This window comes from Onychostruthus taczanowskii, unplaced genomic scaffold (assembly GCF_017590055.1).
Source record: "Onychostruthus taczanowskii isolate IOZ18803 unplaced genomic scaffold, ASM1759005v1 scaffold17, whole genome shotgun sequence".
Lineage (NCBI taxonomy): Eukaryota > Metazoa > Chordata > Aves > Passeriformes > Passeridae > Onychostruthus > Onychostruthus taczanowskii.
Window position 1 is genome coordinate 11,106,583 of NW_024498906.1, and position 287,405 is coordinate 11,393,987.

Here is a 287,405-nt window from a genome sequence, read left to right on the forward strand (position 1 = left end):
ATTCCATTCATATAAGACATGAATCCCATTTATCTGGTTATCAGTCATTTTCCTCCACTTATTGGGTACAGTGCAATCATAGATTCAGTGGCTCTTTTCTGTTCTTCAGAAAATGGAAATTCAGAGCAATTAGAGGCACAACTTCCATCTTGCTGGGCATCCCCCCATACCTTAATGCAAGGCGTGAAAGGGTTTTTACAACAAAGGAGTTAAAGCAGAGTCATGGCATAGCTGGAGCAGGGCAAAGGTGTTTAGCAGAGCTCAAAACTGTAAAAATCCACTGTGCAGTGCCCTGCTGCTCACCAGTGACCCACAGCTCCCTGGGTTCTTCATGGCTTTTTCCCTCTTCCCTCCTGCCCTTGGATGACCCAGAATTTACCATCTTCCTCCTCTTTTTGCTGGAACTATGCCATCCCACCATCCTCCCTGTCCTCTTGAAGACTTCCATGACTAATTTGGGACCTTGCAGTTTCCTGCCCTACCGGTAAACTTAAGCTGAGGGATCCTCTTGCTGCCCAGTGGAGTACAACAGCGAGGAGATGAGCCAAAGTCCAGGCAGAAAATCACCTGTGCAAATCCTTATTTGTGTGCCTGCTGTATCTGTGCTGCAGCAAAATAATTAAAATTAAAATTAAAATTAAAATTAAAATTAAAATTAAAATTAAAATACTAGGAGCAGGGGAAAAGCCTTCTGATTTGATCCCGCCTTTTTCCCAGATTTACTTTTTGGTTGTGTAGAATCACACCCACCTGCCACCCCTTTGGTAAAAAGAGAGAAATAATTCAGCTGCTATTTGGTCTGCAACCAGCATGAGCTTGCAGAAATGTGAGCAGCCTGGTTGAGGGAAAGGTTGTGTAAGTGCAAACTTCTGGTTCACAGTAGTCAGCAAGAAATGGTTTATGGCTCTACTTGCCAGGGGCTTTGTAGGAACAAGTTCTGCCCTTGAAAATTCCTGTCTCTGCTCAGAAGAAGAGGAGTATTTCTATCACAACAATGACAGACGTTCCTGAAAAAATGGCAACTTTCACATTTCATCCCAAATATTTATATGTATATGTAATAATAAATCACTTCAGAAGAAAAGGTTGATAAATATTATAAAACAGGGTATAGCCAGGGCTCAACTTGGCCAATAATGCCTCAGCAAACTGCAGGCACTTCTACCTCCTTTTATCTGAACCTGTGTAAATTATGGAATAGTTCAGCTACACAATAAAGTTACTGAGTTCCCATCATCCATATTATCACTCTGGACCAGGCAATCATCTCTGGTAGCTCTTATGCTTCTGGCTAAACTGAGATCTTTTTCGCTCACATATTATTCACGTTGTATGGAAGGAAAAAAAAATCTTTGTGGTTCTCCAATAATTTTTAGAAGGTGAGAACTCCTCTGAACCACAAAAGAGAGAATCATCCTTTCAGCACTCACATCTCTGGAATAATAGCACAGATATTTTATTTCTTGCAACTGTTTTACACCATGTGTTAGCAAACCCACACAGGAGGAAGTTGCTTGTTCAAAATATCGGAGACACGATGTGGGCTTGCTGATACAATGAGAGACATCTTCTGTGTCTGAGGGGTTGGTTTTGGTTTTTTTCTTTTTCTTTTTTTCCTTTTTTTTTTTTCTTTTTTTTTTTTTTTAACTGCCAAGCAACATTTGGATGCTAAATGGGAGAAGTCTGGACAGAATGTTTTCTGCAGCTGAGTTGTTGGTGGCTTTGCTGTTGTAGAAATCACAGGTGGTCTGCAGGAAAATCTGTATGGCAGAGGGTCAGTGACATTAAAAATCCAGAACACAAACATGCTCTGCCTCCCTGCTCTCCATGTGCTACACAGAGCAACAGAATATTCCACATTAATTTGCAAACCAAATCAGTTTTCTCTCACTGGAGACTCACACAGGTGTTGCTCAATATTTTTTAATTAAAAGTCTTCTTCACTTTCTGGGAAGAAAAAACCCAACCAAATAATGAAAAACCAAACAAGCACCTGGGCAGGATTTTTCATTTCTAGCAAAACTAAAATGTGCCTGTTTCCCTTTTCCCCACTGGTTTTTTCCACTTGCTAAAAGACATGGGGGTATGTGTGTGCATGTTTTATTTTACCTTAAGTAAACCAAACCCATTCAATCTCAGCACCTTTTATCACCCACCAGTGGCCTGGTCTTAAACCATTGATTTATACCATTTGGCCATTTCACAGTTTGAACATTGAGATTATCAGAATATTTCTCGGAATGAATCTGTGCAAGCCACACACAATTCCCAGAAGAAAATGAGCACTTGGCTGCTCCAGCTCTCATCACCATCACAGAAAACTTCCCCTTATACCAGCTGGGTTTCCTCTGTGATCAGTTAAACTGGCACCTCAGAAAAGTCACTATTTTTTGCAAAATTATATTCTCTGTAGAGAAGATAACATTTTTGGTTTTTTTTCAGGTAAAGGAAAATTAAGAGAGACTCATTACATAACCTCTGAGCGTTTCCTCCATTACAGATAATTTTATCTTTAAAATGCATCAGGAATTAATTAAAGCATAGAAAATGAACAGCTTTGGCATGGGGCAGAGAGACTAGCCTTATAATTTAGATTTTAAAAATCCCCCAAAACTAGGGCAGAGGAAAATCATGTATGATATTGCTGCATATTATGGAAAAGCAGAAACATTTCAAGATCCTGCTGAGCTGGGTAACACCCAGTGAGAGGGACACCAGGCAGGAACCTTGAGACCCAGCAGGATCAGCCTGATCCTGTAAAAGCAAAACACTGGGACTGCTTTCCTCCCCTCTGGGAAAGGAAAAAGCTGTGCTATCACATTTGCCAACGTGAATGCAAACTACAAAGCCTCATGCTGTAAATGCTCTTAGGGATTGGTGGTGACCCCTGTGGTGTGGCCCCTGCTCTGAAGCTATTTATTCTCCAGAGCTGTCTCAAACTGCTGAAAAAAAAAAAAAAAAGTCAAATGTGAAGCAATGATGAAACATTTCTGCAAAGTTTTCAGACTCTTGCAGAGAGGATTCCTAGAGCACTGGGCTCTCAAAACCTGTGGCTCTTGGAAGAAATTCTTCCAGCCTCCAAAACTACTTCTAAAAGCATCCCAGCTCCCCCTTCAACCCAGCCCATTGCTGCATTGAACCACCTCAGGTCCTCTAAGCTCAGAGAACTTATTTTTGCTTTGCCTTTGCCTTGAGGTGGGATGTTCAGAGTTTGTGTAATTTCTTCACCTACCTCAGACACCACTGGTGCCAGCATTTTTTGGAAATAAGCATGGTGAGCAACTTCTAACTGGCTTTCATCTGAGAAATGAGAGTCTTCTGCTCCCTTTATTCTTCTCTGTACACCTCACTGGTTCTTCTGAGAACAAAAGCAGAATATTTGTCTTATTTTGGGGACAAAGTAGCTGTATTTATTTCCATCCTGCCCTCACCATGCGACAGACCCACTTCTTTACTTTCCTGATGCCACAAGTATTTAATATTGGGGTTTTTTCTGGGTTTTATTTGGTTGGCTTGGCTTGTTTGGGTTTTTTTACTATTTTTATTAATATACTTTGCAACATCTATTTCAGCTTGGTTCTTGGCCATTTGGGTGTTATCCTCTCCTGCTGACCTGAGCCTTTTCCTAAACACCTTTCCCCATTTACTCAGATCCAAACTCCCCATTGTCATGAAATAAAAGATGCAAAAACTTTCAAAGCCCACTCTTCAACTGAGCTTTTGAGCCCACCATGACAGCCAACTTCACAAAGATTTGACCTTTAAAATCAAAAGCATTGTTGATGAGCCTGTTATTCCTTTCATTTAATTTGATGAAATCACTTGATCCAAACTTAATTTCTTAAACTAATGTACTATAATTTTTTATTTTTTCACCAAATCAAAATTTCAATGTATCCACACAACTTGTTCAGTAGCTCTGTGGGAAATAATAGATTGATTTTTACTTTCCAGAATATCTGGATCCTACTACAATTACTAACATGTACCTTAATCTGTCAGGTTAGAATGAGTTTTTGGTAGTATTAATCCATACAATCCTAGAGAGACAATTTGCTTCATCCAGGTCTAAACCTGGGGATATTTATTCCTTAGAACTTCTCCAGCAAAGCCCCAGAAGTTATTCTAACACTTCCCTGCATCCCTAGGGTGATACAGCTTAATCTGAAACTGAATTGTTTGCCCCTTTTCTATATGACTACTTTTTATTTAGAGTTCTGTATGTTTTACATATTAGATTTAAGGTCCTCTAGTTCTATTTCTTATCATATTAATACATTATAATGATTCATAGCTTCTCTGAGAGGAAATCATACAAACAACAAAGATCAGTGTGGAATTACACTCAGTGTGTGCGTGTGTGTATAATTCACTCACAAAATTTTTGGAGGAAAATCTCTTCATCAGACTTATGCTTCATTCTGGGCATCCCACAGTTTTTACATCTGGATACATCTGAAGTCACAGAGCTCTTAAGAGGCTGCACTGAAATTTGAGAATTCAAACCAAACTTGGTTAAAAGGATAACCTGCAGAGTATCTTGTGAACCCATCTGTTCCTGACTGCTCTTTACTCCTCTCACCACACACACAGCACTGATTTGCCTCAATCAAAAGCATGAGCATCACTCAATTGCTGAAAATCTGAGTTTGGACCTGGACATGATTTCTAAGTGGCACAAATCTGCTTTTCCTTGAGCTGAACTGAGTCTCAACCCCCACAGAGTCATGCTGATCTGAATAGACTCCTGCATGAGTAAGGCACTTTTCAGAGTAAAGGGAAATAAGGACAGACAGAGGATGATTTAGCTTAGAAGGGACCTTAAAGATCATCTCATTCCATCCCCCCTGCCATGGGCAGGGACACCTTCCACTAGACCAGGCTGCTCAAATCTGTTTTGTTCACACAACAATGCTTCATCCCTTCCAGCTATGGAAATAATCTGATCTCAGGAGGCTGAAGCAGCACAAATAAAACGTTACTGAATGGGGGAAAAACGCAGCATGAAAAAAGCCCCCAGACTGTCAAAAAAGAAATACTGATTTCAAGACTACACAAGGTAGCATCTAATGACCACAAATACCATCAGACACTGCTTAAACAGGATTTCAGATTACTGTTCTTGCTTAATAAGAGTCATAAACCACTGAACCTTAACAGAACAAACAAAAATATCTCCTATTCTGAAGACAACATGCAGCAAATATTGTAATGGAAATTGAGCACTTGAAATCTTTTCCTTAGAAAACATGTTCTCTTCTCACTGGGCAGAAATCACACTGAAAATATGCAGGAAAATCAGTGGTGACCCTGTGAGCCATGACTTTGTGGTGGTCACAGTGCTCTTCACAACTCAACATCCCCAGTTAAAGCACCACTGAATTGCAAGAAGAGGGGAAAAAAAGAAGAGAGGCTAAAAAAATGACCTTTGCGGTGCTGCTGGGAATGACAGTGTAAATTTATCAGGACGGGATGCTCTGGGTGCAGGGACAGGAGTGGCTGCTCCCCCTGGTCCAGGGCACAGGGCTGACAAACCCACCCACAGCCCTGGGAAGGGGCAGCAGCACTGAGTGATTCAGCTGCCAAGCACAGGCAGAGCAAGTGACGGCTCCTTATCTCCTTATCGCTTCTCTGTGCTTGGTTTCACCTCCCCTGTGAAACCTTCTCTCTCCAGCTGTCTCTGTCAGACTGAACTCTGTCTTTTTCATTTCTACTCATACAGCAATTGCTTCAAAGCTCTCACCAGCTCTGCCCCTTTTGTCTCTGATTTTTCTGGTTCTCCTGACATCTTTCCTGCAGAGCCACGAGCAGCCCAGCGTGAGCCTTTCAAAGGGATGGCACATTGTGGCTCTACAGAATGGCAAAACATCCCACTCCACTCCCTCATTTCTTTCCTGCTGCTTTTTAATTATCCATTTACCTTTTTGACAGCTGCTGTGGGTTTAGCTGCAACTTTCTTGAGCACCAAGATAGTTTCCTTCAGTGGCAATTCTTCAGGCCCACCTCTGTGCACGTAGAGTTACGTGCACTAAATTAAGTCTACTCCTCTGCACTTGATAACACTGCCATCCATTATTTTATTCTCAAGCTGTTCAGCACTGTGAAACCTTTCCGTAACTCTTTACAATTAGTTTTCATTTTGATTACTATCAATTCACTGAAAGTTTTGGGCAAGTGTTGTCACCTCCAATAATTGTTCAGGTCACTTCTGAGTACATGGAGCTGCCGTGTGGCCACCACATGTCCCTGAGTGACCCTGGGTGGTGACACTGTCCTATTGTGCAGCTGACAGGTCTTCCTGCCCTTAGTTTCTTGTCTTTAAACTGGTTGCTAGTCCACAAGACAACCTTCATGCTAACGAAAACTTCGTTTACTTTAGAAGGGACTTCACCAGAAGCTTTGAGGTGTCCAAGTACATGGAATTTACTGCATCAACTTCATCTACGTGGACACTGATTCTCAAAAAACCCCCTTAATAACAGATTTATGAGCCATGGTTTCCAAGCTGTGCTGACTCTTCTCCATTATTTTGTATTTCTCCATACGCCCAGTAATTTTCATTTTCATAATTTTTCTCACAAATCCCTCCAAAATGAAAATCAAGGTTATGTCTATGAAGTTGTTTGGGTTCTTTTAGGGACCTTTTCAGGAGTGGGCATCACGTGTTCCATTTCCTCTGACCTTGAGGCTAATTTAAGCAAAGCCAATTTCAGCAGTAGGTTATTCACCACAGTTAATAGTTTGGCAATTTCATATCAGAGCTGCTCTGAAGCTCCTGCATGAGTGCCATCTGGTCCTGTTGATCTGTTGTTATCTGTTTTAGTGGTTTGTTTTAAAAAGGCTTTTTATCTCATTTCAGTTTGAGACCTTTCATCAGACTTGCCCAATTAAAGTTTTCAGTGTGGCACCTCCATTGACCTCCTAAATGGGAACAAACACCAGGACAAATAACCCATTTGGTATTCCTGCTATTGCTTTGCCTTCCTTTTACACTTTGATCATTTATCAGCTATACTGAGTTTCTGACTGTGACCTTCTGTTTCTGACATGTTTGAAAATTTTGTTATTATTACTTAAATGCATTTAGTGTGCTGCTAGCAAGAACCTTTTCATTACCCATTGCTTTTTTATGGTTTTACATTTCCTTTCTCAGAACGTGTATTCTCTTCTATTTTAGTCATTTGTACCTTCCCCTCTATTTTGTAAAGTAACTCTTTTCCTGTGGTTTCTTTTACTTTGCTTTTAACTTTGAAAGTGTTTTTTGAACACAAAGTACATCCCTACTCTGAACTTCCAATGTCAGTAAGTGTGTCTATAGCACCTGCATGCAATTTACTTTTTTTAACTGTGCTGTTGATCTCTAAAATGTTTTCTCATTTCCACATTTTTGTCATTTCTGAAGCTCTGCACTGGGGTCTTTGTGGGATTTTTTGTTTCCTATGGACATGCTGCATTTTGAGTGTGCTGTGGTCACCCTGCTCAGATGTTTGGGTGACACTTGCCCACAGCAGTTCTCTCAGAACCAGGCACTGGTTTATCTCTGCTGTGTTCCCTGTTCAGGTGCTGCAAAAAGCACTTTTTTTATGGCATCTGCCAATGTAATCTCTGCCTCATCCTTTCTCATAACCTTCACCCACTCTGCAGAGCATCACTGAGACCTCCAATCTCCTTTGTTTTCTATCATTTCCCACTTTCTCATCACCTTTGTCATTTCTCAGTCAAGGTCACCAGCCTGGTCAGGTGGCTGAGAGCATCCCTCTGTCTCCCTCTTCGGCACAGTATTTCAAACCACAGGGATTCTTGTTACCTGTGTGCCACAGATGACTTATTTACCTGGTTTGATGCCAAGACTTTTTTAACACAGAGTAGCACAACATAATCTGCAATTTCTTTATCAGCTGCAGCTTACAAATGTGCTATCCTATGGCTTAGCTTGTTTTCTAAGTTTCAGGTATGTCCATTGCATCAACAACTTAACTTAAAAGTCCATCCATTTTAATTTTGAGCCTCTAGCCATTTAAATTTTATACTTCCAGCTTTATAGAAAGGCTAACATTTATTTGTTCCTGGCCTTGATAATCAAAATTTGGGTTTTTTAAATTCATGATTGCTCCTTGCTGTGGCCCTCATTAAATTAATCAGCTTCAGCCCCATCTTTTTTAGTTACTGGTGTTTTTTTGGTTTTTTTTTTTTTTGCAAATGAGGATGCTAATAAGCAATTTTTTAGTTACTGGTGTTTTTTTGGGTTGTATTTTTTTGCAAATGAGGATGCTAATAAGCATTGTATATGGTCAGGAAAGATCTTCAAGTAAAGTGAGAGAGCTACAGGATGTTTGGTCATTGATATCTAAAAAAAGCTGGTGAGCATCCTGCCAGTGCCTGGCTCCTGCAGTGTGAGCTGTTACACTTTTGTGATGTTACTTATTAATTAAGTTACTCATTAATTAAGTTACTTATTAATTAAGGAGCACAGAACTGGGCAAAATCAGTCATGTCAAGAAGCAAACCAAGCAAAGCAAGGATACAGCTCATGCTTTCTCCTTAAAATGGGTTGCTAATGAAAACCTGCTCACAAAGTAGAGCTGTACCCCTGAGGTCTGTGCTCCCAGCAACAGAGCCTTGGAAAACTGGCAGATGCATGACAGGGACATGAGCAGAGCTGGAGAGCTGATGGCTTGATAGGTCATCATGCTAAACAGGAGTCAGAGTGCTTGCTCAGTCAGCAAACCTCTCTGGAGTTGGGTCACTGAGAAATAAAAAGGATTAAACGCCCAAGGAACCCACTTAACACCAGACACGATCACACAGCACTTGCTATCCTGCCACAACTCATTGCCCCAAGGTATAAACATATTATTTACCCTACAGATTTTAACAGATTACTCTCTCTCCAGCAGCAGGAACTTGTTTTGTGCACCATCTGTCGCCTCTCGCCTGTGTGTCAGCCTGCTCACACCGCCGTCACCAATTATTCACCTTCCGTGTCACACCACAGCAGTGACCCTCCCCCTAACCCAAAGCCCACCACAATGGGGGCTGAACAAACACCAGATTATAATGACAGCCTCCCCCTTCTCCTCCCCCCAGCCAAGTTTGCAAACTGTGAAGAATTCAGGCTTTTTTACGGGTCAGCGCACTGCAGCACGTAACGCCCTTTAAATTATGCAGCTTCTTAGCTGGCCTTGACCAAACTCAGCCTGGTATGCAGGAGGCCCTGAGAAACTCAGCAAGAGCTCAGGGTGGTTGAACCACACGAGTGATGTGGTTGTTGTGCTCAGGAGCAGCTCAGAGCTGGCCCTGCTGTGGTCTCGTCCCACCCAGCCGAGAGCACAATGTCCCCCCAGGCAGGTGGTGCCCCACGGTCACACACAGGGTGAGAGAAGGCCACCAAACACATCTGGAGTTGTCCCTGTAGCCCAGTTATCTGCTCATTGGCCAGTCCATTGTTGGCAAAAGAGACTTTGCAGAACACATTTGTGTGTGTTTCCTGGGCATGGTTCCTTATTGTGAGGAGAGTTATGGGGGAAAAAACCCCATATGTATTGAAATCAAAGCGACCCCAAGGATGGAGAGAGAAATGATGCATCTGACTCTACCTTGTCAGAATGCTAATTAATTACTTTATTTTACTATATTATTCTACATTATATTACACTATATTACACTACATCTAAACTGAATCTGCACAAGCACCCAACTGCACTCCCCTGCACAGCATCTCGTGACTGTCAGCCAACAATCCCGACACACACACACACACATCTTGGCCCTGATAGGCCAAGGAAACAAAATACCATCACTCTGGGTAAACAATCTCCATATTGCATTCTGCTTTGGCACAACACAGGAACAGCAAATGAGGAAAGAATTGTTTTTTCTTTCTCTGAGGTTCAGAGAATGTGAATCCCGGAAATATTCTTGGGAAGTTGTGCCTTGCTTTTTCTGTGAAGAGAAATGTGGCTACACACATGAAGGGATGTGTGTTTATAAACTACTGAGATTAGGTAATGTCTACCAGCAAGTATCATGACTCATAAAATTTCATTTAAAATCTCAGAAGTTGGCAATAAAGCAGTTTTCTATGGAGACAGAGGAGCTGAACCTGCACCTTAACACTTTTTTCACCCTCCAATAATGAAACCATCCCTCCTTCAGGTCCAGACACTTGTGTGACCTCCACAGCTTTTAAATTACTGATTTTATAGAGTAAAAAAAGACAGGGGAGAAAGAGGGAAGAAGGGGGAGAAATAAAGGAGCTGACCTTGTCTCATCCCACCTATCCTAAAACAGAAATAGCTCTGTGAAGAAAATCCAGTCCTTGGGAGGATTCCAGCTCAGAGCTCTCATGGGTGTGTGTGACCCACAGCCCTGCCATGGCTTTGGGTGTGGAGGGACTTTGTGCCAGCACAGAACAAATCTGCTGGGGGACCTCCTGGAGAGCACAACAAGCAGGGCTTGCTCCAGGCTTTAGAGCTGCCCTCTCTCCTGTGGTGAAATTTCAGCCCCAGCTCTGGGGCTGAGGGGTTGTTTAATTGTAGGAAGATGTTTAACTTCCCTCCCCAAGCCATCATCCTCCCGAGTGCCTTGTAAAGAGACTCCTTCACATCTTCGTTTTTATGGCCGGACGTAAGTACAGATAATTCAGAGTCTTCCAGTTATTATTTCTCATTAGTTTTTAATTCAGGAGAAAGAGCTCATACAGTCTGTTAAATGCTTTACTCACTGCCTTGCTGAGACTCTCATCTGATTTACTGATGGCTTGTGAAGACTTTCTCATTGATTTTTCTTTGCCCTTTCACTGTATTACTCTAATACAGGAGTAAAAAGATTAACTGGGATTGGTGGGTGGCAGGATGAATGTGCTGGCAGAGGAAAAAGAAGCCAGGCTAGGAGAAGACAAAGCAGTTCTGGGGCCACCAAGGGAGTTGTTTGAGGCACCTCATGGCTCTTATCATGTACTTTTGAGAGTCCCTCAATGAGAGGTGGGAGGCACCATGAACACAAAAAATCCTAAAAGTAACAAAAACAGAAAGAGAGAAGTCAAAGCTTCACTTTACTGAAATGAATGATAAAGGCCTGGAGAAAAAAAAAAAATTTACAACCCTTTGAGGAAATAAAATCAGAAGGCTGATTAAATAAAAATACACCCCTCCACACACATCAAAATGCATAAATATATAAAGTCTCATGGCTTTGCATCATAGCTGTGGTTGTGAGGGGAACATGAACCATTGAAATCACCCCAAGTGACAGAGTCACCAACAAAGGAAGAGGCAAGGGAAGGACCCACTTGGGGCACAGAAGACAAACCTGAGGCAATTAAAATAGATACTTCCTCCACCTGGAATAGGCAGCTGATACACATCAACAAGTCAGGAGTTCGGGGAAAAGGGGGAGAAAGAGGTTTTTAGATGGAGGTAGAGAAAAGTAAGGCAGTTTCTGAACTCTCTGACCAAATGATATTGTTTTCCCAGACTAATTAGTATTCCATTCATCACAAGTAGCACTGAAAAAAAAAAACCCCAACTCTGACATGCCCTCCTCCACTTCAAGCTCTGGCTATTTATAACCTCTCCATTTTCAAGAGTGCACCAATTTCAGCAGCTCTGCCACGGCCTCTGGGTCTCAGCAGAGCTGAGGGGAAGCTGGCCAGAACACAGCCCCACAGTCCTGCAGCCTTTGCTCTGCCTGGCCCCCTTAGTGGGGGGCACATTTCACCCCAGGCTTTCCTGAGATAAAGGATGCTTTGTCCAAACCCTGCAATGCAAACAGGAGAGCTGACCCCTCGGTTTTGGCTCAGACTCTGCTCTCCAGTTCTTGCTCTCCATGGCTGAGCACATCTGAAGCTGCCAAGAGCAGCTGATGGGGAGCCAGGCCAAGGCAGCTGCTCCAGAAATCTCCTTTTACTCCCCTTTTCCCTCCTCACTTCCCTGCACAGCCCTGGAGATGGTGCATGGGGCCAGGGCAGCTGCTGTGGAAGTGCTTGAAGTTAAAATAAAACTAAGGAGAGCTCTGAGAAAGGCAGGAATTCTTTCTTATCCATACCCTGGGCTTTGAGACACAACTGAAAAAAAAAGCAGGACAGAGCTTTGTGAATAAAAGCCTGGGGACAGCTTCATGTTATCACCTTGCTCCTCAGGGAAAAGCACCAGATCCTGATGAGGGGCAGCAACACTTCCCAAGGAGAAACATAACTTGCTGCTTCTGACTTTTTCAATGAGCTTTGCTGTAGACCCTATGATTTAGGGTATATTCACTTTTTTTTTTTTTTTTTTTTTTTTTTTTTTTTTCCAATGTTAATATTTTCTAGGGTGGGAAATGTGCACACAAACACCCCCAGTCTGAAGACTGTGAAAACGAGTTGCTCAGCAGCACCACGTCCAGCAGGTCTTGGAGGATAAAATACAGCTGTATCTTCACTATGAGGACAACTACTGTTTTTCTCCTGCTTTCAGTGCCCAGGGCACCCCAAAACCTGACTGTGAGCATTGGAATTCATCTTTTTATAGCTAGTTTTTGGGGCAGCATCCCAGTCTTCACAGCAGGAGGCAGCTACGCACACCAAAACCTGACTGTGAGCATTTATAGCTAGTTTTTGGGGCAGCATCCCAGTCTTCACAGCAGGAGGCAGCTAGCCATGGAACCTCAGTAAAGATTACCACAAAATACTCAGCAACAGTTCTCCAGATGTAATATTTGGCAACAGGCTTTTTTAGCATTCCAGCTTACTCCAGCCCAGAAAAATCTGACTCCTTTCACCAAATAATTGTTAATTTGAGAGAGCCTCTTATACTCATTTCATTCAGCATTTTGTGTGCTATTCACTTTGGAAGGACATTTTTCTTCTTTTTGCAGATGGAGAATCCCGTAGCCAAATAGTTCTGGATGATGTCCCAGGCCTTTTCTTCTCCCTTGCTCATTCCCCTTCTTCCCTACACCTTCCCCGGACTGAAGCAGACTTTGCACAGATTTGGAGGACTTTTAATTTCATAGTGTGTTTGAAAAATAGGGGTGACTCAGGGGATAAAAAACATATGCAAAGATGTGATGATGTCAACTATAAAATTTTGAAATCCAATGCCTTCTTATTCCTTGCCTGTGTTAATTTGGTTAAACAAGTTACCAGTGTTATCTGTATTCCAGCTATTCCTACAGATGCCTTCCCATCTCAATTCCCAAGAAAGAGCACAGATAAGAACATGAATTTTCATTCATTATTGAATGCACCTGTACCCATCTCAAATTTCCCAAGGTCATTTCCTGAGACATTCCTTTGGAATGTTAGTATTCCAGGTACATTTTAGTACTTAAAAAGAAAAAGAAGTGAGAAACCATTCACCCATCACTTCCACATACCTCACTTAATGCCCTCCTCACTCAATTCTTTGAATATTGTATTCAGCCTTGCTAAAGAGTAGGGACAAACAATTTTTTTATCCAGTTAACTGACTCTGAAACCAGCAGCATTTGATTTCAACTTCTTTTTTTTTCTCTCTTTTCTTTTTAACAGAAAATTAGCAAACCAACCAAGCTAGGAAAAACAAACAAACAAACAACAAAAACAAACAAACAAACAAACAAAAACAAACAAAAAACACCAACCAAAACAAAACAAACAAACAAACAAACAAACAAAAAAAAAAAAAACCAAAAAAAAAAAAAAAGAAGGGGGAAGAACATCCCAGAAGGACAAAGAGCCAAGAAAATACTTTTTACTACAGCACAAATGATTTTTATCAGTATGTCACTGACATAGCTCTGACTGGAGGAACTGACTGTGGTCCTCCAAGGAATGCAAACACACACGTGCAGCATCTGCAGCAGGAATCTTTCTTGGTCAGTCCCTGAGTGCCTGGCTTGCATGCTATGACCACAATGCTGTCCTCACCTGTGAAAATCATACCGTGAAGATATTGAAAACCATCCTATCAGCACACAGAACACACCTCCTCCTCCCCCACCCTCCCCAAATTCCTGAAAAATAAAAGGTTTATCAAATGAAATGAGTATTGCTTCTGGAAGTAGTTACTCCCACACACCTGTACAGTTTCCCCCTTTCAGATTTCCTCTGAAAGAACATTCCCAGATCACCAGAAGCCAGCACAGTCAAAGCTCCAGTCTGTGCTTTCCTTATTTGTCTTGTTCCCTTATTTTCACCAGCAGGACACATTCCTTTTCCTTCCCTCTTGTTACAAATGCCCTGTCACAAAGGCAAGGTGTCTTAGGTTGGAAATGGGGGTGTGTATTCAATTCCCACCTGTCAGAGCTGGGGCAGTTCTCTGCTGTTCTTTGGGCAGTTTTTTCTTTATCTCTCCCACAGCCAATCCTCCCTCCAGGTCAGTGTTGGTTTGTTGATGTTTGTACTATTGCATTCGTATTTTTAGTTTTCCTAGTAAAGAACAGTTATTCCTACTCCCATATCTTTGCCTGAGAGCCTTTTAATTTCAAAATCATAATAATTCATAGGGGGGGGGTTTACATTTTCCATTTCAGGGGAGGCTCCTGCCTTTCTTAAGCAAACACTTGTCTGTTCAAACCAAGACACAAGGTGTGAACAACAGGGGATGGAGATTAAATTGTGGCAGGTTCCTGCACCAGGCCCCCTGTGCTGCACAAGGAGATAGAAAAGAGGGCAGAAAGAAAAGAAAACAAAAACAACAATTTTGAATTTACCAGTCAGCACTCCCTGAGGGACAAGAGGGAAATGCAGACAAGCAGGTTGCTCTTTAGGAACACACCTCTTAGGTTGGTCATAGTGGGAACCCTGCCTAAATGCCTCAAAATTCAGGCAGGAAGGTGGGTACCATTAGGGAAAAAAAAAACCACTAGGCACCATAGGGATGAAAAGATGATATTGCCATGTTTTTCTCCCTATTTTTAAGTGTTGTAGTCAGTATTCAGTAATTTAAAATAGAGTGTAAGCTATGCTGTAAGGGCTTGCAGTGAATGCCAGGCACTGCCTGCTGCTGGGATTTAGTGTTGAGGATGTTTTCTTTGTGTCTTACCAGGGACAAAAGTCCCAGTGAGGAGGAATTGTGGAGTCTGTTTCAGCCCCAAAACAGCCACCTGCTCACTCCCCTGGGATGGGATGTGTTGGAACCCTGGCTGCTGAGAATTCCAGACTTTCTGTGCTGCCAGGCACTGACCCCAAGAGAACACTGCATTGACCTGAGGCCCAGGAGAAGCTTCCAAAATGGAATGACAGAACTGGGATTGTGGGTGTGGAGTTTGAATAGAAGTGTGTGATATCACAGGGTGAGAAACTCACAGTTTAAGGGTTTAGAATATAGTAATATATATAAAGCAAAATAGAAGTTTTAAGACAGAAACTAGTCCTTCTTCTTCACCTTCTTCTCCATGGTTTTAAGTAATATTGTGTAATTAGATTAAAAAGTCTGCATTGCAAACCACAAGTAGTTTGTTATTAAGTTAAAAGTAAAAATAATTTAAGTGTCATTTCTTAATGAAACAACTTATCCTTAAAAATCTTGTAGAGAGAGAAATATGTCTCCATTTTGTAGTTTGTTAGTGAAGTTCTATAGAACTCACAGTTTGTGAGACTGTAATATAGAGAAGAACTAATAAACATCTGAATCCAAACAAGAAATACCTTCTCACACATTTAATCCTGAATTTTGCAAAAATAAAAAAAGAAAGAAAAGAATCCAGAGGGATGGGGGGAGAGAATCAGAAGGGTAGCAGAGCGAAAACTCCTGGGTTGAGATAAAGACAGTCCAACAGGAAAAGCTGCTCATGAAAACAAAGCAAAACACAAAACTCATTCATTCCCCACTTGCCATGGCAGGCAGGAGTTCAGGGCTCCTTCACAGTGGAGTGATATTCCTAACAGTGACTTGGGAAGACAAATTAACCATTTCTTCCTCCTTCTCTCCCAGTTCTCCATGCTGAGCATGGCCCCACATGGTGTGGGACATCCCTGGGGTCGTGGCTGTGTCCCCTCCCCTCTCCTCTCTGGGCTGAGGGGCAGAAAAGGAACACAGCCCCACACCAGCCAGTGCAGAGAAAATCAACTCTACCCCAGCCCAAACCAGCCCAGCACAGGAAATACGTTGTGAGACATCATTTGAGAGGGGACATCATTTCCCAGGGAACAGGACAAATCCTGCTCCCCTGAGTAAAAGGCGTGCATGACCAGACTCCCTGGGCACAGCCATGGGACAGAGGGAATAATTCATTCACTTATAGGAACCCAGTGTGGGTCCAGGCCTGGAGGAAGGATCTGTGTGGGAAATAACTCGCAGCTATTTTAATAAAAGCAGCTATTTTAATAAAAGTTCAACACTTGCCGAGCTCTGTGCTGGTGAAAAGACAGCCTTGTTCCTCCTGCGTGCTGCCCACCAAGGAGCACAGCAAGGAAACACAGCACACCAAATGATTGTTTCCTTCACCCCGAGGTTTAATGGCAAAAAACAGCTGATTTAAATGTACTGTGCAGCCCTCCTCCCGCCTTTTAAATTTCTTCGGGCATATTTATCTGCAGCTATTCCATTGATTTCAATGCTGGGGAAAAGTGTCAGAGGAACAGCTCTAAAAACTGGAGACAGTACTTGTGTAGCCTTTCCCTCAGTGCAAGATCAATGAGTACCCCAAAGGATGGATGAGAACCACCAGTGTCAATGAGGGTGACTCACTGCCTCTGCTCACACCTTCCTTGACTTCCTACCTGAGATAAAAGAGAAGAATCTCAGAGAAAGTCTGGCAAACATGTTATTTTCTCTGGACTTGTTTGCTGATCGCTGCTGGAGCTCGCTGTTTGCTCCAGGGACTCAGGCCCTGCGTTTGCTTTTGGCAGTCAGGGAACCTTCATGAGTTTTTTCCAAACAACAGCATAGGAATTTTCTGGAAGTCACTTGAAATGCAAATAGCTTCCATTCACCTTGCTAAATATTTTAGTAATGGAGAGGAGTATTGGAAAATAGCGCATTCTGATAATTTGTAGGATTTTCTCAGTTAATTATACAAAGATTCCTGTACCTGATCAGTCAGTTTTGATCTTTCATTGTCTAGACAAGCATCCATTGAAACAATTCAGTTTTGTGCAGTTGTGGCCACGGACACTCATGCAGAGTTTCCTGATCAAATCCTCTCCTTCAGAAAACAAGAAAGTGCTGCTATTGAATCAGAAATTAGGAAATGTTTTTGATTTTAGGAATGTAATTTATTTTAGGAATGTTTTTAAAATTAGGAATGTAATTTGATTTTATGTTTTCACATTCTTTTTTTCTTCTTTTAAATTTATTTCAAAAACCTCTCCTGAGATACACATTCTTAATCTTAGACCAGTTACCTTCTGTTCTGGTTATCCCTCAGGAGAGCCAAAGGTGAATTTATAAGAATAGTATATAAGATACTTAAAATCAGCTTGAAGTTACTGTACATTTGAAAGATGAGCTCTCCAATATGCACCACATATGCACACAAGACCAGTTAACTTTTTAAAGAACATGATTTGTTTTGTTTCACTTAGCTAGCTCTCCTCCAAAAGAAAAATCACTTTGTACATTGAAATACCTCAACCATATTAAAGTACAGCTCAACATTCTGGCCTCACTGAATCCAATGGCAGATTTCCACACCAGATTATAATAGAACCAATATTTCATTTCCAGATAGGAAAAAAAAATCCAGCCAGCCTTTAGCAAGCTAAAAGCACCTCTGTCTTAAGTAAGATGCTTTTGGGGACCCAGAAGGTCAGGGAGAAAAAAAAAAAAAGAAAAAAGAAAAAAGTGAATACTAGTGCATCAGGTTTATGCCATCTGGCAAAGTGATGAACAAAGCCTCTTGTGTCTGAGGCTGGGGCTTGAACTTGCCATAAACTCTGCTCATTGACATCCACTGGAGATGCTCTGCAGGGGCATTCCCTGGGAAAAGGGGAGGGGAGGTGTCCCCTTGTGAATTGCCTGATGATGACAGCCCCTTCTCCAGAGGCACGGCGTCATTAGGAAGGCAGAATGTGTGAAAATGCAGAAATGAGCAAAGAAAGGTCAGAGGAGTAGGCAGGGGTTGATGAGGACAGACAAAACCTCTCCTAGGTCTCTAGCGTAGGCAAGCAGAGATGTAAAACCCCTCAGGTGTTTAAAATATGGCCTGGGAGGGAAGGGAATTGCAAAGTAAAAGGAATCCCTTTTACTCCAGAGGACAGAAGGATGTTGGCTAATCGCACCCACGTGAAATGCAGTGCAGGCTCCCAGGGAAGTTTCTGGAAATGCCAATCTTTGGGAGTTATTCAGAGCAGGTCTGGGCACAGCCTTGAGCATTGCAGCTTTGGCAGCCTCAGTAACCACTGGGGCACAGAAGGGGAGAAGGGTGGGCTGGGGAGGGGATGGGGGCAGAGGCAGAAGCAGTTTTGGTTAAACCTTTGCATTTCCTAGCGAGCATCCATCCGTGGGTTCCTGCATCTTCATGGTTTGCTCTGGGAGCAAACACACGGGCTGGGCTTGTAAAGAAAAAAAAAATAAAACAGGAAAAAAACCCATATTTGTGCACACTGATGAGAAGCCCTGTTATTAAACATACCAGAGGCCACAGAAAAAGGCATTTGGAAGCTGCCCAGGCTGCCCTGCTGTAAAAGCTGCCAGGTTTTGGCAGCACCGCCGTGCCCGAGGCGCCGCTGGCAGGATGAGCCTCCAAAGATCATTGTGGGCAACTTGGCAGGGACAGGAGGTTTCTGGCAGGTAAACAGAGCTCTGGTGGTTGGCAGGTCTCTGTCAAAAGTGTGGAAGCAGGGGATATAAAAAGAAGGATGGTTTTGGGTCAGCTGGAGTCACAGACGAGCTGCAGGTCACCCTGTGGTGGGGGGCAGCTGCTGCCAGGGATGCCACAGGAGCAGGGTGACACATCCACGCTCCATGGGGCCAGGGCTGGGTCATCAAGGGTTCTTACTAGGCAAAAAAGAAAAGAGGAATCCACCATGGCTCTTCCAAAGTTGCTGCTGTACCTTGAAACCAGTCATGAAAGCACTCTTCATTTTATGTAACAAAACCTTTTACTTTAATCTTTTCATTTCCAAGTGCCTGGGGTATTAAAAAAAAAAAAAAAAAGGGCTCTTGTGATAAATGCTTCAGATTTCGTGGCAGTTTCATTGGGTATTTAAGTCCAGCTAATTTCTTACAAGGTAAGAAAATTTCCAGTGACATGGATTCCCTTTGTTCCCCCTCAGGCACTCGGTGCCCAGTCTGTGCTCTCACAGCAAGAGTTTAGAGCACCTTGGAAAAAAATCTCCTGCAGACTTGTGGGGGAGGAGGCAATCCTTGGTTGGAAAAGATAATTCTTTTGTAAAAGGCAGCCTTTCCCCCAGCTGAGCCCTGAACCAGTTAGGGGCAGTCACCATCCTCAGCTGGCTGAAGAAGCCCTCCTGGATGTGGGTGTATCACTGCCTCTGCTTTATTCCTCTGACTGATGTCATGGGAAAGGCTTGGGGTTTCATCACTGAGTCAAGCAGACTGCTGTTAGGCTCCTGAATGTCCAACACCCATTTTTTCCCATCTGCTGTCCTTTTTGATCAAATGAGGTGCTCATTCTATTCTAGGTGTGAGAGGAGATGCTCCTAGGTGTCCAACACTCCAGTTTTTTTTCCATCTGCTGTTTTTTTTGATCAAATGAGGTGCTCATTCTATTCTAGGTGTGAGAGGAGAGGCAGACCAGCATCAGATTATTTTGATTCCAGTTTATTTGTTAATAAACCACACAAAGCTTTGTGGAGAAATCATCAAGTTTTCCTGCTGTCCATGCTAAATATTCTCTGGCTGGCATAGAAAGGCAGACCAGCATCAGATTACTTTGATACCAATTTATTTGTTAATAAACCACACAAAAACCTGCTTTGTGGAGAAATCATCAAGTTTTCCTGCTGTCCATGCTAAATATTCTCTGGCTGGCATTCCTGCCCCTTCAGGAGTTCTGTTCCTTGGGTCACAAAAGCTTGTTCAACCCCTTTCCACATCTTCATGTACATACACTTACACATCCCTACCTCCAAAAAACACTCAATTAAAAAAAGGTCTGCACAATGTTGAGGTTGGAATCATCAACATTTCCCTTAACTAAGCCCATCAAGAGGACCAGACCCAGTTTGGCCAGTAAACCCTGGATAACAGGGTTTGAATTCCAAGTCAGGAAGCCATCCAGCGTGTAACAACACTGAATACAAAAAGTCTAAGCTCTCCCCTGTTAATGAGCACATGCATCAAGAGGCAGAGCAGTGGCCTGTGCTACCTACCTGCTGCTGCTAATGAACAGATTAAAAGCTGTTCTCTTCTCTTCTCTTCTGTCCATATTAGTGTTCTGAAGGAAGTTCCTCCAGTAAATTAAATCTGAGGGGAAATTATCATTAGAGGTTGGAGGTCGTTAATGTATATTGGAAATCTGCTAAAATGGGGGTAGAGTTGAAAATACTTTTAATTAATTTAGGGTCAAATCATCCCTGGGATGTCAAAATGGTCTCTCACTATACTCCCCAAAACTACACTTCCAAGAGACAGGTGAGAAAGGTGTCAGGATTTGCAGGATAACAAGTGGCAGGAGGTAATTAGCAGCTGCACTTGTGAGGATGGAGCAGGGAGAGCAGCACACAGTCTCACCAGCAGAAGGTGAGCCAGCACTGACAGCTGGGCTGTGTCTGCTCAGGTTACCAAGGATTTCTTGCTTCAAAGCCTGCCAGTAACACTCGGGGTGCCAGAAGCCTCCCAGAGCTGGTTTGGGCTCACAGCCCTGCCCAGCCCCTTGGGTTGAGCACAGCAATGCAAAGGAAGAGCCTTGAAATGGTAATGGAGCTGCAGACCTGACCCTGCAGGGAATGTGGCTGAGAAAGAGCCTTCTTGCAAGAGAACCAGGTGAAATGAGGGAAAATCAGGAACTGAAACTGACTTTTCATTCCCCAGTGTAGACAACGCTGCCCCATCTCCTCCCGGTATGAAGTGATGGGATGAGCTGGTAGAGACTCCAGAAATGAAGCTCATCCATCATGCAAGTTGGAGATCTGAGGGAAAGGTGATTAAAACGCCTGGATTTTTAGAGATGGGATGAAAGTAGCTAATCTGACACTGCAGGATAGATTCTGGGCTGCCCTGGGAGCCGCAGCCCGGCGTTGTGTTAAGGAAGAGCAATAGCAATGTGTGTCCCATGGCAGGCAGGGAGTGCTCCCATCCTGTGGTCCTTTACCCAGATAACACATCAATCAGCCAGGCTTTGCAGAACAGAGGGAATTGACTTGCCTTGCACTGATTATTGGGATATGCTAATGAGTTCTCAGTCACAGCTAGATAATTGCAGGAAGCGTCTGAGACCTTAAGAATTGCATCTCTAAAACCAGATGTTTAGATAATGAGGTCCTCAAGAAACCCAGCTAACAGTAATTAAACAGATAACAAATTTAACATTTAACAGCACCAATTACTATTTTTTTTTCCTTAGCAAATTACCAGTAAATTAGAAATCACCATTTCTTTGCCCTGTGGCTATTTTTTAACTCAAAATGACAATGGGGGAAAAATACAGCATCTCACAAAGCCTTTACTTCTCTCTGTTTTCACTGAGGATCCAAAGCAGGGGAAGGAGGGAAGGCAAATAAATGTCACTGAATTAGAAGTAAAGTGATGAGTGCTGGGACACAGAGAGGAGTATGTGGAGAATGTCAAATAAGAAATTTCAGGAATGTATTAAAGAATTACAGTAAATTGGATGGTGGTGACTCAAGGAAAACAAGATCTAAATTCTCCTTATAGGAATTACCTGTCAGTGCCTGATAACAAATGCATCCCCAACAGGCAAAGGTGATTGCACAAAGAGAGAAGTCAGGGACCCCTCTGAGGCTGGAGAAGCTGCAATACTCATAAGGGCACCTGCTTGGCAACAGAGTTTTAAATCCCTGCCCCAAAATACACATACTTGCCCTGGTAATGCTGGAAGGTGGCCATGGGAGAGCAGGAATATAAAAATTCAGATTTCAATTCAAGCTACATCAACATTACAAGGACAAAGAACTGCATTAATGCTGCTCTCTATTGACAGATAAAAGCAAAACTCAGGGAACATGACTTGCAATTCTTTTCCCTTTTCTGTAACTGTCTAATACTTTTGGGACCCTCTGGGATGTTATTATCTCATTGGGGGCTGCTACTGGAGAAGGTAACAAACCAAGGGAATTTCAGGAATGAGGGAAAGGCAGTGCTGAACAATGGATTGGAGTTTTTTTGCTGCCAAATAATCCCACAAAGGATGAGAAAGAAGCAAACACAGGCCCCTGAGTTAAGGTTTGAGTACAGCAGGGGCTGTTAATTATTGCTTTTAGCATGTCATGATCCACATTTGCTGAAATGGGAATATCAAGAGGGAATATCATGCAGAGCCTGGGTTCAGGCAGCATTTGTACCAGCTGTGGAGAGCTCACTCAAGGATTTAATGTGCTCTCTTCTCTCCAGTTCATCTGTTCCACCAGCCCAGGGTGGGGTTTGGCCTCTGATTCTCCCACTGTAGTTTCTCCTGTTTTTATACTGAGTTTGGCTTCATCTTCAGTCTTCCCCCATTTTATTATTGTCAGGGTGCCCCTGTATGCTTCCATCCATTCTTCAGGGGATGTTATTTCTCTAATCTGTGCAGTGTCTGGGAGATCAGGACCCTGCATATTCATCACCTCGAACTTTCCTTCCAACTTTTCTTTTTTTTTTTCCTCCTTTTCTCCCTGTTTTCTTCTGCCCAGTTTTCAAAGACAGTGATAACTCAGCTGCTTTCCTGCCTCCTATTTCTTCCTTTAGGTCCTGTTCCCTTTTATTATCATTCTTCAGCAGCTGCCAAGCAGCTGTTGGGTGGCTGCCTAACATTTTACAAACAATTCCATTTCCCTCCTGGCCACCTTCAGGTATTCCTCCACAGCTTTCCAGTCGTGCCAGCCTCATCACAAGTGCTCTCTCCTGAGGGCTCAGGACTTGGATTCCTTCCATGCTTTTGTAAGGAATTAGGGATATCACTTGCCATCCTGCCCACTCTGCTGATTTGTTATGCATTGGTGGTTTCAGGTATTAGCAGAAGTAGGTTAAATGTGATTTTGTAAAAGTGGGGCTGAACAGAATTTGATGGCAAGGGTCACTCTATTACTTACTACACTGATGAAGCACACAAAGGAAAATTGAGTTAAAATTGACTTAGAATGATTCACACACAGACTGAAGATGCAAAAGGTCAAAGGCAACCCTCCCATTGATCAGAGAGGACCCTCCTTTCCACTCTAAACCCCTGATAAAGCGTAGGTGAGCTAGGTCCAACCTTAGACTCAGACTTCATCAATAGTTTTTATCTAAAAAACTTTATTTAGCAGCACTTAATCATTGACTAAACATTTATGGAGGGAATCAATAGGATTTACTACAGCCACAATAGTAGTTTAATTATAGAGCTGAGATCCCAGTGTTTATACTATACTTGCTATAGGGATTTCAATCAAATAACCCATGCACACACACAAAGGGAAAAAATTAAAGAGAGATATATGTAGGAAGGATTAAATATACAAAGGTATTCCTCTTAAAAATGCCCTCAAGTTCAGTTAAATACTTCAAATATCTTGGTATTTCTCATTGGGTGAGGGTGGAGCTTTGAGGAGTGAGGAATTTCATCCCAGGCCCTGCTGTCAGCTTTTGATGGCCATCCTCTGAGTATGGAAAACCTGAGGGATGGAGAGCTCCAAGAAGTGTCCTGCTCTCTTACTCTTCATGCTGATCTGGCCCACATTCTTTAGTCCTTTCATCATCTTCCTCTCAAACAGGGAGTTTCCAACTTTCCAGGCCCTTATCTCCTCTCTATCTTCTGGTCACTCCAACATTCTTGAAGGGTCATTAATTTAAGATCCCAGATTTCCAATCTCCAACTCCCTTTGGCTTTGTTTATTGAAGCTTGTCAGGGTTAGCTTCAGCAAACCTAAGGTTTGGGTGATTTCTTGATCAAAGTAACAATAAGGATCTGTGAAGGAACTCCCAAGGGCTCACACAGGCACTGGCAAGATGATGTAAATTGGGATGATTTCTGGCTGCTCCCTTCCCTCCCCAGGGCTCATAAAAGATTTCCCCAGGCTGACCTCACAATTCTGAGGTGGGGAAAGAGCCTTCCAGAAAAAAAATTGATGAAGAAACCCCCAGTCGTTTAATAATAAATCAAGACCAAAATCTATTTATAATCATTGAGATCATGAGGTAATGCTTCAGGTTGAGTCTCCTAACTTTAGAATGGGAGCCCCTTTGCAGCTCATCTCTCTCAGCCCTTCCTTGGCCTTTTGCAAGCCCCCACGGGCTGTGTAGCACCTAATTAAAAATGTCACTTCGGGATTCAAGAAGGATAAAAGGGCTTTCCAAGAGCCAGCTCTCATTCCATGATGCAGCTCCCGTGCTCAGGACAGCACCCAGGACTGTCCTGTCCTCAAAATCAGCTCTTTAGGATAAGGCCCATTAATTGCTGAAGCAGAAATTAATTGAAATTCTTGAGTACCCAGCACCCAGGGGAGAGATGAGCATTGGCACAGCCAGGAGCTGGGACTTCCCATGGGGGTGAAGCTTTGCACAGCAAGGTCACACCTGATGGACTTGAGGGAGCTTTCTCAAAAGGAGGGGAGCCTTTGACTTTATTCTGATTTCTCCTGTGTTTCTGCACCCCTATTATAGTGAGAATTGACCAGTTTTAGATTAATTTTGTTTAGCCTGGGGCAGTTTCCTCGGTCATTTGGGGCAATTTTCTCTCATGGCTGGGAAGAGTCATTCACTTCTCAGGGGGGAAAACCCACCAGCTTCAGTTTGTGAGATTTATTAGATTCCACTTTGGGAGAAAGGGAGAAGGGGTAGGTGGGGTTGGCCTGGGGATGACCATTTTTAGCAAGGAGGGAAAAAACTCCACTCTCCTGCTTTGCTTTGGAAGGGTTGCCCAGCCTGGAGGGAGTGAAGCACTACCATGATAGACCAGAAAAATGCAAATAACTCCCCTGCTTTTTTCTACAGCTTTTACAAAAACAATAAATTTAAATAATAAATTATAAATAAATATTGCTAATAGAATGTATATAATTAATTAATAATATATAATTAATATAGATTATATAAATATTTTAAAATTTATCATACCTTTTAAAGATAAATTTTCTACATTAAATACACCACACTAAAGGTAATTTTATTTTGAACATTTGGAAACAAAACTCAGACTTTTCTTTCCATTTAAAACTGCCTTTTTTTCCTCTCTCTTTGCATTTTTGTCCAGTTAAGACTGTGGATATTTTCCTGCTTATTTCCAGTGCACCGTGCCCTTGTTTCAAAAAGTTTTTCCCACTCACCTTCAACAAATCTGGGTTTCCAAGTAGGCACCTCTTGGGTTTGTTCACAACCCTCTATCTCAGGCAGTGAGGAGCAGCCCAGTTTTTGGGTGGTTCCTGGGGGTCTCTGGGGAGGGGACCAGAGAGGAGCAGTTCCCTGTGCCCGGAGCACTGGGGCAGAGCAGGGAATCCCTTCCCCTCCAGGTGCTTTGCAGGGCTGGTTAGCCCAGGCTTGGCCATCAGAGCACTTTGGCAAAGGTGAAGAGCAGGAAAGGTTTCCTGCTGCTCTAATAAATCAGCAGCTGCAGTTTCCCAGCTATTCACCATTGTTACCTGTGCCTTCCTCTGTCTGCAGGAAGCCACTTGACAGGCAATGGAACAATCCCTGTGGAGTGTGGTGGGGTAAGTCAGATCCACCCAGACTCTCAGAATATTCCCCAAAGGCAGGGCTGGGGGAGCCACCTCCCTCCTCCAGAATCATTGCAAAATCCCCATGTCCCTGGTGCCAAGAGAAAGGCAGGAACAACCCACTCCTTAACCTCATTTATCTGTCAGTGTGAAGTGAGGATCTCACTGTCTGCCTTGCCAAGGTCCCAAGCAATTTCTTAAATATCCCTGCCCTCCTTGCAGCCCTTTGCCCCTGCTCTATTCCTGGCAGCCTGGCGGCTCAGGAAACTGATCCCAGTGCAAAGCAATCCCGTTTTTGGCTGGCTGTGGATTCCAGTAGGATCAGCTCCTTGGAACAGCTCGCTCTGGGCTTCCTTGGCAGCTGAAGGGAGAGCCCTGGAGTGCCCTGCACTGCACCCACCTTGAACTGCCTTGAACCGTGTGTGTTTAACCAGCAGCAGGGGGAAATCTCACCACAGCCCTGAAAACCTCCCCTGCCCCTGCCCTGCCCCCCTGACCCACCCAGGGCTCCTCTGTTGCACCAGCGCTGCTGAACAGTCTGCTGCAAGAGCCTGAATTGTGCCAAGGGGGTGAAAAAGCCTCAAGAGTACTAAAGAATTGTTCAGATCCAGGGAATAACACAGGTGACCTCTAAAAGTGTGCCTTAGATTATTTGGGTGTGTTTGCTCTTACTGATAAGGGCACCTGGGTTTTTTTTTTTTTTTTTTTTTTTTTTTTTTTTTTTTTTTGTTGTAGTGATTTAGCAAACTGTCATTTAAATATTAAACACAAAGATCAGCCTTTACTAGCATTAATGAAGTTGGGTTTTGCACTCCAACAGCCTTGTTGGTCACCAGCACAGCCCAAAAACCCCAGCTGCAGGAGCCCAGGATGAAGAAGGCACCTGAATGTGTTGATGCTGCATCATCAGCCAGGACCCAGGTGTGAAATGCTGGATGCTGGTACCAGTGAAGGGAGATGTTAAATCCCTCCCTGGTTTCCCTGCAGCTGAGGTATTGCTAACAGCAGATTTAATTGCCTTTGTCCTAGCAGGCAGCTAATGAGCATTATGAATAATGCCGTGGCTTTCCAGCCCTCCTGAAGCCTTTTGTGGGACCTGACTCATAATTCAGCTCGAATCAAAAGGCTGCCAGCCTCCTGTATTACCCTTCTGTTCATGCTTATTATTCAGGCCAGTCTTTGGAATTAAAGGGGGCAATGGGATAGGGAGGTGGTAGTAGCTTTTGTTATTTCACTACAATTCCTCTTGGTTATGTGGCCTGTAATGATCTTTTGCTGTGTTTGCAACTAAACTTATTTATTAAAGGAAAACAGGGATGAAAAGGAGTCCAGCAGGGTTAAACAGCCTGCCCCATGGAGAGGGCTGGGCTTTGGGACAGGAATGTGAGCCTCCAGCCCCTCTTACCCTCAGCAGCACTCCTGGGGCATCAACAGGGCATGCAGAGCTCAAAGGCAGAATGAGCCTTTCTGTAACAGGTAAACTCCCTGTTCAGAAGCTGACTTACACCCAAAAATTCTCCCCAGAGTCACACCCACCTCCTGAGTCTATTCTTCCTTACATTTTGTTCCCCCTGGCTGTCTGATCTCTGCACCATCCAAACCTGTCCCAGGGGGACTGCAGGAGCAGCGTTTCTCACCCAGTTCCTGAGCCTCAGCTCTCCCGGCTGACTCAGGAAAGTCCTGGCTGCCCCAGTGACCTCCTTTTATTCAGGAGACTTTCCTTGTTTTTCACAGACCCCCTGGGGTATGCGGATAAATACAGACATAGAGAGGTACAGACAGATACCACAGAATCACAGAATCACAGAATGGTTTGGGTTGGAAGGGATCTCAAATATCATCCAGTTCCAACCCCCTGCCATGGGCAGGGACATCTTTCACCAGACCAGGCTGCTCAGAGCCTCATCCAGCCTGGCCTTGAACACTTCCAGAGTGGATGGAGCCCTGAGCATCCATATGGAGATGGACGGAGCTGGACAGAGCTCTGTGCACATCTCTATATAAACCTGATGGATGCTTCTCTTTGCCCGTGTGCACCCATGTGAATTGATTATGATATCATTGTTATCATGGATCTGTAATTTAGTCACTGTTATAATTGTAGCTAATCCTATTGACTCACTTTTTAAGTGTTAAATTAGCTGATGATTAAGAGCTGCTAACCCCCTCTGCACCCTTGTCTTTTTGTACCCATGTCCTTTACCCCCTTACCCTTCTGCATCTCTGGTCTCTGTGTAAATCATCCTAAATTGACTCAAATCTGATTTTCTTACATGTGCTTCATCCATGGCCTAAGTAATGGAGTCACCTTTGCCACTGAACTCTAATAAACGTTGCACTCTCTTAAATTCATGTTAAAACCTGCTTCTTGCCAAGCTCTGGCAGTGGCTCTTTGAGTGCCTCCACTGCTCATTCTCACAGGGCTGTGAGGAGGGAGCAGCTTCAGCCCTTTCCCCTAAAAATATTCAAATCTTTTCAGACCCCTCCCCAGCTGCTGTTTGTATGAGAAATAGGAGAGACAAATGGATGAGGTGGAAGCATTGGGCTGCTCCCAGAGCTCTGATATCTGGTTTTGGTGAGACTTGGAATGCATCCCACGTTGGGAGTGCTGGGATGGAGGGTCCAGGCTCAGGAGAGGTGTAAGGGAGAGGTTGTGATGAGGTTTCAGTCAGTGATGATGTGGTTCAGAGCCTTGCAGTGGGGACTGGGGGGATGGAAAACAGGAAATTTGTAGTGGGTGTTCATTACTGATGGCCCAGCATCAATGAGTTATTCTGTAGGCACTTAGGAGAAGTTTCTGGACCTTCATCCCTGTGGAAGATTTCAACTTCCCAGACACCAGCTGGGAATATCATTCTGCTGAGATGAGCAGATCTCAGACATTCCTGACTTTTGTAGGAGATAACTTCTTATCACAGACACCAACTGGCAGAGATGCCCTCCTAGACTTGCTCTTTGTGGCTAGCACAGGACTTTTGGGGGATCTAGGGGTTCGTGGCTGCCATGGCCAAAGCGATCATTAAATGGCAGAGTATAAAATTTTCAGTGTAATGAGAAAAATATTCAGTGTAATATGAAAAATATTCAGTGTAATGAGAAAAAAGGACAGCAGAGTTGTTACCCTGGACTGCAGGAGAGCAAATTTTAGGCTGTGCAGGGAGCTGATTTAATGGAATCCACTCAGTCTGCTTCTGAGATTTTAGGGAGCCCACAAGTGTAGGTCAGACTTTAGGAACCACCTTTTAGAAGCACTGGAGCAGATGATTCCACTGTGGTTTGAGTCAAGCACGTGGAGCAGAAGGCCAACTTGGCTGAACAGGGAACTCCTCATGGAGCTCAACAGGAAAAAGAAATCATGCACGGTCAGGCTTCAGAAGACACAAAAAACCAAAGCTCCATTAGAGTTGAAAGAGAAACATCACCAAGAGAAAAAAACAGAGAGCCATGTTTAGGAAAGGAAATGTATTTTATTGAAAAAAAAAATTACATTTCACTTATACACCATGAAAATACTGAGTTGTGTGTTATTTTCATAAGAAGAGGTCAAGACTTGCACAAGAAAACCACATTCTTTATTACAGCATTACTCCATGAGATGAGGCTCTGGTGGCATCTGCACTGGGCATTTTCACTAAACAGTAGAGCAGGGCTAAATGTGCTTTGGGCAAAAACCCTAAATATTGGCCTCTTCCAGGTGCTACTGCCCGTTGAAGACATGGCACTCATTTGGTCAATACTAAATTATTTCTGAATTAGAGACAAATCTCATATTTCTCTACTCACATAGGTCCTAGGCAAATTCATAGCTGTCCCTCCCCTGCATTTTTAACAGGGTCACTGGATGGTGCTGAATTCTCCAGGGTTTCCTCCCATCACTGCAGCTCCAGCAGCAAGCCCGAGTTTCCTCCCTCCCACGGCATTTTTTCACACCTTGCACATACCCTGCACGGGAATACAGGTGCTGCACCAAAAGCAGGACAGGAGTGCCTGCAGGTGGCATCCCAATGCCATCTGTCACAGCTGTGTCCCAAGGACCGTGCTCCAAGCCAGCTGGGACAGGCTCCATCGCACCTCTGAAAGCCCCCTGGGACCTAGAGACCTCTGGGCTGGAAAGTCTTATCAGTCTGTCAAGGAAAAGGAATACTAATGCCTCATAAATTCCCAGGAAACTGCCCTTATTTATTTATGGATTTACTGATGTCATTTTTTCCTTGTTTAAAGGGGGTGGGAAGGAAAAGAGCCAAACCTGGACAACTCTGACACCCTTCAAGTGCTGTGAAAACAAACTGGACATTTTCTCCACCTGGATCTCCCCATTACATTCCCTGTTTAGAACACTGATTTATTCAATGCTATTTCCTCCTCTGCTAGGCACAAGCATCACACAGATCATTGAGAACAGCCACACCAAATTTTTCAGTACTATAATATTTTTGCTACACAGGGGATGGGATGGATTGAGAACACCAAACCCTGACTACTGCATCACTAGCTCTTCTTTCAAGTACTTGGCTCACAAAGATTTCTTTTCTTTACCATTAACCATGCAGCTGTGCAGAGTTAGGTCCTGCTCAGCCAGCACCTCACTGCCAGGGAGAGGAACTCCATTCTCCCTCCTTTTGAGCAGCTGCATTGGCCCAGACCCTCCCTAGCATGGGCACTCATCTGTTCCAGCATGAGGAGGTTAAGGGAACTAAAGAAAATTAAAACTTCAGGGTTTTGGCTGGATGAATTCCCCATTGATTTTAGCTCCTTCGTGTCCCTTGTTATGGGGACAGGCAAATCAGGGACAGCAGAGATGATGGGGGAGGAAGGTCAGGGCACAGTTTCGTGGTGTAGCTGAGATGGACAAGTTAGATCTACCACAGCAGCTGATACCTGTTTTACCTTTCTTTCCAAAAGCACAAAAGCCAAGCCTGAATCATCTGGATAATGCACTTCCAGAGTCTCTTGGTTCTCCATGGCCTGCAGGAGAAATCTAAGGGAATTATGCCGTGGCCAGGAGAGCAGGGGGCTGCACACCAGGAGCTGAACCACAGCCTTGGGACAGCACTGCCCAAGAAACCCAACAGCTCCCCAGCACCCTCAGCTCCCACTGGCCCAGAGTAACTCCTCCACATTCCCCCACAGCAGGATGCAGGCACAACAGTCCCTCTGCCACCACCACGGGGATGCTGCACCCACAGATTCCCAGGGGGAGGAAAGCCAGGCACAACAAACCCCCAGCACTGCTGTTCCCTGCCACAGCCTCCCTCCTCAGCCATGCATTATTCATTTCAGTGACATTTCTACTGCTAACTTAGCAAAGCAGAAGTGCTTCTTTTTCAACACATCCAGAAATCAGGAACTCTCGGGAGAAAAACTCGGGATAAATTCTCCTCTGCTTTCTGCAGTGGTGATTTATTCACAAGAGTGAGGAGGATGCTGCCATGTTAATTAAAAGGGACATAAGTGATGATCAGTTTTGTCAAATCACCAACTGCTCTGGTAGGTAATGACATTTATCACAGGACAATGCTCCAAAAACTCCTTTATGATGCAGACCCTTGTGCTTTTTACAGAGACCCTGAAGTTCAACCAAAATCATTAATCTGGACAGTTGTGCTTCAGCCCTGGTCTCCCAGCCATAAGAAACAAAGACTCACTATGCTTAGCAGGATGAAAAAATCCTGTTCTGGTTCTGAACCCTGTGAGCAGCCTTGCCTTTTGACTGAATGGGATTTTATCAGTAGCTCAGCTCTCCTGAAAGCTATTTTTGAATTTGAATTCAGAACAAACAACAGAAATTCGTCACGCTATTACAGCTGACAAACTACAAGGAAAAAATCTTTACTTTCCCCATTGTCTGTTCAGCTGCCTGTGCACAGGTTTAGCACAAGCTGTGAATGAGCCTGGTCAGGTCCATACAGTGGAACAAGCCACTTTTGTTCCATCTCTTGGCTTGTCCATGTTGCTATTAAGCGCTTTTAAGACTTCCCTGTCTTATTTAATTAAATAAACAAACCCATCCCAAATTTTTAACCTAACCTAGATGTATTTCACACTTCTTTCCAGTGCAAAATTCCAGGCTTACGCCACAAAGCTTACCTGATTTTAAAGTGGATAAGGTAGCAATATTTAGGGTTTTCTTTTTAAACAATGGTTATCTACCATCCTATTGCCTCTCTCTACAAGGTAGAAGCCTTACTGCAGGAAGGATACAACTTGTAATGGCCAACCAGAAAAATACACAAACACTAGAAAGCCTACAGTTTCATCAGAAATTAAATCATTTGCTATTACACAGAACTTCATTGTTTTTCTGGCACAGAAGTAGTTGAATTACTACACACACCTCAAGGACAATCATTTAAGATGTGTAAACAAATAACAGGTCCACCTAGTCCGTACAAAGCACCACACAAACTTTAAGTACATAGAAAGTTTGCTCATAAATATTTCTTTGTTTAACAATTCAGCACTAAAAAAATATTACTTAAAAAGGCATCTTTTATTAAGTTATTCAGTTTGTCCAGGGCTGGTGGGGTTGTACTATCCCTACTATATTACAGCCACCTGACTCTCTTTCCAAACCATTTTACTTCTCTGGAAGAAAAGGCTATGTGTGGCTGGGACCCAAAGCTTCAGCACAATCTACAAAAATATAATTCTTTAAGACCTTCTGCTCACATCCTGAAGGCCTACTCAGCCAGCCCCCCAAATTCTGTTTCCCACCCCTACCACATTGCAAATAAAGCTTCAACATACACACACACACACACAGAGTACATAAATTACACTCTTCTACACACAGATTTTTTTTTTTCTAAACAGCAATGCAACCACGAGGGCAATAGGTAAGTGTGATTTCAGTGGTAACATATGGCACAGCCTTCTCATATTGCTGGTTTTCTCTCTGGGAATAATGTGCTGCCTTATTCACTGCTCTGCACGCTGGGGGATCCATTACCATTATTTGCACTGAGTCAGGAATGCACATCTAGGAGCATCCCACCTGCCTCGAGGTCCTCTGCTGCCAGAGCAGCAAAAGCACCAAGCTGGTGGCACTGGGGCTGTCACCTGGCACTGGCTTCCTGGTGAAGCAGATGGGAGTTTTCCCTGGCTGTTGAATGCCACACCACATTCCTCCCTTCTGGGAATGCTGAGAACTAGCTGGGTCTGCCCTGACAGCAGCAGCCCTTGCTCAGGGCACACTCCTCCAGTGGCCGATTGAACCTCGGGGATGCACCTGAAATCTGCCCCTGCATGCATGTGCAAACTCACTGTTTACTTGTTTATCGACAGGAATGCACTTTCAAGAGTTTTCATTTCTTTGAAAGAGCTATTTTTGGGCTGTGGTTGAACACCTCGAAGCTCAGTTTCCATGGCTGACAAATGTCTCCAATGGAGGTGTTTTGGAAAGCTTCAGGACTGCTCAGCAGGCTCTCACTTAGCAGGAACATGAAGAACATGTGTTTTCAGGAAGAACAGCTCTCTGGATGTCTGTTCCTGGGATTCTACAATGACTACAGCCAATAAGCCAGCACGGCAAGGGGATGTAAAAGGGATATGTTTCCCTTTATGAAGAAATATTTTAATACCAGAGTGACCAAAATTTGTAATGTCTCAGCTTTTAAAGGCATCCTTCACCTGGACAAGAACCTTTACTTGGGAGAGGTGTTTTTTCCTTCAGTATAAATAGAAACCAAACCTCTTCATGACACAAGTGGAATGACACAGCACTTCCTGCTCTCCTTAACCTGGATCCCTGCTTTCCTCCTCCTGCAAACCACCACGCTGGCAGGGACACTGCTGAGTGCTGGCAGAAGCTCTTGTTCCCACATGAGGAACATTTGTTTCCCACTCTGCAGCCCTGTGCGCCCTACCCTACACAGTGAAGGTAAAAAATCAGTGAGTGGAGTGCAGTTAAACGCTGCACAAGGAAGAGATCTCAAAATGAGTTATGGTTCTTACTCCAAGCCTCTCTTCTCACCTTGTCTGCAGGAAAAAAGAGGTCCCTACTTATATGTAGGACCTCAACACAATGAGGATCTACACATATAAGTAAGAGGAATGCAAGGGAGTGGTGCAGAATGCCAGAGATTTTTTTTTCCCATGAAACCTCTTAAAAAATAAATTAAGACAACAAGGATGTTACTCACTTGCACATCCACACCTTTACAGTAAGATGATTACAGGGCACAAATGTGCTCTCTTCCATTAACTACCCTTTCTCTATCCTAGGACATAACTAAGGAAACATTTAATTACATCCACTTTATTCAGCAAGACTATCAAACCATTTTTGTGCTGTTTAATTCTGAAATTATTAACATATTTAAAAATAGGATCTAACAATTTGTGTGTGCACAGTATAATAAAGGTAGATGCTTTTATTACAATCTTCCTTGCCACATATTTTAAAATAAAATTAATCAATACAATCACCATAACAGTCTCAGACAACAAATTAACACCATCCAATCAGACACAGTTAAGATACTCAAAAGGCAGTATGAGTAGCTGGAAACCTTGGTCCTCCAATTCTTTTGTGTAACACATGGATTATGGATTTCTCCCCATCTGAGATAAAAATCAGCACACAAACATTAACAATTCATACTGCAGGTTTCTGAAGTGTTTCTCTTGAGTGTGAGTAGCACTGATTTTAGCACAATGTCTTTGTGCAGGTCTCAGTTCTCAGCATTCTCTAATCCAGGCCCAGAATAGGTGGTTTGTAAAAAACCTTTGGTCTCTCCTGCACAGGTGGCTCCAAAAACGAGTGGCTGGATTGAGCAGTGGCCACAGGCACTGCAAATCCCTCCAGGAAAAGGGGATGTGACAAAAATTAATTGCAGAATGGAGAAAGAATGTGAGGGCACAGAGCATTCCCCTCTCCCACACCTCCATGTGCTGCAGCCTCCTGTGCCTCTGAGCTCACACAGGTGGCACTGAAGCCACCAGTCCCCAGCAGGTGAGGGCTGCACTGCTGGCTTCCACCCTTCGTGCCCCAGGATGGCCAGGGAAGATTATCCATCATTACAGACTCCATCTCTGGGCTAAAGTGCTTGTTCTCCTGTCATCAATTAGGACCTAAGCTAGTTTAGATTAACTTTTTACCTTTAACTAAAGGTTTGCAAGTCAATCAGACAATGCTGGTCAGGCTCCTCCAAGCCCTAAATAAATAGTGGGCACTGTGTGACACTGAGAGAGCTGCACGAGACAGACAGCAGGAACTCAGGAAAAGATAAAGGTATAATATGCAGGAGGAGAGGAGAGAATGGAATATTAGACAGGACTGTGCTGAGCCTTTGAATTTTGTTCTGCACATGAGCTTTGTGTAACTCCAAACAAATAAAAATGTGTACCTTGACATTCAAAAATACCTGTTAGCCTGCTGTGGCTACAAACCATTAGCTACAGAATATATTTACAGATAATTTCTGATGTTTGTTCCTGGCAAGAGATGTTAAGCCCAATTCTTCACTGAAGATATAAACCTGACCTAATTTAGATCAGGTCAGTGGGAGTTTAAAACAGGTACCACATGAGCAACCCTTGGGGACTCAAGCAGATGAAGCCACAGCCCATTGCTACAGGATCCAGCTACTGTGAAATAGGAACTGTTGCAAATTAGTATGAATATTCTTTTTTTTTTTTAACATGGATTTGTCACAGATTCTAAGGAAGGTGTGAATTACTGAACAGATCCATCCTCTGAAGAAGTGGGAAAAGATGACACCTGACAGGTATAAACTGCTCCAACAAACATATCACTTTGTCTTTTATCTCAAGATCATGGCTCATCATGGTTTATAATTAAAACATTGTTTGCAAGGTAGCTCCAAGCTTCCCAAATTCCAAGCTTCTTTATTTCAGAGAAAACAGCCCTTGCCTTGCTCTCAATCCTCTTGTGAAGTCTGTTTAATGGCAAAATAAAATTGTGCTGTCTCACACATAGTAAATGGGCATTGAGCATTGTCTGTACAGGCAGGGAAGTTCAGGATGTTGATCCCTCCTTCCTAAGAGGATAACAGGGATTATACACTTCCACATGAAATTTTAAATTTAATTTTAAGATATTAATAAATTCATCGTTATGTTTGGAAAATGGCATGCAGCACTTGGTTAATCAATGTTAGAAACAGTTAAAATCCTTTCCATATCTACAGTATTTAAATATCTTTGCTGAAAGCAAGTATCTCAAAAGAGGCAATTGTCTTCCTGGCACAGCTGCCCAAGCAAACTGTAGCTTATCTAAAAAAGGGGGGAAATATTATTATTATGAGTGTTTTCCAGCCCATCTGGAAGTTTGTGTTGCAGGGAGAACAAAATTTAAAAATGCAGTGCTGCAAAGAAAGGTTGTCCAGTGTGCTCAGAGAATCATGGAATGGCTGAGGTGGGAAGGGACCTCTGGAGATGCTCTGCTCCAGCCTCTGAGCAAGCAGGGTGCTCAGGGCCACGTTCAGTCAGCATCTGAGTATCCCCAAGAACAGAGACTCCACAACCTCTCTGGGCAACCTCTGCCAGTGTTTGATCACCCTCACAGTGAATTAAATGTTTCTAATGTTTAAATGGATTTTCCTGTATCTCAGTTTGTGCTCCAGTCTATTTATCACTTCGGGCACCACTGGGAAGAGCCTGATTCCCTCTTCACTGCTTCCCATCACATGTACACACTGTCAAGGTAGGTCACATCTTTTTACAGGTTGGGTAGCAGCCCTGAGCTCATATCTCTGTTACTGACTGCTGATTTTAGCAACTGTGCACAACACCAAGGTTATTATTGCTAGAAAGTTATTTCATTACAGTGGATACTGAAAACTGGCAGTAGAGTCCCATTTTGTAGATAAATTCCTGCTGATTTTTTTTCCTTAAATTCTCAAGTAACATAATTTTTTTTTCACTTTTGATGCCAAATGCAGGAGAGGAAATCAATCAGAAATGCAATTTCCATCCCCTTATGTAGTCTGAGAGAAGTAAAGATCCTCAACATGATCTGGATTTAACACCACACTAGACTTTATCTTGGGACAAACAAGAACAGGGATCCCATAGAGAAATCCTACAGGAGTGTGAGTGTCCAATACCTGTCAGCAGACTTCCCTGCTCCTTTAGTATGTGGCTATGATCCACAGGACACTGAAATGATTAAAAATCCCGTTCTGAAGCCTTATCAAGAATTGTGCATTAATAATAATAATAATAATAATGTATTTCTGTAATCTCTAATTGGTGTTGCTTGCACAGGCATTGTGAACAAGTTAATTTTTCTGTTTCACTGCATTTGGTAATCAGTGACCAGATCTTACTAACCCAAAAATACTACTTTTGCCACATTGCTTCATTGCTAAGGCTGCCAGCAGTGCTCACTAATGTGAAGTGCCCACGTAGCTCCTAAGTACATCCACCCACAATGAACAAACCAGGGCAGCCAACTCCAGGGTAAGAGCTGCTTTCTCTTTTGCCTTCAGTTAAAAGAGAATCAAACCTGGCCTCAGAGGCCACCCTTCTAACCAGTGGCACTGAATAAAGACATGATCTTGTTGATGAAGATGTTTCTGGAGCAGCTTTTGGAGGAAAATCATGTGGGCACCCAGGGACATGAGAAATAAGCAGCCAGAACCTGTGACAACTGAAACTGTGCAGCTGTTCATGGACAAGAAACAGGAGCAGAGATCAGCAACAAGAATGACACCTCAAGGTCACTTCAGAGTACTGAACGTGCCAAACATCTTCAAAGTACTCCTACACACGAGCAGAGCTGTGTGTGTAGCTTTAACCCTGCTTAGTTTCATAGCAGCTGAGATACTGAATACCAGGGCAGGTAACCAGGTACCTCCAGGAAAAGGGAGCATGGAGCCAGCTCCATTGGCACTAGATGCCATCTTGAAATACATTTTCCAGTCAGTCAAGCATTCCATTAGCAAATTCACATCTACAGTCTTTGGCAAGGCAGGAACATTGCTCTCTTGCCCTGGGTAATCACACAGACTAAGTGAATCTGACAGACATTGGGATACCTGGGAATATGCTTCAATGCACACTAACTGTTCTGGTTTTAAAACTGAGCAAGGCCAGCACATATGTTTGAGAGTGGATATCTGCCTATGCTGGGCACTATTTCATGAAAGTCAGGTTTCTGTCACAGATCTAAGGCAAATATTACAATTTACAGGAAAGAAATGAGGACATCGATACATTGTGCGTTATTGGAGACGTGGAGCCTTTATAACACGGTGGCTTTCACTATGATCTCTGGGTTTTCTATGTCCTTTTTGCTTTGGACCATTCTCAGTTCCAGCTGGGCTGAGTTTGGTTTGTTTCCTTCTCCAGCTTGCACTAAAAAGATGACATCAGAATGTCATTAAAAACAGCAGTATTACAAGAAACAAGTTACATTGCTCTCTAACCCCACAATTTTGTCTGCCTGCCTCCCTTCCCCATTCTCCCTTACTGCTCCCTGCTGAAGGCTTCCAAGGTGGAAAAGCCAGGTCAGCACTGATTTCTTACCACTGTTCCACACCTCTCTCCAGGAAAGAAACATAGCTCTGCTGTTCATTAGGAAGTCACACAGACATGCTCAGAGAACCCACAGATTTCCTTAAGAACTGAAAGATGGGAACTCCAAGGGAAGCTGAAAAAAAATCACTCCTCATGTGGGCCAACACAGCCAAGAAACTGATTATTTGATAAACCCCTCTCAGTGCTAAACACACATGCAGAGGGGCAGTGGGTGAGCTACACTGAAGCAGGAGCTCTTTGGCACACCACACTCAGCAGCTCCTCGAGTTCTGCTGGTTTTGCAGAGCTGGCTCAGGCACAGTCAGCACGACTGTCACCCAGCACAAGCTAAACAGTGACATCTGCAGTCAGCTCTGGTCAAAAATGGCCCTGCAGGACACAGCAGGAACATGCAGACAAAAATACCAAGCTCTCATTATGTAAATTCTCTGCCTGCCTCAGCAGTCAGGGGATGCCTGTAGTCAGGAGACCCAGAAAGCTCCTTGAATATTTCTTCTGATGCCAATGCAGCCAGAACATGGGAATGAGGTCTGGATGAATTTACCTTTTGCACTCTTAATGGTCCTTTGCAGAACGTGCTGCATGGCTGACACAGTCTTTTCACATGCCACCTGCAACAACATATTCAGGGTTCAGTAAGACTTCAGCTACCTACTTTAATATTACTTAATATTAATTAATATTATTTCAAAAACACTGCTATTAAGAGGAAAATGTGACTGACAAAACAAACATGATGACAACTATGCAATGCAGAGTTTGGGGAAAAAAATATTTTACTTAATTGTCCCCAAACAGGTATTAGAAATCATAACTGTATCAAGGACTCTATGTCCTTAAGGGAAAGAAATAGAAAAATGGATTTGAGAAATTATTTTCAGTGCTTATTATGAAGTGAAGATAAAAAATGTAATTGTAAACATGGATGCAGTCTCTCTAGAAAGAACATTAATTTGGCAAAATTACAAAATCAATCTAACTGACATGTGACTGTTTAATGTCCCTTTTGGCCAAAGGGAAACTCTGTGGCTTTTTCTGAGGTGAGGAAAAAAAAAGCCAAAACACAAGACAGTATTTAAATAATGTCACAGATCAGAAGTTTTTAAAAAAAAAAACTCAAGAGAAACAAGGTCCAAACTTGCAGAGAGATGAGTAACTTCTGCCCCACCTTCAAATTGTTTGGGTGCTTGTGTGTCCATGCCAGAAGCATAGCAGCAAACAAGTCTCCTGTTCCCACAAAGACAGCATCCACTTTGGGAGACTCCACTCGAATTCTTTGTGTTATCCTGGTACCATCTGCTTTAGCTACAACACAGATCCACAGTTAAATGACAGACCCAGCCACTAATACAATGGCAATCACTAGAACTTAAAAAGAAATCTTTTTAAAAGTCATAATCAGATTTGAATTTGAATTTACAATTCTCCTTTGCTGTTTGGAACATAAAGGAGAATTGTAAACTTTGTACCAGCTCTTTTAAAAGGCACAGCCTTCCAAAACTTGGCCAGCTTGCGACAGCATTTATAACTTCTATACGGTACATACTTCATTTAAGAGCGAGGAGGGAGCTACCTCCTTCATTTTCCATCCCTCATAACTGTGCCCTTCTCAGGTGGAAACATTGTGTGACAGTCTGAACACACAGTGAGCCCTGGTGACAGCACAGAAGGGGACACAGAGAAGAAGCAGGAGGGTATTTTATAACCTATCAAGGGAGGAACAATCTGCTAACAGGAAGGACAGAGTGAATTTTTGGAAAAGCATTCAAACATGCCAAGTTCCTGTTTTACATCCTCACCACCAGTACCAGGGGCTGTGAGAATCCCAACAAACCTTGCCTAGGGCATCCTCCTCCTCTGCCCAGGAGCTGCATGGAAGCTCAGGACAGGGCACCTGAGATATGGTGCACACATTCCTGTGCACAGCCCTGCTGTCCTGATGTACTTACTGAATTTTCCAGGTTAATCTCAGACCTGGCTTGCCTCCCTAACTCTGGACTGTCACTGGGACCTGTCTGCCACCACCCCCCTGTCCTGCTGACCTGTGGATGGGGACAGAGTCCTGCCAGGGCTGTGATCACACTCAGCTCTTGTCCTCCCTCTGGAGCAGCCCCAGTCTCACACTCCTGATATTACTGCAGGACAAGGGGCTCACTTAGGAATCTGAGCTCCTTCCATGCAGATGGAACTACTTCTTCAAGGAGTAACTGCAAGCACTGACAGGTGAAAAGAGAGCACAGGTAAGGAAGGAGCTCTTCACTTACTTTTTCTGTGGCTTCCCAGAGCAATCAGGTAGTCATTTCCTAGAGGTGCCTGTAGATCTGAGCTTGTGATCACCACAGTCTCTGGTCCCATGGCATGGAGCATATCCATCACCTTTCAGTGTGCAAAAATGCAGGAATTGGTGACTGCAATATGTGTGCATTAAACTTTCATTCATAGTACTGATGGTTTTTAACAAACACCTTATTTTGGCATCTTTTGTAAAGAGAAAAAAACCCAGTCTCTATTCAAATAATCTACTTGAATTAGGGGCATTACTTTGAACTAGGGGAATCAAAACATCCACATTTAAATGTACACACTTGTTAAAATATACAAGCATTTCTGTTTGTGTTATCTTTGGATGCTCTTCTGGAAAAAATACTCTTGTTTCAGCTGTGATGAGAATTTTTGCCTGCATCATGTTTTCAGAACACACTGTCAAAAGAATAAGAGAATAAATATACAGATATGTGTACCTCATCTGGCATCTTGAAGCATTTTCTAGAAAGCCAGCAACTCCAGGTCATGAAATCTTATTTAGCTACTACTTTTAGAGTTACCAAAAATTAAAAAACCTGAATCAGAGGCAGAAGTGTGTCTATCTCAATCTTCTTTTCTCATTCTGTTTCAACCCCCAAACTACAGCTGTAAATTATATACCTTTGCAGATGTATTTCCACTCTGTGTGCTCCTCACTTAAACTCATTAATAATCTGCTTCTGACATCACAATTGGTTGTTACAGACAGAAGTGATTTTGATTTCACAGAAAAAAGAATGACTTCAATAATGAGTTAGTATAAAACATGGATAAAATATTAATTCTCCCAGAAGAGTTTAACTAAAAACCCTCCCAGGCTAGCTATGACTCATGAGCAGCTGAATGATAAGGATTTATTTCTGCTATTTTTTAATACTTTATTGCTTTTCTTTCTTGTCTAAGCCTCCAAGTTTCTTCAGCTGTCAGACCTCTTTGCACAGACAGCAGCTGGGTTTTGGAGAAGCAGTAAATCCACCAGCACACACTGACACAATCAGTCTGTGCAGGAATAGTAAACTAAGTTTCATTCCTCAGTCACAGTTCACCAGGACCCTCATCTCCACTGTCTCTAGCTGTAGGACTTAGTCCTTTCTACATTAATATTACATCATATTTAATTTTATGGAAGAAGACACTACTGTCATCACAGGTCTTGTTAAGGAAAGGAAAAGCAAGCATGAAATCATGGAAATCGATGCCAGAATTCCTACCACCTTTAAAAGGAACTAATTCCAGCATGGATTATTACTCAGATGCATGTATGACATGTAGCTGGAAAGACAGACAGATTAAAATATGCTGCAAACAACTTCTTTAAAAATGTTTCCATTTCTAAGTATAATTCCATCTCTTTGGGAGAGATTTTTTTAAAGCCCATCACAAATCAGAGCTATGGCATGAATCAGTCAGAAGACTGACTGGCAAAACTGTTTAGCACATGCAACTCATGTTTGCAGCTGAAATATGCAAATTTAGAACTAATGGCTGCTCAGCTAATTATGTTCTTCTCAAGACTGGTTCCACTGGTGAGATAAGAGCAGAAGAACTGAGTTGCAGGTTGCTGTTATTGGCATGAAGCACAGCTCACCACCCTCACCCAGCACAGGGGGTAATGTAGAACTGGGGGCAGTGGAAATTCAAAGAGATGAGATCTCTGTAGCTGCTTCCTGCTGTGAAGGGGTGGTGACCAACCCGTGTTGTTTGACGTTGCTACAGCAAAAAAACAACAAACATTTGGGCTGACAGACCCCCAGCTACTCTCCAGGGGGCCACTGCAGCTGCTGCTTGTTTGAAGATTTTGTGTTCTTTTGAAGTTCAAAACCAAACTGGAGGGAATTACATCAGTCCATTAGGAAAGCACTTGGGTAGCCAACAAAACAAAGAGCTCAGCCCTTCTCAAGACATCAATAAAACTATATTTCTATTTTGTCCTTCACCACCAAGGCCTACAGGTTTTTATTTTCTTCACTTTGTGTGAAAGGGCAAATCATTACACCTCCATGCAATATGTTTGCAGGCCATCTATCAGCTCTGTATGGCAATGACAGCATCTGTCAATGCTGTGGATTTTTCTGGGAGAATGAGGAAAAGCTGTCCTCACACTCAGCACTGCTGAATGCGGACAGCAGAGCCCCAAACAGGTTCCTCATGCCTGGGGTCCCCTGGGGTTTTCACCCCAACCAAATAAAATCCACAGAGCTGGCAGTGTCTGGGTATTTGCCACGTGTGCTGCTGCCACTCCTCCTCCACTGCAGAAAGCAAATTCAGAGGGATGTACTCACTACCAATGTAATCCCTTTATCTGGAGCTCTTTTGGGAAGTTTCTTTGGAATTCTGACACTAAAACAGGAAATCTTTTGTGCCTGAAGTGTACAAGCTTTAATGATGAACACACGGCAAGGACAGAGGCCAAAGTGACTCCAAGGTTGAAGGCACACTGCAGCACTGCAGGCAGGAATGCAGAGAGAGATGTCACACCCCACCCTTTGCCCACTCACCTCCAGTGCATCTTTTTCTGTGTAAATCTTCCTGCCTGTGAGTAACCTGAGAATGAAACAGAAACCTTAAAAGAGCAATAATTCTCCAGGCAGTGACTGTCTGCTTGTCCTTTCAGAGGAGGAAAGCTGGGACTGCACCAAACAGGCCAAACCCATCTGTAGCTCCACGGTCTGCTGGAGCAGACCTGTGTTTGCAGGCGACGTGCACAGACACACAGTGCACTCACACCAGTCCCACCCTGCCTCCTCCAGAGATCCCTGCATCACAAACATTCCCTCACAAGTGTTTTCTCTCCCTCTCCCATGCAGCTGCACCCTCCCCTTAACGGCACAGCCAGTGCTGCACCACCAGAGATTATCTCCTGACCAAAGAGGCACAGCTGTGCAGACAGGACAGGCAGGAGACATTTAAATTCTCAGCTCCCCTGAGATGTTGCCGTGTTGGTAATTCCGAATCTAATTTTTTTTTTGGGGGGGAGGGAATTTGAACCAAACTATTTTAGTTCTGATATTCTGGCATGTAATAAAAATGTTCATAATAATGGGAAAGGATGGAGAAGGTACTTCTTTAACCTGTCCAAGAAACAGGCCTCTGGTGATAACAAGAAATAATCATGAAAATGAGACACTGAAGAAAACAAGAAGAATCTTTTCCTCACGTAACTCCTGGGTTTTTTACTGGTTTTGACATGCAGCAATTGAGGTCATCTGAAAAACACCACTTAAAACTAACAGCTAAGACCCAAAACCCAACATATACGTACATAAGACTCTATATTGAGACAAATAAAATTAAGGCCTATCAGTCTTCCCTGCTTTTTTCCACAAGTTATTTGGCTAGAAAAAGAAATAAGCACTTACTCAGCCTCAAACTGGTTAGGAGTGATTATATCTGCAACAGGTACAACTTTGTCCCTGTAGACTGGCAGGAGATCCTTGGGCACATACTGGGGAGAAAAAAAAAGTGTCAGAAGTTGCCAGCAGTGTCTGAGATGTGGGACTGCAGCTCTCCTTCCCTCAGCCACCTCTCCTGCTGCCACTGAGTGACCTGACAGCCCCAAGCTCTGCAGCTGCAGTGGCAGAGCATCCTCCACTGTCACAGTCAGCCCTGTCCTCCCTGGAGGTGATGGAAGCACCATTTTTAAGCAGGTGGACCTAGCTGGGGACACTGTCACAGTCCGCCCTGTCCTCCCTGGAGGTGATGGGAAGCACCATTTTTAAGCAGGTGGACCTAAACTGGCAGCATTAACAGGAAATGATGTCTGGGTGAAGAACTTTCAAGTTCTCTCTCACCAAGGTGACACAGCAGCATTAGGAATACAGTGTCCCAGCTCACTCATGTCCTTACCTTCAAACCAAACTGTTCTGTTCAAAAATGAATGGTTTTTTTGTCAGTGTGCAGCCTGGTATTGGCACATGGGACCTCTCTGTCACTGATCCCAGCCCAGAGCCCAACAGCTGTCAGATCCCACATGGAATAAGTCATCTTCATTTAGGTTCCAGGGCTGTGTCAGCTCCCAGGATGACTGACAGTGGCAGCCAGGCTACCAGCCAGAACACAGATCTGGACAGATGATGAGAGAACTCCAGAGGGACAAGGATGGGGAGCAGGGGGATATTTTCCTGTGGACAGGGTCTGTATACCCTCTGTTGTCTCAGGAAAGAGCCAGAAATAATCCCAGGGCTGGGCAGCTGTCATTCTTTCCAGATACCAATCTCATTCAAAACCAAGAAATTTAAGTACAAACTTACTTGATGTTGGGATCCAAAGCCACACTTAGGTAAAGCACCTTTTTTGTTGTTTAAAAATAATAAATCTTTATACATCTTTGTATTACAAACATTCACTACACAGAGAATCCAAGCAGAAGAATACTCACCATAGAGCCTTCTCCATTCCACTTGTCACCCATCACTGGATCACACACTGGAAAAAAAATTAGGTTTAGAAATAGGGTACAGATATAAAGACCCTGGTAGGAGGGAGAAATTTTAGGTAACAGTGGTGTCTAAAGAACAGCACTGAGCACTCAAAGCTTACATACACAATCTCACAACTCCTGTAGCACACTGAAATTTGGGTAACAGTGGTGGCTAAACAACAGCACTGACCACCTCAAAGCATACATAAACAATCTCACAACTCCTGTAGCACACTGAAATTTGTATCTGGTGGCTGCCAATTTTGTGTCTTAAACAGTTGTCTGGAATGGTAATATGGAGGGGAGAAACATGCATCTGGTGGCTGCCAATTTTGAAAGAGTAGGTCATGTGTCTTAAACAGTTGTCTGGAATGGTAATATGGAGGGGAGAAACATGGGTGAAGCTAACAGCTCTGAAAAGAGTCCTATTTTTACTTTAGTGTAAAAATATATATTCCAAATGTACACAGCAAAATGCTTGTGTATATTAAATAAAGAAAGTATTATAATGAAACAATAAGACAATTCATGCCAAAGTAGTTGGTGTAATGATATTAACATGTTTGGCACAGGTTCTGGATCAGCAGCAGTACTAACACCACACTCCAAGTGCCCTCAGTGAGGATGGAAACAGCCTAGCACTGCACTTCAAAAAGGAACATTGTTCATTGTATTAAAAGATCTTTAAGCAAGATGAAAAAGCAGCACAAATCCAAAGATATCAAATCAATGTCAGTATTTCAGGAAGTTTCTATGAGTAAAAAGAGAGCAATTTGTACTACATTTTAAAAATATTTTCTTTATGTTAGAATCTATTTGTTAAACATACAGGATCTTATAAACCTCATTGTGATCTCACCACCTGACCACTTCCTTCCTGTTGTACAGTGAGATGCCTCTTTCTGTTCATATTCCAAGAGAGTCTTTAGCTTTCACACAAGGCTATGAACAATTTGACAATCCAATAGTGTAAATAAAGGCTAGAAAGCAACAAAACCCAGACAAGATTTCTCTGCTACATTTTGCTAATTAAGACCTGTGCTTTGTTAATTTTAAGTCAGGTATCACTGCTCAATACAACACCCTGCAAATCCTGCCAATCATTCTAGGTGTTTCCTGGCCACACTGTTTACAGAGCCTGAAGATGACAGCTCAAACCATCATTCCCAGCTTTTTATCCCACTAAATCCTCACTGACCTTGCCCTATCACTCTGCAAGCTTTGCTCAATTCAAGCCTATGCTGGTTATATTCAAAATTCCTGAAACACTCAGGAGAGGAAGGAGGGGAAGGGAAGAGGTCTTTTCTCCCAGGCTGAAGCCTGATGTGACATTAGTGACAACAGCTGCTGGAGCCTCTTGCTCCCTGGATAGTCCTAGGGAATATTAAAAGCAGCAGAACTAAAAAAGCCCTGGAGTTCAAGGCAAATCATGAAACTTGTGAGGCAAAGCAGGACATTTCTGGGATGTGACGTGGAACCACGGCAGGGTGCATGGGAGAGCCTGTCCTGCTCTGGCTGACTTGGAAATCGAGGAGAGGCTTCATCTGCCAGCACACACAGCCTCTGAACTGCCAGCAGCAGCAGCTGGCTGGGATCTTTGTTTTTTCCTGGATACAGACAACCAGTCCTCAATGCACGCTCTCCTTTGGATGGCATAATGCAAGAACCACCCTGAAAGGCAGCAAATACAGGGATAAAAACCCAACTCCCTGACCACCTAAAGCTGAAATGAAACATCACTGGGGGCCCAGCTGGCTCCAGACAGAGCAGAAGTGTTGTGTAACATCAGAACAGTGTAGTCATCCTAAAATGTGCAAATGATGAGCACACTGAATGATAGAATAGAAAGGATTTTAATGCACATCCTCACCATACACGAGGTTAGAATTCTGTTGCTTCAATTCCTGGACAATATCCACCACCATTGCAAGAAATGATGTGTCTCTTGTATACCCTTTCAGGGAAAAAAAAAAAAAAGACACCTTTGAAGTCCAATTTCATGAACACTTTTGCTGTTTTTAGTCCTAGATAGGAATGCTGCATACCTCTATTCTTTGGATAAATGCATTTTTAGAACAGAGGCATTTCAGTAGTTGACTCAGGAATAACAGGTTGGAATACAAATTCAGACAATGCTTGCACAACTACAAGTATAACCTTAAAAATCCATTTACTAAGGATGTTGTTTAGGAAAGGCTCATATAACTTCAAAATGCTTGAACATATATGAACAAAGGTCAGGCTAAAAGGAAAAACATTCCCTTTAATAAAACCAATGTTTTGATCACTATTATTTTTCATGCAGAAAGTTTTTTAAAATTCCATATACTTTTCTTATACTCTGTTTTGATGCAGTTTTTTATTATTAATAGTGTTCATGCTGATAGAGTCCAACACAAGAATGCAAAAGAGATTTAACCTTGATCATTTTAGAGCAATCTCCAAAATACCAATGAAGTTCCTCTTTTTCAGGCTTAGCAGTGAAATAAGCTGGAAATAAGTTTTACTATATTTCAAGGCCCCTAGCACAATGCTAGCACCACAATATTCTTATTTGTCCACTAGTTTTTAAATTTTATAGATGTTCCTTAATTTATATATTTATGCATTAACTTTAGTTACAACATTTATGAATTATCAATTTGATTTTTATTTATTGTAGTTCATTTCTTGGGGATGGTGCTGGGCAGGGCCAGGAGCTGGACTCAATATTTGTGGGTCTCTTCCAACTCAGTATATTTTGTGATTCTGTGATTTAATACTATTATTTTTAGCAAGGTAGCATCTTTCAATGTTCTTGGAAATGTCCACTCTAATAAAATATTTTAAAGTACATTAAAAATGGATTTTGGAGATTTTTTTTTAACTTGAAAAACTGATCAATTCTTGGATCTGCAAAGAAATGGAAAAGATTTTTTTTTGCCAAAATGCTGGATTTTATCCATGAAATGCTGACAATCAGTCAAAAGAGGCACACAAAGATTTTTTTTAAATGACCTGTGATGGCAGACTGGCTGGAAAATAATACTGAGTTTAATAATAATAATAATACTGAGTAAATAATAATACTGAAAATAATACTGTACATCACTGACACAGGTGTTTAAAACTGTTACACTGAACTGCAATTTATCTCTTACCTTGAGTGTCTTACTGTAAATGAAACAAATACAAGAAGATCTAAAATAACTAACTGTCACAAAAAGTCCAGGGAGTGTTACTTTGTTACTAAGTGGCCTAAAGATAATAATTTTAATCTCAGCTGAGATATCTACAATCATCAGACAATTAACAGTCAAACCCCACCTGCTGATAAATTGCTTTTCAGTGTTTAAATAATCATATCCAGCTTGTTTGAGGTACAAAGTAGTTGTGCACTATGGTGAATGTCTGTGTGAAGAGAAAAATCTGACTTTTGGTCCTGAATGGAAAAAGAAAGGGTTTTAAGTTCAGCCACAGGGCAGCTGAGACTAAAACACAAAAAGTGTTATTAGATGTTCAGAAATTACTGCTCTTTCCGCCCACGCCTTCTTTTTGTTCATTTGTGAAAATGGCTGCAGCAAATTAGATTTTAAAACAAACTTGAACACACAAAAAATCGTATTTTAAAAGACTTTTATTAATAAATAATCCCTTTTCCTCGCAAATTCATTTTTCCTGAAGATTTCTCTTTTCCTTCTACCACTTGTCATCTCTTACATCCATTTTACCAGTGATAAGAAAGGAGTAGAGGTATTTTGTAAGAGTTGGAAGTGAAATAAAAAAGGAACATTTCTGCTATAAGAATAATCAAATATTATTTATAAATTTTGCACACTAACATCTCCTGAAAATTCCTACAATACAGTGTGCTTTTCCTGGAAATGTGCTCTGTATGAATTTCTTCCAGGAAAGAAAGGTTGTTTATCTATTTCTCAATAACAAAGAACCCATTTATGCCAAAATTAATTTCTTAACCTTAGTTCAATCTATGTTTGCTTTCAGTCTCCCTTATTTTGGAGATATTCCTTGACAAAACCCTGACAGTAACTCTTTGGACATGGCACACCCTTTAAGCCAGAACACTGCTTTGGAGTTATAACCCATGCACTTAAAATTTCCAGTTTTCCCTGTGTATAAAGAACTTTCCTACATGTGGAAGCCATGAAATCTATCAAATCTGGTGATGTATTTCTGCTTACCTTTAAAAAGTCCCTGCTCACTGCTGTAAGAAATTGATACTGTTATCCAAACCAGATGCACAGCTCTTACAGAGGTGAAATCTGATCAGTAACCTACTTTTGACAAGCAGCAATTGAGTGAGAAGAAATTTTTAATAAAAAATTTTTGTAGAATCTCTCCTTTCTATGAAGTATTCTACAAGAAGTTCTCTTTGCCTGTATTTATAAACACTTAATACATAGTGCAAGCACAGGAAAACACTGCAGAAATGTATTCACTCAGATGACCTACACAGTAACAACACAAAAAATCAACATATATGACAGTCAAAACCAAGACCCAACTCTCCTCATACTTTGCTCACTGTCCAAAGCACTAAGCCTTAAAAATGAAGTAAAAAAAATCAAGGACAGAAAAAAAAAATGTTTATAAAATCATGCTGTAGTACCATAGAGTGCAAGTACTGCAGACTTAAGAGAAAGGGTTAAACTCATGCCTTCCTAATATAATTTTAAAAAAATATTCTGACATTCCACATCCATTGTTCCAATAGAGGCACTCCCAAAATATCAAGTGAGCCTGTACATGCCTGGCCTGTACAAGTCTGTAAATGATACCAGGGGGATCAATTTACCTCCCCAGTTACAACCTCCCAGCTGGGGAACTCTGGCTGCTCCAAACTGAACAGCCCCAGCCAGTTCAGACTATAATACACAGCTGAAATTTTAATTGCCTGGCTTGCACCAAGGAGGGATATGTTTTACATTTCTTCAGCCCTGTTTACACCTGCAGGGAACTGCAGGGAACAAGCTCTTCTTACCTGTGAGCACATAATCGTAGCGGTTGACCTTGTTCAGCTTCAGCCCTTCGTAAAGTTCGTGCAGCTCATCTGAATTCAACACCTGGCCCTTCCAGTGGGCATAGCCTGCAAAGCAAACAGCAGGGCATCTCTCAAGAGATGGATCTTCTCTTTCAGATCACACAGATGAGACACGTGGAGGGAGCACACACCCAGCATCAGCACTGGAAGCATTTTCACCTCCTCTCCTGTGAAATGCTGCTGCTGCTGAATGAAAGCTGCTGTCAGCAGAACAGGTTGTGTGCTCAGCTTCTCCTTAGCACCTCTGCCTCCCAAAGGAACTGGGGTGACTACACTGCAGTCTGAGAGTGGCTATTCACCAGCTGAGCACACACAAGCTCCTGCAAGGTTTCCCATGGAGCTTCTGCAACTATCCCTTTCCTGTGTGGAGGAGGAAAAACATATGTTTTAGACTTCACTGGAGGAGGGTGTCAGTATAATCTATTTTTGTTATCTTATACTATATATAAAAAAGGGAAATATTGACAGTTAGATGACAATCTTAATAGGCTTATAGATCTGTCTGGACAGAGGCCTGCACCCATCAGATAAAGCATCCAGCGGGACCTGCATGTCACAAACAGAGTGACCACAGCAGAACACTGCCATGGATGGTCTTCAAAAGTACAGGGTCACCTGACAGAGTTTCTTCCAAAAATAGCACAGCTTCAGTGCTGAGGATCCTGGAGGAGGAGATGAGTAGCAGAAAGACACTACAAACAGATAAATAATATCCATATACTCCATATATCCTTGAATGATCTCTAAGAATTGCAAGCAAATATGCTCTGCTGAGAGAAGCAGATGGAAGGTAGAACTTACTTGGGATAAACTCAACTGATTTCAGCAAACAGTGGACCAAGGTCCATGGCAGCCAATTCCAAGGAAAATAAAATTGTCTCCCTTAATAGAATCTAAACATTTGTTGAAAAATGTAAATGCGCCTTGCACCTTGTCATCAAAGCCTGCCCATGTGGATGCACCAATCACTCCTTTGTGTGTAAGGATGGGGCTCCCTCCAGGATACTGGATGAGGAATCCACAATTTAACTCTTTCAATCTCCATAAATTCACAGTTTGTTAAAAAGATTATATTTTTATTAACTGGAATTAGGAAAAATGGAAAGTTAAGTGAGGTATCTTCTCCCATACCTCCCCTGTGTAAAGACAATGGTATTTTGTTTGTTTTAACTTCTGCTCTTGCAGTTAGAAAATTCTGTAATGAAAACTGTTGGCTTGGATTATCACTCTAAACTGACTTATTAGAGTGACTGCCAAAAGGTGTCTAGAGCCTGGGATAAGCACATTTTTCAGTTCTCCTCCTTGTGAATGCAAACAGACCCACGGTATGGTGAGCAGATGGATCATTTTGCTCTCCTCAGCTCACAAAGGCCAAGCCTCTAAAACACAACTCGCTGCCAACACATCAGCCACCACCTCTCCCTCCCAGGAAAATGCTGCTCACAAAGCCCCTGTGAAGAAAGGGACAAAGTAAGGGATTTCTCTTCTGAAGAACCCCTGAGTGTATGTAAATCCAGGGTTTGGTTTTTTTAAGGCAAATGCAGATATTTGTTCTGTCACATCTGCAGCATCACACAGAAATAATCCGTCCTCTCCTCTCCCCCAGCCTCTGTAGCACTGAAAAGCCAATAAAGGGACACAAGAGAGTCCTTCCATTGTGACCATCAAGGGAACTGGGTGCCCTTTTCACCCTGAATCAAGGCAAAAAATGCTGACATTTATCTTAGACATGGCCATAAAAATAACTATTATAGATGGCCCAGGCAACCTCGATACTTTCAGGAGCCATTCCTACAAAGACTCTGCAAATTCACTACTTAACCAAAAGTTCACCTTCCTGATTCAAGCTGTCTTGAATGGTCAGTGCACAGGGCTCATGTAACACTGATCCTCCACTGAGGGAGAGAAATAAATATAAAAACTCAACTTTAGGCAGCAGCCCAGCTTATCTCTGGAGTTGGTGTCACCCACACGGGGTAGGGACATTGTTTGAGCTCTGCAGCAATGACTTCCACAGGTAACTTGAGGATCCTTTTAATTAGCTGGTAACGCGTAATACAACCTAAAGTCTAACTACACGACAGCCAGAGTTAAAAACAAAGCCCTAGGGAAGCTCTCAGGGAAGCCCCAGCTACTGAGACATTAAATAAAAAAGGGGAATGCTTTTTTTAAGGCATTCCCTAAAGTGGAGCTGCAGAGAACTGTGATGTCACTAGGAACTGAATTATGTTCACATAACAACCAAACCAAATCAAAGCTGGCAGCAAGATGAGAACCCACTATGCCCTTTCCCCAGGGTAATTTCATGTAACACGACAAACAGAAGGGGCAAATCCCATGACCCTGCATTTATCCTACTTTCCTGGCAGAATGTAACACCAAAAAGCAGGAATAGAGAAGAAAAAGCCAGTTACTCATGTTCAGAAAGGGTTTCATGAACTGGAGGATGAGGTCCCAGGAAGAGGGACTGTCTTGAAAGGGGAAAGGCAGAAAGGAAGAAAACTGTGTCTTCCTTGTTTTGGGTACAAAACCACCAAATAATTCCCCTCAGTGCTGCTCTGAGAGAGCAGAGAGAGCACTGCCAATCATGACACAGCTCTTCAAAACCCCTCTTGGCTCAGACTGCATTATTCTCCCACGTCTGTAATAATTTTAAACACACAGATGAGCATAAACACTTAAATAACCTTACACCCCTTCTGCCTGGGTTATTAGCTTTTATTGCAAATACAGGCTACCTATTTGCTTTTAGCAGATAAGGCAATGACAAACAAGCAAGATACAACACCTCATGTCACTAAAATGATGAACACATTCATCAGTCTCCAAGGAAATGTCCTGGTTCATTGGTATGAAAAGTAAATAAAGTAACCAAAACCACAGCCAAGAGAGGCAGCTAATACTTCCTCCAAGATGAATTTATGTACTTTCCTTCCTCTCCTTTTTTTCCCCTCCTTTGGAATGTATTGGAATAATCTTCTTAATTACTTTCAAAAACAGGGATGAAAGAGAATGAAAGTACCAGGCATATCAGAAGGAAAAAAACAACCCAACTGACCAACACAGCAAAAGAAAAACAAGCTACCATTTTAGTATAGCAAAGCATGCACAATTGCTTTGTTTTCCAACCCAGAACATTCTGTTCTTCCTGTGGTGCTCCCTGCAAAACTATTCCAAGTGACTCCAGTAACAAAGAAGTTCACATGGGAAAAAGGAAGAAAGTTCTAGTGTTTAAGGCTCATGATGGACAGGCAGTCTGGGCCCAGCTGTGTCACAAAATTCCCATTGCACGCTCCAGCAGAACCTGGTCTGAACACATGGCTCATCTGCAGCCACCAGGAGGCCTCCAACAAAACCAGAAATTAAGTACCAAATTCCCCAGTGGATTTTTTTATAGCTGGTCACAGAGTGGGAGTAAAATGCTACCAGTGTCAGGCACAAGTGGAGATCTTTTCTTCCTGCCCTGCACACACAGAGGGGTGAATGAATCACCTGGGTGGGCAGACTGTGCACAATCACATCGAGATTTAATTGTAATTTCTCATGTGTTAGACCTACCAGCCAGCCCAGCCACCTACTACACACCCACCAAGTGGAAGTCAAACGTGCTCAAGAATAAAAGGAAAAGTAACAGAAAAAAACCCAGGCTGTTTGTTCCAGAGCTGTTTCAAAGGCAGGATTTAGATGGCAGAGTAAGCACATTATTGCTTAAAATTAACCTACCAATGAGAAACAAAGCTGGAAGAATTAAAAAGGCACCTCCAAAAAAATCAATTCTACAATTAAAAATAAATCTAGATTTTTATTTTTGCACATCATATGAGGTGATGCTTCTGCAAAGAGTATATTAATGTAAGATAAAGAGCACAGTCTTAATAGGCTGCATGACAGCTTCTTTAATTTGTATGTGAAGCATGATGCCACTCAAGTGTGAGTCACTCTAATCACTGAAGTTCCTCACGAAGCAACATGACAAACTCTTCTCCCAGGGGCACTGATTCAAAGCACATTTTCCAAATTTTGGGATTATCAGAGACTAAATAAAGCTGCATTTTCTGAGCAGGAGTCAGCAGAAAGAGGCCTGTGGTATCTTACTAATTTGTAGACAGGGCAAAAAAAAGAGCAATAATGATTCACCAAAGTCTGTTAGTCATAATTTCTCTCTGCATTTTATTTGCTGCTAGTTCCAAATTTAAAACAGGGGAAGAAGGAAAGAAAGCATACCGTGTCCAAAGCCCACATTCTTTCACCTGTGCTCCTCTGGCATTCTTCCAGAAACTAAAGTTCACAGCTAGATTTTGAAGGAGGAGTTTGTCCCCAGCTTTAATGATGAAGACAGAAATGGTTCTTGTAAAATTTTATTTTTATAGGAAAACCAAGTTACCTTCACCCATTCATTCACCCAACACACCATGCCTGTGTATTGCAGGACAGTGCCAGACACAAGCTCTGCTTCCCAAAACCATGAGGTTGTGTGGCAAACTTTGGGATTTTGTAACAGATTCAGTTAAAAAACAAACAAACAAACAAAAAACACACAAGACCCAAAAAAACCCAAAACCAAAACACACAAACAAACAAACAACCCAAAAACCAAACAAAAAAAAAAAACAACCCAAAACCAAAACAAAAACAACAAAAAAGAAAAACAACAACAACAACAAAAAACCAACCCCAAAAACCATAACAAAAACAAAAACATAAGTACCTCCTAAACATCAGGAGTAGTTCCAGTATTTTAAAGACTTGTGATATTTGAGATATTTTTGGGCTTGGGATGGTCATTTCGGTCTTCATGTGGGTGGAGGAACCACAAATTTAGTGTTCCTTCCACTGTCTGCCAAACCTTGAATGAAACACTGGTAACCTTTCCTCATCTGTGATATCATTAAAAACAAATTTAAAATCATCTTTTTTGTTTTAAGAACCTGGTCACCCTACTGGTAATGTAATTTTCCCACCTTCAGACACATTTAGTTTATGGACAATAAAACCTCTATTAAGCTCTTGCAGTGCCCTATAAAGCTGATTTAATCTTGAACCAGAAAACATCAAACAACACGTTCTCATGCATTTCAAGTGTCAAATAATTTGACATGAAAAAATTGCTTAGTTTCTGGAAGATTACAACAGTTTTACCCAGCTATTGAAAGCAAACAACCGAAAATCCCAAACTCCAAAACGAAATAAATTCTTTAAATAAACAGAAGTCACACCTAAGTATCTTTGAAAAACACAAGAGAACCTTTGTACTGTGCCAAAGGGTGCAAGCAAAATAAGCAGATTTTTGCCTAAGCCAGGAAAGGCCTCATTCCCTTGTTTAATTATTACCTTTTTTGTGCCCTTCCTCAACAAGCAGAGATAGCTTTCAAGCCACCTTTGAAACATTAATTTTTTCTTCCCAAGGTGACACTAAATTCCCTCCTTGACAGTCATCTCACGATCTTTTGAAAGCTGTGTGAACAGAGTCTGATCTCTGTTTCCAAATTAGCAGTTTATTAATAGAGCTGCACCTGTAGAGATATTGGAAAAGTACCTCAACTTTTGCCTTCATTTTCTTTGTCAGAAGCAACTTTTTGCTCGTTTCCAGGATGTTGAAGCCAGAATTTGCTCCCAGATTATTTTCTGACGACACCTATAGATTTTTCTCTATCTAGAGTAGCTCCTCTCAAACAACCTGCCACCACCAGGACAGCACATGAGTCTCCAGTGATCCAAAAATAGCAAGTCACTTGGAACTCCTTTATGGGTGAAAGGTATTACTAAAATAAACATAAATTTCAGCTTTATTTTAAAAAATCAAGTTCTCTAGCACTGTGAGTATTAGGAGGTCTGAACATATTAGGTGAGTGCACTGCATTCAAGCTTAGAGCTTAAATAAAAATACGAGGTATTAAAAGGTATTAAGGCCTTTCTTCCCACCAAAATGAGATTTTGGGACACTTGATAGTACCTGGATGGGCACACAGTGAGGAAACATTGCATCTACTTCAGTATTTTTCTGATGTTTGGGTTGGTGACTATGTGACTGTGACTCTCATAGAGCCATCATTCACAGAAAACCATTTTGAAGACTCCCTTCTTCACATGCCTGGCTGTGTAAATGGCTATATTTGTATTATTTCGCTATCTGACTTAATTAGATTACTGCCTAACAAAAGAAACTCACACTCTGAAGGGCAGAAATGGACATTACCACATCCATCTTATCAATGCCCTACTCCCATATTCAGGTTTCTGAGAGATTTGAATCAAAACATGAAAATTACATTCCCATCCTATATTGTGAAAATGTCAGACCAATAAGACCAATGTCCTCTTTAACTGGTTTGTGGCTCCCAGAGTCTTAAGTCTTTCCACAAGACCAATGTCCTCTCCACCACCATGGGATGAGGTGAGCCCCATGCTGAGTTCAGTGACTGTGGAGCAGATCTGTGAAATTTTACCTGTGTGGTTTGAAAACTGGACAGAGTTCACCGTGTCAACTTCAAATCCCAAAACCTGTAACAGAACACAGGAATATTTATTTTACTAGCACAACTTTGTTTATACATTACCCACATCACAAAGCAAGGGGAGGAACTCCTGGATTTCCAGCGCATACTTAAAAATCTTGGGAGCTGAGTCAACAAATATGCAACATAAACAAACAGCACAGTGCTCGACTACAGCAACAGACAGGGAACAAAAGTGCCACTGGCAACAGCACCAGAAAAACACAGCTCAGGATGCTCAGGCTGGAGTTCATCTGGGGATAAGGCCAGAGAGGCTGCTCCAGCAGCAAGCACTGAAACCTTGAAGAAAGCCTTGGCCGGCCTTTCTTGGCAAGAAAAGAAGTACAAGGTACTAAATTAATGCACAATATGGAGGGATGATGCTGTTGGCATTCCAGAAAACCAATTTTTCTAAAAGGAGGACAGAGAGATCTTAAAAGGGATCAATATTGCAAGCCATACTTGGATGTCACAACCAGTTCCTTTACAACTAAAAGAGAATAGAAAGAAGTCACAGAGAATTAATTTGGGGTATGATTCGGCAATAAAGGGGAGGAACAAACACAGAATAAAAAAGCCTAAAGCATTCTCTGAAAACCACCTGCTACATTGCATTACCAGCAATCCAACTACTGAAATACCCAATAATTTCCTGGTGCAATCAACAAATATTCTTGTTGCCCAAAAATATATAAATAATATGAAAATAAGAGCATCCAATCAGTAGAAAACTAATGAGGATTTTTAACCTGACAATACCTGTTTAACACAGACAGGCACTAGTCAAGCCATTTTTAGACATTTTTATGTGTCACGCAAGGAATTCTAATGCAAAAGTGACATTAACAGTCTGACAGCCGAGTCTTTGTTTCCACATCCAGCTTGCTCTGAGTAAGAAATCTCCTCAAAAGAAGTGCTGCTATGTATGGCTCAGTGAGTCACACTGGGAGATAACAGGAATGATGCACCACTGTGCATGATCCCCTTTCAGGCAATTTGCTGGGAGGGGGGAGTGAGCAAATAAAGCTTTTCCAGTCACGTTTTCCAGGCAGACTCACGCCTCTCCCTTTTTTGTCGTGAAGGCAACTCCTTCTCACAGATTAAAACCCTTTTGGGTGTCTGGTGCCAGACATCAGGCTTTCCCTGTGCCTGTACCTTCCCTGTGATGAGCCCCTCATTCCAATACTTGGCTACAGGATGAAGCCACCTGTTCCTTCTGCCTGCAGGTGCTTCTCTTCTGTTGTTTCACAGCTCACATCCACACAGGTCTTCGTAGAATCAATCTCTTATTTCAATAGTTAATAAAGGTTTCTATTCCTTCCTCACCGGAAAGCAAAGTAATTTTGGATTAGTGGTACACAGAACGGTGCATTACCTCAACCTGACCAGGTTCAAATTAAGCTCAGCACCTATGCACCTCCCAGGTTCTTGTTTCACCTTGGTGGATTTTGTTTTAAAGTCCCAGAAATCAAACAGCTGGGAACATGACAACACTGTTATGACCTTAACCTTGATGTCTGGACATGCTTTTCAAGCAAATAAAAGGGAATATGGCCTCTAACCAGACAGCCACCCCATAATCAATTCCCCTCCCTGTAATGAACAGACCTAAGTTGTTACTTCCTTAAAGTACCTTGGCAATAACTGTGAATTAATTCATTTCTCTGCAGTATTCAGATCACGTCTCTCCAACTACTTAACCCCTGAGACTACAGACCACACTTACAGTGATTTACTGACTAATCAGGTTTAGGGACGGAGAGCAGGCACAGCTGCTGCAGGCAGGGCAGCCCTACAACACTGGTCAGCACTGTGCCAGATGATGGACACCAGAACGAGCAGACCTTCTTTTGTGTTTTCCCCACCAGTTATCATCTGATTTCTCAGCCAGGTTTTCCACAGGATTAGGGATTTTTGGTTTGTTTTGGCCAGTTAATCTGCTTCAACCAAAAGATGGAAAAGTAGAAGGGAGACCACCTCTCTTGGAGGGTAGCTTGGCTGTACACTTGCTAAAACAGTAAATAAAATGCTTTGGAGAGTGGATGAAAAACCACAGACAGCTCAAATTCTGCAAGGGACCTTGATATTCTCACTTTTCTCATCAGTCCAAACCAGGCTAAAAAAAACCTTTCAAGGTCTCAATAAAAATCACTTACTGGTATTAGTCTACTCTGTCACAGTTTCCTCCAAAGTTTTGTTTTGAATAAACACGTATGACTGAAATCTAACACACCTAATTTTGAAACCTGATTCAACCCTTAAAATAACTCACAGTTACTCCAAAGCATTTCCTTTTATAAAGGTGCTAACTAAGCCCTAGGCTTAGGATTAGCAGTAGAATAATCAAAAAGAATGTTGAAGCCATGATAAGCCAAATTGTGTTTGTTTTCAAGGCAAACTGCATTTAAAAGTCCTATAGAATTTAGTCACCAAAAGACAACCTAAAAACAAGACTGATAAAAGCAGCTTTTCACAGCAATCACCTCTTCTAGGACTAGAGAAAAAACTGTGTTTAGAATTTAGTCACCAGAAGACAACCTAAAAACAAGACTGAGGTGATAAAAGCAGCTTTTCACAGCAATCACCTCTTCTAGGACTAGAGAAAAAACTGTGTCTTTATTTTGGTTTGCATAATTCATTTTAACAACTTGATAGTTTCCAGTGGATAAGGAAATGTTGTTTTCTGCCTCCAACCAACAATTAAAAATCAGTGTTACTGACTGTCATCCTTCACACCTAAAGGACATCAGAGACAGTTTCTGATGCACTGAATGATGGGCACTTTCCTTGCTTACAAAGGGAATTTTGTTCCAAAGATGTCTTGTTAATCCTTTTTAATACATACTCACACTTTTAATTCCTTGGGCAAACCTAACTAAAAGCACTGGTTTTGAGGGTTTTTTAAGTTAATTAAAATTTCTGCTCAAACCAGAGGTTTAATAAATATTAAGTGCAAGCTAACTAATTAGAAATACATTATTTTTGTATGTACAGACCTTGAAAACTGAGATCAGAGCAAAGGAATTGTATGAGACAAATCACACTAAAAAAAAGTGTCAATCTCTCATATTTCCACAGAAAAGCAGCAACTATGACCAAAATATGTATTTAGTAGGAGATAACAATTTTCCTACTGTAATAAACCAGTAAGAATCAACCTTTTCTTCAGAAAACTACCAGAAAGTAAAAATTTCAAAAGAGAGTTAAAATCAATATATAACATTTCTTGCTTGTGTACACACACATGTGTTCCTTGTGCCTGTGTGTACATAAACTGAAGGACTCGCCCCACTTGGATTTTACCTGTGGCAGAACAAGTCGTATTTGATCAGCATCAGGATTAAGCATAGAAAGAAATGCACTTTTAAGGTTTAATTTTTGATTTTCTACACCAGCTTTAGCCCATACCTGTTCGCCCCACCCTGCTCCTTACAGCAAGGGTGACATGGTGATATTGCTGCCTCTGGTTTGAGAAATGAGGTGACATCAGACACTCTGCAGGTGTCCAAGGGACACACATGCCCTGACCTGGATGATCTGCTCTCCCACAGGCTCTAAAGGAAAGAACAATTCCAAATTTCCATGCTCTGCTGTTCATCCTGTGTAGGTATTATTTGCCCACACAACAGGAAACCTTGGGCAAATCTAATACCCAAAGCAGCATGGGTGAGGATGATAAGTGCTCTTCCAAGGAAAAAGGTGGCTGAGTCCATCCTAAATCTCTCAGCCTGCAGTCTAAGCACGTGTCAAATGTTGTTCTTCCTAAGACCCAAACCGTAGTTGCTTGGATCACATCATACAGTGATATTTGCAATTGAAATCTTGAAGGAAAATGGGCAAATTCAATGTATTTTTCAAGTACCTTCAAATAAAAGAGGCAGAACTGTTATACTTCTAAAATTAAATCACAAAACATTAAAACTGGAGGAGTTCTGTGCTTGGAAGGCTCGGCTGGCAGATCTGAGTGACACATTTCAGAAAAATATTTGCAAGACTAAATCCAAGTACACACACCAGAGCAGAACACATGAGAAGAAACAATCAGCACGAAGCACATTATTCATGACATCAAATTCAGTTCTTCATCACAGGTAACTGAAGGGAAGGAACAAATCTCATCCAGTTCTTCCCCCAAGTGCTTTCCCTGCCTTGCAAAGAGAATGTGAGACCAGGGCAGGGATGTGGTCTAGAGAATTACCCAAATGCACCTCTAAAAATAGCAAATACTCAAGGGAAAAATCAACACACAAGACAGGAAGAGACTTCAAAATAAATGGACAACCTCTAAAGGTGTTGGCTCTTTTGGAAAAGAGGATAGACAGCCTAGTTTTCCTAAAGGCACTGAAGTAATTTAAACTTATATCCAGCCATTATGCCTTAAATAAAAAGCCAAGAAATGGGTCTCCTTCGGGTTTAAAATTTTAGAAGAGATTGCAGTTGTTTCACTAGTGAAGCAGCCTAAAGGCCCAGACAGACAGAAAATGTCTTGAACTGGGTAAATTACATAAACAGCTGGATCTCAGTTATTGTTCACTCTAATCATGAATCATGCACACTAATCAATCACACTAATCATGCAACCCTTTGGACTTTGCCACTGTGCTAATAACAGCTTTTTTTTTTTAAATTTACAGTCTCTCTTTCCATTCCTTCCAGAAAACATTTCAACCACATAAACACTAAAATGTGTTACTTCCTTACCACGACAAACCACTGCCTAAAATTGTTAGACATCAAATATTGCAAACATGCATTCCAGAGGAGAGCCTCAGGTGTTATGCAAAAGGGACGAAAACCAAGAAGAAAACCATTTCACAGTATGGAAAATCGTGAGTGTAGCAACAGAGAAACAAGCAGGAAGATTTTGAAGCAAATGCAACATCTGAAATTCAGTTTTAATGATTGCCAACCTTTATGTTTATATTTGTGTAATCTACATTATGTACCAATGGCCTGGAGACAAATAAAAGTACTCATTTCTACCTCCTAATCCTATTTGGGATCTGATTATTAATACCACTTGAGTCAGAAAACTGTTAACTTTAAAGATTAGCTCTGCCTCAGAGTAAATATTAATATAATTTCTCATTTAATAATTTTATTTACTCTGAAATGTGAAAAGCTGTTACTGAACTGCTTCTGTTTAAATTTGCATTGCAGCTTTACCATGCTCCTGCAGGGGAAAAAGGTGTATTTCCAATGTCACACATTTTGCAGTACTCAAGAAATTCTCCTTTTTTCATTGTTTGTATGCAGTTTGGGGAGGAAAAAAAATATTATTTTGTTTTAAGAGAGAAATATCTTATATCTCCTAAGTGTGTGAGAAAAACTGTCACTTGAATTACAGAAACATCTGAACTGAACTAGGTTTTAGTGGTTTTCAGGGTACAAAATGTTACAAAAACAAGAACAAAAATACTTCCCCATTTCCAATGCATTATCTGTACATATTCAGAGAGAGGGGGCTTAGAGGGGGCTGAGATGCTCTGGGATTGCTGTCATTGGAGGTTTTCAAGACCCAAGGAGGATAAACCCCTGAGCAGCTTGGGCTGAACTTAGGGCTGCCCCAAGCTTTGAGCCAGAGGCTCCCAAGGTCCCTTCCAGGTCACTCCATCTTCCAGGGACACAATTACCTACAAAAACCTCAGTTTTATCCATCGTAGAGCTCCATGTGTAAAACCACACAAAATACCACCACCAGCTCGCCAGCATAAAGTTCTGGTTCTAAGGATAAAGCCCAGAGGTACTCTGTGTTTACACTATTAACTATGCCAGCTTTGACAGTAAAAATAATACATCCTTTGCTGTTAAATGACCAGTGGCCCAATTTAACTAGAATGCTTTAGTTTGTACTTAATTTAAACAACCTTAGAGAACAATGACCTAGTTCTGCAAGAATGAAATTCAATTAAAACCACCTCTCTATTCTGCAACATGACTGGTATATATTGCCCTCTTAGGGCACTTGCTTTGCACCTCCAGTGGTATTTCATTTTAAGGTTTGAAATTAAAACCATGAAGCAGTAATGCAGCTCAAGTTAGAGGAAAAATCTGGAATGAGGAAAAGGCAGAGGGAAAAAAACAGAACAGTGTAAGAAAAAAAAAAAAGCCAAAGTTTGTTTAAAACCACCCTGTATAGACCTGCATACGTGTTTCTTCCATAGTATTTATGTTCCTGATGCATGGTGAGTTTGCTATCTACATTTCATGGAATGAAGGCAAGACCTCCATCCAAAATCTTCAGGTCCTTCAAAATTCTTAATTTTGGAAAACTACTAGTTTTCCAAACTACTAAAGCTAACTTTGGTTAGCTTTACCATACCAGAACACATCAAAACCAATTTTCTCAGATGAGTCCCCAAACAAAACAGTCTGTAAACCACAAATCCAGGAAAGTGTCAGTAGCTGAAGTTGTAAATCAAGCTCAACCAGTCATTCATACAAATTCTCCTATTGTGAGCACAAGGCATCTTGGGTTTTTTGTTACCTGAGCTATAAATATGCCACAGGTAAAAACCTCACAACTCTAAAAGATGAGCTTATCTCGAAGGGAAACACAGTTTGACAGGGAAAGGGCACAGAAAAATAGTTAAAAGGTAAAAAGGAACAAGGTTCTGCTGATCAGGAGAAGAGAACCTTTGAGACTCCACTGCTGAAAGGAGGATTTGACTTTCATGCATCCAGTTGTCCCCAAAATAAATGGAGCCTTGTATTATAACACTTAAATATTACATCACTTAAATTCAACTCTTCTGCTTTGTAGCAAGACACTTGCAAGTAAAACTTTTATGGAAAAAGGATGACTCTTCTTCTAATTAATATTCAAATGATGAAACATCCAAGCCAAGCATGTCCCATCCTTTGAGGTAACAAACGGTAACAGACTGATGAATTAAAGCACTAGCAGTAAAAAGTAAAATGAGTTAAAGTAGGAGTAAATAGCAAAAAAAGCAAGAGGAAGTATAACACACATCATCAAATGAACCAAAACCTCCCAGCTCCCTCAGCCTGTCCTTGTGAGAGAGATGATCCAGTCCTCTAATCACCACACTGTGAAGCTGCCTCTAATTTTCAAAAATTAATGGCAGCATATGGCAAGCCATGAAGCTCTACAAAAAGAAAAAAAAAAGTCCTCAGCTTCAAAATCCAGTCAAACTTTCCAAGCACTGGGGAGTACCTTGATTTATATAATTTAAAGCACACAATAGCATTTTAAAAAATAAGGGAAAATTTAAGAGCAAATCCTACATCTCAAATATATACAAACACAAACTGGGGAGTACCTTGATTTATATCATTTAAAGCACACAACAGCATTTTAAAAAAACAAGGGAAAATTTAAGAGCAAATCCTACATCTCAAATATATACAAACACACAAAACACAAATATTTCCCCCCACCCCAACTGTTTTATTAACATCCTGTGAGTTTACCCCAACTGTGGCATCAGTCAAAGGACAAATTTTTATAGCACAAAGATGTACATAAACCATGGGGGTTACCAAGACTTAGCTAGACACAATTTATGAGGAATTGTCAGAAAATCTTGTGGTAAGACTCCATATTGCTGACATTTAGCAGAGCATGTGTACAGTTCATAAACTGAATTAGCCAGGAATTCCTGTATTTGTGTAAAAAAATTGCTGTATCACATAAACCAAATCCATTCTATTCCTTCTAACTTTTATATATATATTAAACCTGATCTTAATTGAAAGACATTAAAATGCTGACATTTAGCAGAGCATGTGTACAGTTCATAAACTGAATTAGCCAGGAATTCCTGTATTTGTGTAAAAAAATTGCTGTATCACATAAACCAAATCCATTCTATTCCTTCTAACTTTTATATATATATTAAACCTGATCTTAATTGAAAGACATTAAAAGAATTTACTTTATTGCCACTGTTAAAATTACCCTGTCAAACAAGGTAATTGAGGTTTGGGGTGTTTTTTGCCAAGTAGTGGCAGCAATATTTTGCAATAAGAAAGCCTCAGTGTCAGGCCATGAATGGCTCTATGTATCCATTGTATACAAGATGTTTGCATTAATGTCCTACAGTTTGAAACTTCATCTCACACAGCCACTCACTGCAGTTCCAGTGAACATCATTGCTGCACAGTATTCCTCTGGAGATGGCATAAAGGAATTTCTGTTATCAAACTGATTTGGAGTGGGAGAAAAAGAAAAATTTCCCAATTGCAGCTTGCACCTCTCGCTACGTGCCAGCTCTTTTACTTAATTACATCTCCTTCCATTTGCTTCTGAACAAAAAAAAAAACATACATTGTACTGGCTGCAGAAAAGTAAAAACATTAATTCAGTTTGAGAAATAGGAACTCGGGAAAAAGAAAAGGCATGTCCTGACAATTAGTGAACGGGAATAATTGCTGGCGTGGGCTGATAAACCGAACTGAAACTGCTATTGACTAACCCAATCTCTTTTTTCTCTGAGCTTTTAATAAGGCACACCAAGTATCTAAAGAGAATTCTGTACTTATAATGTAGTTGTGGTTTTGTGTAGCATTTGACAAGGCACTGCAAAGAAAAATCATTAGGATACTGGGGATATTGTGCCAGGATAAAAATACTAGAGCAAATAAACTGGGGACAGGGATGCTGGACATATTATTGGTGATTTATGAACAGACCACTTCAAATTCTGAGGTTAGAAATAGATAATTACAAAACAGACAGCAAAAATATAAACCAGATGACCTTGAGAAAAATGCACCATAATGGAAGAAGGATGTTAAGCTATTAGAGAGCATCCACAGGAGGGCTATAGATGGTGATGGGTCTGGAGGGGAAGCCTTGGGAGGAGCATGTGAAGGGACTGGGGTTGTCCAGCCTGGGGGAGACTGAGGGGACACCTCAGTGAGGGGCAGGGGAGGGGCAGGCACTGCTCTGCCCTGTGGTGACACTGACAGGACCAAGGGAATGGCCTGAAGTTGTGTCAGGGCAGGTCTAGGTTGGATATTAGGAAAAGGTTCTTTCCTCAGAGGGTGGCTGGGCACTGGAACAGGGCTTGTTTCTGCAGTGACACTCCTTTTTTACCTGTGATCAAATCCATAACCATTTTCAGGATTTATAAGCTGACTTCAGCACTGGACACCACAGAGGGCATTGTAAAGACTGGAGAAGAAAACAAATCCTCTCTCTTCTGCCAGAGCAGACTACAGTTTTTGTCACAGAGCTCTGGCAAAATTGGTACTCACTGAGAAATTGCTGATGGCTGATGTAGCTGTAATATCATGACCAAGTGAACAGAAAAGACTAGAACAGCCTGAAACTGCAGTGAATCTGTTCTCAAATAATTTCTTGATTTTTTCTGAAAAGGCTTTCAATGCAAGTGCAATCTGAATGGTAATTAGGCCAAATTCAAGATTATCCAGTAATGCCTTGAAGATGCTTTGCCAAAGAAGTCTTGGAGCCACAGGAACACTTCAGAGCAAATACCACAATGTCACTAATTCTTCTTTGCACCTGGACAGACTGATTGGCATGCACTACTAACTGTTCAATGCAAGATACTCAGACGACACAAAATAAATCCCTTTATCAAAATTCCCCTCAGCCATTTTATTCAGCACTAAGAAATTCCTTGTTCTACATCATGACCATTTCCATAGGCTACTCAAACAAACAGCCTCTTGTGCCTGCGAGGCACACACCCTCCTCAGCACTACTCCCTGCATCACAACAGCTCTAGTTTGGGATTGAGAGGACTGCAGGGTCAAAAGATTTGTGGCAGAGCTGCTCTCTTGACCTTTCTATGGGCAGGAGGCCACTGCTGCCATCTGGAGTGGTATTAAGTGATGGATCTGCAAGACACCCATTTAAAAAGGTTAAGGCCAATGACAGACAAGAAAAAAAACTTGTTTCTGCTGCTGTTTTCACCTTCATTCTTCCCACTAAAGGACAAACACAAAAATAGCACAATGAGGTGGTGCTGGGGGTCTCTGCCTGCCTTCCACCCAAGAAACACATTCTTTACTGTCAAGCAACAGTGGCTTCAGTTGCTGATTTCAGATGGAGAAGTAGGTTCACTGCAGATTTCAGATTCATCATCTTCCTGCTGCTTCCTACTACACTTGGATGTAATTTGACAAAAACACCATACTGTCACTGCAAACTCCTGCCAGCTGGAATCCTGCAGTGCTACACGAGGAGGTTTGCAAACACTGATAAGGAGAGGCAGACACAGACAGCAGCAATAGGTTCAACAGGCGTGGGAATTATCTCTTTTAGTTCTGTGAATGAAATGGTGGAGGAGAATCCCACAGCACATTCTTTTCCTCTGATTTTTTACTTTATTTTTAGTCCTGCTGTTGATATTTTGGCCAGGTCCCTAACCACCAGTCCATTAGCAAGGTGTGGGCAAGCACATTTTGTACAGCTAAGGTGGAGTTATCCTACGAGGGAGATTTGTTTTATCCAGCACATTCTTTATGTGGACTCCTTAGGTAAACTGTGAATGGATCCCACTCTCCTACCAAAGGTTAATTAAATTGCATGGTAAGAGATACTTGAAGAAACAGAAGAGGAAACAGCTCCCTGAAGGAGGTGCCACGTTATATGAAGATCAGACCAAGGCCACACACAGGAAGAATGAAGCTAGTAGAGAGTGGATGTCTCACCACTTCCTTCAGGACAAGAAGTCTTAGAGAAGAGCACTCTGAAAAATGTTTCCTTCAGCAGACACCAGGTGCAGGAGCCTGGGGCTGGCTCCTGCCCGGGCACCTCAGCCATGCCAAAAGAGTCTGCAAGGCTATGTATGAGAACTGGATCAGGAAATTGGCTCACTAAATAAACCCTCACTTTCTTATTTTCCATTTTTGCCAAGTCATTTATAACCTGGGTGGCTTCTCAGAGCAGTTTAGCACATGGCCTCACAAAATGACTTTCCTTGGAGCACTGAAGTGGACCCAAAATAGTGCAGGTGGAAGGACCAGCTGGCAATAAGGCCAGAGCAAGCTTTCTCAATCTGGCTTCTCTACTGAAACAGCAGATTTCAGTACCCTGGAGGACAGGTGACAATGTAAAACTTCTCAGATTTAAACACTAGCTTGCCATGGATTTGTTTGGTTGTTGTATGAATGGGCAGAGGCACAATGTTACTTCTATTAACTACACTGAAAACAAAACATCTGGGTTTTTTAAAACATTATGTTTTCATTTTTGTTAAATGCTCAGAGTTGTGCTGATGGTTTCCCACAGGCATTGTGGTGCTCACCCCTGTGAGCCAGGGGCTGTATCCTGTCAGAAAAATGAGAGTTAACCACAGTGAAGACAGATGGAAAAAGAGTTAGTTTTCCTTCAGTATAACCTTGAGCAGCAGTACTCACCATCCAAAAAAAAAAAAAATACACAGATTTGTAAGGAATAGAGATTTGTAAAATATATATATTTATTTTTTGTAGATTTAGGCCAGACTTTACCACATACATGACCATAAGCTCCAGTGTACAATTCTGCAAAACAGTATTAAATTTTGAGAATTTAGCCAACAACTTTTTTCTGCTGTAACACATTTTCTTTTTCTTTCCTCTCAGAGAAGATAGAGACAGAATTATCATGTTGAGCAGCTATGAAGAAACATGGTACATTTTAGGAAAAAAAACACCTGAATTACTTAGTATTAAAAAAAAAAGGGGAGTATGGAAGATGGCACTCTTGGCTTTATTGGCAAGCAGTCTGTCAAATAAAGTAAGAGAAAAAATGTTGCTATTCTGATATTGTGGGACAGACCAACTTTTTTGGATATTTCCAATGAGCACTGTTCTTGTAGACTGTCGTGGATTTCTCCTTTCAGCTGATTAATGTCATTGATAGCTGTGCCATCCTTGCTGGAGATTTCCACACAGATCCCCCTGTGAGAGGTAAAACACGAGGGGAGAAGGGGAAGGGCTGTGGCCAGACTGGGAGAGTTCTGCAGGTCAGGAAAAGCATTTACTGCTGGTTTTGGGAGCTACTGAACCCACAGATCAGAAAGTAGCCCTCCAGCTTTTGTTTTGCCACAGGGGAGAGACTTTCCATTTTCCAGTGTGTGCTCCAGCACCTCCTCAATCCCACACATCCAGCTGGCAAGAGGTGCTTTGCATTCCCAAGACAGCAAAGTTAAATCACCATGCAAGTATTTCTACTCAGCCCAAACTACTCCATATGCTTAAAATTTACAAAGGATGAAAGAGGGTGAAGAGAAGTTTGTTTTGTTTTTAAATGAAGCTCAGAAGAGGTTTTGGTATCTCAGTTCTCTCTCCTGGTCTATGGATAATTGCTCCAGATGTTAAGGGAACTGGAGCTGGGAGGTGTCACGGATGAATTAACATGAACAAATACGAGTCCTGAGCAAAGGCTTGAAAAATTTCAGGTAGTTCAGCACAGTAATATTTTTTTAGCTATGATAAGTCACCCCACTGCTGCCAAGCCACAAGATGATGAACAGGTCTGGCTTCTCCTGGGGCTCATATTATCTATCAGCACAGACCCTCCTGGCATGTTTCAAACATTAGGCTCATCATATATACATTTTTTCTCCTCTGTACATATTACTATGCAGCTGAACACTCTAGTGCATATAGTAATTTCAGAAGAATGGACATTTTATGTCCCAAGACTGATGTCCAGCTCCTCACATTAACCTTGCCTCACCAACTCCAGCCTGTTTTCCATACAACACAAGCAACTCAAGTGGAACTTCCACTGCATCCGATCAGCCTAAAGAAGCTAAAAATACCTGCCTGGTATGAGTGTTCAGTCAGCCATGGATAATGCTGTATCCCTTATCTAAAATGACTAAATATGCTTTTCAAGGAAAAGTGACCATCAATTTTTGGATATAAATAGAAAAAGTGAATAGTAAAAGACAACAATTTACTTAAAAGAATATTTTAAGAGAGCTATCAGTAACTTTGTATGCCTCCTGTTTTTCTCAAGTGTACCTTTGTACATTTTGCATATATATATAATTAAAGATTCATTTTATTATTTCAAACTACACTTTTGTTTTCAATACATTTCCATACATTTTAACATGAAATTAACTTTAATTTGAAGTTTTTTTTCTTTCCCCAGAAACCTGATCACACTCACTCTGTTATCTGTGTTTGTTTGTTTATACACAAAAATATTCTCTCATCTGGAGATTTAATTTGAAGTAGAAATAAGACATCAAATACTCAAAAATTTAAAAAACCAAACTTCTAAGACTTAAAGACAGAAAATAAGGCCATTCCTAATATAAAAATGCCTTAAGCAAGTAAACACTTGCTACTGAGTCTCTGAGTACATTATACTCCCCACACAAACAGTGCAAATCCACCTCTAGGCAAGGTTTTCCAGTCTTTTAATAAGATTTGCAATTTCTTGACAGCTCAATTTTTTTCTTCCAAAGACAGTGGGTGAATCAGGGTAAAGTATTTTTGCTTCCTCTGAAGTCAAATATTTGCATGTACTTGTAGGCACCAAATGGGATCCTCCTTCATCTTTTCCCTTTGCTGTGTTGAGACAGATGAAAAGATTAAATTTCTGTCAAAAACTATTTGTTCACTACACATCACTACACACACTCCAGTCTGACTATTGTGTCAAATACCAGCACATGTACCTGCATGGCTCAAACTTTCACCATTTACTATGAAAAAGCCAGAAAATTATCAGAATCATCAATCACTGTAAATATTTATCACTATCTTTTTGATTAAAATGCCACCTGGTCAACTGGCCCCATACACACACTGCACAATAACTTCTAACACATCTTAAAATGCTTTTTGCAGCTTTGCAGCTGGGTTATACAATCAGCCTGCGTGGACACCCCTCAGCATTTCTGTATTTTCATGACTTTATTTTCAAGACAAAGGCTTATTTAACAAGCTGTCACTGCTGAGCGGCTTGCAGGCACAGTCAGAAACCACACAGGCACACAGAGCTGACCCTGGATGAGGATGGCTCACTCAGTCCTACTCTGTCCATTAGAAGCTCTGCCCAGCCCTTCAGAGTCCACAACACATCTGCAGCCCCAGCTGCACTTCTTTTAGGCAGGTTGAAATAACTCTGATTTTTTTCAAGCTGATTATTTTGCATTAGTAGCTGAAAAGATTCCAGTCGGAGTTCAAAGAGAAAATTGAGGTCTCTTCGTTTAGAGCTGTGCACGAACATGAACTCCTGTTGTTAGGCAAAAGGGAAACCCCAGCAGCCTCAGTCTGGTCTATCTCAAAGCAATGTTAGGAACTGAAATTAACACAGACACCCCTTGCTGTTGTTTGTTGTTGTCTTTTGAGTAATAATCTACATTCTTATCCACTCCCAGTCCTGTCCCACTCGCCTTCCCCTCCCAGTTTACCATGCAGGTGGAATGTTCATCTCCTACAATCTTCTGAGAGGTCCAAAGTTCTCTCAAGTGCATCTGAGGTGGGTTCAGCTGGTAAAGCACTTCTGGAAAGGTCTGGTAAAGCCTTTCCCCAGAAATCCACTCTGCCAGGTTGGGGGAGCCACCTTGTTTGGACTTTTTGGATTACAAGTCTTTTTCAGGGCCTCACCTTGTGCATGACTTTTACAGCTACGTGTGCTGACATCCACATAAGAAGCAAATGCTCTTTACACAGCTTTGAACAAGCCTTCCCAGAGAGGTTTTCATTTTTTTTATGTCTTGGGTTGGTTTTTTTTTTCTAAATTCATTCACCCCTTATCTACCTTTATTAAAAGAACAAAGTCAGGGGGGACTTTTAAAATTCATTCACCCCTTATCTACCTTTATTAAAAGAACAAAGTCAGGGGGGAAAAAGCATGCTTCCACAAGCTTCATTTGAAGTATGGTTCTAGAGCAATAACTGTTGTTTCAGACATGCAATTTAGGACAATCTTTGGGTATTACAAAGACCAAATACATTCTTTCATCTTTGTATTTATTTTTTGTTTAAGGTTTAGGTTTTTTTCAGCCTTTGATCTGTAACAAAAATAAGGGCTACCCACTAAGAACATTTCTTATTGTTACTCTGTAAAGACTTTTGATTGATTCATCCTTCTTCTGACTCATGCTATTAACACAATAGCAGGGTTTAAAAAAGAGTCATCTTAAATAAGAGATGCACTTTATCTTTGTACACAATCCTTAAGCCATTTGACTATACTTTTCACCAAAATAAAGAAAAAAAGTCTTAAACTTTTTTGCTATGTATATTTAGCAAAGATCTACTGATACTGGTTTTGGTCATAGCATATACTGGACAAGACAGTTCAAGACTATCCATAAATATCAAAGAAATTACCACCTGTACTGACCAAAGTTGTTTTCCCATCTTTTCTACAATTAAGAAGGAGCTAAAAATGTAGACTTACTGTTTTCTTTCCAGAGGAGAATTACTGAGAACTGGTCTGAGAGCCACTGGTCCTTTTTAATACCTGGACAACTATCTCCATTTAGCAGAAGGAAAAAAGTTAAAAAGAAAAAAAAAATTGAACAGATTTTAAAAGGCCATTTAATCCTGTATTGTAGAAACTGTTTGTGTTTCTTTTAGGACAGAAAATTTCATTCTTCAGATACAAATAATTAATGGGGCTTGTCTCAGCTTTTAGCTCCCTCTTCAAGGTAAGAAGATATAAAAGGAAGTCAGGAATTAAATACTCAAAAAAGAGGCATGATTTTCTCAAATTCTGTGAATGTTAGGGAAGACAAAACAAATAAACAAATCCACCCCAAACCATCACTGCTACTGAGACATAAGCAGAGATCAACACTTTCTGGTTTGCAGACATGGGTATGAACTATTCCAGTGGCAACCAAATGCAAATGTCCAGTGCCCAGGTAAAACTGGCTGGGATCTTCTCATGCTCCTTCCTTATACTTTCAAAATCCTTTCTTGGAAGCTCATGGAGACCCCAGGAACTAAGCACACAGACTGAGACACTGATTCCCAAAAGCTGATTTTGTCATGGGTGCTGTATATGAATCTTAAATTCCACTGCCTACCGAAGTTTTCCTGTTGGTCAGAATGAGGTACCTCTGCAGAGGAGAAATCACCTTGTCCTTCTGGATTCTCTGTGGTTTGAGAAGGACTGTAACTCTCTACTTGCAGGTCTGCTCCCTTTATTTATTGCCACATTCTGCCCGCTTAAAAGTTGGGGCAGGAAGCGCAAGATAAAATTATATTTAAAATTAACAGCTAAGAGATGTCTCTAAGAAAAAAAAAACCACATATGATAAAAGTGAAATTGAATGCCATGACGATAATAATGCAAACTATGACAAATCTTAGTCAACATTAGAAACATTTAGAAACTTAAAAACTTTTTTTAAAATAATTTATCTGACTCCCAATGGCAACTCCCCAAATTAATCTACACCCTACTGCTCTTACTCTCTTAAATGCTGGACAATCCTGAACCAATTCCTGATACTGAAAGCTCAGAATACACAGTTGTGGAATAACTTCAGACTATTCTAAAAATAATTCAGAGCTACCTTCAGTAAGATCATGCAAATAGAAACTATTTAAACTCTTGACAAGGCAGAATTCAAAGCAGTGCTGAGGGAAGTTCACTCTCTGGCAAATCCAGGTGCATATTTCCTCTATGACCTATTAGTTAAACTAGACTGTCTAATTACTTAAATATATTTTAACCTGAAATGATCTAAAGAGTTCTAATATTTCTCACTTAACTCTATTACTTCCATGATTATAACTGCTCTAATATATGGTCTAACTCTGTTTTGCTCTGTTTGCCATATAGACTCCACAGAGGAAGTCCTTCCACATACCTACATTTTAAATACTTTAGCTTTTACTTTAGTGGAAGACTGACAAAATGCAACCAACTCATGAAAAAGGATCTTAAAGACTTCTCTTCTGTGCAGATTGCTATTGATACTAATGTCACAGATTTCCACCAAAGATCAGGTCATGCAAACACGAGTGATGTTTTTTGGATAAGTCTGCAAACAGCAGGTGAAACCATGGCAGGTTTTCCATTCGGATGCTGCTGTCCAAATGCAGATTCCTGAACTGTAGTGTCAGGATTTCAGCCCATCAGACCTCACAAGCACACAGACACACATATCTACATACACCCTGCCTTGCAAACTCAATGCTGATGAGCGCCAAAGGGAGCCTCACTTAACTGGTTCAGAAAACTAAAGTAAAAAAAAAAAAGAGAATGGGAAATAAAAGCATGCCAGAATAGCACCCATCCTCAAGAACAGATACAGGTTATAATTTTCATGGCGACATCAAAACAATATAAGAGAAAGACTCAGGTTTGTAATTCTCTTCATGAAGAAAAGCAAAGTTTTTCACTTTGGAGCACCCTGCCCCATCTGATGGTCTAGCAAACCAAGGGTTTAGGAAACTTCCCAACAAGCACAACTTCACTAAGGGCTGCCTGCATAGGATTTGCAAGTGCAGCCAGCAGTGGCAGGAGTCTGGCGGCTCCCCAAGTAAATTTCTTTTCCTCCCACTCCAGAAACTGCTTGTTACACTATACACTGAAGAATACTACACAGTGTGAGTGCAACAGCCCCCTGAACAAAACCCAGCTACACCATCAACAGGGTTTTTTAAACTCCAGCAGTATTTTATACCATCATAGCAAAGGAACTAAAAACACTTTCCAGGAACCCATTTGCCAAGTTACACAGCTCACCTGTCACAGAAAGGTTAAGCTACAGAAAAGTAAAAAAAAACCCTTTGACAGGGAATTAGAATGGAGAGAGAGAACAGTTTAAGAGACTGGAGATTTCTGGAATAAGTACTACTGTGTTTTCTTCTGCTACACAGAAATTGAAGAGGGAGAAGTACAATTTTGAGATCATTTTGTTAGGAAAGGAAGGACAGGTGGCCTGCAGCTCATGATCACCTTTTCGGCCTGGAGCTCTACATACTGGTATTTTTCCACAATACTCGGATTACACACGTACATCACCCTTCACCATACATTAATTTTCAAGAGACGTGGTTCCATTATAACTGGATGGTGATATGGGGGGTGTGACAGTGGCTTGTTGCAGACCTGATCTCACTTGCATAATTTATCAGAGCACATAATCTCCCCTGTCTAGTCAAATGAGTTACACCATCGTGTTTGGTAAGCACACACCAAGATAACCAGTGTCACAACACAGCGTGTACTGGTAATGAGCTTCTTAGAGAGCTCCATACCGACACGCCTGTGTAAAGGCACAAAGACCTCCCGATGGGCAGGCCCCAAATTAGCCTTTTAGGATACAGACCCTCCACAAGAGCCAACAGTGCGATGTGCAAAGGTCCGCCCAATGCTTCCCCACCACCGGCGAGATCCAAGCAAACAGCTCTGAAGGCAGCACATGACAGCCACGAAGGCCAAGATCCAATTACACCCTGGAGCCCCGGGCCGTGTCAGGCAGCTCCTCTGGCCCTGCCTTGCACACGCATTAAGTGGCCCCTACACCCCACTACGGCTTCCCCAGACCATCCGGGCTGGGGGATCACCCAGCCCCACCGAGGGCAGGCGGGGCTGAGCCGGGTGCCAGCATAAGGACACCGCTGCCCCGGGTCCCCAACACGGGACACGGCGATTGCCCTGCCTGAAGGGGCAGGAGCCCGGGCTGGATGCGGCTGCTGGCGGCAGCGGAGCGGCCCTCAGCTCGCAGGCAGCGCGGAGCCGCGCAAACCCACGGGCAGCACCCCCGGCTCCCCCTCCCCTGCCACAGCCCGCCGTGCCACAGCCCAGGAGGAGCTGCGTTAACGGGAGCGGCGCGGAGCCGGCGGGAGGCGCAGCCGCAGCGGCCGCGGGGTGCGCGGAGCCCCGGGACGGGCACTGCCGCCAGCACCGGGGCGGGCAGGGAGGGCGCCCGTGCGGGCATCTCCCCGCCCTGCCCTTACCTTAACCCGGCTTGGCAGGAGCCGCTTGGGCACCGGAGCTCGCCGGGCAGCGCTGCCGTCACACCGCCCGCCCGGCTCCCCGCGCCGCCCCGCAGGGAACAGCGGCGGAGGGAGAGGAGGAAGAGGAGCAGGTCCGCGCCCGCTCACCTGCAGGGGGAAGGTGGCCGCCTTGTTGCCCACGTAGCCGCGGACGACGTGGCTCTGGATGGAGAGCACCCGGCACTCCGGCTCCATGGCTGCGCCGCGCGCGCCTGCCCGCGCCGGGCCGAGGTGGCGGCGCCGGGAGCAGGAGCGGGGGGCGGAGCGCGGGCGGCGTGACGCGCTCGCCCTGCCCGCCTGTCACACACCCCCCGCGGCAGGGAGGCAGGCGGGGAGGCGGGCACCGGCCGGCTCCCAATGGCCGCCTGCCGGCGCGCCCGCTGCCCGGGGCTGTGTGCGGCGCGGAGGGAACACGGCTCCCACCCACCCGCGGCCAGCCCCGGCGCGGCCCCTCCGCCCCCGCACACCCACCGGCGTCACGCGGTCACGCCTCCCCCGCGGCCGCCCCGCCCGGCCGGGCCAACGGCACCGAGCGCCGGGCCCGGCCCGCTCCGCTCCGTCCCGGGGCGCGGACACGGCGGGGGCGGCGCGGGATGGGTCAGGCTGGAAGGGAGCACGGTGGGTCGCCCGTCCGGCCTCCCTCGTCCAGCAGTCATCCCGGAGCACATGGCACAGGGTTGTAACCGAATGGCTCTGGAATATGTCCAGGGAAAATGGTAACCTTCATACTCTCTCTGGGCTGTCTTGTCCCAGTGCTCGGTTACTGCACAGTGAAGTTCTTCCTCATGCTCAGGTGGAATTTCTGACCATCAGTTTCTGCCACTCACCTCCTGTTCCCTTGCTGGGCACCACCAAGCCGAGCCTGGTCCAGGCTCTGACAGCTCTCTTTTAGATATTTATGCCCATTAATGAGGTCCCTCTCAGTCATCTCTCCTCGAACCTGAACAGGCCTCAGCTTTCCTCATAAGAGAGATGCTCCAGGCCCTGACTCGTCCTCGTTGCCCTCTACTGGATCTGCTTCAGGAGCTCCATGCCTCTGCTGTCCTGAGGAGCCCAGAACTGGACACAGCAAAGGAGCATTTTCTACCTGAAAGGAGATTGTAATCGAGGGGGGGCAGTCTCATCTCCCCAAGCCTACGTGAGAGGACTAGAGGAAATGACCTTAAGCTGAGGCAGAGGTGATTCAGATTTTTTTCAAAGTTTTAGAGTGCTCAGACATTAGAACAGGTTGCCCAGGGAAGTGGTGGAGTTACCATTCCTGCAGGTGTTTAAGAGACATCTGGATGTGGCACTGGGCAATGTGGTTTAGGGGTTGCAGTGGTACAGTGGGGTGGACAAACCGTGCTCCCCTGTGCCCTGCCATGAACCACCCACAGCTGCCCACATCCCGCTGGAATGCTAGGACTGGCACAAACATCCCAGCTTCCCTTCCTCAAGTGTTCAGAAATTCTCGTGGAGCCACAGAGGGCACAGGCAGCCCCAAAGGCAGCAGTGCCTGGAGGTGGCACGCTGGCCCAAGCTGTGGGTGCCCTGACAGAGCACTGCCCTTGCAGCTGGGTTCTGAAGTGACTGCAATTGCATGTTATTGACCCAAAAGAAAAAAAAACCCTTCAGAGAGCTGCCAAAGAGTAAAAGAAGATGTATGCGTTGGCTGGAAAGTGCTACAATACATCAAGACTCTGCTGAGATGGGACTTGGTAATGTGTTTGGGAATTTCATCTTCCTCTGGCCATTTGTCATTATTGACCATCACAGCTCACAACAAGAAGTGGCACCTGATGCCTCTTGTTCTCATTTGTCATTATTGACCATCACAGGTCCAGTCACAGCTCACAACAAGAAGTGGCACCTGATGCCTCTTGTTCTTCTTCATGGATAGCTTTGAATCGACTCTTGAAATAGCGTGATTATTTCTTAAAAATGTGAAGGAGTATTTTCCTCATCATAAGTAATCTGTTGGAAAATGATGGAACATACTGTTCACTCTTCAGTTGTCACTTGCATTAAAAAACTTAGGGCTTATTCTAGGCTGGCCTTATTACCAACTGTTGCTTCAGCTCTTCAGTACATATTTTTTTGAATTGCAGAAATCACTGCATCTCCATGGAGGGCCAGAGGAATGAATTATCTGCATCAGGTACGCTCCCACTCCTCTGGCTTAGAGGACAATTGTTGGAATACAGATTTTTTTCCCCCTTTTATCTGGTTTCCTTTGCTCAGCATTAGTGCTTATTGCACCACTTTGCCCTTGTAAGCAAAGATACACACATACCAGTTCTATGCAGGATTGCTGCTTTCTTCCTAATATCCTGAAATGTCCAACAAAATCCAGTTCCTAGGAAATTTTATGCTTTCCCCAGAGGAATATCAGAAGCCTCTCTTGATGGTTTTAATTAACAATTAAGGAGTAGAACCTGCATGCACAGAATGTATGTGACTCAACAGTATCCAGCCCTAACATTTTCAAAGTATGGGGGAATTATATCTCCATACACTAAAAAAGTTGCAACAAGCAAAACAAAGACCAGAAAACAATTCTCCTTTTCTTCCAGAAAGGAGCTCATCTAAAGGTGAATACACAATTTGTGACCAGTGGTTTTTTTTACAGACTTTGCCATATTTATTCTTTAAGAAGTCAGGCCTCTTCCTCATAAAAAGGACTATGTGTCTTAGGAAAAAGTGAAGCTAAGCTTCAATTTCATAGTTGTCATGCTTCCTACTCAAAAAAACAAAAAAAACCAAAAAAACAAACTCCCAGGTACTCCTCAAAATTTGGGGATTACTAAGACTGTTCAAGGAGCAAATAACTGTTCAATGGATGACAGAAAGACTCATTAAGAGAAAAAGAAAAAGGCAGGGTAGGTTAGATTAAGATGTCAGCAATAGAGCAGCTGTTTTCAGCTTCCTACAACAGCTGCTGCTGTAGAGCTGCTTGGATGATACCTCCTGAAACTCCTGGCCTCTCAATGGACTGTGCATAGAGTTGTACAGTTTATTTTCTTTAAGGTAACTTGACCTCTCAAACCAGATCCCCTTGGTCAGAGCAGAATATTTGTTGGAAATAATGAAATTTGAGAAGTTTATCAGAATTTGATCAAGAAAGAGTATAGTCAAAAAGACCACAGTTGTTATCAACAACTGGCAATCTTTCTTCCACAAATATTCCTCTTATGCTCTCCTTCTACAACCCACCTGAATGCTTCTCACATCTCCCTCACTCTCTGCTCAGCCTGGCAGTGCACCACAAACACACCCTGTGGCAGACCTGAGGCAAGAATACACACGAGGTCATGCTTCCTACTCAAAAAAAAAAAAAAACAAAAAACCAAACTCCCAGGTACTTCTCAAAATTTGGGGATTACTAAGACTGTTCAAGGAGCAAATAACTGTTCAATGGATGACAGAAAGACTCATTAAGAGAAAAAGAAAAAGGCAGGGTAGGTTAGATTAAGATGTCAGCAATAGAGCAGCTGTTTTCAGCTTCCTACAACAGCTGCTGCTGTAGAGCTGCTTGGATGATACCTCCTGAAACTCCTGGCCTCTCAATGGACTGTGCATAGAGTTGTACAGTTTATTTTCTTTAAGGTAACTTGACCTCTCAAACCAGATCCCCTTGGTCAGAGCAGAATATTTGTTGGAAATAATGAAATTTGAGAAGTTTATCAGAATTTGATCAAGAAAGAGTATAGTCAAAAAGACCACAGTTGTTATCAACAACTGGCAATCTTTCTTCCACAAATATTCCTCTTATGCTCTCCTTCTACAACCCACCTGAATGCTTCTCACATCTCCCTCACTCTCTGCTCAGCCTGGCAGTGCACCACAAACACACCCTGTGGCAGACCTGAGGCAAGAATACACATGAGAGTTGTCCAGCCAGCAGTTCTGGAAGATACACATCTTTCCCTGCCCTCCTTGCTCCTGGGCAGACAGGACAAACACCCTTCTGGGCCAGCTGTTGCACAGGGTGCTGCCTTCCCATATCTGTGTTGTTACCCTTTGGAATTCCAGCTCACTGTGCATGAAGAAATTGTGAGATTGCAGTGATTAACAAGCTTAACATGGGTCTACAATGTCACAATATTGCAATAAAGGTCATCACCTTTTGGACTGCATAAACAGCAGCAGAGTCTGCCAGATATAGGAAGCCATCCTGGGTTCCTCCAGTCATGCTCAGCACTGCTTGGGTCTCTGGGGAAGTGCTGCCAAGTTTTTGGAGTGGTGTTTTATTCAAAATAGAGCAATGGCACAGTGCAAGAGGCTGTAAGAAGGGTCCAAGGCTCAGGACACATAGCCTAGGAGGAAATGGTTTCTTTAGTTTAATGAAAGCTCAGTTCTAATCACAGCCTACAAATACATACAACACAGAGCTGTGAGGGAGCAGAAGGGAATAAACCAATTTCCATAATGGAGGGCTTGCTGCCATTATGAAAGGGATTATGAAATACACAGGAAGAGATTGCTTTAAAAGATTGAAGAGGGTTCATTTTCAGTTTGTTTGTTTTTCATGACTACTGGAATAAATATTTTACAAATATTGATAGTTATGTGTAAGCTTGTTTTGGAACAGGGGACAAACTTTACCTGACAAGGTCTCCTGAAGCCCAGATTTTTGATATGAGCACAATGGGAAAGATATGGGGGTGCCAAGAATATGATACACTTGATAGAAGATGCATAGAGAGAGGGCCTTAAATCAGATTTTGTGCATTGTATATGGATTCTATAAGTCATCATAGATGTGACAGAAAATAAAATAGTCATGGCTATGTGAAAGCAGTATCAATACTCCCTCCTTTCCACAATAAGTCTTGAAGGTGGCAGAACTGGACCATCAGAGAGTAATAATTAGGATCATAGAATCTTTTAGGTTTGTAAAGACCATTAAGATCATCAAGTCCAACTGTCAAGTCCACCACTAAATCATGTCCCTAAGCATCACATCACATCTCTTAAATGCCTCCAGGAATGGTAACTCAGCCACAAGCAGCCAGTTCCAGTGCTTAACAACCCTTCCAGTGAAGAAATTTTTCCTAATACCAGTGTAAACCTCCCCTGTTGCAACTTGATGCCTTTTCCTATTGTCCTATTGCTTGTTAGTTGGGAGAAGAGACCAACTTCCCCTACAATTTCCTTTTAGGTAGTTGTAGAGAATGATAAGGTCATCCCTAAGCTTCCTTTTCTTCAGGATAACTGCCCTCAGTTTCCCCATGCTTCTCACAGGGCTCATGTTCCAGACCCTTTCCCAGCTCCAGTGAAGAGTGTACCAGTCCAAGCCAGGTTTTTTCCAGAAGAATTCTGTGGGAAGTGGTGTCAAAGGCTTTGCTCACATCTAGACAACATCTAATTGTGCATTCCTCAGTCAGCTGGATTTAAGATACTAATTTTTGCTTTTCAGTTGAATGTTTGCTAAGACAAATTGTAAAGTACCAATTTATGATTGTGATAATTGCCATAAAGGATTAGCAACATTTGATGTAGGAGGGCACTGTTATGCTTGTTTCATGCCAAATTTTCCCTTGGCCTCATTAAAGTGGTTAACTTTGTCAGGAATTGTCAATATTAAGGGACGACATGATCAGAAGATCAAGTGGGCTGTGTATTCACTTACACTTTGACTAAAACCTGTTCTCTGTCACTGACTTGCCAAAGCTCCATGTGTTCTGAGCATTCCTGCCTCCAAATGTCAGGCCCAGTCTTGCAATCCTCACATCCATTGTTTTACTGAGGTAAATGGAACTGCTTGGGGTAGCATCCAAGGGGCTGGGTGTCCTGGTGAGAGATGGGCCAGTGATAAAAAAGTTCTGTTTAAAATGCAGCTGAACAACACTGTGTAGCATGGCATTCTTGAGCCTTATCTCCTTCAGAAACTGAAAGTACAGCTTTTTAGAAAAACATGCAAGACCACTATGCTGGGCAATTCTAATCCTTACTCTGGTACAACTCCCCATAACTATACACAAATATTTTGGCTGGTGCTGATGTCTGCACATATTGGTTCCAGTGTCCATGTAATAAAATAGTCAAAGATAATGAAAACCAGGAAGCCTCCTTTGCTTGGCTGAGGGAGCTAAAGTTCTTTGTATTAGCTTGCAATTTTGTCCTGAATGCTCATGCTTGCACCCTCAGGAGCCAGTTCTATTGTACTCAGTATCCACTCCCTAATACTGGGGAAAAGTAACTAATTGTCAGGAGTTTAATTCCAGTTATCTCTTTTTGTCCTTGAATTATAAGAACTATAATTCATATAATTTAAGGGGTAGCTGAGTAATTGGAAATACCCCTTTGTCAACAAGTGTATTTCCAGCAGCCAAGCAGAACCCTGTTCTGGAAAGCAAATAAGCAGGAGATGCAAGCAGTTATGGGGTGACACAGTAGAACATGTGTCAGGACACCAGCTTTAGAGAAATGCATACAAATGTTTTTGTTCTGCTTCATTTTTAAGGCACTTTTGGGGAAAACATGAAGAAATTGGTGATATTTCATTGCCTTTAATTCTTTAATTTCATAGACAATTCTGTACCTGGTTTTTGCTATTTAACCTTGAAAATTGTTTGATTTAGAGTTTGGGTCAGAAATTCTGCACACACTGCATATTTGTTTTATGAAACGTGATAACAGCTGGAAAAGAACAAGGCCTTTCCTGGCAACGGGAATAAACCTCTCAGTCATGAACTGCATCTCTCAGCAGTTTGTCCTGTGTGTGTCTTGCATCACATGCTGTCGTCTTGCAGTCATGAGTCACTTGCTTCAGCTCCCTCTGCTCTGGATATCAGCTTGGCAAAGCTGCACAGCTTATTCCCTGGGGAAATGTGCACACAAAGCAGTGGGAAGCCAGGCCACTGCAGTGCTGGAAACAGAACAGATTTGCATTTGAGTTCAAGCTGCAGGATGTACATGCTAAGTTGACTAATACCACATCTATTTCTAGCGCTGTTACCTGGGTAATGGTAATTTCATTTTGTTCTTTTCCTTCAGTGATTACAAGGAGATTTTTCTACTTTAAATTAACCTTTAAAAATCTGAATGAAATACAGTAAGTTCAGACATGAGCGACATAATTTTTACAGCTATTGTAATTTCACTAATTAGCAAAATAGTAGTAATAGAGGACAGATTTCAGGAGTCTGAGAGATGGTGGTTCTGTCCCAGGCTGGAAATTCCTTCTAATTTGCTCTTGTTTTTGCCTGTGTTATTAGGGAACAACCCTCCCTACTCCTGTCACTTTGACCATTGTAATTAGTAGCAAAGTCTAACCTATGTAGTTCTGAAAGTTTCCTGGGTTTTTCTCCGTAGAACAAAAATAAAATGGTAGAATTAAATCAGCAGATAGTATTAGGATTTAATACCAAACTTTGAAACTTGCATTCTCAATGATTTTTCTCCAGGACAACGATCAATCTCTCCAATTAAATAAGCTAAACTGATAAAAAAAGATACAAAACTTGCACGAGATAAATGGGCGAAAACAGAGTTGTCATCTGGTTCTGGCAGATATTTGAACTGTCCAACATTATCAGCAGCAGTGACAGGTTCCTTGGGCAGATAACATCATTGTCCACAGCCAGTTAGAGATAATCAGCAAAAATGTGTGTGCAAGCCCTGAGCGTGCCAGTGGCCAACTGCAAATTCCTGTGCCTGGCATTACAATGCAATACTTCCTACTCTTGGCAAGCAACTCTGTACAGCTCAGGCCCTCAGTGGCCAATTTGCAGCTTGGGAACAACAAAGCAATTTCTTGCCCGCTTGCTAGAACAGGTACCCAAGTGGATTTCTAAGAGGAAAGTCAGCGTATTCTGCTCTCTGATGGTCTGCTGGAAGGCAGTGCAGACCTTGTGAGTGATTCCTGTCCTCCTTTTCAAAGGGGCTAATTACAGAGTTGAAGGCTTTATTTTCAGAAATAAAATTATTCCATGACAATATTCTGCAAAGGCAAGTACACATTATTGGATTAGACAAGTGTTTACAGTTCAAGCCTTAATTTTATAGATGTCTCCCAGATGTTTACCATAGTGGCAAAACCTGTAAAAACATGGGGCAGCACTGGAAGGAGATCTGCTCCCTAAACTGAGACTGGAATTCATTTTCCTGAAGGGTCTAACTCCTGGCACTTGCAAGTTTTTTCACAGACTTGTCTCAGTGAAGTAGGATTTAGTCAGCGACTCTCTCCCCATCCCCATTCCTTACTAAAGAGCAAAATTTCCTTGCAGAGAGATATTTTAATATTGTATCCTCCTTTGAGCATGATCACTGAGAAGGGTCCAGGCTGGAACCTCACCAAACCTTCATTGACTGAACAGCAGAAGGAAACTCTAAGGAATGACACACTCACAAATATTACTGGACTTAGAGAATATTCGTGTTCATTGGCTACCAGTTACATGGTTCTCTCACTAATTTCACATATTATTTCCTTTTAAAATTATCTTAATATTTTTATAGTATAATTACAAACACTTGTATATTACATTCATATATATGCACTATATAATGTTCCATATAATATATACATGATATATATTATGATAATCAAAATATTTTAATTATGAAAAATATGTAGATATTATAAATATTAAATAATATTGGATATTTAATTTGTATGTTATAATAGTATTGTGGTTTTGCTATTTGTTAAATATTAATGTAATAGTTTCTATTATTAGCTAATACTATTAACTGTAATTTATGATTAGCTAACATGAATATCTTGATATTTTTTCTGTTGGATATAAGATTCCTTTGCTTCTTGTGCTAACCAATCTTTCTCTATGCTCAGTGTTTCTTTTCTTTTGAAGAGGTTCCTTTTTTCTCGCTGGGTTTCTGGGGTCACTGGACTGGGAGTCGGTGCTCACCGTCTCCCCATGCCAGAAGCACCTTTTCCCCAGCTGTGGCTGATTTCAGCACAGTTGCTGAGGCGGCTTTATGAGTTTTGTCCTTATCTGGGACGTCGTGCCGAGTGTCCTTGTGGCTGTCACTCCTGCATCCTTGGTGTCCCCTCTGAGCAGGAGCCCCTTCTCCCCGGGCTTTGTGCACCTGCCCCGGACTCTGACATCGCCGGTGCCTCTCAAGGCCCAGGCCTCAGCCGGGCCATTCTCCCGACAAGGAACTGATGTCCCCGACCCCTGGCCATCAGAGGCAGCCCGTGTGACAGCGGGCAGGCTCCGGGCCTGGTGCGGGCAGCGGGCCCCGATTGTCCGGCTGTGCCCTCAGGCAGGGCCAGAAGAGCAGCGTCCGCAGCGCCCGCCTGCAGCGGGACCGGCGTTTCCTGGGGGGAGCCGGCTGCTCCCTCAGGGCCTGGGCTCCCGCCTGGGGAGCTGAGGGGCCTGCGGGGCAGCAGGGGCTGTGCAGGGCAGGGCCCTGGCTCTGTGCCCCTGCTGCCTTCACCTGCTCAGCCAAGGCAGGAGAAGCTGCTGCCGTGGCCGAGTCCTGGGGAGCAGCGTCGGGGTCCTGCAGGAGCTGTGGGTACTTGGGGTTGATCCAAATGGTGTGGATGGTGATGCATTCCAAGTCCTTCTGTAACTCCTTTTTGTCACTGTCGCCTCTCTCTTGGAACAACTTTGGATAGTGTCTGACTTCTCCTTCGGAGAGCTCTTGGTTAATGGAGTGTTCCCATTGGGGAAACATTTTGTTGCTGTTTTCTTCTTGGGACAGCTCTTGGATTCCCATGTCCAGCCACTTGTATAGCTCTTGGTGCCTCTCAAATTCCTGGCACAGGTCTGGGTCTATCTCACCTTCTGACAGCGCTTGGTCTCTTTTGTCATCCTGCTTGTACAGCACTTGGACATTCACATCTTGCTTTTGGGAAGGCTCCTGGCATGTCAAACCTTCTTCATGGGACAACTCTTGGTCTCTCTCAAATTCCAGTTGAGATAGATCTTGGTATTTATCTTCCCTTTGGGACAGCTCTTGGACACTCTCCTTTCCCCACTGGGGCAGTTCCTGGCCCAAGTAGGGCTCCCACTCTCTCTCCTCCCTGGCCAAGTCCCACTCCACAGTCTGTGGCCATGGCAGCTCTGTCCCCCCTACTGCCCCCTGCCCCTGCTCCCTGAGGGCTTCCAGCCACCCAGGGCAGGGGCTGGGGGGACAGCAAGGGCTGGGGGAGCAGCTGGGGCTGGGGGGGAGCCCAGGGCTGGGGGAGCAGCTGGGGCTGTGTGGGGCAGGGCCATGGCCCTGTGCCCTGGCTGTGAGGGAAGGAGGCGACTGCCTTGGCACATCAGAGGCTACAGGGCCCTGTGCTCCAGGCAGCTGCTCTCCAGCCCCATCCCAGCTCCCTCCATCCCCTCTCCCTCCCGGGCTGGCCGTCACCTGGGGTTTCATGCACAGGCCCAGCTGTTCCGTGACAGGAGGGGAGTTGGGGTTCATCTCCTCTGTGAACGGCTCCATTGTGCTCTGTCACAGAGGCTCTAGGGGAGCTGCTTCCTTCTGGCAGAGCGGCTCTCCTGGCACTGGGCACCGCAGGGCTCTCCCCCCTTACATACCCTGTGGCAGGGCAGGGCTCTGCCATGTCACAAGTGCCTCTGGGCACCATCATGTCCTGCATCAGCAGGGGCCCTGGCACCACACACCCGTGTCACAAAGGGCCACAGCTGACATCCCTTCAACAGCCGACCCCACTGGAACTGGCATGGAGCAGGTAAAGACTTGGCACTTGTAGCCCCTGATGTGCCCAGGTCCCTGTGAGGCTTTGGACAGCCCCACCCTGCAGAGCCCTGGCTCTGGAGGCTGCACCACTTGGGGCACGAGCCACTGGCCAGATGGACGCAGCCAGGGAGTTGTGGGCAGTGGCTCCATGTCCAGCTGCAGGTTTGGGATGAGGGCTGTTCCTCCGGGCTCCTCCTGCCTTGGTCCCGGGGCTCTTGCATGGCTTCCCCAATGACACAGATTTGGCCACAGACTGCATCTGTTTCAGTTTCTGAATTTCATATCTCTACTGCTTTCCCTGGCCCAAATGGCTCCCACGATGGACCAGGCAGAGGCAAGCATGACTGGAAAAGCATCTTTTAATGTGTCCATACTGAAGCCACCCTGTGTTGCTTACTGTGGATGCTGCACAGGCTCTGGGCCAGCCTCTTTTTGCACAACTTTTCTCTGAAGGAACTCTGTTGCTGTTTTACCTGAGTGGCATTCACACTCTCTGAACATGATTCCTTTGCCCAGGGTTTTTCTCCTGGGAAGCTGAAAGGCAGCTAGAGGCCTCAGAGAAAAGGGAAACAATTCTTATCTCATTTGCTTCTCCTGTGTTGTGCTCATGTGGAATGTGTTTGGAGATTGTTTACCCAAGGTGATTACTTAATTAGATTCTGGTGTGAGTTGTTTTGGCCAATCAGTGCCAAGCTGTGTTGGGACTCTGGAAAGAGTAATGAGTTTTCATTGTTATATTTTTAGCATTGAGTAAGTATCTTTTCTGTATTCTTTAGTATAGTATAGGATTCTTTAACATAATATAATAAAGTAATAAATTAATCTTGTGGTAAGATAGAGTCCTCCTCATCATTCCTTCCTTCATCGGTGACCCTGCATTTACAATACCTGAGGATTCATTGTTCAACTTTACTAGTGACACTGGTAGGGATAGATCAGTTTTCTTTGTCTGAATAATTACTTCTGCATTCCTGAAAATTATGTGCCTGCAAAACACTGTGATTAATTTTAATTGATCCTGAGCAGGTGCAGGGCCTGCCACTACCTGAGGCGGGGCTGCAGCACCCTGTGCAGGATTTGTCTGTACATGAATTCTTTCAGATGTGCTGCTGGTAACAAGCAGGCCAAGAGCTTTCCAAGTGTCCATCTCCCACCTATCCTGGCACATCCTGCCACATCATCACTTTGGTTTTCAATTTTCATCACCAAGCAGTGACAGGGTGTGATCTCCTAATTTCTCCTGAGCAATCTTTTAGGTGCTGCTATCTCTTACCCAGTTCCAAAGGTATAAAGTTCAAGGCGTATTAATAGCTCTGTCCTGTGCCAAGCCTACTCCAGAAGTGTCTGAGTCTTTGGGCTCTTTATACTATCAAAGAAAAGGAAGAGACAGATAGCAGGTGCACACCAGCAAGAACAACTTCCTTTGTGCTTTCAAGTGGCCCCCCCAGATGTTACCCTCTCCAACCTCCCAAATTCACAGATTTACCCAAAATACAACATCCACAAAAAATATGGTTTATTGGACTAGATTAAATGATGTCATGCTTAGACATTGTATTTGTATTAACAATGCTCTTGCAGAGGAACATAAAATGATACTTTTTTCCCTGTCTCTAATGAACTCTCAGAGCAGGTAATTCATCACGAAGGGCACTGGATACTCTCCAAGTCACACAGCTTTGACAGACTAACTGTGAGAGATCTTGCATATCCAATAATTGAAATACAATTTCAACTTTTTGCCTTGCTGAATTAATTCTGTGCTTTTGAGTTCTCTTGAAACTATGAAGAATTATAAACTATTAGAGCCTGACAAAGTTGATCAGATTTGTAACAAAAATACAAAGACAATCATTAAAAACCACACTGAAAGTCCTTTGAAAGTGAGGCCACATTATTTTTTACTCAGAGCATGGCTGGCAGCTAGGGAGCTGGAAGAACACTGAAAAAAATCCCATGAAGTGACATCAAACAGGTCAGATGAGTTTTCCTTTCTCTTTTCTTACCAATACATCTCTCCTCAGAGTACCATTGTGTCTGTGCAGTGGATATTGCGAGTTACATTCCTTTTTTCTATTTTTTTTTTTTTGGTCTTCAATGTTTATTGGCATTGTCACTCTCCAAATAATTTGGGTAATGTATTCAAATGTGACCAAACAATGCTGAATAAACTGCATTGACAGTGGTCAGGTTTTGTTTGTAAAGTTGTCCAGACCCCACTGAAAACAATACCCACCTCACAGGTATATTTACAAAACACTGCACCAGTTTCATGGCACAGATGGATTATGGATGTACTGCAACAAGCAATCACATCACTAAAATTTTAGATAAAAACCTGACTGCCATTTCTGCCCTCTCCATTTAACACTGTGGACAACAAAATAATTGGACAAGCAACAGGTTCAGTGGATCTACAATCAACAGAGAAAGACCCAGAGAATCAATACATTTCCATAATATGTTATATGTATTCAAACCAAACCCCAATGTGTTTGGATCCTGGATTTTTCTGTGCACACCAGATCCACTGAGTGACTCTTTGCATCTCTATCCTTGGAGGAATGTGGCATCTCCAACCTGAGGCATTCACAACCATGCACATACAAATGGTTTTATGCATATTCCACAGGAGACTTTTCACCCACAGGACAAACTAACAGTACAACATACTGAACAGGCTGTTACACCCTACTAACCATCATCTTGTCAATAAAATCCATTATGCTAATATACAATGAGTTTTTTAAAACATAAATGAACTATACTTGCATAAATGAATATAATTCATCAACGTATTCTCCAGAGTTCTTTATTGATCACAGAAAGAGCTGCAGCCCAGACCAATACCAAAACCAAATGAAATTCAGTCCTTCGCTGTAAATGGGAAAAGTCAAGAGCAAAATTAATTTCTGGCAGTATCACAAACCATGGACTACCACAAACTTAGTGGGAGAACTGGGATGGATTAGAATTGAGCAGCTGAGACCAACCAGCCATCTGGAAGTACCCCAGTATTTTGAAGCAATTGTAGATGAGGTACAAAAGAACAGTTTCAATACTGTTGCTTATGAGGAGTAATCTGGCAGAGGACTGGTAAAAAACAGCACTGAAGTATGCAAATATGTCACAAAATGTACTTCTGCTGGCTGAAGTAGCTAAATAAAAATTTATCAGTTTATTTAACTGATAATCCAGTTATCCTAAGAGAAGGTAATGAAGCAGGTTCACCCTCTCTCTTACAGGATCACAGGAATAACTGGCGTGAAGTTTCATGAATAACTTTGCTCTGGCACCAGGCTGTGCTTCCAAGCTGAGCTCTAATGTAGAGATCTGCTGCAAAGCCTTTGCCTCATTCACATAAGGAAAATTTCCAAAAAACTATTTCAAACCTTCCAATTTTATAAAAAAAATGTTTTATTTTAATTTACTCTTCCCCTCCTCCCTGTTCCCATTCAGATTACATAAATGATCTCTTGCAGCAATGCACCTCAATCTTTACCAAAGAAGCAAATTAAAAACAAAACACGCAGAGTAGTAATAAAATATCCAAATAAAAACTGAACTCCAAGAAATGCCAAGTGGACATCTGATTCTACATCAAAACCAAAACCAAGCTGCATGGGCTATAAAGTTTCACCCTGTACTGAGGGGCACAAGGCTTTCAGAGAGATGTGAACTACCCAAAGATGCACTACACCTTCTAGCTCACTTCAGTCCAGGCAGAGGTTCATGCACTGAATGAGGGCTGAGCTCTGGCTCAATGTGGTGCCACCAGCTGCTGAAGCAGAAAACCAGGAGTCCTGTCAGACCTTCAGGAAAGGCAGCAGAGGGGGCTGGGGGAAGACCTGGAAATAGCAAAGATTTCTCCTGCGCAAGAGCACGAATTTCAGTTCAGTGAAGAGAAGGAGCCAGCTCACAGTGTGACAGGCTGAAGCCAGCTTTGGCACTTGCATTACTGAAAATAATGGGGTGAGTTGTCCCCAACTCAGCAGGCAACCAGCTGTGAAAGTTTATTTGCACCAGTGAGCACTTGAGCAACAGCTAAGGGTTTCTTATCCCAGGGAAAGATCACTTGCTAGCTGCAAAGCTACCCAAGTCCAGCTGTTATTAAACAGACACACAAGGTAATCATTATTTCCAGAAGAATTAACAGGATGCCAAGGGTGGCACATGATAAATGACAGAGTAGAATTTTAAAACAAGTAGGCTTAAAATTTACATTGCCTTTTTCTAATTTAATCTCTGTCTAATGAAAGACAGTTTAACAGCATGAAGTGCAAGTTGTCTTACACTGGCTCAAAAAAAAAAAATCACTGGAACAATCAAACCCTGAACATTCCTTAATTAAATGGACAAGTCTCTTGGGAATGACATGGGCAGAGACCATACTTTTTGTAGACCAAACCTGAGCAGAGATTGGGTTTTGTTTCTTTTCTGTAAAAAGATAAAACAAGTATTTCAAGGTAGAGCTGAAGTGGTTTCAAAATAGCAATGACCCAGGTCATAATCAGAATTTTGTATATACAATTTGTATTAACTTAAAAAAATAAAGAAGTTCAAAATACCTCCAGAGAACATTCTAGGTTAGCAAAATGTCCTGTACAAAAGTAGGCCACATTTGTTGGTTTAAAAGAAGTCCACAGCAGTTGGTCTCTTCTTAGCTGACATAGTAAATGGTCTCTTCATCTGGGGCTCTTTTGCTGGGGTTACTGTGGGTGACTTCAGCACCCCATGACGAGGTTTCTGTTCAGGATTGAAAGCCACACGGGAGGGTCCTTCTGGGCTCACTAATATACTTTTGTCAGTCTTTTTAAATTCTGTTGAAAAACAAGTCAACAAGTTACAAAGAAATGCAACCCGTGCAATAACTGGGCCTGTCAATCAACTGTGGAGATTCCCAGCCCTAGAAGTCTGAGTCAGATCCTCAAGCCCAGCAAGGTTCAGAAGCCTTGGCAGAGAAAAGAGATGGTGGTGAAGCACATCTCTCAGCAGAGCCCCTTGGGGAACAGGGTCTGCTGCAATCCACCGTGAACCCTCCCCGTGGTTCCACAGACCACCAGAGACCCTGGGCCTTTTCCTCAGACACAAGTGTTCCAGCTATCCTGAAAAACACCACACCGGACTTTAAAAGATGACAGTGGGTAAGCAGTGTCTCTACTCTGACTGCTGAACAGCTCCAGAGACTCTTGGCCATCCCTTCAGCCAGCAGGGAGGCACCTATTTTTCATTTTGTTCAGCTGTGTTATATTAACATGAAGACATTTACCTAAATACATTGTTCTCAATTTGAACTTTACCTTTTGCACACTTCAGAGTTAAAAAGTAGCTAAATGAATACATGGAATATAATTGTAGGCTATGGAGCAAGACATTTATTTAACAGGGAAAACACCGCCTGCTTACAGAAGGGAAGTGACCTTTATCTACTCATGATCATTCATAAGCCACAAGCAGCCAAAATAAAAAGCAAACTTTGCTACTACAAAGTCTGATTTTCTCAGCATGTCAGCATCTTTGCCTTGGGAAACAGAAGTGAGCAATGAAGACTGTGAAGTGCATGTGTATCCAGAGGAGTTCTGCAAACAGGCAGTTCAGGAAGGTAAGTTCAAACCCTGCTGCAGCTTTCCACCCATGAAGCTCCTTCTGCAGGTCACTAATGCAGCACCCTGGAATTGCTCAAGCCTACCTGCAGGGCTGAATGTCCTAAACCTTACCATCTCTTTTGGAAAGGAACTTGAGGAGAGTTTGTAAACTAAACAAATAGTGAGACAGGAACAGAACCATCCTGTTTTAGAGGTGTTCCAGAGGTATGTGAGTGTGTACAACTTCCCCATTCCTCAGTTACCAGAGAGACAGTGGACAAACATACACATATCAGACTCACCTGCAGTCATGTTTTTATTCAAACCAAACGTGACTCTTTTGGAGCTGGGTGTCTGCAGTTTGTTCAACTATAAAGCAAAACAAAGACATTAAATAAAATAAGATTTTAGAGGCAATGCTTTGAGTTCTTTCACTTGCATCCACTGATGTAAAACAGCCTACCTCTTCCTTTATTTTGCTTAGAACTACCCCAATCCTCTGGCACTGACTGCTGCTAAGACAGCACTGTTTTCCTAGCCAAAAGCAAACATACTCCATTTGTGCAGAAATCACATACTCTCCTTAATGTCATTATGTAAGTCAACAACAAACAAGAAGATATTTGTGTTAAACAGACTGGCCCCACTGCACTCGGGCCTCAAACTGCTAAGAGGACTTGAAAAGCTTTAAATGTTAAAAAGGTCTAGAGAAGAGGGCAGACTTTTGAAGCCCTGCACTGTTTCCACTTTCCACAAACAAGAAACAGAGGCTCAAAGTCCCTTTGCAAGACTGAAATCAGTTTGTTTTTGCTTTCTTGTGAAATGAGCAGATCCAGAATGCTGTGTGTTCAACAAGAAGGCTGAAAGCAGAGGGGAGGGAGAAAGATTTCAGAGACCTCTATAACTCATTTTCTGAAATTCTGGAGCCACGTGTGACTCTGTCTACAGCATCAGCATTTCCAGTTATATCTGCTTATGCTGGGAGACTAACAGGGAGTGGAAAAGACATCATGAGTGATGAGGAGATTGCTTGGGAAGACATTTGTTCCCAGACTCAGCTACCCTTTGTGAGATGACCTCACCTGCATGGGTGTCCTGGTGGAAGAGATGGCGCTTCTGGCTTTCCTGAAGAACACTGCCTTTGGTACAGTTGATTTTTCAAATTTTACAAAATCACTTCCTGGTTTTGCTTTCTTTTTCTTTAATGGTGACAGAGCAGTACTGCTTTCCTGTCAAGGAGGGAAAAGGAAAAATGCTTCAGTACAAAGTTCTGCATTAACTAATACCTAGTACTGTGACCAGTCCTCACATCACATCAGTTAATCACCATGTTTAGCTCCCAGCAGGTAATTTTGCAATTAGCATGACTGAAAGCAGAAGTTTAAGGCAAGCTCTGTGCAGAAATAGGGAAGTCATTGCAAAGCACAAAAGGAAGAATTTGTAATAGATCTGCCAAGCCAAGCAGAGTGCAAACAAACACGTTTTCTCCATGTGGATGAGGATACTTTGCAACTGATCCATCACTCCTGCACACAAGTGATCGTTTTTTTTCCTTCACCATAAGCAAAAACTCTTCTGTGGCACCCCTGGATGAATAAGATAACTCATGAACAAACACAGCTTTGGGCTAAGATGAAGACTTTGAAGAAAAAAATGGAGAATGAAATCTGACTATACTTTCAGAAATTCAGCTATTGTGTAGTGCTACTGGTTTGCTGACTATAATTCACAGTTTTATGATAGTTAAAGCAATTCTTGTCTCCAGTACAAGGCAATTCTTAGGACTAGCACTGGCAGAGCTTTGTAACCTGCTGTCTGTGGACTGTGGTGAGGGGAAGTTCAGTTATGCTTCTCATCAACCTAGAGACATGGAATTCCAAAGGTATTCACTAACAAACTGTGGGAAATGTACAGCAGATATGGCCTCTTTTGATCTGAAAATCACTTCTGTTTCAAATAGAAGGAAAAACCACAAGACTTCTCGTTTTCTGAGTTGTGGAGACAACTCTGAAATAATGCTGATCTCGTCTGGTTTTTTCCCCTTCTCCTCCTCCTCCTCATTCCTCTGAATATTTGAAGCTAATTTTCTGGAGGTGTGTGTTGTCCTTGAAATCAAGAATCAAAACATGCCCCTCATTTCTGGGCATGAGGCCAGGATTACATAACTAAAACCAGGAAAGAAAACAACATGTTATTTCTCAAGCAATGAAAACAAAATTAGCACAGCTTAATTTCCTCTGCATTTGTACATTTTAAGCTTTACCCTGACCTCTTCTTTCTTCCATCAGTATTCTCCCTCTCCTCCTGACTCAACGTCCAACTTTCCTTGTCTCCACCCCTTTTAACACACACAACCATGTGGACTGAGCAAGAAAAAGCAAACGCCATAATTTCTTTGGGATTCCACATGAAGAGTGACCCAGTAGCCCATGTCCTGCCAGCCAACAGGCCAGTGCTGGGGTTGTGCTGCTGCCTTTCCCTCAGTCCTACACTAAGCTGTGCCAACAACTCCCATGAACTCTGCAGGAACTTCTTATCTTGAATCTGTCACAGGTCTTGGAACCTGTTGGTCAACCTGCAGCAAACTCTCACAGAAAGAGATGGGGGTGTCATAATCATATTTTCTTAGAAATTAAACTTTTATAGGCAAAGAAAAACCAGGTGTGAAACATGGAATATTGAAGTAGGAGAAAAAGCCAATGGTTCCTACTTTGGAAGCCCCACAGTGAGAGAAACGCAGTTTGAATAGTGGGGAGAGAGAAACCTTTTGGCTCCTCCCTCTCAGCACTTCATCAGCAAAACATAGAAAATGTCAGTTATGTTATTAGTGTTTAAGCAAAGTTTCAATATGAATTTTTTCTCCTGTGAAGGACTGAGTAGTTCTGTCTCCATATACAAGGCTGCACTACTTAGCTAATCCTACAGGTTTAAACATAAGTCAAACAGAAGTGAGCTCATAGGCTCAAAACATGAAGCTTCAACTCTTTTTTGTACTCCTAAACTCATCTGTGCTTTATCAATTTTTTTTCACCAAAGTAAGACTGTCAGCAACACTTCCAAGAATGTACCTAAACTCCTGAATGTGTTAGGGTGAATATGCATTGGAAATGAGCAGTTAAAAAGAATTTCAATAACAGGAGAGGGAAGAACACCTGCACTCTCTTTTTAGCCACACTATCAAATCTATACAGTGCAAAATGGTTTTTGATTCTCAAATCACTGAGAAAAATCAACACTGTTCTACCTATTACAAAGAAGAAAATGGGGGTGCAAGGCAGAGAGATCAAAAAAATAGGTTGTTGTCAAAATGCAAGGCATACATTTTTGAAGAAGACGACGTCAGACCTTCCTAGTGAACAAGCACAGTGTTGTGTTTATAAAAAACTGGACCATTCATAAATGTGATCACACAGCCTGATGACATTAAAGGTCACAGTGTCATATTCTCTATTCCAAGGTTCCAGTGTCTATTCCCTTCCCCAAATCCTTTCCCCAGACAGTCCTATCAGTTTTTTTAAGATAGAGCAGTGAGCAAACAGAAGAAGCCACTCCTGGAATTGCTGTGGGCAGCTTCACAAGGAGCTGATCCTAATCTTGTGTGCTGCTGCTGCAGAAGGAATGTTCCATCTTCCCATTTCTGTTTTGCCAAAATATGATGCCCTTTGTGAGCATGCTCTAAAGCTCAAACAGAGACCCAGTGCAAAGGAATAATTAACCCAGACACCAAAGGAAAAACAGACAAAAAAAGACAACCCCATTTTGCCCCTAACATCCCATTTTTCAGCTAGATGGGTTCTTCCAGCTGAGTGGCTGGCACAGGATTTAGTGTCATTGTACAGGAGGATGTGACACTGTAGCAGTGTGTGGATTTCTGGGGAATCACATTCTTTTTTGGTGATAATGCATGATGACATCAGCAAGCAGCCCATGCAGCCCCATGCTCAGAAAGCTAAAGCCAGATCAGAAAATGAGCCTGCCAGTTCCTGAAGCAGGCAGAGAAAAGAATGAGATGTACATACCACCTTCCTGTTTTTCTTGCATACAGTCTCCAGAACTCCATTGGCTTCGACAGAGTTTAGCACCTCTTTCACTTTTCTCTTCTTTTTCAGAGTTGCTCCATTCTGACTGGAGACTTTCATCCCTTCCAAACCAACTAACTTTGTCTTCAGTGTGACCTTTTTGGAGGGTGCAGATTCAGCCCCTGCCTTTCTTGGCAGGGTCCCCAGCAAGCCTTCCTTGCTGGGTTTCAGGTCATTTTGCTGCACAGGGGGATCCCCATTGACCAGGACAGCCCCTGCTTTCTGCTTCTTTTTCACAGCCTTGGAGGGTAACAGAGTGACAGAAGGGCTGACATCCTCTGCTGCACTGGCAGTGGCTGGTCCATTCTGACACGCTGGTTTTGGAGGAACATTCTGCACTTTTGGATTCATTTTCTTCAACTGCCTCTTTTTACTCTGTTCTGCATCAGTCAGACTGTTCTGCACACAGATACTGTGATTTTCTCTGGTGTCAGTTGCTACATCTGTGGTCTCACTAGCCTCATTTACTAGCAATTTCTTTCTCTTCCTCTCCTTTTTATTTTCTGGCACCTTTTCCTGGCTAGAAGCATTGGATCCAGATGTTTCAGCTTTTCCCTCCTCACAATTTCCATCAGCTGTTCCAGAATCAGCACTTGGGCTGTCCCTCTTCTTCCTTTTTTTCCTCTTCCTCTGGGGAACTGATGGCACCTTCCCACTTGACAGCTCTTCTTTATCCTCTAAATGTATCCCAAAAAGAATGCCATAACACACATGTGAAACACAAAGGTACTTACAACAACTGAATTCTATTCTATTTTTGTTCTTTTATTTTAAAATAGGTGCACCATTTTCCTGTTATCAGCCTGCACAACAGGTTTACTGTTACAGTTGCTCAGGACACTGCAGTCTGATGACGCCTGGCCTAATTAATATTTTGCTAATTTTGCCTTGTCACAGGTAAGATCTAAACCATTCCCTGTGGCAACCCTATTTTTCATAGCAACATCCCTAAAAAGAGTTATTATTACCCACCTGTTAAGCCCATCACAAGGGCAGCTCAGGGGTTCAGTATTCCAACATCCCCAAATTCTTATATTCTAACACTTTTCTTAAGACTGACATGTTTCTGCTTTCCTGCAGTAAATGCACCTGCTCAAAGGAGCAACGCAAACAGCTGCTTCCAGTTCTGCTTTTGACTGAAATTTTTGAGGTGATGCTTGCCTCAGAATTAGGAAGAGAACTCCCCCAACTTTCAACAAGAACTGAATTTCATATTTAACCTTCATCACAACAGGATACAGATCAGCACATCCTGAGCAGTAGTGTTGCCTTCCTCAGAACAGCTTTTATCTGACACTTTGCCAAACTGCACAAGTCACTGCAGAGTGTCTGTCTCCCAGATATTGATCTTGCCTTACCTTTTACTTTTTCCAGCTCATTTTGCTGCCAAGGCTTGACAGCTTTTTTCTTTCGCTTTCGCCTACCAGATTCATCATCATCATCTTCATCTGTAGAAACATCTTCAGGAATATCTTGGGGGAAGATTCCTGTTGAAGAAGGATAAGGTCTCAGAAAACAGAGAGTCCTACTTCTATGAATAGTTATGCTGCGCATATACAGCATAACTCCCACAGAAAGAAAAAACTCCTCTTTCTCTACACAAATTAAAGCAAAGCACACGACCCACTCCTATTTGTTTAAGCAAAAATAATCATCTTTCATTTAAGGACAAAGTACAGAGTTGCTCAAATTGTGAAAGGAATTTGGCCATCTCCAAAATATGTCTAATGTGTCTTAATGAGATTTTAAGAATCCACAATACCCCCCCAATACAATATTCTTGAAATGCACATCAAAAAAAGAGGAGAAAAATAATTCCAATACACACTAAATGAGAACATTATATACAATTTAATGGAAAATAACTACTGTCTCTGTCTGCTGCTCAGTCCTTACCTTCTGCTAAGTCCTGGAACCTGCAGGTGAGAGGAAGGGAAAAAAGAAAAACCAAAACTTTGTTACTCATTCAGTGCCAATAATAACACTAGCAGAACAGCATCACTGCACTTACTATGGTTTTGTCAAAACAGGAACAACACATTTTTGCATAGGAACTTACAAACTCCCGAAGAAATCCACCTCAGTAACCTCCCTACTCAAAACAAATCACTGAAAGTATTGAGAAAACAACAGTGTAACACTTTTCCTGCATCTGTTCCTTGCCCCACATCCAACCTATTGTCCCATCCTGCAGTTCAAACCCACACTGTGCAGATAAACAACTGGCTGCAGCTGTCTGGTGCCAATGGAGAACAGCATGACAATGGTGCCAGGTCAAGACAGGTTGGGCAGAAAGAAAACCAAAGTAGCTTAGGACAAGGTGTATTTCAGCAGAACTCACTTTTTGACCAGCTTGTACAGCCGCTTTCTGTTCAGGGAAGGTGTATTTTTCTTGCTTGCAAATTCGAAGATTTTGTCAGCAACAGCCTTGTAATCAAACTGTTGGAGGAAAGTATATCACAGCTGTTCTGAGTTTATCCATGCAAGATAACCCATGCAAGATTTGTGTTACAAATATATCAAGTATTAAGTTCAATAGGTAACTTGTAGAGATACACATCTTGAAACAGACACCTCCTTTAAAGCCCAAATGTTTTCCTCTGTTGAAATTCACACCCCCTTCACACACTGACTTGTACAGATGGCTGCTTCATTAACAGTACAGCTGAACTTGGTATCACTTTCTCAAACGTTCCTAACCTTAATTCTTACTCAACAGAGAAGCCAACCCACTTCAAAACGCCCATAAATATTTAGCTAAATATCATTTTTAAAGTGTGGCATGTCCTAATTCTTGCTTAAAAGCCACAGATAGGTGAAATGTATCCACCTGCATGTGTGTTTGATGGGAGGATCTGTCAGAATCACTACACTGCACTGGCCCTGGGTTTAGAAAACCCAAATTGTAACATATTACCCTCTCTCCTATGTATCCCATCATACATGTTCAATGGAAATTAGGCTGATTGCTTCCCCACCCTCACTGACTTGGCTTTTAGCACACACATTTTTTAACTCTTGAAACAGGAAGGGAGGAGCAGAAAACAGAAGGGAGAGAGGAAAGAGGAATTTAGACATGGATTTATTTAATTACCACTCACAGAACACACATTACATAAATACCACCTTACAATAAATCACGAGATTAAAATTTTCGAACATGTTTATCTATTAACACACTTTATTTCTGCACCTCTTGAAAGGGATGAGGAAAAAAGGGAGCAAAATATCAGTAAGAGAGCAAAAGAGCCACAAACCTGAAGAACAGTCCCGATCCCATCGTCAGCATTTTCACTGATATCCTCTGTGTTTTCAGCATTCTGTGCTGATTTTCTTGATAGACATTTGTCTGCTATTATAGAAAAAAGACTGAATATTAATGCTTTGTCTGAGTGACTCCAAAAGAACAAGCTTTATTAAGCACATCTGAAGGGAAGACAGGAAAACACAACTAGTCTCACTACACCCTGAACATGCATTTGATTGGTTGAGAGCAGAAATCAGAAATGTATTTTCAGGAAACAGGCTCTTCCATCCTAGCAACTCTTACCAGGGCAATTTAGAGTTACCTTTGGTTTTAAGCATCTCTTCATTTTCCTGTTTGCCTTCTTCAGAAACGTTCTCCTCATCGCTGTTGGTACCCAGCTCCTTCATCAGGTCCTCGATGGCGAAGGGGGACTGATCCACGATCATCTCAAAGACACCGGTGGCCACAGCGTGCAGCACACGCCGACTGTCACAGAGAGCAGGGTGAGCCCAAAGGCAGAGCATAAACACCCTCCCTCCCATGTTAAAAATGTGGGAACTTGAGGGAAAATGGATGAGAAAGAATGTGGAAGAGCACTGAGCTCTTCAGATGATGAAAGTGAACCTGCTACTCCCTAAACAGAAATCCTTTAATCCAAGCAGTGTCCTGCTAATGTGCCTCTCTTAAATTTCACTCTTCATATGCTGACCTATATTAGACTGCAAAGGAGCAGCTCAGCTGCTCAATGCATTAAAAAATTAAAGTAACTGGACAAATTAATCAACAAAGTTTGATATAGCTCTTATAAATCCATGGAGACTATCTATGGTTTTGATAAACACAAGTTATCCTCAAATGACTGTGCACATTGCTGGTAAAATACCCTTCTTTCTCTACATTCTGAAATTGTGATTCTTTGATCCATTTATTACCATATTCAGAGTTTCTTCATTCTTAAAAAATATTTATCCTTTCATCAAACTTACTCCTTTGATTTGGCAGCAATTTTGCAGAAAGGTTCGATGAACTTGAGATTCTGGTCTGCTGTGAGCTGTTTGATTGAAAAGAAAAAAAAAAGTGAGTACAGAAAATGCTGTATATGTTCACTGAAATTCCTTGAATATTGGTGTTTGTACAGGAATTGGTATTGGGGGATCTTCTTTAACAGTCTTTCAGCATATTATCTAATTCCAACTGGCAGAGGTATCCAGGGCCTTTTTGTTACCACTAACTTCCACATATTCCCTGGAAGTACTATCAAACCACTGACTGCCTTGCAGACTTTATTCTGCTGAGTACAGAAATACAACAAAGTTTCTTACTTTAGACGAGGAACCATGAGGCAGAGAAAGCTCAAACAATTTTGTGTACTTTCCCACAGGTCTGTAGCAGACAAGAATAGGACTTGGGTTTCTCTTAACTGGGCTGCTTGCACCAAAACCCTCTCAGCTACAGTAGAGATAAAGACCCTTCCCTTTAAAATATAATTTATGAGCATCATTTGTGATTTCAAATAGTCTGGGGGACTCACTCCCCTCTCCAGGCTCCCGCTTAGCTACAGTTGTGTGACTGTGGAGGCCAAAACCCTCTCAGCTACAGTAAAGACCCTTCCCTTCACAATATAATTTATGAGCATCATCTGTGATTTCAAATAGTCTGGGGGACTCACTCCCCTCTCCAGGCTCCCGCTTAGCTACAGTTGTGTGACTGTGGAGCTGCAGAAATTATTTGGGCTCCAATTCTCTGGTGCAGACTTCATCTCTCTTGAGCCACAATCCAGAACCTCAAAACCTGCAGGCAGGATTGGTTTGAATACTGACTGCAAGGAATAGGAATGGAAAAGTGCTGAGAGCTTTGTCCATTGCAAGGAGAAATATCAGAGGCCAGAGGCAAGGGGAGGTAACTGAGGAGGAGCCTGGGATAAACATGGGGCAGCAGGAAGGGTGGAGGGACAGCAGAGATGCTCCTTGGCTTTGTTGCTGCAAAACTCTGCCCCACTGGAACAGCAGCCAAAATTAAGGGCCACAAATTAACTGTCACAGCAAGACACAGCAGAGCAAGACAGATGTCACCAGCAAAACAAACATCTGGATGTGGGGGGTAAACTGCACAATGCACGGACAACAAGAAGCAAATATTAGACAACTGTGAAGGTTCAGTTTCCTCCTCTATTTAGGTGCTACACAACGAGCCAAGAGCAGGCTTTATGTCAGCCTTTGCAAAAGCAAAGACTGGAAAACATGCTCACACAAGGAAAATTACACTGAGTCCCCTCTGAAACAAAGAAATGAGAATACTCTAACTATTTTATTGCTATTTTTCCAACCTCAATTTGGAGCAGCATAGTAGTACTCAGGAACTTGACAGAAACTACCATATTCCCACTGTCAAAGACATGAACAAAAGCAAAAGCATAACTTGTGGTAAGTCACTTTCTTCATGCTTACTCAGTGTTGTTATATTAAAAAACATTAAAAAGTAAATAACTAAAAATTAAATTTCCTCTAAGATGCTTCATGCCACAGTTAACGTCAATCAGGAATAAAATTACAAAGTATTTTCTAACCTCCTTTGCACCAACTTTAGCTAATTCATCCAGATAGATATCAATGAAATGGAACTTTATCCCAGTGGGAGAATTGCTGTCTGGGTCCATAATTTCTTTCATTAATAGCTGCAGCAATGGTTCAACTAGACTGAAAAAAACAAAAAATAGGAAAAAAAATAATGAGGTATTAGTACTCAATTGCTCATGTCTTGTTTGCCTTGAAAACAAACTCTTGTCTTGAAAACAAACTCTACTTCTTTACAGTTATGGACAGCTACCCAATTTGAATTTTTTCCTTTTTTTTTTTTACCCTGTGGCCTATCATTGCTGTCTTTCAGGAAAATGAAGTTTTGTGTATTCCAAGCTTTGACCCTGGCATTCTTTAAGACCTGCTGCAATTTTGCCCAGAACAAACATTTCCAGGCCCAAAGAGAATTCAAAACACTGAAAACCCATAAATGTTCTTTCAGTTTTACTTTAATACACCTTTCTTCAAAAGCATTTTAAAAGACAAGAGGGAAGAAAGTCATGCTAGGGAGCTTCTTGGCTCCACTCAGGAGGGAAAGGCAGTTCTTGAGCTCCCTCACTCTGCAAAGAAAGGAATCATGATCCTCTCTTCCCACACTGCCTCCTTCCAGTGAAAGACGGAGGCCAAAGCCATAAGAAACCTTGTCAGAAATCAGTTTGGGTGACCATGTGTGTGGGAAGAAGGGCTTCAGCTTTATCAAACCTCCTCCCACACCTTCTGCTCCTGTCAAGCAACATCTTCATCTCTTCAACCTGAGGGCATTTACCCTGTGCAAAATTAAGGTGGAACAGCAGGGATGGGATGTCCTTTAGCTCTGCATTCCTTTCTGTTTCCACAAAAACATGCCTGTGTGCATCCCACATTTCAGAGGGTGAGAGAGAGAAAGGATAACCTTAACACTGGGTTATCGAGCACTTTCAGTGAAAAGATTTAAATCTCTTCATCATTTAAAGACAATGAGCTTAGAAGTGGCAAGAGCTCTAGACAGAGCAAATTACTGCAATTATTTGCCTTTTAATAGAATATGGAAGAAATACAACCAAAAGCACTGAGGTTTACAACAAACAGGAGGTTAGTTTGCAATTAAGGGGTCCTGTCTTATCAGAAGAGAAGTCACCATGATTAACCACAATAAAATAAACACTTTAAAAAGAAAGTCAGAGCCAGTCAGAAAACCATCAACACAGAAAAAAATTCCTTTTCTGTATTTTCTGGGATGTAGGTGCCCTGTCAAGTCTCTCTGTAGCTGGTATTTCATGGACAGCTCTTCTGGCTACATCAGAAAATGAAATACATTAAATAGTGTATTTAATTTAATAACGTGTAACACATTACTATGTTTCTAAACAAAGTGATGTGAAGAACAAATAAGCCTTAATATTAAGACTTCATGACAGTGGCATCTATGGGAAAGAAGGATCTATTAAATGAAAATATATTTGAATACAGACATATTGAATACAGGTCTATTGGGTGACTCGTTTATGATGCAACAACATTCAGAAATCTGCTTACCCCTCATCCCATTCATTTCTTTTCAGCACTTCAAAGGATTGCCTCAAAATCAGACGCATCAGCTGCAAAGCACAAAATCTGTTAAACATGTTGTTTATGAAAACAGGTAAAGGAGCCACTGTGACTGTAATATGAACAGATTTCTTGGTCAACCTCTATAGCACCAAGTGGAAGCTGCCTCACATGAATGTTTTGACAGATTGTCTGTCATGTAATGCAACAGAAGGGTGCTGTGAAGCAAAAAAGACAACAAATTATTCTCTTATGCTAAGCACAAAACATCCGTGATCATTTCTACTATACAGCTTTCTCTTGATTCACATCCCTGATTTCCTCATTAAGTACTGCTTTAATCTAAGAAAAGCCACAGCTTAAACTGGACTCAACAATATGGGACAGACGATAACACTAATTATTTAATGTACTTGAAAATTGCACTAAGATACAGTCACATATAAACCAGCCATATTCAGCTGGCTGGTTTACATGTGACAAGTGAAGTGAAAACACTTCACTTACTGAAAAACTTCTATCTGCTAATATTGGGAAAGAAAACCACCAGTGAATGTGCTGCAATTAACTTCTTTCAAAGAAGAAGGTAATGGGATTTTGTTCTTTATAAAGGTATGCCTTTTAAGATTTTACTTCCTGTTTTAAAATTCTGTTTCCTATAGAAAAAATTCTGACTACTGAATGTACTACAGTGGATACTTTACTGGTGGAAAGTTGGGGATCTAGTGCACAGTCATAAAAGTCTTTAAACAGTCTGATCTAAACTACTGATGTTGATACAGGGTCCTGTGAGACAGTATTTATATTCCAGTATAGAAATCCATGAGAAAAATCACTATGTTAGAAGGGAAAGCACTTGAGCCCAACACAAACTGTGCTGGCTTTTAGGTTCACACAGTGGTGAGAGCAAGCCTTTAAAACAAACATCTCCTGCAGTGTGTCAAGAAGATGATAGCTTGTCTTCTCTAACAATACACACCAATGCCTGTGCAGACAGAGCTGCCTTCCAGCACACCAGCACCACACATTTTCTAGGAGAAAACACCACCAGAGAGGTATAATTACCTCTTATTAATTACCTATGTTTAATAATACCACCAGAGAGATATAATTACCATGTAGTACTTGTCCAGCCGCAGATTGTCAATCCCGTTCCACTCCCGGTTCATCGTCTGCCAAAATGTCTGGATGAACAGGTGCCCTGCAAGGGAGCAAGGAGAGACACCTGCATGTGTGGCACAGTGGGCTGCTCTGCTGATCTGAAAGGGTCTCAAGAAAGGGATGCACTTCCCTAGGATTCTCCTAGAGACAGGGACAGAGCTGTGGGAAGACAGGCTTGACACTGCCACAATAATCAATTAAACTTGAGAGCAATACAAGAAAAGGCACACAGCCACTTTTTAAAGCAAGTTTAATTACAGGGACAGATTTGTATCTATTTTGTGTTATATACACACAAGCTTGAGCAAAATATCTATTCTGCACCCGTTTCTGCCCAAGCATTTTTGGCATTGGCTGAGTACTCATTTTCATAAGCATTTTGAATACCAGTGGCTTAATAGCTTATGCAACAAGGCTGGTTTTGAGCAGGAAATACACAGAACAGTCTATGCAGAATGGAGAAGTAAGAGGACAAGTTTGTTGTGCTATCTGTCCTCAAAAATCTCACCTGTATCCCACTGAAGACACAACTCTTCTGCAACAGCCAGAAAAAAATCTGCAGCTGCTGCCTTCCCTTAATGGAATCACATTGACCAGTTGGATAAAAAGGAAAGAAAAAACCACCAAAACACCCCCTGTCTGTCTGTCTTTATTCTGGCACTGTGATAGTGGAACCACCAAAGAGGCAAGCACCCTACAAAGCACTAGGTAATTAAATAGTACTTACGAGTCTCTGTATTCTGAAACACGTGGATAAGCTGGGAGATATTGGCTGCAAGTTCCTCCTAGAAGTAAATAAATATAGTTAGTGTAGCATGTTTTAGTGTTTGGTCTCCTCACTAAACATATGACCAGCAAACAGCAAGAAGTATGAATTTCACGAAACATCTCTCAAAATGAAAAACATTCTCTCAACATCTGCTTTAGCACTGCAGTTATCCTTGCACTGGTAGTAGGTCAGCTGGAAGAGAAGTTTCAAAGGTACCAAAACCTGTCCATTTTACCAGATTTCTGCACAAACCATCTTTCTGACAGCACACAAAATTAAATTAGGAGGAGAAAAACCCCATGTATTTGAATTAACACATGATGCAAAACTTATGGGGCACTGCTCTCATACAGGTCTCTGTGGAGGGGTGTGAGCTGTGTGTGAGACAAACCTTGTTCATGCAGACAAGTGAACTGAAAATTGAGGTTACTGAGACCTGGTACTCCAAAACCAGTACCTTTGGAAAGCAGGGAGACAAACTAGTAGAAGTTGACAAAAATATGCAGTAGGGACAAAGCTGTTAGTAGAGGAAGTGCTACTGAACTAACAAAGGAAAAGGAAGGGTGGAACTTTCACACTAAAATCTGCACAAATGTTGTCGCTGCAGTTAAGGGCAACCTGCTGTTACAGTTTTAGTTACACAAAATCAACATTTCATGAGGCATCTATTTTAGCTCCCCTTCTGAAAGGTAAACAGCTACACCAGCCCCTCAGAAGGTGACTCCAAAAATGATCTGTTCATGTTCAGATCACCGAGTTACAGTCACCTCTTCTGCACCTGCCATAAATGGGCTGCAGGGGAGGGGGAAGAAATGATAATTTCCCCCATTCTAAACTAGTATGTCCCTAGAGTGTATTTTAGAGGGACCCCCTCAAGCAAATAAAAACTCAGTTACTATACCTGAAGCAGAGGTTTATCCTGCATCCACATACAATAGAAAAGGCCCTTCCATATTTTCAGCAGTTCTTCCAGACTGAAGCCACCTACAGTACAGAACAAGTCTGAATGAAAGGAAAAAAATACCAAGATACCAAAATATTTTCATGCAGTTCCCTCTGCTCTCTGCTTTCTTCTTTGTTTTTGTTATTGTTTCTGGGTTGCTCCTGTAAGCACATTAACTGGAAGGCAATTTGCTATAGAACAGTGATAGAAACTGTAACCTTCTACCTTGTACTGAAACAACAAGAATTTCAAAGCAATCACAGGTAAGATGAATATCAAGATAATTCTGATAAATGCCTCTGGCATATTTTTAACACCAAGTCTGAAAGAAATTTTTAATGAGAGTATCAGAAATAGTTTTACAAGAAACATGATATTTTTTATTTTGTTGTTTTTAACAAGTCTCACTCTACCAATAGTTTTACTCCTTACTAGGGGTTTGTTTTGATAGAATAAACTTATAGCAATCAACACACTTATTTCTACATTAAACTTTACAGTCAAAGAGCCTGATCAACTACAATGAAAGTTTTTCTGATAGTTAGTCTTGGGATGTAGTAACACCTGAATTTTAACAGCAAAAAAATATTTTCACATTCCAGAAGTAAAGTACTACATAGAAAGTCACTGATACCTGCTCAAGAACTGGGTTTTTCATTACATCAGCAAAATTTATGCGAAGTAAAATTGTAACAGTACATTGTTACAAGGCAGCTACAGTGACCTACTACAGCTATTTTCAAACTATGGCCTATTAAATACTCCCAAGAAATCTCATGAAAAAGCACTTTGAAAAGGGCATCATCTTCAGAAACCTCAAATTTGCTCCAAAAAGATCGCTGTCTCAGGGGTCTGCCAGTCAAAAAGCCTGAGACCCAGTGCAAGATATAAACTGTGCACCTTCTCTGTGGACCAAGTCATTTGAAAACAAAATTCATTCAGACAAAAACACCTGCAAACACATTAGCTCTGCTTGCGTGAAAAGAAAGGAAGTGAGGGGATATGCAAAATGCTATGAAGGAAGCAATGTGTCCAGTAATATTAAGCATTAATTATACATTTAACTTAGATTTGACAGTACTGTTACGATAAAATATGAAACAAATTGATTCACTGATTTAAGATTCATTGAAATATTAAAATTAATAACATTTCTTAAGGGGATTGTATGTGACATACTGAGTGGTAAGAAGCAGTTTTAACCTCACAGGCAGCATTAACCCTAGAGGCATCACCAGCTACCTATAAATGTGGCTCAGGAGTTCACAGAATTTAATCATAGCATTATTCAGGTTGGAAAAGACCTCTCAGATAATCACTGCAAGGCCATCACTAAACCATGTCCCCTAGTGCCACACATCTACACATCTTTTAAATCCCTCCAGGGACAATAAGTTCACCACTGCCTTGGACAGCCTGTTCCTGTGCTCTGAGGGAAGAAAATACAGACTTTCATGGGGTTTTTTTTTCTTTTCATACACACAGGGCTTTTTTAAAGTGTCCTAAGCAGTCCTGTGTCCATTTGACATAATTTTTTTTTTTGCTTTCCATACACACAGGGCTTTTTTAAAGTGTCCTAAGCAGTCCTGTGTCCATTTGACATAAGACTCTGACCAAAAAATAAAGCAATTTTCTTATCCCAGTGCCTCAAGAGTAGTTTCAAGATTGTGTTTTCTGTTGTTCAACTTTATGTGCTGTCCCCAGCCACAGCTGGCAAATAAAACCCACTAAAGTAAGGTTATTTTAAAACTTGAATGCATTATATTAGCAACCACAATGCCCAGAACTGAAGGCTGCCTATACCTTGAACCTATCCTGAGAAAGATTTTGGCTTTAGGGCTTGAATTGTAGCTGTCCCTGTGCACAGTAGCTCTGTTCTGTGTATAGTGGAGCTGGGATGAACATGTTACAACCACTCAGAGCTACTTTAATGCAAGCTTTGCCAGCCTTTCTCACTGGGAGTTGGGCTGCTTTGACACTGCTACCATTGAATTTGTTACAATTTTTCATATTCTAGATAATTGTAATTAATTGTAATTAAATTGTGTGGACCAGATCCACACAGGCACATTTCAAACTTATAAATTGGAAATTATATAAGTTGGAAATTATATAAATCCCTTAGAGATCCAGGCCCAAGTAAGTGCAGCTCTGTCAGACAGCAAACTCCCCCAGCAATCTGCTCTTTTTTACTCTAAGTAATTTCTGTTTACTATTCTTTCATTGATTCATTTGGTAGTTCAGTGCTCTCTAAGAGTTTAACTTCTTGCTGAAAATTAAGAGCTCTGGCTCTTTGAAGAAGCTCCCTCAGCCTTAGCACAGAGCACACAGAGCAGCCCTGTCCACCTATAAAACACCTGACAGCTCTGAACATCAGGTGAACTCCAGCACTTCTGCCAAAAGTCAGCACATTCCCAACTCCTCAGGTCAGGGCATCTTACCTGGGCTGCCTGATGTGTGAATCCCTCTCAGAACATTGGATGGGTATAATAATATATATTATAATATAATTGCTAATTCATAAATAACTGCTAATAATAGATAACTTTATATACTTTATATATGTAACTTTTTATATAATTATAACTGCTAATTAATAAATAACTTTAAAAAAACCCTCTCTCCTGAATATGCTTTCTCTCCAAGCCCAAAGAAGTTAAATCTTTGTTTTAATACTACCAGTTTGGATAGTATCTAACAGCAAGCAAATCTGAGAGCTCTGGAAATTAATCACCCTTGGTTCCTACTCATTTGCATTCCATGGTGTGCTGATTTTAACATGCAAAAGGCTCGCAGCCCAACTCAGCTGTGGCTTTTCCTTGTGGTTTCATGATGTTTTACAGCAGTGCCTGAACCTGCAGCCTCTTCCCTCAGTTAGGGGCACCCCTGTCCTTCCTGTGGCTGCTTCCACAAACTCCAAGGAATCTGCACTTTGCAGTGAGATGCTCAGAGCACTGCTGAACACACAGCCCCCCTCAGAAAGTCTCCAGAGCTAAAAAATAGAAAGTGCTTGGGAGGTACAGGATGTACACCATCCTAGTCCCCAGGCAATCCCTAGATCTGTGTTAACTGCCAGGAATGGGATAATGCCTGTTTGGCTCCCTGGACTGACCCCGTAAGGCTGTTCTGGGGGACCTTCCCTCTGTCACACGTGGCTAATGGGTCAAATACTACTTGGAAAGGCAAGAAACAATATTCACTTTACAGTGAATACAGGAAGTCACAGAGGTCCAACCAGCACTCCAGTTTAGCTCTTGAGGTCAGCTCTAGGCTGGTTCCCCAAAGCCATATACATTATGTATTCTAACATAAAAAATATAGATGTAATATACAATAATAAATAATTTAAATATATAATAAAATAATGTATAAAGCAGCTTATAAAAGATATGTTTTATATAAAAGAAATATAAAGAAATATATAAAAGAAATATAAAATATAGATTATACATGACATTATATATATTATATGTAATATGAGGTATAGGAATAACACACATCCATGTGGAAAGTGTGCACATGAGGCACTTTCAGGCACAGGGAGATTCAGACTGGCCTTGCCAGCCTCAAACAGGCTCCAGGGACATCACTGAACTCTTAGTTCTAAGGTGCCAGTATACAGCTCCAAACAGAATTTTTGGAAAAACGTAGAAAAAAAACTCTTGATACCATGAAGTGGAGGTAACAAACGGGTTACACAGAATCAGCTGCAATTACACACGTGCTGAAACATAACTTAGCTTTCCTCGATTCCCTCCGATTCTCCTGAACATCAGTCATGGAAACAGACCTCATAGAAACAACAGAAGACTAAACTTTATGCTGCATATACCAGATTGTTTCCAGCCTGGATATTTTCAGCACATTTACTCCTTGTTCCTTGGGACCGAGAGCACACGAGCCATCCTGCTCCCAGCCCGGATTTGTTAATGCTGCCAGCGAGACCCTCCCTCGCTCCAAGCCCATCCTTCCCGAGCCCCTTCCCGAGCGAGGATCCACGAGTGCCTGGGCTCCCGGCTGCTGGGGCAGCACCGGGTAAAAGAAAAAAAAAAGTAATAATTAAAAAAAAAAAAAGGCAAAATGTAAAGTGAAATGGAAAAAAAAACAATCCCGAGAGGAAGCCGCGAGGAGGCGTGCCGGGCTCGGGGCGCACACGTGGTGCTTCCTCTGCTCCCCACGCCGTCCGGCCGCCGGGGCCGCCGCTGCCCCCGCCAAGCACCGGAACCTGTCCCTGTCCCTGTCCCTGTCTCTGTCTCTGTCTCTGTCCCCGTCCCCGTTCCCGTTCCCGTTCCCAGCCCGGTCCGCCCCGGTCCGTACCGCCGGGGCGCTGGGTCCGCACGCCGATGTAGCCCCGCAGCTTTTTGAGGGCGCGGTCTCGGATGCGCTTCTCGTTGGCGGCCAAGCGCTGCGCGAACTGCACCTCGGGCGGCTGCACGGCCGCGGGAGCCATGGCCCGACCCCGTCCCTGCCCCGCTGCCGGCCCGGTCTGACCGCGCCGTGCCGGGCTCCGCCTGATGCCGTCAGCGACGCCGGCTCTGCCGTCACCGCGGGGAGGCGGAGCGCGGGGACGGGCCGGGGCATCGCGGAGTGCCGGGGCATCGCGGAGTGCCGGGGAACTCTTTACAATTAAGCTAATTTAACAGCAACTGGTCCCACCGTTTTTTTTTCTCTGTAACCTTAAATAAAAATAGGTATCTTTTTATTCATAACACATCCAGCCTGTCCACATCCCCTGCAGAGCCCTCCTCCAGACCAATGCTCCCTCCCAGCTTGATGTCAGCCCTGCAGCCCCAGCGGCACCACGGCAGGGCCGGCCCGCAGCTCCGCACAACCCGGTGTTGTCCCAGTGTTATCCCGGTGTTTTCCTGGTATTGTCCCACTGCTACCCCAGTGTTATCCCGGTATTGTCCCGCTGTTATTCCAATCTTATCCCCGTGTAATCGCGGGGCCGCTCCGGGCGGGACTGGGGGCGGAGCCTAACCATCAGACCACGCCCAGACCACGCCTCCACAAAGCATCTACCCAATAGGAGTAGGCGTGGCCGCGGCGGGGGCGTGGCTGTAGTCTGTCCCTTCCCCCCCTCACGCCGTCCCCCACCGGCGCACGACGCCGCTGCGGCCGCTGAGGCGATGTGGCGCAGCGCCGGCCTCGCTGGCGACGCGCAGGTATCGCGGGCGGCCCGGGGGCGCTCGGGGCTGGCCTTGAGGCCCGGCCCAGCCCGGGGGTCCATGCGGGCGTGGGTGCCCCGAGGAGCAGAAGGAGCGGGGGTTGTGTGGTGTCCTGGGCCTTACGGGGCCCTGAGGGGGCGATGGCGGGCCGCAGGGAGAGGGGAGCACGGCGGGGGCCGTGGAGCGGTGCCACAGGCACGCTGGGCTGGGGGAGAGTGAGTGGGGACAGGGCTGGCAGTGATTCCTCGCTGGGAGCTCATGGCCAGCGGGGAGCTGTGCCCTGTTCGGCCCCCCCGACTGGCAGGGAAGGGAATTCCCGTCCCTGGGCTCACCCCAGGCAGGACATGAGCTCAGGTGCGGTACTGGGTGACTTCACCCCTGAGGAACAACTCGGTGAAGTCAAATTTCCTCCTTCCAGGCACCTGCTGTTACTGTAAGGGCTGAAAACTCCTGTTCTCCCCGTCTGTATTTGCCTTTAACACACTCCTGTAGTGCAGAGAGGTGTTGAGAAGGTGTTTAATAGAGAAAATAAAACTTGTCTGCTGTAGCTGCAGTGCTGCAAAGACCTGTGCTGACAGTGGGAACTACAAAGGAGAATTTTCTCCTTACTGCATATTTCATATCTCAGCACCAGTGATTCACAGCGTGTTTTATTTGAATTCAGCTTCTGCTAGTGAACAGAGCTATTTTTATGTACCAGATTTTGCCCTGTAAGTCTGAGCAATGCTGAATTCTCTCTGTCATTCATGGCTGCTCACACACAGATGGCATTCCTCTAAATACTCCTCTTCCCATGTGTTTGTTCCATGCTTTCTTGAGACCTAGATGAGTGGAATTTTTCTAGAGTCACGTCACGTGGTGCTACTTGGCCTTAAGAACCTTGCCATAAGCAACTCCTAGATGCAGCTTAGAGCTTACAGTTCAAATTAAAGCAAAATATTTCTTGCTTTCTTTCATTACATATCTGAACCCACAGAGGTGGGACTGATCTGTCCTAAAACTATCTGGATTTCAAAGACAGCTGGGAAAGAAATAGAGCGGGAAGCAAACCTGAAAGGAAATGTTCAGTGTGAGGAAGAAGGGAAGCAGAAAGAATTGTAGGGAGTCCTGTCCTAAAACTATCTGGATTTGTTTTGTGTGTCTGCTCTTGAGGGGACTGTGGGGATGGTACATTTTGAAGCTGTAGATGAGATTTTGGTTTGTTAGCCTTTTCCCTCTGCAATAAGATGTGATCCATAAGACATCTCATTTTGTCAGCACTGTTCTCAGTGCAGTGCAAAGCAATACTAAGATATAACTTGGCTTTCTGAAAGCCTATTATGTGATTGATGTTTTAGTCAAAACATGTTAAAGCTTTCCTTTTGTTTTTATGTGTATCAGCCCTTTTAATATCAGCAGAGTGCACATGTATGTACATCAGAAATTGGACTTCATGGGGTTTTTTTTTAACAGAAATTGCTCTGTCATTTTAAAATTAACACACATTCTGCTGGAATGTTGAATGAAAATTATTCTATAGCTGTAGTTTGGCTGGAAAGGAAGCTAGTAAGCATTTCTGTCATACCTTGGGGTTAAATTATTTATGTGAGATTGGATTGCAGATGGCTGCAAGTAATTTTTGCTCTTCACAATAGATAAATTGGATTGAAAGCTGTGCAGTTTCCTCCAAAAGAGTTGTTGTAATTTAGGACTGAGGATCTTGCAAATGTTTGAATTAATTAAAAAGCTGAGTAATCATATCCTTTACAACAGTCATGAAACAACAGCTTGGTGTGTGCTGCTCACGTTTTAAAATGTGAGTGTTAATTTTCGCAGCATTCCCAGATGCATTGCACACATTTTGGGTGAAGAAACACATGAAGAGATGTAATGCTATTTACTTAAGGCCACAGTAGTAGAAATTAAGATTACAGTCAAAGGATCAACCTCAGATTTGGTTGTTGGATAGTTCTCTTTAAAAAGTTACAAATTGCTGAAATGATGTCATAGAGAGGAATATTTTTGTCCAAGAAAAGAAACTGAAGCAGAAAAGCACAACAGGACTGTAGCAGTGTCTTTGGTTGGTTGTTGGTTTGTTTTTGTTTTGCTTTGTTGTTTTATTTCAGAAGACTGAGACCAAAGAGGAATTCGTTAAAGTTAGAAGGAGGGATTTGGAAAGGCTGACAACTGAAGTTATGCAACTGCGGGATTTCTTACCCAAAATAGTAAATGGAGATATCCTGGGGACATTCCAGAAGCTGGATGCTATTGAATCAAGTGAGTAGCACCATCTTACAAGCTCTTGCAGTTTCTGCCAGAACTGCTTAGAACAAACTGTTGTGCTCCAGAAATAGCTGTACATTTTGTGGAGCTATTCCAGATTCAACTGTGTTGTTCAGTGGCTGCTTCAGTAAATTAATGTGTTTGCAGTGAAGAAAATTACAAGCTGCCTTAGGAATAATCAGACATGTCAAATTAATCTTTAAAAATATTTTACTGTGGATAAAAACATATGTAGTTCAGGCAGTAAGGGAAGCTGTATGAGGAAAAAAATTGTTTTCTCTTTGAGAAAAGGCAAAAACATTTTGTTTTTCAAAAGGTGACTCGCACAGAAAAAAAACCCCCAACAAAATAATGGTAAATAGCAGTGGGTAAAAATTTGAAGGAAGAGTGAATTAATCTCATATTTGGCCTGTCTTTTTTTTTTTTTTTTTTTAGCTTGTATGCTTTACTCATAATAATAATAAAAAAAAGATTCTGTAATAAAAGTATTTTTATTGCTGTCCCCAAAGTCCATTTTTTCTTTCCAAAAATAACCCCTCTCCCAACATGCCATCAGGGCTGAATAGGAGTCAGCTCCATCCCTGGTCTGTAGCTTAGCTGCAGCTGCACAATTTACCTGGATGTGGGTTTGCTGGAAAAGGCATGGTACAAGAGACTGATTACAGAGGGTGTGTCTCTTCTAGGATACCAAGTGATAAATGGAAAATTAATTTGCAACAGGTAGCTAAGGAGAAGCAAGGTAGGGCCTCAAGGCCTGTGTCTGACAATGTAATATATTGGGGCAGAGCTTCCAGCTGCCTCAGTGATCCACTTTTTGGGAAGATTCTTCCATGTCACAAGCAGTGGATAGGATCTGGAAGTGTTCTCTGTGACAAGGAATCAGGGACTGTTTCCAGTTCAAGTGTTCAAGATCCTCAATTAGTTTTTACTTACTTGTCTTGGGATTTCTCTCACTGATCCTTCTTACATTCCTTGTGCCAGGCATCAAGGAGACATTGTCCATCCAGAGCAGGCTCATGGCATCAACATGGGGATTTTAAGACTCCTTCAAATGTTCTGCTGGCTGTCCAGAATTCTCTGGGTCCTCGAGGGCAGGACCTGAAGCTGAGACAGCGTTTGTCTTCTCTGGAGTCTTTCTCCACAGTGGAGATTTCTTTTGCAGGTCATGAGGTCATCTGTGTATTTATTCCAGCTCTGGCCACGGTGTGCCCCTATAACTGGACAAGTCAAGTGGAGATTTTTGCTGCTCCAGTCTTCTCCTACCTCTGCAGCATGAAATAAGGCAGGCTGAAAGGAGGCTTTGGAGCATACAGATCACTAAAGGTGGGACATCACAGGGACACAAACGGCCTTCACTCTCAGAATGGTGCTGTTTGCTACATACAGCTTCTTGGTGTGGCATGTGAAGCTCACAGGAGTCCTAGAGATATTTTTTAATGTTCTTACATTAAGCCTAATGTGTGATTTGTACATCTCCAGACTTCCATCAGCTGTTACAGTTTTCTGGGTACTTGAGCAGCAGTCTCCTTTCCCTCAAGAAGTGCAGATTACAGTCAGAGGCTTTCAACACCTCTGACCCATTCAGTCAGAGTCTTGAACAGCTTTGAGAAACCTTGAGACCTTTGCACATTTCCCTGGTGTGCAGGTCAATAGGACACCCATTTCCTGTGGCTTCCCGGGGCTGATCTCTCAGATCTGAGCTGGCAATGCTCAGTGCAGCCAACACCTGCTTTTCAGGCTGCTGTCAGGGTCTTCATTAAGATTTTTGCCAGGGTAATTCTTCATTTCTAAAAGAGGGTTCTGTTTTGTTGTTATTAACCTTCTCAGGAAGAGTGCTCGGCTCCAGAAGTTTTAGGAATACAGCTCCAGCAATTTTTCTGTATTATTATGATATGTTTAGTGGAACTCACTCCACTTGGTAAGTGTTAAAAATAGCATTTAACATTGGTCTGGCATTTGGATCACTAGAGTTGGAGTTCCATCACTTGTTGGCATTCATTCCTATTGTACTCAGTTGTCCACCTCCCAGAGCTTTGAGATTAGATCTGTGGTGCAGAAAGTCTCCCAGTATGACCTATAACTTTCTGTGGATGAGACCAAGTGTACCTCTCATCTGAAATGGGGGCCTTCTCTTCTTTCCTGTGCCCAGTGTCTTGTTCTGCTTTGGAGTCTCTACCTAGAGAGCAAGTGCCACTTCTTCCCAAAGTCTGATTTACCACTGCAGTGGTGAAGTTACATATTTCTTCTTTGTGTGAAGGCACCATTTCAGGTTTTTTTTTGCTCATCCAAGTTGGTAGTGAAAGCTGCTTCTTTCTCTTCAGAGCAAAGGCACAGCTGGGAGAGCTGACTGGGCATAGCAGGGAAGTTTCCACAAATAAGGAACAATGAGAAGTAAGTCTCTTTTCAGCAGCTTCCACTATTGTCCTTTTTTGCCCCTTCTGCATAAAACATTGTGATACCTTAGAGGATGTTGGCACATCCTTCTTTTATCTGAAGCCCTTTAAAAAGTCCAGGTTGCATTGTGTTAACAATAAGTAGTCATTATTATTCCCCTTCTGGCTCAGGTTTGGTTCTGGGACCTTTGAAGTTTGCTGGAGAAGGATGTGGCATCTTTGTGTGTCTGCTGGGTTCAGGCTGGATCCATCCTCTCAAAGACTGGAAGTGATTCTTCTCTTTCTGGAGAGCTTGTTTCCTTGCAGGAGCAGAGATTTTCACTGAATGAACTTATCTGGCAAGGCTCTTGGCCTGCTGTAGGTAAGCAGAGCATGTTCTACTCCTGCTCAAGACATCTTGCTGTCAGCTTCTTAGGACTCACAGCCACATAGTCAGAAGTGCATGAGACTGAATTTTCTTCACTTGACAGAAGGGAGTTTTCTTGCCACTGACGAGAGTTATCCTCAAAAACTCAGTTTAATCCATTTCTCCCTTCATTCTTTTCCTTTGGACTGAGGATTGAAAAGAAGCAAGTTGCTCAGAGAGCGTGTCGTGGCACAGAGATGTTTGTCAGCAGTGAACCCTTGCCTTGCCTCTGCTTTCTGCTAAAATGTGTTGCTGGCTTGGAATCACACAAGGGCTGAGTGGAAATACGTTCTACCTCTTCAGATAAATCAGCCACAAACAGCTTTTCTCCTTTTATACAGGCTACTCAAAGCAATGTGTGTATACTTAAGATGATAAACTTGTCAATTAGGACCAAAACAGGAAGGTATTTATTTTCAGATCATGTGGAACTACTAAATAGAATGCCAGAAGCCAAGTCCTTTGTTTAATAAGAACATATTTGGATAATTTTTAATTATGTTGTCTTTTTATGATAGAATTTGATATGATTTTTAGTAATTACATTAAAAAATCCTGTCACATACTGGGGAAAGTATTTCAAGTATGTTAAACTGTAGACCAAGCTGTTGTATTCAAGGGTATGGTGTTTGAAGTAGGGTGTAATTCATTTTTTTAAACTAACCAAGGTTACAGTAGATGCTGTTTGGATTTTACTTTTTGGAACTACTTAAACATGTTTCCTTTTTTCAGTATAAATGCTAAGCATCCACAGGTGTGCTTTTTTAAAGTAAGATACAGTACACATCTATTATTAAAACTGTCCTTGAAAAAGAATTTTTTTGAACAGGCATCATGCTGGTGAAATGGAATACTTTTAACTTGATTTCTGTTCACTAAAATAAAGTGCCTAAATTAGAATGAATTTATGATAACACCAGAAATTTGATAATATCAGAAATTAATTTTATAAGGGAATAATAAAATTTGCTTGTAACTGACAAAATGTTTAAATAGTTTATAGTCATGGAATCACAGAATGTGTTGGGTTGCTAGGGATCTTAGAGATCATCCAGTTCTATCCTCATTGCCACGGGCAGGGACAGTGTTCACTAGCCCAGGTTGCTTATACTACTTTATAAATACTACTTTAAAATATTTGGAATAGTTGCTTTTCGTTCTTGCTATCCATGTAAGTTGTAAATTGTAGATTGAAACATTCACTTTTGACTACTCTTGGTATTTTTCTTTTGTTTTTAATATAGTCACTGACTTAGGTGAAATTTCACTCATGGAGTTCTCATGGAAACCAACATGAAAACAAAATAGAAAATAGAGTAAATTTTAAAAAATGTTCTCAACCCTCAGTATTTAACAGCCAGATGTGATCCTTTTAAATCAGACATTGGTTTGCTTTTTCAGAGCTGTTACCACACAGCAAATTGTGAGATTCCCGTTTGGCCACGGGGAGGTGATCTCGCACAAGCAAACGGCTGAGGCACCTCGGTAAAGTCACACTTGGTGGATTTCTTTGCTTTAATGCAGGCCCGATGACCATAACGTGTTCCTTCTTTCTTTTATCTGATTTATCCTGTCACAGGCCTGGAGAAGAAGGAGGAGGAAATAGAGCAGCTGAGGATGGATTGTGAACACTTTAGAGCCCGTTTGGAAACGGCCCAGGCAGATTGCATGAGAGAGAAGAAGGTAGATGTGCTGCCAGAATATTGATATCTGTGTGTTTCAGTTCTAATAACAAAAGCAGAAATGATAAAATTTTCATTTTCCTGTCACAAATGAATCCTTGGTCTCAAATCTATTTGGGATTTCTATCCATATAGTCATCCATATCCATATTAACATGTTGAAGTAAAACACTGGGCATTTGGGAAGATTGTGGCATAGCTAGAATTAAAAGGTCCTTCACAGAACCAGTTCTTGTGAATTTAACATTGCTATAACATATTTGCAAAGAGGACAATGGGAGATAGTTTCAGCAGTGCAGTGTACAGAAAGCAGCCTCTCTTGGTTTGCTGTGAGCTGTGTACCTTTGTTTAGTGTTAATAATCTTTCTCAAAGCACCTATTGATCAGGAGATAGTTTCAGCAGTGCAATGTACAGAATGAAAGCAGCCTCTCTTGGTTTGCTGTGAGCTGTGTACCTTTGTTTAGTGTTAATAATCTTTCTCAAAGCACCTATTGATCCAATTGCCATGTACAGCTGAGAATCAAGGAGCAATTTCAGGGCTCCTCTTGCTCTGTCAATATTGTATTTAGTGATTATGAGAGGAGAGATTCTTAACAATTAAGGAATAGCAAAGACATCGACTTCTCAGTCTGTGAAGCCATTTGGGTTCAAATGATTCTCTGTGAGAATCAGTGGTGATTATTTCCTGCAAAAGTTCACTTCCTTGGAGCCTTCCTGCAGTAGCTAGCAGTTGGGGTTGTACAGCTGGCATTTGCCAGCCTTGGGATTGCACAAAGACAGATGAACCACAAAACTTACTTCATTTTTGAAAAGGAATAATGAGGAGTTCAGAAATGCACTTTCAGTACATATCTGTGTATAGATGAAACACTCTGGAATAAAGTTTGGTATGATGGAATAGTTGTCAATCTGGATATTCCTTATTTCAAAATAAATATCTTCTGGGATCAATGTTGCAGTTCAGCAGTAAGTACAGAGTTCATTTTGCTGTGCACTGAGGTCTTTAGTTGCAGGATAAAGTTCCTGTAAAATTGAATGCTGTTGCTTTGGATATTAATGAAGCAAGTCCCACCCATGGTTCTTGTTAATACTACAGATAAAGGGCAGGTGGTTTGAGTTTATGATTTCTTTTGGATGAGTTTCACTTAAAGCACTGGTAGTTTACTAGGTAGTTTACTAGGTAGTTTCTGCTTAAAGCTCTTCTCTTCATGTCTTTGTTGTGCATGTGTGGCAGTTGTGTCACTGGGTTCTGTTCAGTGCCAGGAAGGTGTATTTCAGTGGACTGTGCTCATGATGTTGTGAAGTCCTTTAACTTTCAGGATACAGCAAGATGGTGTGTGTACGTGAGTGATTTTTTTTCCTGTTCATCACTTTTCTGGTGTTTTTCATTTGGTTGATATTCTGCTTTAGGCATCCTTGTGTGGAGTTTCTGAATTATTTTCTACAAATTTATCTTCTGAAGGAGAAGAAAATTACTCACTGAAACAAACATGGAATAAATGCATTTCTGGTTGAGCAGTGTCCTTTTCTGAGGCCGTCATAAATCAACATTTTGCATTCCAAATTCTCTATGCAGAGCTGTGTCACTGATTAGGGAATTGCTGTGCTTTCTGAACCTGAGCAAAACTTGAAGTGCAGATGTTATTCTTGGCTGATGTCTCCTTTGTCTGTCTTTTTACAGTTCCATACTTGGGCACTGCTGTGTTCTTGTGCCTTGACCTTTTCCTGAAGATGGTGGTGTTGCATAGCACAGGGATTGTTGATGATGTGAGCCCTTAGGAGTGTTGCTTCCAGCCAGGTTATTTGCTTTTGCAGGCTCCATTTATTTTTCTGGCTCTTGCATGTACTATTTTGTTTTCCTTGCCTCATGTCTTTGTTCTGATGTTGCTTTTGATGTATTAAAAATTCTGGCATTTTTTCTGCTGGCTTTGCATGCTTTTGGGGGATCTAGATTTGGTATTACTGGGTTTTATGTCTTACTCAGTATTAGCATCCAAATGCAAATAAAATGTATTAAAGATACATTTCCCTAATACTAGGACAGTGTGGAAAAGACAGGGAGAATATAGGGATTAGGCAGGAAAATGCCTGAGGACATTTTGTGGATGCACATGGTGGCAGAAAAGCTGATAGGCCTGGCAGTGAGTCATGTAAAAGATGGAATTTGGCTAATTTGCTTAAAAGTGATCAAAGTATTAAGAAATAAGAGACTTTTCCTGAGAGTTTCTGCCTATGGAATCAGCAGCGAGTGTCAGTCTTTTGCCTATATAGGTGAGAGAGTAAATACACACAAAAGTCTGCTTGAGAAATTAAAGTTGAACTTTACAAATCCTCACCTGCGTGTTCCATCAGCAGCAGTGCAAATCAGGCTGGTAGGTGTGATCAGGAGGTAGTTGGTGACAGAGCACACACAACTCTGTACTGGTTGACAACATATTATTTAAATTTTCAGATGAGTTTACATTTCTAGTCTTTAAAAACCCTCAACATGAAGTGTTGAGGTGAACCCCAAAACTAACAAGATACTTAAAGTCTTGATGACAATACATGATTGAAAGTCTTGTTCTGTTTAGCTACTTTCAAAATTGACATAGGAAAGATTCCTTCTCATTTCCCCATACTTCATCCTGATAGCCAAACACACTGGGAAGGCTGAGCTGAGGAAGGTGTTTTCTGCAGTGAATTTGAAAATATCATGTCTGTAAAATGGGCAGAGTAAGATCCTTCTGTTTTTTGACAGTGTGCAATCTGTGATTCTCTCTCTTTTAATACTTGAGTTAGCATAATTGTTCTGGACTGGCCTTGATCTTTCCCTGCAGCACTAACACCACCCTGCCTGGTTAGCTGGGAGTCCCCATCCACCCTGAGACACAGGCTGCAGAATTCCTGCCTTGATCTCCCTGTCTGTGCTGGCTCTAAACCAAGAAGTGCAGCAGCTTTGCTGCTCCTGTGGCAGCTGGTAGGAAGCCAGTGAGACCTAGAATCCCGCCCAATTCCATGATATTCTTCCGGCCAGCTTCCCTTGTGATTGGAGAAAAGTACTGCCAAATGGAGGTTGTGCTCTGGTTCTGTAGGGTTGATCTATTCTCTCTTTATGCTTTGAGGCAAGAACCACTTAGCAGGTCACTTAAGTGATCACAGAATCATTGTGTTACAGGATAGTTTGGATTGGAAGGGATTTTGAGGTGGTTTTACCTCATTCCAGCCCCACTGCTGTGGGCAGGGACAACTTTCACTAGATCAGGTTGTTCAGAATCTCATGGACGCACAGTGGTGCCTCAGCTTTCTTGCAATGGAAGGTTCTCCAAACTTCAAACCTTAGGTGTGTGTTTTGGGACTCTGTCTTGCTTTACCACTTGCTGCTCAGGACTACGCCAAGAGAAAAGAGCTGGAAGAGACAAGAGTATTTATCCTAGATATCCAGCAACTGTTCCTTCCACGTTGGCTAGAACAGAAGCCTGTTTTGAAAAACAAAACAACCCTCCCCTCCTGTAAGATGTTTCCTGTATCTTTTGGAAGGTGTCAGGGAAGGCTGGCCCCTGATGCTGAAATCCCCTCTCTCCTGAAGAGACAATGGAGCTGTTTGCTCAGGGGGAGATGTCTCCTGCCAGGCTTCTCTAGGTGCCACTCAGTCTCGGTGGGTCACTTGGTTTGACCTTGTGGACAGTTTCTGGTTCCTGTCAGCCTGCACTACTTAGAGACAGCTCAGGAGAGAAGGAATGTGTCTGTAACAGCTCTGGGTTACCCTCCCTTTTCAGAGATGGCCATGATTGTGTTTCTGGTTCTGTCCCTTAGCCTAGAAACTTGGTGTGGCAGACGTGAAGTGCAACCAAAATTTCCTTACGCTGTTCCAGGAGAAACTGGACCTGCGGCAGCAGCTGAACGAGGCCAAGCAGCAGCTCCTGCAGCAGGCAGAGTATTGCACAGAGATGGGAGCAGCAGTGTGCACCTTGCTCTGGGGGGTGTCCAGCAATGAGGAGGCTGTGAAGTCCATTCTAGGAGGAGTAAGTATGGCAGGTGAATACTGACTCCTGGGAATGCCCTCAGGCCTTTAAAACAAGGACCTTTAAAATAAGGGCTTTGCTGTCGAACACACTTAAAGGATGTATTTCAGAAACTGACTGGACAGCAAAAATGTTTTCTGGTTTGCATGTTCTTTGGGAGCCATCAATTCTCTTTTGAGAAGGGTTGGAGCTGTGAAGTGTTATGAATAAATGGAGTAATTATTTCTTTTGTTACCAAATGAGGGTTATCTGTTTTCCACCACACACTGGAAGCAAGACTACAGTTAGTAGAATGTAAATATCTTCACAAGCTAACAGAAGGAGAAAATAGTTCCTGGGCACATGCAGGAGTTTCCATGCCTGTGGAGAGCTTGGAGGAGCTATTTCCATGAGAAAAGACAGATCCATTGGTTCTCAGCTTCTTAAAATCTTTCTGCTGCCTTAATACGTGAATGACTCTTGGAAATTGAGACCCTCACTGCTTGTTCGTCATATTAAATCATAAATATTAAACATGGGCAAGTAGACTATTAAAAAAAATAAAACCCAATAACAAACCAGAACAACAACAGTTAATGACAATGGCATTATTGCAGCTATCACAATTTCACTGCCAAGTGCAGCTGATGGAATTAGGAGGGACTAAGGAAACAAGCCTGATAAAAATATGATTTTCATTCTTGACACAGCCAACATGAGAAGGAATTGCTGTATTTAATCTGAGTGAACTGATGCCACAGTTTCTTTTGGCTTGATTTTTCAGCAGCATTATGAGCAGCTGAGTGAATAGGATTAGTTCATTTTAGTAAGTGGTAAACCAATGTGTTTGTAAGAGTTGTTCTAGCTGGGTGTTCCAAAATATAATTAAAAGTTTATATTGGATATTAGAAAGCTGTACAGTGATTCCTTATTAATGATAACTTCTGATTCCAAATCCAAGCAGCAGTTACTAGGACAAACATCTGTAAAACACTGTATAAAGCAGTTAGAATTTAAAGAACAAGGCTGGTTGTTGAAAGCAGTCTTAAGTATTAATATTCAGTTGGATTAGTTAAAAACTGTTGCCTGAGGATTTGTTTGAAGGTAAAAAACCCAACTGTTTGTGGGTGAGGTTGGTTTGAAATGCAAAATGGTTCTCCTAGTCATTTCCAGCAATCATTAAAGCCTGTTGAACTGCTGTATTTCTGGTGAAGATCAGAAGAACATTTGGAGGCATCATTTTCTCGGGATGGTGCACATAACACCGTAAGAAACGTGCCTGGGCTTGGAACAAAACTCCTAGGAAAAGCATAAATGGATTGTGTGGCATTGTGTCAACCACAGATTGCAACTGGCAGTGAGTCAGGTCATTAAAAGATGATGGAGATTTGTCATACAACATATTTGGTTTGGGTTATTTTGGGACAAGTTGTACAGCTTGTAGCTTCTTCCCTCCTCCCCTGAGAAGGTGCTGTGAACCACGCAAATGCATGAGAACATCAAGGGTGCTTTGAAACTGTTGCTGATATTTAAGCACATGGGGAAGGTGGCATCAATTCAGAATCATGTCATGCCTTACAGAACAATGCCCAAGCTTTTTTCAGCCTTCGAAGCAATACAGAAGTAGGTCTTTCTTCCAGTCCTGTAATGCAAATGGACTGAAATTATCTAAGTGACCAATATTGTTTTGTGTCCCTAAGGGTTGGGAAAATCAGAGCTTAAGCAGCAGATTTGAAATGTGACACAGGTAGTTCTCAAGGCAGTGGGGGGGAGATGCCTGCTGGTTTTGCCCATGTTCCTAGAGAGAATTTGAAGAGACATCCAGAGAAACACCATGAGAGAGTTTTCAAGGTTTCCTACCTGCATGCACCAAAAAAAGAAGTACATTGATTTCTATGAGATTGTTTTGGATGTCTTTCAAAAAGCTTCAGCCAGATATGACAGGTTTCTCACATGGAAATACAACCTGGAGGTTTGATTTCAGAACAGCATCAAGACTTGCTTCAACTTGAGAAGCAATTTTGGATCCTACAAGGCGTTTTGCTACTTCAGTTGTCTGATATGGCGAAAACGACTTTATATTTTGTGGCAGCAATTTTTCATGTTACCTGGAGCTTTCACACAGGAGTTCACAGACAGCAGAGGGTTCATTGCACCATCTGAGCTCAAGCGCCTCAATGGCTGCTTTCAGAACTGTCCTTATCTCAACGTGTGTGGGTGAGACATTCTTCAGTCCCACAACAATGCCATCAAGTTAATAAGGGACTGTGCAGAGTGTGCAGTGTTTGCTGTTTATAAACCTGATGGGTCTCTGCTGGAACTCAGCACTAGTTAAGTAGTGGCTGTGTGGAAAGGAGGATCAGCACAGAGAGCACCAGTGAAACCTCCAGAGGTTGGCAGATGGAAGTTTTGTGTTGTTTTCTGTGCAACATACCAACTGAATGTGTTTTTTCATAATGACTTCTTGGGCTCTTCATTTTCTCTCACACCCTCTTGCTTCTTGAGCTGTAGTCAGCGCTTCTGTTAAAAATGCTATCTTTGAGGAGTGGTGTCCATCTAAAAACTACATCCAGCACCTGCAATTTTACCTTTCTCCTTTTTCTCCATGATGCCTTCATTCCTGTTGTTCTGGGGCCACAGCATCATTTGTGAAGATACTGTGTTGACTGAGCCTGCTTTTTGTCCCCTCTTGCTGAAGTCATCCCACAGGAACAGTACATCTTTAATGTGGTGAATTTGCAGCAGTGGAGGAATAAATAGATGTTACCACTAGCTTTGCACATACTGTCAGAGCAGTAATTTTGTAAAAGTATGAAGATTTTCAGCCACTTCACAAAATGAATAAACGTTCTGGCATTTCTTGAACTCTCCCATTGGGTCACTGCTTCATGAAACAATTGGAAAAATTGTTAAAGACACTGGGAAAACCCAGCATTATGGGCTCTCTGCCACACAATTTTGGTTATGAAAGCCTTCATCGTCTGTGTGAAATAGAGTTCCAGCAGTGTTTTACTAGTCAGAATTACCAATAAACAGATACAGGTCTCTCCATCCTTCTCTGTAGACTCTGCACCTCAGGCCAGGCTCTTTGACCTGAGCTTTGTACCAGGTGGTGCTCCGTCAGCCGAGATACCTCCAAATGGAGCAGGATTGCAGCTGAGGGGAAAAGACTGTCCCAAATTACAGCTGTGCTCCTTTCATGTGCTCTGCTGTGGTGATTACTTTTTCTCACATGACGTGGTTGACTTAAGCTCAACCTGTGACCCAGGAGAGACCTCCATTTCCTTTTCCAAAGAACTTCTGCATATCTTGTTGCTGTTATTGAGCAATTAATGAGTGCTATTAGGATCCATTTGAATCCTGCTTTTTTTTTTTTTTTTCTGGGGACTTCATTGTTTTCTCAGGAATTTCATGTTAAGTTTACAGTCTTCAGCTGACTTTGACAAAAGCTACTGCAGGAGGCCAGGTGAATGTGAAACACCTGGTGCAACTACTGCAAAACAAAGAGAAAACATTATTACTTCTGCTAATAAGCTTTCATTCTGCTGGTTGATTATATATTATTGTGTGCTTAGGAGGTAGATATGCAGTAGTTCAGTTTTATGAATAAATGTGGCCTTGAGTGGTTTCCTGTTTTCTTCTAAGGTAATGGTTTCAAATATTAGGGGATCAAACATGTCACTCAGTGAATACATGGTATTTTCTGTTGTTTATTTGAAGTAACTGGATGTTTCAGTAATTTGGAAGATTGACCAGTTTTACTGTAGCATCTAATAATTATAGTTGCTGTAGTCTGTGTAATCTTTCTTTTCCTCCTTGCTTGCAGAGTAAAGCAGTAAAGTTTTTCACAATCACTGCCCAGACCATGGAGAGCTTTGTGAAGTCATTAAGTGAAGACATGAAACAGCAGGATTTGGATTCTGAGGAAAATCAGTTTGTATTAGCTTTGGCAGGGATTGTAACAAGTAAGTTAATGCTGTGTCTCAGAATAGCATTCCACACCTACTGGGAATGTGTATTGCCTCATAGGAGCTGCTGTAAATGCAACTTTTCAAAGTTACGTTGTCATTGTTGATATCTTGAGTGACTTTCTGGTTTTCCAAAGTTCTAGCAAATTTTGTTACTGATAGTTCTGTTACAAGCACTTCTGTGCTGCCTGTGGCATTGTTAAGGACTAGACAGGTAAGAGCCACTGAGTTCTGAAATTCCTTATTGCATCCCTTAGCCTGGAGTGAAACAAGGACCATTGTACCAGTCTTGTATGCTCCCATAGTTTGTACACATTGAGCAGTTTGCTTTGTGAATCACCAGTGATGTGAACATCTACAAGATTACAAACTGCAGATGATGCAGGTAGATCAGCCCCAGCTTAAGGCATGGACTAAGGATTTTGAAAGTGCTTAAAAATTTTGTTACTGTCACATACACCACACTTCCACTGTATAAGAGAAGTAGAAGATTATATATCTGACTGCCATGCTAAGTATTTTTTTTTAGGTCTAGAAAATAAGTAAAAAGCCGCATATCTGTTGCAGAATGACTGTGCTTGGTTTGGGAGGCTGTGAGGCTGATACATCATCTGAATTTTTGTGAAACTGTAGCTATTAAAATTACACTAAAGACGTGATGCAAGATAGACAAAGCAGTGGATATTGGTATAAATAAATGATTCTTGAATGAACTGCTTTTCTGAATGTAGGATTTTTAGATGTTGGGATGTCAATAAAGATAAAATAATAAAATTATTATGTGATGTGTTATGCCACTCTACTGAGTAGGGGGCAGGTATAAGGGAAAATAATAAAGGAAAGTCTGCTTTGGAACAGTAGCCTTTGCAAATAATTTTGTCTTTTGGTTTGTGGTTGAATAATGCCACACTTGCAGAGAGGTAGGAAAAAAACTTGTTTTGAGTAGATGTTCGTAAGAGTTTTGGTTGTGTGATGTGCCAGGTATATTGAACTGAGTGGTTGTAAAACTCTGCAATCCTGTTCCTTTAAAGTGGAACCTATAATGATCAGCTTTGTTGCAGTCACCCATTACCTGTGGATGAATATAGCCTTTTGTTTCACAATTTACTGTGGTGCTACTGGGACATTCTGAATAAATGCTTTGTTTACCAATGCAGAATTTTGAAGGAGCTTGACTAGTGTTTGTTGTTCACTATTTGTTGTATAGGTGAATGTAGACTGAAATTTATACCAGTGCCATAGTTCATTCTTCACAGCTGACCAATCTTTTTAGTGGTCCTGATAATTAGCAGAAACTCTTGTTTGAAACATGATTTTTGGTGATGTTTTGGGCTTTCCCACAGATGTGGCTGCGCTGGCGTGTGGCCGTGAGTTCCTGGTCAGTTCCAGTCGGGAATTACTGGACACGATGATGCATCTCCTGGGAGACATGAAGCCAGGACTCTGTAGCAAATTTAAAGTGTATGTTGACTTTTCTTGCCCCTTTCATATGCATTATCTTGCAGTGCAGCTCAAGTAATGACAGTACTCTCCCGTTTTCCCACTCTCCCGTTATGCCTTTTCTGGAGAGGAAACATAATTTTTGGAAGCTCTTTTCCCAGTAGCATTCCTTGCAGATATACTGGGGTTGACTACAAAGCTTTATCCAGGTTTTGTGTCTCTTGGGAAGTCTCTTAAGCACCATAAAGGTGAGCAGGGGTGCCCTCTTCCAGCCTGGGAGGGGGTCATGAGTTTGGTGTGAAATAAGGAAGGTGTGGGGTCAAGTTTTACTTTACAGAAGATGTGGGAAATGTGAACTCGTTTTTATTCCCTCCTAATATGAAGTTTAAAATGTCACATGTCCTTAGTGAAGAAAGTGAGTTATGGAGCTGCTAAGAGCAAAAATTAAATCATTTTAGGCTCTTTAGCAGCCAGACTCACCACACACTTCAGTCTGTAAAAGGCAGTGCCTGTAAAGTGACCTTGCAATACAGCTCTAAAGGCAAGACCCCGTTGCACAGTTCAGCTACTGCAAAAGTACTTTTCAGCTGATGGAGACATTAAATAAACAATTGTCTTTGCCTTTTTCTCCAAGACCTTACAAGCTGAGGATATATGGCCTTGGCTGAGCAAATTACTGTGGCTTAACGAGTGGCTCATGTGCTGAACCGTGGGCACTGGTCCTGTACACCTGGTTCATTTGTTCATGAAAGTGGTTTTTTCATAAATACACAAAACAATTCATGCCCCAGGCAGCTGTCCCAGCTCAGCTGACAAACAGCAGCCCTGTCAGCTACAGTAACTTGACCACATCCAGGCACACATTTAGGCAGGTTGGACGTGATAGTCATGAAATCAGGCTCGGTCTCACTTTGGAGAGGTTTTATCTTGCCTAACCTCAGTGTCACAGAGGGGGATGTCAAGCATTTGCTGACTGCCTGGGCTCCTTCCCACACTCACTGGGAGGAGATGGTGCTGTCAGGTGATTGCTCATGTGAGGGGAGCAAGGTGCCCTCTGGAGGTGTTTGCCTTTCCCTGTTGGGTGGTGAGGGGAAAGCTGAACAGCCTGTGCTGTAGATAGTGGCTTGATGATTTGAGATCAGTTATTTACTCTGTTTCCCAAGCACTGGGCTTGAAGGTCAGTGGTAGGGGTTTTTTGAGAACATCCCAACTGAAAGAATTGTATGAGAATCTCAGTTTATTAAATAAAAGGTAATTTGTGCCTTCCTGTGTGTAAAAAAAATCAAACCAAACAACCAAAACCAAAAAACAACCCTGAAAAGAGGATCCATGTTGTTTCAGAATCTGTGAATGGGGGAAAAATAGAAGAGGACTTTGAGAGGAGGAGGGAAGATGTTCCTACACACACACTCTGAATTTGAGGTGGATAAGTGTCTATGGGTCCAGATAAACTCTTTTTGAACACTTCATATTGTATTAATGTAATTGGATTTGAGGGCCTTTCTTTAGAGTTTATATATCTTGGGTTGCTTGTTATTATACTTCAAAATCTGCTTGCTTTGCAGAAGAATTACCCATGGTATTGTAAACTTGGCTGCCAGTACAGCACTGCTGGTAAAATATTCACAGAACAATCCCATGAGGTGGCAAGGAATTCAACAGGGGCCAGCTTGGTAGGCTAACAAATGGAGGGAAGCTTGGAAAAGAGGTTGCTCAAAGTGGTTGATAAGTGAGAAATGTTAAGCATATGTTACAATAGCTTGAGTGCAGTGCAGTGATGATATTTTCTGATCCCCAAAGAACGAACTTTTTTTTCCCCTTACTCTGAACTTGCCATTGGATTTAAAAAAATGCTGTATTCTGACATTAGAACAAATGGCAGAAAGGACATTTCTTCATGGCCTTGACAGAGAATGACGGAGCTTGATTTGCTCAAATGTTTTAGTGCAAAATGTTTCCCTGTGTTTGTCTTTCATGTCCATAGTTTAAAAAAAAAGCCCTTTTTTTTATGAGCTCTGTGTGTGTCTTGTTGCTGTTCAGTTTGGAAAACCTGTTCCTAACTAACAGTGTATTTTTTCTTATCCTTTTGGAGAGTTTTACAGTTTCCCAGCCCAGAAAAGAAGGGTTTTGGAGGGTTGGTTGATTTGTTTTTAAATTGTTCTTTGTGTGTAAGGTTTTTTAGCTGCTGGTTAACCTTAATCAGCATTTTCATAAGCAGATGTGTCAGAAGAACTCAGTTTTCTTCTCCCATAGGGAGCATAAGCCAGGACAAAATGAAAGACAACTGTGAGACAAGGAGATGAAGGTTGCCATAAATTCTAATGCAATTTCAAAGTTAGGTGAAGATGGACTCTGCAGTCATCATAAATAATGTTTGCACATGCATTTATATACATATTCATACATTCAGATACATTTTAAAACTATACCTCACAGATAAAAATGTCTGTTCATTATTCTGGGAATGCAATGTATTTTTCTTAAAGTATCACTGTGGTGTTGCATGGGAAGACATCAACTTAAAATCCAATCAGTTGAAGAAAAAATTTGGCTTTTAATTTTAAATGCTGTCGTTGTATTTTGCTTAGTTCTGAGGATTTACAATTCTTTTCTAGCTTTTATTTTCAAAAATATTTTTCATTGCTGTGTGACAAATCAGGGGGCCAGTTCTACACACAGCAGTATCAAAGTAAGCTGATAAAGAGAGGAGTTCTCTTTTCTTGTTCTAGCAATCCTGTGTTCTATTTGGATGAATATATAAACAAAAAAAATTACAGGGACAACTTGTTGCTTACTCCAAAACTGCTGTGATATCCTGTGTAGTCTGTGAGTATGGAATAAATATACCCTAGGCATCAACCTGAGTGCTGAGACTGAAATCTCAGGGGTGTCCTTGCCTTTCTGAAATAGCAGATGTGAAAGACTTTAGGTTTTCTTCTCATTGGTGTAGGATTTGTTCAGTCTTTGTAATTGTTACACAGTCAATAAACATTTGCATAATTGTTTGTAGCTGTAATTAAATGGTTAAGAACATTTAACTTTGCTTTTGTGGCAGTTGAAAGTAGCCAGTAAAAAGACATATTTAAACATAATAGTACATTTTATATACTAATCCCATGTATTACAAGACAAAAAGGGACTTTAGCTGTGTATTTAGTTCTAGATTTTAAAGAAAGCATTGATAGATACAGTAGTACAAGATGTTAATTAAATTTGGCTTGTCTAAGATTATGAAATGCATAATTAAGACTCCACATTTTGAAAAAAAAACACCAGAAAGTATTGTTTATTTGTGTCAGGTTTGCTTCAATAAGCACTTTTGCAATTATTGTTGCAAAAAATATTTACTAAAATGTGCTGATACTGGGGGTGAAGGTGGTTATAAAGGGCCTGGAAGTGCTTCTCTGTTGTGCCTAGGTGAGTGTGTTTAATTAAATATGCTGTTATATATTAATGTGCCACTGCTTTGGCTTGTGGGGTGTTCCAGCACTCCAAAAACCTCAGCACTTCCCTGGATCACCAGCACCAGTCCCTTTTGTCTGCACAAAGCAAACAAGTGAAATAAAAATACAAACACAGCAGCGCCTTTTTACGTCACTTTATTTCTAACTGCAAATGTCAAACAGATTAAGGGTAAAAGACATTCTCAAGAAATGTTAACATTGCCATTATAAGATGATGGTTTATTGATCATTTCCATTCTGGCTGATTATAGGTTGTGCTGTGCTCTTTTGTCAGGGCTTGTTCTGGAAGCCCAGAGCTGCAGGGGCTGGAGGAAAAGCAATGTATGGCCTTTACCAGCTGCAATTTGAGATCCAGAGCACCTCTCCCTGCTTGGCAGTGGCCACTGGTGCAGTAGATTTATTACATCTGCTCTTCCTTCTTTCTCCTTCTTAATAATGAAACCCAGAGCACATAAATGACACCTCTGAAAACTCAGTTTAGCCTGCAATGGGTCACTGCCTTTTCTGCTCTCTGGAGGTGTTCACAGAGTGTCCAAAAGTGTGCTGGTAGCGTAGGAGCTTAAGCCATGAGACCTTGTTTGAGAATTGGATGTGAGGTGTGAAGCTCCATTTGGAATTATCATTTCCCTTTTGTTTGGACATGGTGGCAGTGCAGTGACACACAGGGATAAGAGAGAGCAGTAGCCAAGCTGGCTCCAGAACAGAGAACATTCCAGCCCCTCCCTTAAGTAAGAAGAGTAAGAGACCTTCTTACTCTTTTCCACGTGTTTGCAGTATGTGATTTAACAATAGAAACAAAGGTTTGCACAACATTGCTTATATATAGTTTGAGATTTATCTCTGTTACCAAAATATAAATTATTAGCACAGGCTTCTGCATTGGTACATGCTTGACACAAATGGCAAAAGGTGCTGAAGCATGCAAAGAAATCAAAGGGCCTCAGATCTCCTTTCTTTCAATTCTAGGCTAATGCTAATGTCACTTTACAATGTGAGTATCAACTTGAAAGGCTTGAAGTACATCAGTGAAAATCCAGGTTTTATTCCCCTGCTTTGGTGGCTGTTGAATGGTAAGTTGCTCTAAGAACCTTGTAAACTTTGGCTTTCAGGATTTTGTAGACTTGCAATAGATTTTGCAAATAACAAACCAGAAATTTATATCTGTACCCTGATTAGTTTTTGACAAAATAAAAGTAAACCTAAAGGGCAAATAGCTGGAGGGAAAGATGTGCATTTCCCACAAAATTTTTGACACTGTATGTAATATTCCATTAATGTGAAGTTTAAGGCTGGTAGGTTTAAGAATAGGGAATGGAGAAATTTGATTAAGTAGCTTTAAAAAAAGCTACTTGTTTCCTGATGCCAACTTTAAAATAAACTTTAAGGGGAAACTGCATATCAGTTCACTACGATTAACACAGGAAAATGTACACATTTGGGGGAAGCAGCCAAGTCTGTAACTTCAGTGACCCATTGCAAAAGTGTCTCTTTCTGACGAGAGGCCCTGTGCTCTAAGGGGATTTGGGGCTCCAGGGCTGGAGAGCTATTCCCAGCTATGCCTTTGGCCAGTGCAGGACTCCAAGGACGTCAAGGACTTGTGTTGTCACTGTCAGGTGCATGAGTGACATCAAGGCTCTGCTCTTTGGGAGGCTTCAAATCCCCGAGCAGGAGCCAGCAGGGATTGACGTTGGACTGGGCTGGCAGCTGCATGCACAGCTCGTGAGGGACAGCAGGGGGACAGAGCTGTGACACTGCCCTGCCTGTGCTTCCTCAAGATTTATGAGGAGATTTTGGTGTGCAGACAGGACTGGGGAGGTTAATTATCCCTCTGTGCTGCTAAAACCTTGCTGGAGTATGACTGGTAAATACTTAGAGCAGCTGAAATGAGAGAGATTGCATCTGCTTTTTCCAGACATTATTTTGATGCTGAGTTTTTGAAAAAGCTGTGGTTAGGTTTGGTAAACTGAAAGCTATTTGTATAGTTCCTGGTCCCCTTAACTATTTTACAGAAAATGTAGCTGCTCAAGCTTTTCATCAAATAATTTCCTGCTGTGAAATGCCACAGGCTCTCTCTTCCAAGGTCTCAGGAAATTAAGTAATTCTTGTAAGGGAAAACACCATTTCTATAGGGATTTTTAATATATTTTGGTAAAAATGGGATCCTCAGAGAACATCAAGTACATGGTTCTTTGTTCAGCCGTGCTTTGAAATTTTACATGTCTTAGTCCAGGTTTTCCTTTTAATTGATGTTGGCTAATATATACATAAGCTGTTCCAGCAAAAAATACCAACCCAAAACACCCTCAAAGAATCGTGTCTGGCTGTGAGTTCCCAAATATGCCCTTCCAATTGTTGTGATAAAACAAACAAGGTAATAACTTGATGCAATATGTTGTCCAAAAAAGGCTCCTAGGTCAAGTAAGAGGATGAAATGGGAAACATTTATAATTAATTTGCAGCTACTAATGGAAATAATAAATAGGCTACTCTGCAGTTTGGAAGTGCTAATTGCTTATGGCTGGGTTGTAGAAAGAAGGATGATCATGGCTAATTCTTTGACTTTTTGATAATAAACTTCTCCAGTTACAGCAAGGGAGGAAGATTCTCAGATAAAGCAGTTCTGCAGGTTCAGATTCCTGACTTCAGAGGAAATCTGCTTTCTGTCAAGAGAGAGCTGCCTGGTTTGGATATCAGATGAGGGGTCAGATCCAAGACCTGATCTTGTTCCCATCATTTTGTGTGAGATCTCTGCAGTTTTCCAACATTTAATCTATTTCTAAATGTCTCTGCTCTGAAAATTCAGCAGCTTCCTCCCACTCTTGCTCATCTCCTGTTTCCCTGACCAGCATCTTCAGGTTCTGCTAGCCAAGATTCAGCTCATAAACACCTGGAGCTGCTACAGTATAAGGTCCTGTTTTTCCATGCAGGAGAGTAGAGCACTGCCCTGTGCTGGCAGAGTATCCTGGATGTGCTGCCTCCCTTCAGGAAGCTTCTTCAAGGCCTGTTTTGATTAAGGCTTATGACATGACAGCTTTCCAGTTATGTATGCTTTTGTCACTATTCCCACTAAGAGAAGCCCCAGAAATCATCCTCTGAATTTTTTTTAAATTATTTTCAGAAAATCATCCTGTTTGCTTTTCCATTGTCAATCTCCAAATGTCCATGACCTCAGCCTGTACATCAGGCCCATCTTTCTCCCACTGCCTTGTATGCAGCTGATAACTCCCTCAAATTCCTTCCCTGAATTCTTAGTCTCTGCCTATCCTTGTTCCCTGAAGAAGAATGTCCTTCCCATTAAACGAAGAGAGGAAAATAATTGGCTTGATTTTCTTTATTTCTCTTTGTTGTATCTGAGACAAAGAGGAATTTGATTCAAGTTGTCTCACAGCATTTTTGAAGAGACAGAAATGTGCCTCGATGTTGAATACACCAATTGGAAAAGAAAGAAGGAAAAAAAATCTAATAAAGGTTCCAGTGGAGTAAGAATGTTAACAGCAAACTGTCCTACTGTCTTTGGGAAACTTGGATGAGCTGGTGTGACTTCATGTTCACTAAGAAGAATTCTTAATAGCTCTTTTTGCTGGAAAAGATCATAGGAGAAAACCAAATGTTTCTACTGCTATTGGGGAATACCAAATGTTTGACACAATTTTTGAAGATAATACAGGTATCTGTAGTTTTCTCACTTCATGAGGTGGGCTTTTTCTTCTTTTTTTTCTGCCTTTGTAAAACTTTCTGAAAGATGGACACCCTTTATTAACCAACACTGCTCACTGAATCCTCTGTGTAGGTATCAGCTGTGCCTGCCTACACCTTCCCAGGCTGGCACCAGCATAAAGCACATGAGTGATGACTCAGATTTCTGTCCATGGAGCAGCTTGTGGGATCAATAGAGTTCTCTTCTTGTGGAGCACCATTTGTTTGCAGAGCAGCTGTTCCCATCTTGGACAAAATAGGCAGCTTTAGTTTCCTCCATCAGCTGCTGTCCTTGTGTTGGTGTCCTGGCTGAGGGTTTCACATAACTTTCAGATTTAAAGAAGCCCTGTCCTCAGCCACAGAAAAAGAAGCCTGTATCATATTGGGTAGAAATCCACCTGAGATTTGTCAGTATTTTTTTTTCTGGTGTTTTCCATCTAAAGATGCAATAAGATCTCCATTCTGTAACTCTCAAAGAAGTGGATTGGAACATTACTCTGTCAAGGATCTCTTGAAGAATAAGAAATAACAATCAGCTCAGGTATTAATAATAAAGACTAAATTTAATGGTTTTTGGTTTTGATCATGCAGAACATCTGCCAACAAATGAGTGCTGGAGAAAAATAGACTCTTCTCTGCTTTCTGTTTGGTTGAGGTTTTTTGATTGGTTGTTTTTTTTTAACACTGTGTGTCTTTATTTTGGTTTTTTCCCCACTTTCCTTTTCTTTGAATGCAGGCAGTTTAAAAAATTTGTCTCTTTGGATACTTGAGAAAGCATGGAATTCAGAGACACTTTGTCAGTGACATTTCTTGTCCATAGCTGGGAAATTGCTCCAGGTACTTCATTAAACAAAACACAAAAAGAGAAATAGGGCTAATTTTAGATCTTGCCCTTCAGTTTCCTCCACCACAGTTCCATGTGGAAATCCAACCTTGTTTATCCAAATTCTTTGCAAATGATGGTCTCTATTAGAAATGCTTGTATGAAGCACATTCTCACTCTGCTGCCTACACCCTCAATATTTGCTTTTCATTACTAACTCTGAAGGTTTTCTGTCTGAATTCGTTATGGCTGCGAGAGCTTTTGAAATTGCAGGTTATTTGCATGGCAGCATGTTATTTAAAAAAAACATCTGGACAAACAGAACTGTCATATTTATAAACTGATGTCTGTATTAAAACAAATTTTGGGTTATAAGTCAAAACCAGTCTTTCAAGTGCTCAACAATTTCATCCTCTTGTCATAGAACCATAGAATATGCTGAGTTGGAAGGCACCCATCAGGATCATCGAGTCCAACTCCTGACCCCACAAAACATCTCAAGAATCCCACCATGTGCCTGAGAATGTTGTCCAAATGCTCCTTGAACTCTGGCAGGCTTGGGGCTGTAACAACTTCCCTGTGGAGCTTTGGATGCTTATTCTAGTGCCCATCCACCTTCTAGCTGAAAAACCTTCTGACATCCAGCCTAAACTGCCCCTGATTCATCTTCATGGTGTTCTGCAGATGATGAAATTAATCTTAAGGGGGAGCATTGCCCTTTAAGACCACATCCATTTGGGTAAGTGCAGGGATGTCAGCTCTGACACAGTGTTCCCTGAGCCTCAGTTATCTGTGAGGCTGGAAGAGTGGCCAGGGCAAGTCTGATGGAATGCCTGCCCTTTTCCATACTCAGCTGCTTGCCCAGATGGAGCTCTGGGCTGTCCTTGCCATCTGAGCAGGAGCTTCTTGACAGGGTCCTTGCCCTGCCTAACAGCTCATGCTGATTGATGTTCTGTGAGGAGCACTGTTACCCACCAGCCACAGAGCTCTGTGCAAACTCCTGTTCACTCTCATCCCCTGAGTAGAGGCCAGGCAAATTGGGACTGAATTGCTGCTTCAGTTTGGATTCTGGGAGTCTCTCTCAAGGATTTCTCTGATAAAAGCATGACAAATATGTCTCTGTAGGAGAGTGGGGAATTCTCCTTAGCTGAACTCCATGTGGGAGCAGCCACCCAGCCATGGAAGAGAGTGACGGAAACCCAGCTGTAACTCAGGAGCTGGGGCAAAAATTTTGCAGAGAGAAAGTGCCTTTGTGTCTATAAGAATTGCAGCAGCAAAGCTTGGTCTTTTTTTCTACTTTGGTGTTCTCCCTGCTCCTTCTCCTCAGAGCATCTTTACCACAACATTTCTTGTCTCCTCAGACCTATCAACAGTATAGAAATGTCTGGAAAACTGCTGCTGCAGATGCTGCCTCAGCCCTGCCAGCACTGGCAATGCAAAGAGATCTTACTCGGGGGAAGCCGTGGCCGTGGCTGTCTCTGTTGGATATGCTGTGAACACAGAGAGTCTGACAGGCTCATTACAAGGAAAGGCTGAGAGGCAGATTGCTCCTTCCTGCTGGAATCAGACAGGAATTGAATTGAATCATATCTACAGCAGTGGTGGGAAGCTTTTGAAATTGTAAAGTCATAGAATGATTTAAATTGGAAGGGATCTTAAAGAGCATCTCATTCCAACCCTCCTGCTGTGAGCAGGGATATCTTTCCACTAGACCAAGTTGCTCAGAAGTGCATCCAACCTGAATTTGAACACTTCCAGCAGGGATAAGGTATCCACAGCTTCTCTGGCCAGCCTGTGCCAGTGACTTATCACACACATAGTGAAGAATTTCTTCATAATATTTAATCTAATCAGCCCCTCTTGCAGTTTAAAGCCATTGCCCCTTGTCCTGTCACTACATTCCCTTGTACAAAGTCCCTCTCCAGCTCTCTTGTAGCTCCTTTAGGCACTGGAAGAGGCTCTAAGCTCTCTCCAGAGCCTTCTCCAGGCTGAACAGCCCCAAGTCTCTCAGCCTGTCTCCATAGCAGAGGTGTCCCAGCCCTCTGAGCATCCTTATGTCCCTCCTCTGGACTCACTCCTGACAGACCCACACCTTCCTTATACTGTGAGCTCTGGGGCTGGAGGCAGCTCTGCAGGTGGGGTCTCACCTGAGTGGGGCAGAGGGGCAGAATTCCCCCCTCCCCTGCTGCCCATGGTGCTTTGGATGCAGCCCAGGACAATTTTGGCTTTCTGGGCTGTCAGTGCACATGGGCAGCTCATATCCAGCCTCTCATCCACCAACACCCCTGAGTCCTTCTCCTCAGGGCTGCTCTCAATCCCCCAGCCTGTGCTTGTGCTTGGAATTGCCCCAACCCATGTGCAGGACCTTGCACTTGGCCTTGAGAACTTCTGTGCTCTTGTACACAGGCACAGCTGTAAAGAGTGTGCTGGCAATAAATCTTGCATTCAGGTGGCCAGGGGATGGTGTGGCCACGTGTAAATTGAGTTCACTCAACTCAGAGCCAATTGTGGATAAGCTGTTCAGCATTGCTGTAATGCAATTACTTAAACACTGCTGTAGGGGACAGTTCATCTGAGAGCCTGGTGCTAATGACAGATGTGACTAAAATCCATCCACGTTATCAGCTGCCTTTTGTCAGTGACTTAAAGCCAGTGACATCAAACTGAGTTGGCAGCTTGCAGGACGTCAGCCAGCTCCAGCAGTTTCAACACCTTGGTAAAATTACATCAGCACCTTATGATGGTTTGTGCTACGCCTGTGATCCTGGCTGAGGCAAGCAGCCTGATTTCTCCCCCTCTTCTCCAGAAATAATGGTGATAGTTTTGAAATTGTCATTGGAGATGTGTGTGCTGGTGGTTGGGAGGATGTGATGCACTGATTTGATTACAGCTAAAGGATTTTTTTGATCTTGTACAAACAAAATGTTACGCAGCTAGTGTAGAAATGACTAAATCTGGAAGCTGTTGACATAAATATAATGCTGAATAATGAAGATTCCTTACATTTCTCTGAGTGCTTTGTAGACAGGGCTTTTAGAAAACGTCCCTAATGATATCAGAGACAAGAGAATGATTTCTCTGCTATTTTTTTTAAATCGTCTTAGGAAGCATGATTATCCTCAATAAGTAGTATTGTCAAAACCACATGTAATCCTCAGGGAGCGTATTTTAAGGCATATGTATTTATTTAACTCAGAACATCTCAGAATACATTCAAAACAATGGCAATCTGAGGTTAAATGTGTATTAAGTCATCTTCTGGTGCAGGATCATTTCCTTCCTTTGCTGGATGCCCGCGTGCCTAATCTGTTCTTCATTTGAGTGACTCAAGCTTGAGCTTCCCTGGCTGCTGCTGGGGATTCTTCCTAGAACCTCTCTGCTCTTACTGGAAAACATTCTTGTTTGTCAAGCTGGAAATAATTTCCTGATCTCCTACAGATCCTCATTTTCTTGGCTCCCCTGCTAAGGCATCTCCCCTGATCGATTCTGTAATTTCTACAGCCTTTAAACACTTGCAGATAATACTAATATTGATTCCTGTAACAGTATTAATAACAAAGCTCTTTTCATCTTACATATATGAAGCTTCCCAGCAGTACTGCAAGCCATTAAAAGTATTAGTGGCTTTATTTCATGGAGGAATAATGTCACACAGAGGAAGATTGTAAATGAACTACATAGATTTCACTTCCCAAAGCTTCTTTCTTCTTACCTATTTGGGCTATAGTTTGTGGCTGCTATTTCCAATTAATAAATGTCGAATAATACTAAGAAAAAGGGGGAGGTGCTTTGTGCAGAGTTTGAACATTGTATCAGGCAAAAAAATAGACATTGAAAAATACACAGTGTGCAAGTCATGGAGGCAAAAATGGAAGGCAAGGGAAGACAAAATCAAGGTTTTTTGTCATATTTTGATTAGGTCAAAATAAGCCTGAAAAGCAAAACTTGTACCTAGGTTTTTTTCAGAAGGATTCACTGAAGTGTTGCTGGCCAGGAAATTGGACATAAAGTCTTGCTGTCTGTGAGGCTGAGCTGCAGCATTTCCCCAAGAGTTTTGAGTGCTCATCACTCAGAAAGCTGCACCTGCAGGTACTGCTGGAGGTGATGATGGAAAGGGACTCCTTAGAGCCTTCAGCCTGGGTGTCAGCAATAAGAGTGGCTGTGCCATGGGTTTGCAGCACTAATCACAGGGCCTTTATTGATCTGACGTGTTTAAAATTGTCCAGCATGCCCAACAGCCAGGATTCGCATTGAAAAGGAGAAAATGCACGTTATTTTTTGGGTGTGGACAATACTTTTGTCCTCAGATTATACCCCATTCTGCTGGTTTTTCAGAAGAAAGTTGAACTTTCTTAAGAGGTTAACACTTGATAATTTTCATTTATGATGGAAAGTGGGGGAAGAGAGTGCCCTGCTTTTGGGTGTAGATCAGATGCACAATCTTTAATATTGTTCTTTAGCTTTGTGCTGTTGGGAGTTACTTAAAAATCCCCATCTCAGCAGTGAGTTTCATGCTGAAATCCAGAGTCTTCTTCAGCGTCCATCACATCCTGTTCTCTGCCCCCCTGGGTGCTTTCAACCCTTATGCTTTAATGAATAATTCTCCTCAGTCCTTTTTCAGGTCACCAGTGTTACATGTGAAATAAGCCAGGAAAGGAAAGAACTTGCCTTAGCCCTACCAAATGCCTCCTCCAAACTCAGTGCACTCTGGTTCATCACTGCTCTGGTTTTATGCTCCTTCAGTGAGATTTTGGTCTCTCTGGTGATTTTGTGCTCAAAGTGATCTGAATTAATTTTTTCAACCTTTCTGCAGAATCCTTTATCAAAAGCTTGCTGAAGACTAGGTATGCTAATGAAAAACACATTAAAAATGCATGGCACGTGGGACAAATAACTGCTTCAGCTGTAAAAATATATTAGATGTTTTCATTTGGAATATGCAGAATAGGGAAGTCTTTCTACCACATGCTTTTGATAAAGCTGTAAACCACTAAATGCAAATGGGCCATTGCAAATGATTAAAATGTAATGCTCCTAATGTTTCAGTAATTAAAAATGCATTCTGTGTTCTTAGCAGTGGAGTTATTACATGTCTTCCTGGCTTAAGTCAGTCAAAGGTCTTTGCTGCATTTCTCTGGCACATTCCTGAGCAGCAGTGCTTCAATACCCATTTCAATTTTGTGCAGACTGAATTAAACACTCAAAAGGTTGATATGTGGTTGCTAGAAAGTTTTATTAAGATTAATATTTTATTGAGCTTTGAGGAAATCCAAAGCCTCATATAAAAAGAAATTAAAGAAAAGCCTGATGATTTACTGCAGATTGTTAGTCTGTTTGTTTTTTTAAGTCTGAATAATCACGGGATACAGTTTGTTCTGCTCTTAAATTGGATTGCATCCAACAGTACATCCTGGGTACTGACTGGATAAATTCAGGTTGATAAATTCCCTGCTTTACTGCAGTTTCAACATCTGAAAAACAAGAGAAAGGTTCCTGATAATCTCTCCCTCACAAACACTGCTGGGCAGAACCTGCTGAGGGAGGACAAAAATGTGGTTTTCAGGTACCTCCCAGAGCCAACCAGCCAGCAGCAAACAGCACCTGGTATTACAACACCTCTGTTGGGAAAGATGAAACAGGAAAACCTTATAAATATGATTGCCTGGCAAAAGAATTTGAGAATATGGAAACTGTAAGCGAGATTGAAATGAAAGCAAGCTTTGAGATACCTTAGTTACTGAAGAACTGGAAAACAATGGTATGGCTGGCTGAAGGTAATCCCCTTTGGATGGAACAATACCCTCTGCTTGCAGACAGGCCCAAGGGTCAGAGCAGACCCTTCTAGATTGGCAGAAGGGGACCAAAGAGTAGTTTTTAAAATGTAACACAGTATGGTAATGTAATGATTCTTATAGGCTGTATGTAAATGCTATAGGATTTGTATCTTGTATTAGATTGGTTAGTGAGAATTAGAATATTCAGCACAGAAGAAGATTTATGGTATTGCAATGGGAACTTCACTCTCTTTTACTCTTCCTCGCTCTCTCACCCTGTTTACCACGCTCTTGCCTTCTTTCTCTTTACCACTCTCTTTACCTCTGTGTCCCTCTCTGGGGCCTGCTCCGAGCTGTGGCTGGCAGCTCCCAGCAGGGCCCCCAGCACCCAGGCCCTTTTCAATAACCCCCAAGTTCCAAAACCTGCCTGCAGAGATCTCTCATCTCCGTCCATCCTGACTGTCCTATCCCCCGTCGCTCCTACACACCTCCTTTATTCCACGTCTGCCTGGTGGATCCTTTCAGACCCGCTTCTAACAAACCCTGGACTCTTTCCTTCCTTGCTTTCAGACCCAGACACAGAGGTTTGCCTGCACACCCTGCGGCTGCTGCAGTCGGTGCTCCTGGAGCCGGAGGTGCTGGCCCGGGCGGGCGCCGAGGTGCGCGAGACGCTGCCCTTCCAGCGCATCGTCGCCCTGTCCCAGAGCCGCAATGCAGAGCTGCAGGCGCTCGCCAAAGAACTCCTCGAGGATCTTAAAATATTTGAGTACGAGGCGTAGAAGAGCTCTACGACACCAAATGCTTACGTCTTTACTATATTTTTATGCTGCAAGAGTTGTTGGAGATGGGCTTGACTGAAAAAAAAACAAAACAACCTCTGCCTAAGTTCCTCTGACAAAATCCTTTTCGGGAATTCAAATTAATCCAACTAAAATCCAAGTAATCCAACTTGGGAAAAGCTGTTGGGTTTTAGATACCCAAATAAAACCTCGGGTGGTCTGCTGGAGATGGGACTGGCTTCATTTCTTTGAGCAGAATTTTATTGACAATGGGTTTCCAAAATGGTCTGTGGTTATGTTGTATATTTGCTGTGTAGACGGGGTAAAATTTTCTCAATCCTTGATCACAGTTCACTGCAGAGGTAAATAATCCTTTTGGTGCATCCTTAAGAATTACTGTACTGTGGGGAAAACTCTGTTGCCTTTCATAACTTTTCTTGTCAGAATGCACCCCAAGTTCCAGTTTTATTGTTACTTCTCACCTCTCTCTTTCTATTGTAATAAAAGAAGACTGAAATTCTGTCGCATGTAACGGATTCTGCTTTCAAAATTTGTATTCAGATTCACTCTTAACTGCAAGTCAAGCTGATCTGTTGCTGCCAGGCATGCTAGAAATTGGGCTGTTGTTTTTAGAAAAGCCCTGAGAAGGGAAATAAATTGCTGTTGTCTGTGGTACCCAGTTGTGTGCTGAAGAGGCTAAAATGAGCTGCTGCTCTGTCGTGAGCAGCATCACATACCCTCACAACCCTGGGGCTTGTTGGAGCTTCTGAGAACAGCTTTCTTATCTCAGGTGTAAATGCAAACACTTGGTGCTAGATATTGGTAGAATTTACAATGTATTTAGAAAATAATAGCATTCATTTCTATGATGTCAGAAACAGAGCCAGTGTAGTGAGGCTATTCAAGGGAGCAGCAAAGGAGCAGTGCAGGTATGGTAGCACCTTTTCCCATACTAAAGTTATTGCAGCTTATCTGGCAACCCAGTGTGTTAACAGAATACAGTGTGGACTTGAAATTACAGAAAACATGAAGCAAACTTCATAGGACTTAAATATCATGATTGGCAGGCAGCTTTAGAGGGAGACCACGGTAAAATGTGTAAGTTAAGGTATAGGGCATCTCCCTTTAGGCTGTTTGCAGAATGATGGATGTTCAGAGATAGAAATGTAATAAATCAGCTTGAAATTACTTGGCTCAGATGCTGCAGATGGCAACAGTCTGGTTTGGGGCTATGAAATGAAGATTAAGATCTCACATACACGGGTGGATTGCACAGCGTTCTGCCGTGTCTGATTCAGCACTACACTGAACTTACCAAGTGCAGATTTGTGGAAGGCTTTAAATCTTCTGTAAAGTGTGCTTTCTTTGGATTTGTTTTCTTATCTTGCTATCCTAGTTAATCCTCCTAGAGTTTAATCCTAACGGGATCAAAATGATAATTGGTAGTTTTCTGGAACATCAACTCATGAAAGTGTTCGATTTTAAGAAACACTGAAGGGCATCATCCTTTGCATTGAATTATCTGCTCACAAAGGTCTTTCATCAAACTTTGGAAGCCAGTAAACAACAGAAAAATTAAAAAAAAGTAGTTCTGTGAGCAGAAAAGCTGATGGAGCCTTAGCCCTATGGATTTGAGATATTTCTTGAAAATTTCCCTGCCCTTCCCAGCCTGAAACCAAGACCTTCCAAGGGTCAGTGTGGTGTGCACAAGCTGGGGGTGACACAAGTGCTCATGACCAGGTCAGTAAACTGTGGTGATGGGCCAAATTCAACCTTATGAGAGGGAGTGGCAGTGCATCTGCACCTCATTTCCATGTGAAATCAGGAAACAAAGCAGTCAGGACTGTTCATCTTCATTGTGTGTCCACTGGCATGGTCAGCCATGCTTAAAGTGGTGATTTGAGATACAGTTTTCCCCAGCAAGCTGCTCAGATCTGGTGATAAGTTCTTTCAGTGTCTCCCAGATGACTTTATTTTCAGGTATAGCTTGCCAGGACTGTTTATTCAGAGCCAAATCATCAGTGACCCACCAGCCTCAAGAAAGACTTTTTTCTGTACAAAGTGTTTCATTATGCAAGATTGAAAATTAAGAAAAAAGTCACCTCATCTGTGAGATACAGTGTATATTTAAAAATACTAGAGGGGAAAAGTATCACCTCGATAAAGACTTTTTTTCTGTAAAGTGTTTCATTATGCAAGACTGAAAAATAAGAAAAAGTCACCTCATCTGTGAGATACAGTGTATATTTAAAAATACTAGAGGGGAAAAGTATCAGAAACATCAGAGAAGAACCTGTGTTAAGCAGTTTTCTAGGAAAGTCTTTTCCCTAAGCTTACTTTTTCTAGGTGTTCACAATTAATTGAGTTTATGGGAAAGGAAAAGCATTTAAGGGAAACTTACCACAGGGAAGCAAATTCATAATACTTTTTTGATTGGGAAAAAAGTGTGACTGGAGTCAAATGATGCTGAAACAAGGTGAGTGGATAAAAGCCAGGGATAAGCCTGACCCTTAAACATTCCAGAGTATTTGAAATGTTCAAGGTGTCTCATATGTTTTAGTGAAATGAAATGGACAGACATAGTTGCAGATTGCATGATGAGCTGTTAGATCATTCTGCTGTTTTTCAGGTTCCTTCCTTCCCTAATTCCCCATTTGATGGAGCCAGGGACCAGCCCCTCCTGCTCCTCCTCAGGACTAGGGCTGTGTACAATTAATTGAACCTAATCTCTGTGCAGTGAGGCCTGCAGCTTTCCCCACAGGAGTCTGTTACACCCCCATGTCATGGTGGGATTCTCCCGGACCTTGGCATCTGTCATAAACTATTGATCTGTTCTCCCCCACCAGCAGCATCAAAACCTTCTTTGCTGTTCCTTTTTCCATCCTAAAATAGGAGGGGATCTCATGCCATTGGCCATGGAGGAAGCTGCAGTGATTTGATGAGATGAGATACCAACTATTTAGATGGCTTAAGTTAGGTGAGGTGAATCCTACCCTTTGGTGTCTATTTTGCAATAACAGATAAGAGCAAGTTTTCAGATTGCCCTACTGTTTGCAGCCAGCATTTTATAATCTTGTGTGTTGGTAAACTTGAGAGATTCCTGTTGGAAGAGAAGAGTGTCTGAAGGCCTAATTTATCTTCATGTGGTTAGTGCTAGAAATTAGGCCATTAAGTGACTGTGGATCTCCTTTGAGTCTCCCCTTCTCCTGAAAGACATCTTTTTTTGACAGGTTATGAATAAAATAAAGTCTTTGAATAACAGAGACTCTGAAAACTCAGAGTGTGCCAAAGCTTTATGTATGAAGTTGAACAATGGGTGGCACACAGGACTTGGTGTGACACAAGGGGCTGCTGCAATTAAAGACTGGTCAACAGATGCATTGTAAATTTCATCTTTTATTTTGCTTCAGATGTGCTTAATTCTGAAACTCAGGACCATTAGGAAGCTTTATTGCTTTAAAATCAAGAGTTCAGCCTGTACTGTAAAAAACACTGGCTTTGGAGTGTTGCTTTTTTGGATCCTTTTGAAAAGTTGGGATTCTTTATTTTATTATTCTTTATAAAATTATTTATTATTCTTTATTAAATTATTCTAGTAATTTATTAACTGAAGTACCTAATTGATTAACTGCATTACTTGATTAACTGGATTGCTAGCTTACAGGAGTAAAGGGGGTTCACACACTCAAAGCACGAGTTTCAGTAGCTGTGTTCAAAGTCCAGAGTTAGTCCAGCTTTGCCATTTCCTCTGTTGCACAATCTCAGAGTTCCAGTGGAGGAGAAAACGTGACTTTGGTGCTGCTTTGAGATTATCAGTTCCTCCAGACTTAAACCCATATAACCAAAGCTAAAATTTGACTCAGGCTAAGCTGTCCAAAAGATGAAAAAAACTGTTTTAACAACTTGTAGAAGAAAGTTCACAGTATCAGCTGCACAATTAAAAGTGAACTTGGCTCCTTTCAGTCTGTATACACTGTACAGAGCCCTGGAATGACGCCTGTTTGCTGATGCTCCAGGGAGATACTGGGAGATACAGGGAGGTACTCTTCATAGTTGATGCTGCTGGTAAATTAGATGCAAAGGAAAAATAAATGAAGATCCCCTAAACTTCCTGCAACTGGAGAAGCTTAGCTGTGTAATGTACTGCCCCACCAGTTCTTTGCGTGGTATCTCAGGCTGGACCATGATCTGGCAAACCTCAGTAGAAGAAAGCAAGCTGGTGGCTCTGTACCCTGTGCTGAGGGACAGGCATGGCAGCAGGAGGGGCCTGGCATCTTCTGAAGGGCACTGTGAGAGCTTGAGGGGGAACAGCAACCAGCTGTCCCGAGGGGAGCTGGTGTTTGGTTACATGAGGACACTGGCCCATTCCCAGCACTCATGAGAGAGGCAGTGAACTGGAGTTCAAGGCACATCATCCTGTTGTGGCTGCTTAAGAGAGGGAAATAAGTCCCTTTTAAGGAAGAATTGGAGGAAGAATGGGATATGTGACAATTTGGTCTCGTGGCCACAAGTGAACTTCCAGATTATTCAATTTCAGCTGGTTGCACCAGTCATTTCACTGCTCCTTTGAGTTATCATTTGCACTTGCGATATGTGCTGATTAGCACAAATTGGCTTTCAGAATTGATACGATTTTACAAGTCTTGCAAATATTGTATGATTCATCTCCTCTACCGCCTCCAGTCCTGTGAGGACACTGGAGGTGAGGAGAAAGGAGTTTTCCTGGGGAATAAGGAACCTCTTCTTTGCTCTGTTATCCCTACCCAGTGTTCGTCCTACAAGTTATGAGCTATGCAAAGCATGGCTGCCCCTTCATTTCTCTTCACAGCATTTAATTTGCAGCTGCATCTGGCCGTGTCTGTGTTGTTTGTAATTTTCTGGTTTCTATGCAGAAACTTTTGCAACTGCTGTTTGCTGCTTGAATATGTGAGTTCCAAGTTAAAGCTGATAAAAAGTCATTAGAGAGCTCTGGAGGTCATAGAGATTTAAACTTCTCTGATGCTTTACAATGACCTTTACAACCTATAACTTGCTCAGTCGGAAGCCTTGAAAAGACTTTGACCAAATTGTAGTTGCATATGTCATTTATGGGAACTATAATTTTTACTGTGGGCGTGACTGCAGTGAAAGCACTTCAAATGCCAGGTCCTTCCAAATGCACGTGTCTGTCTGTGCTGCTGGGCTGCAGGTGGGAGAGGCAGCAGCCAGGGAGGGCAAGGCTGGCATGGGCTGGGGATGGGAAGGGATTGTGTGACCAAGGGTGGATGGAGAAGGTCAGCTCTGACTGAGCTGCCTACGTGGCTTTCGTGCCACCTGAGTCTTGCTTTGAAGTTGTATGAAAAGTTTGAACTTTGAGTCTTGCTTTGAGGCAGGGGTTTGGGTTGGGTGTTAGGAGAGCAGGTGAGCTGCTTGAAGCTCTCTGCAGAGATAAATCAGAGATAAATCAGTGTGCTTCTGTATCACCACCAGGGGTCAAATAAAGTGCAGCAGTCACCCTGCTACAAAACAGAAAATCGAGAATGTAGGGGGAAAAAAGCCCAGTTCTTGGATCTGCACACCTTCCTCCTGAGCAGGATCTGTGGTGTCCAGAATCAGTTTCATAGAATCCCAAATGGCTTGGGTTGGAAGGGACCTTAAAGATAATTTCATTCCAACCCCTTGCCATGGGCAGGGACACCTCCCACTAGAACAGGATGCTCAAGGTCTCATTCAGCCTGATCTTGAGCACTCCCAGGAGTGGGGCTTCCCCAGCCTCACAGTAAAGAATTTCTTCCTAATACCTAACCTAAATTTCCTCTCTTTCAATTTTTGCCCATTCCCTCTTGTCCTATCACTACAGATTCTGACAAAGAGTCCCTCTCCAGCTTCTCTCTTGTCAGACTGGGCCCTGCTGCCTGAGAGCGGGCTGGGAGTCATTGCTAAGGGGAGTGAAGTCTCTGAGGCTGCTGGAGGAGGGCTGGAGGCTGGGGCAGACATGCCCAGGGTTTCAGCAGTGCTCAGGCTCTTCTCCCAGCAGTGGGGCAGCATGTTTGTGCTCAGGCTGGGGGCACTGGGATACACAGTCCTGAGGGAGTGTCCTGAGCTGCCTGACTTTGGAGAGGGGACCGAAAGCACCAGGGGGAAATGGTGCTGGCACTTTGTGGGATACCTTTTCCAAGGAATAAACCTGGGCAAAGGACAGGGTGACCAACCTGAAGGGCAGCCAGCCACTGAAAACCCAAGCACAGGCTCTCCTGCTGGCCTCCCCATGTGTCCCCTGGCAGCCCTTGCTGACCCTGGAGGTGTGTGGGTCACAGGGAAAACGAGACTTCTGTGGGATCTGCAACACATCATGGACCCACAATGAGGGTGGGCAGGTGGTTACCTCTGCTCCACACATGCAGACCCTCCACAGGGCTTGCAAGCTCCCCAGCAGGCACACACAGAAACACACATGCTCTCATCACTGTGTTCTGCACTCCCCAGCCTGGCAGGGTGCAGCTGCATTTTGGAAAATGCAGTGGGTGCATCATCCCGTGGCTGACACAAAGGGACCCAGAGCTCTGCATGCACTCAGAAACTGCTCAGCAGCAAGCAGCTACCGATAGCGACTGTTCTTCCCAAACATCCTCTCTCCCCTTCATATTGCAGCAACTGTTTTTTTCCTAGGGGTTTTCACGAGCATCATCCCTGCCCTGGTGCAGCAGGAGCGTGATCTCTTGGAGACAAGAGCGGCTGAGTGCGATGAGTCACCCACATTCCAGTAAGGAAGCCCCTCCAGGAAGCCTCTCCAGCAGTGATCCTGTGCAGCCCTGCTCAGCTCTAACAATGCTGACAGAGTGTAACACTGCCCCGGAAACCTGCCCAGATTGCTTGTCAGGCACAGCCAGAGCCTCCAGTGCCCAGGCAGCTCAGCCAGCAGCAGACACATCCTGGGAAAGGACGCCAAGGGAAAGGAGGTGCCCTCTTGGCTGTAAATGGCAAGGGACCAAACGGTGCTGGAGTCATTTCATGAGCACTGATGGCAATCTGGAGCACAGTCAGAAAAAAAGGGATGGCCTCTGGGGATCCTGAAGTCAGCTGAAAAGCTGAGCTGCTAAAAACAATAGTGCTGCTGTCAGTGGCTGAGGGAGAGGGGAGGTTTCAAGGGCAGATTACAAGCATGAGAGCACAGCGACAGCGATGAGGGAGCTGCCACGGAGCCTCTGACGGAAAGCGTTGGTATCCCACAAGCTTTTGTCCCCGGAATGATACACATTTCTCAGGACTGAGAGAGGGAGAGAGTGCATTTGCCATTAATTTTTAATTATAATGGAGTGTTCTGTAGTGATAGGGAGCTTCTGCTGTACAGGCTGTCTACGTCAGGGGTTGACCCACTGGCAACCTTCTCAGTGATAAAGCTGTCACAAGAGGAGAACAGAGGGAAGGACAGGAAAGAGGAAAGTGCTACTAAGGCACTGCTATAATGCCACAAAAAAAAAAAAAAAAAAAAAAAAAAAAAAAAAAAAAAAAAAAAAAAAGGGAAACATTACTACATTACTACACAAAATAAGCATTTCCTCTGAAGTGCCCCGCTGCTGTTAAATTTCAGATTCTTAGACCTGCATTCCAGTTTCTGTGGGCACAAGAAGATTGTACAGCTTGTGCTCTACTGGTGGCCCGGAGATGTTGGCTCCATGGCTCCTGCTGGGGCAGGAGATGCAGCCCTGGGGTCTGAGATAAACTGCTGGGCTTATCTTGGGCTTGGGGGATTCAGTTGGATTCAGTTCCCTGTGCAGTCACAGACCTCCTGTGTACGCAGGTAAACCACATGGAGCAAATTTGCTGAGGGGCTGAGCTTCTGTTTGAGCATTCCTGATTTCAGAGGGTGTGTGCTGGAGTGTTCAGTCCTTCAAATCAGTTTTCTGCTTTGGTTCTCTTTTCATTTCCCCTCCTTTCTGCCTTGGCCTGACCACTTTTACCTGGATTGCAAAAGTCTTTGGGGTAAGTAAGTGAAGTGTCTGGCAGGCACAAGGAGAATGATGCTGCAGTCCAAGTAATGGGTGGCTGAGGGAGGGAGAAGAGGGGGCCTGAGGTGTTGAGGATACCCAGTCCTGCTCCCAGCCAGTTGTGTAGCTGTGACATGGCTTCTGCTGTCCTGATGGTCCTCCTGTGGCGTGGCAATCCGTGGTATCAGAGACCCCTGCAAGCTGCTAAAATAACCCATCTTATGTCCTACAAGTCCTTTCCAGCCCAGGAGATGTTGCTTCTGCCAGGTTACCAAGAACCCTGTGGAAAAAGAGGCCCTGGGCTTTCAGCTCCTGCCTATCTGCAGCCCCGCTTGCTCACAGAAGTCTCAATTTGTGTGAACTCTCTTCAGCTCATGCTATGAAAGCCTAATGTGGAAGGAGCCAAAAGGAGCAGCTCCTCTATTGCCCAGAGTGTTCCTGCTCTCACCACCATAAATTAGGGGAGGGAGAATTTCTCCAGGCCTGTGCTCTTCTGCCTCTCAGAAGGGAGACTGCTAAGATCCTAAATAAGGATCCAAGGATCCTAAATTAAATGCTAAAATCCTAAATGAGAACGGAACCATCCCTCCTGGAGATCTGAGGGAAGACAAAAGGACAAAGGGCATTCTGGAACCAAGAGGAGGGGAAAAAAGAAGCTTGCTTCCAAGGACTCAGCCCTTAAGCACAGTGACGTAGAAAGAAGGAGATTCTGTTTACGGAGGAAGTGAGAAAGGAAATGAGGGTGGGGGAGGGATAAGCAGTCAGCCAAGGAAAGCTTGTCCTTGGGGACAGAGCAGAGAGGTAGGCCTGTTCCCTGGGGAGCTCTCCCTGGAGCAGAACCTCGGTGGGTGGCTGCACTGCCTGTGGGCCAGGCTTTGAGGAGACCTCTGTGGGCTGAGCTCTCCTTCCTGCTGCAGCACAGCAGAGCTGGCTCCCTGCCCTCCCCTGGGGGGATCCTGCCTGGATGCTTTTGGAATGCTGAATCTGTTCATTCTTGAAGAACTCAACTTCCCTGGAAAATAAAAAGTATAGTTAAGGAGCAGGCAACCTAAGATTTGGAGTGTGTCTTAGGAACTGGAAAATGTCCCATGTGTTTGTTTCTGATACTAGTGGGAGCCTGGAGAAGCTGCTTGGGTCTGCAGCATTGTTCTGCCTGTGGATCAGCACCTCCCAGACCTCCCACAGCCTGTGGCAGTGCTGCTCCTACACCTCATCCCCCAGTCAGGTCTCAAAACGTTCTTTCCTTTCACAAGGAGCAGCCTCCCCATCCTGCTGAGCCACTGGTGCCTTTGGCCGGTGTGTCTGTTCAGCTGGCAGCAGGGAAGCTGCAGTGATGCCACCCCTGAGGGGCTGCAAAGCCTGTCTTCACCAACCAGGCTGGTATTTCAGCTTCTCTGCACCAGCAGTGAGCACGGATTGTAGCAGGGGAAGAAGAAGGGAAAACAGCAGCAATAGTGCCCACAAAACAGCAGCAATAGATATATCTATTAATATATATGATATAATATATAATAGTGCTGCCTAGAGTTACCTGGCCTGTCTTGGGCAATAGGGGCAGGGCACCAGGAGCTGCCCAGCTGTGGCAGGGTGCCTGCTCTCTGCCCCATGGCCACAGCCTGCAGAGGGGAAGGCAGACAGACAGGTGAGTGCTGGGAGCTTCTCTTTATCCAGACCCTCTCCCAAGGGCTCTCTGTGGTTCCCTTCCTTTCTCTGCCCTGCAGGGGATGCTTTGTTTTTTTTTAACCTTAAAAATCTCGCTGTCCTTGAATTCAGAATAGTAGCCAAGGCCAAGGATACAACAACAGGGGCAGGGAAGGTCTCTTCCTGATTGTTGTCTGATGATGGGAATATTTTTGCATTTCTTGCCCTTTTTACTCTTTTCCTTAAAGACAAGCATCTTCCTCTGTTCTGCTCTCTTTCCTCCCATGGCCATAAGCACTAGAAGATATGGATGAGTCTTTGCAGTGGAAAAGGCTGAGAAGTGCTGTGTTGGCTCTGGTCAGCAGCACCTGATGCTGGTGTGATTTGGAGTTGTGTGATGGGCTTGCAGAAAGCACCTTCAGCATCATGCCCTGCCAGCTATCAACTGCAGGGCTTCAGGAGCCTGTGCCACAGGGGGCCAGGACAACATCAACCTTGAAATGCTACAGGAGAAGAACTTCATATGTCCTGTTTAACAGAATTTCTGCCCAAAGCCAGAAACAACCTGCAGCTGAGCAGCAGGGGAGCTGTGTGCAGGCAGCTGGCTGGGTTTGGGGGTGACTCAGCTTGCTGAGCATGTGTGCCCTCAGATCTGGTCACTTCCCGCCTCCTGCTTGATTTCTCTATCTTACAAAAATATTTGAAGAACTAACTGAAAGTATGTGCTCAACAGCATGACACAGGGTATGGGTTTCTGTAGACAAGCCAGGTAATTCTCTTGAGAAAACCGGTGTGGAATGTTTGGGGAAAAAAAAGTTGGATTAGGTTTTACCCTTTCTCTTTTTTCTCATTTGCGGTGTAAGACTCACGATACAGAGCAAAGCCAACAGCACAAAAGGACAGAAGTGGGACTTTGCCAACAGAGAGCTGAAGCAAAATGTAACCTCAGCACTGATGAATGTCATTTTCCAGATGAGAAGCACTGAAAGGCATTCCCAAGCCATTACAAACACTCTGCTCCTCACCTATCACTTAGGCAGAGCCAACCCCTGTGTGAGCACTGCAGAGCAAATCTCTGCCAGTGTTGCTGCTGTACCAAGGGTTCTGCATTTGCCTGTGCACCCTGGAGTCTATCTCTTGGCTCCTGGCACTGGGATGCTCTGGAGTTCACTCCCAGGCAGTTAAAAGGAAACTTGCCTGTCCTTCCAGGAAAGTCTCGGGGAAAGCAGTGGGAGGTTTTGAAAACTGATTTCTTTCCGCAACTTCTCTGTGCAGAGCAGCAGCTCAGGGCATCACTGTTGCCCTTGACCACACCAGCTAGTGGAATTTCCCTGAGCCAGAGTCCTTCTAGGTGGAAAGATAGTGGGGTAAGAATGAAACTTGTATGTCTGCAGAGAAAACAATTATTGGTGAGAAATACACTTTTTGATGGGCGATTTTTTTCCCAAAACCTGGCTCCTTAGAGTTTTTCATAGTAGGTAAAAATATATCCCTGTGCAATGAGTGCAAATGGGCTTCTTGCACCTCTAAGGTGCATCTCCCTGCAGGTGAGGAAGAATTTGAAGGCTTCTGTAGTGTATCTCAGTGAGGATGTGCCACTGATCCTTGCTCCAGCAGAATTAATATTTGCTTCATCTATTTAGAGATGAATTGGAAATTCCAGCAGCTGCCATCTCAGAGGAGCACTGCAGAAGGGTATGGTTAAAATCCAACATTATGTGGAGCTCCTGGGAAGACATCTCTCTCCTAATGATGACATTTTTAAAAACACTCTAAAGGTTTGATCTTGGTCCCAATGGGCATTTTGCCATAGATCTTAATGGCTCTGTGGCTGATCTCTTAATCTCCAGTGCACCTGTGCAAACTTGACAGTTTATTGCAATTTCATGCTTTTTGGAAATCGTCTCACACTAACGCCATCAGAGAGAGCAATTTTTAAGGTCATTAACTCAGGACATAGCAAATAAGTACTGAGAGAAAACAATCTGTAAATGTCATATTTGTTTAACACACAAAGTAGCTCCTGAAGAGCAGTTATCCTTATGGCTGGAGACAGCATGAAAATTGCATCCTGTGGCTTGAAAATGTGGATCTGTTGAAAGAGAGTGGAGTATATATAACATGGCTGTTTGTCTTCACTGCTCTCTTCCCTATCTCCTCATTGTTCCCCGTGCATCTGTTGTTTGACTTGTTCAACAATATTCTTAATTTTTGGACTACAGACCAGGGCTCAAGGAATAAATAAAGACTTTTAGGTTCTGATGCTGAGATTTTGTAAGAGGGTTGGGGTTTTTTTCTTCTTGAAGGATAAACAGTACTTTTTTACTGCTATTCCCAATAATAGAATTGTGGTGAGTGGGAAGTTATCCTTGCTCCACATCAGTATAAAAGACAGGTCCACTGATGTAACCTGATGTAAATGCTCTCTGAACAAAAAAAAAAAACCAAACCAAACCAAACCAAAACAAAACAAAACAAAAAAAACCCCAAAAACCAAAAAAACCCAAAAAACAAACACGCACACAAACAAACAACAAAAAAACCAGAACCAAAAAAACCGAACACACACACACACACACACACACACACACACACACACACACACACACAAAAAGCCACCAAAAAAAGGGCAGAAACAGATGAAACTTTTATCAATTGAATCAAGCCTGTGCTGTCAATAGCTCTACTTTCTCTATTGTGCTATGATTCCATGGATAAGGGGCTTTGTTCTCTCTGTCACCATCTAGCCTTCCTCTCTCCCATTCTCAGCACAGGATTCATTTCCCAGCAGTACTGGAGCATCTGCCTGTGAGACATCACAGATTTACTGATTTAAAAGAAACCCTGACTTTTTTCTGGGTAATTTTTGGACTATCTGTGGGAAGTCACTTATAGTTCCCATTGGTGAGACTGGACGAGGGCAACCAAACCCTCAGCTCCTGAGATGAATATTTAGTAAATATTCACCCTGCCCTGCTTTAGCCATCTGACTTGGTACATTTTCAGCTCTACAAAGACTGACTGCAGCCCCAAGTGAGTAATTTGAAGCACCCAAGTGTTTCTTGGTTGATAGACTTGGGCCTCCTAGGGATTAAATACAGTGGTGTCCAAGATAAATGGGGTGAAATATGCACTGCTTTATGTGCTACAGGAACACCAAGTTATCAGCAAGCCCAGATAAGCTTCAGTAATGGATGATTATTGCAAGGCATTGTGTCACTCTTGGGCTAAGCATGACAAGAATTTCCCCAGTGTAAGAAGATGTCAATGTTTGCTGAAAGTATGTGCATTTTTCTTGCCTGCTTAAAATATTTGTTTGTTCATTCTGGAGTAAGTTAACACTGTAAATTTACATTTTACAATGTAAACATTAGTCCACTAGCTAGTTTTTCTTTTTCTGGCCAAGTTTCTTTAAATATTAGCAACATGTTTAATGGTTGCTTTATTCATTTCAGTTTCACACATTCCTCTAATTAATCTTATAACTCAGCAGTGGCTGAGGCTTGAAGCAGGGCTTCACTCCTGTTATGATGACGTCTGTTTGCTTTTATCAAGCCCAGTGACTCAGTTTCAATTGATTTGTACATCCAGAGTTTCAGCCACTCAAGGGTGTAGATGCAATTTCAAATCAAGAGACACAAACAGAAGTGAATATAGAAATGCTGTTGGTTTCGCCATTGCAGGGGATTCGGCCTCTTTGAAAATTCAGCTTCTGCAAAAGGCTTGAAATTTTGTCCAGTGGAAGTGTGAAATGCCAGGACTGGCTGTTCAAGTGGCAGGTGCAAGAAGTGAAAACCTTTTGGATGCTGAACGACCTGACACTCTGCCATAACTCACCTCAGCAGCAACCCAGACATGCCCACCCGAAATGTGAGACAGCAGCAAGAGCAGTCCTTGCACAGGCAGGTTGTTTCCATGTGCTGGGGCTGTGCAGGCACACTGTGTCAGGTGGAATCACAACCCATAAACCAGATTCCTGTCTCCAGCAGGGAACACCACCAGCTGCTCTCGGGGAGAATGCTGGAAGTCTGGGAAATAGAGACTTTTCTTGGGAAGTGGAGGGGGATAGGATACTTGTTCCTGAGCCCCGTTGTTTGCTCTGGAGCATGAGCTGACCCCTTGGCTTTAAACAAACATTCCTTGGCCACTGCCCCACACCCTGCCAAGAGAAGACCCTGCAATGTCTCTCCTGCCCCAAAACAACCCCCACCATCATGCCCAGTGTGAATGGTGCCTTTTCAGGCTACCTAAAAACAGAGACCAGACAAAATTACAGAATAAAAAGCAGTTACATTTTTTGAAGGACCTTCAGGTACATTTAGGGTAGACAAAGACCCCGAGGAGCTACACCCAAAATGGACAACGGGTCATGGATTTTCACACTTTTATAAGTTTGGTCCATTTGCACATTGGGGGTTAATATTGCAATTACAGTTTCAGGTAATAAAGTCATTGTCCCCAAATTTCCTCCCCTCCAACTCAGTTTTGTTTACATTTCTCAGGGCCTGAGACACTGAGGTGTCCTTGATTCCCAGGCCTAGAGAGGAATTGTGTTGTGTGACCAAAATGGGCAAGCAGCTAACACTCCATATGGAGCTTAGAGTTATACACTGAAGAATTACAGCATTACAAATAGATGAAGAATACAAAAGCCAAAATCCTAAGGCACCCCAAGGGGCCAGGCTGCCCCTGCTGTGTGCCCACAGCCCTCAGCAGGGCCCGCTGCCATCTCTGCCCCTGCCTGGGCCCAGCTCTGCCATGGCTCGGCCAAGGAGCAGCTCTCTCCCTTAGCAGGGATGTAGATGCTGAAGTTTGTGTGGATCCAGGAGCAGCTTAAGCAACTTTGTGGAGGGAAATCCACTGAGCATCACCAGAAGAGTTGTGGGCATTGCAGCTGGCTCAGGAAAACTGGGACATAGGTGTGTTTTTAGGCCAGAAGGGCATTCAGGAGAGGCTGCCCTGTTCATGGTGGGCCAGGGGAGCTCAGCCAGGCTGTGCTTTCACACTGTGGCATCTTTGGCAGCACAACCAGGGGTGGACACCCTCAGCTTCTCCCCTCTGCCTCACACTGGGGCTCAGCTGTCTCCTCCTGTGCTGCCCACCTGCTTTTGTCCAGCGCTGCCATGACGCCTGAGCTGGGTCAGACCCCAAGGATTCTTTGCTGTGGGTATTCTGCACAATTTCCCTCCTTGCTTTTCTGCTGGATCCGTCCCCTAAGCCAGTCCCAAAGGTGGTCCCACAGCCAGCAGGGCTTGTTGATGTGAGGGAGTGGCACAGGGGACAAGCAGGGAGGGCAGTGTCAGTTGTCTGAGCCAGAATTGCTGCTGATGGCCTCGCATGTGGAACCACAGCCTGTAAGTCCTGGCACCCTTGTGCCCACAGGAACCTTTGCAGATGAAACCTCTGCTGATGGTAACAGCTGTTTGGTAAAGATAGGAGGAGAGTTCTAATTTGCAGCAGCAAGCAGTAATTTTAAAGGCTATCCCATCACTCCAAATATTCCACATCAATACAACCCAGTCTGAGAACAGGTTGCTGTCCTGTGGCAATGAGCTCTGCAGGCTGCCAGAGCTGTGCTGCATCATTTGTAGTCCTACAGGTACAGATCTGGAAAAATATTTTTTTTTTTCTCTCTCTCTCTCATTTTTCACATGAATAAAGCTAAAAACCTTCAATTTTCCAGATTTGAATCCAAGGTTTTATAAAATGCCTGTGGCTTTTTTAAAATTTAATTTCTCTGTTAAGAGAAAAAGAAAGTAGAAAATGTATTCCTACATATGTATAGACATGTGAAAATATGTTTATATATAACTGCTGAGAAGAATAAGTCCTACTATCCAATTTTAAGCAGGAAATGGTTCTGTGAAAAGCAAGGAACACATCAGTGAAAGAAATGCTGGTATAAAACAATTGCACAGATTCTCTGTGAGCTCTGATTGCTGTGCAGCTTTCTGGGAATTCAATATAGCCAGAAACTCAGCTTATGGATGGCAGTTTATGGCTCAGAACAGTCACTCTGAATGTGTAGCTGGATTGGTAAATTAGTTCCCATAAAATGCAGAGATTTTTCAAGTGCTGAGTGCAGCCCCTGCTGCTCACAAATCTTCCTGTGTGTCCTGTGGAGACCACAGCAATCAACACGTGGCACGTGGGAGCAATCCTGCATGGATTGTGTATCTTGTCTGCTGTACAGAATGTGCATCTCCCCTTCTGCAGCCCGACATCCCGTGATTCATCAACCTTTGGGGGCAAAATTCCCCTCTGGAAGAGGAGCAGCTTTCAATGCCTCCAAAATCACTCTGGAAAGCTGAGACGTTTGTCCACACTGAGGATAACCAAAATGTAGGTCTGAGGTGTTTGTTGCACCTGAAAACCCCAAACCAAGCAGCCACGTGCTGTAACAGTGCAGGGCCCCATGTAGGGGGACAGGGTGGGACTGACATCCTGGCAGCACATTCCTCTCTGAATTATGGGCCTGAGGCAGAGACCTCATTTTCTCCAGATGACTCTCAGGAAATACCCTCCCCATCAGCTATTATTGCTTAAATAATAGGGAGGGAAGTGCAACTGGCTTGAGCTATATCTGAGGTACTCCACAGGGCACATCCCAAATCTGGTACAGGGCAAGGCAGCTGAGACGACTGATTGTAAAGTCACTCAGTGGGTGTATACAGTTCTCTTTTTGCCTCAGAGTTATGAGGTCATGTGGAAAAATACAGATACTTGTTTAGAAATAGGTAATGCACTGAAAAGAAACGTTACAAAATCTGTTCCTGGTCAACATTGGTGCATTGATCTGACTTCAGTGATGGGGCCTCTAGGTAGGAAAACCCACGTACAAATGTTTGCAGGATTAGAATCTTAAATGTTAAGTTTCCAGAAAGTCCAGTCCAGGAAGGGAAAAGCCTGTCGAGGGAGAGGTCTGCTGGGATTTGATTTATGAACAGGACATCCTGCTTAGTTCTGAGATCTTGCAGATACTATTCTGTGAGGCTGCTGGGTTATTGTGATGGCAAAGAAAAGGAGCTCACCCTCTCCCTTGTCTGCCAAAGGCACTCAAACCTGTCTGGGCATCATATCAGTGCTAAACATTTGGCATTTTTTATCATGTTTCATCACCACTGTTTACTGAGGGATGTTAAAAACGCATGGCATGTGTGCAGCTCCCTGCTGGGAGGCTGAAATGGCTGTCATTCATTAGTGACATGCTGTCATCTGTGCAATTAAGATCAGGGTTGATTCCATGACCCAGCCACAGAAGGTGACTGCCCAGAAAGTTGGGGCAAAAGGCAAGGAGCTCTTGTGAGAGTGTGAGGAGATGTAGGGTTCTTAGGAGGATATTTCCCAGTTCTTCTGGATCACTGCAGCTGCATCTGCAGCTGTGACATGGGTCTAGCTCAGCCTGTGCACTCAGATTTCCTCTGTGTGGGAACCAGGGTGCAATGGGGATGTGAGAAAGGATGTTTCACTCCCACATCATTCTCTAGTAGGAGATAAGAGACCTGCAAGACATGCTCTGGGGCAGTGATGTTGACACATCTTTAGAAAGCTGCTTTGTTCCCTGGGATGTTCCAGCCACTGAAGGGCTGGCTGCCAGGGGCTGCCTGAAACTGTCCCCTGGCTTTGGCTGGAGCTGCAGCACTTCAGCACCTCAAGCTACCTCTCTGCTACTTAATTAAATGATGCCAGGGCACATACCCAGACATTAAGGCTGAGTCATCTATACTGTCCAAAGCACATCTGTGGTTCCTTCAGATGTTTCTCAGGCATGGCTTGGAAGCCAGCAGAGCCTGGAGACCATTCCTGGTAGACATTTGAGATGAAACTGCCTTCTTTTGGATGATAAGCAAGTTCAGTAGACTAGAAGCATCTCATGCTGGCTGGCCTTGGTGCCAGAGGACAGACCTGGGCATATCTGAGACACTGTTCTGGACATGGTCTGGGTGTCTCCAGCTGCCTGTCCTTAGGATAGAAGGCTCTTTTGTTTACATAGTGGTTGGAAAGGATTTTATGGTGCTTTAAAGGTCAGTGCCGGAGCTGTATGTTCAGGATAATACAGTGTAGTCTGATGGGAGCTGGGAGGGAAGAGCTGGGTAAACTCACTTGTCTGGCTGCTCCCACAGACACCAGGGAAGGAAATATCTGCATTGGAAATGGCTAAACTGTGTTTCCTTCTGGCCTTCTGACCACTGGCAAAGCTAACTTTTTATCTTGTTTTATTCCTGATATGTAATTTATTCACCTCATCCCTTTCTACCTGGCCCCACGACCCCACAGAGGAGTGATGAATATTGTACTTGGTTGGACACTGCAGAAAACCTCGAGCCCACCCTGTTGCCAGTGGATAATTGGGAGGCATAATTCATCCAGCTGCAGATGAACAGAACAGTCCTCCAGGGAGAGCATCCTCCCTACCTCATCCATTACCTTGTCACTGGCTGAATCCCTGCAGTTCATCTTCCTGCTTTGTGATTTTCCTGGGAGTCCTGGCACTTCACTTTTACCTCCAGACGAAGGGAGACCAAAGCAGAAACCCTGAGCACTAGCCTCCTAGCTGTCTTCTGGAGCTCTCTCTGTCTTCCCATTGCCAGGGTCCAGTTATAGCCATGTCACCTCTGGAATGAAGAAACTCAGGGTGGGTCTGGCTACCCAGTTTTCACTTGGAAATCCCCTGTTTCTAACCTTGCAAGTAGCCCCGAAGGTATGTGGGGCTGCTAAAATTAAGAGGCTGACCCAGGACTGGGATGGGTGACATGACAGCTGCAAAGTGGCCTTTGCAGAGGTTGTTAATCTGAGGAAGGGTGATTGAGCTGTGCCAGCCACACACACATGTGGGATGTGATCAGAGACCCTCCCCAGGGCTGGGACCCCCCCCTTCCCAGGGCTGTGTCCAAGGTGGGCACAACCTCAGCTCTGGGGCGGTGGCAAATTGGGTTTAGAGCACTCTGTCGTGGGTGAAAGAGCACTTCAGCTGAGTGACACAGAGTGCTTCACAGAAATAACATTTCTTGGCTCAGTCAGAGATGTGTGAAAAATTCAAGCTGTTGTTTGTGCTGCTCTGTCCCTTCAGGGCTCCTGACTCTTCCCCAGGATTTTGCCCAGTCATCCCATCTCCTTTCCCTTCTCAGCTCTCCAGAGCCATGGCTGCAGAAGTGACCCACACTTTTGTGAGAAATGATACTCACTTCCAAAAATTTAAAAAGGTTTATTAAAACCTTATCAAAAGTACAACAGAAGACTGAATATAGAAAATATTATGGTGCTGGGAGTAGAGGATCTTTCCCACCATGTGCTCAGTGACACAATGGAGGTTTTGCCTTTTAACCCTTTAGCCCATCCCAAAGTTCTGTCCATCGACTCCTTCACCATCCAGTGATGGAGTTTGCTTCCTTAAATCTTGATTGGATCAGGTGCTGTCGTAGTGATGAGCCGAGCCTCCCAAATATTCCAAACCCAGGCCAGCCCCTGGTAACAACTCAAGGGGGGTAAAACATAACTATAAATCTATAAAACTTCTCTGAACATATATACATTATATTTGCCTTTTAATTGTGAGAGATAATCGTGGCATTACTCATCTATGACACTCTTTAAGCAGGTTTGTGCTCATGCACATCTTCTTCCACCCAGGTGCCCCTCTGACTCAGGTAATCCCTTGCTTCCAACTGTTTGTGCCAGCCTCCTCTGCAGCCCAAAACTTGGCTTTCCTTCCACTTGGTCTCATTGTACCCAAACTCTGGGACACATTCTGGTGTCTCTACCCAAATGTCGGCACTGGGGTGCAAACCACCTCTGCCTTCAAAGCTCCAGATGGAACTTACAGAGTGAATTGGGATGGGGTAGGTCCCACCAGGGAGGCCATAGAAAAACCCCTGTGTTCCCAAAAGTGGATGCACTGGAGAGAGGGTGGATGAGAGGACAAGCTGTGGTGTCAGCGCTGGGAATGCACAGTTGAGAGCCAGAGGGCTCAACTGTCCTCCCTAATCTCATGCAGGGAGCCCGTGGCAAATTGAAACAGCAACTCAGACTTCTCATGTCTGGGTCCCAACCACAAAAGAGCAGCTTCTGGTGTGATGAATGAGGAGAAAGCCCAGCACATGTTCTTTATCAGCTGTCTCTGTCTGGGACAGAGTGGATCTGGCCCCACACAGGACGTCCTGGGGCAGTGTGGGTGGGAGCTGGTGTGGGCTGGTGGGAAGCACTGGGCACTGGCAGGGACACATGTGACTGGTGACAGGCAGAGGAGCTGCCCCTCTTTGTTCACAGGTGATTTTAAGGTGACTTTGAAGTAGTCTGTGGGATTTTGAACAGCTTTGTCTGATTTCTGAGAAGAAATTTAAAGTGTCTGCCAGTGGAGAGTCCAGAAGTGAAATGACATGCCTGACAGCAAAGCTCCTGAGGCAGATCCCCTGTGGGTGTAAATCAGCACCGTCCCCTTGGTGCCATCAGAGCTGCTCTGGCTCCCAGCCTGTGCTCCCAACCATCCTGGGTGGTCAGCAGCACTGGAACAACTTCAGGTATAATTGCTTCTCACAGAAAAAAACCTCAAAACTGTGAGGAAGGGCAGCTGGCTTAGTGAGGATAAATCTAGGTCTCACTCTTTTATTTTCCTTGAAGGAAAGCAGAGTTGTGATACAGAGGAAGTAAGACAGGAATGCCATAAAACAAGCAAATAAGGGTGGAAAAGGGTTTGCCATCTCACAGTCTTTTTCTCCCTACATCCTCCTGCCACACAGCAGCTACCCAAATGGACTTGAGGAAAACCAGAGGGGATGGCTGCATGAACAGCCTTTGAAAGAGCCTGGGCTAGTTCTCATCCTCATTATGTTGGGTTTTTTTTTCCACCAGTGCTACTACACTGATTTTGACTGCAGTGACACAGCTGTGAAACAAGCTTAATGTAGTGGAGAATTAAACCTTATGTATCTAGATTTGTTTTTCAGAGCTGTGCTTTTCTTACAGGGGAAAAAAAAAGTGCCTTGAGTTTAAAGGTAAGCTCCAAATCTTCACTGCACCGTGAAGATTTGCAGATATAAATCCCATTTAGATGACTTTTATAAACCACTGGAGTGCTCCCCAGAAGTAGGATTTAACCTTGGGATGTTCACTTGCTGTAATGTGATTAATGAGCCTTTCCCCATGCATAGCAGATATCTAAGCAATTTTTTGTGTATGGAAGTGGAACAATTGTCCAGCTTTACGCAAATGAGGAGCTACTTCAGTGTCTGCCCTGTGAAGAGACTTCAGTTTCAATGGGCTTCAAGATTGCACTTTTGTGTTAAGTGGAGCTGTGATCTTTTTCCAATGAGTGTTGCTATGCAGGGCCAATTTGTGACGTCCATTATTCTAAAATAAGTAACTTCTACACAGCAGAAATATGCTCCACTTGCACTGCTAATCTCTCACACAAAGGCGTGTTTGGAAGAAAAGTTATTTATTGCAAGTAATAAATGCAGGTTCTCAAAAGCATTTATAAGTTAGTTTCCAGAGCACTCCAGTTTGAAATAATTTCCTTTCAATTTTCTGTATTTTCAATCTCTTTCCTGGCTGTTTTAGACCATATATTGCATACTTAATTATTCTCTGAAGGAGAATCTCAGCCATTGAAAATGGGATGTATTTAACAAAATTCCTCACACAAGAATCTGTTATTCAGAGTTCAACTATGACCTGTCATACAAAAGGAAATGTGACTGTGTTAAATATGAATGTTATGTCGAGGTCTCCTGTCTCACCTACTAATGGTTATAGATCTCACCTGTGTAGTTCATGAGCTCTTCTCAGTCATAATTGCCCTTTAAATGTCCTCTAGTGGAAAATGCAAACTGTAGTTAACACTCACACAGTTTTTCTGAAATTACAGAAAGCTGAGGTGCAAGTGGGATTTGCAGTTGGCTTATCTGGTTTTTTATACTTTATGTTTTCCTCTAGATAAACTACATAACTAGGAGCAGAATGGTTTAAATTTGTGCTAGAAGGACTCAGAAACCTTAGTTTCATTGGAAACCACGTGAGTTACCAGCTACTGAATATTCCACTTACTTGAGGAGTTTGCATGGGTTTTTTCAGGCTGTTCTTAAGTAGGTAAAATGCAAATATATCAATATTTGGGAGAGTTTCTATGATTAGTTCGACAGTTCTTTGTAGCTTTGACCATCAGGTGCTATGGGACTGGGAAGTGCAACTGAATAACTTCATGGCAGCAGTAAAATGAGTGTCTTGCAGTCCTGTTTAACTCCTGTGTGAGGCTGGCTAAGGGATCCCAATCCTTTCCCCTGCCCTAGCAGCAGCTGGCTGTGGCTGTGCAGCTGCACAGTGGGACAAGGGCTGACTCCATCCTGGTTGTGCAAAGGGTTTGCATACAGGATGAACTACAGCTGCATCCCTCTCTTGTTTCATAATCATGAACGAATTTATAGTCCTCCAAGTAGGTCTGAGGATAATTAGCCAAGTGGAAATGAATGTTTCTAGCAAATAATTCATGTGCTTAAAATCCCTACTTGTCCTGTGTGTTTGACTTGCTGATGCCCCTTAGGAACGGGAGGAGCTGCAGGTGTTCCTGTCATCTCTCTGCCTTTGGAGGGAGGGAGAAGTGAGAGTTCAAAGGCAGAGTTAAACCACTTTGGTTATCCTGAAGTCACAAAAAAAAATCTGTGTCTCCAGTGGAAATATCCACATTTCCCTCTCATTTTTAAAATGCTTCCAGGATTTCGTTCTTTCTGGCAGACTGTGTTAGTCAAAAGAGGCTTTTCTCTGTTCTCTGGAAAACCTTGTTTGACTGCTTTGTCATCTGAGGAAACACTTCTCCATAACAAGTTTTCCTCGAATTGGTTTGGTTTGATTTTTATTTCATCTTACAACCCACAACAAAACTTTTACCCCAGTGTAACCAATTTTCACGAAGTTCCCTACGAAATACAGGGCAAGCTGTGCTGACTGCATGCTGTGGGAGTGGGAAATGAAAGACAGCCAGTCCCTTAGCAAGGTGCAAAGCCTGCGTTGGTCTCAGGTTCAGCAGCTGAGCTCATGGAGTGCAGGCACTGGGCTGTGAGATGGGAATTGTCCATGGCAGATTGTAGAGCACGAATTTCCATCTGCAGCCAACTCCAAGGCATCCATACATTGCTGGTTCAGCCCGTTCTGACATGTGTGATGCTGCCTGGCTGGGATGCGCTATTGCATTGCTCATAGAGGCAATGCAATGGCACACCCCAGCCCGGTGCCTCTGGAAGTCAGAGCTTTCTGGGGATCGTTCCCTCCCCCAAAATCAGGCTGCTCTGATCACAATTTAAAGGAAGGCTGCAAAAAGCTGCGAACTAATCTGTAAAGTCGTGGCTTACTTCTCTTTCACCTCCCTCCTCGGGACACGTCTCCAGTGTGAAGCTGGTATTAGTGCATGAAACGCCCGTGTCCTGGGGGAGGCACCCTGAAATGAGTCAGGCATTTGCTGTGTGCATGCTTAGCACTCTGCAGCCATGCCTGCTCCGTCCTGCTGTCCTCAATTTCCATTTGTGCCTCTGGGAAGAGAGGAGAAATCTCTTGCCCTGGTGCTGTCACAAGTAATGTGATGTCCAGACTGACTGCATGCAGGAGGAGAGGGAATGCCTTGTGCCGTTCCCTGGGGTGCTGATCAGCATTCATGCTGAGCTGGATACCTGGGAATGACACAGAGGAAAAACCTCACTGAGGTAACTGAAAAGAAAAAATCCTTTAAGCATCACACTGTGGTCACTAGTTGTTCCAGGAGTGGTTTGAACCCCATGAGCAGGGGCTCCACACACCCCCATGAATATCTGCAGAATTGCTGAATCCCCTCATGCTGTCAGAGTTTGAAGTTAACTCACCAGAACGTTTTTGGGCTTGTTCTGGAGGCTGGAAATTCAGCTACATTCCCAGAAAGCTTGAACTCTTACCTAGGATTAAATTAGCAAGTATAAAGAATAGTTCAAGTTAGTCGGCTGATCCATTGGAGGGGTGCTCTGGTTTTTTACAGCTATTTATGCAAGAGTGTGGACACATGTATATACACACAAAGAAGAAATACGGGCTGCTCCCTTGGCCTCATCCCACTTTCCATGAGCAGAAGTGCTGCCCTGGGAGCTGTAGCCATTCACGTCTGCAATCTGCCACCTGTCAGAACAATCTGAGATTTGCTGGTGACAACTGAGTGCTAATATCTGCCATCCTTGCCCTGCAAATAGCCGAGGCATTCCAAGTCCCAGGCCCCTGGCCCTTGCGTCAGCTCTCCTCCCCGGGATTAGTTCAAACTCAGCCAATCACCCAGTGGCCATTTGGAGTGATTCACTCTTAGCAGTATCTTCAACACTCACTGAAACTTCAGGGGGAAAATGAGTCATTTCACATTATAGAAAGTCATATCTTGCCCTTGGTATTTCTATGTATACATGAGTGATAATCATTTATTTTTAGATCGATTTCTCTAGCATTAATGCTGCTTCCTTTGATAAAGGCCGTCTTGAGAGCCACTGCTAATATTCTGCTTATTGCAGAAAAGCTATAGGAGTTCATTTATTTATTCATGCGGTTGAATGACAGGGAGCCACAGCAGTGGCTGATTGTTGGGAGTCAGCCTGCAGACAGGGGCCCTGTTGCTAGGTTTATCTGCCCAATATGTGTTCAATAATGCAGTGAAATCATCCCCTTTCTGGCATTTGCTCGCTGCTTGAATCACCCGGGTCTGCCTCCGAGACCGTCTGGCGATGACGCAGAAAATCCTGGCTTTTCAGGGGGAGCCATTAGACAAGGTATTTGTCACGGTGTCCTGGAGAAGATCTTGGCACTGGATAACCAAGAGCAAGCAAGGGGATAAAGCAGAGCCTCAGGCCTCATTAGCTCCTGTCAGCATCCCAAGGAGCCAAAGCGTTCACCACGGCAGCTGTGGGTGGATGTGGTTTTGGTCCAAGTGCACCCACTGTGCCTGTGCCACCCACAGCACAGGAACCTATGGCTGGTTTGGGATGTGCCAGGTCTGATACTGCACCCAAAACTTCACCTGCAGCACTCTCTGGATAACAGCCTGGCTTTCTCTGTACCTAAAACAGCAGCGCTCCTGCGCTGGGGTCATCTGGCCTCACCTCACACAGTTTCATGTGTGCAGGTTCATCCCCTGCCGAGCCTGTGTGAGGAGGGCAGCACAAATTCCTTGGTAATTCCCAAGGGGTCCAGCCCTTGGGCAACCACAAACATCCATCACCTTCTCATGCATCAGCAGAGAAAGGCAGGGAACACCATCTGGCCAAGAGAGACATTTCAGAGCCCTGCCTGAAGGGACACGGGACAACTTTCTGCTGCACTTCAATGTCTTTACAAAAAGTCTCCTGGGCTTTATACACATATGTGTGTAAATGTATGTTTCCACTCCAGATAACATGCAAGATGATATTTAAAAATCCAAATGCATAGCTATGTGTCACAGAGAGGAATTTGCAAATTTGCAATTTGTTGAGATTTTGCTTGCTGCCCCCGCACCCCAAGAATGAAGAGGATTTGGATGTAATTCCATAGTGAAGCAGCTTTCAGCCCAGTCTGAGATAATTTTATTAGTGAACCTAAAATAACAGCAGCCTTTGCATGAGGGGATCTGTGTGGATCAGTAGCCAGTCACTGAATACCTGGGGGAGTTCCCCCTATGCCCATCTGGCCCCTCAGCAGCCTCTCTGGAAGCAGGGATCAGTCCCTCCAGCTGCAGTGGCAGGATCCATGTCACAGCCCCCAGCAGGGAATGTGTTCCCTCCGTTTGAAGCCTGTCCCCTGGGTTTGGGCTGTGTCCCTGCAGAGATGTGCAGTGTCCTCAGGCACAGAGGGGAGCAGGGGGGAAGCTGAGCAGTGCAGGCAGGGTGTGCTGCCTGTGGATGAATTCCTGTCTCCTCCCAGGGCAGCACAGTGGGTCGAGCTGTCTCCTGTGCCAAGCTTGGCCAGTGCCCTTCTCACATGAGCCTCCTGCCCTGTAGCATATATTTTTTGGGAAATTCTAAGTGCTTTTGCCCTTCTGTATGGAGATGTTTTTCCCTCCCCACTCCTCTCCTGCCTCTCCCCTGGCCTGCAAGGCCAGAGTTCATCCCTGCTCTGGAGCCTCCCTCTGGGTTTTGTTCCCCAAGAAGTTCCCCAGAGGCAGTTCCCTCTGCAACCAATAAAACCTGGTCCAAACTGTGACTTGCCCTCCTTCCCATCCTCCGAATGTTAAATGCAATTTTGGATATAAACTATCCAGATTAAAGAGACAACTGAGACATTTTACTATCATGCTGGCTCCTAAGTTAGATAAATACTATAAATTGTGGAGCCAGACTCAGCTCTGACTGAACTTTCACATCCAGCTTTAGTTTGATGTTGAAATAAGGTGACACCCCGATTTCAAGAGAACTGACTTATCCCCTATTGGTGTTTATGTAAAGAGAGTTCATCTCATGGCCTCCTTCCTGCATCATGGAAATACTGCCAGTGTGACTCCAAGTAGTGTTTTCCTTCTCTGTCTTTCACTGTTCACCAAAGATTTGCTGGGAAAACGGGGCTCAGGCAGCATCTGTGTAGGAGCTGTTTGAGCACAGATGTTACATCACTTTGGCTCAGGATGACAGAACATAATTATCAGAAAACATTTCTAAGTAACAGGCTCATTGTCTGCTCTATTTAAAATGATTTCTGGCAAATGATCATATCACAGGCAAAAGACCAGCCATCTTCTTATGGCAGGAGAGATGTGTGTGATGAATATGCATGGGAAGGGCCCGAGTGAGAATCAAGTCTGTGAGATGCCTGTCTCCGTACAGTGAAGCTTTCTTGCTATCTCTCAGAGAAAATAAGGAAAACCAAGGGAGCAGTCAGGCTGTGGATGATGGAAGATGTGTGCCTGAAATGTGACATTCAGTGGTTTGGCCGTTTTTACTGCAGCAGCAAAACATATTCTCAGCTGGCTTAGGAGAGGAAGTAAGGCAAGTACTTTGCATGCCTCCATTAGGACATATTTATGTTTTATGTGACTGGATGACATAAACCACTGGTTCTCATCTCTTTCTGGAGCTGTGAAATCTGGCTGAGTTCACTGCACCAGGCCTGCTGGAAGTCAGCACATCAGTGAGGATCTCTGTTGTTGGCAACCATGGCCATAGAAATTACCAAAACAGAGAGCACAGTGTAGTGCTGCTTGATATTTTCCCTGCCTGCAGTCCAGCTGCAGAGCACACTCTACCATTCTCCCTCTCCAACACTCCTGGAAGAGACAAAAGTTTTTAAAATCTTTTAAATTATTGCTTTCGTAGTTTTCAATGTTTTTAAATCCTTCATGACTGGAATGTGTTGCCCAGAGGACCTGTGGATTCTTCATCCTTGGAAGTGTTCAAGGCCAGGCTGGACAGGGCTCTGAGCAGCCTGGTTGAGTGGAAGGTGTCCCTGCCCTTGGCAGAGGGTTAGAACTGGATGATCTACAGGATCTCTTCCACCCCAATCCATTCTATGATTCTGTGATGAATCTATGATTCTAAGATTGTCTTGCTTGACCTTTGTATGATGGAGGACTTCGAATTTTACCCTCCAGTTCCAAAACCAAGCGAACTTTTGGTTGAACAGGGTCTCCTACAGAAGTTTTGCCAGATGTAAAGGAATCGAGTGAAGGCATCATTAATGAGTCCCTTGACTGACTGTGCTCGGTATTGGATGTCTGCCAGAACACTTTCCCTCAATTTAGTTTCTCTGCTCTCTTGAGCAGTCCCTTGCCTGGTTTGATAAGGAGCTATCTCCACTTGGTACAGCTCCCTTGGTAAGGCTCCTGGATACTTCCCTCTGGGGAGCTGGCAGGGATCCTGAGCTCTAATGGGTCATTTTTGTGGGACATAATGTCACTTTGACAAGACCTATTCCCACCACAACTTTACAGATCAGGGGGTGCCTCTGTGACTGGAATTCCACAGAAGGCTCCATGGCCATGTGCAGGCTTGTGTTCTTAGGGCTGGCCCTGGAGGTGCTTACCTTGTTTGTGTGGTGTGAACACGCTCACCTCCTGTGGACGTATCTGCTGGTGGAGGACATTCTGTGTCCCTCAGGAAACCTTGGGTTGATCAGCTGGTGTAAAAGGAGTTTCCTGACACCTGGAGTGACCTGTCCCTGCCAGGCAAAGGGCTGCTGTGTTGAGCAGGCCATCGCAGGGGTTGCCTCTTGGCCAGCCAGCAGCCAGTTTGAAGGTAATTAAGGAATTCTGGGCAAACTGTAGATGATTTGTTGGGCACTTGTGATGGAGTAATATGAGGGAAATGGAAGGAGAGAAAGGGGACAGTATGCACTTAGAAATAATCCATGTTATTTATTTAATTAAAGCTTGTTTGTTGAATTTTGTTGTTTGGAGTTTTTTTTTTCTTTAAAACAACTCTGAAAGTCTTAATTGCTTAGAAGCACGATGTATTTATCAACAGCAGAACACAGAACTGTTTGTTGAGCTGTGGCATTTTTAGCTTCTGCTCCCTCAAGCTGCTGCTGAGACATTGAGAAATACTTGTTTAGTGGCCTTAGAGTTGCGTGTTTTAGTCAACAAACTTGGCTGCTCTGTCAAGTTAAGGTGACCTTAAAATGCAATAACATTAGACTATTTGTTTTTGCAATGTTAATGTAAGTACTCTTGCTTATAAACAAGAAGCAGCTATAAAAAGGACTCAGTCTGTCCTGAGTGTGCAATTGTGCTCCTTCCACAGGGACAGCCTTTTACAGAAAAAAACCCTAAATTACCATCTGGCTGAAGCCTGTGGAAATATTTCCATTCACTTCAACCAAATCAAGATTTGGCACAACAACAGAATAAGTTCTGGGTGTCCACATTCCCTATCTCTCCCAGATGCACAGACATGAATTTTAGCCCTCTATATTTATTAATGTAAATCCCCAAGCACTTCTAAACTCTATAATCGGAAAATCAAGGTGCAAACCCTAAAGCTCTCCCATTAGTTCAGATTTCCTTTTTCCTGTGAAAGACAACTGCCTGCACTATGGAAGCATGTCAGCACCTTCCCTGTTGTAAGAATTATATCCTCTAATCTGCATAAATATCCTTAAATTTAGGTCTCTTTTCCCATTAAAGCCCTGAAGAAGGAGAAAGAGGAGGAGGTCTCAGGACTCTAGTGGTCAGAGCAGAAAAGCAAAAACAGACACAAAATAGGGAAATCTATTCCTCATGGAAAATTATCAAAATGTAAGTTTTCCAAGCCCATTCCTGATGCATCCATAGTGACTGAAGAGATAAGAGGTATATGTGTGTGAAGGTCTTGGGAGGACTGAGGTAAAAAACAAACAAAAGAAAAAGCCCACCAAAACCCCCATAAAAAGCTGTATGCAAATGACTTCAGAGCTATTTGTGACATTGACAGCGTTTCTTTACTCCTGAAACAATAATGGGAATAAAGTGGGAAAGTGGGCGGAAAAAAGAGGAAATGGAACAAATGGAATTTTGGCAGTAGAATATATCAGGAGCACTTAGGTACTTTTGAAAATGTTATTCAAATTTCCCAAGTAGCTGAGGCCATGGCTCAATGAGATCATAAATCAACTTTCAGTGCACTTAGCACTGACCCAAATCCATTACAACCACACAGCACAAGACATTGAACTGCTACTTGAATCCCTTTGCTGCATCTCATTCACCAGACAGCACAGCTTTGGATGGGTTAATGCCATTAAAACAGCTTTCAAGCAAACCAGGTGCTTTGTGTCCTCCTGAAGGTGGCACGAGGCCAGGGTGACAGGGTAGAGCTGCACAGACACTGGGCCATGGGTTGTGGCTTATGCAATGGAGAGGCAACAGTGTGAGTGTGAGTGCTCAGCTCAGGTCAGCTTCGTCCTGCCAGGGGAGAGCAATGGGGCTTTGGGGAGCTCCTTGGTCCCCAGCCTCCACTGAAATAAATGCATTGGGAAACTGGGATCTCTTGAAAACCCCTTTGGGTTCCTGTCAGAACCCAGGACATCCCTCTGGGTGCCCTGGATGGCTCAAAATCCTGGCAGGGGCTCGGAGACCCCGGCAGGAAGCCAAAGACACTTGGGAATTCAACCTTAACCCATGGAGCAAATTACCAATGTTATGTGAAGAATTACAAGTCACAAAAGTTTAAGTAGCGTAACCGTAGTTTTCACGGGGTGAAAAGTGGAATTTTGAAGGTTTTTACTATGGGGGTCTAGGGGACAACGTGGAGGAATTTGGGCGTTGTCCTGTTCTTCTTCCTTCTTCTTCCTAGCCTCCATCTTCTTGGTGATGGTGGAACTCTGGGACTGGTGCAAAGTAGAAAGTCACTGTCTAACACAGGTGATAGGTATTGGAACATAACTGTAAATATCAAATACATAGTTTATAGTATAAAAGACAATGCCGGCCCCGTGGGAGGGCAGTGTGCCTCGGACTGACCTGCTGAACAGACCTCAGCAGGCCAGACAGAAAATGTTTTAGATAAGAAATAATAAACAACAACCTTGAGAACGACAGTTGAAGACTTCTGACTCCTTCTTCGACAGCTGGGTTGGGGAAAAGAGACTTTTAACACACCTCGGGGTCATCTTGACCACAGGAGATCCCGAGAGGTGCCCTCACAAATGTGCTTCCTGGTGCCGAATTCTCATCAGAAACCACTCGAATTGTGAAATTTCTCCATCATTCCACAGACTTGGACATCACCTTCCCCTGTGGTCCATGCTCCCTTGGGCTCATCCAACCTGTTCATCCCCTGGGGATGCCGTTGGCTGGCACTTTGGAAGATGCCATGAAGAAATCTTAGGACTTACCTAATTCACAAGGGTCTCCAATACACAAATTCCAAGGATTTTCCTGGTGGAAGGGATGAGGAACTATGGAATCTGCACCTGACTGAACCCCACCTTTCCCTAGCCCAGGGTCAGGGCTGTGGAGCACAGGGAAGGCACCACTGGCAGAACCTGGATTCAGATGTGATCCTTCAGCCTGGGACAGGCACTGTGGAGCCTCATGGAAGCTCAAAGAGGAAAAGGAGGAGCCTCTTTAATACCTAGCAGGAGTTGGGCAGCCTCAACGTTTCCTTCAGCAATCTCTAGATCTTGGAAACTGGTAGGATGAATTTTGGGGTGCTCTGCAAAGCAATTGTGTGATGAAAGGGACCTTGGGGTAGGAACTTCAAACTGAAAGAGAGTAGGAACTCTAAACTCAAAGAAAGTAGGTCTAGATTAGATGTTAGAAAGAAATTCTTCCCTGTGAGGGTGCTGAGGCCCTGGACAGGTTGTCCAGAGAAGCTGTGGCTGCCCCATTCCTAGAAGTGTCCAAGGCCAGGTTGGACAGGGTTCTGAGCACCTGGGAGAGTGGAAGGTGTCCCTGCCCTTGGCAGGGGGTTGGAACTGGATGATCTTTGGTCCCTTCCAATCCAAACCATTCTATGATTTTATGATTCTAACTTGGTTGCTGTGAGAAGGCCCAAGGACAGTGAGGCACAGAGAGAAAATACCTCCTTCAGAGGAGTTTTCTAACATACTGAAAGATTTTGCACTACAACAAGCTGAGGACCTTGAAAGAAAAGTTTCAAGGCAGGATGCAAAGGCCCCTGAGGTCAGCTGAGGGCCATAAGGGCCATTTCTTTGCTGTGTCAACGTGGCAGTGATGCAAGGTCAGGTGAGGTTGGCTCTAATGGCACACAGCTCACAGGATGCCTGGGGAGCCGACGTGAAAGGGGCACTCCGAGTTGCTAATGCCTTCATCTGGGTCAGCAGCTAATAGTCAGACACTGATTCACAGAACTTCCCTTCCCTGAGAGGTCCTGTAAATAGATGTATTTTTTTTAAACAGTGAGGAAGTGAGCAGCCCTGCTGAGGATTAAGTGCTCCCCATGTCTGACCTCAGGCATGCTGGCGTTGCCCCAGCCCAAGCTGCCTCAGGCACTCCTCTCCAGCTTTCTCCACATTTCCCCCTCATCCTTTCCCCCACTCCCTTCTCCTCCCTCCTGTCCTCGTGTTGGGGCTATCCAAAATTGAATTCCTGCTGGAGTAGGGAACAAGTGTTGAAATCCTCCCCCCCACCCTTTTTTTTTCTTTTTTTTTTTTTTTTTTTTAAATTTTCTGTGAAATGCAATTCTTGCTCATCTTATTCTCAGAATATCCCCTGCTGGATGGACCCCTTGCCCCTTTCCCTCATCCCAGCCCTGCACAGCTGCACAAAGAGGTCAGTGAAGTTGCAAAAACAGCTTTTCCCCCAAGGCTTGGTCTGGCCATGAAGGCCCCTTGCTGATGCCAGTTCCTGGGCTCAGGAGATTCCTGCTCACCACAGCTCCAACTGGCTGGTTCAGAGGTTGGCTGGAGCCCGCTCACACTTTCTGGGGGCTATTTCATAGGACTTTAAATACTGCAAAAGACGTTCAACAAATTTCAGCAGGATCCTTTAATCACAACCACAAAATAGTGGAGTTTTCAGTTCTTGGAGAAGTAGGGAATGGGCTCAGCAGAACTGCCACCTTGGATTTCCAGAGGACAGGCTCTGGTCTCTTTAGGAGTCTGGTTGACAGAGTCCCTTAGGAGGCAGTCCTGAAGGTCAAAGAGGTCCAGGAAGAAACAGAGATTCTTAAGAAGGAAATCCTAAAGACACAGCAGGAGCAGGCCATCCATCCCCATGTGTCAAGGGATGAGCCAGAGGGGCAGAAGGATCAGGCTGGCTGAGCAGAGAGCTTTGGCTGGAACTCAGGGAATAAAGGAGCATTAATGACTTTTGGAAGAAGGTGCAGGCAACTCAGGAGGACTACAAGAATGTTGTGAGGTCATGCAGGGAGAAAATCAGAAAAGGCAAAGCCCAGATAGAACTTAATCTGTCTACTGCTGGAAAAGACAATAACAGTTGTTTCTATAATTACATTATCAGCTAGAAGAGGTCTAAGAGACTCTCCATCCTTTCTTGGATTTGGGGGAAAATACTTAAAGCCTTCTTCGCCTCAGTCTTTAGTAGTAAAAGCAGTTGTTTTCTGGGTACCCTGATTTGGAAGACAGGGAACAGCATGAAGACCCATAATCCAAGGGAAAATCACCAGCAACCTACTGCAAGACATACAGACATACACAAGTCTGTATAGCATTCATCCAAGGGTGCTGAGGGAGCTTTCCAAGCCACTTCCCATAAGTTACCAACAGTCCTGGTTAACTGAGGAAGTTACCCGTGACTGGAAATCAGTAAATGTGCTGCCCAGCTAAAAGAAGGATCAGAAGGGGGATCCTGGGAACTACAGGTCTGTCAGCCTGACCTCGGTGCTGTGAAGGTCATGAGGCAAATGATCCCAAGTGCCATCATGTGGCACATGCAGGACAACCAGGGGATCAGGTCCAGCTGGCATGGGTTTGGGAAGGGCACGTCCTGCTTGACAAACCTGATCTTCTGTGACCAGGCGACCTGCTTAGCAGGTGAGGGAAAGGCTGTGGATGTTGTTTGTACTGGACTTCAGTAAAGACTTTGATGTCATTTCCCACAGCATTCTCCAGGAAAAACTGGCTGCTCATGGCTTGGGAGGGTGCACTCTTTGCTGGGCTAAAAACTGGCTGGGTGGCCAGGTCCAGGGGTGGTGGAGAACAGAATTACACCCAGCTGGTGACCAGGCACAAGCAGCGTTCCCCAGGACTTGGTACTGGGGCCAGTTCTGTTCCATGTCTTTATTAATTGTCTGGATGAGGCGATGGAGGCACCCTCAGTCAGTCTGCAGATGACTCTAAACTGGGCAAGAGTGCTCTGCAATGAAGGAAGGACATTGAGGGGCTGGAGTGTGTCCAGAGGAGGGCAATGGAGCTGGGAAAGGGTCTGGAGCACAAGTCTGACCAGGAAGTGCTGAAGGAGCTGGGGGTATTTAGTATGGGGAAAAAGGAGGCTCAGGTGGGACCTTCCTACTCTCCACAACTCCATTGCAGGATGTTGTGGCCAGGTGGGGGTCACTGTCTTCTCCCAAGTAACACATGATAGGAGGAGAGGAAATTATCTCAGGGTGTGCCAGGGAAAGTTTAGGTTGGATATTAGGAAAATTTTCTTGATGGCCAAGCATTGGAACAGGCTGCCCAGGGAAGTGGTGGAGTCACCATCCCTAGAGGCATTTAAAAGATGTGCAGATGTGGTGCTTGGGGACATGAGTTAGTGGTGGCCTTGGCAATGCTGGGTTAATGGTTGGACCTGATGATCTTGGAGGTCTTTTCCAGCCTACACTGTTCCATGATTCCATGATTTGGGTCTCACTATTTGCTTCTTTCCATTCTCAGTCCCTGTCCTCCAGAGCCCAGCCATTTCTGTAGAGGACACATCCTTCAGGGCAATATTTTATGCCTTTCTTGATGTCTTTTATGCCTTTCTTGATGTCTTTTATTTACCCATTAATGTAAACTCTGTCTGTGACAGGCTTTTAGCATGACTGTTTCTGTGATAAGTCGTTTACTTCTTTTTCCTTTGGGTTTTGCCTGTAACAAAAATGATTTACCATTGGGAAGCCTTTCCTTGCCTCTTTGTATGTTTGCCACTGCATTGGTCTCCTCAGCTAAGCTGACATTTTTCTGGGCAAAAAGGAATTATTTCCCAAACCAGGTTAGGTAGATCAGGAAAGCAAGTAGGGTAAGCAGAATTTAGACCAGCAGAAGAACACAGCTATATTTTATTCAGGGAGAACATTAAGATAAATCTTCCAAATCACCCCCCTCTAAATATAAACTGAATCTTCTGACATAAATCAGCCAATTTAGCTGCTGCTAAAGGCTTTGTAGTGTAGGCAAGTGCTCCTAAGTGGAGCTGGCTGAAGTGCTGCTGGTTTGACTCACTGCACATCAGGTCGATAAGGTTACTGCTCCCCTCGTGCAGCTTTTCTGCAGGTTCATGCAGATCCCCAAGGCAGAGATGCTCTGCAGTGAACCTTTCTGCATTTGTTGTTCTCACATCCTGGGTGTCTTCTGGCAGCACTCATCATATGCATCATTGCTCAATTCAAGGCTCTCGTGTTCTCAAGTCTCTTTACAGGCAGGGTGGGATGTGGCTGGTGGAGCTCGGGGTTGTCTGGGCTTGAGTGGAGTGAATCATCCTCACAGAGTAATCTCCCTCTGCCACTGATGCTGAACTGCTGCAAGCTGTTCCTACTCAGCAAAGCACATAAGCCAATTTCTGGCTCCATTTTCATTCAGCAGAACATTTAACTGTGAGTTTAATATTAAACTCATGCTCAAATCCCTTAGGTTATTAATGGGTTTAGGTGAACGTCCACTCTGCATCACTGAATGAAGCAGGGATTAATTAAAGGAGAGAGGAGCTCTGCAGAGCTGGGTTCAGGCAGAAAACTGGTGCACTCCCACCTAAGGCTTCTCTCCCCACCAGCTGTGCATCCAACAGTTTATTCCCTGGGTACAGTGCTGATACTTTAATCTTGCTCATCAAGGGATATTTTTGTGGTGTTGGATTTGCATGCTGAAAGAGCCTGTGAGGTGGCTCAGGACCTTGGTGAACCTCTCAGCTCTGCTGGTATGGGAAGGGTGATGGCAGCTGGGTGTGGCATTCAGAGGCCATCCCTCTACACACCTGGCTCTTCTCATCTCGAGCTTCAGACAGCAGAGGTGGAGGATGCACACAAAGCACAATGGGCTGACGTGACAGCTTTCCCATAGCAGATGTCACACAAGCTCAGAAAGGGTAGGAGTTGAAATACTCACTTGCTGTATGTTTTCAGAGGGGAGGAGGTGACAGCTCCCTTTGTACACTGCACAAGTGCAGATTGGGCAGGGCACCTGCTGCTCTCTGTGAAGGGGATCTTCATTTCTGTAAAGGAGATTCCTCCCTCACTGTTTGCTCATTGTAGAAAATGCTGAATTGAAGATGCTTTTAGGAGCATGTTGTCTTCACAAAGTCCTATAATTTTGACATATCTCTTCCTCTGTTGCAGGAGATGACATAATATTTATGAAAGCCCTGACACATGTTGTCCAGATGTTGTGGATGCCCCATCCCTGGAAGTATTCAAGGCCAATTTGAATGGGGCTCTCAGCAACCTGATCTAGTGGAAGATATCCCTGCCCATGGCAGTAGGCCTGGAACTGGATGATCTTTAAGGCTCTTTCCAACCCAAACCATTCTATGATTCTTTAATTCTACGGCTGATGCTGTCAGTCCCTGAGTGCTGACAAAGACCACAACTCTCTGGGCACAGATCAAGCTCTCTTTGTACCCCACTTTTCCCACCTTTATAATGGGAATAACAATAGTTGTTAACCTTATAGCAGTGTGGTATTGGCTGTGTTTAAACAGAAAGACTGAGCACACTTGGTGGAACTCCATTTAATTGCTCCTGGATTTAAATTTGGGGTTTCCAGTGTTCCCATTCTATCCATTAGCCTGGACACCCTCTGACATGCAATGGCAGTAGGGGACTTATTGGTGACTTCCAGGTAACAAGGGACAGGGTCAAAGGGGATGGCCTCAAGCTGCACCATAGGATATGAGGAAAATTCCTTTACTGTGGAAGTGTGGCCAGACATTGGAACAGACTGTCCAGGGAAGCAGTGGAATCACTATCCCTGGAAGTGTTAAAACATGTGGTGGTTAGGGATTTAGTAGTGGACTTGGCAGCACTGGGTTGATGGTTGGACTTGATGATTTTCAAGGCCTTTTTCAACCTTAATGATTCTCTGATTCCAAGGGTGCAAACCAGAAGCCTTTCCTTGAGCTGAGTGGAGTTGTGCCATTGCCAGGCTGTGGTAAGGAGAGGATGTTTATCGCAGACTGTTTTGATTTGTAGAGTGAAAACACAGAGCTTAGTCATCAAAAACAGGGGTTAGTCATCAAAAACAGTTTACCTTCCTCTCAAAATATGAAAAGGCTTAAAAGTTTGGTGAGGTTTACAGGGCATTAAACAAACACTGCTATTACAATTGCCGGTGTTAATTCTCATCAGGTAGCCTTCCTTCCCCATTCGAGGGGAGACTCAGAGCTCCTTGTCAGCTGCCAAATGCTGTGACCCTGGTGCCCATAAAAGGTTTCTGTTGTAACTGTCTTGTTATCAGCCCATCAATGTCCTGACACTTCCTAGTGATTAATCCTGTGTTGAAATGAAATTAAGTTTCCATATATTTGGCCAGTGACCCCAGGACTTCCTATTTGGGGAATACAAAGAATAAAGCATCTGTAGCCTACAGGAAGCCAGAGTCTCTGATTTCCTGCAGAGGCAGAACAAGAACAAACAGGGAACACATTTTTCACCACGGCAGTCGAAAGTGCACGTAAGAGCCCTGTCGGCCCCCATGATGAAAACAATTGGAAGGGGGAACATCCCTGGTCCCAAAATTATTTGTGGGTGTTTTGTTACGTACACAATATGCCATTAGAAAATAGATGCAACTCAAGTTAATGTTTTTTCCAGGTGACTATTAAGGTTTCCTTTGGCATAAGTCTTTTGGTTTCCATCAGTGAGATTGTGCTTGTTAGGCAAGTGAGTTTTACTTTGCCTTTTGCTGCACTAGGCTCTCTAAATCTATTTGAGATTAGGAAAATGCAAGGATATTTTTTTACAGCTTTGTTTAAACGAGACAGGCCAGATTCAGGCTGATGTAAATGCCAGTGAAAGGGGCAGGAGGAGGTGATAAGGCAGCAAATCCTCCTTGCAGCCTAACTCTGACTTGTGATGAAAGGTATGTGGGGAAGTAGAGGCACCAGCCTGCCTGCTGAGGATCCCTGAGGGAGAGCCATTGCTGCCTCTACAATCCAATTCAGCTGCTCTATACTCACAGATGGAAACACTTCTGGATGCTTCCAAATTGCTGGTTATGTCTTGCACTAATGGGCATCATCAGCTTGGAATTAACCTCTCTCTGAATAATGCTTCTACCTGAATACACATAATGGCACACGTGCATCTGCACATACAGAGTGTGTGTATTTACAGAGAGAGAAAAAGGTGTCCTGTTTACCCATCACCTTGTTGAGGTTGTCTTGGTTGATGGAGTGTTTCACCCAGCTCTGTCAGATGGGTCTCACTCTGCTTTCCCAGGGTTGGTGGTGCTGTTGCTTCTGGTTCTTTGTTAGAAGAAATTGCCTTGTTTCTGCCCTGCAAGGATATAATATTACCATAACCACTGTGTTTGAGAATACCTTGTTCCCTACAGTTTTCCATCAGTAAAGCCTCTTCTCATGCTTTGTAACCCAGACTGGAGAGAAAGAGGAGAGCCAGGAGGAAGCTGCAGAATGTTGGGCTTGGTCTGACTGGTGGCTGGTTAACACAGCTGTCCTCCAGCAGGCAGAAACAGGATTCCCTGGAAAGTTGCTTGTCTTGGCATTTTTAATAAATTGCTACCTAGAGGGAAAATGCAAAATGTTGTTCTCCTTGAAACCATGGAGGACTGGCTGTGAAGTTTTGGACCTGAGAGAAGATTCAAAGTCTAACTGTGATATTTGTCTGAAAGGGCATCTGTAACATTGTGTTTGAGTTGTCAGCTTTGGAGTGGGTGTTCCTGTTGCCCTGAAAGTACCAAGTGCCTGAGGAACACAGGATGTGGCTCACTGGTCCTTACTGTGGTGACACTGGGATGATCATGTTATATTAAACAAGTCCCAGGAGATCTACAGAGAACTGTGAGTGAAGTAAGGACAAGTTTACACCACAAAGTGCTTCTCACCACTGGAATGCCAGAAGCAGTGGGAATCAAAGCTGGTCTGCAGCATTGACTGGATACAGTCTAGACACATTGACTTGGCAAATGCCTGGAGTTAATCAGCTCTTTTTCTTAATCCAGGCTCTTGTCATATGGCCTTTGTTTACCCTACAGTTTGGTAGAAGGCTCAAGAAGTACCTGTTTGTGCTGAAATTTGCAGGGATGTGGGAACGCAGCGGGGAACATGGGCATTCACAGAGAGAGACCGGATCCACAAGTCTCTCACACTGAAATTCTGTGTCTGCAGTGAGCTGGGCTGCACTATTTTTTCATTTTATTCTCTGCCCTGACTTTTGCAAGGCACCGTGTGTCCCTGTCTATGCCAGTGGGCTGGTTAAGTCTCTTCTAATTATTCTAGAATGAATACTGAGCAGACAAATCCAGGCGGTGCTGCCAGCTCTAGTGATTTTGTCAGTCTTGCAATATTTGCTTTTTGTTCTCGTGGCTTTTGCTCCTACATTCATGCAATGAAATTCCACTTTCCACCAGCAAACAAGAGGAGGGGAAAGAAAAGCACTCCAGGAGTCCAGTCTAGCTGGCAGGGAAGGAAAGTCAGGAGCAATGACACAGGAACTCCCAGGCTGTCAGAACTGGGCTCATCAGCCCCATGAGGGCTCCATCACTCCACCATGGATATTGCAAATAATCCCTGCTCAATCAATCAGACTAACAAACTACTGCTTATCTCCCTCACTGCTGCACATTACCATCCACATTATCTCATCACTCTCTTTTCTTACCATTTTCTTTCCTGCTGAGAGCTGCTTGTGGTTTTCTGCTCTTCCAGGGGAAAAGCTTGCAGGGAGTGTTCTGCCTTCCCTGTACAGAGGTGCTGGAGGAAGATGCAGCAGGGCCTTGACTGAGCCTGGGGAGAGCAGACAAGGCACAGCTCTGACCTCCTTGGCAGCTCTGACATGAAGAGAGCCCAGTGGAGAGGCCAGGGATACCAGATCCATGCAGGATCTTTCCTCAGCAAACATGGGGTGCTGCCTGGGGGTGGACAGGTCCCCCCAGAGTGCCCTGGTGCCGTGGGTGGGATCCACTGCTTGTGCCTCATCCTGCATGGGAATCACACTCCTCTGCTGTTTCTGGCAATGGACACCCCTTCCCAATCAGTCAGGGCTAAGCCCCTCAGCCACCCTTTCAATACAGATTGCCTGTACTACTCTCAAATTTCATGTCCTGTTTGAGAGGCACATGGGACACAGCTTTTCTTGTGTTCTTTTGCCATCTGGCCATTGCCTGCAGCACAGGCTCTCTCTGCACATGTGACTCAGCAGCCCAGATGTCCCAGATGTTTGCAAACCCTTCCAGCACCCTCCCCTACCCTGAGCTTCGTGCACTTTCTTCCACAGCCCCCAGGCTGATAAGGCTAGTCCTTATCACAGCAACACTTCAGTTTTGGTCAAAAGGACCAGTAGTTCTCATGGGGGCACCTTGATCTAAAGATTTAAAGAAAGATCTTTCTTTAAGGAAAAAGCAGTTGGATTGCAAAGGCTGTTGTATACAAACTCAGATTATCTTGTTCAGAGTGTTTATTCTTGCTTTTATTCTTCTCCTTCCTGTTAAAACCCACCATTGTCAGTGAGTTACAGACGTGATGCACGTCTAGAGATGGAGAATTTATTTTCCTGCTGCTACTGTTGGTCAAACCCTGCTCCTATGAGCACATCAGGTGTAAGCATCCCTTTCTCTCCCACCAGCACCAAGCTCTCCTGGCTGTGGCTCCCAGATTCAGCTGATGAAACACAGAAATCTGAGCTCTCCTGCTTTTCTTCTACACAGGGATAACCCCATGGAAGTCATCAGCACTGCATCTGTGCTAATATACAGCACAGATGGAAAACTCTGTAATTTTTTTTCAGTGGTGTAACTCCCCTGATGTAATCATTACCCAAGGATTTCATCAAAATCACCGTTGTGTTGCAAAGGTGTCAGTAAACACAGAATTTCCCTGATATGTCAGGGGTGATAACGTTTTCCTGATACAGCACATAAATTGCCAAGTAAGTGTTCTCCTCATTTGCATCACTTTTACCCCAACACAACTCCACTAATTTGACAATTGCAGGAGTTTTGGATGTCCCAGGAGGAAGCTCACCTTTGCAGTTCTTGAAATTGATGATCTCTGGGTTTCCAGCCACTGAGCTGTGATTGTTCAGCAGAAATGAGCTCTACGCAGAGCTGATGGAGCTGCACAGCAGCAGGGTCATTAACAGGCAATGAGCAACCAGATCTTGTTTGCATCATTTCAGAGGCCATTTAGAGTTGGAACTGCACAAATGAAAGACAAGATCATTTGAGGAAAGAGTGGGTTAAGCTTTCTATCCTTAGGTAGTCACTAGCCTGAGTAGTAGTAGAAATTTTGGGTTCTCTCTGATCCATCCTCTGCCCAGTGACAGAGAGATCAGCACAGAGGAAGGTCTGACCTTGTTCTCTTTTCCTACCCCTCTTGCAACACCATGCAAGGGACATTACTGCTTTACCTTTTCACTGTGTGACCGAATCACTTGTACCCATTTTCACACCCCTTGAGTCTGAGAAGAAGTTGGGATTTTCTGCTTGCAGTTATGTAGATCACTTTAAAGCTTTTATCCCAGAAAAATGCACTCTAGGAGCCAAAAAGGTTGCTGGCTCTTGTGTGAGGTTGCTTGTAGTTTATATGATGCCTGATGCAAATTGAAAAACTGACGTTTGAATAGAGAAACTTTCGGTCTGCACTGTAGGTTTGGCTGATAGGAAGCCCTTCTGTGCTTCAAGGCTTTCCTAAGATGTCAAACATTTCGAGTTAATTAGGGTTAGGAGCCATTTCACTGTTTGAATTTGTGACAGCAGAGAGTTAAATAAAGCCTTGCTTACAAAGTCTCTCACTTGGAAACATACACAAAGCTGTTCAGCCTTAATTCCTGAGTTTGCTTTATGGTTTTTGGTAAACATTGTCTCTTTTCTCAGCCTCTGTGAAGGAGCTCTTGCAGGTCTTTATTTGCCTTCCTTTCACAGCAGAGTTTGCCTAGGCTTGCTGGGGATTGTGCTAACTTTGCAACCAAGTCTGCAAGAAGACAAAACACTTTCCACTTGTGCACCAGCCCTTTGAGATGATTGCTAACAGAGGGCTGGGGCTTCAAATACAATAGCAGCACTGAGATGATGAGCTAAGAGTTTACAGATGACTTCTTACAAGGCGTTCAGAGCATTAAGGAAGGCTCACCACTTAGAAGTTGAAAAAAGTATTCAGGATTGTCACTTGAGCAAGGTGGTGGTGCCTTGGTTAGGTTTACTCTTGACATTTTCACTAGCCCTGTAAGAATTTTGTGTAAAATATCTGCAGGCTTTTGTTAGGATGTAGAACATTCTTCCTTGGTTTTATTTTAATAATCACTTAATAAGATGTTAAGATCTTGTTTATACTGGAAAATTTAAAATAAACTAAATCAGAAAACCAAAGCATACATCTTCATGCAGACCCTATGATGTGACGTTAGACTCTTTTATCAATTTCACTTATGCCTCTTGGCAATAGCTCACATTTAAAGTAAAATATAAAAGGTCATTTTTATACTGGGCTAGGGGTATTTCCATGGGGAAGAGATGATGGTGTAAATGCACCATATATGTTATAAGTAACTTCTAACACTTTGACAAGTAGACAAGGTCTTTGTATGAGGGAGTGATTCCAGACCTAAATCTTGGCCCAAAGACAGGCTTGAGGCTTATTCCCACACATCAGGGCTCAGGCCCTCAGCTGGGGTAAGCTGATGCCTCTCTATTGATTTCTGAAAAGCTAAACTAATTTCCAGCAGAGGAGAATCTGCTCCAGATTTCCCAGCTGCCCTATCAAAAATCTTCTCAGAGAATTGACTGGGGAAAGAAAAAAGGCCTCAGCCTGATTTGAAAGAACATAATAGACCTTTAATTTAATTGACTTAATTTTATTGGCAGCCATTGAATGGTGAAATGAAAACAGATGATCTGGATGAACAAGAAAAGGTTAGATGGGAGTAACCCATTAGTAAATATCAAGGCATCATCCCATTGTCCTCATTTAATAAAGGAACGGGTCAGTAAGTATAATCATAAACATTTTTACATTTTAGTGAAGATTTATTTGACATCATTACTAGCAGAAAGATGGATTCTTGGAACAGCAAAAGATGAAACAGTCTAACAGATGAGAAGTTAGTTCCTTTAGCTGGCAGAGAGCAGCACAGCTCTACAGCCTGACCTATTTAATTCCACCTTTTCAGCAGCTGAGCTATTACTTTGGACTGCTGTGGGATATATGATATTTTTAAAAAGTTTTCTTTGACAAATCGTCCATGCTTACATCTTCTCTTGCCCATTTGGCATTGCTCTTGCAGGCTCCTCAGAGCCAGCAGGTCTGGAGTGGCAGGGCAGTGAAGCTGGACACAGAGCTCTGTGGAATGGGCCAGCAAAGCAGATTTCCCACAGCCCCCCGAGCCCAGCAGAGCAGGGGAGGGGTGAGCTGCTCTGGAAACCTGCACAGCACAGCTCAGACCTCATCTGGAGAAGCAGCTTCTCCCCGTGCCTGCTCCCCATCCCAACAGTCCTGTCCTGCATTCTGTGCAGCCAAGCTTTCAGCTGTCTGGGCTGTCTGGAAGTCCATTCAAACAGGATTTAACAGCCACAGCAAAACCTCATCCAAGGACAGGAGTGCCCTGAGGGGTAGAACAAGTATGATATGATGTGAAAGAGAGAAAATTCCGAGCAGATGCAGGAAAACCAGACCTGACTCCTCACTCAATTCCTTATAATTCACTAGTGGTGGGTGCCCCTTGTGTGGGAGTTCTAACAGAACATTGTCCAGACCAACTCTGAAGAACCTTTTTGCATTATTATCTGCAAATAAATAATTGAACAAATCCTAAAAATAATAAAAAAAATTAAAAATTAAAAGTTTAGATTTTTCTTTATTTTAGATAGAATTGGTTAGAAATAAAATACTTTCTTGTGAAGATGGGACTGAGTTACCCAACCTGGAGTTCCCATGTTCCCATTGAGGATCACCCACCTCACTTTCCATCTCTGGCAGCTGCCCAAGGGCTGCCTCACTCCCCTTGCTTGTAGAGACAGCCAGACTCTCTATGAGCACCCTGGGCACTCAGGAAATATCCAAAATCTTGCACCACCCCTCTTGCATGGGTTGCCTCAGCCCCACTCCAATGGGATGATGGATGCTGCTCTTGTCCCTGTGCCACAGGGAATGCTTAGGCTGTGCTGGTTTCTGCCTTGATTTTCTTCTGTCCCCTTTCTCCAACTTCACTCAAATGGCCAACCCTGGCTCTGTGCTGCATCCCCAGCCAAACCTGAGGGGCAAAAAGGCAGAGCCACTAATGGTAAAGAAGGTGACAGCCCAGTGACCCCATGCAGGCTGGGATGGCACTCCACAGAGCTGATCACACAGCAGGAACTTCATTTTGCAGTGTTCCTGTCCTTTCTCCCAATATCTTTCCCTTGGGTTTCATAAGCAGAGCCCTCTCAGGCTTCACTGTATGCCGGCTTACAGAGAGCTCACAAAAATCAGTGTTCATTCTTTGGTGCCGTGGCCAGGAGTCAGGAGAGGATATGAAGGCCTCTGGTTTTGGGGAGGGACACTGGCAGCTTCTCTTGTCCCGGAGCAGTGGTGAGTTACAGACATATCCTCTCCTCCTGGGGGGCAAGACTGCTGAGGGCAGAGTCTCTAATACTGCATTCCCACAGGGCATAGCCCAAACAACTGCAGGATACACCTGCTGCCCTGAGACCAGGTGTCAGAACAAGCCAGTTTCACCTCAAGGAAACTGGAAAATCCAAACACTTTCTCTAGATATAATCCCAGGCCCAGCCCCTTTCCCTAAAGAAAATCCCAAATACAACCAGCCCCATTCTAAATATTTTAGTTTTCAGCACTTTTCAACAACAATAGAAAAAAAGAGGTGAAAAAAATTGAGGTCTTCCTGGGAAACCAATTCTTGGTGAAATTTTTCAGTCTGGTCCATAACAGAACATCTTGCAGGGGATCTCCCTGTTTGAATTCCAGCACCAGCACCAGGCTGTGACTCAGAATCAGGACTGCTTTGCTTGGCTCCCAGGGCTCTTGAAATCTGTCTAAGCACCACAGACTGTGCCTGGCGTGGGGTGGGCTCCACAGAGCTGTTCCCTGCACTGCACCCTGCTACAGAGGAAAAGCAGCTTGTATCTTAACACATTTTGCCTGGCAAGCATTTCAAAGGCTTCTCCTCTGAATCAGGGCTGCAAGCATTGCCTACATTTCCTCTTCACAGGACCTGGCAGGTTGAACTATGCAAAATTCCTTAATCCTGTTTATCTGCTGTCTCCTTCCGAAGAGGCACAATGCTCCTGTGGCCTCTATGAGCTTTCCTCTGCTCTGTTACCAGAGTTATATTTGCCCATTTGAAGGCCAAACACGGGCAGGATGAGAGCAAATCAACCAGCAGCCCCTCAGCACACCAGAATTTGGGATTTCAGTGTGAATTAAGGCAGGCAAGTGCAAAGGTACTGTGCCCATTTAGCCTTTTTTGGATTAATGAAGTCCATGGTGTCCACAGCAGATTCTGAGCACATAAAAATTATCCATTCTGAGCTAAAAGCTCAAAACAGGACCTTAAGGGAGGAGGAGGGGAGGTCAAACTCCTCCCTGCCTGCTCCTCCTGTCCTGCAGTCCTGATGGGGCAGGAGGAGAGTGGATTGAGGATGCAGGCAGGGGAACCAGGGTTACCTCTCTTCTGGGCCAAAATCTTGATCTCAGTGCTCTGAGCTGCTCAATGCAGGGATGCTGTTCTGTGCAGCTGAACTTTGTATCCCTGAGGGCAAGGAGAAAATAAATCAGCTCTGTCCTTAACCTTTGTGCAGGGAAAATCACTTCTCTGCTCGCCAGAGAGGAGCAGTGGTCTGGTCCTCAGGGGTTCTGCTGGACTGGGTGTCCTTGGGGGATAGAGAGTGACCTGGGGAGCTGAGCAGGACCTGAGGTGGGGATGGTGGCACTGGGTCAGGTTGCAAAAGTAGGAAGTGAGGCACTGCTGGAATGGAGGAAGAGGAAATGCTCAGGCAAGGTGTAAGGCCCCAATCAACCACCTTGATGAGCCTTTTAAAAAGGGCTTAACAGCCATTCATGTACTCTGAGTTGGATGCACAGGAGAAATACCAATGAGATATACTTAAGGGGTCAAAACAACACTTAAGACTTTACTGACAAAATTCAGAAAATCAGCAAAAGTTTGGCAAAAGGTTTGATACAACATTCAGTCAACATAAAACACTTCTTACAGCATTAACTTGGCCCATTCAACTTAGCAAAATTTAAACCCACTTGATGTTAAGTTACTCAAAATATTCCAAGCAGAGGGAATTAGAAGAGGAAGGAGAAAGAGAGAGAGACAGAAAAGATATGGAAAAGCACACATATAGCTACCCCCTCCTGGGTTTCAGAGATGTTAGAGGAGAGGTAATGTCTGGATAAACATGATGGCCTCATGTTCAGCCTTAAATATCCCTTGGCCTTCCTGAGCCCTTCTCCCAGGTGGGACTTCTGGTCACTTTGCCACTCAGGAGCTGTGTCAGGGGCTCCAGGGGTAGGTGTGGAGCATTGCCAGTGGCTGGCACTGCTGCAGGGCTGGGACACCGGCTCCAGAGGGGTGGGCTGTGAGGAGCAGGGCACTGCCCCGCCAGGCCAAGGCCCCACCTGCCCTGCCCCACACACCTGCATCCCAAAACGTCTTGAGACATCAATCTTGCCACTCTCTGACACAAGGGCAGCATGAAGGAGGAGGAAGAGAGAGGAGGGTCTCCCTTTGGGAATGGCCCAAGCCCTGCGGCAGTGGGGGCAATGCTCACCTCCTTGGCTGGGCCTGGAGCGACGAACGCGCACCGACTGCTGTGGGGGAAGGCTGTGTGTGAACGCCCTCGGCGTGCTCATGTCTCACCCCTCTGCCCTCCTGGGGTGTGTAGGTATCCCTCACTCCCCCAGGTCCGTGATGGGGGGCCAGTGATGAACCTGAAGGTCTGGATCCTGCTGCTGAGTGGCTCAGGGGCTGGCACTCGGCTGCGGAGCGGTCCCAGAGCAGGACTGGTGGCACACACATGTCCAGCTGGAGTTGGTGCCGAAATCTTGGCTTTGCAAAGTTTGTGTGTGGGTATTGACTGAGCCAGGATCCTGCCTGGATATGATTCACCTTCCTTCCCCCTCAAGGGAGGTTCATTTGGGGACCTATGACCAGGTTGGCAGCGGCTCTGTGAAACACTGACTGTCTCTTGTGGGGCTAAGGAGAGAGGCCACCTCAAGCTCATTTCTAGAGTCAGCCTCTTTCTGTAATTTTGCCTTACGAGGGTTGCTCGTGAGCCTGTTCTCTAGGATGGCAAACTGAAGGACCATATGTCATGGTTTGGACTGCCAACACATCAACATTGCAATCATTTGCAGACTGTTTTATACTTCTTTGATTCGGGAATGTGTGTAATTAGCTCCTCAGAACAGCCGGGTAGAGGAAATGCGGTCTGTTATTTAGGCAGAATTAACATCCTTGTTCTCTGCATTGTGATCCTTAGTTTCCTAGTGCTGCTGCCAGAGCAGTGGAGAGATCAGTGCTGAGACATTCGTTCTTTGAGCCTGCCTTCGTTGCAAAACTATTTCTGTTCTTTTTCTAGGCTATCCCGATGACCTACAACTGGCACAAGACGTGCTGATGCTGTAATTAGTAAATACCCTCTGCAAGTGGCAGCAAAAGATTTATAGCCACCATTGGAGGCTTTGCTTTCAGCAAAAGGAGAAGCACCAAAGTGTTTGTTGCTGTTTACTGCATTTTTCTGCAGATTCCCAGCAGGGTCCAGACAGCATTTCGTGCTGCAGGCCTGGTAAATAAATCTTTACTGACCTGTTGTGGCAGAAGCCACATATGAATGTGCTGGTGGGGCAAGAATTATGTTATTTTAATAGGTTAACAAACCCATACAGGCTTCTGCACTGTTAGCATTTGGCCTCCTACCAGGAGTATGATCATTCTGCTATGGTTTCCATTCCTGTCCCGGTGGTTTATGTGGGTTGGTTTTTAGCAGTGCCTGTGTACAGCCAAAAAGCAGGAGAGCAGCCCTGCCAAATGGCCTCCCAGTCACTTGTGCTTTGGAGGCAGGAGAGGGCTCTGTCCCCAGGGAGAAAGGGAAGGAGTGAGAAGGAAGGATATCACAGACATTTTCATTCACGTATTTGCCCTGGTATTGAAATCTGTGGTGCACCTGCAAGGAAAAGGGAGCTTGTTTTTTGCCATTTCAAGTAGAATGTCTTCCAAAGAATTACCAGCTCTGTACTGTGTTTAGTGCTTAATTGGCCTCAATCAAGAGAGCTTGGCCAGTTGGCCACCTGTCCTCTGGTGCTTGGACACCTCTCTTGCCCTTTTTCTTCCTCACCCCTTCAGAGGCTTGTGCATACATGGATTCTCTGTTGCTTAGAAAATGGTGAGGTTATATTGGTCTCTCAAATAGGAAAAATTCTCTTCTTTGCCTGGCCTGACAAACTCTTACAGGGATGATATCTTTGATATCATTGCCTCCTAATAAATTCAGTCAAAATTAGATAATAGGTTCAAAAGTTATTAAAGTCAGGGGGAAGGTGAAAAGTTCTTTGTTTCCATAGGAAAACATGCAGAAGGGGGCAATGTGCATGTCCCAGAGGAAAACGAAAATGACTATTTGCAATCGTAGCATGCTGCAACTTATCTCCCCTTCCTTATCATCTCTTCCACATGTAAAACAAATATTTAAACTGATCATTTTATCTTTCCATCCACCATTTCTGCTCCCTTGGCCAGCTCCACAGGCAGCATGGATAGACTCCTTGGGCTGTTTGGAATGCCTTCCTCTTCCCTGACACTTTTTCTCCTTGGGATACCTATCCCCACTGCCTGGAGGGACACACTCAGCTCCTCTTCTGCAAATGCAGCCAGGTTAGAAGAGGGGCAGTTTCTCAGTTACCTCCTCACGGCTCCTGGCTCCCACTGCACCAGTTCTGCTCTCCCAGTGATCCCCTTGTCCCACTGAAAGGCGCTGCAGCCCCGCTGGATTGTTGGACACAGCGCTGGGCGCGATAGCCGGGGACAGAGCCAAAGTTAGGTCAGCTGGGTGAGCTGGAACACGTCCCCTGGGAAGCGCCTGACTCGGCTGCAGGAGCTGGCCTGGAGCTGACCCTCAGACTCGTGGCATTTCTGTCGGGGGATGCTATTTTGATGACGCTTCTGCAGATTCAATGTCATTTTGGCCTTGCTCCCATTGACGTTGTGGCCATAGGTCTGGACATCAGCTGGCCACAGCCTCTCCTCTTGCTCACCTCCTTTCTGCTTCCTTTTGCCTCGCTGTCCTCAGCCCTGGGTTCTGGGCTTTGCTTTCAGTTGGGAAAGGGCTCAACAAACTGCTTCTGCCTGCAGTTATTCCACCTCCCTTCTTCTCCCTCATGTTGCTATTTTGCTTCATGAACTTGAGGTGTTTTCAGACTTCAGGGTACCCTTTTGTTATTTAGTCCTATTTCTAGAAGTGTTTTGAGGCTCTTGAGGTGGTCACCCCTCCTGCTGAGAATCATTCTTGTCCTCAGCCACCATGCCCGTTTCAGTCCATTTCTTGTCCATTTGGCTGCCACTTAACCTCCAAAGGTTTTGGCAGCTGTAGTGGTATAAGCAGGCATGAATTTGACTCCTATAAAGGATTGGGAAAGAATTGGGTTCTGGGTTTATTGGGAATTAATTTGATCTGTAGAATAGGAAGGGGAATTACTTGCTGTCACCCAGAGGATGTCATTGTGATTGTAAATAGTGTGAAAGGCAAGAAGCAGTAATTGTGCTGCATTAACTTGTTTGACCAGATTCTGCTGAAGATACAGAGGTTTTGGTAAGTTTTTTTGTAAGAATGAGGCTGCTGCTGATACCTATTTATAGATGACTGTGACCCTGAAGATTTCTAGTAAGATGTTTGCAAAGCCACAGCTATCCCGTGAACATTCACGTAAATGAGTTGGCATTTTCCCAATGATAAAAGGCCAGCTCCAATATAGAATCATAGAATTATAAAATCATTTAGGTTGGAAAAGACCTTTAAGATCATTGAGTTGGTGCATCTGATTTCTGACTACGTGTTGCAGGGTATTTACAAATGAATGTAGAAAATAGATATCTGGGGTCATAAAAGGGCATGTTTGAGAGATTGCTTCTGGGGCTTTTCCCAGGGTGATACTGTCTGCCAAGCAATGGAGACTGTGAGCATAGAGCTGATAGCCACTCATTAATATGGTTTATTTTATAAAAAAAGGTCCCTTTGAGTCAGTGGTTAAAATGTTCCCTCTTCCCTTGGCTTCTGCTGGAGTCAGCCTATGACTTTCAGTAATAATTTTAATCTGTGTGTTAAGAATTTAACCTCAAAAGCATAACTGCACTGCATTAATTAAGCTTTATCTAATCTCCAGCTAAACTCCACAGTCAACAAACAAACAGAGCTTTCTCAGGATGGCCTTGCCTTGCATTTACGTGATTCCCAGCACGGTTTCACCTCCTGGGCAGTAAGGTGTTCCCCAGTCATTGTGTGGTAGATTTCTGGGAGGAATGAATCCCCTCATTACAGCTTATCTATGTCAACCATAAAATATCTCTAAGCCTCTTGTTACACAAGAAATATGGACAGCAAAAGAGACTGCACAGCATTCTTCAAGCATCCACAGATGTGACACCTCATAAAGTGCTCAGTTTGTGAGTCCTGGTCTTATTCTGCAGTTTTATATTTCCCTTGTTGCTGCATCCACTTGCTCAACATACTGCCTCTTTGAGAAAGGTATGGATGCCCACTTCCATCATATTCAAGCTGGGAAATATCACTAAACCTGTGCCTTACACAGAGGTATTTACACAGAGTTGTGAGTACATCCCCAGGATGATCAAGACTCAAGTTACTTTGCTATTTGTTGGCATCATAGGCCAGATGGGCATTTTGAATTTAAATGGAATGAAAGGCAAGAAAGGAGGTAGTGACTATTCATACATACATTAGTGGGTGCCTGTGCAGGTTTTCAAGGCATACCAAGTTGCTATCACAACTGTTTTCATTAAAACTAAGCCCATCAGGATGCTATGTTTTCACAATAAGATTCTTAGGTTCTTTTTCTCTGTAAGACAATCTCACTGTTATCCACATCTGAACATAAATATCCCATTCCAGCCTGATTTTAGTTCAGAAGGAAAGTCATGAAAGATCTGTTAACTCAGGTGTTGTCACTGTCTGTGAGTTCCAGTGAGGCAAAGGCACCTGATATTCCTCTGGCTCTAGGGTCAGAACTGAGCAGCTCTGCTGCAGGAAGAGAGCCAGAGAGAAAAGGAAATGTGCAATAGTAAGGTCCATGGGTGTTAAGAGAGCTATGAGAGAACCTGAAATCATAAATGAAAAGTCTCTCCTAATTCAAGAGGAGATGCTTCACCTTCTTCCAGTGAGTTTTCACCCTTGAAATCTTCCATGGGAAGAAACACAGAAGAAAAAACCTTTTCACTTGTACATAATGGGATGCCAGCATGTGGCAGCAGTTCCCTGCCTGACAAAGAGGCTGTCCACATCTCACTTCATCTGCCTGATCACTTGTTTTTCTGAAAACAAAGCAGCAAAAAAATGTGCACATCAGAAGCTCTTCTGACACTGCTGGAGTAGCTTAGCCCAGGTCTGCTTGAGGAGCTGCAAGAGGAGGACAGAAAGCTGGGGGAGAAGTCCTGCTCTGATCCCTTTGTGCAGAGTTCCAAGGAGACCAAGTAGTATGGAGGAAAGGAAGGATGTGGGGTTTAGGAAATGCGGAATCTCTTTTCTGCAGGAGGAGCTCCTGTTGCTATTCTGGTTTCTGTGTCTTCAATCATCAAATGCAGCTTTTGTCTTTTGATAGGACAAGGAGGAAAGTAGTGTACAATGGTGTTCTGACAGCCTGGCACACCCCAAATCTGTGGTTTAAAGCTTACTTTGTGCTGAATTTGTTCTTGTAGTGCTAATGACCATATTGCCATAAATAGCCACTAAATGGGTCTGACATGGTAAAGGAAAGTGAAGGTCACTGTTGGATCTTGTGCTGTATTTTAGATCTCTGTATCAAAGAACTTCATAAGGAAAGAGAAGGTGCATTTTCAGCTTGGGTTTCCTTTTAGGTGCAGAGGGGGAAACTGAGGTATGAGAATGCCTGCTTGTCAGAGCAGGATGGGGATGAGAATGGAGGTGGGCTCTGCCTGATGTTCTGCAAGGTCACAGCCAAGAAACAAATTTTCACCACACAGGGCAAAATTAACTCCCCCATTGAAATGAAAGGTAAAACTTCCACAGAATTCAGTAGAGGTGGGATTTGCCTGCGGCCCAGCTCCAGCAGCCTAAGATTTGAGCCAAGTATCCCAAACTGAATGCCTGTGTGGGGAAGGAAGGCAGGCATATTTGGGCTGCTGGGATGAAGGTGCTCTGCTGGGATGGAAGGGGACATGGAAGGTGCTTGTGTGTGAAAGCAGGTGCTAGACTGCATGGCCCATATTGAGCTGATAGCTCATTTTAGGATCCCAACACTTGACAATATGTTTTCTTGATGTCTTGGTCACTGAGCCTGGCACCCTGAGAGAACATCACCCTTTTCATGGGTGCCAAATGGGTGAGAAATGCATCCTTGTGAGAAGCCCAAGTGCCCTCCCTCTCTGCCTCACTAACAGGTGCAGATGCTTGTCTTGCACCTTGTGTGGGGAGCAAGTCACATGGCATTTTTAAAGATGGGCAGTGGCAGAAGTTTGGTAGCTGCATTTCCTTAACATGCCCTAAACCAGGCTTTGAATGTTACATCTTAAGCACTGAACCAAACCACTCCTTGGATGTACCAGACCACACTGCTGGCCACAAAATCTCAGTTATGCCCCAGAACTAGAGGAATTTAGGATGTGCTTCCCTTTTCAACCTGCCACAACAGCGGGACCATCAGGTCTACAAGCAGCCAAACTGGTAGGCATTTCACTGAGTGGAGATAAGCCAGAGCCTGGCTTGGATGCAATCCCTTAATAAGACTCTGGTTGCACAAAAATAACAAATTAGGCAGGGCAGAATCCCTCTGAGACTCAAAACACATGCTTCTGGGTACCAATGGAAGGGAGAGCAAGGCACAGTGCAGCACCACCAGGAACACCAGCTCTGCTCCCAGTGACTATTAACATATACATTAGTGGGTGCCTGTGCAGGTTTTCAAGGCATACCAAGTTGCTATCACAACTGTTTTTATTAAAAACAGGGTGCCAGAGGGCTCCTGGATATCTCCTGTAAAATCAAGTACAGTTCCTGTTAAGGAGGTTGGTTTTCACTTGAAGGCTGTGTGAGACTGCTCTGGGTTGGCAAGGCTGGCACATGCCCCACTGCCACGCTTTGGGGACCACATTGGCACAACCGCTCAGGACTTTGTGGGGCTGAGCACAAAGCAGCTTCACTGCTGTTGCTGCAAAGGGGATCATGGATGGGCAAGGGACAAGGAGCTGTCTCGTGGAGAGCTGGCACCTGCTTTATTACAAGGTAACCACAGCAATTTGTACTGGTGGGAGGACACAGAAATGGCAGGTTACATCCATGGGGGCAATGCTAGACAGTGATGATATCTGCCAGCCCCTGAGGATCTGTGTTTAGCTTGCAGCAACTCAGAAAAGACTCCAAAAATAAGAAAAAGAGGGAGAAGTTGTCCGGCAAGAGGCTGTGGCTGTGCTAAGAGGGTCGAGCTCATTTCTTGGCAACTCTGAGCAGCCACTTCAGTTCATGTGTTTGTGAAACACCCTGTACTGGCTGGCCAGCCCCAGAGTGACCCGTTCCTCTTCTGTTCCTAAGAAATGACCACTTCCTTTAGACATCTCTGTTTTTCCCTAGGACCTGTGCATGCCCAGAGCTTCCCTGCCTGGCATCAGCCACTGTTCGGGGCTCAGGTGACAGAAGCTGAGCCTGAGAAGGCATTTTCCAGAACAAACCAATGCCCAGTACAGAACCCTCTTTCCAAGTAGGACAGGCTGGGTTGGAGCCCAGGGAATGACCTTTTCTGTGCGGCATTCTCCCACGTAGTGTGACCTGATGTCACTCAGCTGCTAGGCAGTGTTGTGACGTTGCAGCCCTCCCCCAAATCCAAATCCAGGCACTGCTGGTAAACCGCACAGGATGCCAACCAAATTTTGCCATTCTTCACTTAATGTTGCTTAAAGTGAAAGTATTTGACCTTAAATTACTCTTCTTTTTTTTTGAGAAGGGAACTTGTTTCTCAGGAAAGATGGGTTTGATTCTTTGGTTTTGGAATAAATCTGGTATGAATCCCCACACGGTTTCATGCTGCCTTCCCTCCCACCCAAACAGGGGCACTTCTGTAGTGGCTGGCATCACATGTCTGTTGCTCAGGTAGGGAGTCTGAACCCTGCTCTGTGCTCTCAGGTTGGGTTCAGGCAACCACCCAGGAGCAGGGACATTCCTGGCTGCAGAGCAACGCAGGCTGTGTACCCAGGGTAAATGGAGTTTACCACAGGCTGGTAAACAGCTCTGTTTAACACGTCAGCTCAAGTGGGAGACAATCCAGTGTGAAATGCTTGTGCTGAGATGAAATCACTTCTTTTCCACTATCTGGCTTCATCCTGATACTACTCAGGCAGGCTTGAGCCCCTGCTAATCTGTAGGGAGGGTGAAATGCAAAGAGGTAGAAAATAAAGCTCTGACTCTGCCACTGCCACTGCACTCCCTGACCTCATCCTTTGCAGGCTTCTTGCTACCAGTGCAAAAAAGCAGAGAAGAATCACAGAATCGTGGAATGGTTTGGAATGGAATGGATTTTAAATATCATCCAGTTCCAACCCCCTGCCATGGGCAGGGACACCTACCACTATCTCAGGCTGCTCCAAGCCCTGTCCCACCTGGTCTTGGGCACTGCCAGGGATGGGGCATCCACAACTTCCAGGGCAACCTTTCCCAGTGCCTTACTACCCTCACAGTAAATAATTTCTTCCTAATATTGAATCTAAATATAGTCTCAGTTTGAAGCCATTCCCCCATGCCCATGTCAAAACCATCCCTTTATCTGTAGGCTCCCTGTGGGTACTGGAAGGCTGCAAAATGTAAAATATATTTCTCCTAATTTCCCTATCTGACTTGTTTGTTTTCACACAACAGGTTGTTTTGCTTTGGGGAGTAGAGAAATGAGATGGAAATGACAGAGGTCTTTGATAGAAATGTAAAGATGGGAGTACCCAGGAAATCAACAGAGCAAGTCAAAATTCAAAACTACCATCCAGAGTACTGCACTCAAGAGTTTAGGATCTGTTGTTGCTCTAGTCAAAGGTAAGTTTTTTGACTTAATACAAATAAAACAAAAAGGAACCAGATAAATAAAATAACATGACTTTTGGAATCTCTGTGGTCAAATGATAGTATTTAGTGTTAGTATTTTGACCTAAAAGAAATCAATTAATAAAATGCCCATTCTATAAATATGGCAATTTCTAATATTTGTATATCTTGCTTTCCAAAGTCAGCTCAACTATTGGGAAGAAAACTTGCTTGTTTTTTTAAAATTTATTTCTGCTCTACCTTGTGCAAATTCTATCTGCAGCTTTTTACTTTTCAGTGCTAATGATGGCTCTGTAAGCAACCTGGCTGGGCTCTGAGAATTCAGGTGGGGTTTGTACCAGGAGCAGCTTAGCAGACCTTCCTCCTGACCTCCTGATGCAATTAGCTGTGGTCATGCTGTGCTCAGAGAATCCCCTCTGAGTGCAGCTGCAGTGAAGAAGCAGAAATTTCTGAGGCAGCACAAACTTGCAAACCCTTCCACAAGATTATCAAATGACAGCAGGTTGGAGGTATGTAATGAGAAGCACGGGTTCACTGACTAAGCAACCCTAAAGGGAGTGCTGCTTAATCCTTTCCTACACGGTGCCCTGTCACCCTTCTCTGAAGGAACAGGAGGAGGCAAATGTGCTCTGTAATTGAGAGGAAGGTTGATTTACTGCTAAATGAGAATAATACGCAGTTTGCCTTCTTACTGATCTGCTTACAGAAGATCAAGCAGGCTGCTCTGTAGAATCCTTGATTTGTCCCCACTTCTTTCTTTTGGGAGGCCAGAGAGAGCTCCCGCTCAGCACACAGCAGTGGGAATTAAGCAGCTCCTGCACATAAGCAAGCCCATTCCCTTCAGGATTAGCAGCTCTGGAGTCACAGCTCCACAGCAGGACATGCATGTGAGTGTATTAAGGTAACCCTGAGGGTTTTAGATTTAGACACCACAGGGGCAGGGGAAAGTTTGTGTACCAAAGTCCCGCCCAGGTTTGTACAATCTATGCCAACAAGCTTGTGTTAGTATTTCACTGATATCTCTATCCAGGATAGGTCTTGTGAGACAAACGTGTGTAGGTATGGAGCTGCATTCCATCACACCTCCTGCCTGCAAACATCACTGTGGCACCGTGCCAGTGCCTCCCTGGAATCTCCCTGGCATCAGCTCTGCATCTCCCCTGCACTGCCCTGGCATTCCAGTGACTGCACACGACTGCATCACTTCCCTGGCTGCCGGGAATGTCCTGAGAGCTGAACGAGCTGCTTTGGGATCCTGTGAATTCCTCCTGCTAATGTCCTCTTCTGTCTCCTCCCTGCCCTGCCTCACCCCTGCCCCTGCCCTCTCGTTCAGTGGCAAGGGGGATACACAGCAGAGGAGGCATCACATGGATTTGTGTGGCAGGTTTGTAATGAGAGGAGCGTGATGACCCTGCACATTCATCAGATGGTTGTTTTCAGCCTGGACCCATCTGTGATGTTTTTATTATTTTTTTCCTCCCTCTGCTCGGCTAGGGCTGCTCCGGGAGAAGTGGCACGTAGGCACATACGTCCTTGCGCACACTATACTTGTATAAACTCCATCAGGAAGTCATCTGGCCAAACTTTCCAGGGCTCTGCTTTTAACTCTTCCCTAGGCAGGCTGTCCTGTCAGCCAGGGGATTTCCAGGGAGCATGGACATGTGCATTCTGTTCTCTTTACTGATTCTCACTGCTCTCCTTCCTAACAAGCCTCGAGCTACATGTGGATGAGCAGCTTTTTTATCCATCCTACTCTGAGTTCCCATCAGATAAAAGCCCCTTCAGCTCTGCTCATGCACTCGTGCACCCACAGGGCTTTGCAGTAAAACACTGCCTTGGCTTTTCTGGAGGATGAAGCAGCAAAATCAGTTACCAAAAAGTGCCCCAGTGGGGCAGGGGGAAGGAGTGTTGGTGGGATAAAGCTGTTGGCAGGGGCAATTCTCCCCTGCAGTTGTTATTTCAGAAGTGTGTCCTTGCTAGGCACATGAGTAGCAGAGGAAGTTCTCACAGCCCTTAAACATCTCCTGTGGTCAGGGAACGATTAAAAAAAGGCAGCCCCTTCAGAAGTGACCCTGTGCTCAGTGAAGACGTGTCTCACTGTGCATCCCACTCTGCACAATTAAACACCCACCAACGTGCACAGAGATGTTTCAAAGGGCTGTGAAAATCCCTGTGAGATGGCTCACGTAGCAGAAAGGCTGCTATTTCTCCCCAAGACATGTGTGGATTAATAGCTAATTGTTAAACGCAAAATAAGTCATCCCGTGTTGTTAGTGCCTGTTAACTACCCACTGACAGATTTCAATGGCTCTTACAAGATTTATTCCTGGAAGTGTCCAAGAAATGACTGATGTGGCACTTAGTGCTACGGTTTAGTTGAAAAGGTGGTGATTGATCAAAGGTTGGACTCATCTCGGAGGTCTTTTCCAGCCTTAATGATTCTGTGATTCTATTCTATTTTGGAGCCTCCTGCACAGGGGTGAATAACTGGAATTGTAGGAAATGTTATCCTCTGCAACTGGGCATGGAGCAGGGATGTCTGAGCTCATTTGCTGTTTGGCCAAACACTCTTTGTTTGAGCCACTCTTTGTTCATTCTTGCCTTGAAGAAAATACAAAATGTGTGTCAGATCAGCACTGGAGATGTGCCACCAGTGGTAATGCTGCCTCTCTTGACTTACACCACTATAACCAGCCCAGAAAGTAACCATTTATCCATTAAGTTGTTCACAGGCTTTGTCTCTGCTTTACTGCTTATTAATCTTCTCCAGTGTTACAAAGCCATGACATGATAAGATAGATTGTTTAGGTCATGATTTTTCTCCTGGGTGCACAGGTGAAAATAAGAAGTGGCTTAATTGAAGTTAATTCAGTTATCCTGGCATTAATTTTGCCTTCTCTATCACATTTATGGACATCTGTATGGAATAGAGGGGTGTAAGTTTGCACTCAGCCCAGCACAGACAGCTGTGGAACAGAAGGGATTCTATTGCCAGAAATTCCCAAAAATTTAGGTATGACTTTTATGACAGACTCACGCAGACATGTTTCTTTTCTCAAACAGCTGTTTGTGCCATAAACACCAAAGGAGCCTCGGTTTGTCAGAGTCCTGAACTTCATGAGGTGCAAACCACGACTGCTCACCAGCTGGAGTAAGGGGTATTTACAATTTTCCTTGGCCACCTCTTTAACTGCAGTTGGAGGAATCAATCAAGCTCTCATGGTCCCTCAAGGAGGTGGAGAAGCTGAGAGCTGAGGAACAAGCAGGCTTTCAACCATGCACAGTGTTTTCTTTTCTCTTAATTTCTTTCTTCAGGTCATTTTCAACACGGGTTATTCCTCTGTCTCCTCAACTGGAGGATCATAACTCTAATTTCTGCACTTCTGCTCTCAGGAGACCCCACCTGCACCCAGCTCTGGGTCCTGAGCACAAGAAGGACAGTGACCTGTTGGAGCAAGCCCAGCAGAGGAACATGAAGATGATCAGAGGGATGGAGGAGCTTTCCTGCGAGGAAGACTGAGAGAGTTGGGGTTGTTAAGCCAGGAAAAGAGAAGACTTTGGAATGCTCTAATTGCAGCCTTGCAGTGCCTAAAGGGGCTACAAGAGAACTGGAGAGGGACAGTTTAAAAGGGCTTGTAGTGATAGGACTGAGGAACAATCACTTTAAGCTAAAAGAGAGTAGTGTTAGATGAGATATTGGGAAGAAAATTTTACTGTGAGGATGGTGAGGCACTGGAACAGGTTTCCTTGAAAATTTGTGGATACCCCATCCATGGAATTGTTTGAGGCCAGGTTGGATGGGGCTTGGAGCAACCTAGAGGAAATACCTGTAATGAAATGGTTGATGGTGCTCACCAAGGCTCTAATTTTTGTCAGATGAGCAGGAGCAAATAAATTACTGAACACCTCCCTCTGCCACCTCAGGTAAGCCAACACTCACCAAGTGATGAGCTTAAGGCAGCAGAGATTTGCCTTCTGATTTTAATGCACTGCATATCAATCATGTGTAAGGACTGAGGGATTGTTCTCAAAATTTCCAGGAAATAAGACAAACCTGTACAGTTCAGGGAATTTGAGCTGCATGGGCTGTGAGTTGACAGTAGCACCTTGTGTGGCTCCTGTTCACAGCTGGGACCACCACCCCAGGATCTGTTTTTTTAGTGTGTCTCAGAACTCCCTGAGCTAAGTCAGCACAAGGATAAATCCCTTCTCATCAAGCTTTGAACCTAAACCTCAAGGAGGAGGAAACTGTCTCACATCCCATGTGGCTGCTGAGCTTTGTGCTCAGGGGTAACCTGACAGGCAGACTGGAGAGAAAGTATCCTTGTAGGTGCATTTCCACCTCTGGGACAGAGCCTTTGGGATTAAGTGTCCAATATTTAGGACACAAAAGGATGTTCAGTGCTCAGTCCTGACCTCGCTATAACCTGTGGAGAAGCAGCAAAGATTCTCTTTAACCATGTATGGCATAAACAGCGAGGAAGGCGCTTGTAGCAAAATCAGGAAGGAATCTGATAGAGAGCCCCAAAGATAAATGCCACTTTAGGCAATGTTGCTTTAAGCTGTTGACAGGAGCACCATCCACAGAGGAACTGTGAGCTTTAAGTGCTTCTCTGCTTCTGGGTGGGATAAGGTGTCATGTAAAATGCATTTTGTGTTCTTGTTTCATCTCCCTCTCTCCACTCTTCCCCTGTGAGAGCGCACACACCGAAAGCATTAAAACCAGACTGCGGTGAGTTTGCTTCACTAATACATCTCCACATCAAAGGCCTTGCTGGAGTCCATTGATTCTGGCACAGTTGCAGAAACCAGTGACGTTTTCAGTGAGAAATCATGCACTTCTCGGTTGATTTCGGGAAAGGTTAAAAAAAAAAGGGAATAAAAAAGCTCTACCATGTGCAAATATTCACCCTACAGAGAGGCTGATAAACCGTAAAATGTTTGGTCTGGCTCCCTTGGGGCCAGCAGTACTCAGAGATGACTTTATTGACAGACAGATGAGCTTTAGCTTACATGATGTTACAAAAACCTGTCCTATTTAAGTTTTGTTTTCTCTGTTTGTGAATAACATGGGACAGTTCTTGTCTGACGTATTCTTCCCTTCCTATTTCTGAAGCAATGCACCCTGTGCCAATGAATAGCACTGGGACACAGCCCCGTGATTTATCTCAAAAAGCCCAGAGATTATCAATGGCCCCAGGTCAGAAGCACAGGGCACTTTGTTGTTATGCTTTGGGAGTGGCCCAGGCAGATTCATCTCCAACACAGGTGTACCTTGACAGCATTCTCATTGGATATCTACTTCTGCTCATGAGATCCATCAGCTATTTCTACTGAAAATACTTCTGCTTTTAACTTTGCCTCATAGACATGAAACCATTGTATTTCTATGTTACTTTAACTGAAACTACTCATTTTCTACTGAAAATGTTTCTGTTGTAAGACTTGTATTACCCTTGTGTATTGGTGCAAAATCTGAAAATGACATAGGTCAAACCTGAGTGGGAAGAACAGTTTTGTTCTTCTCTGGTTCTGGAATTTCAGTATTTGTAGGACTCTTTGGCTGCACTTGCTTTGCATCCTGCCCATGAACAGCTTCCGAAATGCAAGAGCATTAAGGTGTTTTCAAAAGGTGCCTGCAGACCACATCTTTTCCTTAGAAATATCCTCCTTGAGGCCCTCCCAGTTCCAGCCACTCACTTATTTCTTCAAACAGAGCCCCTAAACACAAGTCAGCAGCTGCAGCCCTCAGGAGTGGGCTCTGCTGGTGGCACTGCTGTCACTGCCAGCCACAGCTTGTCCTGGCAGTGCTGTCCCATGCTCAGAGGCAATGGGGCCTTCTCCTCCTGTGTGCCCACCAGCACTGGGCTGGACCCACAGGACACAGTGAAAACCCACCCTCACCCCTCAGTGGGAAGAGTATCCTCCTGGGCACCTAATTATAGTGAGATGGAAAAACGTCCATGAAAGGATGAGGTTAAGTTTTCCAATACGTAGCACAACAGTAATCAATACTTGCATCAATACTTAATTTATCTATGTCAAGCAGAACAGCTCCAGCAGGAGGGAGTGAGATCATCTCTTCCGACCCGCCGTGTGCCGCGGCCCAGTCACACCGGGTGGCAAACGATGGTTTAAATCCCTTCACTCTCAGGCCTTCATTCTCAAAAGCTTGGATATGAGGGTGCTGCTGCCAGCAAGACTTTGCCAGGATGGCCCCACCCTTAGCTCCTGCACAGAAGGAACACCTTAACCCCTCTGTGAATCTAACCCCAGACCCCTAGCCCCTGAATAAAAACACACATGAGTCTTCTTTGATCTTGGGAGAATTTTCAGCTGCCCTCTGATGAAAGGCATTTGCCTCACAGCCACTGAGTCAAGCCTTTGGAGAACTTTTCTGCTTCTTATGAGGAGCTGCAGTTTCAGTAAGAGGCTGCAGCGCTCCCCAGATATCATCCCCCATGAACGTGTTCTCCCCTGCACTGCAGCAGCTGCTCAGCCAAGGTATTTGCAATGTTCCCCATGAGATATTCATTTTTTGGGCACCTCCCCGCAGGGACATCAACGCTGTGACTCAGTGGCACTGAGAGTTTGGTGGGAAGTGGGGGAGAGCTGCCTGCCACGCACAAGCGGTGACATAAGTGGTGGGCAAGTCAGAAACAACAACTCCTCTGTTGCAACAGGAGGTGAAGGTTTCATCTCCCCATGAATGGTTCCCCTCACAGTGACTAAGCTGTTCCCCTCATCCAGCTCATGGAGAGACTGTGCCATGTGCTGTGTATTCCTGTAAACCAGCCAGCTTCGGGTCATCCCATCCCAAGCCTTCTCAGAAGAGATCTCTCAATGTGCTGGTTTCATGAAAGGTGCTGAACGCAGACTGAATTGAATTTCAATCACTCTTTCCTTCCTTGTTAAATGCTTCTCGTAGGAGTTGCAGCCCCTCAGTTCAGCTGACAGGAAGGTAAGGATATCTCCCTCTCAACCCCTGTGTGTTCATGTGTTCACAGCCTGGGTCTTGCTCCTGAACTGTGCTGTGTGTTATTACCCCTTTGCCTGCAACATGAGATGACCATCAACATTTTCACCACACTCTTAGTTTTCACAGAAAATCTATTTGGTGTTAGTGACAGCTGTGAACTTCGAGCACAGTGTCTGCTCCTGGGCACTTCAACCAAAACTGAAGAATTGAGTCACATGTGCACTGTGGGACAGGGGTGCTGGCACACAGGCCTGTCCAGAAAAAGCTATCCCAGACCAGTTCCAGGAATCACTGAGGAAAACTGAAGAAGAGAAATTGATCCCAGTGGATTCAACAAATCTCAGATTGCAGAGAGATTCCAAATTAATTGACAATCCTTCTTTCTTCAAGGGCTTGTGTTTCTAAGCTTTCAGTGGATCATGAGTCCCTGCTGTTCAGGGTTACTTTGGGTTTAGACCTTGCTCTGAAGGTCTGTTTCATGACTATCTCATTATCTGAGACAGGTGCCCAGCACCCAAACAAGTGTCTCCTGCTGCCCAAGCAATTGTGCAGGCTGTCCCTCCTCTTTTTGGGGACAGAGCATGTGCCAAACATCCATCAGACAGGCGAGTGCATTGCCGGAAGGGGCTCAGACATTGTCATGGAAGTGAACACAACAGCCTGCTCAGAACACAATAGAGTCTCCAGTTTATTCCTAAATTATTAATGTTCCCTGAGGAGTGGCTGCATGCTGCTGGCTTGGGCACTGTGGGAACACAATCTCTTCCCAGCGAGGCTGTGGGCTCCTCCCCTCGGTATCTCCAGGTGGGATCACAGTGGAGCTTGGCCCATCCCAGGAGTGTTATCCAAGGGGGCAGGACGTGGCTTTCAGTGCCAGCTGGGAGAGGACACCCACAGCATGGGGTGGCAGCCCCATGGGTGGTGTGCTGTGGGTGGCAAATGTCCTCTTCCCTTGTTAGCAGTCTGGCAGCACCTTTCCCAATGGAAAACAACATCCTTCACTGCCTTGGGGTTTGTCATCACCACTTTTTTGAATCTCCGTTGTCTGCTCTGTACACAGGAGGATAGCAAGCCAGGAGTTGGGCTCCCTCACCCCCACAGACTGTGATTCTGCTGTAGGGTGACACCCCTCAAAGGCTTTTAAAGGTGTTTCAGCTCAGTCTCACTGTAGCCTGGAGAACATCCCAGAGTGCACGAGCACGGACAAAAAGCTGAGGGACACTCTCCAGGGTGGCCTGGGCAGATCTCAGAGGGAAGAGGTGTGGGACAGCACCTATGGAATTGTTCCAACCCCCGAGCAATCCAGATACCTCCACCCTTACACCAGAGCTGTGTCTCCCCACTGGACAGTGCAGCAGAGGTATCAGTGAGGCACCCCAAGGGCAGGATGCTGGGCTCTGGCAAGACATGGGTCTCTTGAAGGAGAGGGAATGGCACAAAATGGTCACAGCAGGGATTCCCTCTGACAGGTCCTGGTGCTGATCCTGGCTGTAAAAGGGTCCTGGTTTGGCTGCTGGAATAAAGAGTGATGCTGAAGGAAGTACTTCTGAACCTTAGGGAATCATTGCTAAAGCTAACAGAGAGTGAAACCCATCCTAAAACATCCACCATGACAAACAGCCTGGAAAGAGGGAGAAATAAGTGAATTCCAACAGATGGAACCTAGGATGAGCTAGAGCAAGTGGGGGAAGAGGAAAGGTAGGGAGGAGGTATTGAGACAGCCTCTGCATAGTTCCACTTCCCCTTTTTTCATTTGTGTGGCAATGCCATTCATTAGGAAACATGAATCAGTGGCTTTTCCCTGCTCTATGCTTCTCAGAGAGCTGCAGCAGCTCTCCACAAGACCTGGAGCATCTTCTCCCTGCCCCTGCACTGGCACAGGCTGAGGGCATGGAGCCACCAAGGACTTGCCCTGCCATGGCCAAGCTCCAGGGTTGTCTCACAAGGTTTTTGGCAAATGTCAGCAGGAGCAAGGGTTGGCACAAACACAGCACTGCAGCAGAGGAAGTTGTTGTGCTCACACATCTTGCCCAGCAAAGGTGGAGAATGGAATTTATGGCGTTTCAAAGGCACACACACGGTTTTGGCACCTCTGTCAGCATGAGAGGTGTCACTGCCATAAAACCTCCAGCAGCATCAGGGTGTTAGCTTCACCAGAGCTCTACCACATCTCCTCACCTTGTCTGCAAGGAGCCAGGCTTTGTCCCTGCACTCAGGGGAGAGCCACTTTCCTGGCTCAACAGCTTCCTGGGGAAGGTGGATTTACACTGACCCCAGCCGTGGGTGGTGAAGTGTGGATGCTGTCAGGCCTGGAGATTTCTGTCACCTTCTGTCACCTTCTGTCACCTTCTGTCACCTTCTGTCACTGGCTCCTCGCTTCCATGCAGAGCACAGTGAGAGCTTCAGCCACAGGGGTTATGTGTCTGAGTCACCTGCACGAGCTCTGAACCTGGCTGTGTCCTCTGGACACAGTGGGCCATGGCAAAATGTCATGTAGGACATCTTGTAGTAGATAGAGAGGTCCTCCTCCTTGGGCACTTTCCAAAGTGACACTGCCCCGGGCAGATCAGGCACCTGGGTGCCAGCTTTGGAGGTGGGTGACAGTCACACAGGAGAAGGGAAACCATAGCCAAGGTCACTGATTTCAACAGCAAATGGCTCAAAACTAGAGGGGAAACAGGATCTGGAGACTCTGCAGCCAGCAACTCTCTTCCAACACCTCAAGAGTCAGCAGCCCCCAATGGAAGAGGAGGGTGGCCCCACAGCACTACTAGTCCCCCTACTACAACTCCCCTGGCTCTGTGGGTGGGTAGAAAAGCCACCTCACGTGGTGTCACCTCCAAGAGTCCCTCAGTCCCCACAGAGCCCGGTGGTGGCTGCAGCCACCAAGCCCCGTGGTGCCACAGGACTGTCCCCACAGGTCACACCCTCCCCTGCACTAGGGCCCTGCAGGGTTTGGTGTGGCCACCAAGTCTGCTTGGAAATGACATTTCAGTCCTGCTGGCAGCCTTCCAACTTCAACATTCTTTTTTTCTTCCTTGAAAAAAGTCAAAGAGAGAAGTGAGGCCAGGAGGGGTCAAAACAGAGACAAGAGGGGCTCAAACCAATGGCTTCTGACACTTTGTTTTGGTAAGGACTCCTAGAAAGGCTTGTCTGGGAATGGGACATGTTGAAATGTCTTATTTAGATGGAAAATGCCTTATCTAGTAAAGAAAGTTAACTTCCTTCTCGTCTTAGACGCCTAAAAAATTTCCCTTGGCTTCCTTCCACACAGCTGACGGACGACCCCATTCCAGCCCCACAGCTGCGTGCTGGCTGCACTGTGTCCTGTGCAGGGGGCATGGTGTCACTCCTCTGGGCCTGGGATAGCAGCCAGGGTCCCTGAGGGTGGTCCTGCTCCCCCCAGTGGGGAGCTGAGGGGATGGGTGCTGCTAGAGGCACAGGGCAGCTCCCTGTCTGCCTCTGGCTCTTCATCCCGATGAGTTTTGGCAGTAATTGTCTGCAGAGTGGAGACAGGCTTTAGTTAAAGGGCACTGACCTTCCCATTGGTCATTGTCAGCCTGCTCCATTTCATCTCCATCTCATCTCCATCTCCATCTCCAATCTCCATTTCATCTCCATCTCATCTCCAATCTCCATTTCATCTCCATCTCCATCATCTCCCTCTCATCTCCATCTCCATTTCATCTCCATCATCTCCATCATCTCCATCTCTCCATTTCCAAGGCAAGCCCCTTCCTTCCTCCCAGGAGCACAGCCATGTCCCCAGCTTCCTCCCAGTGCCACCCCTCAGGGATGCAGTGACAAATCCATGGGCTGTCCTGTCCCATCAGGGTAATGACTGCCAGTGCTCAGTTTGCCTGTGATCCACCTCTCGCAGCTCCATCTGGGGGGGTTCACAGCCAGCTCCAGACACTGATGGGCAGCACAGCCATCTGTCCTAGCCATGATCCACCACCTCAGCAAGTTACCCCGAGGGGCAGGGGGACCAGCCAGGCTTGGGGAGGGTCTGATCCATCTGAGCAAACACGGCGTGGTCCCGCTGCTGGGAGTAATAAAGGACTTTCTGCAATTACCCCGCGTGTTTTGGAAGCCAGGATTTCAAAGCAGCAATCAAGCCCTAATTGATTAAATGCTCACCGCATTCCCGGGAGTGAGCTGCTGCCCCCCGGGTAAATGGGAATAAGTCACAGGCAATTAGCGATTTGCCTGAGGTGCTTCTGCTTGTTGGTAATGTCTGGGCTCAGGCTCCTCTGGCCCTGTTAGTCATTAGACCACACATCCTCCGTCCTCTCCTGGTGGCACCCTGGCAGCCCTGGCAGGCTGGAAAGAGCAAAATAATCTAACTTCACGTTTATCTAGGAAAAAGTTTCCCACAGTCCCTTCTGTCTCTTTTTGTTTTGATTCTGAGGTTTTGTTTTTCTGCAAAGTTAAAATAAATCTTGAACTGCAACTGCTGGGCTTTTTTGAACACAGTTGGTTGCTAGAGCATCGTTTGAGGGAAACACATTAAAAAGCAGAACAGTGTGTTTATTGCCAGAGCCAGGCTGGCTGGACAAGGCTGATCGAGTATTTTAAGCACCAGATGACATTTATGCATTGCAGAAAGCAGTTGTGGTCTCTCTGAGCTTGTGGCTGCTGCTTCTCTTCCTTCTGGACAGAATCTTATGGCCTTTGTCTCCAAGATTTTGATTTGCCATGCAATGCAGGTCCCAATTTTCTGTCTGCTTACCCTGTGCTATTCCTGGAGTGCAGGGGGACCAGAGGACATCTCCCACCCACCCCTGCTCCCCACTGACCCTCTCTTGTGCCCCCATCAGCAGTGCTAAGGCACTCGGTATCAGTGTCCAATAAACACTGAATGACATCTCAGTCGTCCTCAGGCCCAGCCTGTGATTTGGGAATCTTTGTTCTTTCACCCTTTTCTTTCCCATTAAAGCCACTCTAAAGCAAATGTCATCTTCTTTAGGAATACGGTGTTTTTTAAAAGCTTTTGAGATTGTTTTTGCCTTTCTCTTTTTCCCTTTGCTATTCAGTACTATCAAAAGGGACTGCTGGAGTGACATTAATGGAAGTTAAACAGGGGTTTGACCTTCTCTGGGATTCTCCATCTTGCTGCACATTAGTGTTTTGGAAATCCTTCCCATGTGATGGTTGGGATGAGCTGGCTGGAAGGCCCTTTCCAAGAAAGCCCTGACAAAGCACTCTCTTTGCAGGAAAATGGGTATTTGTAGGTAAATGCATTCCTTTCCCCCAGACTGGCTATTTCAAAGCTGTGCAGTAAGCGCCCAGAGAATTTCTTCAGCTGCATGGACACCACTGGTCTGTAAAACCCTGAACTTTGCTTTGACTTGGTGTCTGTTTGTTTGAGAGTATCTTGACCTGCCACTCTGGCAGTGTGGGATGGAAGGACTCCACTGCTGACACCTGGGAAGTTGGGAGGAAGGGACTGTCCTGCCAAACCGTGCTGCCCACGGTGCTGGGGCTGATGTTATCCCACTGTGAGCTCTGGGAAAGGGCAAAGCTCCTCCATGTCCAGAACCCAGGGTGGGATTGTGGCCATCCAGCACTGAAACCTAGCTTCAAATGCTTCTCCTGGACAAAAGGATCTAATTAAATCCCAGAGGGCCGAACATATACCAAATTAGCACTTCATTTTAGGATACTATGGATTTTTCAGACAGAGAAAGTGATTGTGTTTCACTTAAAGATGTGGCCTTTAAATTGCAATTAGCTATATCTTCACTCCAATCAAAGATGTCTCATAACCAAACGATGTCCTAAAAGCTGATAAAGCAGCATTCCTGACCGCTGCACACATTTTTTGAATATCTCAGTGATATGGATTTCATTCCTTGCAGTCAGCGGAAAAACCTCCAGTGACTCACAAGGGATAGGAATCCTTAGGAAAATAATCCGTGCTGGAAAACCAACACTTCCCCTCCACTATCTCAGCCTGCTGCCAGCGGGGGTGAGAGCAGCGCAGCCAGACAAGGACTTCTCCTGCCCGCCCGGCTCGGGTTACACCGCGGGGTGAGGAAGACACCCGCAGCCCTGCCTCCCCTGCCCTGCCCACAGAGCCCTCACTGCCAGCTCAGACAGCAAATCTGGATGGCAGCTCAAAGAAAGGCCCTGTGGGACTGCTCCTCAGAAGCTTGTCAAGTGTCATTTCCACGTGGCATCGTTCACCACACCTCACCTGGCTTTCACAGGGTGGAGATGTGACCCAAGGGAGATGTGCTTCCTGGGGTCAGGAGCTGCACCCCAATCTGCTCACACTTCCATGGGGCACCTCCAGTTTGTGTCTTCTCTCATCTCCTGTGCATTGCTGCTGCTTGTTTCATCTTCGCTCATCTCCTTTACATTGCTGCCAACTCTTCTCATGGCTGCTGTCCCCATCCTGAGAGTGGGATCACATAAAGTGGGATGGGATGGGATGGGATGGGAGGTTGTGCAAGCAGAGGAAGCCATGCCAAGGTGTGAGTGGCATTGCCACCACAGAGGGATGGCAGCTCCCTGGAAGAGCCCATCACAGGGAAATCTTTTCCTTTGGTGGCTGGGGTGTGTGATCTCAAAATGCTGACAGGGGTTGTACTCCTAGGGAGTTGAGATGGGGGAGGCTTGTGGCAGTAGGATCTGAGCATGGAGAAAGTGCCAGTGTGATAGACAGCACGGGGGGCTGCACCCACACACCTCCACATCACTCTGCGTGGTACTCCCTGGCACAGGATCCCAGCAGGATCCCCCTCCATCCATGGGCTGTGCTTCCCTCAGGACTGGTTGCTTAACTGCAAGCACACCCTGGTGTCCCAAAGACAGAGGAAATCTCCCTTGAAACTAAGTGGCCTCTCTGGCTGCAGCTTTATCTTCTCCTTCCTGTTTACTGCGAGGTCCCTGAAGGGGCTGTTTGTTCCCACCATCACAGGGCCCAGCGCCTCTCAGGGCTGTCAGGATGCCTTCCATCACCCTGGAAGCTCTGCACTGGCACCTCCCTTCCCCTCTCCATCTGCCCTCACCCTGTTCTGGGCACAGCAGGTCCCCTGGAACACCCAGCAGTGCCAGTGCCCTCCCTGCCTGCGGGGCTGCCCCTTCCCTCCACTGCCATCCCACTTGCTTCCTGTCCATGTTTGGTCAAGCTCTTCATCCTGATATTTAAAACTCTGGGCTGAGCAGCCTCTACTCACATCTCAGCTCAGCTTTCCTCCTACTCTTCCTTTCCTCACGGTAGCACCACAGCCTCATCTCTTCTGCCATTCTCTTCACCTCTGGCTCCTGCTCCTGCCTCCCTGCCCATCTCTCCAGGCTGCTCCCTCTGGTCTCGCTTTCACCTGTTGGGCAACTGGCCCATCTTCCCCACACTGCCCCAGAGCTGCCTTCCTTCAGCTTGCCTTTCACCTATGCTCCCTGCTCAGTATTGTTCGTTCCTCTTTTGGGCCTTAGGACAAAAATATCTCCCCACCCAAGCAGCCTGCGCTGCTGGTCAGATTTCCTCGTGAGCTGTGTGAGCAATGTTGTTTCTGTGCTGGGCAAATACACTGACCTAAGAGCAGGCAATTCGTGTGAAAATGTGTTCTCACATCACTGCTTTTCATCTACCTTTTTAATTTTTTTAATAGGTCATTCTCACTAGTTTAATGCTTGACTTTTATTTCTAAGCACACAGGCATGTCCCTCCCTCTGTTACTGAGTGCAGGAGGTTATTGCAGTGTTGCAACTCTGTCAAAGAGATCTGCCCCCTCTATAGAGCAAGATGTGGTGAAAACACCAAGGTCTCAGCCATAAATGCTGCTCACCTCCCTCTCTCTTGTTTGCTCTCTGCTAAGGTGTGTCAGGCACTGCTGTGCCCCCTTTTCCTTCTTTTTGGAGGTACCCATCAGTTTGTTCTTCTGGCAGTAAAACACAGCAGTAGCTTTGGCATGGCATGGAGCCCCTTGTCTGCTCCTCAGCAGGTGTCTGTCCCCCTCCAGCTGCAGATGTGGCAGGACACAGGTGAGGGCTGATCCCACTGCTTCACCCCTCGAGGGAAACTCACACCTCCAGCCTCCTCTGGAGCACCCTGAGTCTACCTCTGTGTCTTGGGGGGTGGGTTACTCCCAGTCCCTCATGCTGGAGTTGTCCCACTTTCCACAAGCTCTTTAAACAGTGAGGAGCAAGAGAGAGGATGACCTGGGAGTTGAGAGGCTTCCTTGTGTGGTGGGACAGGTCGCTTCCACAGCTTGGGCTGAGAGAGGCAGACGGGTTTCCCACAGCTCTGTGCCACAAAGTGCTGCTGCTGCTGGCTCCCAATGGCTTTGTGTCTTCCCCCTGAAGTGTCAGCTGCTGAACAGGAGCTGCACGTTCCATGGCTGCTTGGAGCTGTGCTTCTTGTGGATAAGCTCTCAGCCAGAAGAGAAACCCTGTGTTAATAAAGTTGTAGCTTAGAGATGAGCAAGAGCAGGTACAGACCTGAGGGTCCCTGATGCAGAGTAGCTCCCTGCAGTCCCCAGGGTGAGTGAGAGGATTTCTGCACTGTCTCATTTGAGAGTTATAAAGCAGAGGAGAATTTAGCTCAGTCTCCATCCTCAGGGCTCCTTCTTGAGTCACTGTGGCTTGGCTGGCATTGGCCACAGCATCACGAAACCATTGACTCGAGTGTGTCTGGCAGGTCTTTGGATGACATCTGGTCCCAGCCCCTGCTCAAAGCATGATCAGCATAGTTCAAACATCTCAGGGACTTGTCCAGCTGAGCCCTGAGTAGCTCTAAGGCTGCAGATTACACAGCATCTCTGGTCAGCCTGGTGCACAGTGTGACCACCCTCACAGGGAGAGAACTTTTTCTAGGACCTAATCAGAATTTCCCTTTTGCAACCCACGTCTGTTGCCTCTCTTCCTGTCCATGTGCACCTCCACCATGACACCCTCTGTCCCCCTGCCAAAGGACTCCAACTCCTTGGCTTGTGCTTTTGCAGTTCTGGCCACTGAAAACGCCAGCTGTCATTGTGGTATTTGCAAAGAATGAAAACAAGCTTCACTTTTTGCCTGTGAGACACAACCCCTGGCACAGGAAGTTTCTGATTTGGAAGAAAGATTAAATTCATGAGCCTTCGTGCCCAGCCCACCTACCTGATATGTCCAACCTATTAGTGAAGCTTGCATGGTGCAGAGATGTGCCCATTTCATGTGCCAGTCCTGCAGGGGTACTGCACCAGCCTGGCTGCATCCCACTGCCCAACAAGGTCTGGGTGCTGTTAACACATCCATGCAGGAATATTTTGGGCATCTCCATCTGCACTGGGTTCACTGGGTTCCTGAGGAGCTATTGAAAACATTGCAATGCTCTTCAGTGTGGTGGTGAAAGGACTGAGCCCTGCAGAGTGGTGTCAGAAAGAAAGAGGCTGGGCTTTTGTCACAGAGGAAATGGAAGCAGAAGGATCAAAGTCAGACTAAAGATGCAAGCTGTGTATCCAAAGGGTATTTCTACCCCTGAGAACACCGGCAAAGCAATAAGCCTGGCCTGGGGTTCAGACCAGGAACAACTTTGTACAAAAAAAGGGAAAATAATAGATGACAGACTCAAAATTGCAGGCCTACTGGGCTCTGTCTGCTCAGAGCTGCACAGGATCCTCACAGCTTGGACCCCAGCTAACAGCAAGATTGTCTTGGAATTACCTCTGCTTTGACTCATGGTGTTCCTGCAGGATGCCTTGACTGTAATGTTACTCCTTCCTGAGAGCAATTATCAGGGAAGCATTCATTTTCACTGTTTAACACAAAGCAGTCATTAAACACGCCTCGTGTGCAGGGGAGGGGAAGTCAGCAGTCAGTGCTGGGTCTGCTGAGTCAGTAAGGATGTTCTCTGGGATGTGCATCACATCCCAGGGGCCAGACCCTGAAAACTGGGTACTTGCCCACTGCTTTTGGCTAGTGAGAGCACCTGAGCCCCTGTGGTACTCATACTGACCCAAAAACAAACAAACAAACAAACAAACAACCCAAACAAAACAAAAGCAAAAAAAAAAAACCCACCAAAAAAACCCAAAAACACACCTCAGCAAAAAAACCCACCACAAAACCAAAAAAAAAAGTCACAAACTGATTCTATGGAGCAGTTGCTCAGTCGTTTTTCCACTGTGCAGAATTAGGCCCCTTTCAAGCAGTCCTGGCTTGGAGAGACCCAGCCAGGGAGCAGCCCAAAACAGACCCCCAGTGTGAGCCAGCAACACAGACAGGCAGGTCTACATACCCTTCTCCACCTGCAGGTAACCTGTGAGTGCCCATCCAGGGCTCACTCACTGCACTGGGCTCCTCCACACCACCTAGGACTGAGAGACTTGTTCCTTCTGCACAGACTGTGTGTCAGGGAAGCCTGATTCATGAATCAGTCTCCTTCATGACTTACTCTTTCATGGAGTAGAGGAAAAAAGGATGTTCCTCCGCAAGACATCTGTGTCAGTCCCTTGAGCCAGCAGAGCCTTTGATGTTGGGGTTGAGGTGGAAGCAGAGAGCCCATACTGTTCTTCACCTGTGTTTGTTCAAGCTCTCTAGCCATTAAAGCAGAAATTCAGCCTGTTTGCAGATTCCTGTATCACTGCTGTTTACTGACCTGCAAACACATTTTGTGGTGACATGACTGCTTGACATAAAGGCTCTTTCCCCAGGGGCTGGGAGAGAAGGGAGGAGAATGCTGGATCACATTGGTCAAAGAGGAAAAAAATGCCCATGATGCAAAGTCTTCTGTTTGTTTGTTTGCTTTCTTTTTGTGAGTAGATTAATTGAAGTCAAAACCTAACTCTGGTCACTGTGCAGAACATCTAACCCAGGGGGTGGGCAGGCAGCCCTCTCCAGGCCCACCACATCCACTCTGTGAGGGTCCCCAGAGCCCTACCAGAGCTTGTCCAAATCCTGTGCACACACTCTGCCAGATTTTGCAGGCACTTCATCTTTTTAGCAGGGTGAATAATGAGGATGCACGGCTGAGCTGCCTGCGTGGGGCTGCTTACGCAGAAAGGCGCTGCAGTTTTGGAAACTGAAGATCACACCACCACAATCTGTTCCCTGGTGGTGATGTCCACCTTCTTCCATTGCCTCTGAACACAGGATGATGCTGCAGCCAGAAGCCCAGAGGCCTCAAATCAGGCAGAATACACTGCCTGTGTTCCCAGCAGTTAGCACACAATTCCAGAGCAGGTAGGGGATTTCTCTGGATTCAAGGAATGGAGACATCAGAAGCAGCTGCACTGCCATTATCACCTATAACAACCAGCTCTCAGTGATTCCAATAGAACAGGAGAGATGAGGTAATCATGGTTTTGGCACAGATAGCACTGGCTGAGGGCATTTTCAGTCCAGCCAGGACAGAGAGCGTGTTGTTCCTTTCCAAGGCACTGGAGACAACTGTGCACGTTACAGGAGCCCCTTCTCCCCTTCGGAAATCCAGCTGTTGCACAGCACATGGAAACGCTGAGCAGCTGCTGGGGGCCATCCACGAGAACCTGCTGGGCACTTTTAGGTGGACAGGATGCAGTTGTCCTAAAGTATTTTGGACCTGGAGCACACCAACTATGCTGGCTCCAGAGTGAATGAAAGACTCGACAGCTGCCAGGGCTTTCAAGGATAATCGACTGCATCGGCCAGGGAGCCACTGGGAGACAAAGATGAGCCATTTGGGAGCCCTGGGAGGAATACTTCCCCTTAAACTCCCCTCAGGGTCAGGAAGGATGGAGGAAGGGACAAATGGCCACTTGGTTTGGTTCTGCCTGGACATCCAGAGCTGCCTTTAAAAAATGTGAAGGAAAGCTTAGGATGCCTTCCAGCAACCCGCATGCCTAAGCAAAGCCTCCTGCTGTGAGGGGATACTGGAGACAAGAGCAAGGACTTTTGGTGGGAGAAGCAGCTGGCAAGGTGCACAGAGCTGCCTGTGCTTGGCAGGAGCAAAAGGAGCCCCCAGAGAGAGGAGCAGTGAGGGAAGGGTCAAGGCTGCCAGGAAAGGGTTCCTCGGGAGCAGGACCCTGCTGCTGGGCACTCTGGGCTTGCTGGCAGCAATTGAGGTGGAGGGGGAAAAGTGAGATTCCACAGAGCTCTGAAACACACAGAAACAGAGTAAACACTACAATTTTAACTTTCTTCCACTTTTTTGTTTGTTTGTTTGTTTGTGTGTGTGTACAGTTGTTATTCCTCTCCCAAGGGCTTCAGCCAGGCACACATTCCACTGGCACTTGAGCAAGCAGGAAGCCCAAGAGGAATACCTGTGTCTGTGTCCAGCAGGGGTCACTGATGATTTTCTTGCTTTTAAAGCTTCTTTTCCCACCCTTCTTTCTATCTTTTTTGGGGGAGGTCTGCCATTCCAAGAAAGCATCCACGTCACAGGTGGGAATGCCCTGCTGGAGCCAGACAGGAGAGTGGTGAAATGTCCTCTCAAGGACACCTTGAGCAGAATTGCAGCAGTGGGACAGATGCAGGAGCTGTGGACAGACCAGTGCAGCATCCCCCTCACACTAGGACTGCTCTGGGACAGTGTCTAGAGTTAAATTCATGGCCAGTGGACCAGCTCTGGCTGTGAAGCGTGTCAAACACGACACACTGTGCATCCAGCACAGGTCTCCAGCTCTCTCAGCTAATCCAGTGAGGAAAAGTTGCTGCCATTCCTCCAGGATAGGACCCAGCATTTTTCATCTTAGTTTATCAGGACAACTGGTTTATTGTGTTCACCAATGGATTTTATGAAAATAATTCACTGATGAGGCTGTAAAGGCTGGCAGCCTGTGCTGCTGTTGCTTCTGCAAAGCTTCCCTGTCCTTCCTGGTGATATTTGCTGGGGCAGCCCAGGAATGTTGCTCCCTCTGTGTAAGAACATGGTGATACAGCTGCACATAAACTGCACTCTGCTCTCTTCTAATGCCAGGAAAACAGTTTGCCACTAACAATGTGACCAAGAGAAGTTGTCTTTCTGTCTACTGATGAAGCTGGATGCAGAGAGAGTTTGTTATCACAGGAAATTCCTCAGCGAATGGCTTCAGTGGCTGGCACTGGATCACCCAGTGAACTGCACTCTGATAATGCCTTTGCTATTCATTTCCCTTCAGGTCTGGCCTTGGAATTTTTTTCTGATTCCCAAACCAGTATTTCCTTTCCATAAATGTTGCTGCATGAGTACATTCTGTCTGAATGCTCACGTGGCTGTGGTGTTATTTAACAAGACTCATTTAATGAAAAAAAAAAAAAAAGAAAAAAGAGAAAGAGGAGTTTCTGAATATCTTTCTGTCTTGTGAAGGTGCAGTAAGAGGTGTTCTCACCACAGCCCCATCCTACTTGTGATGGTGTTGTTCCTTCCTGTACTTTGTCCCAACTATACTTCAAGTTTGTATTTACCCAATTTGATGCATGTTCTTTAAGACAGATTATTCCACTTTCCCAACAGCATTCCACTTTTCCCAAAAGTACTTCTACTGCTAACAGAGAAAGTACAAATCCCTTTATAGCTTATCCCTTTGATTTCAAAGGTGAGAAACTTTTTTGTCTGAAGAAAATATTTATCAATATTGCCAGCAGGCTAAAGCCTCAAATCCCAGGTTAGACTGCCTTTGATATTGCAAACCAGCAGAATAATTTCATGCTGTCAAAGGAAGGAACATGAAAATATATTGACTTTCTTATCTAGTATCTCTTATTAACAGATGAGACTATGGAAAGATTTGGACATCATGTTAGTTTTTATTGGCACACAGTGAAGCAAAAAGATGTATCTGGATGCCTTGCAGACTCTACACCTTTTTACACCAGTTCCCTCAATCCCAGATCATTCCCCCTGATGGGATGTGCCATTTGCAGCTACAGGGTGGGGTGTCCTCCCACAGACCCACCAGAAAAGATTTTGCACTGGAACCCACTGCAAATCTATCCCATTTTGTTCTCCTTCTTCACACTCTTCCTCTTTCCATTACAAATGACAGAATTTAGAGATTTTCAGCCCAAAACGCCCTGCTGCTGACATGACTGACATGAGACACCAAAGCAGGAACATGCTGACTGGGGGAATTCACGTCACACATCTCAGCTCCTATGGAAGCGCCTAACCAACATGTTCAGATGAGTTCAGTTCCTGACTTTCTCACCCTTGCTTGCAGTGAGAATTTCTGCATAACTAGGTCTCTTCCTAATCTGACTCTCTACCTCTTATGCATCTAGAAATGTTATTCTTTAAAATAAATGCCCACAGAATATAATCTTTCCATCCTCACATAATTTGAACACCTTCTGAAAAGGCATCTTTTCAGACCAAGATACCTGTCTATCTTCACCACCAAGATGAGCAGAGGCAGATTAATTGTAAGGGTTTGCTCCTGGTACGTCCAACAAGACTGGGAGCCATCTGCCCAGCTGAAAAGCATAAATTAAGCAGGGAAAGAGAATCTGTGTCACTGATCTTGTCAGAGGTGATGGGTATCGACCGAGAGGAAACAGTCTGAGCCAACTCAAAAAATTATCAAGAGCGTGCAACAGGAAGACTTCTTGAAGACAGCATGCCTGCTGACTGTGAGGACAGAGCCGTGTGCTCTCTGGTTGTATCAGCTGCGCAACCAGGAGAGTGGCTCCAGCTGAAGCAGGAACATCTGGTTTCCTATTTGAGGAGTCACAATCAATCTGCTCCAGTAGCACAAACTGCTTACTTCACCCCAAACTTAAAGCTCTTGTGAAACCATCACTGGAGAACCATCTGGTTTTGAGTTGTCTTGTCAGTATCTGTCTTGTGAAAGATATTTTCAGGATGTCAACAAACAGCCCCATCCAAAAAGTTCTTCCATGTTTCTTGTCATCCATGATGGCATATATTTAGACGCCATATGCCCTGTACTTTTTTTCCCTGGAAACTCAGGGCTGGTTCATGCCAAGAATTGCACATAAGACATTTCCCATGTGTTATGGTTCATAGGTTCTTGCTCAGCCCCAGGAGTGGAGCGTAACACACGTGTGCACGTTTGAAAATAGATTGTCTTGGTGTCCCACTCACAAACTGTGAGCCCACCCACCTTCCCCACTCGTGCTTCACTGGAGTAATTTCATCAGTTGGGACGCACAAAGCAGGAATTTTGCTAACCCTTTGTCCTCTGAAATGTTATTTATTCTCTTGCCCTCCATCACAGCCCACGTGCAGAACCAGTGTGTAAGGAGGCATCACGCATGATTCAACGCCACGCAAAAATTCTGCTGAGCTTCTCACACCCGGCTCCAGCGGGAACCTTTGTCTGGTGTGTGGCTGCAGGATGCCAGCCCCTCAGTGTGTAAAATGCACTCGGTTCCAAACACCCACGTGCACACCCAGAACGCCAGAGCACTCCTTACGTTCGTGATCCATAAAGGGGGGGTTTTGTTCTGTGCCCTGGCTCTGCCTGACTCGGGGTGAATGCAATTGGAAATGCCAGAGAGGCAGCTCCCAAGGAACGTAAGAGCAGGATTACAGTTTTCCTGACATCGGAGGGGGGTGACAACAATGCAGCTGACGCAGGAGGGGACGGATTACAGCGCATCTGACAGAGCAGCAATTAGAGGAAATGTATTTGCAGGCATGGATGGGTGGAAAACGAATTGAATATGCTGTTCCAGAGGAGGACAATAAAGGTGTGTTGCAACAGTCCTCCCCTCCCCGCTGGAAAAGCCGCATTTCTCACTTGTGCAGCGACACAAACAGTCTGTGCTGCATGGCAGGAAATATCCGACGCAAATATCGCATCAATCTCTGAGGAAGGATACCTGTTTTCGTAACTTGCTCACTGATGAAGGGCTCCTGGTAGTGGCTCAGACAATAGGTGGATATATCAGGTTTTCCCTGTGGAATAACTGTACCACCAGCACCGTGCTGTAAATGCAACTTTTATTTTGTTTCTGTTTTCTTTCAGAGTGAGCAAAGTGGAGAAGGGAAAGGGGGAGGGGAGAATCTCCTGATTTTTTGGTATGCAGTAGACAAATGCCATTAAAACCCTCTTCAAAGGAGCCTGTGCACATCCCCTTGCCTGGCAGAGGTACAGGCAGATGAAGAAATTACCTGTGACTCTGGGGAAGAGATTGCCTTTCCATTTTCAAACTGCAGCGAGAGCACAGTGGATCTCAGACTCTAATGCATGAATGTAGAGGAAAGGTGAGGGGGCCCTTATTCATTTTATCCCTGGGGAATGATTTGGAGCTTTCCACATGAATCACTCACCAAGAGAGGGGAGGGGAGCGGAGGCTGCAGCGAGGGGACATCAAAACTGCCTCACTCAGGTCACTGTTTCCAGCAGAGAACATCCATGTGCAGTGAATTCCATTGTCTCAGGATGCTTCCTGCTGGGCACACGGCCGGGGCCACCCTGCATCCTATGTCACTCCTGTAAAACTCCTGCAATAGGACACTTGGGACAGTCAGTCCAAAGGGAACGAGGCTGAATTCCCTTCCTGCCCTCACAGATTGTCCCTCCAGCCCAGCACGGAGAAAACATCCAGTCCCTGCACTGGCTGAAGGATTACTGGCAGGTCTTTCCCAGGTGGGAACACCTCATGGCAGCTCCAGCAGCAGTAAGGATGAGAGGAACAGCCTTCAGTCTCCTGGCCCGCCCACAGGAAGGTTCCCAAACTCGTTGGACGGGGGCTGGTTTCCCAACACTCCCATCAGGCTGCAGAATTCCCCCAACCCTTTTGTACAGATCCCAAAGAGAAAAGATCCCACACAAGGAGAAGGGGAAGGATAATTTCACAGGAATGAAACCCCCTGTCAAATGGATCATGGACATGCCTCCCTCCCCACCTCTGCTCTCATATCTGAGGTCTGCTTAGCATTTATTTTTTGCTTTGGAAGCTGGCAGCTTCCGACTGATCTTACACTGCTAAACTCCCCTGATGAATTGTGGCCTAAAAAAACCCCAAAAAACAAAGGAACACATGAGCTACTACAGTGTGTAGGATGTTTCAGGGAGCAGTGAGAAGCAATACACACTTTCCACAGAAACTGCTGGCAGAGAGTGACAAAGCTTGGGAAAGCAGCTGCCTCTGTTTGACCTGCTCCCTGTCCACATTTTATCTGGGAGTGGGAGGATAACATTAAACTACAAGTACTAATCTTACAGAAAGTCCAGCCTGATAGAAAAACCACATATAAGAGTTGCTTCTTGTATAAACTGTATTAAACCCAGTATGTACATAACTGTATTTATACCAGCTGTAAGATTAACAATAATCACCTAATTTCAGTGTGAAGGATCTAGTTAAAGCAATTTGCCTGAGCTCGGGACACACAAAGGCATTTCTCAGCTGTGTCACAGACTTGCCTCATCATCACCATGGGCAAGACCCTTCATCCTTTTGTCCTCTCTGCAGGTAAAATGGGGAAAGTTACATATTTTCCTGATCTTTTGTGCCTTTTCTCTGTGAAGATTATATGGTCTTGGAGGGAAAGTGCCATTTCCAAGTGTTGGCCTGTAGGCATCTGAAGTCCAGGTGGTTCTGCCCTGGGAAGGTCCCTGCCTGGCTGATCCTGATGCCAACACTAACAGTAGCTTAACACAGATGTGCTCAGACCCAGGGGATTTTGGTCCTCTTCAGTCAAATTTTGGTAGAATAAGTGCTTTACCTTGCAGGATGCCTTGAAGATGGATGTTTTAAGAGATGTAAACAAAGTGACTTTCATCTAAATTTAAATAGGCACAGTTGGATTACAGATGTGTATTCATTTTTACTACCCTGACAACCTTTGGTCATTAAGCTTAATTGGAAAAAACTCTAATTCAAAAGCCATTGTTCTATATTGGCACTGAATTAATTTATTTTTTTTTATCCTAGGCAATGGAAATAACCTGTCCCACTTATCCTTTTCTGCATATTTTTTTCATGTATTTGTTGCCAGTTCAGTCAGGCCCACCTGTCCCAGCACAGTGGAGCACTGTAAGAGTGACAGACACAGAAAGGAAATTATTTCAATGAAACAGAGAAGCTCTCAAAGGTACAGACCACCTTGTTTGTTCTGTGTTTGTACTTCCCTTTGTACAAACAAAGACACCCAGAGCCTCAGCATGAAGGTAGATTTTGTACCCCATTATATTTAGGAGGGTGAAGAACCCAAACATTCCAGGTGGTGACCCCTTTGGAAGCTATTTCCTAGCCCTAGATAAGGAGGAATGATGAGGAGAAGGTCTGTGTCCCTTTATCCTGCAAGACAAGCTCCATGTATTATGTCAGTGAGATGTCATTGCCTCGTTAGTAATGAAATGTCATAAACTTTAATGACAAAAGATCATTGTTGTGATGGTAATTATGTAACCGTGATGCAATGTTATGACCAAAGACATTCCAGTGGTCTGAAATACATTTGTGGATGCCATTGTGGTGCCTCAGTAAGGACATCCTAGCTTTAAAGTATTTTTGCCAAAATTGCAGTGGCAGCCTGGATTTTTTCAAATTCAAAGACACTTTGAAGTCATATTAGAAACAGTCATGCACCATTTTTTTCCAAGATAATGCTTTTGTCTTTGAAATAAGCCTACAAGTATTTTAGTTGATTATCTCATCTTCTTTACTTCAAATGTCACTATACTTTTTGCAGTGTGACACCTCCCATTTCACTTCTTTTTAGGCCAGAGTTTAACTTTGTGTGACCGGAAACAACTCTATTGACTTCAGCAAGGTTTTACTCAATTAAGTTGTGGAAAAAAATTCCACAAATCTGACTTTCAAAATAATCACAGTGGTATTTTCTGAGGAAAAAAAAAAAAAACCAAAATAAAACAACAACCCCAACAAACAAACAAAAAAAATCAAACCAAACCACCCCATCCCCCAACCAAAAAAAAAAAAAAAAAAAAAAAAAAGAAAAAAAGAGAAAAGAAACAAAAGCAAATAACTACAGCTGTACTGCAAGTAGTGACCCAGTAAATCCACCACAGAAAGCCAGGCTGACTTTAGCTGTGGAGGGTGAAATGGGTAGAAAGGAATGTCTCCACTTCTTGGTTTGTTTTCTTTTTGCCCAGTGAAGAAAGTTGCTATTGTTGTTAGTTTGTTTTGAAACTGATAGAAAATGCTGAGTGAAACGACCAAAGACTGAATTGCTGGAAATATCTGCGAGATGAGTTCTGGAAGGCATCAGTCTCCGTGTGCATTCCCATCCACAGACCATGCTGCCCTCAGGGAGGGAGCACAGAGCTGCTGCAATGGAAAAACTTAGCAGTTCTGTCCTCCCAGTTTCTCCCTCTTCCTCGAGGACTCAAGGGAACATCCTCGTGGATATGCTCTGAAAGTGCCTCTCTCTCTTCCCTGATTATGAACAAGCCAGCTCTGTAATTACACTTCTCCCGAGCACGGATATCATGGAATCATCCAAGGTGACTCCTGGTCCAGGATATCTAAAACACCAGAGGGCAGCAGAAGTGTTAAAGCAGAAGCTGCAGAAGCCTCAACCTTCCCACCAGCAGCACCTCTCCGAGCTGACAGAACCCGACTGCATAAGAGGTCCGTGATGCCTCCACAGCATTCAGAGTGAAAGGGGCAGAAAAACGATGTAATTATGACACTACCAAAAATGTGCAATGGTTGCTTCTGAGCAGTGCTGCTGGAAAATGTTTTTTACCTGCATGAATGAAAATGGAAGAGAAACGCCAAAAGGTTGCTGAGAACAATGAAGGTAGGGGGGTCTTTAATTCCCAACAGATGATAAAACAGTGTTTTAACTTTAGAAATGAGGTGCTCCCTCCTTCACTGCAGATGCCCTGGAACAGAGAGCACTGTAGGTACCTTTCACAGGGAGCAGCACTTGCCAGTCCTTCTTGCCTCTTTCATCCAAAGCAGGTAATGAAAATCAGGACAGTGGATTCTCCTCTGGTGAGGTCTTACACTCTCCAGGAAGTCTCATGGCACAAGTGTCCACCTCTTCTTAGTATGGGAAAATCGTGAGATGTTCTGGAGAGCACCAAATCCAGTCATCCTCTTATCATTTTGGAAGAAAGAAATTCCTTTAAGTCCTTTAAAAAGGAATAAAAATGTTCCACTCCTAGCTGGTGCTGGATGTCTCTGAGCGTTCTTTCTAAAAAGATCAGCTCTGTTTGCCATCCTAAAACACTTAATCAATTTCAAATGAAAACAGCAACTATAATTAAAGGGAGGAAAATCCCACCACAGCAGAGGAACCATTATTAAGGTAATTTTTTTCTTTATAACTCCTGGGGCACTGTTCACATGCAGCTGCTACTGTATGTGCTGTTTGTGCGTCACCTCCTCTTCATGAGCTCCACAGAGAATATACTGTTAGCTTAATAATAACAATAATAACAAGAATAATAAGTCAGCTTTTCATGTGAGTTATTCAAGGCACTGTGTGAGCACTAATTGAATGCTACAATAGCCCGGGCTGGCTCTGTGCTATTCCCCTCTCTCAGCACATGCCACAGCAGTCCCGTGACTGGGAGGACACCATGGAAGCAGCTCCTGTCCTTCAGCTCCTGACCACCAGCTCTGCCCTCTCCCAGCTCCATTCAAGCCCTGAAGAATGCCAGCCTGCCTGCTCACAGAAAGCAAGCATTGGGACAGCGTGGTTCTGTGTATAAACAAAGTTTGGGCGTCCGTTTAAGGTGTTATTTCTCCATTTTTTCTAAGAGAAAAAGCCTGCAGTGTGAACACTAAAACTTCATCTCTCTCAAGCACATTGATGATACACAGCTCATGGATCATGTAACTTGATTATGCAGAGCACCACATCTTCCTCATCCCACCTTTAAATTTACAAAAATTGACAAAAAAATCTTGCTTTCCCCCCCTAGCATGTCCATCTTGAACCCTCTAGAAGTCATCCAGGACTAAGGATGACTTCTTAAGGAGAACATCAACAACCAGTGAAAATCTCAGAACCACAGAATTGTCAGGGTTGGAGGGACACATCCAGGTGGGCTTGGAATGTCTCCAGAGAGGGAACTCTGTGTCCTCCCTGGGCAGCTGTTCCAGAGCTGTGCCACCTCCATGTTCTTCCCCATGTTGAGGTGGAATTTCTTGTGTTTTATTTCATGGCCGTTGCTCCTCATCCTGATGCTGGGCACCACTGAAGAGTCTGGGACCATCCTCTTGGCTCTCATCTTGGAGATATTTGTATGTGTTGATACATCTCCATCTTCTCTTTGAAGAGATTTTTACTGAGTGCTTTGGTTGGAGATATTTGTATGTGTTGATTAGATCCCCTCTCCATCTTCTCTTTGAAGAGATTTTTACTGAGTGCTTTGAAATTTTTAGCATGAAGTAGAGCTGCAACTTTTCTACCTTATTTCCAAATCCAATTTGCATGGTGCCCCTGGATGGAAGAGGGGGGTCACCTCCCCGTGTGCTATGGGCTGTGATGGTCAGGGGAGAGGCTCAGACTGAGAGGGAGACTTTTCCAGTCAGAAACCCATCTCCTGACTGAAGAACTACCCATTTGGAAAGAGCCTAGACTGGCTGTAATTGAGAAGATAAAGCTGAAAAACAGATATGGCAGGCATCATTCAAGACTTATTTTTGAGGCTAGATTGGAATTTTACTCCAAGTGTGCAAACATTTTGGTCACCTGCTGTGTGGAGATCTGCTGCTGAAGATCTCCCTGTTTGAACCCTGTGCGTCTGCTGTTTCACATCTGACCTTGAGAGGAGTCTCTTGGCTGAGGTTCAATCCTATACAGCATCCCTAAGCCTTGGTGTGCCAAAGGGAAATTTCCCAAGGTTTCCCAAGCCTCCCTTCCACACTGTGCAGGGATAATGGCACTGCAGGTGTATTCTGAGTGCTGAGCTGCAATAGTATCACAGGGCTGCACAAATACATGGGACATGGACTTACTGGAGAGAGCCCAAAGGAGACCACCAAGATGATCAGAGGGATGGAGCAAAGGCTGAGAGAATCGGGATTGTTCAGCCTGGAAAAGAGAAGCTTCAGGGTGACCTAATTGCAGCCTTCCAGTAGCTGAAGGAAGCTGACAAGAAAGATGGAGACAGACTATTCACAAGGACCTGGAGTGACAGAACGAGGGGCAATGGCTTCAAATTGACAGAGGGTATGTTAGGTTAGATATTAGGAAGAAATTCTTTACTGTGAGGGTAGTGAGACTCTAGAACACGTTGCCCAGAAAAGCTGTGGCTGCTCCATCCCTGGAGGTGTTCAAGGAGAAGCTGGATGAGGCTCTGAGCAACCTGGTCTAGAGGAAGGCATCCCTGGCCTTGGCAGGACATTGGGACTGAAGGATCTTTACAGTCCCTTTCAACCCAAACCATTCTGTAATTTTATATATATATACACACACACATATATATATACACACACTCTTTATTATCACTTTTGCCGCTGTCAGTGCCCAGCTGGTGGACCCAGAGGGCTGCTGTCCCCAGATCAGGGTGTCCCCAGCCCTTGAGGGGATACTCTGCAGCATCCCCTCCATCACACCCCGGAAAGCAGGGACAGGGAAGGCGGCCTTGCGCAGGGGAAGGCGGGTCCGTTTCCTGCTGCAGGCACCGGTGCGAAGGGTGCGGTGCATCCACAGCCCCCCGGTGCCTCGGCATCGGGGAGAAACGCTGCCCTGCAGGGCTGCCGCCGCACTTTTCCCGCTGCCAGCGGGACTTCCCCATCTCACCGCGCTAGAGGTGCCTCGGCGGCTGGGGACACCGGGGCTCGGCACCCTCGCCGGCAGCAGCGGCGGTCACCGGTGGGTCACCAGGTGCTGTCGCCGGGGCGGTGCCGCAGTCGCGACATCCCCGCGCTAAGGGGACGCCCCGTCGGGAGCCGCCGCCACTCCGGGGAGCGACCCCGCCGGGAGGGCGGGCCGGGCCGGGCCGGGGGGTGGGCAGGAGACCCCCGGACCCCCCTCTGCATCCCTGCCTCCCTCCGCCCTGACGTCACCGCCCCCCCGGGTCTCCCGGGCGACGGCTCCATCAGCGCCCGCGTCAGCGCCGCGCGTTCCCTGGCAACGTCCCGGTGTCTCCGCTCCCCTCCAGCCCCGCGCCCGGGCGCGCGTCTCGCTGGCGTCAAAGTGACGTCAATGGGCCCGTCTCGGCTTTCGGCGGTGGGCGGGGGGAAGAGGCGGGCGGGGAGGGCGGTGCGCGGATGGAGGCGAGGGGCGGGCGGGGCGGGGGGCCGGGACATCCCGCGTGGTGCCGCCTGCCCCCCGGTGCGCGCTCGCCCCGCCGCACTCGCTCGCTCCTCACTCGCTCCCTCCCTCCCTCCCTCCGCACTCACAGGCACGGCCGCCCGCCCGCACAGCCCTGCGCGCACACCGCGCTCCGCCCGCCAGGTACGAGGCGGCTCCGCGGCCGCGGGGGGACAGCGGGGCGCGGACGGGGCGGGCAGGGCCGGCGGAGCGGAGCGGAGCGGAGCTGACGGTGCCGTGTCCGTGCAGGTGCTGCGCGGATGCTGCCGTCCTGAGGCGCTGCCCGGCCCCCCGCCTGAGCCATGGTGATCATGTCGGAGTTCGCCTCGGCGCCCGCGGCCGCGCACGGCCAGCAGCGGCCCCTGCGAGTCGGCTTCTACGACATCGAGAGGACCCTGGGGAAAGGCAACTTCGCCGTGGTCAAGCTGGCCCGGCACAGGGTGACCAAGACGCAGGTGGGTGCGCGGGGTCGGGGCGCGGAGCTCCGCGGGCGCTGCTGCCGCCGCTGCTGCGCGGGACGGGGCTGCGAGTTCTGCCGCTGTGGGGAATTAAAACTCGGCAAGAATATCCGCAAAAAACCCCAGCCCAGCTCCCGCAGCCCTGAGTGTTACTGTAGCTCCGCTGAGTTACTCTCAGCTTGCTGAAAGCGCCGTGCAAATTAAGGATCTCTTGAAGGCTTCGGGCGTTTTTTGTTTTGTTTTGGGTTTTTTTTTCGTTCATTGGTCTTCAAGAACAAAGAACCCGGGGTCTTATTTGCAGAAATAATTTTTTTTCCTGGGCGTGCAGCCGTATTTATATTTGTGGTGCATGTCAAAATCGTCTCAGTCACTACAGTAGGAGATAGTCTGTTACAGGGATCTGTTTTTCGCTGGCATGGGACGGATTAAAAGATTTACAGAATCCTGTCCAGTGCTAATTTCTGCAGTTCTGTTCGCTACCTTACGTGTAATCCTTTGACGTAGAAAAGAAAAACGAAAATGTTCTGTGCCGTGAATTCTGTGCAGTTCAGAAAAACAGAATCAGCTTTGTCAAGTCTGTGCTTTAAAAGCTACTTTAAAAGCTACTTTACTTGGATTTTGTGAGTGGTGTGTTTGTGCGGGGATGTGTCATTTTTTTTTTCTTTTTGAGATATCTTAACAGTGAGAGTACCTGTTTTGTAATACCTGGGGTTGTTTTGTTATTATTTAAATTTGCAGGTTGCAATAAAAATAATAGACAAAACAAGGTTAGACCCAAGCAATCTGGAGAAGATTTATAGAGAAGTTCAGATAATGAAGCTTTTGAATCATCCCCACATTATCAAGCTATATCAGGTAAGAGTCCACCTTTGAAGTGCAGCACGTAGATAAAATATGCTTGTGGTCTCTTGCATGTGATTTTTGCATCTAATGTTGGTAGAGAGAAAGCATATTGAAATACTGAAATACTTTTTGAAAAACGTTTGAAGTTAACTGTGTGTCTTCAAAGTCATTCTCCATTCTTTGAACAAGATTCTGGTATTAGACAGCTTTTTGACAAACTGCACTGTGAAATTTACAGTTGAAGCCAGGCTGATGTTTGTGTCAGACTGAGGAACGGGTCAGCTGAACTTCTGTGATTAACTTGCTTTTCCTATCTCGTCTGCTTCTCCCAGTTTAGAGGACTGGAACTTCTTACGTGCTTTAGATAAGAGCGAGACTTAAACTCACACTGGGTGGTAGAGAAGGAAGCACTAAAGTTGAGTTTGCCTTAAGTGGAAGGGATTTAAAATCACCAACAATTAAACCAAATTAATCTGAGTAGAAAGTCTAAGTGGAAACTTAATCGAAGAATTAGATTAGTGAAAAAGGAAAAGGTGGTAAATGTTGGTATCTTAGAGTATGTAAAAAAAATCACCTGTTTGGTTGTTCTGCTGCCGTTTGTGTCGTTTTGAAAGTATATTTTAAGTATCTTTTCCCTGCAGAGTTTCACAACATGATTTTTGGTTTAGATTTGTTTAGTTTCTGCACTGATGGATATTTTTAACCGTGGGAACAAATTAATGTGTTGTGCAGAAAGCAGGATCACATTTGTCTTGCGAGCAAGGACTGCTTTGCAAATTCTAAACGTTAGATCTAAGTAGCCTTTGGTGTCAGTGGCTCTTAATCATTTAAATAATGCCTGGATTTTAGAAGAAGATGACAGAACAGTTTGGGTTGGAAGGGACCTTTAAAGGTCATCTGGTGCAAGCCCCTGCCATGAGCAGGGCAGAGGTGTCAGTCTTTCTGGACCTGTCTGAAAGGGCAGAGGGGAGAAAGGTGGGGATGGATGAAGCAGCAGGTCTGAAAGTCCATGTGCAGTAGTAAACACTATTATCAGCTGTGATCTTACTGCTGGGTTTGTTAGCTTAAAAAAAAAAAAAAAAAAAAAAGAAAAAAAAGTTCAATTAACATGTAAGGCTGAAGAGCCAGTAAGGCAGGTGCTTAGGCAAGGCATTATTTTAAAAGACCTTGACACACATGAAGTGTTTGTATTTATAGTGTTACCCATCATAACAAAAATGATTCTGTGTTAAGGGCTGACGTCAGGGTTGCCCACGGGGCAGTATAGGACATACAGAAACATTCTAACAGTTCGCTTGAGTTCATTTCAGTGGAATGATGTGGGTGAAAATACTGTTTCAGAGCATTTAGAAAAGCAGGTTAAATTCCATCTCGTTGAACCACTTCACTTGATGCAGCGAGTGACGTTGGTAGTGGACCATAATTTCTTTTCAGTGAAGTTTTCTTTTCTTTGTTGTTGTAACTGATGCTTTACCTGTTTGATGGAGGCTGAGAAGCAGAGATGGAATTAGATGACATACCAGTGCAGGGTGTGTGTTCTTGTATTATTTCATCATTGTTTTAGTTTCAGCACCGCGTCTTAATTTCATTCAGCTGGCAAGTTTCCCAGAACACTTTCCTTCAGTTTTTTAAACTGGGAACCTCTCTTCCTTTGCTCCTTGTTTGTTTATTTTCATTTTGTGTCTGTGTGTACTTGTAGTGAGGGGAGGACAAGAGTCTTTGAAAAAGGTTACACGTTGGGAGCCTGGAAGTTACAGCCTTTGAAGTAGAATTGAGGCTTTTTGGATTGTTAACCTGTTGTGAGCCTCCTGCTTCCAAAACAAAGTATCTGCTCCGTGAGAGGGAAATGTTTCCAGGGAAATGTTGTATTCTGAAATCTGAAATGCAACATTTCAAAGGTGTGCTGTGGCAACTGAAGATGAAGTTGGAAATGCTCAGCACTTCTCATTCATCATTTGGATTTTAGTTATTCTTTTTTGTTTTCCTCCAAAGGCAAATATTGTGAAATACCAAAGCAAGTTGATACTAGATTGATAGGCAATATATTGACAGTTGTTGATGTGCATCAAGCACTGCTGCTGCACAAACAGCAGCCTGTTATCACTTGCACAGGAGGCTCCCCATGTCCCAGCCCACTCCAAACAGGAGCAGGGGATCTGATACCACTTCTTGCTTTGTCCAGCTTGCAGCTATCTCTGCTGATCTGAGCCCCCACTAGCCTTGAAACAAAGACAACTTTAGATAAACTTCTGAGTTTCTTTACACGTTCAAAATATGTCATAAAACTATATATGCATATTTTAACAAAAGGGGGGTGTGTGAAATTATCTAAACACTCATCTGCTCTCTTACAGAGATTAGGTAGCTTGGTAATGGTGAGAAGAACAATGGCCTTGGAAGCCATTGTATAATGTAGGCACATAAGCCTTGATTTGTTATCTTTTTCATTACCAGTTTGCTTGGAAAGAACTCTGTGGTGCAAAATTAGATGCTTTTACTGCCAGCTGCTGCAGCAAATATAAATTTGAATGGATTTGTTTGAGAATTCACATATTAAAATAAATGAAACTATAGAGCTCTGGTTGTTCTTATTTTTTTTAAATTGTGTCCTCTCATTTCTTCACAGGTTATGGAGACAAAGGATATGCTGTACATTGTTACTGAGTTTGCAAAGAATGGAGAAATGTTTGGTAAGTCCTCACTGACGGAGCTCACAGTTCCTTAGATTTAGAAACCATGGCTTTGTCATTCCTGAGTAACAGATATATTCTGATTAAAAATCTGGGGCTTGTGTTGTCAGCTGTCAAACAGCAAGTGCAGCACCTGCAGGATTATGAGCAATTTCCTCGGGGTGTTTCTAAATCCTCCCTGATTTTGTCTCGCAGATCACCTGACCTCCAACGGGCACTTGAGCGAGAGCGAAGCACGGAAGAAGTTCTGGCAGATTCTCTCAGCTGTGGAATATTGTCACAGCCACCACATCGTGCACAGGGATCTCAAAACAGAGAACCTCCTGCTGGATGCTAACATGAACATCAAACTAGCAGGTAATAGGAAATAGGAGGTCACAAAGAGCATCAGGCATGTTGTTTAGACATTGGGTTTCCCTAGGATGATCCTGTAAATGTGTTTGTGTTTCTGTAAGTGAAAACAAAGCAAGAGTTACAGATATTTCTCGGAACAGATTTTGTGAACAGAAGGGAATAGCTTAAATGAATAGGCAGAAAGCAAAGCAACACATCTGTTCCCTTCTCTCCATTTTCTGCTACTTCTCAAATATTAGTATGTGGTGGAGTGTTGTTGTCTTACCCCAGATTTTCACCTTTGTTTCAGACTTTGGTTTTGGAAACTTTTACAAGTCGGGAGAGCCCCTCTCCACTTGGTGTGGAAGCCCACCCTATGCAGCTCCAGAAGTTTTCGAAGGCAAGGAATATGAAGGCCCTCACCTTGACATATGGGTGAGCTTGCTATTCCTCAGAAAGTGCCTTTCACACCTTGTGAGGCTCTGTGGGCCTTTAGAACATTGTTCTTCCTGCAGTCACTCACGTGCTGTGCTGTTTTCTATTGGCAGAGCCTTGGGGTGGTTCTGTACGTCCTTGTCTGCGGTTCTCTGCCTTTTGATGGACCCAATTTACCAACTCTGAGGCAAAGAGTGCTGGAGGGACGGTTCCGCATCCCTTACTTCATGTCCGAAGGTGCTTTTTTTTTCAGATCCTTAATGTTAGAACAGGTGCTATAAAGGAGTTGGTATCCAGTTTGCAGCTGGCAATTATTTTCTTTTTATGTGTCCAGTAGTTTCTGTAGGGCAGAAGACGATTTCTTTTCTGGGATCTGCTTTGTGGTGCATCTAAAAAGCTGTAGTTTCCTTTCTTAGAATATCCCTATGGATTACAAAAATACTCGACTCCCTAGCTGGAGAAATAATCGCTCAGAAAAGAGAGAAAACAGGATTTTAATAAGACTAGCCTGCAATGCTGACATAGGTGTAGTTCTCCTAAGATATTTTAGCAATGCAGAAGGGGTGTATTCCAGTGTGGCTGTGCTGCCAAGGAGAGCAGGAATAGTGGGACTCAGCAGTGTCTCCTGAGAACTCCAACAGTCTGATGAGAAACATGAAACTGAAGAGTGTTATCACCTCTCTCTGATTTGGTTTCAAAAGCAAGTGAATGTGCCTCTGTTGTCACGTGGAGATTGTCTGCTGAAGTCTGAAGTTTATCAGTTATAGCCATGAAGAGCTTTATTTCCTGGTTATAAGTAAATAAGCAGTATAGGGCCAGGACCAGGAAGTTGTATGTGATGGGGTTCTGTACTAAGTTCTGACCTATTTTATGTGCATGTAATGCCATCAAACCTGCATCCTCTCAAAACCAGCTCTTGTACAAGGGGCAAGGCCACCTGGTATCCAGTACAGCTTCATTTCCTGCACTGAGATATTGTTTTTATGACATGCATGTGAACATCTCTTGTGCTGTCTGGAATATCTGATAGTCAGATCAGCCATCAGCTGCACCCAAACCTTTAATTCCTGTTTTCATAGGCACCTTACACTGTTGCTGGGAAGTTACATTTTTGCCCTTTGCTCATGAGTTTGTCTTTGTCACCCAGACTGTGAAACACTAATCCGACGGATGCTGGTTGTGGACCCAACCAAGCGGATAACCATCTCCCAGATAAAGCAGCACAAGTGGATGCAGGCTGACCCCTCCCTTCAGCAGCAGCAGTCCTTGTCCTTCTCCATGCAGAACTACAACTCCAACCTGGGTGACTACAACGAGCAGGTCCTTGGGATCATGCAAACCCTTGGCATCGACAGGCAGAGGACTGTAGAGGTGAGTTCTTGCCCTTTAGATACATCTCCAGTGACCACCAGAATGCCAGTAGTGCAGTCATGGGTCGTTCAGTGACTGGCCTTGATCTGGTGTCACAGCATAAAATCTTCATTGCCCTTCTGGATTTTGCTTGGTTTTTTGAGCGTGCTACTCTGAGCCCTTAGTGATGAGTTTTGGCTGCTTACATCCTAAGTTACCTGTAACTCAAAAGGCCCTTCCAATGTCTTCCAGTCCCTGCAGAACAGCAGCTACAACCATTTTGCTGCCATTTATTACCTGCTCCTGGAGCGCCTGAAGGAGTACCGGAGCAGCCAGGTGTCCACTCGGCCGGCAGCCGGCCGGCAGCCGCGGCCCAGGAGCTCCGAGATCACCAACGCTGAGGTGAGGAGATGTTGGAACCCAGGACATCCCTCTGGGTGCCCTGGATGGCTCAAAATCCTGGCAGGAAGCCAAAGACACTTGGGATTTTGATCTTAACCCATGGAACAAATTACCAACTTTATATGAAGAATTCCAAGTCACAAAAGTTTAAGTAGCAAAACAGTAGTTGTCACGGGGTGAAAAGTGGAATTTTGAAGGTTTTTACTATGGGGGTCTAGGGGACAAGGTGGAGGAATTTGGGCATTGTCCTGTTCTTCTTCCTTCTTCCTCCTAGCCTCCATCTTCTTGGTGATGGTGGCACTCTGGGATTGGTGTAAAGTAGAAAGTCACTGTCTGACACAGGTGATAGGCATTGGAACATAACTGTAAATATCAAATACGTAGTTTATTAAAAGACAGCACCAGCCCCGTGGGAGGGCAGTGTGCCTTGGACTGACCTGCTGAACAGACCTTGGCAGGCCAGACAGAAAATGTTTTAGATAAAAAATAATAAACAACCTTGAGAACGACAGCTGAAGACTTCTGACTCCCTCGACAGCTGGGTTGGGGAAAAGAGACTTTTAACACACCTCGGGGTCATTGTGACCAGAGGAGATCCCAAGAAGGAGAGGCACCTTTGGATCTCCCTTTCCATGTAGCTGCCAAGCTTCTGAAAACCAGTTCTGATAGTGGTGCCCTCTGACAGGACACAGCCTGCTGTTCTTCAGCAGGAGGCTGAGTGAATATTAATGCCCTGTTTCCTAGGAAGTGACCACGGGTCATGGTCCAAAGAATAGTCTGCCTCCAGTGCAGGTCAATAATGAGCCACAGGATTAGACTTCTCATGGAAACCTGCCCTTTTAGGCATGGCTTGGTTATACTTCTTTGTTGCATATCCTGTAGGTTCCTCAGAAGTACTTCATGAGTCACTTAATGTGTTTTTCTGACATTCATTTTATTTTCTTCGCCCCCACCCCCTTTAAAGTGTGGTTTGGGTGCCTCTGCAAATTGCACTTCCAGTTAAATTGCCTAACTTAGGAGGAGGAGTTCTGTGTTTGTGTTGGCATTGACAGATTAGCTTTGTTCATTTTCATAGAAAGCATGAGGAGAGATCTTGCAGGGAAGGTGTCTCAGAAATTCTGTGACTCTCCAGTATCTGAAAAGTCACGTGGAACTGCAGTGTGTGTGATGGCTTCTGTGCATCGCTCTCTCTCCAGATGCCTCAGGACAGTCTCACTAATGAAACCCTGCGATCATCTCTGCTTTACCAGCAACCTCAGAGCCTCATTCAGCCATCCTTGCAGGCAGAAATGGACTGTGACATAAGCAATCCATTACAGGTTGGTGTACCCTGCTAAACTCTGTGTTGCTTCTTTTTTTTCATTGTTCTGCCAATCCACAACAATGGGGGTTGTGACTTTTGTTCTCTCCCTCCTACGTTTTGTTTGGCATTTGGACACAGTGTCACGTAGCCCCTCAAACAATATTCCTGCCGAAGACGTGCCACAGAATTGTGGAGAGTATTAAAAGGTAGTGCAGAAATAAGGAAAAGACCCTGAAGTCTGTGATCTGGCATGTTTTCCAGCCTGTGTTCTTCCCTGTGGATACCAACTTCAACGGGCTCTTCCGGAACCGCTCCATCTCCCCGAACAGCCTGCTGGAGACCACCATCAGTGAGGAAGTGAGGCAAGAGAAGGAGCTGGAAGATGAAATTAAGGCATATGACCACCCCATCTGCATCCCTAGCAACACCAGCAGGAGGCACACCCTGGCTGAAGTGACCACCCATTTCTATCAGCATGTCCCTCCATGTAAGTAAGTCTGGGAGAGATGGAGGGTGTCTGTAGGCAGGGGAAAAGAGCAGAGAAGGAGTGTCATAGAGCCCGAATGCTGAGGGAGAGTGTGCTGGTTTTACCTTGACTGGGGTAGGAAAGCCTAGAAAAGAGGTTTGTACTCTGCTCTCCCAGTTCTGTCTTCCTGCAGATAAGCAGGGCCCTTAGGGAAGGGCTGTGCTGTTGTATTTCACCTAGATCTCTTCAGAGGGGAGCGTGCTCACAAGCAGGTCACAAACCTGATCTGCTTGCTTCTGCTGTTGTACTGGGGGAGGAGAAAGTGCCTGAATTTAACAAAAAACACCTCACTGACTCTGTTTGGTACATACCCAGACCCTGTGAACCAACTAGATAAGCACAACTGTTCACAAAACAATCATCCTGGTTGTGCTAAAGAAACGCTGTGTGCCTGATCCAGCACAGCCTGGTGATGCTGGTGTTGCTGGCCGAGCCCTGCCAGCTGGCCAGGAGCCCAAACTGAGGTTATTTGTTGATTTGTTGACCCCTTGCTGGAGTCAAGCCCTGGGACAAGGAGAGTTGCTGGACTCTGCTTGAGGAGGAGCTTGAGGCTGTTTATTAGTGCCAGTGTAGGTGGGCAGAAGGCTCTGATGTCATGTTTATTCCTTCCTGTACTCATCTTGGGAATGTTATTTCTCTCCTTCCTTCCCCTCTACAGGTATAGTCATTTCCTCCTCTGCCAGCCCCACAGAGGGAACTAGCTCAGACAGCTGCCTTACTTCATCTTCAAATGACAGCTCAGTGGCCCTGAGCAGCTGTTTGGCAGGTCAAGTAATGACGGGGAGCCCGGCCACAGCGAGGATGACGTCGCCTTTCCTCGCTTCCCAGTCTGACGCTCCCGTGTTACAAGTCCAGGGCTGCATGGGAGGTGCTTCTCTCCTGCCTGTCAGCTTCCAAGAAGGAAGGCGAGCATCTGATACCTCATTAACTCAAGGTAATGCCTTCCTGGCCTTGTTGTTGAGGAATTGCACCTTCCCAACAGCCACTGGGAAAGGGTAGGGTGCAGGGAGACTTGAGGTCAGACACCTGGATGTTCTGCCTCTTGTGTTCATGGGCCCTGAAGAAGGGTGGGATGCCCTGGGGAAGGTGCCTGGAGGAAAGGTTCTCAGACACTGATTCAGCCTGCCCATGGAGATATTTCTGCTGCCGTGAGTGGGATGGCAGGCTCCACCTTCCTCCTAAAATATGGAGTGTACAACGTCATGATTTCTCTCAGGCTTTTCCTTTACCATGCACGTCCATCTGCACAAAGGTGCAGCTATCCCAGTCCCTGTTTCTTTGCCTAAATCCTGCTCTCACCATCAGGCAGAGGGTGAACTGGAGTCTCTTCTAGCCCAGGTTCTCACACCCAGGAAAGCAGTGTCCAGAAAGGCTGATCTGTACTGTAGGCAAACGCCGAGGAGGATTAAAGTGCATTTCTTTTCCTCATATCCCACAGGCTTGAAGGCTTTTAGGCAGCAGCTGCGGAAGAACGCTCGAGCCAAGGGGTTCCTCGGCTTGAATAAAATCAAAGGCTTTGCTCGGCAGGTGTGTCAGTCCTCCTCCTCTCGGGCAGCAAGGAGTGCCATGAGCCCTTTCCAGCACACGCAGCCCAACACCTGCATGTACAGCAGCAGCGGAAGCAGCAGAGAGGGGAGAAGCCTCCTGGAGGAGGTGCTGCAGCAGCAGAGGTGAGGGAGGAGCTTTGGTGTCTTTTTGTTGTGTTTACTTTGGGCTAAGGGCAAGCAAGGAGGGGTAAACACAGCAAGAGAGGTTGGGGGTTTGGTCATTGGGGGTTCCTGTTGTCCATCTTTGCCGTGTGGCAGTGGGTAAACTGCTCGGGTTCCTTTGTGGCTTCCTGCCCTGGCACATGTAACACAAGACGTGCAATTCCACTCAAAAATCTCGATGTTCAAATATTTGGAGGTTGCTGAATTGAGAAGCAGTTTGGTAGTATGGGGGAAAACATTGCTTCTCCCTCCTGCAAGCTGTGTTTTTCTTTGTTAGTTTTGGGAATGATTTCTTTCGTCCTCTGCCTCCTCCTGTAATTTTCCCATGGCAAGGAAGTTAGACCTTGTAATTTGGAAAAGTTACAGCCCACAAAGGAGGCACAGTTCCAGTGGCCTCAAATGTCATGTGTGGTGGCACCTCTTCATTCCCATAGAAGCTAGATGGAAAATTGAGCTTCCGGTTTATCTGCACACGTTGTCTTTAGAACATCTATTATTAGGTGGCCAAATCGTGACCAGATAAACTTGGTTGTGACAGTTGCCCTCTACAGAATGAGGGAAAGCTTGGCATGGGCAGCTTGCTTTGATTATGCTGGCAGGGCTAAGGAGAGGTTTGATAGAGAGAAGGAAACGAAGGGGAAGGTTATGGTCAAGGTTAGGGGCAAGAAAGGAAGGAATAGAACATTAAATTATCCTAGCAATGCAAACTAACCTCCTCCCCCTTGGATTTTGTTCAGAATGCTCCAGTTCCAGCATCACCAACTACTCCAAACAGCTTGTCCCCAGACCTCCCAGACACCTGCAGCAAGCGCCATCCCCTCCTCTGACGGAACCTGCAAAGCCTCCAACTCCATTCTGCTGTCGGAGCTGCAGAGAGAGAACTCCTTTGAGCTGGCCTTCGCTGGCAGCAGCCAACTGCTCCAACCTCATTTCTTCGGGGTGAGCGTGTCCCCGGTGTCGTCGGCCGCTCACCTGCTGGACGCTCACCTGTACATCAGCAGCAGCAGCAGCGCGGCCCCGCTGGCCGCCCCCTTCTCCCAGCAGCAGAGCTTCTCCGCGCCCACCCCCGGCTACGAGGCCGTCACCCTGCAGCACGGGGACTGTGAGATGGAGGACCTGACTTCCAGCCAGCTGGGCAAGTTTGTGCTGGTCAAGTGAGAGCTTCGGGCTGCTCTCGTGGCGGGGGAGCTTTCACCGCTGTTCCGTGGCTGGCTGGCGGCGTGGGGACGAGTGACTCTCAGAAGCAATAAATTTTGAAGTATGTGAAGAGGCTGTCTGGCTCAGAAAGCTGGCAACTTTATAGGACTGAAACAAGCAATATGTATGTCTTTTTTGCTTCTACTATTCTTGCACTGAACAAATACGAATAGAAACTGATTTTTTTTTTTTTTTTTCTTAAAGGAAAAAAAATAATGATGGGGCAGATGGGTGGGGCATTTGTGGGGGCAGGGAGGGATGTGGTTGGGGAAGAACTCTTCGGTACTGTACTCAAGTCAGACCAATACAGCTCTGCTGTTATGCAAGATTAGCAGCTGTCAGTAGTGGTGACACAGCAGGGAGAGGCTTTTCAAAGAAGGGACCAGAGCCTCCCTTTTTCACAATATTCATTTATGGGTTTGTGAAGATGATTACCTCTTTAAAAAAAAAAAAAATAAACAGAAAACCAGTGGCATGCAGCATTATGCATTCAGAGGAGACAAAAATGGAAGCATTGCCATTTGTTGTTTTTCCTTTTCCCTCCTGTTAACTCTCATTTTATTTAAAGGAACCAACATCCCCATTCCACACCTCCCAGATTCACATACTTTAAATGAAAACTGTGAACTTCTTGCTTGATACATCAGCTGGAAAAGCTCAGCATGCCCTTCTAATTAGTACAGAAGCAGTAACTATTGGAAATGTATCCCTTGGCAATCAGGATCCAAATTGCATAATGCCTGGTCTTTTGCAGGGATGTTTGTTTGGGAGTGGTGTGTGTGTACAGACACACAGGTGCACACATGCCCATATTTTGTTGGTCTGGGTAATCTTTAGGAATCTTTTTATAAACTCTTAAGTTTTTTCATATTCTTGCCGAGGCACTGAGGAGGGAAGCAGCAGCACCTGTGGGGTAATGGGAAGGGTTTTCTTGTTAAAAAGCCCTCCTGGAGGTTGCCTACAAAGTTGCCTGAGGGGTATTTCTTAGTGCTGCACATTGTTATTTCCGCTGCTAATTATGTTTTTATGCATTTCATTATCAGGGTCCAAACAGAACTGACTCTTGGGGAAATGTGCAATATTGAGGTTATAATTATATACTGATAAAGACAAAAGGAATAGGCTAGAACAGAATTCTACTCTAACGGAGTACAGCTTTTTCTGAACAAAACTGTATTAAAAGTGAGTAAAACAGCACAATCTTTGGGTGTTTGTTTTTGGTTGGTTTGTTTTCTGGCATATTAGCAAAACGAGGTTTTGCATTAGGTAGGTGTTTTTTCCTATGGTTTTTAATGCTGTATATGTATATAAATAGGAAGCAGAAAACTATATAACACTAGTTATTTTTTATATTTTGTAATATGCTTCTGTTGTGTTTCTGGTATAAGCCCCAACTCCCCTCCTGAGGCAGACCATGACTTCTGTTGGTGTCAATAGAGGTTGTGCTGAGGTATAAAGGGGAGGACAGGCTGTGCTCCTACAGACTTGAGTTGGGGAGTGCATGCAAACTTTGGAAGCAGGTGAGCAGACAGTGAGACAGCTTGGCTGGGAGCTGCTGTCAGAGTGTAGCTGCATTCTGTCTAAATGCTTAAAGGACCCATCTCCCTAGTATGACACAGGGTGCCTTCAAGTTACCTTGGCTTCATGCAACCTGCAGTATTACACTTTTGCAAATAATATAGAGACCTGTTTTGGGGTGGTTTTTTTTGGGGTTTTCTTTTTTTGTATGGTTGGTTTAGTTTTGTTTTGTTTTTTTTTTTTTTTTTTTAAAGGAAAAAAAAAAAAAAAACAGAAAAAAGCCAAAGATTGACCAGGTTAATTGGTGGGAGTAGGAAGAGTTGAAGATGTCATGTGGCTCTGTCTGTGGCTCTCCATAAACAACCTCTTTATCTGTGAGTTGTATCTGTGTGTCTGTATTGGTGCATCTCCAGTTTGCCACTGCTGCTCCGTGGTCTGGAAGCTTCAAAGTGACAGAAAATTGCTCGAGTTGAACTCCTGTTAATGAGTGGTGCCTTGCAGCAGAGAAAACACCAAAGTCTCATGCTCATTTGTAGTGTGGGTTTAAAAGAAAACAAACAAACAACCCCCCAAAAAACCCAATCCAAAAAGAGATTGCATGGAGGTGGCTGGAGAGGAGGGCAAGAAGAAGCCAGCTTGTCACAAAGCAGCAACTTGGCCTTCAGTTGTGTAAGGGGTAGCACACGTACTTAAACCACAGGACTTCCTCCTCAGTTTGTGTTTTGTTTAATGCCATGGATCTAAAGGCCACAGATTCTTTTGTTTCCTGTCCTAAGCAATGACAAGCACTTTACTTTCATAGTATTTTTTTTTCTTTTCCAATTGCTGTAGAACCTCTTTGGAATTATTGCTGGAGCAGAAGAGGTCATTTTAAAAGTCTGGGGTTTTTTTTTTTTGTAGATATCTTGACAGTGCTGTTCTGCAGACTGCAATGCAATAGGGTATTTAAAGACACTACGTGATTGGTTTAATTGAGATGTATAGTTTATTTTTTATCATGACTGAACAATCATTTTATTTCTTATGTTAAAATGAGAGGTGTACACCAAAATGATTAGTTGATGTGTTTTATTTAATATTTAAATAAAAAATGTTTTAAAATTGTTGTGATTCTGTGGAGTATCTTCACCCATAATCAAGACTCATTTTCAAGCCAAAGTCCGTAGGACATTACTGACACTTTCTATTACATCCCAAATGAAGAGGGAGGGCGGGCCCACAAATCTGATAATGGGATATTGAGCGTTTTGCTGGTAGACAATCTGTCTGAATTTACCAAGTCTGTGATAATCGGGTTATAAAATGCAGCAGGAGCAGAGAGAGGTCTGGGCAGTGGGGATGGCCCGGCGGGCTGGGCTGGCAGCAGATGGGCACTCCCTCCCTCCCTCTGTGTCACCTTCAGCTGAGACAGCCCCAGCCAGATTAGGGCAGCTCCTGAGAGAGAGCAAAGGCACAGAGTCAGTCACAGGGGAGAGTGGATTTTGTTTTACAACAGTAATAATTTAGTAAAATATAACTTGAGAGTTAAATACTGAAAAGGCTTTGTATTCAGCTTGTGCAGTCACAATGAGAGCAAGGAAGGATTTTGTCTGCAAAGGGAGCCCTAAATATAGACAAGCTTTAGTTTGACCTGACAAACACTGAAAAAAACCCCCCCAAAAAAAAACAACAGACCAAAAAAAAAAAAAAAAACCCCAAACAGCAAACAGTGGTGTTTTTAAAAAAGAAATTAAGGATATTTTTTTTCTCTCTTTTTTTCTATCCTGAAGTTTTATTTTAAACTCCACCTATCACATTTTGAAGGAAAGGGAGAGTGATGGAAAGGTAAATCCAAGAAGTTAAACAGAAGCTTGTGGGGAAACAGAGATAATATTTACTTATTTTGCTTTCTAAAGTAGTTGTTTGCTGAGCTGGAATTTGTAGAGCTCTTTGTGCATTTTCTGTGACTGCTGAACTAATAGAAAAGTGTCACACACATGTTTTTCCAGGGTTATGTTTTCCATGTGACCATTCAAAGTTAGGAATTTTTCAACTGTTAAAATATAATGGACACATTCTAAATAATCTTTAATTAGGTTTTAGTATGACCTGACTTAAGGATAATCCTAACTGTTGTTTTCAGCTAAGTTCTCAGGGCATTATTTTAAACTCCAGTAATTCTGGGAAATTTGAGAAAGTTGCTTCTTAATGGATAAAAATCAGTGCAGCTCCACTAACTTTCATTGACATCACTGACCCTTGGGTATAGAGGGATCCCGCCAGCATCATGATTTCTGTGAAATGGTAGGAAAAACCAGTACAAAGAAACCCTGGGAGTCTGGACTCAGTTTCCATGTGTACACTGTTTTCACTCTTGCTGCTTTAGTCACCGTCTTCCTTCCTTTCCTCTGAAATCTGTCTCTGTTCTTGTTCACAGCATTTGTTTTTGTCTTTAACATCTCTCAAGATGCTGTTTTTCTTGTTTTCATTTCTCACATTACAACTTGGTACCTTCCCTTTCTCTCCCAGTCCAGGATTGGTGTTTTTCCCTTTTTCCCCCGCCGCTCAGACGGAACAGATGCTGGCAAGTTTAGCACAACCCCAGAAGTGAATGATCAAACCTTGGTTGTTTTTTTCTTCAGAAAGGAAATGCCTAGAGCTGGCAGGAGATGCCAGACTGGTAGCAGTGAAAAACACAGGCTGTTTTTGCACTGAGCAGGCTGAGCACAGACACCCAGCCAAGCGCTCTGGTGCCAAGGTCCAGCCACGGCAGCGAGGGATTCTCACCTGCCCCTCTCTTCCTGCAGGTGACCCATAACTCATCCCCACCACCTTCTCCTTCACTGTGCCCAGCACAGCAGCCACACCTCAACGAGGAAAGGAATCCCTCATGGCAAAAGCCATGGTTGTGTAATGCTGGCCTGTGTCAGCTGGAAGGGGGAAGCAGCAGAAGGGAGAGCAGTTGAGCGAAAGAAATTATGGAGCAGGAGATGGAAAGTGATCGGTGCTTCCTTTTTACTCATCCTGCAAAGTGAGAATAAGGCACACGTCATGCAATGAAGGAGAATTAATTTAAAACTGATAAAAGGAAATATGTGCCTCGGGAGGGCATTGCTTCAAATGCGCTTGCTGGCTTATTTCATGACTGCTAACTACTTTTAGTGGTGACAGTTAAATCAATGATAAAGGTAATCCACTGTCATGGTTTATGGATTTAGCAGAGCAGCTGTGGGAGATCAGGAAGGAACTGGTCTTTGGTACAGACTGCCAGGGACATGATAGATTTTTAGGATAGAAATGCCTTTCTTCCGAGGTATCAGATATTAGCACCTGCCAGAGACAAAACTTTCATGTGAGGTGAACAAACTTGGCCAACACCTGCAATAAATACCAATTTCTTAATAAACATTTTATGCCATGTGTAATATGTCTTGTGCAGTGATAGTGGCTCTGAGCAAAGGTCCAGCTAATTGGGCAGCTCATTCCAGCAGCAGACTGTGAGGTAAAGGGTGTAAGGACGGGGCAAGCATAGCACAATTCCTCTGTGATATTACCAGCTCAGTAGAGAGCAGACTGTGGTTAAGGGAATTTTTGACTGGCATTTGGGTCATTGTGTTCAACAGCTGCAGATGGGTCAAGCCTCCAAGAATTTGGCTAACCCCTTTTGGAATTCTTTTATAATTCTGGTCTTCATAGCATCCTGTGACAAGTGCCATAATTCAATTTTGCATTGTGTGAAAGAAGTACTTCCTTTTCTTCGTATTAGACCTCCATCCCAATAGATTGGGTTGTGCTGCATTTCCCTTGTGACAACAGGCACAAATAATGGTCTCCTGATCATATTTCCATGTTGAGTTGCCAGGATCTCTTTCACATCCCTTCTCAGCTGAGATGGCCAAGAAGGACTCGACTGTAGTTCTCATCTCTTCTGTGTCTTCATGGATCGTTCTGTATCCTCCTTAGTGGACACCCTGTGTTTAAGGCAGCATTTCTAGAAGGAAACATTCTCATTATCTTTTAATCCTGTACTCATTCCTAAGGCTCTTCACCTGTTGAGCAGTAAGCTGGAATTTGCAGCAAACTCACTGACGGAGGTTTCCTTTCCACCTGATGTTAATTTAGTGCCCTTAATGGTCTCAGTAGGCTTGGGCTGGTATTTCTCAGAGTCCTCACTTTTCATTTGCTGCTGGTGAATTTCATGGGTGATTTCATCAACCTGCCATTCAGTTTTCTGAGATTACTCTCCACCTTGTTGCAAATGGATTTTTTACAAATACGTCAAATTGCCCAGGTCTTGACAAGAATGAATTTGCAATGCCTGAGCTCTCACTCAACAAACTTTGCTCTTTCCTATTCTACCACACTTTCAGCCATCCTGCTTTTTGTTATGCTTTCTGTCAATCTGCCTTGCCTGGCTTCCCAGCCCACAGGTTTCTGGATGACCTCTAAAGGCCCTTTTTAAGAATGAATGTAACATTTGCCACCTTCCATTCCTGTGGTGCCTCACCATTTCAACAGCTGCTGTGGTATTGTACTGAATAGGTCAGCAATTTCGAGTCTGAGTTCCCTCAGAGCTCTTGAGTGAAACCGTCTGGTCCCAGCAATCTTTTAATATCACTTTCATAGTTTTATCCAAAAATCTCTCTTACTGGCACTTGGAATTTTGAAGAGTTTCCGAGGCTCGTCCCCTGTGCAGCTGGAGTGGGGCACAGCTGGAGTGAAGTCAAGCAGAACTGCCAGGACTGGATGGATGGGTCAGCACAGCCAGAGGCTGAGCCACACAGACCACACGTCCCTTTTGCACCTCTGACAGGTGACAAAGCTGTGACAGCAGGGTGGGCACCAGAAAGTGCCCAGGTCAGCCCAGCAGCCCCCTTCTTATGTCCTCCAGGGATGACCAAGCCTTTCTTCCTTCACTGTATTTACATTTGTGGGGCTGAATTTACAGATGGCTTCCTCAGCTGATGTAAACTGGTGTTGCTAAATCAAAGCTAATGCAGCGACGCTGCTTTATGATATAAACATTATTAGCAGCACATTAAGGCTCTGACATCCAGAGCCAGACAATCTCATCCTTTGTTTCTTCAGCCACTGAGGCAGTGAATTTAGTTTCATTATTTTTGATGGAGCTTTTCCTGTATCATGCCGGGGTGCTTTTTTAGTTCTTCTGTCTTACATCCCTTTCCGCTACCCTGGGAAACTGTGTTTTTTTAACAGTCCTTGGTTTATTCTGTGACAAGAAAAATATCAGTCAAGAGCTGGAAGGGATTTCAGAAATTCTAGCTAAGTGCCTGGTTTTTTGCTTAATCTTGCTGATCATTTCTTCCCCATTTCCTGGTAAGGTAACAAGATGTTATCATTTGGTGAGCTTGTCTACACACTTGATAGGTAGATGGGTATTTAGGGCTTCTTGCAGCCATTATCTCCAGGCATCTGCTGGATTTCCAAACAGACCTGCTCCTGCAAGAAACATCTTGCAAAAACTGAGTTTTAAACCTTCCTGTTCATACCATATTAAAAAAAAAAAAATAAAGGAAAAACCCCAGGTCATTAATCATTTGATTTTAGCTGCTTTTTCCTGGTTGCCTAACAATATTACTCGTACATTTGTGGATACATTCACACTTTCTGCTCTTCGGACACAGTGAAGATAATTGTGCAGTGGTCAGCTAAGTGTCTTCATGGGTTTTTCCTGTTCAACTCTTGTTCAGTAGCAGATGATTTTATTGAACATGTAAAATTAGATTTCCAGGAACAGCTATGCACACGCCTCTGAAATCCATTTTCCATGAACATTTCTGCTCTCTGCTCATGAAAAGTGAGCACAACAAGAATGAGGACACAGAGCCACCAAACTGACTGCAATGCTGGACAAATCAGGCAGTTATTTATATGATCATTGCTGCTTTCCCTTCACTGGTATGTCTGAGAAAAACTGGGGTATTTGTCTTAATTCTGGGCTAGAGAGGTTAAAAACTCTCTGCGCACCTTGAATTTTGGGAGTGAAAGAGTGTCTCTCTGTCCTAGAGGGAGCAAAGTCTTCCCTATGGATTAGTTGAGGTAAGATGGTTTTAAAAGGCTACAGGGATGTCTTCATAATGACTTTGACACAGAAATGTAGCTTTGGTTCTTAATTACTCAGATCTCTGTTGCAAATCTCCAAAGTCAGACACGATGAGTCGCAGGCATCAGAGGATGTGGCCCTGGGGGTTGTGCTCACACAGGAGGGGAGAGGAGCAGAGAGGAACAGGAGATCTGACAGGACAAATGACCTCAGGCTGCTCAGCCCACCTTGCACACTGGCTGCTATTGGGAAGGAGATCCCATTCAGCACTCCAGTGTGTGTGGTGGGGGCCATGATCTCTAGAAAAAAAAAGGAGGGAGATGCTGCGTGCTCCTGGGAAAACGAACATCCGAGTGGCAGGAGGGAGACAGGAATCCTGGTTCCCCCCTCATGCCTCTTGTTTGGGGAAAGAGGCTCTCTGGGCAGCTTTGGTGCATTCAGTGTCTCTTCTATCCCCAGGCACCTGCCATCAGTGGCACAAGAGGGGGGAGATGCTGGGATGTCCCAGGCAGCAGGAGGGGGGGTCCTGTGATGGAAATGTTGGTGCAACTGGGCTACAAGTTTGTTCATGCTGTTGGACCTGTGGGAATGGGGGGAAATTGTTTGTCCTCAGAAGGAAGTGAGTCATATTGCTGCACAGAGGCCCACCTTGGCACATTTTGGGGTTAGTCACACACTGCAAAATCCACTTTCTCCCAGATCCAGGTAGCAGACACAGGGGTGCAGCAATGCCTGGTTGTTGTTCAGCACAGATTCTGTTCCACAAGCCCATAACCACCCTCCTGGTCTCCAGGTAGATCCACTTTTGTGCATGCAGGACCCTACTAATTGGATTCAATAACTGGCTTAACACTGTAAATGCAATCAAGTCACTGGCTGCACTCAGCCCTCGAGCCAGCAGGATTAACCAGTTCCTCAGGGCAGGATGTGCCCTTAGTCCTCAATTCTCCACACACACAGCAGAGCAAGACCCAGACACCCCAGCAGCACCTCTCCCACTGGTTTAGCTGGCTGCTGGATTCCAGCTCCCATGGATGCCTGCAATGCATGTCACAGCCACACGGGCAGACCACAGGTTGGGGTTTTTTTGCCTGCTGTGTGTTGGTATTTGGGTTTTTCCTAGTATCCAGCACATTTGTCCAGGTCTTAAGCTGCTTTGGAGCTGATTGCAGCAAGGCTAATGAGCCACCACCAAGCCTTGCCTGTGAACTGAGCTCGCTCTCACCTGAGCTTGTGATCTCTGAGATCATACTTTCAGGTGCATGTTGGTTGCTGGAGGAGCTAAAAGGATGAAAGCTTCCAGTGTTACCAGTTTTTTCCCCTGTCACACCAGCCATTACCAGAGCTGATGAGGAAATCACAGCAGCTCCTAATTGCTCTCTGCAGAAGACCTTGCATGTCCAGACCATCCCAGTCACTCCCTTGCCTGCTCAAGCCCAGTTTCATCATCGAAATAGGACTTGGCTCCAGTGCCAAAGAGGAGCCTTCTCTCTCTTTGCAGAGATGAGCTGTGCTCCTCCTGACATCCTCATGTGCCAGCAGCAGGGGCTGTGCTGTAGCAGGAGCCAGGGAGAGCTCCCCAAACTCATCTTCCTACATCTCATCCCTGGGGCCAAGCAGATGCCTGGTCTAGAAGGAACTGCCCTCTGAAAGGATTGGAGCTCTTAAAATTGCTAACAGGTGGGAACTTTGGAGTGGGCTAACCCAGGCAAGTTAGGGATGCAATTCCAAAAGGCTCCTGAACTGTTTTTTAAGCACTTGCAGGAAGCTTTTCTGTTCCCTCAGGGGCAGTGAAGGGAAGGGCTGAGTTTTTGATGCTCAAGCTAAGGGTGTTTGTGTCCTGGTGGCAGCAGGGGGCTGTGCCAGGGGAATAGGAGAACTGCCACTGCAGGATGCTGCTCAGAGCTGGTGGCTGGCAGGGCAAGGTGAGAGACTCTGGCTGTAGAAGTGCCCAGTCCAGCCAGAGCAGCACAGAGTAACTTACCTCCTTTCCCCTGCCTGATAGGCATCACCAGAAGTGGGAATGCACTTGTTCATCCGTGCCTGTGTGCCTGAATACATGGTTCCATGGAGAGCTTTGAACTCCCTGGGCTGTGTTCAGAGCCTGAACCAGTGCCATTTCTCTGTACCACACAAAATTATGTTCCCAGAATTAATAATGGCACTCTCAGGAGCTCTTTCTTTGCCTAAATGACTTGTTGATTATTGCTTATTGTCAGTCCTGCCAGGTAATAAGGGGCTAATAAGGCTTTGCAAGACTCACTAACAAAGAGGAAACTTTTCCTGGGGTGAATGATGGGAGAAGGAACCACAGGCAGGATGGATGGATGCCCTTTGCTGGAGTGTGATGGGCAGCTGTTGGTACCCAGGGGTTCCTGATGCTCTCAGATGGATGGAGGGTAGGAGTGGTGCTGAATTGTGGTGACAAAGAACACAGAAAGGCTTGAAGTGAGGTGCTCCATCTCTCTTCCTTGGAGAGTTGAAGGAGGGTGGGAATGGGACCTTAGAGAAGTTGTTGATGGGTTTGAACCCTGACTTTTGGCTGAGCCACCAGAAGTGGTGTGCAGGCATGTACATGCATGGGTATGAATGAGAGATTAATTTTTCAGGTAATAAGGAAGAAAATGTCTCATGCTTAGTCTCCCACATCCTGGGAAACAGGTCTCTGCTTCTTCATGCTGATATTTTACTCATGTGAGAAGAGAAAGGTTTCTTTGAGAATTGAAATCCTTGAAGGGATGAAGCTGATACTAAGAGTATTAAAATCTAGCAGGTGGATTGTGTGCATTATTATAAACCAAAATGATCCCAGGTTTTTTAACCATTTAATCTTTGTGACTTGTTTCTTTACTTCTGTACTGTGATTTTTTAAATTTGTGGAGCTAGGAGAAAGGCTTACATTTTGTTGATCCTGGATTAAGATCAATAGTCTTGTGGGCCCTTCCTTCCCACAAAAAATCCCAGATGGAGTTCCCAAAACTCAAACACTGGAAGAAAAAAGGGAATCTGGAATGCCCCAGAAGCCACTGAGCCTAGATGAAGTATTTTAGCTACGAAGAACAACTAAGTGACACAGATGTCCCAGGTTTCTTCCCTCAGCCTCTGAATAGCACATGGGCTGGGTGGTGAGATGCATCCACAAGTCAGATCCCAAATCCATGGGTGGTGGAAAGCAGTTTCCACACTAGAATATGAGCTGTCATTCATGTAACACATAGGTCAGTGTGGTCACCCAAAGCTCCCATGTACATGGATATGGGTGTTTCCATTTGTGATGTTGCCCCAGCCCTCTTCTGGCTCAGGTCTTGTCACAGAATCCCAGATTTATGGGTGGAAACAGTTTCTGAGGTCATCTGAGATGTCCCTCTGCTAATGCAGCTTGATTCCCTCCTGCCCATTTTCCAGCCCTTGGTCCAGTCTATTGTTCAAATGACTCAAGCCTCCACTGCTTCCCTTGAGGGACATTTGGGAGCCTCACAGACCTTGCTGTCAGGATTTTGCTTCCCGTCATATTCCTCCTAAAGGTTCTTCTGCCTAATTTAGTTACTTACTCTCTCTGCAGAGCAGTGATGAGGAACAGGCCTGTAGGAAGAGGACATTTATGTCTTACTTATTCAGCTAATTCCTGTTATCCTATTTTTGATGGCCCTGCTGTTATCCTATTTTTGATGGCCCTGCCAGTCCTGGTGTCCCTGGTGTTTATCACCTCACACTCCTCTCCCAGGAGTGCTCCAGCTTCACCTGGGGTGGGTGGCAGAGTGCCTGTGAACTTTGGAGGGGGCAGAATGGAGTCAATACCTGCACAGATGCAGATTTCCCCCCTCATTTTCCTTCTGAACAAATCCCTTGAGATTTGGCATGAACATGGTGCATCTGCAATGATGTTTGAGAGTGAGACTGTTAAATTTGAGTGGATGTGGAAAGCAACAACCATTGCTTTATTGATGCTGTATTGAAATCAACATTTCCCTCCTCTCCCTTTCATTAGTTACAACTAAGTGACAGGAAAGGAAGAAAAGGATGCAAAATTCAGCCTGGAAAAGGAGCCATGAGGAAGTCAGGAAATTTAAAAGGAATGTAATAATAATAATAATGGGGTTTCCCAAACAACATGAACTTGGAGTTGTTCCACAGCCCAAGTACTTCATGTTATAACAAGAGTTTCCATCTGATCCTGGTTTTTGCAGGATGAGATCCCTCTGCAGCCAAGGCATTCAATTTAAAAGGAATGAGAATGTTGCTTGTTCACTGGGCATTTTACATCATCAAGGTGGTGGAAAAGGCCTCCATGTAGAGGACAGCCATGTCCCTGATGTGTAGAGGTTTAACTTTACTGAGTGACAGAATGGGAATTCACACTCTGATCCCTCCTGCTCAGTCCATGCCTTCTCTTTGCCAGCATTTCACCACCACTCTTGTTTCCAAAGGTAACTCCCCAAATCCTCTGGGCACCAGCCCAATGCTTTTGGTGAGCATGGAGGGAAAAAAGCTCTGCATTGTCTTACCTTACTAAAATTGTCACCCCAAAAAAACCACCAAACCAATGACTAAAAAACAAACAAACAAAACCAACAACAACAACAAAAAGCAAACAAACAAACAAACCACACAAAAAAAACAACACCCCCCCACAAAAAAAAAAAAAAAAAACAACAAAGCACAACCCCACCAAAATACAGATTCAGATTTTTTTTTTTTCTGTAAACCAGGTCATTTTTCAAAGTTATCTTAGAAGAAAAAGAGGCAAACAGAGATGGTCACAGCTGAATGGAGGGAGCTGCATGATGTACAGCAGAAAGGAGAGCAGGAGGGCACCTTTTAAGTGCAATCTGCTTCCCCAGGATTTGTAATACAGAAACCTAGCCAGAGTTGATGTTTCCAGGTCAGTTTTAGGTTCGGCAAATTTTCTGTGACTTCTAGGTATTTGATAGAATGTGGCATATTGACAGTAGTTATTTCAGCATACAGAGCATCCTGCTACATCTCAGTACTCACCCTTGACTTATTTTCTAGGCTGCAGGGTTAGAGAAGGATGGATGGATGCTCTTGGAAAGGCTTCAGGGAAGGCAGGGAGGAGAGAGGATGAGGTTACACCACCGGCTCTGTCACAGCTCCGCGTTCTTGATTACGCCAGTGGCACTAAATACAGTAATTAAGGAAGAAGCTTGTGTGAAAGGCTTTAGTTATTGGCTTCATACATCACCAGCCTTTTATGTGTGTTTTCTTTTGTTCCTTTTGTCTGCATGCACCACAAGGTTCCTGTGTTCCTCCACCTGTGCTCTGTAGGTCTCTGCCATCTTGTAGCCAAAGGAACAGAGGAAGGTGAACGGAAAAGGCAAGCTTTTATGGGCAGGGAGGGCTTGGGGGAGTCTTCAGCACAGATTTGGACTGTTTCAGACCTGCAATAAAGCAGGTTTCTGTCCATCTGGTCCTGCTTTATGGAACCATGTGACCTAACTATCTCTATTCCAGCCTTACTTTTATGTGACCCTGCAGTCTTGGGTTTGCATGTTGTCTTCCCTACAAATCCTAGTAAATTTTTTATTGTCTTTTTTTTTTAATGTTATTTTCTCACCTTGGGTTTTTTTTTTCCTTTTCATCTAAGGAAAAAAAAAAATCTTAGGAAAAAAGGAAACAAAATGTTGCTTGTTCCCTGGAGGACATTTTACATTGTCAAAGTGGTGGAAAAGACCTCCACATAGAGGACAGTCATGTCCCTGATGTGAAGAGGCTTAAGAGTAACATTCTGAAAAATGTCCCTTTGGGGCTTTTTGCTAAATATATCCTAACCTAGTTTTGCCCCAGAAGTTTTCAACAAGAAAAAAATTCATTTTCTGTGTACCTGTACACATGCCTACAAGGAAACTAATCCTTTCTAACACATCACACCAAAGTCATCAGCTAAACAATCTTTGCAGCACAGCCTGGTACACAGAACTGGAACCACTGTTCTCCAGCATAGACTTGAACAAAAATAAAAAAAGATTATGCATGACCTGTCTTGGATCAGACTGTGAAGAATGAAGCAGATCTGATTGATGCAAGCTCCACGTGAGAGGTGGTGAATATGTATTAGTTCAGTGCATTACCCTGTTCGTGGTTCTGAGCTCCCCCTTGTCATTACTGCAGGCTTGAAGGTGGTTTGTGATTAGAGCTTTCCTTAGGCTCCTTGGAGAGATTTCCTAAAGTACCCATGCAAATTACTTTCTCTTCAGCTTTTCAAGGTCACCTGCACAAACCTTCAGCTCACCTTTCCCAGCCTGGTGCTGTCAGCTTGGTGTGGCAGCACTTTGGGAGATGGGGAAGGTGTGACCCTGCCTGTCTGGAGCCACAGGAGTGGCTGGACCCAACTTGGAAGCTCTGCCCCAAACCCACAGATACCCACCGGGATGGTGGCACCTCATGACCTGTGCTGAACACACCGGGGCTGGAACTTTCCTGCCAATCCCAGCAGCTACAATGAAATCATGAGTGGTGCTGCAGGCATCAACTCACCTCACTCCACTCCTCTCACTCCCCACCAAAACAATCTTTTTGTTTCAGCCACTTTGCTCTGGGCTGCCAGCACATGGCTGTAGTAAAGCAGTGCACCTGTGATTCCTTCCCACTGACTTGGCTCATGGGTGGCCACAGAGAACAGTGAGATGGGGCTTTCTGGGTAGACCAGAGCCAGGTGCCAGCACGTCCCCCAGCTCCTCAGAGCTCTGAGGGAACACAGCAGGGTACAGGTGCTCCACAGCAGGCAGAGGGGGTCTTTCCCCAGGAAGACAGGCTGATGGTGGTGAGGGAGACAGCCTTGCTGCCCTCCTTGGGCGTGCCATTGCCAGGGACAGCACCAGAAGGAAATCCTTACAACAAACCACCTCTACCCAAGAAAAGATCAAAGAAATCAAGGATCCTCCAGAACACAGATCCAGTGTGTGGATGTTTTGTGCCCTTCAGAAAACATTCATTAATGGGATGAGATACACAGGTTTGTGCAGGAGCTGGCTTCTTTGGGAGTGGGCAGCAGGCTTGGAGAGTTTGGCATAGTCCCCCTGGAGTGGGAAGAGCACAGCTCCTTGAGGGCTTCCTGAAGAGAGGATCTGGGCTCTGCCATTCCCACCTTGCAGCTCCATTCCCAGCAGATTCCTGCTGCTGTCAGGGGTGATTAGTCAGGCTTAGCAGTAACATACCCTGTTGAAGGAATGAGCTTGTTTTCCATCTTGTTTGTCCTGCGCCATGTTGAGCACCTTAAACAACGCGCATTTCTGCAGAACACACTGTCACTTTCTGGAAAACAATAGTACCAATTGCAGGGGCCTTTCAGGACAGCAAGGGCAGCACAAAGAACCCTCTGTGCTGGTCTTCTGGGTGTTGATGCCTGGCAACAGGCGTCAGAAAAGAGGGGCACAAATGACAGTGGAGACACAGGTGTGGCAGACCTGCAGAGCCACATCTGCAGCAGAAGGACAGCAGTTGAAAAACAGGAGGTTTTGTCCCTGTTTGACTCTGGATCCTGGTAGCATTTCCCTTACCAGCACAGACAGTAACACAGCTCACTGCTGACTCACAGATTTCCATTCCTCTCCCCCTTTTCCCATCCTCCTCCTCCAGGGAAGGGTCTCTCCCCAGTGTTTTTCCCCAGGACTGATCACTCACATCATCAACCCTGTTTTCAGCTGCCCCTGATCCTCTTGCAGTACTTTGAGGGAGTTGTACTCTTCCATACTCCCCTGGCAGATTTTGCCTGATGGGCTCACCCTACCCCTTTTTCCCTGCAGCATCCTCAACGTTGTTTCTTATGACTCCAGATATTTGAGTTGCTTGATCTGACTGAGGCACTGGAGATGTTCCGCATGATCTCTAAAAGTCTCTCTCCCAAGTTAATACTGTTACCTAAAGGACTTCTACCAGTTAGGCCCAGCCAAAAGCTCAGGAAACTTTTCTGTTTGTTTTCCCAGCCTTCACTGTGTGACCACATGTATTATCCAGGCCCTCTCCCCAGAGTGTTTTTATTACTGAGGAATTTGCACAAATATTTTGTGCTGCATTAGTGCCAGACTAGTGATCCTTTCTGAGGAAAGTCAATTTGATGGCATGAACTGATTGAGCTGGACAGGTCAGCCAAGCAAGGTGAGCAGGCTCTTGGTGAACGTGTTTCTCATACTGTTTTGGCTCAGCCAGAAGTCCTGAACACAATGACTCAGAGAAAAGGAGGAAACAAACCCAAACTTTGTGGTGACCCTTTCAGCTTGTGGACTGTCTGGAGATCAGCTAAGAACACTATTTTATCTGCAGTCATCATAAAAGCAGGATCAGAGCAAAAAAACAGGTCCTTTTTTTCTTCCATCACTGCTTATTTCCTTCCTGAAGCGATAATCCTCGGAGCCATCACAACTGGTTGCTATGGAAGTGACGGAAAGCACAAAAGCACAAAGAGAAGATTATGGTTTCAGGTGAGAAAACAGCAATGGGCACAGACAAGCTCCTAAAATCTAGTTTGGCTCCAAGAAGCAACAGTGCAGAGAGGCATTAGAGAACTCTCTCTGTTTTGTTTGCCTGATTTATGTGTTAGCTCCAGCTGCACAAGAGCAAAGTAGCAGATTAGAGCTAAAGAAGTCACACATCGGTAAATAGAGAGTAGAGCTAAAGAAGTCACACATAGGTAAATAGAGAGGGGGCTGGAAGGGCTGAGGGGAGGGCTCTGTGTGGAAGCTCTCTACAATGCAAAAGCACCCTGGAAATCTGGGCTCCTTTCTCTCACACTCAGATCTCACAAATACTAGTCAGAAGCTCCTTCAATCCAGCAGCCAAAGCTAGATCTGGGTTTTTCTGCAGAATTCCTGCAACTGATGCAATGACAGATATCTGTTGATATGTCCTTTGCCACCAAAAGAAGTATCTAAAAAATTGTGAGATCTTAGAATATCCTGAACGTTGGAAGGACCCACAAGGGTCATCGAAATCCAACCAAAAGGAGGTGGCTTTACTGAAGGAGTACACTTTATTCAACCCAGGGATGTACTTGAGAAAGATCCCCAAAGAGTGCTTGTGTGAGGTGGAGGTATGTCTTTACCAAGCCCACAAGCACAGCAGCAGCCCTGGAGCCCAGATCTGTGGCAATCAAGGAGTTTTGGACAGGGATGGCAACTGGGAAAGGCAAACACAGCCAGCTGCTCAAAGAGCTTCAAGTCTTTCCTTTCAGTTCAATCCAGCCTTGCCAGGGCACCGCTGTGAGTTGTGGCAGTTTGATGGACGGGAGATAGGCTCGACAAGCATTTGTGCATGGTCCTGCTCAGCAAACATCTCGCTCAGACACAGCCTGTGCTCCCAGCACGGCGGTACCTGAGGAGCAAAGTGGTGCTTTGCACGAGGAGACGTGCAGGCAGCAGGGCCAAAGTGGCTGGAGCCCTGCCTGTGCTCTCAGTTCGTGTGGTTAAGGCCAGGTCAGAGGGCAAAGCCCCAGAGATTATGGTAGAAGTGCTTTACGAGAACTCAGGTCATCCTTCCTCCTCCCCACAGCCTCATCAAGGGCCTGTAACACTACACCCGTGTCTAGGTGGAGAATATAGCACTCTTGGGCTAGATGGGGTCTGAAAATATATTTGTTAAAAAAAAAAAAAAAGAAAGAAAAAAAAGCTCCTGTTGGCACAGCTCAGGGAAACTGTGCTAGAAATAACTGTGCTTATGCAGAGCTGTCAAAAACAGGCTGTCGCCGGTGCCGCTCGGACGGGAGCGCAGCCAGGGCCGCGCTGCCCGGCGGGAGCAGGGAACAGGCTGTGGCCGAGCTCTGCCTTTGTCTCCACACCGAGGAGGATACCTTCCATTAAAAGCCTGGGAGGTGTTTTTGCTGCGTGCAGAGGAATTTCCCCACTTGGCAGGTCCGGAGGATCGTGGCCCTCCCAGCTCCGGCCTCGGCCGCGTGCAGGCCGGAGGTGGGAAAGGGCGACCGAGCCCCCGCGGCTGAGCACAGAGGGAACCCCAGATGAGCCCTGCGGGGACATTTGGCAGAAAATTCCTCAGTGGATTTTTCCACTTACACAAACTGGGCTTAATTAGGCCGGACAATTTTAGGAACTCTCAGAGGTTGGCTGGCAGTTTTCTTTGGCCAGCAGCTGTAGCACCTACCTTGTGAAATACCCGGTCAGAAAAGGCAGCTACAGGGTCGTAGGTGCTAAGCTGAAAGGGGGGAAAAAACTGAGCAGCCTTGTAGAAATTTGAGTCATGACATGGTTAATTACACAGACCCAATAAAATAGTTAATTAACTCTACAGTTGTGAAATAGATAAAATGAATAAGGATGTTTGACACTGATGTAATTGCAGGAAAGCAAAGGCTTACAAACCATAGCAGTTCACATGTACAGTTTCACGCTAAAAAGTGAGACCCTTTTCATCTTCCGGGTCTTATAAAAAAAAAAAAAACTCTCAGAGAGAGCAACAAAGATGACTGTGACTATATCCCAGGGTACAGGCTGTTCCTTATTTCCCAGTGCTGACATACAGTCGTGACAAGGAATTATATATTGCATTCATCACGCCTGCTCTCCAGGCATGATCCCCAAATAATTAATCCTTTTAGCTTGCAGTAGCTGCCATCTGGCCAGTTTCCAATCAGCCTGGCTGGTTTTACTACGGAGTTGCCAGTTGCTTGTGCTCATGTGTGCATGGATTGCAGTTTGCTTGCCTCAGGTGCCTGGGATTTGTATTTTTTAAATTGTAAGTTTTAGATATGCCACGTGCTGCCCCAACACGGAGAACAAGCCAGCCTTTGCCTCAAAGCACTTAATGTCCAGAAGGAGAAGGAGTTGTTGTACATAATACACAGAGCAAGAATCAAACAGACCCTTTGGTTTTTTTTGGTTTTTTGTTTGTTTTGTGCTGAAAAACTGACTCTGAATAAAAGGCTCAAATAAAATCCAGCTGGTTTTTTTTCTCAGTCCTCTTGATCCTACAGCACAAACAAGGCAAAGAAATTAGAAAAGGGGAGAAAATTATTTTGACACTACAAGTCTGGAGAAGGGTGATGAAACTGAATTCAGTTTAAAAGAAGAAAAGCTGTCTTTGCTCCAATGTGTCTGACCTGCCTTAGGTGTTGTGGGTAACCCTGTGGGTGGAACTGATGTTCTGGAGCAGCTGTCCCACAATGGGGACATCTGGAACTCCTTGGAAGGGGGTCTTTAGTATCATCCTCAGACCCCACAGGGCAGAGGATCCTCTCAGGACTTTGCAGGGACCTGTGATAAAGTTCTAACACCCACAAAGAAAGAATGCCTGTATGTTTCTGAAAATAATCTGGTTTGTAGAAAGTTCATAGTTTTACATTCATTTTTTCTGTAAGATCCATACTCTCCCTTTTTGCTCTGATACTGGTCCTGGGTCAGGCAGGAGGTGGAGGTGACCTTGGCCCTCAAGCTGCTCCCTGCTGTGGTCAGTGTGCAGCCACATTTGCTTGCTGTTTTAGAAGAATTCCACAGCAGACCTAGCAGGTCTAAAATTCTCTGTGGATCTTTCCAGGCTTGAGCTATGAAAGTGCTTCCAAGAGAATTTGGGTAGCTGTCCAGATGAATATCTGCCCAGTGGTGGCATCTACTGTGCTTAAGCCAGGGTGCTGGCTAAAGGGTACTGAGGGAATGTAAAAGAGAAGGAGTTATGGAGAAATGTTTCTGAAAATCTCAGGACTGGAGAAAAAAAACCCATAAAAATGTAGCTAAATGTTTTGTGAATGTACCCCCAAGTGAGTATTCTCCAGCCTCCATGACTGGAAAGCATGCTGTGGCTCTCCATGGTGTAGTTCTTTTCTAAAAAGGGGCTTTTGACACAAAAATTAAGATTCTTTCGAGACCATTTGGGTGGCAAGTGAAAACAGGTGTATTTTCAAAGCTGTTTTTCTGTCTCAGACTAAAATTAGAACCTTACTTCCTTAGGCCACCTGGCCAGTGGCAAGAACCAAGGTACTGCTGGATAAATCAGGCTCCTGGTGACACCTGAAGAAGCCATTTCACCAGCACAGACTCTGCTAAGGCAGGGCTACTGTCGAGAATTTCAGTAGGCAGTTCTGCCAGGATGGAAGTCAAAGATATTTCAGCCTGCTGTCTCTGGGGTACTTTATCCCTCTGCATGGGAAACAGAAAAGGAACACCCAAAGCTTTGCTCTTCGTTGCATTTTTATGATCACAGTCTCCTAGCAGCGTTAATTCCCATGGGAGGAGATCAGCAAGTGTCTGTGCAGGTTTGAGTGACTGGGACAGAGCAGCTGTATCAGAATTCAAATTAACAGCTGCTCTGCAAGGTAAGCCCCTCTCTGAAGTTTGCTTATAATTGGAATAGTTGGGGTAGGTGGATAAAGCCTCCAGATACAGCAACCTTCATTTTTTACCCCTGAAACGTTTTGTATTTCCATTGAAAACCTTGAAACTTTTAACTTTTTAAACTTCTCAGTGGCCACCAGTCCATTACCTGAATCAGTATCAAAGCTGTTCAACCTAAATTGTCTCAGAAACTAATTTGTGATGCTCATGGGTTTCCTTTGAATAGAAACAATTAAAGATTACTCCCCTTACACACACACACACACACACACAGACACTTGTACTTTAGCATGTGAAATTCCTGGTTGCTAAATCCCAAACTACATAGCAGCACTTTATAGGTATCAAGTGGACTGTTATATAGCTGGATAACAACACTTCTCAGCTCAGGAACTCTGTTGGAGTTGGGTGGATGTTGGACATCCTTGGTCTGAGTTGGCTGCAACAGTGTTCTGTGAAAGAGATCCTTTATTTTTAAGGTTATGAAGGAACAGGGATTAAAAACTAACTATGAACGTGCTAACACCACCAACACATTCTTCCAAACAAAGACATGAACTGGTCAGATCAGCACTGCCATTAACTCTTTTCTCCTTCTAACATTCAGATTCGTGCTTGGTGAATCCTGTGCTGTCAAGAGATGTTTGGAAAACAGCTGCAGAAAACAGCTCACAGACACGATGGAGTTGCCACCCAGACCCTGGGGATGGCCAGGCTTGCCCATCCTTCAACCCAACATCTGATTCGTCTGCTTTCTTCCCATGGAAAACTTTATTTTGTAGTTAAAATAAGCCTCAAGGGTTAATTCTTTCTTGTTGTCATGATTCATCTCCCAAATGTGGGTGTATTATCTTGTTTTCCCTGGATGGGATACTCCCTTCTTTTTTCCCCAAGCAGAGCTTTGCTGTCATTTCAGTCCCCACTGCCACGGCTCTCACAGCATGTTTGTTCACCTAAAAGTAAAATTATTTTTAAGGAGCAGAAATCCCTTTTCAAGAAAACAAAAGAATAAAGGAATAGAGTTTTACAGAGGTGAAGATAAATTATATTTACAAAAAGGGCCTCACAAAAATCTGTTCAGCAGCCCAGTGGTCTTGCAGCTCAAGACTTTCTTTTGTTGCCATTGTTATATTGGCTGGAAACAACTTTAGGCCCTTAAAGCTTTAACAAGCACCTTCAAACATCTCAGTGGCTTGTCAGCCTACTTTGGTGTTACAGATTTCTTCAAAACTCTGATTTTTCTGGTAGAAAGAAGCACTGCAAGGTGCAAACCCAGCACAGCCAGAGGAGCGGGTGAGAATGGAGCTTTCACAAGTTAAGGTTTATGAACACCCAGGCTGTGAGAGAAGAAAAAAAAATTAAAGAAAAGTTTTGGGATGTTTTACAGTATCTAATGAGATCTCCATCTCTGCCTGAAGGTAAATGGGTCATTGCTGGTTGAGGAATTTGGCTGCATTTTCACACTGTCTGACAATTGGGAAAGTGCTGTGTGCCACCCCCTCACCTTCCCAGACCTGCTCTTCTGTAAAAAATATAAATATAGGGGTGAGAAGGGGAGGTTTTCAAACCTTCTCCTTCTCCTTTTTTGGGCAATCTCTGACAGTAATCTCAAGCATGAGCTCCCTTCTTTCCTGAGAAGTCCCATGGAAAGCCAAACTCATGCTTCCGAAGGAGGGGGAGCTGGAACCTCTTAGCAGCAGATGATCTGCTTTATGTTTTACATGAAGTAATGAAGGGGTATAAACAAATTACCATCGCTGTCTGGGGCTTTGGTGTGCGTTTCAGTCGGGGCTGGATTCTCCCCATAAGGACAAGCACAGGCGGAATACCCGGGCGGCAGCAGGAGCAGACAGACGTCGCCAAATCTGTGAGAGAGGGTGTGGAGCACTGAGGCAATGGGAGCAGCAGGAAAAAGCACTAAGGAAACGCTGGGGCTGGCGTGGACATACGGATTAACCAGCCAGGAGCTGAGTGTGTGTCCAGGGCTACAACCCTGGTGCGGGGTAGCTCCAAAAATGAGCTGAAGTACCGAGTGATTAATGGGGAATGTCAGATAACAGCCTGGGAATATTTATGTAACTGGCAATCCCTAGTAAATAACTCCCATTATCCTCGAATGCTGAGCTACCTTCCTTCAAGCCTAATTGAACAGACATTTAAGATGTTTAATTTAGTGTTTTCCCCATATGACCACGGGATATTTTCACCCTCTCATTCTCTGGGGGGAGGAAACTGAGTCAGCATCTTCCCTTTCTCCAAAGCGGTTCATCCCGTTTATAAAGTGTCTGGAGGCCACGAGGAGTTTTCCCGGCAAAAATGAAGGAGCTGTTGCTACAACAAACAACTTGTTCCCTTTTTGCCTGCTTGGGCCCTCGGATACACTTTGACTATGAAAGCATGTGGTGGTGATGATGATGCAAGAGGTCACTAATAATGCTCATGCCCATTAATTACAGAAGTATAAATAACATGTAAGTAATACGTCCTTGATCTGGTAGCCGAACTGCAATAAAGAAAAAATAACAAGAGCAAAACTCTGGTGTGAAATGTTTCAGGGTTTGGGTTTATTTTCCTCCAGTGTGACCCCATCACAAACATTACTTTGTTCTGAGTCAGCAAAAAGCAGGCTCAGACCAAAGACTCTGTTTCATCTTCAGGGCAAAGTTTTTCCTACATCTTTCCTATTTAACGTGTACACAGTATGAAACAACAGTTCTATCCTAAAATTAACATACTGCCTAACTTTTAAAACATCAATACCTTTCAAAATGTTTTTCTCCCTCAATAATTTTTTTAATATAATTTGTCAACCAGAGTCGTTTGCAAGTATTTAAATATGTAAATAATACTTATCTCTCCCATCTCCACTTTTATTATTTGTCATGTTCAAAAGATATTTCAAAAGATATTTTGTTCATCTCTGACTGTTGCTCAAGTTCTTGTATGTAGATGTGGTAGTCTACTCCCAGAACAGTGTCCCTTGGTAGGAAACAAAACAGGAGGTCTGGCCTTGCTTCCCTACACCAAATAATTTCACTCCAAGACCTAATCTTATTAGACAATGTGTGGAACTCATCTGATGCAAAAGAAGAAGAAGGGAAAAAATAAAGTTAGGGTTTTTTGGTTTTTTTTTTTTGTTTTGTTTTTTTGGGGTTTTTTTTGTTTTTTATTTTTCCCTATGAAAAACTTTTGAAAATAATATATTGGATGCTTTGAGGGTTTTCAATCAAACACAGAAAATCATACCCTGAATGTTGACCTTTCAGGGAAGTGTTGGTATTAACAAAGCACTTTTTGCACAACTGACATTTTGGGCCAAAGGAAGTGTTTGGTTTTTGGTTTTTTTTTTTTGCTTTTTTTTAAAAATCCAGCTGAAGAAAGTGTGAAGATTTGATGACCAGTTATAAATATTACTCTTTTTTAAAAATTTCCATCAAGGCAACAGCAACCAGATCAGTGCTTTACTGGCCACAAATCCCATTATTGCTCCCAACCTCAGGCCTTGGACAGCAGAGGTAAAGTGGAAATCCCAGAAGAAGGTGCTGACTGTGTTGCAGACAGTTCTGAGAGAGGGTCCCAGGCTGAGAGAGCAGGCTCTGGGGAAAAGTGAATTGATTGCAGTGACTGGAATTGTGGGTTTTGTAGAGAGATTGGGAAGCCTCTGAGGCTTGGGAAGGTGCCGGAGCCCGGTGCTGACACTTTGGAAGTTTGTGCGCGTTGGGCTGCCTCTGTCTTGCAGAATTTCCCACCCCACCAGAGCAAGAGTGCAAAGGGGAGCTAGAAAAATACACATGGGAGGTGCAGACTAGAGGGGGTGGAAGCCAGGATCTGTGTCAGACTGGCAGGAGCGAGGCCAGACGTGGTAAGAAGTGGGTGCTCCGTAAATTCCCCGTAGATGCGTTTTGGGTGGGTTAATAGCTTGACTCAGCACAGAGGACAGACAGATTTCCTTCTGCAGCACAGCTTACGAGCACAGACCAAGCTTTTGATTCACACTTTGAGTGGGTTAGTTTCACAAGTCTTCTAGTGAGCCTTTGAAATTGGATAAGAGCAAAACCATAGTAAAAAGAGCTTCTTGCATTTCTGAGCACATAACTGCTGCTGTTTCATTATGATCTAATGTTTCATTGACCAAACCTTGGCTTGGGAAATAGCAGAGACGTGGTAAAATACGATCCCTGAATGACTGATATGTCGGGAAGAGGGAAAAAAGCGAGAACTGTGAAGCAAAAAACCTGGTATTTTTATAATTAAAGTGACCTATTCCCTTTAAATTTATTACTGCTCTGAACCTGAAACTACCAAAAACTAAACAGTAGCAAGCACAGTGCCTGGGTAACTCAGGAATGGAAATGTGATACCAAATCCCTCATCCAGGCTGATTTAGTCCAGGCTATAAATCTGGGCTCTTCATAGGTGGGATATTTTTGGCCACCTCTCAGGCAGCCCTTGAGGATGCTGAGAATGGAGCAGATGAGCTGCATGGGCCACTCGGATGTGGCCCGTCTGCACAAAGGACTGTCCAAACTTTAGCAAAACTCAAACCTTTTCTGCTTCTGAGTTGTTTGTGGTGGCCTGTTTCGCAATGGGGATTGCCACCAGATACCCCAGTATGAACAGCTTAAATGCAGTCCAGAAAACCTACCCGCTGCACCTCTGGCTTTTTAAACAACAGAAAGCTGAAACTCTTTGCAAAGGACAAATGAGGTCAGGAGAGCTGGAAAGTGGCTGTTCCTTGATGCCATTTTACTGCTAAATGCCCCTGTCTCTGGAAAAGCAGTAGCTGGCTCCATGAGCAAGGCACACATTCCTTTAGATAAGCTGAGAAAATAATCTTCCTGAAACCTGGCCAAACACGTTACAACTACTGCCTTGGTTGGTGTTTTAAAAGCTACCTGTATTTAAAACTTTCATGCAATTCCTTCACAGAGCAAGATCCACCTGCAGCTGTGCCACCCAAGAGCGGGGAGCTGCAGGATTCAAACAAAAGCTACACGAGTTTCCAGCCCTCGTGACCATGACTGGGAAGTTTAGAAATTTGATAGCACGCACTTCAAGAGCTAAGAAGGTAGAAAGCAAGGAGATGATCTGTGTTTGTCATCTTCTAATATTTCCTAGCTTTTAAACCAACAAGAAGCCTTGCTTATTATTTTGCAGAGCTGTCCAGCTGTTTTAAAGTCTGTGACGAGCTTTAGAAAGCGGCTGAACCCGCCAACAAACTTCACGCGTATCTGAAGAAATAATGAAATAAATGAAAAGCCTGCCCCTAATGCCCATGTTGAGGCAAAAAAACGTTAAAAAAAAAAAAAAAAGAAAGTCTGCAAGACTGAAGTAATGGGTACAGGAATCCTGTTGTTGTTTTTTTGTTCCTACGCACATGCCTTTGGTGTGAGGTAGTGTTTGTACTTCGCTCACGGTGGCTGGGAACGTCACTGTCTGGCACCGTGCAGGTAATGAATTCAGGGCAGCTTACAGGTGGTGGCACAAGGCTGCACTTGTTTTTCTTCCCTTTTTGATTAAGGGTGTTCATTCTGCCACCAAGGTCATGGCATGTGAGAGAGGGAGAAAAATGAAAGGGGGAAAGAACGAGCAGTGAGAGGTGGGAATTAAGGAGTTGTGGAAAGTGAGTGCAGCACGGTGCCTGCTGGAGGAGCTGACTTGGTGCCTGGGGAACTCAGGAGCCTTCCCTGCCAAAAGCCAGGTGCTCTCAGACCTTGGAGGATGGAGGCTTTCAGGGTGGTATGGGGAAGAGCCAGGAATGTAGGTACATGGTGTGGCCATGGGCTGGGCTCCACTTGTGTTTCCTAGCTGCTCTTTGCATTCAAAATTGGGGTATCAGATCAGAGAATCGCAGAATATTCTGAGTTGGAAGGGACTCACGAGGATCAGCAAGTCCAAATCGTAAATGAATGACCCAGATGGGGATCAAAGCTACGTGAAGCTCATCAGAACTAACCCAGGTGGGGGTGCAGAGCTGGGGTCAGTGACTGTGCTTTCACCCCCACCCCGTTTACAGCCCTCACCTGTGACTCCCTGTGACACAGGACTTCATACTTTTAGTGTCTGAAACTTGTAAGCTGTATGTGCAGTTTTCCACATTTTTTTCCCCAAATAAAAATCTATTTTCTTTTAGTATCTTTTCTTAATAGATACGCTATTGGAATCTGGAAGGTGATTCTTACTGAGATTTGTGTCTGTGGTTGAGCTTGGGGGAAAAGGAGGAAATTTTGCTCAAAGAGAGTAAAAAAGGCACTCTACTTTTTCACTAGTTTTTGACAAAATCCAGAAAGTTTCCTTTAATCCAAAAGGTGCTCATGATTTCACAGCAGTTTCCTTGTTAACAAATGGCTGGCTTCCTGCATGGGTTTTGTTGTGCTGAATTTATTTGTTTAAAGAGTACACACCATGAAAGAAACATAGGAAGCTGAGGACACTTTACCATTAAAGAAATGCCACCTAACTGAAAGGGAAGTAGTTTTCAGTCAGGCTAAAGTTTACTACACTTTAATTAATGTAGTCAAATGTAACTCAAGCAGCAGAAACTGCTGGGGCAAAAGGACAATCTAACCTGGCCCATGTGGGAAGGATTCAGCTCTTTTGCTGCTGCTGTTGAAGCCCTTGGGAGCTGTCTCAAGACACATTGTTTGAAGTTTTTTTTGCAGGCTGACTACTAACAAAATGTAAAGAGGAACCTGGAGCATTCCTGATAATTTCAAGGTGAAACAAATAAGTGGTTTAATAAGCAAACAGAAAAAAGTTAACCTTTCAGGGCTACATCATAAATAATAAAAATATGATTCCTTCACTCAAGTCTCAACACTATCTTAATTTTTCTGCCACCATTTGTTTTTCTTTTCATGGCTAGGACTCACAGAGTCACCTGGAAAGATTAGACATGACTTGTACACAAATGAATAAGAAATTATTGGCCATGGGGGCCACTAAACAGTCCCTAGACAGCCCTTCCCTCCTCACATCTCTCCTCCACAAATCCACACTCTGGCAGATGAAAACACCTCAGCTCAGGAGCCAAAAATGCTCTGAGCTTCCAGAAAGGCAGGAGAAAGAGATCAAGTCTTCAGTCCCAGTGGGGATCCTAGGAGATGGATGATGCTCCATGCTACAGGAAAAGGAAAGGGCCCTATCCTCTCTCCAGTCTCACCTTCAGGGTAACAGGAGGGCTTTCTTCCTTTATTCTACATCCAATAACCATCTTGACCTTAAGTAGAGACCAAGAGAATAAAAACATGGAAATGCGCATGTCTTGCAGCCCCACATCCTCTCTTGATCTGTATTCCCCCATGTGAGGAAGTGAGGCAGGGAAGGGTCTTGGGAAGAAAGGTGTTTTCCAGGCTGTTGTAGCCAGTCATCAAAAACATGTGATGATTTAAACTGCAAACATCAGGTGCTCACAAATACAATCAGGGAATGGTAATTGCCTTTCTTTGGAAGGAGGCTTAAAAAATTGTGTCCAGGAGAGATTTTATAAAGCACAGATCATTTGTGTAAAACATGCTGGAGATTTAGGGTCTTCACTTTTTATGAGACTTGCAATGTTTGGTGGTTTTGGTCCCTGAAATGAGAGAAGCCTGCTCTGCTATTGTCAGTATTTCTGCTTCCTCTTTGTTCAAAACTGGAAAAGTGCGTGGAGGAGGAAAAAAAAAAGAGATTAAAGGTGAAACAACACAGGGCAGGATGAGAGAGGATCATTAAAGTTTTGGGTGTAGTTTCAGGTTGTTTTTTATTTTATCTGAACCAGTTGTCCCACCCCTAATTACAATGGTATTAACACATTCCTGGGTGTGGTCACTTGAAATTCTTAAGTGGGCAAAAATTTTCAGCTCTGTAATATGCCTAAACTGTGTATCAGCAGACCACTTTAAATGGTCTGGCGAGGTCCTGCCAGCTTCTTCACCTGCTTCTGACCCTGTGTTTGTTGTAGCTTTGGCACAGAAATGGTCACGTCATTGCTTTTTACTGAGCCCGAGCCTTAGTCAGCACCTCAGTGGGCCCTGTTCTTCAGCCACAGCTCAGATGCTCAGATAAAGCTCTCCAGCTCCTACACAGCCCTAGAGAAAGAGCAAAGGGATCAGAGCAGCTCCCACTGCATTTTCACTGAGAGTCTGCCGGGTTTGTTTATCTCAGGTTGCACTGCTGGTGGTGTTTTCCATCTTCTCCTCGTTGGTGGGTTTTTCTCCTGGCAGGTAAACACATCAGTTCACAGAGCAGGTGGTGCAGTGAGACTCTGGCTCACCAGGGGCTTTTATCTTGTGTCTTGGGACCTGCTGTAAATCACAGTGCATGTGAAACACCAGTTACAGTACAGGAGTGCACAAAACCTACTCTGGGCAATGCGGGAGCTTGTTAGCCACCAGCAGACTAATCTGACTCCAAAACAGAGATTCTGCCTCTTCTGACTCCACAAAGAGCAGGAACATCTGGAAAACTTTTCCAACAAGCCCACATAACCTGCTGCTTTTAAAAATTCCAGTTGTTTCCAAATATATGGATATTTAAAACTTACTGTAAACATACAGATATTCAGTGGAACTGGACTGAAAGTCAAGAACAACTGATGCATCATCCAACAGCACAAGCTACATTGCTGGTTCATACTGGATGCGTACAGGAAGCCTCAAAAATTCATGTTCTGCATTTGTTCTGCTGAGGATCCCAAACTTAGATTGGATATTATGAAAAATTTCACCACAAAATGGGTTCTCAAGCATTGCAAAGGGTTGCCCAAGGTAGTGGTGGTCACCATCTCTGAAGGTATTTAAAAGTTGTGTAGATGTGGAACCTTGTTTAGTGGTGGCCTTGGCAGTGCTGGGATAAAGGATGGATTCAATGATCCTAAAGGTCTTTTCCAACTTAAACAATTCTATCATTTTATGATTCTGTACTGCAGTGCTGTGTGGGAAGCCTCTGGGGGAACTCCTCGTCAGAGGTATAGCTGTGTCAATAACAATGTGAATATTAGGTCAAACCAGTAGTAAACCAGTACTAAACCAGGCATTTACACCCTCAAAGCAAAGCCCAACTGCATGGCTGAGGTCTGAGTTGAGCTCACGCAGTTTGAGTAAAAACCCCAACAGCTTTGCAGCTAAAAGCCTGGAGGGTGAGCAGGGTGGAGAGCAGACTTGAACAGTCTCAATTCCATATTCAGAGGGGCAGGGATGAAATCCCACCCTATTGACAGAGCTACACTTGTGGCAGAGGGGATGGGAACCCTCATCTTCGATTAAGTGGAGGTTTTAAGTTGTCATGCAAAGTGAAACGTCAGCAGGAGAAACTGAGCTGTGCCCTACTTGCTCCCTTTGCTCCTGACTGTCATCTCATACGTTCAGGACAGTCATCTAAAGGACACAAGGTGCAGGGTCAGGCTCTTTTGCATGGAGAAAGGGAAAATATCAGATCTCCTGCGCTTCAGATAAATGATGTGACTGCTGGGCCATTAGATAAAGGAGCACATCTGCTCCTCAAGCATCCCAGGAAACGAGTTCTTCACTGCCTTTGTGCCATAAAAGAAAAATGTTTTACCTGGGACAGATGCAATATTGATGTCCAGCATCCAGCAATTCTTCTGGTTTATTGTGTTGCAGGAAAACTGAAAACACAATGGGGTCTGAATACTTTCCTCCACTTTTTTCTCCTGGTCATCAGAGTAGGGGAAAACTGTTCATTCACACTTTTAAAAGGTAGATAGGTAGTCTTATGCTCTAGGTGCTAAATAAAAAGTCCTGTAGAAATTCTAAAAAGAATATGTAAAAGAATATCAAAGAATATCAGAGAATAAGTGAAAATTTTTGCTTTCTTTATTCAACTTCTCCCTACGTTTTCTATTCCAAGCTGTTTGTATTAGTTAAATTCTGCAAGATTGCAACTTATTTTTCAAGGTTATGCTTTGAATACTTGGTGCCAAACACCTGATAATTTAGGCCTGTGATTGAGACTGGCGTCATTAAGCAGAGGTACTGGGCTCAAGGTTGCACTGTGCTTTACACAGACCTATAAAAAAATAAATCTGACAGGTGGGAGGGTTTCAGGCTGCCTAGAGGTGATACAATTTGCTGCTTTCAAAATGCTTGATGGTGCTTTTTATTCAAGAAAAGAATTTGCATGAGTTGCTTCTATAAAAGACAAGGCACAGCAACATAATAAAGGAGACAGAAACATGGACAGCTCATTGTGGCAAACTCCTTGCTATCAAAGTAAATAAAAAGGTTTGAGGTTTGTGGGACTCACACCTCACAAGATTATTCTGGCAAAAGGCTCACCAAGAACAGCATATTAGAAAACCCAGAGCTCTTTCTTGTTATGGCAACAAGAACAGCAACACGTGAATTCAAGCTCCAGATAAACCAGGAAGGTTATCTTTCTTTTAAAAGCCATCCTTGCCATAGATCACAGAATCACAGAATCATTAAGGTTGGAAAAGACCTCTGAGATCATCAACCTGTGCTTTGTCACCTGGCCCAGAGCACTGAGTGCCACCTCCAGTCATTCCTTGGACACCTCCAGGGATGGGGGCTCCAAACCTCCCTGGGCAGCCCCTTCCCAGGCTGGAAATTGCCACAGTTGAATGATACAAGGGTTGCCTGACCAGTGAGATCTGTGTTCACCAGAGATGTTCAACCAGGGTGTACAAATAACATTATCAGATGGATGAAGGTCAGGATAGAGTAGATGATAGTGGGGGAGGTCCTGGCTAAAACAAGTTCTGGGAAGTGTTGAGTCCAGACACTTGAAAGCCTCCCTGTGGAACAAACCAATGCCTGGACAGATGAGTTCAACAAGATCTGCCTGCTTTGTGTCCTCCCAAGTGCACCCAAAGGCTGCTTCCCAAGGCCCTCAGCTGGAATCCATCCCCACATCCACACGCCTGCTCTCCTAAGGAGCCAGAACCATTAAGGGGTGGATATGGCAGGACAGTTGCTGTCTAAAGCACACCACCACAATTCCCTTCAAGCAGCACAGAGGTTTCAGCTGCTGTGCTCATCTTCCTGCCCTCTTGCTGTGTCCTGCATTTCAATCCAGGGAAGGAAGTCCCTAGGGATGAGGACACGGGGAGGGAGAGCCCAGTCCTGTTCAAAAGCTCCCCCTCCTCTCTCTTATCAGCTGTTTTCTACATTCTTTCCATGGGCTTTGTCCTGCCTTCCCCCAGTTCTGGGAGAGGATGCAGTGCAAGGAGCTCCCAAAGCTCTGGGATTCTGCCATGCCTGCGAATCCCGCTGCTCTCCCAGTGACGTACCAGGGCACGTCAGACAGCTCAGCCAGCCACTGCTTTCCTGCTCAAAGGTTATTCAGCAGCACAGAGGGATTTCCTTAAATGACTCCTACAAGTCTCAATTAGCAGCTTCTGAAGCATGAAGGGCTTTTTTCCGTTCCTTTCTGAAGAGGGGATTCGTGTTACTGTCAGCAAGGTCAGAGTCTCCATCCTTTCCCAGCAGAAGTTGTGATTCTGCCCAGCCTCCTCCCAAACCAAGGAGACACAGGTCTGTCAAGTGCAAATTTTTCCAAGGAAAGCCTAGATACAGCAAAAGGTGACCCTGAAGACAATTCTCTCATTGTGTATGCTTTCTTTTTAATCAAACCAGTGTGATTCAGCCTCTTACAGGGACTGCAGGTGGGGTTTGCAGCAGTCGCTCTGGGCTCCCGTTATCGTCAGGGAGGAGAAGCAGGATTTTCCATGGTGTGAGTCATCTATTCTCTGTCAGACCTCTACATGAGGATGAGACAAATTGTGTCCCAGAAATGCCCCCTTCTCCCCTATTTCCAGAAGCAGCCAACTCAGCTGTAAATGTCCACTTTTGGTGTTTGCTTCCAATTTGTTCCCAAACACAGATGCTTTCAAAGAAAATAGGATTTTTCCTCTCTTTCTCTTTCCTTTCCCTTATTTAAAAATCACTTCTCATCTACTGTTGCTCGGAAAATCTCTGGGTCACCTGTTGGATTCCAGCCTATGAAACTTACGGGATTAACTCTCTGCCTTTTTCCGCCTCCTGTTGTGGTATGGGAACCCCAAATCCAGGTGCCTGGTTGCCATTTGGTTGCATGGCATTCTTTGAAGAAACAGGTATTTGAGCCTTGCTACAACAGCTATGTTTCAGTTGGGAAAAAGAAAATCTTGTTTGCCTTGAAGGATTTTGCCTCTTTGACACATCGAATACGTAATTGCATTCTGTTACAAAATTGGGGCACTGTACAAAAATAAATTGTGACTGTTTGGCAGTCAGTCTGTTCCTTCTCCCCATCTCTGTGGCAGACAGCTGGATCTTCGCTGGGAGCCAGGTGAGCTTTAGGACAGGGCTTCCACCTTGTATTTACACATTAGCCATGATTTAGTGCTGACCCTAATCCAAAGGGGCTTCTCATGAGCTGAACCTTAATCAGAGGCTACTTGAGCTGTTTTGGGAACTGTTGAATGAGGACCACCATACAACTCCTCTTTTCCTCGCTGCTTATTGCTGTCAGTGTTTCTACTCCCCACAGGTGCTGGGAAAGGCATGTCCTTGCTCTCAGTCAGGAATGATATCACCTGCCCTTAGCAATGATATTCCCTTTCCTGCTGAGCTTAGGCAATGCTCTAACATGCCTAAACAGTGCATCCACAACAAGGAATGGCATCATCTTGCTTTCAAAACAAACCTGTGGTGGGTGGAATTAGCTATGCCAAATGATGCTGGGCTGATTGATAAAAATCAGCCAAGAAATTTCTTCAGCTCTTCTGTCATTCACCTCTGGTCACCCTTGTTTTAGAGTGTAGGAGCTGGTTGTGCTCTGGCTTCACACTGCTGAGGCAAAGGAGAAGTGCTGGTGTTTCTATGTTTTTTTAGTCCAGTGTTCATTTAAATGGATAATGAACCAGGGGAAAAAAAAAGGGGCATTTCTACATCACCTGATGTGATTGTACCTAATCTGTCTACTCAGTCTACCTTTGTGTCTGCCCTTAATGCAAATCTATCTGCTCCTGTGAACAACAAAATACCACAGAACACCTACCTGTAGCCTGTCCTGTGTACATTCAGACACAATATTTCCTTCCTAAGCTGAAAAAATGTCTGAGTAAAGGGAAGAGCATTTGCTTTGTGTACAGTTTGTGTGAGTTTTGCTGCCTGATCTTGTATGTGTGTCCAGTTTTTCAGAAATATGTGACTAATTTCAAAGACACTGTCAGCTCATCACATCACTGCCTGGGTGGTATGGAACACCATGGATGAGTACACACCTGGGTTATGGGGTGTGGTTTTCTCCCCCTTTTGTGGAAAGCCCACTCAAATTGTGAAGCTTCTCTTGTAAAGAGAAGCCAGAAGGCTGAAGAGAGGAATCTGGGCAAGAAGATGGTAAGTGAGATCTGTAAAGAGAGCAGAGTGAGACCTGGGAGACTGCAGGGGAGATTAGGAACATGAGCAGGGCAGGAAAGAACACAGGGATTAGGAGGATAGCTCATGGAAGCGAGGCAGAATGGCTGGTCTGACTCCAAGCAGGATGGAGGAGGGGATGTCTAGGAAGGGAGTGGAGTTGGGATCACTGGGACAGAGCTGAGGTTTTCCCGAGATTTTGAGAGACAAACCTGAGGATGGATGAGGACCAAGCCTGCAGAGTGCAGAGGCTGCCCAAGGAAGCAGAGATTTACTGGTGTTCAGTGGCACAAGGGTGGCAGGGCCCAGTGATTGCAGAAAGCCTGGCTTGTCTTCTTATTCAAAAACCAGGAGCTGGATGAAGACAGGGTTTGGGCATGCCTGTGAATTGAGTGGCTATTCCTCAGCTTGTGAGACCTTAGATGGTAGAGAGAGCCAGTGCAGGCAGCTCCAAGCTGATGGATCTGGCTCAGGAAAAGATGTCTGGAATGGTGAGGATTTTGGCTCATCACAGGAGAGAACAGCCAGGGAGCTAAGAGGGAGAGAAAGATGGGGCTGAAACAAAGATGTGTGCTGACCTCTCATTCTTCTTCCCATCTCCAGGATGTCAAACCAGCAGAGAGCATGAAGAAAAGTATGTAATGCCCTGAGAAAATAGCACTCCTGGGCACAACAGACTCCTGAGAAATGCTGTCTAATTTCATTTTTTTCTGTTGTGTATAGCTCTGTACCAAAGAGTATGAAATACATGTAAGTGTATCTTACAGTGTATCTAACAGGTATCTTAAAGCACATATAAGTGCATTAATTCCCTTGCAGGAAGCAGTCAGAATGTCAAACATCTTTTGTCCAGGATCACGTTTTAGTAACAGGACTCTGTTGCAACCTATCCTTCAAAGCTCTTGTTAAGATGCTAAAAAGTGGCTGAAGCCCAGAAGTTATCACGTGTTCCTTTGGTTTGGCTACAAGTGGAAGCGCTGGGATTTACCTAGCAGACTTGCTGTGGGGTTTTTTAATTCAGCTGAATTTCGTGGTTTCTGTCCTTAAAGATGCTGAGCACTGGGAAGGCTCAGGCTCTGAGAGCTTCACACTCCCAGTCTGAGTGCCAAAAATGGAATATCCATTCATTTTCTCTCTTGCTGGTTTCCCACATTTAAATGGACTTTTGTCAAGCTGGACAAGCCCCCACTGCATGTACCGTGATACATTAATGATGGGGAGTTTGGGAAAAGCTGTGAAATAATAATTTTCTGACACACAAAGCCCAGTGTCAGTGGATACAGAACAGGTCAGAGACCAAACAGCAGCGCACTGCCCACCTTGTGAGCTGAGTGAGTAAGACACTGTGGAGCAGGCAATTAAGAGAGTGTTTCCCAACAAAGACACATGAGAGTGATGAAGAAAAGCTGCACAGGTGCCCTTAATCACAGCATTTCCTAACTTTGGGCTCTGCACCTCCACAAACATTGTTTTTAGGGGTGCACTTCGTGCTGTGAGGAGCTGATTCTGAAGAACACAGGTCAGCTGTATGAGCAAGATTTCTGTGGTGTGAGAGCAGGCTTTGCACAAAAGACCACTCTGCAGGCAAGGCTGCAGGCACTGGTTAAGGAGCTGATAATTTCCATAGAAACATCTCACATCAGGGAGGTGAGCTAAGGAAAGAACTTGCTTTTAAAGAAGAGGGATCACTCTCCCTGTGGTCTTTTCATCTGTCAGAGTCCTGGGGGTCTGTCATTGTTTAACCCCAGCCAGCAGCTCAGCCCCACAGCTGCCTCATTTATTCCCCACAGTGGGCTGGGGGAAAGAATTGGAAGGGTAAAAGTGAAAAAACTGGGTTGAGATAATGGCATTTTAACAGGTAAAGAAAAAGCTGTGCATTTCAGAAAAGCAAAACATGGAATTTATTCCCCACTTGCCATGGCAGGTGTTCAGCCACCCCCAGGACAGCAGGGTTTCATCACAGGTAACAGTGACTTGGGAAGACAAATTAACCATTTCTTCCTCCTTCTCTCCCAGTTCTCCATGCTGAGCGTGGCCCCACATGGTGTGGGGCATCCCTGGGGTCGTGGCTGTGTCCCCTCCCCTCTCCTCTCTGGGCTGAGGGGCAGAAAAGGCCTCGGCTCTGTGTGAGAGCTGCTCAGCAACAGCGGAAACACCCCTGTGCTGTCACCACTGCCTCCAGCACAAACCCAAAACACAGCCCCACACCAGCCACTGCAGAGAAAATCAACTCTACCCCAGCCCAAACCAGCCCAGGGCTCTTCATAATCCTTGACAGCCCTGACCAGTCTCACCAGGAGCTCCCCCCACACCCTGGCCATAGGTTCTGGAGCCTCATTTCAGCCCCACCTGGGGCTTCTATTCCCCTCCTGGCCTGAGGTTTAGGTGTGGCTGTCTCCAGCCCTGCCTCTTGGACAGCCCTGAGGTCTGTGCTGTAGGCATCCTGTCTCCAGCCCTGCCCTCAGCCTTGTCCCCTTCAGCTCTTGAGTGGATTCTGACCCTGCCCCATCCCCTCACTCTGCTGGGGGCTGTCCATGGACCCCCAGAATCCCCCAGGTCTGCCTGCCATGTGTGGATCCTGCAGGTTGGTATCTGTCACCGAGGGCATGGACAGTGCTGGGGTCACACGTGCACCCACCTGTCTGCCCCCTTCTCTGCATCCTGATGTCCTCCACCGAAATGAGAAGTGGCACAAGACTCCTCCAAGTCTTGTTGTGGGCTCTTCATCCTCAAGCTTGTCCTGGTACCCTCTGAGGAAACATTTTCATGAAGGTTGGGAAAGCTGGGATACCAGGAAAAGACCAAGGAACCCTTTCCTGGAGGTGTCCAAGGCCAGGCTGGCCAGGGCTCTGATCAACCTCTGTTAGTGGGAGGTGTCCCTGCCCATGGCAGGGGGTTCGAACGAGGTGATCTTTAAGGTCTCTTCCAACCCAAAATATCCTTTGATTCTCTGCTAGCTGGATGATGATCCAGCCCCTTGCTTTGCCATCTTCTCAAAGTTGTCCATCAGAGGCTGGGAGAGCTGCTGGGCTGCCTGGGGAGGTGGATCAGGCAGGCCATGCACAGTGCCTGCCTGTGTGCCAGTGTTCCTGCTCACTGGGCATGACACCGAGGGTCAATGTGTAACCTGGGCTGAGGGCTCCAGATGACACAGCAAACACCCCCCCAAAACTCCCTGTGTAACCTGGGCTGAGGGCTCCAGATGACACTCACAGCAAGCACCCCCCCAAAACTCCCTGTGTAACCTGGGCTGGGGGCTCCAGATGACACTCACAGCAAACACCCCCCCCAAAACTCCCTGTGTGGGAGCACAGTGGTTTTGGAGAGGAAGAGAGAGGTGTGGGCTGAGAACCCAACCTGCCCAAATACAGATATATTGATCCTGCTGAGTCAGAATAGATTTAGGTTCTTGGATGTTTAGAAATATAGATTAACTAGTTTTCCTCTCTACTAGAGGAATCTCGTACCCTTTTCCATGTTAATCTGCAGGAGCAGAGTATTAGAAGTTCCTCCTGGGATAGTCTCAAGTTGCTGTGGTCTGAAAAAGTGTATTGGAACTGTTACAAGAGACCACCACACTCCCTTGTGATGGGCAGCAGAAAGAGGGTTTGGACTGTTCTTAGAAAAGGACAGAACTCAGTGGAAATGGGCTCAAAAATTTGCAATAAAATTAAGCCTTGGATCTTTCATTCCAAAATTATTCCAAATGTGCTGCCACCTGAGTGTGTCTTGCAGTGTCTCTCTGCTCTTGCCCTTTCTCCCTGCCCTGCATCTGCCCTGGCATGATCCATCCATCAGTGATGCTCCTCTAATCAAAACCTCCATCAGGCCGTGGACCAGATGGCACCAATCCTTCTGGCACAGCCCCAGCACAGCCCCAGAACCTGCCAGGTTGAATTAGCTGCCTGTGTCTATTTAACTTTCACATTTTTAGTGATAGTGCATCATGCAGATAATTGTTTTGTCTTTTTCTCTATCCAGTCCAGAGCAATAATTTATGTCCAGTCTTTACATATCTTTTTGGCTCATTGCTTTGGTCCTGTCAAGCCCTTTACTGGACCCCATCCCACACTGGACCGTGAGCCTTTGAGGGAAAAAATGAGTCTTTATAAACCTCCTGGCAAGGTGACTCCCCTTGTCCTGACTGAGGACACCATAAAAAAAGCAAGGGGAAAATCAGCTCGACTTTCAAAAGTCCTTGGAGCCTGTTTTTACAGCGATTCATTAGTTTATGCCAGTGTAAGGTGACACTGTCAGTCAGCTTTGCTTTGTGCTAGTGGCAAATTACGTGATGGTTCCTCGCTCTTATGATGAACTCTGAATCTTGTGATGTTTGTTGCTTTCTAAATGCCTGGATGTTTGCAGTCACATGACAATCTGAGACGTCAATTTTTATGCTGTTTCTACGTGTCACAGTCCTAGGGAGATGGTTGAACCCCTCCCCAGTGAACCTGAAAACAAAGATATCAGAAGACAAATAGACCTGACGGGAGGCTGAGGTTTCATTGTTTGCCTATTTTCTCGTTCCTTTTCAAAGCAAAATACTTAAGTCATTTTTCAATCCAGTGTCACAATTTGGGGAACTTTCAAGCATGGAGCTTGGTAATGTTTTATTTAGATTGCAGCTCTGTTTGCCTGTACGTTCTCTTCAGGCTTGCTTTCTATCCTGACATTTAGACCACAATAACTTTTTTCCTTAGGCACAGTGTGTACAGAAGTTGGATGGGAAACTGGTAAGCAATCAGAACACTCCTCATCTTTTCTTATCCAAAGTTTTCTAGGGAAATAAATGTTCCACGCCAAGGTTTTGGACAGGTTTGGAAAGTTCTGTGCTGAGGTTCTGATAAGGTTGCCCTCCTCCCAAGCAACCTTGGATTTCCCCACACTCCACTCCCTGCTCCAACTTCTAGCTCTCCCAAACATGGAAACTAGCAAATAATGGAAAAAAGGAGGCAGGGCTGCCCTTTCAAGAGGCATTTTATAATGTCACTGTGTTTCCCTGCTCACAGCCCCTAGGTGCTGATGGTGTTTACAGGAAATGCCATGAGTAATTCACAAAGCGAAAGCTTCGTGTGCTATCGGATAGGTCGGGGCTTGTCTGACTGGAAAATGTCCTGCTGTGTGGAACAGGGGCTGGCCCAGCTGCCTCCCCATCAGCCTGTCATGCCAGAGGCTTGGAGAGGCCGGGGCAGGGAGCAGGGCCTGGGGACAAGGTTGTGCAATGCTCCTTCCAATATTGGTGTGGAAAAGCAAGGACAGCTTGCAGACAGAGTGACCCTTCCATAAATTTGCCTCCTTCCTGGAGGAAGCCATTTCTAGAACCTTCTTCACCTTATCCTCTTGTATATTCCCTGCAGGATGCAGCAGAGCATCAAAGCCTTTTCTATCTCCCCATCTCAGCCCAACAGCCTGCAACACTTCTCTCCTGCAGGACTCAGTTTCTCCATCTGTCACACCAAATTCCCTCCCTCAGTGTAAGTTCTTGAGTTTCTGCTGTCCACACCAGGCTCTGTGCCATTGGAACTGCTTCTGGTTTAAAGCAAGCAAACAACAGCCCTCCCACTATTCTGCACCAGGGTCTGTAGCCTAAAGGAACCTGAACATTCCTGCAAAAATATGAGGAAGATCCAGCTTTGGTTCTCATTGAGCTCCACTGCAAAACTGAGGGACTTTCCTACACCGAGGTTCCTCCCTAGTAGCTGATATTTGCCCGTGTGTGTCTTGGACAGGTCTGTGTGTGCCACACTTGGCTGCAGACCCACCTGGCTTCCCACAGCAGGGATGCCTTTGCCCCACCAGCTCCTTTTGCACCCCCTGCCTGCCCCTCCCTGCTCCCTGGACTCTCACCAGCTCCTCTCAACAAAGCCACTTTTGCTCCCTGCTCCTCCCATCCCTCTTTGTTTCTGTTCATCTGACAGATCCATATGCACATCTCCTTCTTCCTCTCTCTTCCTGCATTCTCTTCCCTCCCAATATCAAGATGCTTTATCTACACATCCATTTTTACACAGGGGCTGCTTAGACTTTTGTCTAAATAAGTCTCCTCTGTCTTCTGCTCCTTTTAGCTCTGATTGGGAATTAAATAGGAGAGCTCAAATGCCTCAGCAGAAAAGGGAGATGTGGAGGTAAGAAAATTCCCCAACATGATTAAAAGGATGTCTACACTGCAACCTGCATGGCCTGGTACAGGGAGGGCTTTAACAGTGCAGGAGATGCCCTCCACCACAGGAGTCACTTGTGCAGGCTGTGACACACCAAAGGAGCAGGAAGGAGCCTTGAGAGCCCTTCCCTGAGCCCAGATCACTCACACCACTCCCTTCTCCCAGTCCAGACTCAGAGCTGAATTTGACATGTCTGTGGATTAACAGCTGGGCTGAGACAACCCCTCCAGGCACTGTCTGAAAAGAGCTCAAGATCAGGAGTCCCTTACAGAGGTCTACAGAGTGCAGGCAGCTCTTAGTGTGTGGCTGCTGTGCTCTCCAGGTAGTCCTGTTCATGCTCCCAGAAACTGTGCACTGCTGATTTTCCAATCCCTGAGCATCTCAGGGGCTCTGTCTGCTCTGTTCTTCTGATTTTCCAATTCTTGAGCACCTCAGGAGCTCACTCTGCTCTGTTCCTCCTCACTGGATTTTGCTGAAATGCTCCCCTCGTTATTCAGAGTGCAAATCTGGGTTAGACCACGCAGTTTCTTCCCTGTAAGTGTTGGTACAAAAATGGAGGGGAAATGGGAAAGGTGTGTGGGAAGGAGGAGAGAGGTATGGAGTATCTGTACATTACCCTGTTTCACAGGGTAATAGCAGCCCAGTTCAGAGCTCCAACACCCTCTGTGAGCAGGGTGGGTGACACTGAACCCAGCTGTGCCTCCAACACCACCTGAGGAATCAGAGCCCTGTTTCCATCCTGTGTCCCAGCAGAAATGCAGGGACAGAAATACAGCTGAGCATGGTCCCTAGCCTGCATTGTTTTTCCATTGACAAACATCATCATTTTTGAAAAAAATAAGTAAATCCCACCCCTAGAAGGCCTCAAGGGAATCAGTCTGGATTTTGGGAATGGTGTGGTGTTGTAGCTGCTTTCAGCCTCTGCTCACTCTTCACATTGTCCTGTGCCTACCATGGTTCCCATGCCTCCTGTGCCTTTTTCCAGAACACCACAAGTTTGGCAAATTCAGGAAATTGGCCAAGGTGAGAACTGAAGCAGCAGCTGGGAGAAGGCAGCAGAAACCCCACCGTGTGCCTTGTAGCAGGGTTTATTTATCTGGAAAAGTCCTTCTCAGTGCAGGGTAATCCTGTTAAGCACACAGTGCTTTTCCTTCCCTTTCCCTTGTGTGATCCTTGCTGTCCCTGCTGGAACCACCTGCATCTGCACCTGCCTCTGTGGGCAACCATTTCCTGAGTGCTCCATTTGCAGCCTGGAGGCTCAGCTTCCCCCTGTGACCACCCCTGCACCCCTTTTCCACAGAACTTTGTCTCTCTTTCTGGTTCACTCTCTCTTGTTGCTGCTTGAAGGAGACATTCAGGGTGGTGAGTAAGTACCAGGATGAGGACTCTCTCCACATGGGATACAAAGTGCTGTGCAGCTCTCATGTCTGATTTCTCTCCTTGGACTCCAGACCTAACCAGCCCATCCTCCCTCATCTGCTTGGTTATCTCTGGCCAAATGAGTTATTTTGCATCTGATTTTGCCAGGCTGAGCTGTGTCCCTCTGAGCTGGCACAGCTGGCCTGTATCTCTTCCCACCAGCTCCACCTCCCAGCTCCTCATCTGCACTACAGGTACACAGCATTGAGTACTGGGAGACCAAAAACAGGAGCAGATCCCAGGATCTGTAAGGGATGATCCTGCTGGGCAGCTGACAAACACATCAGGAGGGGGTGTACCCCACCCCTGGGGCAAGGGTGACGCTGGCTGTTCCTGGCATTTCTCCCTAGTATTTGCAGAAAGGAAAAGATAAAAACAGCACATTTTGCACCTGTCCCAGCAGAACAGTTGATTTAATGGTCCCTCCTTTTCCAGGGTGGAGCAGCCCAGGGAGGTGGAGGAACACAGAGGCATTTGTAGGCACGTGGAGGGACGTGGAGGCAGAAGGGGGGTGGCAGATCTGGGGCAGGTGGGGAGCAGCATCCTGTGAGCAGGAGGTTCCTGGTGCAGAACACCAGGTTTATCTGGGAAGAAAAAAGAATCACAAAATGGTTTGGGTTGGAAGGGACCTTAAAGATCAGCCAGTTCCAGCCCCCCTGCCATGGGCAGAGACACTTTTCACTGGAATGAGGACAGTAAAGGTGGCAGTGAGAGAGCTGCAGCCCAGGTGCCTGCAGGGGTGTGCTGGGCTGGAAATGGCTCTGCCTGGCACACGAAACTGCCAGGAACAGGGCTGAGAGCTCCTGCTTAGCTGGGGCTCTTGGTTGGGCTGTCTCTCTACAGTTACATCAATATCCTGGAATAAACCCAGCTTTCTCAGAAGAATGTGAGCAAATCTATGTTCCATTTTCTTCTGTTATTTCCATGATAATCTTCCTTTGGCTTGGTAATATCTGTGGCATGTGTGACAAGTCAAATGCCTCAGGCCTCTTCCTGCTTTGCTGTAGCACAAGCATGCAAAAACTGGTATGAGTTTTGTCTCCTTAAATGTCTCCCTTTGGCTTCATTAGAAGAATTATAACTCATATTAGGTTGTGCTGGTACTTCCATGAAAGATTTAGGTATGGGAGGTTTTTTCCCCAGCCAAGAAACATATTTGTACCAACCTGGCAGTGTGGTTAAATTCTCAAATATTTTCTTTCAGTCTCTCTCAGCCATAAGTGTAACTACCTTGGACATCTGGGTGATTCCAGTTTCACTCTCTTGAGAGTTTCCTTATAGCTGGAAATGTGTCCTGCAGTTTTCCAGTTGTTTTGGCCATGCTTTCTCCACTGAGCACCTGCTCTTAATGAGCCCAGATACTTGAAATGCCTTTCACCTCATCCTAATTACTTTTTTTTTTTTTTTTTTTTTTTTTTTTTTTTTTTTTGCTTGGTTCCACTAGAAACTCTGTTTTCTTCCAGATTCTCTTATTATCTGTTTATCTAATTCTTGTACTCCTTCCCTAGTCGTGGAAGTGCGAGTCATTTATAGAGTCACTGCATGGTTTGGGTTGGAAGCGCCCTTCAAAAATCACTTCATCCAACTCCCTTCCACAGGCAGGTACAGCTGTTCAGCCTGGAGGAGGCTGAGGGGAGACCTCACTGCAGTTACAGCTTCCTTGTGAGTGGAACAGGAGGGGCATGCACTGATCTCTGCTCTGTGGGGACAGTGACAGGACCGAGGGAATGCCCTGAAGTTGTGTCAGGGCAGGTTGAGGTTGGATATTAGGAAAAGGTTCTTCCCCAGAGTGGTTTGGCACTGAACAGGCTCCCCAGGGCAGTGGTCACAGCACCAGCCTGGCAGAGCTCAAGGAGCTTTTTGGACAATGCCATCTTTTTGGGTTGAAAACCCAGCTCATCTGGAGATCTTCTGAGGCATTTCAGGATCAAGAGATGTGAAGGTCACTGCAGCAGTGTCCTGCTACAGAGACTGCTGCAGGCTCCCTCCACACCTGGAGCTGCACAGAAGCTGACAGACAGGCTCGTCTCCCGCTGGCTAAGCCTGCTCACACGGGAGGGATTTTGCTGTCTCTGAAGGAAGGAGCTTGGTTCTTCCCCATGACCTGCTTCAAGCAAAGCCACAGCAACCAAATGGACCGTGCTGTGTGAAATGCAGAGTCACACTGGTGTGAGTCAAACCTTCCCCTCTGCTGCTGCAGGGTTCGGCTAAAGAGCTCAACAAAGGCAAATACATCAGCAGCTCAAAGTGGATGGGGTTTTATATGCTTTCTTCATGGAAGAAGCCCAAAAGACTCTGACTGAGATCAAAAAGTAACTTATCACCTTGAGATCTGTGGAGGAGCAGAGATGTTGAAACCTCCCACCACTTCCACCATCAAAAGCTTCAGGACTTTTCTTTCCACGTGTGTTTTCATAGCCAGCCTCGAGGAGAGCAGCTGTTCAAAAGGGACATTAGGTGTAGCTTCTGTTGGCTGAACCAGTTAAAAATGCTCTTCAATATCACCAGGAACACACACACACACACACAAAAGGAAAATTCAAGGAGGAAAAGAGAATCAAGCACAGGGTCCCACTGAGGGAGCAGGCTAGGGACTATACTGATGTGCTTCAAGATCATGAGCATGACTTCAGATAAGGCTAGAAACAGATAAAAATTTCTACTAGTGGCTTCTCAGTGGCCTATATGGAGTTATAGATAGTCTCTTGTAGCTATTTATTTTAAAGAGATAACTGCTATATGCTTAGTAAAAAATATCCACAAATAAAACTTTTAAAGTTGTTGATGAGCTGATGCATGTGGAAATGAATAACAAAGCTCTCTGAAGTCTTTTGTAATACTTTATTAAATTATGATGTATTCAGACCTCTTCAATCATGAACTGTCCTTGCTATTGGAGTTGAATTGTGGAGTTTTAGGACAGAGTTGTTGGCAAAGGATCTTATGTTTGTTTGCAACATATAAAAATGAAAGGTTTGGTTTTGCCAGTAAGGCATGGCTGCCATTACAGATAATTTTTAATTTTTAAATGGCCATTTTTAATGGGCCATGAGGTAGCAGCAGTGCCCAAATCCTGGCCATCTTCCATACAACACCCTCACAACTTCCTAAGAACGCCTTGTCCGGAAAGATGCTGTAGCTTTTTGTTGTGTACCTTGAAAAGGAGAGAAGCCAGTGCTCCTGGTGCAGGACTCTCACAACTTGGATGAGTCCTGTGGTGCTGAGCTCTTTTCTTGCTGAGTTCAGCATATTAAAGGTGAAAGTAACAGTAACATTCAATTTTGGCTTTCCCTCACATTTTTAATTATTTTAAAATACCTCCCACACTTCTGTACTGCTGCAAATCTTTCATTTCTTTGGTTTCAGTCAGTTTTGGGTAACAGAAGCTACATATGCTGTTAGTATCAGACCTGTCAAGCCTTCCATTTGTGTAAAGCAGGGTGAAAGAAGAGACTAAAACTGTTGTCCTTCGTTTTGTTTGTGATCCTGTATATTCACCAACAAGGCACTCAAAATCCATTTGTCCACGTCAAGGTCACAACCTGTCCTCACCACGAGGCTCAAGTGCCACTTCTCTGATCTCCAAGGTATCCTTGTCCCCCCTCAGACAAGGATGAGTGTGATGCCTCCAGCAACACACCAAGAAAGGCTGGAGCTCTCATCCCACTGCAGCTGAAGAAGGAGATTGCTATCATCATGCCAAAGAAAACAGCTAAAATATGAAAGTCAAGGAACTCAGTCAAATTAGTTTGACACAAAGACAGGGTGGTGCCAATCAGACACAATTCTTTGGGATTTTTTGCCTTGGTGGTTTTAATAATTTTTCTTGCCTTTCGCATCTTTTTGCTTGAAAACAGAAACTGTTTTGAAGGTCAAAGCTCTGAGAGGCAGAAGTGGTAGAGAAATCCCAAATAATTTCACAGTCATGCTCTGTTCCCCCTCCTGCTGCTAAGAACTCCTGATGTAAAACATCCCCAAAGTAGTCACAAATCAAGCATCCAGTGGAGGTCCAGGGTGTCCCTCAGTGGTTTCATTTTCCAAGATTCCTGTCTGCATGTACTCACAATTGCATATTGCATCCAGAAAATCTGACTTCCTCCTGTCTCCTCCTCCTCAGTGGAATGCCATGGTTTTATGTGGGGATGAGTGACACTTGTGACAGATGAGCTGCCAAAACATGGCAAAATCCTGGGAATCTGCAACACCAACAGTCACTTTGGTGTTTGCATGTCCCTGCTGGGGATGGCAGATATTTTGCATTTTGCCATCACTTTTCCTACTTATACAACCCAAATGTGTTCAGGAGGGGTAAACTTCCAGTGATGTGATTTTCCTGTTGTGACAGGGAGAAGCTGGACTCAGTTCTCAGGCATCATAATACAACATTTATCTTGTCACAGGACCACTTTCACTCTTTGCTGCCTGCCTGGAGTGACCCCTTTCCTGAATTATTGCCTTTTCCCTGTACTGTCAGGATAAATCCCTACAATCCTCACCATACCTGTCCCTGTGTTCATCTACTACTTATACAGAAAGTACTACACAGTCATGCATAATTCATTCACCTTAATTAAAATGTAAATTTATTGTCAGCATTTTGAGGCAATTAAAACAGCATTGCAGGAATAGGTTTAAATTCTGTGTTTGGAGTTCATTTTGCTAAAATAAACATAGGGTACTTTGTGGTGTTTGAAGTCAGATTGATCACCAAGTGGGACAGAACTGAACTTCCAGAGGAGGGGGGTCTGTCTGTGTGTGTCTAATATTCAACAGAGTGTGAATCCACTTTGCTGAAAAGTGAACTGGCTTTCTCTCAAGGTGTTACCTGCCTGCATTCAGGCTTGGCACAGACAGGAAGGAGTATTTGTAACTGTATTTCTCCACACACAAAAATCCTGACTGTTTTACTGACCTCAAACTGGTCCTCAGGAGCCTTCAGAAGGATGTTTAGTGGATTGCTGTGCTTACTGTAAACAATTGACTTACCAGAGTGTCTTGCAGGTTGGGCTTCATTCCTCATAGACCTCGAAGCCTCACATGCCATTTGCTGTTCATTAAATAAATGATTAAGTGCATGGAAAAAAAAAAAAAAAAAAAAAAAAAAGGCATATTCCACAAGGATGGGGTAATGACAGAGTCCCAGTGGGGGGCTTAGTTGTAATTCTTAGTGTTATCCCCCTCCTCCCTCAAAGCAATAAAATCCTTAAATTAAAAAAGAATGTAGAGAAGGTGGTCTTGGGGTTGTGGATGAGGCACATGGAGCTCTTCATGAAAGGAAATAGTCATGGGGCTACTCATGGGGAGAGAGAAAATTCCCAGCTCCACCATACAAAGAGTCATAAGGATCAGGAGCATTTCACCAGCAGGCTTTCGAATTTTTTCCCTGTAACAAAAACATGACCTCTCCCCTGCCTACGCCCTGTCTCTGTCTGTCTGTCTGTCTCTCCCCCGTGGACAGGCAGACAGAAGGGCATTTCAGCTCCTGGGGAGAGCCTGGGACTCAGCAGAAGTCTCCTGGATATGGAAGGAAAACGCTTTGCTTTGCCATTCCCTGAAGTCACATTATTTTTATGCTACACATGACTCTCTTGGAAAAATCTGGGATTCATTACCCACCTTCTGCCCCGACCTTCTGGCTTTGGAAATATGCAGGGAGTTTGGAGATCAGCTCCAAACTGTGCCACGAGAGCGCAGTGGCTGTGGGGCTGCCAGGTTGTGTGTGTGGCTGCTGTGTCCCCTGGTGTCCCCACGCCTGGCCCTGCTGCACCATTCCCACCAGCCAAGCAGGGAAAGGAGAGCCAGGGCAGGAATGGGCCACCAGCTGCTCCTCGGACCTCGCTGCTTGGCAGCACAGGAGCGATTTTGGAGGAGCCGGCTTGCAGCCATCCCCAGATCGCATTGGACTGGAGGAAGCGGAGGCTGGCATTTATTTTCTAGGCCATGTTTTGACAGATTCTCAATTAAAATTAGGTTCTTTATCATTGCCCCTTCACTTCAGGACAGGGGATCTACCGGGGTCCTCTGCAGGGGGAGTGCCCAGAGCTGCTGGAGAGGCATTGCCTCCTCTCTTGGTCTCTCCTGGGTCTCAGGGCAGCCAGGAGGGGATCCAGGCAGGATTTTGGAACTCAGGGACACAAGGGACAGTGAAAGGAACAGCGTCAGCAGCAGGGCCCTTGCTCAGTGTCAGGGGCTGGATTGAAAGTCGGTCGCCAGAGCCGCCTGACGTCAGTTCTGTCGCTGTAGGAAGTATCAAGTTAAACTGATAATTATCTACAGCACGTGTACGAATTACGAACCTTTTGATGTTCAGGCTCATGTGTTTTCAGTTAGCCAGCACATCTTAATCAGATTTTCTTTTCCTTTTAAACAAAGATTTGAAGCTTTCTTATCTCCCATTCCCTTCTCCTCCTTTGAACTTTTACTTCGCTGAGGTTTTCACGGACGCAGCCTCTCCTCAGCCAGGTCTCACCAGCTCCCGTGCACAAAGCCAGCTCAGCAAGGTAACACGGCAAGTGTTGTTGGGTTTGCAGTAAGAGCTTTGATACAGCCTGAAAACAGGGCTCTTTGTCACTGCTATTCTTTCTGCAATATTAAAATGTGTCTTATCAACAGCACAGTGTAGTGGAAAGGAGAGAAAGAAAGAGGAGAAAAGCAGACCCTCAAAAGAGACTCTAGTGAGTTCGATAAAAGTCTGCCTTCCTTGAGCATGAACAATTTCCTCACTGGTGCAGGAAGCCTGCAGAAAGCAAACCCTAAAATTCATTGACTGCTTGCAAAATTCAGTGTCTTTGTCCTAACCACAAACACTTCACCAGCACCCCACCCGCCACAAAGCACAATAGCTCATTCTCTCTCTGGCCCTCCAAATTTTTCACAGATATTAGTCAAGGTTTTTGTTATATTATTACAGCTTTACTTTATTACTCTCCATTTTTTAATATGGATAAATCACTCATGCTGCTTTAGCCCAGCGCCTTTTTAAAAAAATTATTTATAACACAATCTGATTTCATAGCTGTGTTTGTGGCTGAGTTGAGGAAGAAGAAGGGTGTAATCAGCTCATTTCAAAATCATGTCTGAAGTGTTTCTTTTAATGGCCTGTATTCCCCCCTGGGGAGTTCAGGTGTTGGCCAGTGTTAGCTGACCTTGCTGTAGCTGGGTCTGAGACACAGAACTTTCCCATTGCACCACTCTGCAGCTCCCCTGGGCTTGTCCCTCTGCCACTCCTATTGTGCCTGTAGACATCTGTTCCTCCTGCAGGAGACTGGTTGGAATCTCCAAGCCACTGAGCTCAGGTCTCTGCTACAGGCAGGACCATCTCCTACCACCCCTTCCATAAACTCTGTGAGCTCCAAAGTTAGGGATTTGCTTCCTGCCTCTGCCAGGAGGGACATACCTGCTGTGGAGGGTGGTGCCTGCAATGGCCAACAGGCTGGTGACACCTTCTCCCTGTTCCCAGCCCCAGGCAGACCCCACTCTCCAGGATGAGGAGTGGCTACAGGCTGGATCCTGCCTGGTGCCTGCCCTGAGGTCCCTGTGGCCACCACGAGCCATCCACATGGCCTGGGAGAGCCCCAGCATCAGGAATGGTGGCTGAGCACATGCAGCGTCTTGGCAGGATTATCTCACAGCCAGACCAGAGTGATTTCCTGGGTGGATTGCTCCCAAAGCTGCAGTGAGAGGATGCCATTTCTGGAGTCTCAGACAAAGCACTCCTGGAGCTGTTTCTGCCCCTGTTTGCCCAGCAATAGCCAAAGGGCTGCCTCAAAGCCACACGCTGCTCATGCTCCTGGTGACCCTTGGTGCCCACCTGCCCATTGCCAGGGGGAAGGTTTTTTGCAGCTGAGAAGAGCTTTCAGAGGACAGCTGCATTTCATAAGGCTCCTGAACAGCGTTGTCAAGGGAGCAGGCAGTGAGCTGACAACTTTTGGGTCAGTCCCAGAACAGCTTGCCAGGGAAGCCTATCAAGCCCCAGTAATCGGGTTTGGTTTAAATCTTTCTCCTTCTCATCACCCTTTCTGGATTAAGTCATCTCCACCGAATGAGAGGCTGCACTGGGAGAGGCACAGACAGTCTCTTGTATGGATGCTGGGGAGAGGAAGGGAAAGATAACCAAACCACCATCGCTTTTGGGTTTTATCATCTCCATCCAATTTTGCTGCCCCACTGGAGTCACAAGATTACAATGATCTAGAAGCCAGCAGCTTTTGAGCTCACTTATTCTCCTCTGGTCGGCTGTTTGGTGAATGCTTAGAGTCATTTCCTTAGGCACTCAGGACTTGTGCTGGCTGCAGTGGGGTTTGTGACACTGTGGGGAGAAAGAAGGTCTGTGAGCCCGGACATTTTGGGATTTTATGTACCCAGGGAGGCGATCTCACAGTGCATTTCCTCTTGCTTTGCCCCTCTGTTTCTCACACTGAAAAAATGCAGCTCTTTACCTGAGGCTACAAGCTTGCACAGGCTTCCCTTGTGAGTAAGCAGCACCCTGGTTTGGAGCACAAAGCTCTCTGTGTGCTGCAAGGGCATGAGGACATGGGGGGCTGGCAGGGTTACCTGGTCCTGCTCTCTCCTTTCAGTGTGTCCCAGTGCTGTGACAGAGGAGAAAACACAGTGCTGCCTTGCTCATGGCCTCAGAGGAGCAGGAGGGTGAGTGGAAAGGTTATTGAGGCAAAGAGCTGGCAAAAGCCAGCTGGAAAAGTCAACAACCACCTTTGCAGTTGGTGCCACTCAAAGAGGGGTTTTGTGGCACCAAGGTGAAAGAAAGTGGATCTAAACTCCTGAGGGAAAAAAAAAAAAAAAACAAAAACCCAAAGAGGAGGCTTTCTAGACAGCATGTAGAAGGGGAAGGTTTTTTCTCCCCAGCCCAGTGAGGGGGAGGTGACTATGCATGTGATCCTGCAGAATAAGAAGGATCACCAAAGGGGTGACGCAG

General features: G+C 44.5%; 4 protein-coding genes and 2 long non-coding RNA genes across 14 annotated transcripts; 3 read left to right on the forward strand and 3 right to left on the reverse strand.

Moving 5' to 3' along the window:
• Positions 1-29,166: 29,166 nt before the first annotated feature.
• On the reverse strand, positions 29,167-75,685 carry PDXK (pyridoxal kinase). Of its 2 annotated transcripts, XM_041399719.1 has the most exons (11): positions 75,492-75,685; positions 56,433-56,487; positions 49,927-50,031; positions 46,816-46,899; positions 44,904-44,950; positions 43,885-43,970; positions 43,024-43,069; positions 40,486-40,597; positions 39,390-39,526; positions 38,766-38,832; positions 29,167-38,038 (listed from the first exon to the last, which is right to left on the reverse strand). In XM_041399719.1, the coding sequence occupies exons 1-11, from the start codon at positions 75,576-75,578 to the stop codon at positions 37,926-37,928; spliced, it is 939 nt and encodes a 312-aa protein (XP_041255653.1). In that variant the 5' UTR covers positions 75,579-75,685; the 3' UTR covers positions 29,167-37,925. The 2 variants fall into 2 exon arrangements, with proteins under 2 accessions (XP_041255653.1, XP_041255654.1); XM_041399720.1 differs by lacking the exons at positions 56,433-56,487; positions 75,492-75,685 and adding an exon at positions 50,118-50,340.
• An 11,838-nt stretch (positions 75,686-87,523) lies between these two features.
• RRP1B (ribosomal RNA processing 1B) lies at positions 87,524-110,441 on the reverse strand. Its single transcript, XM_041399824.1, has 16 exons — positions 110,229-110,441; positions 105,870-105,952; positions 104,927-104,984; positions 104,154-104,239; positions 103,027-103,088; positions 101,502-101,631; positions 99,922-99,986; positions 99,258-99,421; positions 98,946-99,040; positions 98,030-98,127; positions 97,585-97,604; positions 97,047-97,175; positions 95,629-96,365; positions 92,692-92,838; positions 91,912-91,978; positions 87,524-90,844 (listed from the first exon to the last, which is right to left on the reverse strand). Exons 1-16 carry the CDS (start codon positions 110,359-110,361, stop codon positions 90,654-90,656), a joined length of 2,265 nt encoding a protein of 754 aa, XP_041255758.1. The 5' UTR covers positions 110,362-110,441; the 3' UTR covers positions 87,524-90,653.
• Positions 110,442-110,635: 194 nt separating this feature from the next.
• Positions 110,636-148,600, forward strand: LOC121333519 (heat shock transcription factor 2 binding protein). Of its 5 annotated transcripts, none has more exons than XM_041399919.1 (8): positions 110,636-111,076; positions 113,185-113,335; positions 117,720-117,823; positions 121,678-121,827; positions 125,633-125,771; positions 127,118-127,235; positions 131,645-131,748; positions 148,399-148,600. In XM_041399919.1, exons 1-8 carry the CDS (start codon positions 111,041-111,043, stop codon positions 148,494-148,496), a joined length of 900 nt encoding a protein of 299 aa, XP_041255853.1. In that variant the 5' UTR covers positions 110,636-111,040; the 3' UTR covers positions 148,497-148,600. The 5 variants fall into 5 exon arrangements, with proteins under 5 accessions (XP_041255853.1, XP_041255850.1, XP_041255851.1 ...); XM_041399916.1 differs by lacking the exon at positions 148,399-148,600 and adding an exon at positions 141,542-142,343; XM_041399917.1 differs by lacking the exon at positions 148,399-148,600 and adding an exon at positions 141,542-142,343 and having other exon boundaries at positions 113,188-113,335.
• Positions 148,601-179,330: 30,730 nt separating this feature from the next.
• On the reverse strand, positions 179,331-190,067 carry LOC121333560. Its single transcript, XR_005952310.1, has 3 exons — positions 189,993-190,067; positions 182,113-182,285; positions 179,331-179,407 (listed from the first exon to the last, which is right to left on the reverse strand). It is a non-coding gene; the product is annotated as an uncharacterized LOC121333560 (long non-coding RNA).
• Positions 190,068-195,621: 5,554 nt separating this feature from the next.
• LOC121333531 lies at positions 195,622-206,938 on the forward strand. Of its 2 annotated transcripts, XR_005952303.1 has the most exons (5): positions 195,622-195,714; positions 196,185-196,352; positions 196,639-196,870; positions 199,425-199,519; positions 199,677-206,938. It is a non-coding gene; the product is annotated as an uncharacterized LOC121333531 (long non-coding RNA). The 2 variants fall into 2 exon arrangements; XR_005952302.1 differs by having other exon boundaries at positions 199,425-206,938.
• Positions 206,939-226,429: 19,491 nt separating this feature from the next.
• On the forward strand, positions 226,430-240,297 carry SIK1 (salt inducible kinase 1). Of its 3 annotated transcripts, none has more exons than XR_005952283.1 (15): positions 226,430-226,576; positions 226,682-226,887; positions 227,629-227,745; positions 230,360-230,423; positions 230,619-230,780; positions 231,067-231,191; positions 231,305-231,428; positions 232,339-232,562; positions 232,794-232,943; positions 234,140-234,262; positions 234,508-234,733; positions 235,431-235,706; positions 236,211-236,442; positions 237,219-237,802; positions 238,722-240,297. XR_005952283.1 is itself a non-coding variant. In XM_041399722.1 (14 exons), the coding sequence occupies exons 2-14, from the start codon at positions 226,735-226,737 to the stop codon at positions 237,637-237,639; spliced, it is 2,397 nt and encodes a 798-aa protein (XP_041255656.1). In that variant the 5' UTR covers positions 226,430-226,576; positions 226,682-226,734; the 3' UTR covers positions 237,640-240,297. The 3 variants fall into 3 exon arrangements, 1 of the variants encoding a protein (XP_041255656.1); XR_005952284.1 differs by having other exon boundaries at positions 239,451-240,297; XM_041399722.1 differs by having other exon boundaries at positions 237,219-240,297.
• Positions 240,298-287,405: the final 47,108 nt, after the last annotated feature.

Coding starts and splice junctions, on each gene's coding strand:
- PDXK (XM_041399719.1), bottom strand. CDS start 75,578: ATGGAGCCGGAGTGCCGGGTGCTCTCCATCCAGAGCCACGTCGTCCGC. Junction 56,488..75,491: donor CGGCCACCTTCCCCCTGCAG/GTGAGCGGGCGC, acceptor GTTCTGTTACAG/GTTTTGGGATTTGAAGTTGA. Junction 44,951..46,815: donor GAATTCTAACCTCGTGTATG/GTGAGGATGTGC, acceptor TTTTTTTTCCAG/TGTGTGATCCAGTGATGGGT.
- RRP1B (XM_041399824.1), bottom strand. CDS start 110,361: ATGGCTCCCGCGGCCGTGCAGCCGCCCGAGGTGCAGTTCGCGCAGCGC. Junction 99,987..101,501: donor CTAAAGTTGGTGCAAAGGAG/GTTAGAAAATAC, acceptor TCAATCAAACAG/CTCACAGCAGACCAGAATCT. Junction 92,839..95,628: donor GCAAGAAAAACAGGAAGGTG/GTATGTACATCT, acceptor CCTCCTTGACAG/GAAAGCAGTACTGCTCTGTC.
- LOC121333519 (XM_041399916.1), top strand. CDS start 111,041: ATGTGGCGCAGCGCCGGCCTCGCTGGCGACGCGCAG. Junction 111,077..113,184: donor GCCTCGCTGGCGACGCGCAG/GTATCGCGGGCG, acceptor GTTTTATTTCAG/AAGACTGAGACCAAAGAGGA. Junction 117,824..121,677: donor ATTGCATGAGAGAGAAGAAG/GTAGATGTGCTG, acceptor ACGCTGTTCCAG/GAGAAACTGGACCTGCGGCA.
- SIK1 (XM_041399722.1), top strand. CDS start 226,735: ATGGTGATCATGTCGGAGTTCGCCTCGGCGCCCGCGGCCGCGCACGGC. Junction 234,263..234,507: donor ACATAAGCAATCCATTACAG/GTTGGTGTACCC, acceptor CATGTTTTCCAG/CCTGTGTTCTTCCCTGTGGA. Junction 236,443..237,218: donor GAGGTGCTGCAGCAGCAGAG/GTGAGGGAGGAG, acceptor GATTTTGTTCAG/AATGCTCCAGTTCCAGCATC.